The sequence below is a fragment of the Chelonia mydas genome, chromosome 1 (assembly GCF_015237465.2).
Source record: "Chelonia mydas isolate rCheMyd1 chromosome 1, rCheMyd1.pri.v2, whole genome shotgun sequence".
NCBI classification, from domain to species: Eukaryota; Metazoa; Chordata; order Testudines; family Cheloniidae; genus Chelonia; species Chelonia mydas.
The window spans coordinates 189,156,108-189,409,345 of NC_057849.1; the positions used below are offsets into that span (position 1 = coordinate 189,156,108).

A 253,238-nucleotide genomic window follows, 5' to 3' on the forward strand; every position below is an offset into this window, starting at 1 on the left:
GTTTCCTCAGGAAGTCAAAAACCAGTTGGAGAACACTTCAATCTCTTTGGTCACTCGATTACAGACCTAAAAGTTGCAATTCTTCACCAAAAAAACTTCAAAAACAGACTCCAAAGAGAGACTGCTGAATTGGAATTAATTTGCAAACTGGATACAATTAACTTAGGCTTGAATAGAGACTGGGAGTGGATGGGTCATTACACAAAGTAAAACTATTTCCCCTTGTTTATTCCTCCCCACCCCCCACTGTTCCTCAGACATTTTTGTCAGCTGCTAGAAATGGCCCACCTTGATTATCACTATAAAAGGTTCCCCCCCACCCCGGCTCTCCTGCTGGTAATAGCTCACCTTAAGTGATCACTCTTGTTACAGTGTGTATGGTAACACCCATTGTTTCATGTTCTCTGTGTATATAAATCTCCCCACTGTATTTTCCACTGAATGCATCTGATGAAGTGAGCTGTAGCTCACGAAAGTTTATGCTCAAATGAATTTGTTAGTCTCTAAAGTGCCACAAGTACTCCTTTTCTTTTTACTTAATGAGCAGTTATTCAATGTTTTGTTTAATCTTCAGTGTTCAGTGTGTGGCCCCAATCCTTACATATTGCCCACTACTCAACCGCTGCCCTGAAGATTGAATTATTAATTTCCTCATGGGCTTTTCTAGGGGACTCATTATTATAATTTCTGAGTACTCCACAAACAATCTTCAAAACACCCCTCTGAGATGAGAGATGGTAATATCCTCATTTTACAGATGAAGAACTGTGACACACAGATATTACAATCAAATGTTTCTACTTATTTTGGGTCCCCAACTAGAGACAACTAGGACCTGAGATTTTTTTCAGGGGCCTATAGATTGGCCACATTTTCCTGGGGATAGCAAAAGGCAGGTCCCTGGCAAAAAGGTGATCTCCCTGCAAAATTGCAAGTCCCTGCATCAAAGCATGGGGGATGCTAGAGTTATTCAAAGAAACGATTATTAGAATTTCGTAACAGGGGTAAAACAGTATATTTTCCCTATCCTCATTCTTAGAAATGGCTGAAATATTTTGGCTGATATTTTCCAAACAAACAAAAACACCTCCCAAACAATTCATCCTGAGGCAGTCATCTGTCATGGAAAATTTCAGCCCAAATGAACTTTGGCAAAGTTATAAGCAAACGAAAACACACGGTTTTATAATGGGAAGTGTCAGGCAACCTTAACAATATCCTGCACTACTAGCACTGCCTCTAATTATTTCCTAAATGTCTGTGGATCTGTTGCCTGTCAGCGCATTATGTCCAAACTGATAGGCCTTTAAAAAGGAGAGCTTTTTCCCTTGAGGCTGTGCTTTATAGAACCATCTATTCACGACTGATTCGCCAATTAAATGAACTGTGCATCTTCCCAAACCAAAAACAGGCCAACCAAAGGTTAGCTAACTAGACAATCCGACGTTGGATTCTAAAAAATGAAAGACAAAAGGGCAAATGCCAGTTTATAATGACTTATTAAACCACAATAAACAGCTTCACAATAAAATGAAATGTCCAATTGAAGTTTAAATACAAAGACAAAAATTGTGAACTAAAAGTGAAGAATAAGAGTAGAACCAGTCTGGAATTAAGTTGACACTTTTCTGCTAGATCCTGTTCTGATTGAAGTAAATGGAAACTTTGTTATGGAAATGGAAATGTTAACTCACAAGCACAGAGATCCTGGTTCTTTGTGGCTGCATTTTCAGCACAAAATGGTACTCTGTAGTGTTTTTGTACATATATCATGGAATACCTGTAGTTTCTAGGCACATTAAGTGTGTTTAAAGTAAATAAGTGAGGTGAGCTAAGACCAGTGTGAACTGGTGCAAATATCTAATGAAACTTTTGATCCATCATGTCCAGTAGTTTCATATTCCTTATGCTTGACATTCTATCTGAAATTCAGTTGTTTTTACCTCAAATATGTGACATGTAGAATTTTAAGTTTTAGAACTCCTTAGTACATTGTGTGTTCCCCAGGAAATTAGTTTACTGGACAAGAGTTTTGCCATTCAGGGAATTACACTGTGAATATTACACATACCTCTAATAAACAGTGAAGGTGTGTACAGCAAAGCCTTAGTAAGTGGACATCTTGTAAAAAAAAACTTAAAAGCAACACTTGTACTTTACTGGAACTTTAAATATCAGCGACCAAGTTATGGTCTCACATAAATCTGTCGAGTTCAGTAGTGTTAATGGATGTTACTAAGATCAGTTGTTGTCCCCAGTTTTCTTCACCTCCCCATGAACTACACTGTTGAAAGAATTGCAGTTCAATTAATAAATGCACATGCTATTTAAAAAATTGCAGTGTTTCAGTGTCCCATTTAATTCTTAAATTATTTCCCATTTCGGGTTCACTGGGTTCTTAAATGTCCATTGTCAAGTGATGATAAAGAGAAATTCCCTTTCCTACTACAAAAGTGTCTCTTGAAAGCAGTAACCCCCTCATCATGTTTTAAGACTCTGCATATACGAGGGAATAACTTACCTCACTAATTTTATGCTTCTTTAGTACTTCAGGTCCATTAGAATTTATAACATTGAAAAAGGATTTAAATGCTGAAACAGATAAAATTAGGCCATATCTAATATCCCAGTAGTGATCATGATATTGCCATTTACTAAAATGTTGCCCAACAAAGGCCCATATTGGCCTTCTCTCAAAAAACTAATCAGACATCAGATAGTACAAAATGGAGTGGAGAGTAGCAGTCTTCATTTTTAATACAGACGTGCAGCCCATGGAGACTAAGGGCTTGTCTACATGGCCCCATGATGTGGACTATGAGGGTGTGAGTGGAGCACTCATTGAGGTGTTGCTCTGTAACTGTCCCTCTAGATCAGTGGCTCTCAACCTTTCCAGACAACTGCACCCGTTTCAGGAGTCTGATTTGTCTTGCGTACCCCTAAGTTTCACCTCACTTAAAAGCTACTTGCTTACAAAATCAGACATAAAAATACAAAAGTGTCACAGCACACTGTTACTGAAAAATTGCTTACTTTCTCATTTTTACCATAAAATTAATTGGAATATAAATATTGTACTTGCATTTCAGGGTATAGTATATAGAGCAATATAAACAGGTCATTGTGTGAAATTGTAGTTTGCACTGACTTCGCTAGGGCTTTTTGTGTAGCCAGTTGTAAAATTAGGCAAATATCTAGAGGAGTTGATGTATCCCCTGGAAGACCTCTGCATACCCCCAGGGGTACGCATACTCCTGGTTGAGAACTGCTCTAGACCCACCCTAGCATGAACTAAAAGATACCTAGTTTGCATTAACATAGTCATGTTGGAAATGGGACTAGGTTGACACAAAGTAGGTACCTTATAGTTTGCACTAGCAGAGTTTACATGGAGCAGTTACAAAGCAAAACTTTAGGGCACACTTCAGTTTACGCCTGTATTGTCCACACTGCGAGGCTGTGTAGACAACTTCTAAAGGTTCCTGTACGCAGTACTACATCTCCCTGTCAATGGTCTTTCCAGAGTAAGCTGATCTTTGTATGCTGGGATGTGGTAGTCTCTGCAAGTCTAACTTCTATAGTAAAAACAGCAGTAAAACCATGTGGTAAACTTAGTGGGCCAAATGGCGCACCTAATCCACACTTTGACCTGGCTGCCCTTCAGTTCTCTGAATCACATTGATATGAGCATCTTAGGTTAATGCAGAAATGCATCTTAGTGTAATTTTAAACAGCACTATTTGCTATCAGATACAGGCAATTTTAGAGCATTAACTATGCTGTGTGTGCACACCAAATAAGTGAAATGGTAGTATTGTCAAACTTCAACAGTAAACTTCTGGAGACATCTTCTGTCCTCATATCTGTGTTTTAAGAACTTAATATTACATAAAATTACAGTACTACTCAACCGTACAGAAAGAGTAGGCTGGATAACTCTCCACAAACAAACTCCATCCAGTATGTAAGCAGGCGATGAAGGGAAAACTAGAGGAAGAGCTGATGTTTTAGTTTGGTCCAAACTGTGTATTAGGGACAAAATCCTAAAGCAAATAAAAGACCTGCATAATTCTAGACTTCCTTATTTATCTGATCTTGTTTTGTATTGGGTTGCCCCTATCACATGCCTCCCTTGATGCCTCATTTGGCTACTTCTCCCTCAACCAACTTGGTTGTGTTTTAGGTGTAGCCCCTACTCTTGGAACAAACTTCCTGAGCTGGTACACCAGGTTTCCATCCTCTTCTCATTTGCATGTTTCCTCAGGACTCATTCTGCCTCAAGGCTTATGAGAAATAAAAGAACTAAGATTAAATTTATTTATACCTTGTGATACAGCATGGGCAGAAGGTAGCAGAAGAGTGATATAGGAGAGATATGTAAGTCCCAGGATGAGGAGAAGCCTTATTCCCTGTAGAGGGAAGAAAGGTTTCTATAGATTAATTAAAAGTACCTGAAGCCAATTAGAGCACCTGAAGTTAGTCACCTGATAAAAACCCCTGTTTCAATCAGCCAGGGGAAGGAGTTGGAGTAGAGTGCAGTTTGGAGAAGTGCTGTGGCTGGCTAGAAGATCAAGACCCTAGGTAAAGAGACACCTGACTTGTGCAGAGAGAGAGGGCAGGAAGCCCCACAAGCTGAAGAGCAGAAGAGGGAAGTAGCCCAGGGGAAGGAAGCACTAGTTCAAGTGGTTTACCACTATCCCTAGGACCGCTGGGACTGGAGTAGAGGGCGGGCCCAGGTCCCTCCCTCTCCACTACCCTTCTCTGGGTTACTAGTGGGACAGTAAATAGCCTAGTTCAGGGGCAGGAAACTGTGCTCTGAACCCCCACCCCAAGAAGAGGAAGTGTTGGACCTCTCATAATCATACTGGCAATTTGTCATAATATGATTAATAAACATCTTAGCCCCATTCTTCACTAATGTTTCTTTTAATCTCACTGCTGTGGCCCCATCTCTTCCCTACCATTTTGCTACCCATTTTGTTGTACCATATCTGGCTTTAGATGGGAACTCTTCAGATCAGAAACCATGTCACTTTGTGTCCCACAAGAACCCCAAGAATGTTTCTGGCTGCTGTAAATAATTTTAAAAGTGAAGGTGTCAGCATGCTGGAATGTAGGCTAATGATATTCCAAAAATACCTCATGAATCTATCTGAAATGAAAATGGAGAAGCAGAAATAAATGAGACCAGCATGCAGGAAAGAATAATGAAGCAGAGTGTTGATCCACTGATTTCAGTGGGGTTGTCCATTAAGGCAGCATTTGGCTTTTTTGGTTTTTGATCTTTTAACTTAGAAATAGCATAAAAACCCTGTAGTTCAAACACTTATATCCAACAGATACTTGTCAGAGGGCTGGCTTTCTGAAGGGGTAAGAAGCCCAGCCTGTCTCTGACATGCTCTGCAAAAGGAAATGAGGAAACTCTGGCTCAGCTGGGTGTAGTTAACTCACTGAGTAGCTAGCTGGGGGGCAGTCAGTTAGGCAGGGGAACACCTAGGTATGAGAAAAGGCTAAGGGCCTCAGAGAAAGACTCTTATGAAAAAAGGCTCTGTGGGAGCTTTCCTCCTCTGGAGCCCTTAACTAGGCAAAAGCTCTCCAGATGGGGAGACCTGGGAGAGCCCCTGAATCAAAGAGGGGAAGGACTGCCCAACTCTTCAGGCAGCAGACAAGCCTAAGGCCTTACAGCAGAAGTAGCTGCGCCTAGAACCTACTGACTTTTGTTTGGGGGCTTTTAAGTTTTATCTGGGCTCTCAGGGAAGAGCCTTTAAGGCATTGTGTAAGTGCTCCTTTCAGAGGGCTTCATTAAAGGGAGAGATACTGTTGCAGAGTACTGCTTGGCTTTTCCTTGCTCAGGCTGTTCATGTGACCTCACTGAGGTGGGAAACTGAGACTGGTCCTGGCAGAGCCACACTTGGCTGCAAGGGGGTGCTTGGGAGGTAACAGTGCCCCTTCTACAATCTCGTATTGAGCCCTAGTTTGGACATAGCTTGGAAAGCTTCATCTTAGAGCAAATAATTAGGATCCAGTAAAACCTGTAAGGAAAAGGTGATGTACTATAGAAGCACGAGTACAAACAGCACCCAGTCTTCTAGCTGCTATCTGTTTTCTGCAAAAAGCTTAAGTCTTTAATTCCCCGGGAGTTCAATGAGAGCAGAGGGCCTTGCATTGCAAGGTGCAGAGAAACCTTAACTCCTACAATGGTACTAAGATGTATCACAGGTGTCCTTGCAATATTTAGTATTTTAACAGAATAGTGCTGAAGAATCATAGAAATGTAGGACTGGAAGGGATCTTGATAGGTCGTCCAGTCCAGTCCCCTGGACTAAGTATTATCTAGACCATTCCTGATAGGTGCTCATCTAACCTGTTCTTAAAAACCTCCAGTGACAGAGATTCCACAGCCTCCCTAGACAATTTGTTCCAGTGCTTAACTACCCTGACAGGAAGTTTTTCCGAATGGTCAACCTACACTTCCAATACTACTTGTCCTGACCTCAGTGGTTAAGGAGAACTATTTACCACGCTTCTCTTTATAACAACCTTTTATGCACTTGTAGACTGTTAACATGTTCCCCTTCAATCTTCTCTTCTCCATGCTAAATAAACCCAATTTTTTTCAGTCTTTCCTCATGGGTCATTTTTTCTAGACCTTTAATCATCTTTGTTGCTCTCTTCTTGACGTTCTCCAATTTGTGTACCTCTTTCCTGAAGTGTGGCACCCAGAACTGGACAGAGTACTTCAGTTGAGGTCTTATCAGTACTGAGTAGAGTAGAAAAATTACTTCTCGTGTCTTGCTTACAACACTCCTGCTAACACATCCCAGAATGATGTTTGTTTTTGTTGCAACAGTATTACATTGTTGACTCATATTTAGTTGTGATCCACTATAACCTCCAGATCCTTTTCTGAAATAGTCCTTCCTAGGCAGTTATTTTCCATTTTGTATTTATGCAATTGATTGTTCCTTCTTAGTGTAATATTTTGCATTTGTCCTTACTAAATTTCACCCTGTTTATTTCAGACTTTTTCTCCAGTTTGTCAGGATCCTCCCAGCTTGGAATAAGTGTACTCTCTCTGTGCCATTATCTAAATAATTTATGAAGATACTGAATAAAACCAGACCCAGGCCAGATCCTTGTGTGACCCCTGCCCTCCTTTGTGTGTGCGCACAGACACACACACTCTCAATATGCCCTTCCAGCTTAATTGTGAGGATGGTTTTCCAGTCAGTTATGCACCCACCTTATAGTAAGTTCATTTAACTTGTTTGTTTTTTTTATGAGAAGGCCATGTAAGACAGTGTAAAAAAACCTTACTAACATTGAGATGTATCACATCTACTGTTTCCACCCCCCATCCACAGGGCCTATTACCCTGTCAAAAAAAAAATATTAGATTGGTTTGAGATTATTTGTTCTTGTTGATTGTTACTTATCACCTTATTATCTTCTAAGTGCTTACAAATTGATTGTTTATTTGTTCCATTATCTTTCTGAGTACAGAAGTTTATCTGACTGTTGTATAATTTCCTGGGTTATCCTTTATTCTCCTTTTTATAGATAGGTACTATATTCGACCTTTTACAGCCCTTTGGGATCTCTTCTGTCCTCCACGAGTTCTCAGAGCTGGTCACTAATGGCTCAGTGATCTCTTTAGACTACCTGGGGAACTGGCTGGAGTATATTTCATCAGGCCCTGCTGACCTGAAGACATTTAACTTGTCTAAGTGCTTCCACATAAACGTCCTCAGCAAATGACTGTCTGTATAGACATCCTTCAGTGACCCTTGCTGAGTTAATGAGAATCTGAGATGGTGTCATTTTTCATTTTAAGCTAGTTTTAGAATTGTTCCAGAATTCTTAGAATTGTCCTGCTGGATAAACTGAGGAAAAGCTCTTACACAAGAGGTCATTTTCTCTTTTCTAGAAAAGATTAGCTATAAAGATGTCATCTCCTAACCTGTACAGTCACAACTGGTCTGTGAAGGTACATACTGAACACTTGTTAGACTGGAGCTACCTGAAAACTTTAGTCCAGGGAACAGAAAGAGAAAACAATGGCAACATTCCTTTTCGACAGATTGTCTTGACTTGTTGGAAATGAGTGTGTTAAAGACAATTATGTATATACATTGTGTGGGTGCTATGAGGGTACAGATATTAACCATAATAATTCACACAATGTCCTGGGGCGCCTGCACAGACCAGAAGGCACAATTCCCACCCCTGAAGAATGTATAGACTTAAAAAAACCACACCCACAAACCCTGACTGTGCAGTTGCACTTTTGAGGAATGGGGCCTCTAGATGCTCCCCACTTCCTATCTAATGTCAACACCTCACTCAAACAGAGATGAACGCAGTTGTTTCTAGATCTAATGGACAATTGATGCCACATGATAGGGCCTGAATCTTCAAAAGTGACCAGTGATTTTTGGGTGCCCAACTTGAGACACCATAAAGGGGCCTGAATTTTAAAGGGAGAGTTCTCACTGGTTCTGAAAATTGGGCACCTTTTAGGTATGTCAGTCTGGTCACCCAGAATAGCAGTGCTTAGAGAGGCTTGCTAAGGGTGATAAAGGCATTCCTTCAACCTTGGACTGAAACGTGACTATCACACCTTTCTTATTTACTGCCATCCCAGAGATGAAGCTCTGCCTTTACCTTGCGTTGCTTCATTGCAACTTGCAACACTACCATTCTCTGGGCCAACCAAGCAGCTTCCTTTTTTCACAGTCCTAGATCGCGGGATGTAGCTTATACAGCAGTCTGGTTTTAGTGGGCTGTGCCTTTTGGTATTGCAGTGCTCTCCCTCTGACGCTGTCTGTGTCCTCCTTATAGAAATGACACTTAGCACAAACGGCTAAAGATAAACTTAGATAAACATAACAGTTGCAATAAAAGAAAGAAATAGGTCATGTGAGCAGTGAGCCCACATCCTGTCAGCCACCTGAAGTCCATGCCATTGCCACTACTGCTTCTGCTCCTTTTCTTTGTCCCCTCCTGCCTTCCGTTAATGTATGCTGCCTGATGGGCAAATGTAGTGTCCTCTGTTGTGCTCTATTTCTGCAATGTAATGAAACAGAAAATGTGCAGGGCTCATGAGAACTGGTGTATGTTTTTTCTGCTAAACCAATAACGTGTAGGAGTTTAGTTCAAAGCCATCCAGTGTTTGGCACTAGGTAGGTGTTTTATGCATTTGGATTTGTCCACTTATTCACCCACACACAGACAAAAGCGTGCGCCCCTGAAATACCTGGCTCCTTTAATGCCAGGGAGAAGAGTCGGGAAACAAACAGGTATATTAGTTTACCTTGTACTATTGAAACTGCAATGCTAACGTCTCCATAGTAAGAGTTTGATATTGTCACTGCAGTGATGGCCAAAAATGTGCTTAATTTTAACTCCTACTGGGAGGTACTACAATGATTATAGGACTATGAGACTAATAAACAAGCATCATAAAAGTTCAGTGAAAAATACTCGTCTCATCTTCAGCTGAACTTCTTGCTCTTCATTGGCAAATGCTAAAGTGCTTCTATTAAACTAATGTTCAAAAGGAGATCAGGTGGAATTTTTCCAAAAGACTCTAGCATTGGCCTAACTCTGCTCTCACTAAAGTTGGTGGAGCAGAATTAAACCCACTCTGAGCACTTTTGAAAGGCTCAAATTTATAAAAAAATGGAGGAAATTTAATGCTGAATGTTATCACTGGCCTCAGTGAGGAAACTGTAGAGATTAGATACCCAGCACACCATGGTTGGGGTGAATACAAGACTGACCTGATTTCCTGTTTGTACAAACTCTTATTTCCTTGCCCTATACCCACTAGTGGTCACTCTAAACATTCACAACAAACATCATATCCCCTATTCTGAAAAGAGAAGAGTGATAACACTTTATCTAAACTTTACTTTACACAATACCATATAACAGAAATGAAGTATCAACAGAAAACAAGAAGGAACAACCCTATGAAGGTCAGAATAGACTTCCTGAACCTTCAGCCTTGTGTCAGAGATTTATTCAACCCATTTAAGGCATTCAGGTACTAGTCCTATGGAGGATAGGCCCATCAGTGGCTATTAGCCAGGATGGACAGACATGGTGTCCCTAGACTCCATTTGCCAGAAGCTGGGAATGGGCGACAGGGGATGGATCACTCGATTACTTGTTCTGTTCATTCTTTCTGGGGCACCTGGGGTTGGCCACTGTTGGAAGACTGGATGGACCTTACGTCTGAGCCGGTATGGCCGTTCTTATGTTCTCTGACTTTCCCGAGTTCTCAAGATTTTATGTAATCCTTCAGGAAGGCAGGAGGCCATTTTTCTCTTGCTGGATATCTCTTTGCAGGGCAGGGATCTGGAGGACAGACTGACACTTCTATGAACACCACCCAGCCTGCCCACATAGATTCAGTGTCAGGGTTAGTGGTCTGGGTGTACTGGAGGTCCACCTGGTGAGACAACAAGATGATCCTGGTTCTGGATGATTCCTTCTGGCACCCTAACTAAATAGGATGAAGGTGTCCTCACACATCCCTGTGCTGTCCCCTTTCCTTGAGAATCTTTCATCCAAATGTGATCTCCTGGATTCAGTACTCCCAAGGATGTGACCCTATGGCTTCTGTCAAAGACCCTCTTCTGATGGTTTTAGATCAATATTCTTTCTTCTGTAGCTCTCTGAAAGTCAGACTGGCAAGGGTCAAGTTGGGAAGGGATGGCTGGGATAATGGACCTCAACTTCCTTCCTATCAAGAGCCCTTCAGGGCTGAATCTATTTACTGAAGGTGTCGACTGGCAGGCCAATAGGAAAAGATGAGGACCTGAGGATTTAGAAGTAAGTTATTTTGTTGTTGTTGTTCCATGTTCAGCTTCACCATTACTCTGAGGGAATTGTGGGCTGGATGTGATATGAGTGAAACCACAGGTATCTGCAAACCTCTTAAAGGTATCGGAGGAAAACTGAGGAGTATTGTCAAAGATAACTTGCTCTGGAATCCCAAAATGGGCAAAGAGGAGTTTTATCTCCTCCACAACTGAAGTTGATGTGGTGCTGAGCAACCTGGCAACTTATAAAAGAACAAGGAGTACTTGTGGCACCTTAGAGACTAACAAATTTATTTGGGCATAAGCAAGTGGGTTTTAGCCCACAAAAGCTTAAAACCCACTTGCTTATGCCCAAATGAATTCGTTAGTCTCTAAGGTGCCACAAGTACTCCTCGTTCTTTTTGCTGACACAGACTAACACAGCTACCACTCTGAAACCTGGCAACTTCAGTGAATCTTTAGAAATAATCAGTCCTCAAAAGATAAGTTGTATTATCCAGATAGAAAAGATCAGTCCCAACTCTCTGCCAGATCCTTTCTGGTAGAGCAGATGGTAGCTATGGCTCCAGTGTGTTTATCATGTGAGCACAAATATCATATCTATATCTCTTGTAGTTGTTTGCTTCATAAAGCTCTCTCCTTGCATTTTGTAATACCTTGCTGTCATTCATGCAGACTGCCACAGATTTCCTGTTGCACTGATATAGGATAACCAGTCTTCCATGACTGATGTTGGTTTGTGATAAGATCCCCAGAAGTTTGACTGTCTGTTTTGTCCAGCCTTCTTTGCAGTGAGTCATGACTTGACTCAGTAATTCATCTGCCTCTAGCTGCTTTTTCAGTTCTTGCAGGTGTTTTTCTGTGACTGGCAAAGTAGTAAACATTGCGTCTACAAAACTTTCTAAGAGCAGCTCTTCCTGTTTACACTCTTGCTGTGGTGTGTCTGGTATCAGGGTCCTGGAGAGCTTGCTTGTTTGTTTCTCTTTTATCCCTGTTTTGCAGAGGTGTTCTGTGATCTGTTGGGTCTTTATTCAATCCCAGTCTGATACCATGCAGAGGTTAGAGACCCAGCACAGCATGCCTAAGGTGAATGCAAGACTGAGTTTATTTCCTGTTTACACAGACACTTACTTTCTTGCTTTGTGCCCCCCAAATATTCACAGCTAACACCACAGAAACCACCTTAACATGCTTAGTCTCCATGGCCTTTTCAATTCTCAACCTCATTTCTGAGATTTGCCAATATGTGCCAGTTGTGTTTAGTGGTTTATGTGATCACCTGTCCATTTGGAACTGCATCAAAACCACCAATGTATTTAATAGAGACTGAAGAAAAGTTCTCATTATTTTTTAAGAGCCTGAGGTATACTAGATACAAATAAAATTAGATGCCCTGAAGAGCTTACATTCTAATTAAATATGCCATTGGTAGAGCCAACAAAATAAGTGGGGGGGGGGGGAGAGGTGACATAGCAAAATATTGGTAAGTTGAACAGTGAAAAGACACATGTCATGGTGATGTTCCTGTACAGGTTTTGTGTGAAACTATAACTTTTCTTATGTATTGCAACAGAAGTCTCTTTTCAGGAAGGATTTGAACGAGGAGACAGTTGTAGCCTTAAAGACCAGCTAAGGAAGGGCATTCCAGCCACAGGGAAATGATGTGGGAAAAATACCCACCGGCTTGTAGGAAGAATGGACATGAAGATTAATTTTGGCCACAATCAGTCTGGCTATCAAGTTTTCACATAGTGCCAATCGCTATGATATTTAGGTACTGATTTAAACTGACTATCTTCTGGATCTTTGCTACCATATGGCTTGTCTACATTGTGAGTTAGTGTACAGCAAGCCAGAGGCTATTTCTACAGCACACGAGCTGGCGTGCTATAGATTCACACCCTGGCTTGCCATGTAGACAAGCTCTTAGGAGCCCCTCTTTTCTCTAAGAGCTGCCATCTCTACAACACTGAGATCAACTGAGGGTGATCTCTCTAAAAGTCCCCAAGATTTGGGGAGATGCAGCATGTGCTTTCTCAAGGGATAGTCCTCCATAGTGGAATTCATTGTCCTTGTCCTAGTGAAGCCTGAGTTTGTTGACACTGAAAACGTGGTGCATGGCTCATGTATTTCTTGAGCCTTTGCCTGAGTGGAATGAGTTAGTAATCTGAGGGAGTCTATTCTTGGTTGACATTTCTCTTTGTTGTGCTGTATATTTCTATCATAGGTACTTATATGAACTCCATTACCATAATATCTGAGCACTCATAGTCTTTAATGTATTTATGCACACAGCACCTTCTTTAGGTAGGGAGTTACTATTATTCTCCTTTTACAAAAAGGCAACTGAGGCACAGCAAGGCTCCCTGACTTGCCCAAGGTCACACAGGAAGTCTGTGGCAGAGCAGATATTTGAACCCAGGTTTCCAGAATCATAGAATAGTGCCCTAACCACTGGACCAGCTTTAATTTTCTGGATACTTGTCCAATGATCTGATGTTGGGCACAGTTTTGTCCATTTACATCCAATATAATTGAAATCCAAAAAGGTAAACTAATGGGTAACTTGGCTTGTAATAAAACTACTAACCATCTTTCCACATGGTATTTATGAAGCTTTGTGGTTGCTCAAGTAAGTGAGAGTAATAGAAGCCATGATTTTACATGGAAGGGTTAGCTTAGAAGGAGCTATGATACAATTTTTCCATCAAAACTTTATTTAGGCACTTAGACCTGCTCCCTTTTATTTTTCAGTGGCTGATACCATACTAAAAGCAGAGACTTGAAGCTTTCAAGTACATTCACTGATGCTGTATTTCCCCCCCACAAATGCAGTCTTTTACTTCATAAATACTAACTCTGGTCCTTGGTCTGCTTGTAAAATATGACAGTGCAAAATCAGATAAATTATTAAGATGAGTTGTGTTTTTTAGGCTAAGATGTAGGTCTGTTCAGTTTGAACATCAATGTCTCCTATTTCAGAAAGGAGTTTTCCAGAAGTTTCGGAACCTCACGCCTTCTGAGAAACACCCTGACAATTTCTTAATCTTTTGTTAAATTTTCTTTCTATATATTTTGCTGTATTTCATATTCCCACTATGTCTGCCATGAATTTTCTCAATAACTCTACTTTTTAAAGCAGGTGTTACAAAAAACATTTTGTCTGATTGCATGATAAAAAATCCCCATGATGTGTGATTACTTTAACCTTCTTTAAAGTCTACTTTATTGAGTTGCTATGCAGGACCTGTTTGCAATGTGTTGGAAGCTATGTTAAGTAACAATATTTTAACTTCTGTGATTGCTAAATGAGTTGGTGGTTTCAGTGAAGTATTTGGTGAGCAGGTACCTAAGTTAACTAAAGTCCACTCTAGTTAGCAGTCTCAGCAGCAGCCTAGGACTAAGTAGAAGAAGGATGTTGAATTTTGTTAACCCTTATGCTCTCTCCAGGTCAAGGGAATAAGATTTATTGGCAAGGAAATATGTGAGAGCAGAGACAGAGTACATGTGGAGACTGATGCTGCCCATGTTCTACTTGTTCTGTAGATAACTTGAAACTTCCCACTAAAGATGGGTAGGAAATGGTTTCCTGCCCTGTAAAATTTTTCAGAAAAATTTCCTGTTCCGAATTGAGATTCGAATTTTGAAATCTCAAAATTTTCACTAACTGAATTTTTTAAAGGTTTGGATCAATTGAAATATTTTATTTTGTTTCAATTTCAACCGTTGTCACTATTCTTGTTTCAGTTAGCAAAGTAATTTAGTTAAACTATTTCCTGTAAAGGCTTTGGTTTGGATACACCAACATTTTTCAACAAAAAATTATGCTAAAAAAGTCCTGCCTGTCTGGTACATTTAGCCAGCCACCAACGTCTCTTTAACACAGATGATTTAGCTACCTTATTAATGTTTCTTTAATGTGATAATTTTCAACATAACAAACAAACAAAAATTCCACTTAGGGAAGGAGCCATAAAATGCAATTTAAAAGTTTAGACATTTATTCAGACGTGATCTGTTTCTCTCCACACCCACCTTTATTTCCCCCACCCCCTCAAGGGGGAGTTTTTGTGGAAATGGCTTTAATTTGTGGGGTTTTTTTTTTTTTTTTTTTTCTGAATTTGATTAAGCACCTCGCAAAGCCCTAAGCACTAAAAATACTACCAGGGTAAACCTCTTGAACACAAAGGAAAAGACTCTGAGCTAGGCCACGGTACAAGATCGCCCACATCCTGATTTAAGAGCATCGTGCCTTCCCCACTTCCACCACAGACAACATCAGCCGTCCCTGAGCATCCTTTCCTTGACAGTAAAATCTATCAACATCACATAAAAACACCACAACATAATATTCCCTTATTACCATAAAGCCCACCGTTACAAATTATATTTTAATTGGGGCTTACATTCTTCAAGCAACTAACTTGCCAACCCAGTGGAGTTAACAGACCAGTTTTTGTCTTATTGAAGTAACTTCAGATATCTGTGATTACTCAAAGCCTTAAGCAAATGCAGTCCAGTAGACACCACTATGGTCCTATAGTGGACTGAAAAGAGGAGACAAAGGGGGGATATGATAGAGGTATATAAAATCATGAGTGGTATGGAGAAAGTGAATAAGGAAAACTTATTTACTTGTTCCCATAATATAAGAACTAGGGGCCACCAAATGAAATTAATGGGTAGCAGGTATAAAAGGAAGTTCTTCTTCACTCAGCGCACAGTCAGCCTGTGGAACTCCTTGTCTGAGGAGGTTGAGAAAGTTATAGTCCTATAACAGGTTTTAAAAGAGAACTGGATAAATTCATGGAGGTTAAGTCCATTAATGGCTATTAGCCAGGATGGGTAAGGAAAGGTGTCCCTAGCCTCTGTTTGTCAGAGGGTGGAGATGGATGGCAGGCGAGTGATCATTTGATCACTACCTGTTAGGTTCACTCCCTCTGGGGCACCTGGCATTGGCCAGTCGGTAGACAGGATACTGGGCTGGATGGACCTTTGGTCTGACCCAGTATGGCCATTCTTATGTTCTTATGACAGTATGGGCCCTCAGCTCAGGGACAGTGTTAAGAACTGTGAATGGAATGAACTAAGTTAGGCTTCTTGCCTCTCTCTCCCTCCTTGAGGTTACAGCCACTCTGAATCAGTGACTAAGAGGCGATTATGGGGATGATCAAGGGTTCTAAGAGACCATGTCTTCCGAGATTGCAGGGCCCCTCTCCCTATATGACTGGAGGGAGGGAATAACAGATGAATCATAATTGTGTGGGATCTTGGCTCTTGCATTTAAATTGAGTTAGGGTTGCTGAAGGAGCATTTGGCAGCTGGGAGGATGTTCTCTGGGGGACACCTTTGGTGAAATGAAGAACTCTTGGACAGTGTGTGGGTAGGTTAGGCTGATGTTCTCCTCTGTGTGAGAGAAGATTTGGCAAATGGGAGGAGGAACAGGTATACTCTTTCACTAGATAAGAAAGGCCATCCAGAGAGAAGACCACTTCATATTGGCATCTTGCACAGCAGTTTTGTCATTGCCAAGTCTTGATGTCAAGATTATGTCCAGTACTCTATATAAAAGCATTGAGACGTACCTTTGGCTTCTGTGGATTTGTCATATCTTTGGGTGATTATATTTACTGGCTGACTAAACAATTCCTACTTTAGTAGATCCTTTTGGAATTTCCTAAAGGAGACAGAACTATTTATTCTTCGTGCCACTAATGTCAGTGTGCTGGTGTTTGACTCAAGATTTTACTCCAGTGTTGAAAATGTTTTCTCATTATAATCTGTTTTCCCAGACAGAATGAGCACTACCTCATGAGTATTCAGACCGCCTTACTCATGAACAAAGAATTGTATTGCATCTAGTATCCCCTCACTTAAATTCGCTTCCAAGACCTTGGAGCTGGCTCTGTCTCATTGGTTAGAATCAAACCACGTTGTGTCCTGTACTTTGGAGGTACGTCATCTCAGAAGAATTTGGCATTGCATGAAGTTGTGTTGGTAGTTCAGTAGCTGTCACTGCTGCTTCTGCAATTTGCTCTGCATTAACACTTCCACAGTCACTGACAGACTGTCAAGATCCCACCAGTTTTTTTTTTTTCCTCAGGCCATGTGGTGACCAGATTATTTTATTATCACTGTTGCAACTTCCCATTGTGGAAGAAGGTAAAAAAGAATGTGTCTGGAGTGGGCTTTGGGATTTCTCCACTCAAATTTATATCTTTTTACGAGTACTGTATTCTGCTTGTCAAAATACTCTGTTCTAAGCCCAAACTTCATTAAAGGAAAATGCTCCCCAGAAAATTGCAATGGTGATTTCATAGCTGTTTATTCAGATTTATTATTTTTGTTTAGCATTCAGGAGTTGAAAGGACTTCAAGCTATGAATCAATCTTTTTCAGCAGTACATATTAATAATATTCCAAGGCAACGGTGTAAGTGCTCCCTCTAGTGAGCTGTATCCTGGCACATACACTTTGTTTTAACTGCTTCCCTTGGGTAGCTCATGCTGTTACACACAGTACTTTCCCCCTCCCCAATATGGAGTAGAAATTGCCATACTCCATATTGTCTCAGGCTGCTCAAAGCAATCTGCTGCCCTAGGCAAAACCTCAGCATGCCACCCTCCTGTCCCCTAGAACTGAGGTTCTCAACCCAGGTGGCACTCTCTGCTCCCTCTCCCTGGACCTTCTGGGGGTGAGGTGCAGTGAGCCTTCGGGTTGTTTGGTGGTTGCGGCAGAAGTATGGGGGAGGGCATCTGATCTAAGCACCACTCATTCAGGTTTGGCTTGGCCACTCCTCCATCATGACACAGGCAGTGGAGGGAAGCTAGGTCAAATCTGAGTGAAAGGTGTTTTGACCTGGTTCACAGGGTCTCTGCAGCCCTAGGTATCTGCCTAGTTTGACTATAGCTAGAGTGGCCCTTATCTGTGCCCCAGTTTACACATCTGTAAGATAAGGATAACAAATACATACTTACTAACCTCAGAAGCTGGGAATGGGCAACAGGGGGTGATCACTTGATGATGACCTGTTCTGTTCATTCCCTCTGGGTCACCTGGCATCGGCCTCTGTCGGAAGACAGGATACTGGCCTAGATGGACCTTTGGTATGATCATTCCTATGGTCTTAGGTTCTTACATTCTCATGGAGTCTTGATTGAGTTTGTGTGTGTAAAATGCATTGAGCCACTCTGATGAAATGAATGAATTCTGTAATTGCAAGGTATTTATTTCTCTTGACTGATTTAAAATAATAATGGAGCACTTTGACCAGATGTTTGTGAGTTAGTGGCAGAGCTGTGAATGAACTACTCATTGACTTGCCGTCCACTGCTCTATCCATTTGACCATGCTCTGTTTGCCCATACCCCTGGCCAACTTAACTTAAATGTTCATATATTTGGGAATATTCAAGTCGAAATTATGAAAAGCATGTCAAAGTGATGAAGTAACAACAAACTTCAGTGTGGGGAGGCAAGCGTTTACATTGCTAGGGAGCTTAGTATATGTAAGTATCACATACTATCCATAAACCCCAAACTATTAAAAAAAAAAAAAAAAAAAAAAAAAAAAGCCACTTACATGTCATATTTCTTAGGTGATTCTATTCCTTCAGGATAACAAGTGAAAAGAATATATGGAGAGGGAGTACACGTTAGTATTACTCCAATTTATCATTTAACCTCAAAAATGTGAAAAATAAACACAGAGGGTCAAGTCACTTTAAAACAATTGTATGCTGATATTCTTAGGAGAACTGACAATGACAAACTATGGCTTCAGAGTGGAAAGGCAAGGAAGCAAACCATGCGTTCTCATTTATTTACTGAAAAAAAGCATTTCCTTTCTAAACTTGGGCAACAACCTGAAAAAAATCCAAGGTAGTTCCTAGAAGTTCTCATAGCAAATGTCAGTCTTTACTAGAATAACATGAAAAAAGTGCATGTTAAAAGAAAAGGGAGAGAAATGTTTGTTTAGAATGTCTTGTAAGAGCCTCTGGGAACTCTGGATTTGGATAATCAAATTATGAGAAGTCAGGGAAGCGAAACGTGACTTTTTGAAACATTTCAGTGGTGAAGCTGGTCCCTAACACAAACCACTCTGCTTTCATATTAAATTCCCCCATGCTGAGGCTTGAGCTTGGAGGGGGGGGGACAGTAGATTGCACTAGTTTCCCTGTAGACGTGTGGAAAGCGCCAAAAACACTGGCCCACAGGAGAAAACAATAGACCTGACATCTCTACACCAGCAAACACAACGTTCATTCCAAGTATGATGAATGATAGAGATTCTGCCCTCTGGGCACAACTTAACTTTTTCTCATGAGGTAACAGAAATATCCAAAGATGAAAGTATGTAACCTATAGCAGTTAGTCACTTATGGAAAAAAAATGCAGCATTTAATAGAGAATCATCTTTTTAATACAGGTATTTTAAACTGCACATAATTGTCTAAAATAATGTGTATACACCCTATTGAATTCTGTTGAATTTTTCAGTAATGGGTATATTTTCCAGTCTTTATTACTGGGAACCAGTTGGAACTTTTAGCTATGCTGAGATATTAGAGACCATGGAATTAGCACAGTTTCTAGATTCATATTATATAAAAACAAAATTGTATTCTGTATTCTATTACTAAAATAATTCTGTCCTATTTTTCCCAGTCTCTTTGAAGTAAGGACTATGTAAAAACTGAGGGCCACAATCTCTAATCCTCACTCAAACAAAACTCCCTCTGACTTCAAGGGGAGTTTTGCTTAAGAAAGGATTGGAGAATTTGACTCTGAAAAGGGACTTTAGGATTTAGCCCCCACACAATATCGTGGCAATAGAAATCTGACTTATCCATGGAAACTAAATATTTTCTTTATGAACTTGTGTCAATGCAAGGACTAATTTTGGTGTCAGCTGCTGCTGGTATGCATGGCATGTGTCTTGTGAATCAAAATAATAGTAACTGCCTTCAGAAACATTCCTATGACACTAGCCACAATGGATGTCAGAGTGAGCTAATTACACAACTTGTATTCTCTTTTTATAACAGTACAACAACATCTGCTTTTTTTAACATGAGAATCTTTTTTTTCCACAATAGAATGTGAATGTATTGGTGTCCTAATAGTGAATAAGCAGCACATCTCCCTGTTATATTTTGTAGAGATTCTAGAAATGACAGAATACTTGAGTCCAAAATGTATAACATCCATTTTAATAGATTAGCAAGACTAGTTTTGGATTAGATGTAAAACTGAGGTCCTGGCCCACGAGAACTGAAAATCTCTAGGCAATTGTATTAGAAGTGTGGGTGTCACTCAGATTATTTTGCTGAAGTGATTGTGTTTAATCTACCAAAATCCCACCATTAGTTTTATCTGAACGATATCATAACTCCTATTAGCTTCTGAGGGAGTTCCATGCATGATGGGCTTGTATAAGTGGATCCTGATAATTCAGTCCACCTGCAAACCAAAACAGCAGAACTTGATATAGATTTACTTGAAGAATTCTGGTGTTCTCTTTAGAGCCCCTGATTAATAAAATGGAGAGATCACTGCTGTTGGATATACAGTTCCTGCTATTTGTCTCTTTTTTGTTTAACTCAGCCTGGTGACCCGAGGCTGAGTGGAATGTAAATAAGAGCCTTGTAGGAGAGCAATTGAGCTTGTGCTTTAAAATAGAAAGGAATGAGTTCCCATTGTTCTATACAGCTCATTTTCATGGGCTCTTCTTTAAATAATATTTTCCTCATTCATAAGGCTCACAAAGCTATGACGTAGTACTGACTGCTGCTCTGTATGGCTTTGTGTAATTGGCTAGACATTCATGCTCTCTTGTAACCTATAGCAATAGTCTAAAAGAGCAAGTAGACCAGCCAGCCTACACACGATTTTACTGTGAGGTTTAGCTTAAACATACAAATATTCTGCCAAATCCTTGTTCATCTTACTCATACTAGGTGAATATTCCTAGGGGAGCAAATGAACAACATTGGGAAGCAAGGCAAGCATCAGCTGAGTGCAGGTGTAAATCTCAAAGAATACCAGACACAGAACATCCTTTAATTGTTTCCACCCCGTGATTCAAGAGATTAAAACCTTTGGTTGTAACTCTGCTGTTTCCCAGAGGTCAAGAGTCCTGACAGATTATTCAGATAATTGACCTGTTGAATGTGTAGGGTTTTTTGTTGTTTGGTTTGGGCGTTTTAAGCAAGCGATTTAGCCTTTAATTTTGCTAACAGAATTAAAATATAAGTAACCCCAGAGAGAGGATTCATGTGGTCAAAGTATGGGACTTAAAAGGGGTCAAGACTTTGGCATCTGTTCCCAGCTCTGCCATTGGCTTACTTTGTCCCTTCAACCTCAGTTTCCCTATTTGTAAAATGGGCATTACAATATTCACCATGCAGGTGTTTTGTGAGGATAAATATTTGTAAAATGCTTTAGGATCCTTGGATGAAAGCTGCTATAACAATGCAAAAGTGTAGTATTAGAATTATTCCACAGTGTCTAATTCTCTATAGTGGGCTCTTTAGAAATTAGATGTCATGCTTCTAGCAAAAACACATAAGGATAGCATCTACTTTCGGTTAAACTAGTACAAATTTCTTGATTTCATTAGTTATTTTGGATTCATATAAGTGTAAATCAGAGTAGAGTTCCCTTTTACCTAAAATCTGAACTGGCATGTTGCTAAGTGAGCTCAAGAAACATTAAAAAAAAATCTTTCCCACAGAGGCAGCTGTGTTACAGTAAATAAAACAAGTTTCAGTAAAACTTGCGATAAGATTGTTGCTTAGATAACAGGTTCAGGTTAAGTTTCTGGGAGTCACAACTGCCTGTAGTTTTGCATTGTGTTTTTTAAAATTAAGTACTGCCACTTGAACCATTTTGTCAATTGAACAAGGAAATGGATCAGAAGTTGGAAATTATAGTCTAACAACTTGAAAAGAGATAATTGAAAGGAGATAATATAGAGATCAAAGTAAGCTAGGTTAAAATAGCTCTAAAATGTCGTCATGTATTTAATAACAATGCTGTATTGTGGCACAGATGAGGCCCTGGAAAATAAATCCAGACTTCATAACCTACAAGTAATAGGCTCAGCAAAGGGTGCTGAGAGTAATAACCAAATTATTTCATTGTCAAAATTATTTGAGGCATTGTTGTGTGGAAAAATTGGACCCTGACTTAGCAATACAGGGGGCTGTTCATTTATCTCCTTTTCAAGCCATCTTAATTTAGAAAGGAGTAGTGGGCTGGGAAATATACTGGTGGCACTTAATTTTTTCAGATCACAAAAAAATTTGTAAATATAATAAATATTAAGGTTATCTTGGACGTCCAGTATTGATCATATCCAATGTTATCCATGAGACTTGAGAAGACTTCTCAAAAATTGTTGTTTTTACTATGCTCTATCCTGGAAGATTGCTCTATGTATAATATATTTTTATGCTATGATGAGGCAATGATTTTCTGTTTTCAAAGTTTCCTCCTAAAACTTTAACTGTAAAATAAAGGAGAGATTAAGGATTTAGAAATCAAACATGAATTCCTCTCTCTAATTTCTAAATATACCAAAAGCTAAATCTCAATTTAGATTTTCCTAGACTTCAGATTGTATTTCTTATTATTGGAATATGTTTGCTATGGAAAGAGTCTTGCATATTTTATAAGAGGCACAGGGTGACCTAGTTTTTGATTGATCTAAAACAGCAATATATATTTTTCTTGGGACTGAGGGCAGGGGGTTCCTTAGTCTGGTGTTTATGCCCACAGTGTCCAAGACTATTTTTGTCACTGATATTCAATGAAAGAAATTTAACAAAGTGGGAGTGGGGCAAATTTCCCAAATTATGAACAGTTAGCACTATTTTAGCAATTTGTGAGGAACTCAAAGACTGTACCTAATTAAGCTACTGATTTAATAAAAATGATAGGCACACAACCATATTATTTATAGCTTCTTCCAGCATCTTGTTTTGAGGATTGGAATTTGAGACTCAGATCCTCACGTTCTGCTGACCTGCATGCAACACCTCTTATGTGGGCTGTTGCACGATCATAAAAGGGGAGATGGTTTCTCAAATAACATGGCTTGAAACTATTGAGCAGGAAGTCTTTGTTACGAGGTGAAAGGTCTTCGTCTGTGTTGGCAGCTTGGCAAGAAATTCTTGACCCGCCAATTTGTGGAGCTATTTTACTCTGTTCCAACTGGGTGCAGAAGTTTTTGAAGTCTGTGGCCGTCTTCTCACAAAACTGTGTGGATTTGGCACGTTACTTGCTGCTGGTTTTCATCTTTTGTTTATTTTTCTTTTTTGAGGAACTTGCTTCAGCAGCAGCTTGTTACAGCTGTCTCGGACAAAAATATTAGCTGGCTTTCTTGCTTTCAGTGGTTTCTTTTGTACTGTCAAATTTGGGTTTTACCACTTTTTTTATTACTATTTTACATAATACTGCAATTGTGAAACCAGTTTAGCTTCTACTGAACAGGTCTTAGGTTCTACAGATTAGGTTTGTTTAAAGTTACCCCATAATACTCCAGTGTAGGTTGTCACTTGAATCCATGCCAGCAAAAGAATATAAACATTTTAAAAAAAAAAGCACACAGCCACCTTATTTGCTGTTGCTTCAAAATTCTTGGATTAAGGATTAGAAATTGAGACCTAAATCTGAGTGATCATTGAAGTACAAAAGTCATTTACATGTGTTTATTACAGTCAGTTCTGTATTTATTTAGCTGTAGAATTTTTTTGACTTTTTAAAAATACATTACTTCTATATACCTACTGTGTATTAAAAGAGCTCCTATATTCTATTGGAGTAAATTACATTTCTAACTGGAAATAACACTTGGAAAGAACATGTTTTTTCTCATGATATGCAAAAGCTGGCTCATTCTTAAAGGATTGTCTAGACTGAATTTCTCTAAAGCTGTTCAAGATGCAGTATGTGTTTCCTTCAGTATTTGTAATCAAATTTTAATAAATCCCAAAGTGTGCAGTGAATGCTAACTTGGCATTCCAGTTTCTATAGAGGTTTAAAAGTAATCAGTCACTTTGTTTTGGGAGGGAGTTAATCAGTAAGACACTTGACTCAACTACAGGAGGAACAAAAAAAATCTTTCCTTTGAAGCCTGTGCACTATAGAAAAAGCAATTTATCTCAAAGGGGAATGCAGGAAGAAGGGAGCTGTAATCCAGTGATTCAAGGCTAGGATTGGGAACCAGGAACTACTGCATGATAATCCCAGTTCTGCTGTTGACTTCATCTATGGCCTGAATAAATCATTTAACCGCTCTGGGTATGTCTACACTACACTATATATACACACTCTCTCTCTTCTGTGGCAGCAAATGTCAGAGCTCAAGTCATCTGACTTGGGCTCACAAGGTGTAAACCGGGGTGCTGGAACAATTTGTATAGGGGGGGTGCTGAGAGCCAATGAACCAAACTGTAAACCCTGTATGTGATGGAAACCACTTCAAGCCAGGGGGTGCAGCAGCACCCCTCGTTCCAGCACCTATGGTGTAGACTTTCCCACTAGGCTGGAGCCTGGGCTCTGAGACCTGGTGAGTGGAGGGGAGGGGGGAAGGGAGTCCCTGACTGGGCAGGAGCCAGGCACTGAAACATCTACACTACTATTTTTAGCCCTGTAGTGCAAGCCCAAGTCAGTTGACCTTGGCTCTGAGACCTGCTGCCCCAGGTTCTGTTTTTGCAGTATAGACCTACTCAAAGTGCCTCCTTTACTCTCTCTCTGTAAATGGTCACGTTAAACAAGACACAATTAGGACTAATTATGCTTGTTGGGAAATAACAATATTAGACATAACTAGCTCCTCGGGGGTGTTGTGAGGGTTGACTTACAAATGTTTGTAAAAAGCTTTGAAGATGAAAAGAGCTAAATGTTGTTGTTGCTGAAGAGCTTAGCCCAGCTCCTGCTGGTTGTGCTCCTGGTGAGGGTCTTGGCTCTCAAGGCAGAGCAGCTGCTTAGGGACCGCTAGGGTGTAGTTCCAGTCTCAGCAGCAGGAATAGGCCCAATGTTCCCATTTGGCATGTCCAGTCACCAGATGGTGAGCCCCAGTAACTGGTTAAGCCTACTCTACTTCTTGGCCAGCCAACACAGCATAGCATAAGCTTGTTTAAAAAAAAAAAATCTATTAATCCCTGTCCACATGTGTACTCAGTTGTCACTTTACATTAGTGGGGTGGGGCGTTTTTTTTGTTAATACTGCACTCTAAGCAAAAAACTCATTGAAAGGTTAAAGAAAACTTGAGTTTTATTGTGCTTATTTCTGTGACTTGGGTAATTAAGGTCAAGTGCACTATTGACCTCTTTCCCTTCAGTCTTTGGAGAAAGGTGGATGGACAGAGATAACTGGAAATGCCTTTAGGTGAGTTCCCTCCTATGAACTGCTGATGTATGGAAGAACCTTAAACCAGATTGTATTTCAATATTATGCTATAGTACCTCTTAACTCTAGTATATCATTCAAATAATTTGAATAGCAGTGTAAATATACAGAACAGGTTAGGGACTAAGGTCCTGTCTGTGTCACATCTACACCTACTAATAACACCAAGACAAGAGGCAGCAGCCGAGGCAAGTGAGGTTCCAGAGGCTTCTGGATGAGAAGACTGTTGTGGGAAGGATTAACAGAATGTAGGGTTTGAGTGGTTGAAAGGAGAACAAAAGCACTTAGTCAACAAGAACGTATTGCTTTAAAGCACAGGAGACAGTATGTGAGAAAGAAATGAAGAGAAAAAATTAGGAGGATCCCTGGAAATGGGAGTAGAAGGAAATGGGCACATATGTGCAGGAAACTGAGATATCAGAGGGCCTGGAAAATAAGGATGAAGAGCTATTGCACTTTTCTACAATGAAAAAAATCAAGCCAAGGATTAAAAGAAGATTGGAATTATGGGGAAGAAACAATTGTCATACAACACAGGAAAGGAATCAGACACTTTATTCTAACACTGAGTAATGTATTTTAATAATATAAGGAAATCAGAATAATGATCAAAAGAGGGAACCAGAGGAAATTCAGCAATCTAATACAGTACAAAAATTGTTAACATTTTTGTCAGTAATTTGATGATTTTACAAATTTCAAAAGAAGTGAAGTAAACTAGTTTTCAGACTTTTGACAGAAAAAACATGGGTTTTATAATGCTACCACAAGCAAAATTTGTCTTTAAACTCTGAACTATTTAAGGGAAAATAACTTCTTCCTTCTCTTAGGATGTGAAAGACTCTGTATCCTCTAAACTCCAGTCATTTGTTTCAATTGAGCCCTCATCATTACTGAATAAAAAATACTTAATATGGGATAGCTTTTCAGAGGTGTGTATGAAATGACATGGTAGTCTCAACGCAGTTCTCCATGCACAGATATCAGTCACAAACTATCATCACAATTTGTTACATTGCTGGCTGTGATCAAAGAAGTCAGGATTTGAATAGGTATGGAGACTGCTCTGACCTGATCTTTCAATGTGTGGGAAGCTTGCACTGAGCAGCTGTAGGGCTGAGGAGTTGGCGAAAGGTCAGGAGTGGAACTCTTCTATGGACCTGTTAAAGATGTGCAGTATGCAGGGCTTTCCTCCAGTGGGTCCTTAGGCAGGGAAATTCTCAGGCTAAACTTCATAAAGGTAAGTTACTGTTGAGAGGATATAGAAGTGAGTTATGGGTAAGACCTTTTATAAAAGCCATGAAAAGCTAGGAAATTGAGTGACAGGTGAAGATAGAACATGTCTATCTTCAAATGAAGAAAACTGAATTAAAATCACTGGAGTGGAAGTTGGTAGTTGCCTAGGGACCAGTGATAATGACTTGATTACATTTAGTATAGCCAAAGAGACAGCCATCCTGACCAGTAAAAATAAACACACACAGTACTTCAAAATCATGTACATTCCCCAAAATTAATCTAAGTATTATGTATCTGCCCTCTGGATCTGACCACAACTGAATAAATTGTAAAGTTAGGCTCTTGTGGATTAGTATTGCTACTCTCTCCTGCTTCTGGAGTTGAAAGAGGAGTGATATTCATGTCACACTCAGTCTTTTAATTCATCTGCATCTTCACTCCTTAAATGGATATTCTGAAAGAAAACTGTATGACATCCCCTTGATTTTAAGTGCCTCAATTTTGATTCTCTTGCTGGCTTCATTAAGCCCCAGTATATTTCAGGAACAAAAGTTAAAGGAGTTCATGGAAAAAATAGGTTTCAGAGTAACAGCCGTGTTAGTCTGTATTCGCAAAAAGAAAAGGAGTACTTGTGGCACCTTAGAGACTAACCAATTTATTTGAGCATAAATTTTCGTGAGCTACAGCTCACTTAAATAGTAATTGTTCAGCTGCTAGTTGACCGCTTCTGAGTGCCTTTTCATGCAAAACAAAAAAACACACCCCACCCTTTCCCCATAATACCCTTCCCATCCCAGATTTCCAGTAGAGGCACATTCAGATCCCAGGTGGTGTATGCCTGAACTTGCCCTTGCTCTCCTCCTAATTTGAATTAATTAGAACTCTGACAAATAAACCTCTATTTAGCAAAACACCTGTGTGACAAAGCATATAAATTAATTAAACCTATTGCTTCAAAGATATGAATAAGTAACAGTATATAGTATGTAAATGCTAATACGCACATGGTACATAAACATTTATACCAAGAGACTAATGAAAAAGGTAAACATGAAGTGACAGACTGTGTGTGCAAATAAATATATTTGTTGTTACCATACATGTGTTAAATATTAACTTTAAATATGGGTAGAAACATAAAAATAACTATACAAGTGCTCATGTAAAGTGATACATGTAGTCACAAATAACACAAGTAGATATGAATACATTAGGATTATGTATATATAATAAACAAATTTATATCTAGTACTATTATTGCCTTATTTTTAATAAGACCTATAAATATATAGTTATGATGACTATATATAGATATACTTGCATTGGTTTATCAATATATTGAAAATACTGATTATCCAGCTACTCCATAGCTTTTCTAAGAGTACTAATTATACCCAAAAACACTATTTAATATATCAAATAGTTCAAATATATGTACATATGTTGCCCAATTTTTCCCATAGTTCGTTTTATTCAGATCTTATACTCTCCATTTTCTTTCTCTTTATGAGAGGATCATGCTGTTACCCTTAGTGAGAACTGGTCTCAATTCCTGTAATGCTTTTCAAGTATCCTATGAGGTTTTGAAGTATTTCACAGAGCCTGTCTGCTTCAATATGAAGATCACAGGATATCTGAGGCTGTACTTAATAACTGATCCCCTGAGAGCTCATTTGATGCCATTAAATGCTGCTCTCGTCTTCCTTAAACTTACAGAGAAGTCTGGATAAAAAGAAAATTTTAAATCCTTATACTTAAGAGTTCTTTTTTGCCTAGCAGCAGACATCAGCTTAACTTTGTCATTAAATAGTCGCAATTTAAAAATGATGGGTCTGGAGTTATCATTGTTCTTTCTCCTTATGGCCCCTGCCGCACAATGAGCCCTTTCAATCTCCAGGAGAGGCAAACTGGGATCCAATCCCAGTACCCCAGGGGTCCTCGAACTTTTTTGCTGGGATGCCCTTTGGAAATATTTCAGGCTGTTGTGACCCACCTCCACACCATGCCACCCTTTCTTCTGCGCTGCTGCTAACAGCAGCACTGCCTTCAGAGCTGGGCACCTCGCCTGAAGCCACCACTTTCATGACCCCCCCTTACAATAGTCTGCAACCCCCTTTTGCGTTGGGACTCCTAGTTTGAGAAACGCTACCTCAGAGAGTGTGTCCTTCAGAAAGCTGATCATGATTTTTGCTTCCAGCACTCCAGGAACCCCAGCAACTGCAAATTATTCCTGTGCAAACTGTTTTCAAGATCTTCTTGATTCTCCTGAAGACTGGTTAGTCTTTGCCTTAAGGAAGCACTCTCCATTTTTAACCTCCTCCTATGGTGGTTTTTCATAAGTTGTGCACTAAGTAGGTCAAATGAGTTTTGACTTCTCCCATATCTTTAGAGAACTCACATATATCTTGAGATAAAAAGATCAAGTCTGGTAGTTAGACAGTCCTTCATAATTGCAAAGTCCTGTGTGAAAGATTGCTGGGTTTCCTCAGCCTTATCTTCCTTTGGAGAATGACTTGGGTCATTTGGCATTTCTATTTTTCCCTCTAAGATCCATAATCAACAAAAAGGGACACCCTGACAGCACATTGCATTTTAGATACCTGGGAGCCCTTAACTGATGAGGTTTAGTGCATGGCCATTGAGGAGACCAGGAGTCAGGTAGCTCCTACTTCTCTCCTGATCATGTGACCCAAGTGTCCATATTTTTAAAAGGATGTTGAAAAATGAGAGATGGTGCAGAGAAGAGACACTCATTGTTTGAGGATTAGAGAAAATGCCTTACAGTTAGAGACTTAAGGAGCTCCATCTATTTAGCTTAAGAAAAAACAATGGCTGGAAGCTGAAGCCAATCACCCTCGCTGCTAAAATTTTGTGCCATTTGAACAAATTTCCAAGGGAAATGGTATAGTCTCCCTTTCTTGATGTCTTCAAATAAAGATGTTTGGTTTAATCAAATATAAGTTAATGACCTCAAAACAGGGATAACTGGGTGAAATTTCAAAGCCCATGATATACAGAAAGTTAGATGATCTAATGGTCCCTTCTGGTCTTAGACTCTCTGAAACTAAAGTTATGCAGAAGTTAAAATCTACAATAAATGTAAAAATTGGGAAATAATGACATTGACCCAGATTACTTCAGCTCCACTACTGTAATGTCCTGAGACAAATCAACTCTTACCTGTCCATAACAAACAGCTCCACCTTCTCATTGGAGTGCCTTACTGTGATTGTACTAACACCAGCCTCTTTTTATGTTCATGCATAGTTTGCAGAAACAACTCTATCCAACTAGTTCCTAATTAAGCAAATTGAAGGCAATCATTGTCCCATTTCCTACTTCTCATTATGGGACCCATTGTGAAAGATGTTCAGGCTATAAAAGAATGTGGAAGATGGCAGCTGGTCTTGCAAGGGAAGGCATCATTTCTGTTTTTGGCAATCCCTCCACTAGCTCAGTGAGCTATGTTAAGAAGCAGTAGACACAGGCACATCCACATTGTCCTCTGCTGATGAGGAACCTTTGTGGATGAGACAAGGAAGTAAAAAAGATGTGATCCTCAGAGCTCAAGAGGGACTTGGAGCCAATGGAACTACATGGAGGTGGGAAGAAAAAGCTACTCTGTCCATCTGCTTGGAAAAACTACCATAAATCTGCTTTTATTATGTAAGATTTTTAAGAGGCTGACAGTAGATATGGTGAAACTGTCTAACTTCTGTATCCACAAGCAAAACTAACTCAAACTGCATATATATAATTGAGTCCTGCCTGAGAGACGGTATAAAATTTAAAGCCTCATAAAACACAATGAAATAAAGTTAATCTTCATGTTGGTAGCCAGTTTTAAGCACTTTAGTTGCATTAATTCTTCCTGTGTCTTTACATATGGGTTAGCAACCCCATTTTTCCATCCTATCCGTCACCTTTGATTCTCTCTGTTCCTCCTTCCTTGTTTGCTTCAGTGCTAGCTACAATTTAAACATCTGTACAATCTTGGATCTGCAGTAGTCATGTGTCCTCTGACTTGCCTTCAGCTGTCATATTTCTGGTCTTTCCCAAAGACGCAATTCATGTGCTACTTACAACTTTTGTTTATCTTGTTAGTTATTTAAGTGTGCTGTGCCAGATGCTATCCAGACAAATGTTTTGCTTGCACTCTCCCATCTGTGCATTGCTCTTTTCTTTTAAATTCTCCATCTGCAGCAAGACATCTTCTCAGATAAATAAAAGTTTGTCATGTTTCACTGAGGGATTTGTGGTTCTTTATCTACATTTGTCCGCTTTGCACCCCTCAATTGCAACTGTACACAGTCCTCACATGCTCATCACTAAAGAACATTGGGGAGGGTGTATAATCGTGACGCACCTCTATTGGTCTAAGGTTGTTGAATCTGTTACAGCTTCTGTCCCTATGTATGTGGTGAATGAAAATTCTTGGTATTGTGGAGGAGAACAGCCAACCTCACAGGTGTTCTTGTCATATATCACTATTTACAACTTTGTTGGCTCTCTAAGCAAAGAGGTCAGGGCTTGAATGTACATAGTCTGAACTAAGTAATTTTCTGAATCTGAAGGTGGTCCCTCCAGGCCAGGGGTGAAGAACAGTTGTGAAAGTTGAATGTGGGAAGTTCGCACTGCCATGCCAAATCTGTACCAGTACTTTAAGTGAGGGGGAAAGGACTTTTGGTCTCCAGTGCTGTCAACTATAGAGCCATTCATAAGTATTACAATTAATTTGTTCAATTTTCACATTTCAAAGGAACCTACATAGAAACCTCTTGTTGTTCAGAGCTGACAACGAAATGAATATAGAGTTCAAATGCTGAAATTCCTGTTAGATTCTAAAGTCAGTGTTATGCTACACGGTGTATGAAAGTAACTTCATTAATCCATTCAGTGGATGATTCTATTATGTACAGCTGTTTAGATTTAGCAGATGGTGAGCTCATGTGCTACATTGGTAAAATAATATCTTTCAAACGAAAAAAGATAGCTTAGTTGTGGTAGCTAGTAGAAATCCATTTAGTGTTTATATAGCTGAATAAAACTGCTGTTATAAACTAACAGGCTTTCTAGTTTGAAAAGTTGATGGCATTTTGCTCACGTGGAAAACTGACCCGCATTTCAAAGATTTGTCTATGCATTTAGTTAGTTATTGTATATTGCTGATACAATATCAAATTTGGCAAGAATCAGGGATCAAAATACTGGTGATTGGTGAATGTATAGTTTGTGTAACTTTTCTGTGTACTGCCCCTTTAATTTTATACAAGTCACCTATCTGTCTACAGTCAGCTATTTTGAGACTCTGGGCTCAGTGCTCCAGAGACAGAGGGGAGATGCACCTGTGAACTTTCTGATGGAGACTTAAATTTGTTCTTGCTTTTTAGGTTTCTTCATTTAAAATGAATGACTGTGTGGCTTAAAGTACGGTAGGCCACTTAAAGTGCAGCTAAAAAGATACTTCCTTTTTGAAGGATTCCACCAGTCTGAAAGATTCCTTCCACTGAATGAAGCAGGGATCCTGTGGGAAAATAGAAAAGGAGTACTTGTGGCACCTTAGAGACTAACCAGTTTATTTGAGCATGAGCTTTCGTGAGCTACAGCTCAGTGAGCTGTAGCTCACGAAAGCTCATGCTCAAATAAACTGGTTAGTCTCTAAGGTGCCACAAGTACTCCTTTTCTTTTTACGAATACAGACTAACACGGCTGTTACTCTGAAACCTGTGGGAAAATAGTATGTAATCATAGGGTGACCAGATGTCCTGATTTTATAGGGATAGTCCCGATATTCAGGGCTTTGTCTTGTATAGGTGCCTATTACCCCCGACTTCCTGTACAGATTTTGCACATTTGCTATCTGGTCACCCTATGTAATCATGCCATTAAAGACTATATCATAATGCATATGCACAAGAGGTTTGAATTAAGGTTGTATAGATGGCCTTAATTCTGAAATTTCCTAACTTTTGAGTGCCTGACTTTACAATCTTAATATGTTAATATATTTTTTCAGATGCAATATACATACAGGGTATGGGCAATGCAAATTTTAGAATGATGTAGAAATGGATGTAATTGATGGCAAATATGTTGAGAAAGTAAATATGGAACAGAATTATAATCTTTTTTTAAGGTTTCAAAAGTTGTTTAGCTATCATATTTGTGTTGCCCTTATTATTTCCTGTACCTCTCCATCTCCTAGCTTCTGATGGAAGGAAATATGAGAACCAGAACATGAAACTGAACTGTGTAGCCTCACTCTCCAAGCAAATCCAAGGATAAAAAGTAAGGTAAGTGGAAAAGTAAAACAATTTTTATATAATTTCCATGTTAATGATCTAGTGGTCTGTTTGTCAGCAATACTGTATTGAAGTTTTTTAAAGGCATAGTCAAACCCCTTTGATAAAAGTCTCTGCCTAACAAACTTTATGGTTTGGTTATGGTTATTCAAAGCTGTAGCATGTCACTTGAAGTTATTTCCTTGAGCCTCTCTCCAATTACCCCAAAACTAAACACATAAAGGGAAGACAGGATCCAGGTAAGCTCCTGCCTCTCCTGCTTAACTGGACCCATGACAATCCATATTTCCTGGTATCCCTGAAGTTAAAAAATGAAGTTTTTATTGCATATGGACCAACTCTTGTCCCACTGAAGTCAATGGGAGACTTTACATTGACTTGAATCTCTTGAAAGTGTTGATTAATGGCATTTTCAGTGTTCAAAAAGATATTATCAACTTGCATAATTTCCTCTGTCTGCACTCCCTACCAGGGATATTGTTGCTATGTGAATGCATTGTTAGTTACAGTCTAAGAGCCATTGGATTACAAAAGACACTACAAAAATCTTGTTTAATTACTTCAATAAAGAAGTTCATTGTTTTAATACCTGGAATGTTACCACACAATTTTGGGGCTCCCACCCCCCTTCCTGGGCCTAATGGCCCTATACAGGTTAACTGGATCTTGTCTTAGTAAAGGAGCTTTTACCACACAGTAAATATTCTTAAACATGTACATATATTTATTAGCAATTAACAATCAATCAAAATACACACACCAAGCATCTAACGCTCACCACTCCCAATAAAGCAGATGAATGTCTCCCAATGGCCAGTCACGATCCAGTCTTGTCTGGGGCTCTGGCTTCCACGCAGTCGAGTCATACAGGGGTTAAAAATCCTACCAGCTTTGATCTTAAGCCGTATCCCAGAGTTAAGTTCCAATGAGCTGGTTTCCTGACCCTCATTATATAGTCAAAATGAGTTGTTCTTATCAATACCTTAACCAATTATTGCACTCAACACCTAACTTTGCAAAAACACCTACCAAATATTTTCACTATACAAAGATTCACATGCCTAAGACTGACTACTTATTAGTTTTTGTATTTTTTTTAAGTTAGTACAAACTTCTCAAGGTCTACTTATCTTTTCTTTGTTAGTGGAATACATTTGTAACAGCAAAACCTTGTACTTTTTTTATTATCAGGAAGAAGCTGGACAAACTCTAGGCTAGCTTGTCCTTTCTCTCCCCATTCTCATGACTTTGTGAATATATATCTATCCCTGTTAGTAATGCTGCAGCTGATACTTGTCTGTCGGCCTTGCGTATGCAGACAGACAAGTTCTCCTGACTCTGTAGTTTTTGTTTCTAGCTTATGATGGCTGAGCATACAAAATAGCAGCAGGCTACTAAGTCCATTCGCAAGAAGGCTGTGGGTCATGTCAAGTCCAGGCCTCTCATTACATGAAAGGCAGTCATTTTGTGCTTTGTAAAATAGAATAGGAAGTTTGCAGGGCATTGCAAAGCCTCTTCTGGCAACAGGAGAAGCCTGGGGTTAATGAAACCGCTTTTGTGGATGGGCCAAGCCTAAGAGAATTTGGGTGAAATTCCCGAACACACAATGCTTTTCTCTAACTTCTAAGATAAAACTGTGCTAAGAAATAATTGAAGTCCTGTGGACAATGGCCTAGTAAATCCTTGGGACTGAATGTTACTCTGTGTGTGCTCGTGAGCACAACAACATTAATGATGCTGTATTTTTCGTGAACTTAAAGTGCTCAGGCTATAATGAAGGTTCAAAAAACATTGTCACTGTAATGCTAAGTGCCTTTTTGGCTCTTCAGAAGTGGCAGGAGAAAGTTGGGGAGGGCATAAGGACCATCTATGTCCCTCTTGACATCTTACTCAGAGCGTGGCCAAAATACTATTGCAAAGCCTAATGTATTGCCCTTCCATGGGCTTTTATTTTTTGTAATGATGTGGGGAGGAATAAGGAGAAGGCAAGTCAATATCCTTATTCTTCACACCTTCAACTGGTCACAGAGCTGAGTAGGCATGGAACCCATTGCACCTTCTGTAGGGGCTGAGGAGCTACCCTCTCCAGCTGACTTTGACTAGCCAGAACTCCTCCTTTTGGCACCAGTTACAATGCCGCCTCTACATACACTCCTCCAGCATGCTTTTAGTTCTCATGTATCTTACCCTGGCCTTTCAATAATTACTAGATAGTAAATGAACAGTACAGATGGTGTGACATTGATTAAGGATTAATTCAATATGCATTGGAAGGCCTGTTAAAAACTTACTTAGCAGTACTAAAAAATCAAATATTCCCCCTACAGTGGTTGGAATGTTTTATGTATTATATTTTATATAGACTGAGGCTGTGGAAGAGAGGAGGAGGAGGAAAAGAGGAGGTGCAGCAGTCTCTCTTGAAGAGGTCTTCTCAAACTCTTGTTCCAGTCTCTTTTCCTAGATAAAGATTCATTCGCTCCAATACAAATAATAAGAGTTTGCATCACATTTCACCTGCCCACCATCTCCCCAACACCTAGTCTCAAAAAGAACAAAAAAGTGCATTTTAGGTGCATGAAGACAGACAATTACTAATTTCACTCACTTTCCTCATTACCACATATGACTCAGGAAAAAAGGGGTACTGATTACAGTTTAGTCAGAATTTTTAAAAAATGTCTGCATGTGGCGTGTTAAGTCTGAAAGATGCCTCAAGAAATAGGGGGGAAATCCATCCCTCTCTCTATTTTCTCAGATCTTCTCTGAATCTCCTCTGGAGCAGATTGGAACCTCCCCAGGCAGCCCAGCCTCACACTCTGAGAAACAGAGCTAGCATTCCTCAAAAGCACACTGTAGAAAGGAATTTTGTTTTCCTCATGAGCTCAGGCCTGGCTTTCCAACCACCATTTCCTATTGTTGCTGATCTGCTTGCCCCATTACTTTGACCTTCACTTTCTGGCTAAAAGGATCAAATTAGAATTAATTTCTCTGATTTTCTTTTGTTTTGAAAGTCAGAATGGGAATTTCACACATCTCTGGACACTGCTCAGCAGCAGGTAAAGAATGTTACATCTTATGTAAGGGCCACTCAGAAAATAATCAACTGCACCGCCATGCTTAAAAGAACTTACTCTGTCCTCATAAAATGGAGGTTTTGCATCTCTGCATGTGTCCAAATTCAGATGCCTGCTACTTTATGCTTCAGTTTATAGTTGTCAAGGTTCCTTCCCCACTCTGACCTTTAGGGTACAGATGTGGGGATGTGCATGAAAACCCCCTAAGCTTATTTTTACCAGCTTAGGTTAAAACTTCCCCAAGGTATAAACTATTTTACCTTTTGCCCTTGTACTTTTATTGCTGCCACCACCAAGCATCTAACAGATATATAACCGGGAAAGAGCCCGCTTGGAAACATCTTTCCCCCTCAAAAATCCTCCCCAAACCCTACACCCCCTTTCCTGGGGAAGGCTTGATAAAAATCCTCACCAATTTGCATAGGTGAACACAGACCCAAACCCTTGGATCTCAAGAACAATGAAAAAAGCAGTCAGGTTCTTAAAAGAAGAATTTTTAATAGAAGAAAAAGTAAAAGAATCACCTCTGTAAACTCAGGATGGTAAATACCTTACAGGGTAATCTGATTCAAAACTTAGAGAATCCCTCTAGGCAAAACCTTAAGTTAAAAAAAGACACAAATACAGGAATATACATTCCATTCAGCACAGCTATTTTATCAGCCATTTAAACAAAACAGAATCTAACGCATACCTAGCTAGATTACTTACTAAGTTCTAAGACTCCATTCCTCCTCTGTTCCCGGCAAAAGCATCACACAGACAGAGAGAAAGAACCCTTTGTTTCTCCTCCCCCTGCCCCCCCTCCAGCTTTGAAAGTATCTTGTCTCCTCATTGGTCATTTTTGGTCAGGTGCCAGCAAGGTTATCCTAGCTTCTTAACCCTTTACAGGTGAAAGGGTTTTTCCTCTGGCCAGGAGGGATTTAAAGGTGTTAACCCTTCCCTCTATATTTATGACAATAGTGATTAATTGGCTATAACAGTTAAAATGGGGATAGCCCACATCAATCTTGATAGCAATCTTCCATTGTATTTTAACAACTGCAATAAGATACAGTAGTCTTACTGGCTACTAGCATTATGCACATTGAATCTTCTTCAAAGCTGTAATTGGCACAGGACAGAGTAATAGCTTTTAACTGCCTTCAAATATAGGTTAATAAAAGAGAATGTTGATTCTTAGTTTAGAAGAACAGAACACAAAGCATTTGCTGCGGCTGAGAGAATTTCAGGTGAAAATCAACCGTTAAGCACATTGTAAAGCTAGTAAGGAAGGCTGGTATAAGCCTTTGACAGGATGAATTCAACCATAGACTTCTCTCCTGTAGGATGGGCATCTAAATTAATCCCTACTCACCATGTACAGGGTTGAATAACAATTTGCTAGTGGAGAAAATCTTCCCTTTTCCTCTTCTGATGCAAACGTTAACCTCACAGCAGAACCATGATCAGAGTCCAGTTGAGGTGGGCTTCCTCCTACCACTCCTGCAATTGGCACCATGTAGGTGGACATTGCATATATTTTTCTTTAATTTTAATTGAGCTGCCTTCAGAACTTCTTTCTAATCTTGTTTTTTCTTCCATAAACTGAAATGTCACCCATATAAACTTCCACAACTTCCAGGCCTTTGAAGGATATTGCTCATTTTTTTTCTATGGGAGGTTCTAGGGTACTTGTGATGCTGAACAAGAGATGACATAAAGAACATCATCTGAAATGTCACAAGCTTGGCAGTATCAGGGTAGGGTGGAACTTGACAGAATCTGCTACCTGGAGAATATTAACTTTGAGACTAGCTTCGATAGTGAAATATATCATTGTCAAAATGCTTTACTTGTTAGTTAAGAGCCCTTATAAAGGCTTCCACACTTTCTCCCAGTCTACTCTAATCCTTGGGTGAAAGCACACACAGTCCAGAGTGTTAAATTGCTTTTTGAAAGGTTATGTCCATCTTCTTTATGAAGAAAGATGTCAGTTGTTCTGCCTTCTTCAGACTAATGACTGATCTCTATTTCCAGCTTCACTCCCCACTGCATAAGATAATGAACTGACTTGTACTTCATTTCACCGTGTTAAGCATTCTTGCCATTCAGAATCCAATGATGCGCTTGTGACATTCAGGTCATTCCATAGACTTGTCAAACTGAGAGTCTTTGGGATGGTTGAATTTGGCTATTCTCTTCTCGCTTGCCTAGGTTCTAAATGAGTTTACATCTGCCCCACATCATGTGACCATAGTAAAAAATGATTCACGTCCTTCTACCAGTGAACAAGCCGCTTTTTTTTTTTTTTTTTGAATAAGGAAAGTAGTTACATCCCTGAAAATACTATTTCTCTTTGGCTTTGATGCAGAATGGCTTCCCTGGCCCTCTGCCTTTACAGCTTCAAAAGAACCAGACACACACCATTATGGAGGTGTGTGGGGGAAGGAGGGGAAATCTGAGTATGGGTTCCTGTGATGCTGCAGAGGCAGGATCCCAGGAAAGGTTCTGACTGGAAGCTCTGTATTGGAGCTGAGGGAAAGGGAGCCTCTTTCAGGGCCTTACTCTGTCATTGCTGCCCTACTGCTGCTGTTGTGGTCAGTGTTTGGTGCTATGCCTTCCAGGGAAGCTGGGGATGCAGAGTGCAAAAGGCCCATTGTTTGTGAAGGTGGCAGGCATGGGAAGGACAGTACTGGGACCTGTTGAGCCCAGATAGATGTGGCTGATTGGGTGTGAGAGTTGAATAATCCCTGCTGGCCCTTCACCTCACCCTGCCCTGCCCTCCTTTGTGGTTGGGCCAGAAGCAGTTCTAGGTAAATGGTTTATCTACTAAGTTTATTACCAGACTAGCAATAGCATACGTCATCTTAAAAACCAGTCATTTAAGAGAGTCCTTTTTTCCTATAGTGCTGTGTGATCCTCTGAGGGGATTCTGTACTAATCCACCAGCAGCTACCTTTAACTGGCATTCTCCGCTTAATGGATATGCACTACATCATTCTAAGCTTAATAATAAAGGCACAGTTCTTAATTTCAATTTTAGAGCCTTTGGGGGGGGGAATATAACCTGTTATAAACATTAGCTCCAGCTGAACTGCCGCGTTCAAGGTCTCAGCTGTGGAACTATGTTTTTAATTAACTTTCAAATTTTTCCACTCATTCTGAAAGCTACGGCAGGAGTCTTCAAACATTAATTTTAATCAGCATGGGTCAAATCTGCAGTTCTTTTGCTCTGACACTCCCCCTGACTGCAATAAGAGCTTGCCTGAGTAAAGACTGTATCGTTTGACCCATATGTGCAGCAATACCTCAGGCCACTAAAGTGAGCTGAGGATGTTTGTTCATCCTTCGTGCCCTAATTAAGCCAGAGCACCACAGTCGTCAGATACAAGTTGAATGTGCACTGCAAAAGCATCATGCCAAAAGAGAGCGAGTTCTGAGTTTCTTTTATTGATCATATGCAGATCTTCGACATTCTGAACCGGTAGATTTTAGTGATTTAATTCTGCACAGCCATAGCACAAGATAAATGGGGTAGTTGTCAGCTCCCAGTTTTTTCTGGATGCAGTACGTGCAGAATTCAACAGAGGAATCTGAGTAAGTGTAGAAAACTTATTTATTTAAAAAGAGCTTAGGTCACTGACCCAGCAAAAACTAACCCCTATCATTTGTTTATCATCTGTTTTGTCCTGCTTTTCTCACTTCACTGAACACGTTAGTTCCCTTCTCCTGTGTTGCTGTAGATCAAAGCTTGTAGCTCTCTTGACCTCAGAGTGTGTGTATGTGCAGCTTGAAGCTTCAGCCTTATTTCTGATGCCTAGCTTTCTCCCAATGAAGATCAGGGCTTAGCCTCTTGTACTGTAGGTGAAGAGTTGCTTGTCACAGTGGGAAGAAGGTTCTGAGTAGCTGAGCGCTCGGCTAATGGAGAGGTACTTAGAGCTGAAAATATAGCTGTCTTAGACTTAACTGTAAAGAAGGTTTCAGTAACTCAATACCTTGTTGCTAGTAGCATCACCACCAGGCAATTTAGCAGCACTTTTCAAGACTACAGGTAATAAAGAAAAGGAGTACTTGTGGCACCTTAGAGACTAACCAATTTACTTGAGCATGAGCTTTCGTGAGCTACAGCTCACTTCATCGGATGCATACATGGTGTCTGTGTATATAATGTCTTCTGCAATTTCCACAGTATGCATCCGATGAAGTGAGCTGTAGCTCACGAAAGCTCATGCTCAAGTAAATTGGTTAGTCTCTAAGGTGCCACAAGTCCTCCTTTTCTTTTTGCAAATACAGACTAACACGGCTGTTACTCTGAAACAGGTAATAAAGAGGTACTGAGACAGTCTTAATAAGTACTAATGTTTAGGTGCTCTTACAGGCAAGAACCAGAATTCCTATGATTGCACCCTTAGCCCCTGGCACCTGTTTTTCAAAGATCAACTTTTATTTTATTTCCTGTTTCCTAAAGTGTATAGTTGTTTTGTCAGAGGTACCTCAAACCAGAAAATTTGGGGGTCAGCTGCGGTCCCCAACGGTAGCTTCATCTGAACTCTTCCCCCTAGTCTGGAGAAGGACTCCCAGGGTGCAATGCAGGACTTTCCTTGGATAGTCATCTATGCTCCTCCCTATGTTCTAAGAGTGGTGTCCTAGTAAACTGTCTCCTCTTGGTCTTCCCACATGGCAAAAAAGTTTCCTTCTCCTGTAGAGCATGATGCTGCATTAATGAGACCATGGTATGATATGATGATGGAAAACTATAACAATTTCCACCTGAACTGTTCACCCTATTTGTCATGAAATTTCTATCCAGAACCAGACCTCTTCCATGCAGACTCTGGGCAGACTTAACTATTATGCAGTGTTTTTGGATGGAGCTATGCAAATCTTGTCTGTCTCATTTTGCATGGGCTTCAGCAAACCTTTCATCTATTTTACTTTCCTTCTTTTACTTTATGATTCAGTTGAAGCCAAGTTGGGAAGAGCAGAAACAACAATTACACCAATGAGTTTTGATAAGCTTACAGTATAGCCTTCAAGTCTAAGGTCTTCTTCAGTACAGAAGACCAAACACAAGAAAGGTTTACTAAGTTTTTTTTTCTTAAGAAATCATAGAACTTAAAGCTGACATACCTCTGGCCCTGGTGAGGCTGCAAGATATGGGAGGCAACCTCCTAGCTGTGATATTCTTGCCAATTTTTATCTTGTGTTTGTGCTTTATGAAATTTAATGGGATAAAACGCAGACCCCAAGCAGTTTCTCTAGCAGTCATGACTTATCTCTGATGTGCATCATTTTTATTTCCTTACTACTATTTCTATGTTGTCTCTAAGTACTGCTTACAAAGTGAACTCAACCTAGATTTCCTCAGAGCTGGTGCAGTTATTGGGCCTAATTCAACTCTCATTTACATGAGCGTTACATTGGCATAACACTGCTGACATGAGCTGAGTTACTTTTGTTTTAGCGCACAAGAGGAAAATCAGACCAATTACGTCCATTGCACCTACATTACTAATGTAAGGATAAAGGGCCTTCTCTGAAACTGATGGCAAGCATACTAAATTACAGTCAAGGTGACTACATGATTCACTCTAGTCTGTTTCCTTCAGGCATTTTATCAGACATCATTAGGCATGCAGGAATGTGACTAGAAGCAATAAGTGAAAAAAGAGCTGAATTACTTTAAAATGAATGACAGGTAAAGAATAAGATCTGTTTTTTCAGGTTTTGTCTTGAAACTGGGAATTAGACAAGTTGTGCTGGCTAGCAGATTTAAATTCTGTTTTCCTTTATCTCTGATTTTATATTTAAATAAGTTGAATTTGTGTTGAAATGATTATTTAGTTAGACTGGCTGCTAACTATTCTGCTGTGTTCACAGTAAACCACCCTATAAAATAAAAACACATTATATTATAAGAGAGGCAATTTGTGGCAAACTAAATCTTTATTGCATAGATGTACAAAGGTTGGAATAGAAACATCAGTGGCAGTGTTTATCAGGGCAGTTGCCTCAGCATGTTCCCTCAAACTACTCAAGCAAGCATAAAGTGGCTGCACAGAAACCCTCACATCGTTTTTTTCTTTAATGACGCATGAAGCCTTTGTAATCCTTTGAGAAGGTACATCGATGCAAGCAATAAGTGAACCTGTTCTTAAATACAATTTACAATTTGGGTCCCCCAAAAACTTCCTTCCATCTATCTAGGGAAAGATGGAGGGTAGGAATTCCTCACAGCCCCCACTCTGATTCAGCCCTTTTCCTGCAGCCCCATCACAATAATAATGGTGAGGTCTCTTTCCCTGCATCAAAACAGCCATACTCTCCATAATGGCTGCTATCCACTTTAAAACTCTGATGCACTGTTTCAAATTGCTTATTCTGCAGTACTTGACAGGTTTTCTGCGTAATAAAAGGTAAATGTTTAATGGTGGGCAATGTCACTCTTCTGTAATTTCCCATCCCTTTACTTTGTGTTCTGCTTGTCTCTTCCTAAAATAAGTCACTTTTATAACCTTATCTAATGTATTCTGTTCTGCCTCCACTCTCTTGCATTTGCAAGAATTCACACAGTCTGCTTAATTGATTTGTCATTCTAGGACCATATCTGTAATTCTTATGCAGGTACTTGGTAACCATTCTGAATTCTGATGAACAAAAGGAAAGTTTCAAGACTGCAATGTTCAGGAGAAACGGAATGTCTGCAGGCAAAACAGTTATTATTCCTACTGGTTACTAGGCTGCTGTGACTCACCACAAACAGAGGGAACAGGATGGTTCTACTATAATAAAAATGTATATACACTCTTAAAGCATTTCAGCTGTTAGTTTAATTTAGTCAATTAAATCTACAGTATCAACTCTAGGACTATATTAATCTTTGCTGAACAGAGGCAGCTATAGTTTGAATAAGATAAATTGAAACTGAGCCAGTCGAAGTCAAGAATCTATCATAAGCCCCAGGTTTCAGAGTAGCAGCCAGATTAGTCTGTATCCACAAAAACAGCAGCAGAACTTGTGGCACCTTGGAGACTAACAAATTTATTTGAGCATAAGCTTTCGTGAGCTACAGCTCACTTCATCGGATACACAGAATGGAACATATAGTAAGCCATCTCATCGCTTTATTACTTTGGTACATATTCATTTTTACTAAGGAAGAGAATGGTAGTGCTGGATCTCAATGTCCTGTGTCACTGCCATGCAACCCCAGTTCAGGTGAGCTCCCGATCCAAACATGGTACATGGGCTTGGGCAATAAGAAGTGAGGAGTTGGAACGCTGTGGGAGGCAGCCTTTACAGAGGTGAGTGCTTGCATAGGTCATGAGTGCCCCTGCATCACCTCTCGGGCCAGTGTACAAAATCTCTTTCTTTCAATAACCTCTGGCTATGTCCTGAGACATAGCCAGCTGAAGGGAGCGTGATAATGAAATGCTGGGTTCAAGAGTGATGTGGAAAACGGGTGGGACTCCAGAATTCCCCCTCCCCGCCCCCACCCTTCCACAAAAGAAAAAGGATACTGTCTCACAACTACAAGGATTAGGTCCAGAGGGACATGCTTACAATGAACTCGGCCCAGGGAAACACCATTTACATTCTTCACTCCAAACCCTGAATGATTTCAATGTACTCCACTGTGCAAATAATTTCTAGTTATAGCTGAATCTGTGCATATGACTGTTCCGTGGAAAAATGCCTTTAGCTTTAATAGGGTTCCAGCGTACCTCTAAATCAAAACAAACTGGGAAATGCACTGCTTTGTCTGCCAGGGTTACTAAGCATGTGAGTGTGAGATTGCTTTGCAAACTGGTACTCGTGACTACAAAAGAATTACCTCTACTATAAATTGCAACTTCTCCTAGAGTGTCTCCAGCTTTAACAAATATCAGCAATGACAAAGCTACTTGGAGTGGCAGAAATTGCAGAAAAAAGGGGTTTTAGCCACAATGGGTGTAGGAGAGTCATGAGTGCACTCTTATCTTCTACATTTCGCTATCAGCTCACAGAAGTTTAGAGCCAAGATAGAATGCAAAATTGCTATTGGCATCTGAGCCTGGCATTTGTCTCCGTTAACATTAAAGAAGGGATTGTGTTCATTTGACTTAGTCTCTCCTCAGCTACTCTGGTTTATTTTTAGGAGAGATGATGGGAAGAGACAGAATAAATACCAACTAGTTTAAAATAAACTAGGATTCTGCTGGGAACCTAGGGGCATGCTCCCAAACTGCATTTTTAATGAAGTAATTGTGATACTCATCATTCCACTAGGATCAAAACTATAGCTCTTCGTGAGAATATCAAACTGTTTCCTAACCATGAACTATTTATTGTAAAGGCTTATTCAAATGGCTCCTCAGCATCAGGAGCTAGAAACCAAATTCTAAACTTGCTTCCAAGGTCAATATAAAATGGCAGTTTGTAGTGAAGGTACACTTTTGGGGAGTTAGGAGACAGGTTGTTATGGGCCACTAATATGACAATTAGTATTTTAGCTGATGGGGTATGAAACATTACTGCAAAGAAAGCCTGGGTAGTGCCTCTATTTGTCAAGAAGATGATCCAGCACAATGGAGGCCTAGTGAAGTAATGGAAGTAGAAGACCTCCTTCTAAGAAGCATTCATAGGAACAATCATAAACAAATTCATGCACATACATAACTTTCCACTAAGATGAATAATTATAGCCAGTATGAGATACTGTACTGTTTCTTCTAATCACTTAGGGCAGGGATCTCAAACCCAAATCACCATGAGGGTCCACATGAGGACTAGTACATTAGCCCGAGGGCTGCATCACTGACACCTGTTCATATAAAGGTACAAAAGCCCCCTACCCCGCTGCCCCTGTGTGAGAAGTGTGTGAGAACAGTTTTGTTTGGGCTGAAGAAAATTGCTAAGTGGGGTTTCTCAAGACTTTGAGTGAGGCTACAGAACTGGTGCAGCAGCAGACCAGAATCCTCTGAAAATAAGAACAAGCACCCAGCTCTTAGAAATGTAGTGAAGACATTTTGGAGTGAACTTAACTTTTGGGGGATGCTCCCTTCTGTTACACTATTACTGGTGAAACTCCAATCATGAGTGCTGGAGTAGATTATATTTGTTTTTTTGACACCATCTCATCTCCCTTGCTCAGAGCAGGTCTTCTAAACAACATGATAGTTTAATTAAGTAATTAATAAATAAAATAAACCCAGTGGCCATGTGAGTGCTGAATACATTAGTAGCACTTCTTCCATTGTCCTTCCACTGGAGCTGAAATTGTCATTACACCTAATGGTGGGAGAAAGAGTTTAGTGTATATACGGTTGGAAGAAGGGAATTAAATCCTTCATAAATAAGCTTTAAATGAACATATGTCCTGCTAGCAGGAAACAAGTTGTTTGACCTCTTGTTCATGTTTCTATAAACATGTAATTTGGCAATGTATCGCTTTAGTTTGTCAATACGATGCATTTCAGGCCCTTTCTCATTCATCACAACTGTCTTGTTTTATTGCATTACAAACTATTGCTGTTAATGCTGTGTTTAATTGTGCTTAACATAATTTATGCGCTATCCAGTATTTGTAACTGTTGGACATAACAAAATACTGTTGTTTTTCTTTCCTACTTCCTTCTGCTTCTCATTTGTGGATGCTGAAAGCAGCTGGACCTGTTCCATGTGAATGGAAACAATTATGAGTGTATACAACAAATTCATTAGTCTCTAGAAAGCATCTTTTATTTGGAACTAGTTTTTCCAAGAGGTGTTCCACATGATTCTTCTCCTCTCCTTATCTCTATAATTTTTCTTCCTTTAATTTACTACCATACCTCTCTTCCCATTAAACTACCCCTTCTCCTTACTGAGAAGGGCTAAAAGTGACACCACTAGTGGAATCCATATTCACTAGAGTTTATTAAATCAAGAAGTGTTTCTTATCTGATTACTTAAATGCCTAGCTAGTTCTGGAGGAAAATCTTGAGCCTTTAAACAACAACTTAACTGACTTTTGGGCATAGGCATTAAGACTAATTTGAGGAAGTGGAATTATCAAGTAGGGGAATGAAAGATGTTGTAAAGGCCAAGATTGCGCGACAGGGCATAGATCACTTGATGATTACCTCTTCTGTTCATTCCTTCTGGGACATCTGGCATTGGCCACTGTCGGAAGACAGGATACTGGGTTAGATGGACCATTGGTCTTGACCCAGTATGGCCGTTCTATTGTTCTTATGTTGTGTTCTTATGAAGGTATGCAGTATCCCCCAAAAAAGAAAACAATAGATTTTCTGGAGATGTAATATTCTTATCGCATCTTGGGTAGTTGGGGGGGGGGGGTTTGTTTGTGTTTCTGAGTGAGTGAGACATAAGTTCTTCTTACAGCACACTACTTAACGTTATTGTATTCAGGCCCAGAGGCCCCAGTTGGGATTTGGACTCCATTGTGCTCAACACTGTACAAACACATAGTAAAAGACAATTCCTGCACCTATGGGTTTACAATCCGAGTTGGGCAATCTACTGAACTAAACTGAAAGAACATGCACAGCTTCAGGGGATGTCCCGCACTTAAATCTGAGCACCAAAGTTAGCCATAAAGCAGCCCCTGTTCTGTCAGTGTTTGCAGGTAATCAAGGCATCTTACAGAATGTAGAGTACAACAATACTGTGAGCAGGGTAGCAATGGAGCATCTAGCGTACATACTTCAAACTGCTCGTTATCCACCTCTGGTTTTCAAGACTGAGCTCAGGGATTTGTGTATGCACAGCCTCTCAGTATGGTTAATGATCTTACTGAGTTAGGAAAATAAAAATTGCTCCTATGTTGTGACACAACTTGAAATCAAAGCTTATGAAGGCTGCAATATTTAAATATAGCTGGGTTTGATCCTATCAAAGAACATTGCTAGCTTCTCCATATTAAATATTTGTATTAATTTTGTTACTGCTATTACTTATTTATCACAAACATGTTCTGACACATGAGAACTGAGGCTAAAATTCTGCTCAGCATTTGATGGAAGCCTTAGTGGCTCTCTGAGCTATTGTTCAATAGAATAATGACAGAGGGGAGTCAATAGTAAGTATTGTACCTAATGTGATTAGTCCTCTGATGTTGGGCTGTGGCAGAATACCCTAGTTAGCATGTGAAATACAGCCCCAGTGTAAACACACAAAAAAGAGGGAGGCTGGTCTGAAGCATGAAAACATGCAAAGACCGCCATTTCTTTAGATGCAGACTGTGTGTTTGTGTTGGTAATGCTTGATTGCCTTTGGGAAGAATAGCAAAGAGACTTCATGGAGCTGAGGAAAGGAACATAAGGAACTTTGAGTAAAGTCAGTCAGTTTTGCAGAGATGTGCTCCAGGTGGCAGTAAGTATTTTGAGGGTTGTCTAGTGGTGATTTAGTCTCATTCATTCATCTTATGATGCACTTGTGGATCTGACTTGCCTACCACATATGCAGCAGTGAAAAATTAACAATGGAGTAATAAGTGAAGATGTATCTGCTACTCTTTGCTGAACTCAGGTTTTTAGGTGAATTTTATATATGTTGTAAATTCTCTAAATTAGGTGATTCAGGAGACTGGTAATTGAATATGGAGCCTTTTAAGTCACTGGTATGAATTTGCTCCTAACTGGTAGCAAATAAAAAATTTCATCCAGTGTTGCTTTATGAGATGACCTCATGGGCTCTGTGTCCCATAAAACAGGAGGAAACGTCACAAGTTGCCATTATAAATGGTATAAGTTAGTACTCTTGCTGCCTGAAAGAATGTAGTTGCTGCAAGTGTTCTGATCTGAAGTCATAATCCTGTTTATAACATGACAATGAGTTGCTAGGGACTTGGATTTTCTTATGCAAGAGATTGTCCAAAGCATTGCTAATGGAAATACTCTGTATTTCTGGAAATGGAGATCTTCACTAACAATGGCTTCAGTTTTGGCATAACAGTATTTTAACTTCAAAAGTTTATTTTTATGATCATATGGTTTCGCTCTACATTGAAGACCCTTTCAGCAGTGTGTAGAGTACATATACTACACCTACCCCTAGCACAGGTATGAATAGCAGTGTAGATGGTGAGGGACTACTTAACAGACTAGAGTAAAGACACTCCTGAAGCTTGTGGGTATGTATCCATGTATATAGTCACATGATTCTCCACTTGCCTCCCTGCCTATACTGCTGTTTTTAGAAGCACAGTGTCCCTCTGCCTGAGCTTTTCCTCACCATACGGAGCTGCTGGAGCTTTTCCCCATTGCAGGAAAAAAGTCCTGCAAAACAGGGAGCCCAAGGCTACAGCTGCTCCCCATTTCAGGCACCTTTTCTTGCAGCAGGGAAAAGCTCTGGCAGCTCCCCATTGCTGGCCTGATGCAGGAGCCTTTCTCTGGGACAAGAAAAGGCTTCAGCAGCTCCCTTTGAGAGGGCAAGGCTCCAGCAGCAAGGAGGAGGCAGTGGGGAAAGACTCAGGCTCAGCAGTGGGAAGCTGCCATTCTCCTCTGCCTCATCCTTGCCAGAGTCTTTCATTGACACGTGTAGTTACACTCTGCAGTGAAAAGCAGGCTGTATCCATACTGCAGTGCGTAAGTATACATACAGTACATGCCGCCGCAAGAGGTGTGCAGCATGGATGTAGCCTGTGTGCTTATGGTACACATCGTAACTACAGCAGACCAGAGGGTGACCATTCCAAACGCTTTAGTGGAACATGATATTTTGACACATTTTCATTTAGCTGAAAATGTTCCAACCAGCTCTAACTAAGACTACAACTGAAAATTTTTTGGCAAATAGAAATTTTGACAAAAATTGCATTTTGGGGAGGCTGTGAAACCACTTCCAAATACGGGTCAAATTTGACAAATAGTTTGGGTTAAAAAGAACTCAAAAAAATCTCAAGTGGCATTTTGTTTTCAAATTTGGCCCATTTTTGAAACTAAAAAAAAAAGTGAAAAACACCAGAAAACAACCAAACTGACTTGAAAGCATGAAAAAACAGTTGTTCACAATCAACCAAAATGTTCTGATCAACTCAAAACAAATAGAAAAACTTTTTTAAAAAAATTAATCATTGAGAATCAACCGAAAACATTTTGGCTGATTCTAAATAAATTTGTTTTTTGTTTCAGTTGGAATCTATCCAGATTTTTTTTTTCTGAATATTTCTGTTTGGACCATGAACTGAAAAATCCATTATTTGCTCAACTGTAAATGTGACACTTCTGTAAGTATTTAACACACTTTGCAAGTATTCTTAGGGAAACTAAGCTATTCCCATTTCAACAGTGGATTCTTGGATAAAGTGCTATCATCAGTTATCTCCTATTCTAGTTCTGTGTTTTCTGACACCTTTAATGTTTCCTATAATTTTTCTAAATGAAAACGTAAGGCGTTTCCAATCATAGCTTTCCTATCTAAGAAGAGGATGAATGAAAGCTCCGTCTCCTTGAGTACCAGCTTCTTATTCTTTATGGTATTGAGACTGTAGGTCCCTTTTTTTCCCTCCCCTTTGGGATCCTAATAAACTATTCTTCTCCCTGCCACTGTGAGCCAAGTAGGCAAAATTAGAGCCACAGCCATTCCAGTAGTCAGATCATCAATAGGCAAAGAAGTCCTTCTATAAAAACTTTCTTCTGTTAGGAGCAAAGTGTCTTCATGTTTGCTTATGGAAAGCTCCATGTGTAAACTAATTTGGAAAGAGTAAGATTATATGCTAATTCCAAAGCAGTGAGATGATCACTCTGAAAGCAAAAGGAGAGGTAACAGCCTGTATGGAGGGAGAACACTGCATGCTTATTTCTTCAGTGGAGACAAGGTGGGTAAGGTAATATCTCTGATTGGACTAACTTCTGTTGGTGGAAGAGACAAGCTTTCAAGCTTCACAGATCTTTTCACTTAAGACACTATGGCTTGAGAAATACAGAGACCCCTGCCACCACTAATTAAGATTGTGGGGGGAAAATCAGTTAGATCTCTATTTAGTATTCAGCAGAGCCAGTAAACCCTGCAAGAAGATTAGCTAGATTCATGGACCTCTCTAGGGAAGTAGAAGAGGTAAGGAAGCGTGATAGTAATTAAATGTGTACAGATGCTGGTCAATAATAACTATATCACACACAAATGCTGTTGATGAAATCGGCACCATTTTAATTTGGCTCAGGTTACATTTTATGCATCTTCTATTTACCCTGTTTGTGGGTATTTTCCGTGGAGTTTTAAATGTATAATCAATGTGAAGTTGAAGTGTGCACTATCCATGCTATTAAAATTTATCGTGGCATTAGCTTTCAAAAATGACTTCCCTAACAAGTTGCAGTTAATGCTGTAAAAATTAGTTTTTTTCATGATGAGCTCCATAATGTTAAACACTAATTTATCTCTATATTATTTTATTAGTGCTTTTTAATTGCTATGGCAGATAAGCAGCACTGGCCATTATCTTGGCAAAACATTTCCATTAATAATGTCACATAATTTCTGACTGATGTAGAATATTCCATCCTTATTAAGATGTTAATAATTTTAATTTAAAAAAGTCTAGCTTTTACAGTGCGGAAGATCTTACATGGACCCCTGATAGGTCTACTCTGTTTGTTTGGCTTCCATGTCAGAACCTAAATATATTACAAAATTAAATCAAGTCCTTTTCCTTTGCAATGTGGGGCACAATGGAAAAAATCTCAGATCATTTCCAGAATAGATGAATAACAACATATTATGCAGTGCTTGGTAATTAGCAAATTAGATTTTTCTAAAAATAATGCAGTCTTGTTTCTCTTTACAAGCCACAGATATGGCCATATTGCCATCCAGAATTGTACTTTCAGTTAAGTTGTATGTGAATATTTTTTGTACCACAAAGGTATGGTATAAAACACAACCATGTGTTTTTAAATTAGTGATTATTGAAGAACTCCATTATTTAATGGAATATTATTAACTTGAATATGACTTTAGAAAAAAGAAAGCAGTTGTTGTTCTACATATCATGCAACTTTAACTGTAGTTTTCACTCTACCCAAAGCTGTAATACTGCAACACTAGCTTTTGGATTAGATTTAGCAAGACAACGTTCTAATGACACTGGGGGTGTTTATAGCATTAAAATAACTTACATAAAAAGTCTAGATTTCTGAGAATGAATCATGGAGTTCAAGGCCAGAAGGGGCCACCAGATCATTTAGTCTGTCCTCCACTAACACCGTCGAGCACCCACACACTGAACTCAACAACTGAAATTGGACCAAAATATTATCGCTCACAGGAGACTAGACTACTGTATTATGCACCACAGGCGGAGAGTAGGAGGAACCAAAGTGACTTTAAGACAAGAGGACATTAATGTCATAGATTAGAGTGATTTTCTAAAATGTGTAACCTGGCAAGATTATTTTGTAGGTATTTAATGTCCTATTGGGTTCTGCAGTTATGTCTTGGATCATGTCTCTCTTGCATCAGAACACACACAATTAAACATTGCGAAATTCAGTGATCAGTAGCAGCATCACAAGAAGTGGCTAAAGTTTTTTCCAGCTTCCCTGTAATGAAGTATTTTCAGAACTGTTCCAGAAAATTTCTGATATTAATAATGGCTGCAAACAACTTCTTGGCCTTGAATTATCTTGAATTTATTCAATTCAGGACTGTCAGATGTTTGCATTATAATTTTCACAGCATTAGAAATTAGGGATGGAAAAGAGGTAGTTGAGATCTAGTCCATTCCCAAAGCAGGACAGTTCCTTAAATCATATTCCCCATTGTTTTGTTCACTGTATGACTACAGACGTATTAGACTAATGTAGGGAAAAGAATAGGTACAGAAAATGAACTGCACCATATGAAGGTAAAAGGGCCGTGCAAGTTGATGGAAGTGGTTGGGTTTAATTTTTATGCTCATGGCAAAAGATGACAGGCATGTTATAAGGACCAGACAGAGACTTTCTTAAATTATGTAAGTGTGACTTCTATAGGCAAATAAAGAATCATTGACAAGGATGTCTACCTGTGTCTTCACGGGAGAAACATAACTGCTGTGTGGGGCATCAAGCTTGCAAGATTAAGGGGTTATAAGTGTGTGTGTTGTGGGGGAATGGAGGCTTTTTCGAGCTCGGATAGGAAGGTGAAAAATTCTTCCTTTGATCTCTTGTTTATACTTATTTAATGTTCTGTTGGGTTCTGAGATTATCAATCTTGTATCCGATTGGGAAGTTAAAAGGGGGAGAGAAAATGGATTGAATATTTTGAGGATTGAATAGACTGTCCTTTTTTTACTGGCACTTGTGACATTTGCTTTTATTGGGCTGGAGAAGGGGAAAGAGTTGTATCTGGGTGAGAAGAAGCTAAGAGTAATGCATCAAACAGTAAAACACTGGAAAATGGGATTTGTGCAACAAAAAAAGCCGATTAATAGCTATTGTCTGCTAATCCTAGTGGAATAATTAGCAGAACAATAGTAGTTAAGATAATTTCCCACTTCTCCAGAATAATAGGATAAGTGACTTGATATTTGTTTTAGAATGTCTTTTCTGTAGTCTCATGCTGCTCCTCACAGGTTTTATGTTAGTCCAGGGTGCAGAAACTATGTGCAGATTAATAAAAGGAAACTGCAGTTGAGAGACAAAATGAGGAACCAAATGGAAGTTGCACATGTTAGTATCACTATATGTTGTTTTGCCATGAGGTACATCCCTAGCTGGGATGATTTAGTTGGTGTTGGTCCTGCTTTGAGCAGGGGATTGGATTAGATGACCTCCTGAGGTCTCTTCCAACCCTAGTCTTCTATGATTCTATGAATAGTTGGCAAGAGTAAAGAAAGTGGGTGTTCTTTACCTTGAAGGACTTCCCCACTTTTTGTGTTTTGCTCTCGATAATTAGCTTAACCTACTAGCAGTTGGTTTTCAAGTGTTAAGAACAATCCATGTTTCCCCTCAAACTTTTCAAAGTTGAGCCCCCTTCAGAAAATTGTAATCAATTGCATCCCTCTTTCTCTGTGTGTATATATACACATCTATAATACACACACAGACTTACACATTATAATTTATGCCATTTGGGGACATGCAGTAGTAGAATAGTCCCACATGGAGCAGGTCTTTCTGTCATGCAAGTCAACAACAAAAAACCTCATCAAACATATTCTTCATTGTCCCATGAAAATGGGGCACATACTGCTTTGTGGTTCTGAACTGATATCCATGATCTCATATTTATCTACAGAACAGTCAGTCCTTCACCTCTTCTGCTGAGACCGTTCCCACAGAACAGAACTAATAGGAGCAAAGTTACAGCACCATAGCCTATGATGGCGTGACCCTGTACTGTAGATGAGCCTACCACAATGGACGAACACCACTGTAGGAACACCATCTCCCTGAGCAATGGTAGCTAGGTGGACAGAAGCATTCCTCTGTCGTCCTATTCACATCTACACCAGAAGTTAGGTCGGCATAGTTACAGCACTCGAGTGGATTTTTGACACCCTTCACCATCACAGCTGTATGGACCGGGCCTGAGACTGCCAAAAAGGGTGTCAGTTTTAGGATGACTTCTGTGTTGTAAACATCTGTCCCCATAGAAACTTGATGGTTAACACACATTTATGTCATATAAGGGGTCGTTAAGCAGACGTTTATAACCTGGAGTCATTATCAAACTGGATTTGAAGAATGTGGCCTTGATGATGTGAAAGAATCTGTATACCATTTCTATATCACCCCTCTCATTTACCTCACTTAGGCTGTACTCAGCTCAGCACATGAAATAAGGAAATAAAATCTAGCTTTCAAATTAAAATGTTTCTAGAAGGGATACTTAGCTCACAAGCTCTTTCCACTTCATAGATGGAATCCACTTGCCAACAGCAGGAAAGGGAGGTGGTGGAAACAACAGAGAAGGAGCGGTTTACTTACCTTGTACAGTAACTGGAGTTCTTTGAGACGTGTATCCCTAGGGGTGCTCCACATGAGGATTTGTGCACATCTGTGCACTCCTGACTGCAGATTTTTGTCAGCAGTGTCTGTAGGTCCATGCCTGTGCCCTAGATGCCCCAGCACTCCAGCACAAGGGAGGGGCAGACCTCCGCCCCTGAAAAGGAAGTTCTTTGGGGAAGGCTGGAAGACTGCAGCAAGAAAGCTTGGTGCAGGACGACTGTTGCAGCCATGGAAATGTAGCTGTGTTAATGGCATCAAGCAAGTCCTGGAGAGATGCCTTGGCAACTGTTTGGACTTCTGTAAAATGGGGGTCTGAAATTGTTCTCTCTGAGCCTGAGGCAGGTGTTCAGGCTGAGAATTTATAGTTTGTAAAATTCTACTTCACCATCAGGACTAATAATTAGCTACTCTGGATTGCAAAGACTCAGAGGAGTAGGTCTTGCAACCCAAAAGTCCAATCTCTTTAGCTCTTTACCTGATAGTGTTGAACAGAACCAATGTCTGTTTCTTTTGTTAGTGGCCTCAACCACCAGAGAGCTGGATGAAGGGTGAGAGGAAAAAAATACTCTGAGCCACTGGGTGGAATATTTCTTGTCAGCCCATTTGCACATAGGTGGGATGGGGGCTGGAGTTTGCCACACTGTGTGTGCTGGGACCAAGAGGCATCATTAATAGGCAGAGCAACCTTGCCCTGGGGAGATGTATGGAGGATGTCCAACAAGGAATACTGGGGTTCCTGTATCTCCTCTAATAAAATTTGTAAATAGTCCACTACACATTTTGTCAGGTCTTGAAAGGCCTTGAAATAATTGGGGTAAGAGGTGGAGGAGCCATGACAGCCTCATCTGATAAAGGAGGACTTGTGGAAAGGAGGTGTTTCTTCTCAGCTGGTTCCTGCTCCTCCATGGGATGTGCCTGAGGTTCAAGGCTCAAGGGTACTGGTTCTTCAACTGATGTGCCCTCTTAATAGATGGGGACCCTGTACCACCAGTTGCCATAGGGGGCCCATGGCAGTATGCCCACTGAGGTGGAGCATAAGAGAAAGTGGGAGGGCCCCAAAGTTGTCCTTGCCATGTTCTCTGAATACATCTTGTACTGGGAGTTTGCTCCTCATGTTGACTATCAAGGGAGAGAGGCATGAAGGTGGATGACCCTGTATGGACACCTCAGTCATATGAGTTGTCATCCTCCATGTCCATCGGAAGGGTGGAAAGTGCTAGTACCAGAGGTCAAGTAGGAACTGGATCCCAGAGAGGACCTGAATTTGTATCGGTACTGAGGTTTGATAGCTGGTTGGCTGTGAGGAGGTACCGGGAAATGCTGAGTCAGTACCATCTTGAAATCTCTCTCGATACCCTCAAAGAGTCTGCGTCAGGACCATGTCTGTACCAGAGGACAAGTCATCATCCAAGATGATAGGGACAGAGTTTAAGCAATTTATGAAAATGAGTCTGTACCAATGGAGAGTGTCTTGGTACTGCTCAGTAGTGGTGATTCAGGCTCTTCCAGAATGCAAAGGTCCTTGAGAACAGGAGCCTGGATTGTACCAGGGACTCCAAACAGGGCTCCTCAGGAGTACGTGTGGCAGGTGGTAATGGAGACGGGATTGAAGAACAAACAGTGCAAGATGATGATTTTGTCTTGATGTTGGAGTCCCCATGCTTCGAAGGCACTGAGCCCAGAGCCAATGTCAGTGACACCCTGGGTCTGCAGCTTCTCTGCCGATGCCTTAGTATCGGTACCAGAGGGGATGAGAACCCCAACGGTACCTGTAACTGGACGTGAGGTCTCCTGAGGGTCACATTACCAGCCCAAGAGGGTCACGTTACCCTTTTTTCTTATCCCATTCTGGACTATGAGGTCTTTTCTTCTTAGAGGGTTTGGGTGGTGCCACAGAGTCCCCAGGGTCTTTGCTTACTGCCAGAGCAGAGGTAGTTGGCAGATTTGATGTACAGGGGGATGGCTCAGACCCCATTGGTCTCAGAGAGCATTCCATTGATAGGCATGTTAACCTGTCTTCCCTCAAATTCTTAAATCTGCTCTTGAAACCTGAGCAGACCTTATATTTAGAGGGGATGCAAGACTCCCCAAGACAGCGGAGGCAGCTTGAATCTGTCACTGTGAGGAAAAGACTTATGGTGTATCTGGCAGGGTTTGAAGCCAGGGGTCTTGGACACAACCCAAACTCGAGGCCATGGATTGAAGCCCAAAGAAAATCAAAGCTCAGATCAGACCAAAAAAAATAAGGAAGGGAAGGGGTAAGCACTCCACTCCCAAACTTCAAGTCACAGGATCTGTGAGAAGAAAGTGGAATGGCAATGGGTCTGTCCCTTCCTATAGTTAGTGTGTGTGTGTGTGTGTGTGTACAATATAATAATCCAGAGCACCAGAGTGTCTATGGTGCAGGCACAGACACATGAACATGGCTGACACAAATCTCTGGTCAAGATTGCACTGGTGCGCACACATCCTCACATGGAGCATCCACTGAGACGCTATTCAAAGAAGAATCTAGTTTTTATTGCAGCTGCAGGAGGCAGTGTTTTTTGGGGAGGGAGAGGGGGTGTAATAGTTTTAAAAACTGCCAGGCTGATTAGTCTGACTAGGGTATTGATGTCAGACTCACACACACACACCCCTCGAGTTTTGGCAAACTAAAGTGGCTGCTGCGTATGTTCCCATCATCAATCAGGGAAGCGATAGTCTGCTGAAAAGGGCAGAGGAATTCAAAATGTATTTCTAGAGCAGTGGGAAAGTCTTCAGTAATTACACTTCAGCTCCCATTGTGCTGTTTGCTCTGAACCTCAGACATATTTGACATGGAAAATAGAGCTGGGAGAACTAGTTCTAATAAAATTAGAACTAATCCAAACCTTCACTCCAAACTCAAACTGAACTTTTGAAATTAATGTATTAAAAATTACTTGTCTTTTTTTAAAACCTTTCTTATGGCAGGGAGTTACCAGAAGATGAGTTTTTTACATAGTTTTACAAGTTCTTTTTCTTAGTGTGTTAGCAAGTTTTTACACATGAAAGAAATGCTATGGTGGTGGTTTTTCTGATGCAGCTCTTTGATGATGGATGTGTGGCAAATAGACAGATTAAGGCAGAGAGCCTGATTAACTGGAGTTGATTCTTGAAGTGGAGTTTCTCCCTGGAAACCAGGCATTTAAGTTACTTGACATCTTCAAGAGAGGGGATTGCTGTGTTACAAACTGACCAGGTATGAACACCAGTAAATTGCAAGTAGACCCAATCACTGGGTCCTATATTCTTCCAAGCCAACTGAGTCTGGGAAGAACCTTGTCACTGTATCTAACTCTGGGCTAGACTCCTGGGCATAGGCCTCTTGTCTGAAATGCTTCTCTCCAACTGCTCTAGCCCAGAAGACCAATGCCTCAGACCTCCTGAGCCCCAGCATCCCTTACATACATTTCCTCAGAGTTCCACCTAGATTGTGGATACTGCGTGGTTACTTCTGTAACCTCTTCAAGGATGATGTAGCAGGAAAGCTAAGTACGCAGACTTAGCAGTGGAATTTCTTAATCGTATTGACTTTATTTTTTAAACACTGGAGAGTTGCACGTCTTTGAAAAATAACAGACTAGAGAGGCACTCTCTTGTGAGTTTGTGGTTCATCAGCATTTCAGGCGTGGAGAGTTCCTCCTGCCCACTCTCTACTACATATCTTTCTTGTGCATCGTAATGGTCAGCCCCCTGCACAGAGCAGAACTCTACTCTTAAATAGGGACTCAATCTCTGTGCCATGTGCTCAAACTGAGATGTTCTAGATGCACCAGTCATGTTTGCTATCTGCCCTTGCAGGCCGCTTTGTAGAGACCATTGTTACAAGTACACAGGCCAGCAGATTAGTCATTGAAAGTTGATGGCTCCAGACTGCAGTCTTGATGACTTCTATCCCAAGCAGGGCAGCTGTCTGGAATGCACTGTAATAGGCTGCCACTGGGCAAGTCCAAACTAGTGCAGCCCCTGTGCCAATATTTTCAACACAGGTACAAAACAGACAACACAATTTGATAGTCATATCCCACTCCCTCACAGCCTGCATGATATTTGTGACCACCTCTGTTTCAGGACTGGTGTATAAATGTAAATAAAATATGCAGATTCCATGTCACTAACTTCTCCTCCAACATGAAGTCAACCTGCAAGGCCTTAACTGCTACCACCCAGCATAGGGACAACAATGTCTTCCATTTTCATGCACTTGTATCATCCAGGAAGTCAACAATTTTTGTTAAAGATTTTGATCTAGTGGATAATTCCAAGAGAGTCCCAAGCCCTTCTGTGATAAATCATAGTCTTTGATATGCTGAAGAGAGAGCTGGGTTATCTCCTTTCATTAATCCTACTTATGGTACACAGCACACTGACTCATTCTGTTATCATTACTAGTGTAATAGGTAAGCACACTGCTGTGTGATTAAATTGCTCAGCTTTCCCATTACAAGCCTTGAGTCAAAGAGCATAGATTAATGCTATCACAACAGACAGAAGAAAGGCAGACCTTTACAGCATTGCTATCCAAACCAATTTACTGGAAAACAGTGCTCTGTGTATGAGAGCTTTATACTGTTGTGTGAAGGGAGTGTGATAACAGCCCTGCTTTGGAGGAGTTCAGCTGTGCAAGACTGCAGCCTGGCTGGACTTGAAGCAAACTCTGAGCTTTGCTTTAGCCTAGAAAGCTGGTGTGTATGTAAGCACCATAGGCCAAGCTTGTACATTCTATTAAAGTATAATAAGAGGAGGGAAATTATTAAATTATTATTATTAATTAAATTAGTCAAAAAGGCAACCCTTGTTGAACAGAGGCTTTTCCTGATGTTGTAACTTGGTCATTTTTTCCATACATAGTATTTTCTATTCCTATTTTTGTAGCTAAATATTGACATTAATCAATGTCATTAATGAACTACATAGCATAATGAAGATCAGTCATGGAGGCTGGATTTTTGCTTTGCAAGCCACATAGGCCATTGGTATTCCAAAATCAAAAATGGGATTGGCTTGGATCTGGTTTCCATTTCACCCAAACCACAAATGTTTGGGTTGTCAAGGAATGGGGGCGGGGGGAAGTTCTTGTTTTAGCTCATCTCTAATATGTGCCCTATAATATAGAGGATATGCAATGGGGCAAGTTAATACAGTGAGGGGGGAACTCTTAGCCTTGAGAATTCCCCGATACTTTCCTTGAGTGGTGTTGGTTGTTGGTAGTGTCTATCGCAGTGCTATCCCAGATGTGTCAGATATTCTACAAACATAGAAAGTCGGTCTATGCACTGAATGGCTTACATTTTAATATCTCTATCTTACCATTGCACAGTATGGTTTTTGTTTTGTTTTGATTAATACAAATCAGTTCTCATGCAGGTGAACACTGACACATATGGCAGCAAGCAGGTGTGTAAATGTGAACCTGTCCTAAATGCTAAGACTGAAAGGCGTGTAAGTCATGAATAACTTTTCCTGTTATACCTGACACTCAGTCGTTCCAGCTTTTGTCATCTGATGTGGCACGTGCACTATCGGATTATTCTGTCTGGAAAGCAATGGCAGGCCTATTCATCCTCTAGATGATTTATAATAATCTAGGTGTACCATTTTGGTGCAGTCCGAAGGTAGTCTTTGCCTGGAGTGTTTCCAGTCATTCTCCTATGTAACTAGTTGTTGTTAATTATTTGTATTATACTAGTCTGTAGAGGCCCCAATTGAAATTGGGGCCCCATCATGGTAGCTGCCATATTTATACATAAGAAGAAATTGTAACAACTGAATTGTAACAATATTTTCTCAAGACTTTCCTTGGGAAATTGTGTTTTTATCATAGAAATCTCAGTTATGTTAACAGCCAATCCAGTCATCATTGAGGAGTTTCTGGAATATATTAATTACTGGATTAGGTTATACCTATAGTCTAACAACCACTGAGGGACCCTCTCTCCAGGAGGCTGGCTTGTTGTGTGATGTACTAATGGAAGGAAATGGAAACAGATCAAAGCATACATACAATAGCTGCCTTCAAGGTCTTTTTTATATAAATAGTTGTGCTGACACAAGCTAATAACAATACTGTCACAAGATAACGTGACAGTAACATGCAGAATCCATTATTTTCATTGGACACATAATGACTTGTGCTGTTATACACTGAATGATCTCACCCTGGCAAGATGATTAATTCATGTCTGTGCTACTCTGGCACTGCAAGGCTTTCTGTATTTAGACATAAGCACGCCTGTGCATGGTTTGGCCTGCTGCAGCCAGGGTGTCCAATTCTCAGGAATGATAGAACCAGCTCTTTAAAAGCCAATAAAGTACTGATGCTGCAGGACTTGCAGTTGGTGGGCTCATAGGCCTGAGGAAGCCAGAACACTATACACTTCGCCCTGGGCCTCTGAATGTTTCAAAATCCATGTGGATTTTAAAACATTTGCTTTGTACATTTAATCCAATGGCCACTGTGAAGGAGGGAAGGGAGCTGCCACCTTGATAAAGGTAGGAAACTGACCTTTACCCCCTTTTAAAAAGTTTCCCCCTTATTTCAACCTCTGTATATTTCCTCATTCTAGTAACCAAGCAAAATAACCTTAGTCCCAACATCATACTCCACCACTACACTCCCGAAACTGCAAGTCCTTTTTTTCCCTTTTTACACTCTTGACCGGTATTCCTCTGCTTAAAGCACTATAAATGTTGCAAAACTGTAACATTTCAGAACATTGTGCAAAATAAAATGTAAGGGTAAAATTTCCTTTTGTGTGTCAGTTCCCCTGCATTAAGTGTTTGTGAAAGAAAACTAGATGTTTATTGGTGGTCCTATCTAAAAACAAAACAAAAAGGGTTCATTGGTATTATGCAGTTATCTGCCTTCTGATGTGCAGCAAAGCAAAAAGTGGATCAGATAACATCCATGACAAAACACAGGAGTAGTATTCAGGCACATACACTCACTGATTGTTTAAGTCAACTCCCTTCTGGGTTGCACTAACTAGGAAATGTAACACGCTTCAAAGACCAGATCAAAGACATTCATGGCATTAGTATTTAAAAGAAGCACAATTCATGCCTGAAACACAATGCATGCCTCAACTATGGCACAACCGTATTTCTATGGAAGGCTCATTCAAATCCTAATCCACCCAATTTCTAAATTGTAGAGATGGGACTAATTCATTACACATTTTGGTCTAGACCAGCAAGTGGCAATTTCATTAATTTACATGACAATGGTACCCATAGAAACCAGCGAGTAGACTACCACTGTGCACCATCTCCTTTTTCCGATCACTGTTCAATCTCATCCTGTTCTCTCGGATTGTGTCACACACGTGTTTGGGTAATGTTTTATAAATTATATTCTAAGCTGTGTGACTCTTACACTGTACAAGGCATTGCAACAGATCAGGCTTTGGTTGTTACTGTAATATTGACAACAATAGCAAGCACAATTGTAGCCTTCCTTGTGCTAGATCCCACTAATTGGCTGTCCACAAAGTCAGTCATGACTTGGAGAGATCAGATCTCTGGGTTGAGAGGAAAGCTCACATGCTCACTCAACCCTTGCTGAGACTGTCGGAGTAGGGACTATTGGCAACTGGAGTGAGGTCGTCAATGAAATCTTGTCTGCAAGCCGGAAGTAAGTGGCTGAATAGGAAGTGTGACTCCAGGATGGGTTTCTTGTAGTTCATGTTAGGGAAGGAATCATTGATGTCCTTGGTTCTGTAATGCTGGAATAAGGAGCACATTCAGACTCCTCCTCCAGCCAGTTGCTTGACATAAAACCTAATCTTTGTGTGGATCTGTAAAGGAAATACATTCAGAGCGAAAGTTTGAGTTAAGTAAATATTTTGCTATTATCTGAAAAATGGCTTGTCTAGCAGCACAGGGTCCTTCTAACACCATGGTGGGACATGGATTTAGCCTTGATCCAAAGGGAGAGTGCCATCTATTGCATCCCCACACCACACCCCATTTTGCACCAGCTAGTTCTTCATGAGAGATCTCCCTATCCAAGCTACTCTCTATTTCACTGTATGTTGAAATAGAGAGGTCTTCAATAATCTGAGGGAAGTAATTGCTGTAATTTGTTTTTCAAGATTCTAATTGTACATGAAAAATGCCAGTTTCTCTTCATGATGGATGACCATATTTCAAATGTAGATTATTATATCTTTTTATTTGAGCTACCAGCCTAGACACTTCCAATTTGTGATGAAATTGCTAAACTTATTTTTGTCTCTAATTTGAATGGTTCTGGCAATACCCTGACTGGTATATTTAACCAGCCACTACTAAATTGCTTTGAATACAGTTCACTTTTGCTGTCACTGTCATTGCAGTTAATAGCATGAGATATATTCTTTAGATGAGTATCTTGTGACAGACATTTTGGATCAAGATAGGGACACTAAATGGTATACGTAAAATAAATGCATCAAAATGAACCCTGCTATATGTAGTTCATGACCAGGTAGAAGCAAAAAGTCACATTCAGCTATCAATTCCATTTGTGATTAAATTGAATTTATGCATGTCTGCCTTAGCATGGCTTGGGAGAGACGTTTTTTTTCAACATATCCTCATAGTTGTGGCCGTATAACACCTTCCAACCCTAGGTGACTATCCAAGCCTTAAATGCGAACTTCAGTTGTTGTTTTAATGGCTACCTTTGTTCCTGAAGAAAGAATGGATGGTAGTGGGCTGAAATAGTTACCTCTACTGGCCCATCAAGTCAACAGTTCTAGGGGCTACTGCCTAGATCGGTGGCCAAGAGGAGGAGGCACGAGAGAAAGCATAAAATAACCAGATCACCTATGAGAGACTAATGAATGTAATCGTTCTTTGGTTTTTCTCTACTGGTGTTTATTTCTTGGCCTTTTCTTTAGAATGAATGAAATGTTGTACTGATTAATAGTATGAATGAAGTCATGGTATTGTAAGTGATAAAAGAATCAGATGTGTGTTTTCAGTCCCAGTCTAATAAAATCTGTCCAACTGAGAAGATCAAGAACTTCCAGTAGGAAACCAGTTGCAGTTTATAATTATTTTACATTAAAAAAAAATTACTCTGACAGTAATGCAATAGAAAACACAGAAATGTTAAAACGGTCTTTCAGCTTCAAAAGATTTAATATTTCCTTTAGAGTTTGCAGTCACTTCACTGTAGCTCTGGGTACTTGTACCTATAAGAAAATCCCCAATACATATGATCTGCTTTATTAATCCAAGGAGGAAAACTAAATCATCACAGTAAAACCACCCTCCTTCACCTATGCTATTCTTCAAGAGGCCAAAAAGCCTGAGACAATACGTGTCCTGATGGTCAAGTAGTTTTGGCTGATGGACTGAAGAGAGAATTTGAGACCTGTGATGGAAAATGCCTTGTCACTAGTCACATCCATGTTAAACAGGGTGCTGCAAATAAGTGTCTTCACTGATGACAATTGATGTCCTGTAAGTAGAGAGCAGCTCGCTCAGGTTATCCGGACTTCAACCATTTTGCACTTTAGAGCTCAAGACCAATACTTTCAATGCTGAAAGCAGAGTTTTGGAGGTAGTGAAGTGGAAGCTGTATTCTAAATCACCTAATGTATTGGCCACAATATTAAACGTTCTTGCTTCCTATGGTGAAAACTAGAGCTGACATGATTTTCACTATCCTCAAACACACACCCAAAGGGGGAGGGAGGGAGTATTTCTTTTTAAAAATTTCCTTTGAAATTTGGGTTTAGCAAAAAAAATGGAACCCCAAAATTTCAGTTTTCAGTAACTAAAATGCCAAAGTCTTTAGTTAAAGAAGTGAAAAACCAGTTTTCAGTTGCCAGAATGACAACATTTATTTAAATGGACGATTTTGTAGGAGTGGGAAGAGGGGGAATCCATTTAGTCAAAAAAGAAAAAAAATTTAACCTGTCCTACTAAAACACTATGGGTGCCTGGTCATCTTCACCGTTTATGTTCAATTTAGCATGATTTAACATTACATTTGTAACTTGATGAATACAAACTATTGACTTTGTGGGGCTACTGTGTGTGTGTTTCAGCTTTAGATGTCTTAATAAGGTACAGGACAAAGTAAATGTGGTTGTGGCAAATAGCTAAAAGTGCAACTCCTGGATAAAGATCCTCCCATACAGTACATTGGCAGATACGTGAAATTTCTTAGGTTTAGTTGTGTTTTCTTATCTGCTGCTGGAGGTGAGCCCCAGATTCCTGTAGCATATCCATGTAAGACCTAATGTGGTCCCCTAAAAAAGAAGAAATAAGTGATATTAGGAAGGCTCTGCTGAATTAATTCAAAGCTGCCTTTTATTTAATATGGAACTGTGAGGAACACATTGATATTCTCGCGTTTCACAGTTTCAATATCTGTTCTCTCATGTGCATGCCTAAAAGCATCGGAGGTTAATTTGTGTAGCATTTGCAGTGTACTGGGCAGTTAAACAGAGATGAAGGTAAATTCCTGCCCTACAGAGATCACAATTTAAAACTAACATCCATTGAAGTCATTAGAAAGAGTTCAGTGAGAACATGCTTAAAAGAGTTTACAATCTAAAATATGGGTTCTTCCTGCACATAACATAGAACCATCAATGTATTGGTCTGTTCGTATAGAGTGGGTCTTTTGAGGTTCATAGGAATTGCCATGCCCCTGGACTCATGTGGCATACCTAGTCCTGTAACTTGCTGAACATCAGCCAGTATCATAAGCTTCAAAGGCATGTGCAAGTAGTAGACACTTATGATTAGGGCCATACCAAATTCATGGCCATGAAAAACTCGTCACGGACCCTGAAATCTGGTCTTTCCCCTATGAAATCTCGGGGTTTTTTTGTGTGCTTTTACTCTATACTATACAGATTTCACAGGGCAGACCAGCGTTTCTCAAATTGGGGGTCCTGACCCAATAGGGAGTTGCAGGGCATCACAAAGTTATTTTATGAGGCATCATGGTATTGCCACCCTTACTTCTGTGCTGCCTTCAGAGCTGGGTGGCCACAGAGCGGTGTCTGTTCGCTGAGCTCCCAGTTCTGAAGGCAGAGCCCTGCCACCAGCTGGGCAGTTTAGGGGGGGCAATACCATTCCATGCCACCCTTACTTCTGCGCTGCTGCCTTCAGAGCTGGGCAGCCAGAGAGTGGCAGCTCCTGACTGAGGGCCCAGCTCTGCAGGCAGCAGCGCAGAACTAAGGGTAGCAAGACCATACCGTGCCATCCTTTCCTCTGTGCTGCTGCTGGTGACAGCTCTGCCTTCAGAGCTTGGCTCCCAGTCAGGAGCCACCGTTGCCCAGCTGCGAAGGCAGCACCACCGCCAGCAGCAGAGCAAAAGTAAGGGTAGTAGTACCGCAACCCCCACCACAATAATGTTGCAACCCCCCCCAACACACACACACTTCTTTTGGGGGTCAGGACCCCTACAATTATAACACCCTGAAATTTTCAGATTTAAGTAGCTGAAATCATGAAATTTATGAATTTTAAAATCCTGTGACAGTGAAATTGACCAAAATGGACCCTGAATTTGGTAGGGCCCCACTTATGATTGGAACTACTCAGGAACTTTCCATCTGAATGGTTTGCCAGCAGAAAAGGCCCTTTTCACGCATTCAGTTTTCCAGGGGAAAACAGATTTTTCTTCCAAATCAGGAAAATTGAAATGACTCTGCCCCACTTGTCCCTCTGGAAAACTCTGGTCAATTTTTCTTTCTGCCTGCAGGAAGGAAGTGAAATTGACAAGAGCCTTTCTGCCAGGCAGCTGGGAAGCTTCAAAAATTCTGTTTTGTTTCTCCCTAAACAGAACTTTCTGGAAATCCCTTCTTGTGAAATGTTTTTTGACTTTTTGTTCCAATTTGTTCCAAAATAAATAAATTGTAAAAAAGGAAGGAATTTCCATTTTTCAGCCAGCTCTAGTTATGATTAGCCTGGCCCCAGAGTAGATTTCTTCCTAGTGATTTGAGCCCTGATATTGGAGGGTTTAAGCTTTTTATTAAAAATCAAAGTGTTTTTGTTTCTTGTAGAGCTTGTCCCTATTCAGGGCTTGGAGTCCAGCTGTGCTAGGCATGTTACAAACACATATGAAGATACATCAAAATAGTGGCAGAACTGGAAATAGAGCAATTGAATTCCCACCCACCCTCCATTTTTGATTTCCCACCACTATAACACATCTGCCCATGTAGTCTTTTATATTAAAAAGTCTAGAAGATAGGCCATATGACTAAATTGGAGACATGGATTATATTCCCTCCTGTATCAGTGACCTTGAGCAAATCACTTCACTTCTCAGTGCCTCCACTTTCCTAAATGGGATTAATACTACCTCCTTTGTAAAGATCTGTGACATCTACCCTTGAAAAGCAATCTGTACAGGTAAAGCATTTATTATTCTTGTAGTACTATACGTGTCAAATATTGTTATTTAGAGACTGTTCCTTACATTTACTGTAATCACTAAAAAACTGAAGTATTCATCTTAACATTCTCCTCAAAATTTTCACATGACAATTTGAGACACTGGACTTATTGCATGAAATTACCAATCTGTAAATACTTCCATGTCTATCTTTTTCTCCATTTCGATCAATCATGATTTTATTCTACACTGAATACAACTGCACCACTTGCACGCTATAAAGTGAGCTGTAGCTCACGAAAGCTTATGCTCAAATAAATTTGTTAGTCTCTAAGGTACCACAAGTACTCCTTTTCTTTTTGCGGATACAGACTAACATGGCTGTGAGTCTGAAATCGCACTACTGAAATTTATACAGGAAAAAACTGTTCCTTCTTCCCTCCTTTCATTTTCTACAATGGGCTGCTTTCTATCAGTATTGTCTGAATGGTATGTGTCGGATCCAAAGTCAAAGGTCACTTCTGCATGCTTTGTTTATTTTATTTCTTAAAATGTAAACAAAGCCCATAGAAAAAGTTCTATGCATTTTAAAACTCTATTAGACTAACAATATCATCATAACTACCCAGCAGCATTGATTCATCATATTTAAATTCAAAACAGCCAGTAAAATTAGTAAAGCCCCTTTCACTCCAATTTTCAAAAAAAGAGTTATTTTCTAATCACATCTCTTGCAATTAAAACACAGGGAAACTCAGCACAGTATAATAATATACCATTAGGATCCTTTTGTGAGTGCTGTTATCTCCTCCATCAATTATTTATACACATCCTTTTGTTAAGGTAGGTACTATCTTTAGACAAAACTCACCGGGCAAGGGCAGGATCAAAGGCAAAAGATCCCAAGTCCATGTAGTATTGTGTTGTGGTTCTCAAAGCCGTCCATAATTCACTAAGCTGAAGTAGAACAAAATAGATAGAACAAGATACAACCTCAATAGACTACAGGTCTTTTGGTAGGACCATACCTAACCTGAGATGCGAGTCATGTTCAAATAGCTTTTGTAGCATGGCATAAGTTGCTCAGATAATTATATAAGAGGACTCAGATGGATCCTAATTCTGAACATTTTAAATCATGCATTAAAAGTGTAATGAGCCACAGCCACGGGAAAGCTGTGTAACCAGAAATGGATCTGATTATATAACTGTAGCATAGCTTGCTGTTTCAAGTTCACACACAATAAATCACATGCAATCCTGAAGCGAACTTCCTAGTTTCATACTAAATTAAGTTTTGCCTCCACCCTACCATAAATAAGAGTCCCCTGTAGGGCCCTTGTATATACAGTCCCCTGGGAGGGCGGGGGGAAAGGGGAGATTGCGGTCAGTACTCGAGGCATGAGACGAGTAAGGCCTGGGTGATCACCTAGAAGTCAGGATGGAGAGGAAAGTCATAGATTTTAGCAATGTTGGCTCAGAGCTGATGAAATTTGATAACAGCTTGGTTCCCGGAGCAGAAGGAAAGAAAGTTTGAAGATCAGCTGTATTACAAGCCTGGGTGATGGAGTACAGGAGAATTGTCAACAGAGATTGGAAGCCAGATCGAAAGGAAGGTGTGGATGGTGAATGTAAGCTTGCAGTAGCATTGTCTGTGCCATAGCTGTGGCTAGAAGCCATCTGTTTCCAAGGCTATGAATCCAGCAAAGTTTACCAGAACAAGATTAGTGTGTAGCGAGGTGGCGGTGGTGGTAGGAAGTTTCACTTTACAAACCTTTTATTGCAAGAGCAATTGTGCAAGATTATACTGGCCAGATCATTATCTAGCAACTTTACAATTCTTAGCAGCATGAATAAGGAAGCTATTGACTATAGTATAAGAGATTGTAACCATGAACTATTCATCCTAGTACTTTTCCAGGAATGAGTTCACTAACAATGGAATTTTGGTGTCCCTTTAAAAGCCAGTACCATATCTGCAAACAGGCAATCAGATGGCAACATATATATATTTCCAGTCTCTTACATAGTGCGAAGTTATCAAACAAATACCTGTTTAGCCAGAGTGTAACCCCATGCATTCTGGCTGCTGCTTGGATCCCAATAATTCTGAGAATATCGTGTTTGTCTTTTAAGTTGTATAAACTCATTTGCTTCTTCTTCAGACACAAACGGCGCTCCCAATACACCTGAAATGGAAGTGTAGCAATGTCATAATGTTTGTCAGTTATTTTAGAACATACACTTCACAGAGATTTGTAATCATGTGTCATTCCTTCACAGAACAATGTTAAACCTAAACCAAAGTATTAGAGCTCATTCAAAAGGAATATTTGAATCCAAATTAGGCCACAAGTTTAGGATTTTGTAAAAGCAAGATTTTACAAACCTACATCCTGTAGAAGGGTTTCTGCAAGTTTTCATTGAAATCCAAATAGGAGAAGTTATTTAAAAATGAATCACTCCACTTTATTGTGCGTGTAACACAAACAGTCCACCAGGGAAAATCAGAAAGGGGAATTGCCTAAACTGATCATTATCAATTCTGAGAGAAATACAAAACATAAAACATAGCTAGCAAAAAGTAGTCTAGACTTTACTATCCCTTTTCTTTTCGGGGTGTGCGTGTGTGTGTGTGTGTGTGTGTGTGATTTTTGTGTTGATTTTCATAAAAAAATAGACAATGAATAGTACAAAAACAGAAATGATTTAAAGTTTGTTTGTTTCCAAATACCACACATTTCACAGGCTAGCTAATAAATTACACAGTGTCACAACGTGTCCAAGTTGCAAGACCAGACAATACAAAATACTCTTTTTCTCCCTCCATGCCCCTGCTTCCCTCTTCTGCCTTTTCATGTGTCTTCTACTATCCTTTCTCTTATTACTCTAATTATTAGTACTATAGCAAATACATGTGTTCTCTACTCTTGCCATCTAGGATGGGCAGGGGTCAGTCACAGGGGGTGGCCCTGATCTCCATCGATGGTTCCATGGAAGCTACTTGGTGAATGGGCCTAGTTCATAGACGGAGAGGTGTTGTGTTTCTGGTCTTGCTCTCAGCTTGTTCTGGGGAGACTTTTCAGTCCCTCCTTGATGCAGGCCATCTTCTCTGTGAAATGAGAATGCCTCTCAACAAGAGGGGTTCTCAATTTGTCTCACTATTTCCACCTTAGGTCTGGTCTACACCTAAAAATTAGCTCAACTACCTTTCGCTCAGGGCTGTGAAAAAAATTTTACCCTGTGCAATGGAGTTAGGTCATCCTAACTGTAAGGTGATGGAGTCATCTGTGAACTAGAACCTGCTTAAACCCCATGTGTTGATGAGTCATTCTTGTGGTAGGCTCCAACCAATCCACAAGCCAGGTGCCAGTCTAGTGTCTCTCAGGGCAGGTATATAAGCCTCACAGGAGAAAGAGCAGCTCAGTCTGCTCAGTGTCACTTCAAGGCTTCAAACTCTCCCCTGCCTGATAGTAGTAACAGACTCCACATGCTTTAGCCTGCTCCACCCTTGCTCTTACTCTGGTCTTGTTCCAGCCCCACTCTGTACTTCTGATTCCGGCTCTAAACCCTGGTTCCAACCATAGATCCAGCTGCCATGGCTCTGACCACCCCCATCAGTTTCTGACACTAACCCCCACTGTAGATGCAGAGAGGTCCATGAAAGAATTCTTCCACTGAACTAGCTCCCACCTATTGAAGAGATGTATTAACTACATAGATGGGAAAACCCTTTCCGTCGATGTGGGATGTGTCTATACTACAGTGGTATAGCTGCAGGGTTGTAGCTGTGTTGCTGTCGTGTAGACATACCCTTAGGTTTTCCCTTTCCCTCTGCCAGCTTAACTTCAGATCTTATGGCCTGTGTATACAAAAAAAAGTTGCAGTTTAACTGAATGTGTTATTTTAAACCACTGTACTTAAACTGCTGCAAACTTGTCTGAACACTCTTGGTTTAAAAACTGAAATAAAAAAAAAATCACTCAAACTGAAATAAGTGTGTCCATACACAGGATTGCCCCCATTTTAGCTAAAGGGGTTTAAAATAACACCTTATATTAAACTGGTGCAACTTCTGCGTGTACACAAGACTGTAGATTCAAGCAGAGTTCTGTACTCTTTGCACATTGCATCCAGTAATAGGAGTTCTGCAGGCCAAACTATGGAATCACTGACATCTATCCACCCCCATGGCTTCCACTGAGTTTGTGCAGGGAGACTGATTGGAACTTAGTAAACCCATATGTTGATTATGCACAATAATGGATAGAATCCAGCTCACTCCTTCTCAGCAGTATCAGTTCTGCTGGGTTAACCAGAGTGAAAACCCTCATTTGTCACTATCAAGACCTTGTACAGAGAACAGATTTGTGGAGTAAAACTGCTGCTTATATTTACAGTGCTGCTGCTTTTCAGAGCCAAAAAGTACTTGAAAACTAGATAGGAAAATTGAAGAGAAAATGTCATTGTTCATACAGAGGCTAGCAAAATGGGGCCCAATCTGGCTGTGATCTTCAGCTATTGGAATATACACGTAAAATAGTAATAATACTAGAGCAAACAATTTTGCTTTGCCAGAAAGATGGACTAGATATCCTAACAGGTCTTCTCGCCAACGTTTGATATGCTTCTTATGCTTTGCTTGCTCAAACACTAGAAACAGGAAGCAGAAATTCAGTCATCTTCAAATAAAATTACTCTTCAGTTGAACCAACTGTGCAGATGAACTAATGCATATTCCATGGCAAATTGTCTTCGTTTTAAGCATAAAATGCTGTTTCTTAGGTGACTACGAAATAGCTAATTATTCCTGGGTTTCTGAAAGCAAGAAAAATTCCACAGAGAAATATGTTCTGCCTCTGTGCATGCAAGTAACACTTGGCTGTTCCAGAGTTCAAGAAATTCAAACAAGGCTATTTTACCAAGAGGGTAATATTTCTTAGTCAGCTTACTATGAGCTGCTACTGAGGCATATATTTTCATTTTTATTTTTTTATATTGAACATATTTTGCAAACGTCATTACTATTCTGTGGTGAGACGCTTGAACTTTGGTCAAAAATAAATGCCATAATGTCCATTGCCGCTAGCATAAGACTTAACCTTTTTCATTGAAAAAATATAGTTAGTTGGGGTCACCGATGTTGCTTAAGTTTTGTTGCCGAAGAGTACTTTAGCCTTGTGACTGCTTGGTGAGTTACAATAAAAAGCATAAACAGAGTAGCTGTAATTTTTTTCTTCAAAGAATGAGCACTAGTAGCTACTTTGTGGGGCAGCGAGGTTCTAGCTTGGCTCCGCTGGTGGCAAGTGCTATGTTTTAAAGGTATAAGCTTATTTTTTTAATGAATACCTATTCTTCCTAGACTGCACCCTTGGCCAGTGGGAAATGCCATTCCATGAGAAATGTATTCTTATTTCTTCATGCAGAATTAACCTGTGCAAGAATGAATGGGGCACTTCACTGAGAAATTATATACACAAAAGGAATTTTTTGTCTGTTTATAAACAGGCAACTGCACACAATGCTGTTAGAGCAAAGAGAAAAGATGGTCTTTTGGCTCAGACACAGAACTGGGAGTCAGAAGATCTGGTTTCCATACCCATTCTGCCTCCTAACACCCTGTATGATCTTAAGACATGTTCCCTAACCTATGCCTCAATTTGTGCTTCTGTAAAATGGGTGTAATTCATCTCATCTTGTTGAACAGCTTGATTTAATGTTTATAAAAGAATTTAAGATCTTCAAATAAGTATTTTATAGATGCAAGTCTTACCTAAGAACTTTCTGCTGTATGCAATTCCACATCTAGCAGCACCCTTGCACCAAAATTAGAAGAGCAGAATGTCGGAGCATCCAGCTGCAAGACTGGACATAGTTAGCCAGAGCAAGTGTGATGGATACAAGTCAATGAAATTGCTCACAAAGCATAATAGTATCCTTAGGGACACTGAATATTGAAAGTTCCAGTGAAACAAAGATAAGTCAGTGGTAAGAAGGTCAAACAATGTTAGATATGTAAGTTTTTACTCTGTTACTGTTTCTTTTTTCCCTCTGGATGAAAATATTATGTAAGAATAATATAGAGTCATGGCCAGAAGGGGAAGATAAAAGGAACATCTTTGAGGAGTGAGCTGCTGTGAGGATTACAGCAGCTGTTAGTTACCAGGTGGAGTGTTTGATTCCCTGAATATATTGCTCACATTTTTGGAAGACTTCAGTAAATATTCTTACACCTAAAATGAATCTTTTTAAAGTCACCAAGTCATGCTTGGTGGCTTAGTTTTTATAATCACTGTCTGAGGCAGAGAGATTGGTCTTCCCTGGAGATATAAACAATAGTTATCACTATTGTCCCAGTGTCTTCAGAGCATCTCATTGTGGATTAGTGAAAGCTGGCACAAGATTAAATTTGACCGTGAAGAAATGTGACATTCCCCAAGGTACAATCTGGACTGCCGAAGAGCTGTGTCCCCTCAGTTCTCCAACATGGGGTGCCTTTTACACTGCTTCGCTGTGAGAGCTGCCACTCCTGGCCTTTGTCACACACAGCCTCTAGCATGGAAGTTACTCCCAGCTGAGTTACTTGAGTGCTTCTAGTCAGCCACTCCTGAATTGTATTGCAAAGTGATACCAACAAATTCCCAGTCTCAGGCTTGTCTCCAGAAATATAAGTCCTTGTACAGCTCTTTCCTTCTGGACAACACAAGCTCATAGAAAGTCCATTAATAGAAAATGATATGCACAAATCCTGTTATCTCAAGAGGAGGTTCCCAAACACTTCACTCCAAACACACGCAGGTTTAGATAAACCAAGTTTATCTAACAATAGAAAGATGGATTTTAAGTGATTACAAGTAATGAGCCATAAAAATCAGAATTGGTTACAAAGAAATAAAAGGTAGAACACAAACTAATATCTAACTTAACAAGCTAAGTGAATTTAAAGCTAAAAGGTTTCTTTCACCACATATTTACAGCAGTCTCGCTGGATCTTTCAGCCAGGATCCCTCCCCCAGTTCAGTGATGCTCCTTTTGTCTCTCAAATGTTGTTGATGCCATGAGTAGAGATGAGGGGAGAGACAGGATTTGTGTCCTCTGTTCCTCATTTTTAATGCTTTTCCTCCACTTTGAGAATCATCTCCAGCTGGGGTTCAGGAATAGCCAATCTGTTCACACAGGAACCCCCAGCTGTTCCTTTGCCAAGATATAAATGTCTGGTTAATACCATTCTTCCTGCTAAACAATGGCTGCTTACCTAGGTGATAATCCATTTGATTCTGTTGACACCTTGCTAAGGCATCACTTTTCCTTTTGTCTCTGAGGAATTGGTTTGGGCTGCTTCCCCAGATTTGGAATATGCCTTAGTAACATCATAAAGTAGAATCGTATACTGTTACATACAATGTTGTCACACATATTTTACCAGGACAATATTGATCATGAATGATGAGTTTTCAAATGATACCTCACAAGGCATACTTTGTACAAAATGTATCATAGCTTTGTAAAAGTGGTAAACACAATAGTACAGTCTGTCACAAGAGAATCGGATGGACTCTTGTCATCTCTGTTCAATTAGTGAATGTGTACTCAATCCAGCCTGGAAAGTCAAAAACTTGGCTGTGGAAAGGAAAATTAATTGGATTCAAATACTAGGATGGAGTCAACTGGTACAGTGAGGCAGGTCAAATATGCAAAGAGGGTAAAATTAACTTGAGTGTAGCTCTTAGTTTAACTTGTGTTTAAACCCTTAACGCAAGTCATGAGTGGGACTTTAAATCTGCTGCACAAGAATAGATTTCAGATAATGACTGCCAGTTAAGCACAAATCCCAGGGGTGCACACAGGAGAGTTCCTTTTGTTCAGCTGGTGGATCTCCAGGCTACCAGGATCCCAGTACAACTATAGTAATATAAGGAAAGACTTAAGAATAGGTGCTTAAAGTTCAACTCCTGAGCCTTGTTACACACCTATATAGATGGTGTGGTTTTTCTGAAGCGCTGAGCAATAGGAGCTGCTGTGTGCTTAACACTCATGGAAAAATCACCATCTATATCTATGTCTAATTATAGACCTGGGATCCAAACATTACCCACTCTTGAAAATCTTGACTATACAGGATGCAGCTCCCCAGATCTTAAGTCAGCACTAGTATTTCACTACTAATGGGAAAACTTTGACAATTGGGACTATATCTATCCCTTGTGAAACTCCATTGAAGTGAAGGATTTATTTTGACCATTGATATTTACCCCATATGTTTTAATCTTTAAAACAATGTGGCAATGAGTACCAATGTTTCACTAATTGGTTTCCATGCACATTAGCAAATAAAGCGACTTTTTCTTCCCTTATTTTCTGATTTTTCTCTTGTTTTTGCATGTCTGCCATTATTTCAAAACCCATAAGTAGTTATGTACAGCAGTTGCTGTGGAGCCAATCCTTCTCTTTTTGTGTAATATTTCTTTTAACCATTAGCTTTGAATGTGCCTGGTCAGAATGTCAGATTCAAAAAGCAGACTTGTCTGTGATACCAGATATTCAAGCTAGCACTGCCTGGATTACAACAGCTGAACTCTCAACCTCTGACCCTTTGGTCCTGTTAACGTTGCTGATGCTGACGTGTTGAGTACTTTGAAAAGGTAAACTGAATGTTTAGGGATGTTCCCTAAAGTTAGAAATGAGACAAAACCATATCAGAATCTCAGCTTCAAATATTGCCACACACACAAAATGTACTGAAGATTCAAGAACGTGGACCAGAATTTTGCAGCTTCAAACCCATTGTGATTTGAAATCGTTTCAGTTGTCCTAATCAGAATAATTAATTTCATACTATGTGCTAGATACATTCATGACAAACATGAGATGGGCTTTGATAATGCTCTCCAGAGTCAAGAGAAATCTGAATTCGATTCTTATCTGTAGTCATTGTCAATTCCTCTGAGAGTTTCTGAGGGCTTGGAGCAGTGTCCTGAGCCCTTTGGAGAAATATAGAAATTGCTGCTTTGGTAAGAGTTTGTCTCAGCTACATACATTAACTATGAGCGATCATGTGAAACTTCATGGAGATCAAAACTTGCTGATTGGACATGACCCTTTTCAGGTACAGGAAGGGGGTTACTAGGGGATGCATTTTAGGATTCCACAGACTGCCTGTGAGTTGCATGTTACGCACCCTATGTTATACGTTGTGATTTGAGATCATTGATCAAGTGTCAAGATATACAACTAAGTTTTGATCTGACTTATTGTAAAATTGGTAACTTGTAAACATTTGCAATATATACCTCACAAAATATAAACATAGGCCAAAATGTTAGTCACTTATATCAATATTGAAGAATCTAAAATAACCAAAATAATTCACTTGGAGCTGTGGATACTCGGCAGCTCTGAAATACTGGCCATTCTTCTTAGGTGCCTAAACATGGGTAAAGGCACTCAAATTTCAGATGTTTGGCCCTACTTGTTTGCCATAGTTCTAACTATGACAGCCTCATTTACTTTTGTCCTATTCTTGATTTTTCCAGCATCAGGTCACACAATAACTCTGTGGTCGAACCAAGCCTAGACCCAAGGCTTCAATCACTATATAACACACTTCCCAAAAATGGGGGTGGGGGGGGAGGGGGAACTGGTGCTGCTGGAAATCATTTGAAAGGGTGGTGAAGTGTAAGGTTGTAATCAGCAGACCCTGTGGGTCATGTTTTAATCCCCACTACCTTGATTTTTACTGAAAGACCCTTCATAGCTAATGAATGGCTGAACTGAACATAACCAGTGATCAAAAGAGGCTGTAAGAGCCTACTAAAATTAGTTGTAAGGAAAGCCTGAAAAGAGCACAAATAAGGGGGTTGTGAAAGATGGAAAGGAAAATGAGAAAGGGAGAAACAGCATATCTCAAAAATTAATATTACAATGCTTTATTGCTCAATAATCTTGAGCTAAACTGAAAGTAGGTTTTGTGGTGGGCTTTAATGTGTAGGTAAGTGTAGTGCAGGTAGAAGGAATAGCACCCATGAAAGGTCTAAGGCCCCCTACTTAACCAACATCTGTTGTAAACTTTGATTAAGAGGAGTACTAAGTGCAGAGCAGACCAGATTAGTGGAATGGGTGAGGTCCTATCAAATCTTGGAAAGCAAGGACTCTAGGTGCCTCTCCCCACACCTCACATGCAGAGAGAGGCGCAACATTGCCAACATATCCAGTAGGGATGGGGGACATGCAGGATATTCCTCCTATTCCCCTCCCTATAGAGCACTGCTGCAGTAAGTCCATGCATACAAGGGGCTTTGTAGGAGGAACAAGGCGCTTGGCCAAAACAGCAGTGGGAGGACTTAAGAAATAGTCTCACTCTGTAACAGGTTTCCCCTTCATCACAGAATCAAATATTGTTTTAAATTATTGCTCCCCCTCTGTCAGGTGTTCAGCATGTCTCTCTAGGCCTTTCAAGAAGAAAATTTGGTCTCAGCACAGGTCTTGAACCCAGACCTGAGTTCTGATGAGAATCTGAGTTCTAATCTCAGCTCTGACACAGATTCCTGTGTGACTTTGGGGGGATGTCACATCTGCTTCTGTTTTCACAATCTGTGTAAGGTTATTTAGTTCATGAGTCATGAGATGGTTAATTAGTTCATGTTTCCTAAGTGTTACATTTTGGTTAAGTTAGGACAAGTCCCAATGGCACAGTTTCTTTATTGTCATTAGATACAGTTGGTTGCATGGGGCTCCTGGATCAACGACTTTCAAAAATACTTGGGTTGGCAGTTAATACATTCACATGCAGGGGAACACCTCCTTTATGTAAGGGATTATCATAAATCTCTACTGTTATATCTGGTTACTGACTGTGGAACACACCAGTCTTAAAGCCTGTATGATATTTATGGTACTAGCCTGGGTTTAGCTGAAAAGTGCATCATCTTAGCCATAGTGACACTTCACTGCAACTACAGTTCAACTTCTGACATTTTAAAAAATGATTAGCGACTTTGGGTTCCCAGTTTCAGATACCTTTCAAGGGTCTAACATTCAGAAAGTGGTGAATATCAGCCCTCTGAAAACTAGGTGCCCTAAGTTGTTTCAAAAACCGCAAGCTACTTATGTCAATTTGGACCAGGTATGCATATGAGCTATTTGTTTTCTCAATAACTAGTAAAAACAGATAAGGTAAGAATAAAGTTTACAGAATTATTTTAAAAAATAATAAGCATTTAGCATTTCACAAACCACCCATTCATCCTCAGAAAACCTCCTCCAGCTATGTAAGCAGTATTATCCCTGTTTTAAAGATGGAAAAGCGGAGAGAGGCTAAATGATTTGCCTAAAGCCATAGACAGGGAGCACAGTCAGGATTCTGTCTCAGAGTTCCTGTTACCTACTCTTGTGCTCAACACCAGCCCATGTTCTTTCTGCTGTACCCTCCAGTCTTTTAGGACACCTCTACTTTAGTACTTCTATGCCTGCAGTGCAACTTCTCCTCGCTAACTACTTCGTCTGAAATAAGAGCATGACAGGATAACAGTACCAAGTGCTTACCTGTAAGCAGCAGAATGGACACAGCAACTTGCACCATTTTAAGACACATCAAGTGCAGTCTGGAAAGCATTCTTCTTGATTAACTATGATATTCATGCAGCTTTGTACTTTGCTATCTTTAGGTTTATAAATCATTCACCAGCTACGTGTAAGCAGTCGGTGCAGACAGAGGGCAGGGTACAGTGCTTAGTGGAGATTTGTCTTACGTGCATCTCTTTGTACCCTTTGGACTTTGTGAGCTGGGCTTCTAATATGCCCCAATAGTTATTTTTTATATGTACACATAAATGTAATTTGGTAACATGAAATAGCACATCAAGCTCATTCTGTAAATGTAGAACATGGCAGGGGGCTGTGCTTCAGTCTCATATTTTCATAGATTTCAAGGCCAGAAGGAACCGTTGTGATCATCCTGTCTGACTTCCTAAAAAACAGAGACCATAGAACTTCCCCAAAAGAAGTAAAGATCTTTTAGAAAAACATCCAGTCTTGATTAATTACCATCATAGTTTAAAATGTATGCTTTATTTCCAGTCTGAATTTGTCTAGCTTCAGCTTCCAGCCATGGGACGGAGTTATACCTTTCTCTGCTAGACTGAAGAGCCCATGATTAAATATTTGGTCCCCAGGTACGTACTTACAGACAGTAATCAAGTCACCCCTTAACATTCTCCTGGTTAAGCTAAAGAGATTAAGTTCCTTGACTCCATCACAAGGCAGGTTTTCTAATCCTTTAATCACTCTCATGGCTCTTCTCTGAACCCTCTTCCCAATTATCAACATCCTTTATGAACTGTGGACACCGGAACTGGACACAGTATTCCAGCAGTAGCTGAACCAGTGCCCAAAACAGGTGAAATAACTCTGTACTCCTCCTTGAGATTCCCCTCTTTATGAGTCCAAGGATAGCATTAATCCTTTTAGCCACAGTGGCACACTGAGCGCTCATGTTCAGCTGATTATCCACCACAATCCCCAAATCTTTTTCAGAGTCACTGCAGTCCAGGATACAGTCCTCCATCCTGTAAGTATGGCCTCCATTCTTTGTTCCTAGATGTAAACATTTTGCCATATTAAAATGCATATTGTTTGCTTACACCCAACTTAGCAAGCAGTCCAGATCTATATAGGTGTCAGTGAGCTGTCCTTTTCATTAGTTACTACTCCTGCAGTTTTTGTGTCATCTGCAAACTTTAACAGTGAGTATTTTATCACTGCAAAAGTTTTATTTTCCTGCTGATAACAGCTCATCTTAATTAATTAGCCTCTTTCAGTTGGTATGGCAACTTCCACCTTTTCATGTTCTCTGTATGAGTATATACATCTTCTTACTATATGTTCCATTCTATGCATCCGATGAAGTGGGCTGGAGCCCACGAAAGTTTATGCTCAAATAAATTTGTTAGTCTCTAAGGTGCCACAAGTACTCCTGTTCTTTTTGTGGACACAGACTAACACAGCTGCTACTCTGAAACTTATCTTTTCTAGGTCATTGATAAAAATGTTAATTAGCATTGGCTCACTTGGATAGGAACAGGTGGGGCTTGTATAAAATCAGGTAGCTGAGGGCAGAGAGGGCTGCAGTGAGGCAGTCTGCAGTCCCTCTCTCTGAGACTAGGGAAAGAGAAGGGAGCTTGGCCCAGAAGGAAGGGCATGCCCAGAAGAGTATGGCAAAGGAGTCTGACAGAGGCAATGTAGGAACCAGACCAGCAAAAGAGCAGCAAGGTGTGGGACAGTGCAAACCTTAGCCATTGGTTTAAGGGTCTGTGGGCTGGAGCCCAAAGAAGTGAACAGGCCTTGGTTCCCTGACCAGCCACTGGGGTGGCCTTCTTGGTTTTCCTTGTTAGTTACTCTCTGTGGAGCCTCTTTGGTCAGTGCTAAGAGGTCAATATCGTCTGTGAAACTATGGTTAGTCACTGTCCTCCCACATAGCATGACTCCTTCCATTTGGATTGGTAACTGGTTAAAAGATACAAAACAAAGTGTAAGTATAAATGGTCAGTTTTCAGAGTGGAGAGAGGTAAATAGTGGTGTCCCCCAGGCGTCTGTTCTAGGACCAGTCCTATTCAACATATTCATAAATGATTTGGAAAAAGGAATAAACAGTGAGGTGGCAAAATTTGCAGATGATACAAAATAACTAGATAGTTAAGACCCAGGCAGACTGTGAAGAGCTACAAAAGGATCTCTCAAAACTGGGTGACTGGGCAACAAAATGGCAGATGAAATTCAGTGTTGACAAATGCAAAGTAATGCACATTAGAAAGCATAATCCCAACTATACATATAAAATGATGGGGTCTAAATTAGCTGTTACCACTCAAGAAAGAGATCTTGGAGTCATTATTGATAGTTTTCTGAAAACATCCACTCAATGTGCAGTGGCAGTCAAAAAAGCGAACAGAATACTGGGAATAATTAAGAAAGGGATAGATAATAGGACAGAAAATATCATGTTGCCTCTATATAAATCCATGGTACACCCACATCTTGAATACTGTGTGCAGATGTGGTCACCCTATCTCAAAAAAGATATATTAGAATTCGAAAAGATTCAGAAAAGGGCAACAAAAATTATTGGGGGTATGGAACGGCTTCTATATGAGGAGAGATTAATAAGACTGGGACTTTTCAGCTTGGAAAAGAGACGGCTAAGGGGAGATATGATTGAGATCTATAAAATCATGACTGGTATAGAGAAAGTAGATAAGGAAGTGTTGTTTACTACTTCTCATAACACAAGAACTAGGGGTCACCAAATGGAATTAATAGGTAGCAGGTTTAAAACAAATAAAAGGAAGTATTTCTTCACACAATGCACAGTCAACCTGTGGAACTCCTTGCCAAAGGATGTTGTGAAGGCTAAGACCATAATAGGTTTCAAAAAAGAACTAGATAAATACTGAGCTAGATGGACCCCTGATCTGACCCAGTAGGGCCATTCTTATATTCTTATGTTCATTTCATCTCTCAGTGCTTTAGCCATTACTACTTCCAGTACAAAGCTGAGCAAATCTGGTGCTAGCATGCATCCTTGTCTCACTCCTACAGTCATCATCCTTTCGTCAACTTCCTGTATACTCTAACCACACTCATTGGCATACTGTATATGTTTTCTATTAGTTTAATCAGTTTCTTGAGAATGCCATACAATCTCAAAAGTTGCCACAACCTTTCTGCCCAATGCAACCAAAAAGTTGTTTGAAGTCTATAAAGTTGTTTTAGCAAGCTTGATTGTAGTCTGTGTACTTCTCCAAGATCGGTCTTATCACAAATAGCTGATCTATTGTATTTCGTCCTAGTCTAAATCTGGCCTGTTCTTCTGCAGCCACTGCTTCCAAATCCCTCTTCCTTCTCCTCTGCAATGTCTTGAATGCTTTTCGCAGCACATGCCATAAGGTGATTCCAGTGTAGTTCTTACACTTGCTCTTGTCTTCATTTCCCCCTCTCCCCTAAGATTAGTGCTATTATTGCTTTCCCCCATTTGCTAAGCCCTTGCTCTTGTTTGTAAATGTTGTTGAATAGCTCATGCATCACCTTTACCGTGTGTTCCTCACTTGCTTGCAGCAGCTTTGTGGTTATGTTCTCACTTCCCAGCGCCTTTTTTCTTTTTCAAACTGCCTATAGAGATTCTTACTACTTCTAAGAATTCTGGCTCTCCCTTGTTTGTTCTGAAAAACTTCTCCAGGTTCTTTTCATCTACTTGTGTTCTGCATGTTGTACAGCTCTTCGAAACATTCATTCGATTGCTTATTCAGCCACTCTCATAATCCCATTTTTTACATTATTTCATATCTCTTCTAGGACCATGTCTTCTTTCATCAAAGAAGTGATGTTTTTCTTTGTGGCTTCTTTCTATTCTTTCCTACTACTTGGCTGTTTCAATTTGTCCATGTCATAGATCTTAGTTCCTGGCACTTTTTTCGGCTGTTCTCAGTTTCATCCTCATTGACTCCAGCAGTAATTTGTGACCCTATCCAATATCATCTGCAAATGATCTGCATGACAACGTACTTGATTTCCATCTGTGATTCACAAATATGAAGCCTATCGTAGTCTTAGTTTGCCCACCTCCCCCACACATCTCCTTGTACAGATTGGTTCAACACAAGGAATGACCAGCTTCTTTTGTCATATCCCCCACCCCTAACCATAACAGCCATGGCAAAACTGAACAAGCAGCTGAGCGTCAACCTGACCCAAGCTAGCACACACTGGCTAGAAGTGTCCCCCCTTCTAGTTGTCATCTTACTGAACAAATGCAATAGCAGATAGAACAAATGCTACGAGACAGAGAACCATGTGCAAGATGGGCTCCAACCATCAGAGTCAGGTACTGATACTGGGTGGAGAACTACCAGTTTTAAGGCAGGGGAAAAATAGAACAAATACCCTCGCATTGGGAATTTTGGGAAGGTGTTGGGAGTCTTCCAAGTTGACTGTAGCTTACTAACTCAGCAGCACTTGAGCTTCAACAGCCCCCTGATGGGCCATCTAGTATGAGCTTAAAGCACCACTTAATTCAAGCTAGAGATTCTTATGTGTGGGCAGGAGTCAGGCTGGGGCCAATACTCAAGTTCTATCTTGATCTAATGCTGCAATGAAGACAAGCCCTTAGAAGCAACCCTCAGTGTGTCTAGAATGTTTAAATGCATACTGATGGCTTATCTGCTTTCAAAGATCTCCTATAGCACGTAACATGGGAGCTCATTATTCCCTATTTTTCTCAGGCGACAGTATAAATGGATGAGCGTGTATGCTATGCCTAGGATCAAATTAAGAGCTACGGTGATCGTTTATTGTGAATGATAGTTAACAGGACTAGCATTGGCTCCTGCTTGAAAAGCATGACACTTTTAAAGTGCATCACAGAAAGAAGCTATTTTCATACCATTAAGTGTTTATCATGGTGAGGTTGAACCATTTATGTGCATGATTTCGTTTTATAGCTTCTAGAACTGAGAATAGTGTCACATTTTAGGTTAGCCCACTTACTTTGAGTAGTCATAGTTTTTGATTTGCCCAGTCAGAACAGCATTTTCATCCCAACTTCTGGGCCTAAATGGAAAACTTAAAGAATTAAGATTAGAAAATGTATAGTGTATCATAAGCAAAAACCACTCATAGTTGTAATGAGTGTTGGGCAGAGGGTGGAACCCAAATCAAGTAATTGTCTTGCTAAGGTTCTATAAACAACACTAACTGTAGAGTTGTCTCATCCCTTTTCTGCTATCTTCCTAGGAGAAACGGCAGTCTTAAAGGTGACCTGCAAAAGAAACTATTGTTGCCCTGTACTGAATTCTTATGATATATAACTATGGCTCAAAATTGTTGATCTCTTCCAAAAAAAAAAATCTGCTTGTTTTTTCCCATTGGAAATATCAGACCTATTTCTGCATTACTTTGCAGTCACTTTCACCAATGCCAAGTGAATATAAATACTGCTTTGCTGGTTTAATAGCTTTTTATAGTCACTCTGCCCTCATTTTTCTCCGGTATACATAATGACACACGGTGGCTTGCAATAGAGAATCAGACCACTCGCGTCTTGGCTTCATTATCTTTTGCTGGAAGACTGGAGCAGAGACATATGTTATAGGCTGCCACTGGAGCCATAACTTTCCCAGCCTTCAGCTGAGGGACAAGAAAAAGACCGGTTGAATCTGGCTGTTTTTAAGTCATCTGTATGTTTAACCCAACTCTAACGTTTAAAACAATATCAAAATAAACTGTTTCATTCCCCCCCTAAACCTGAAATTACAGATCAGCTCTGCTGCCCTCACAGGGCTTGCTAGATAGCCCAGCTCCTGCTTTCAATGCTTGAGTATACTCTCTGTGCCTGTGGGTGGGGGGGTGGGAGACAGCTACCAAAATCTGACCAACCCTATGTCCTTTCAACTTGGATATAATGTCCCTGTAGCAGGTTTTCTGCCACGCAGGAAAGGGAAATGTGGCATAGGCAGATCTTCACTTCTCCCACCATGTTCTAAGTCGCTCTGGTCAGGATCCATGAGTGCAACCCTCTGTGTTGGGGAAGAGATGGGCATATGGGCACACTATGTTCATAACTGAGGAGCTTAGTCTTCCTTCGGCAGTTAAGGGCTCTAGAGACGTGCACTAAGGAGACAGCTGTTCTTTTAAGATCAGCTTAATTTTACATTCTGTCCATCTTTTACACTACAGCAGCCCACATTCATTGTTGAAAGGAGGGGACGCAGCACAAAGACTGCTGCAGTGTGGAAACCAGAGAGGCACATCAAGTTCAGTTCTTATTAGCATTTAAAACCAACTATAATTATTATAAATTAAACTAAAATGTAAAAAAGAACAAACAGTGCTCATGAGGATGAACTACCAATTAAAGGGCACTACTCACTCATTTGTGGAACCAGGAAACACCAAGAGAATAGTGGGGGTAAAAATGCACCATGTAATGTTGTGTTGATTTGTTAGAGTAGCAACCAGAGGCCCCAGTCTGGATGTGGGGGGCAGCACTGTGCAAATACAAATAAGTCACTCCCTACCCATCGGCGCTTACCATCAGGAAAATAAGCAATATATGGATGGTGCATAAGAGGAATAAATCAAATAACTATTTTATGTGAGTGTATTGGAAGGGTTGTTAAAGCTTGAATCTTTAAAGGGCCTGCTTGGGGTGGGCACTCCACACCCTAAATTTTAGCACTTTTAAGATGTTCCCATTTGGGCACTGAATATTTGAAACACCCCAAGTCGCTGAGCATGTTTGGAAAACATGACCCATAAGAATGAAAATGAATGTTTGATGCTAATCCATCTTCCAAATGAAAATTGACTTTATCTTTTGTTTTCATGTTCAGATTCTACTGCTGTGAATTGAAGAGTTGGAGCGCCTCCTTAACAGGAAAATCAATAGTCATTTGGCTCAGTCAGACTGTCCAGTTTGTACTGTAAACAGCCAGGTATATGCAATCCCAATAAATGCCCCACACTTATGACCTGTTTGTTTTATTTTCCCCTTTTTCAACCCACCCACATTTCCAATCACTGTTTAAGCATTCAAATCAATAGGATCCAATATCAAATTGTACAAGAAGAGAATAAAATAAAAATCCACATTGTGGGGCTCGCAGCATATTACAGCAATGTTAGAGTTACCCACCCTTTTTTAAAATTAGTTTTGAGAGCTTGATCTTGTGACGTGTTGTGTGCCCTCCTGCACAATTGAAGTGGGGTGCTGCTTTGCCATTGACTTAAAAGGGGCATGTTGACACCAGTTGGGGATTCGGTGCAAACAGAGCACCCAGCACCTTGCAGAATCTTGCCCTGAACTTGGAGATACCTGCAGATTCCGCTTGGAATCTTCAAATTCCACTTTGAATCCCTTGTCTACACCAGGGAAACCTGTGAAAAAAATTTCCAACATTACTAACAATGGATTGATTGAAATGGTATTAACTTTGAGAGCCTTAGCACTGGATGTGTTGTTGGGTGCTGGCAGAATTTTTTTCACATCTTGTCAAGTAGACTTGCTTCAAGCTGGACTAGAAATAGAATTTCAAGTGAGACAGGTTCTTGACATTAAGTACATTAATAATCCTTGGGGTTTTATAGGTATTATAGTAGCAATTTTCATCTTCAAAGCAATTTAAAAAACACTGAAGTCGTTGGCAGCAGAAGCTTTGTGTTTTTTGCCAACAGTGCTCCACCCACTAAACCGTAGCTCAAAGTTCTTGCTATCCTGAGATGCTTATATCACCTCCATGCTTTGAGCTTCCTCTTCTGTGCCCACAGCGCTTTCCACTTTTATGAATCCTCTTCAAATGAGTGAAGGGCTGGGGGTGTAACAGTCAGCTGCCCTTTATGTGTCTCTGTTTACTTCTGATCACAAGATTGTAAGATCCTTGGGGCAGCAACCTTAGATCCCAGGGATCCCAGGGATCGGCAACCTGGCAGGCTAGGCCAGTTTGCTTACCTGCTGCATCCGCAGGTTCAGCTAATCTTAGCTCCCACTGGCCGCGATTTGCTACTCCAGGCCAATGGGGGCTGCGGGAAGCGGCGTGGGCTGAGGGATACGCTGGCCGCCCTTCCCGCAGCCCCCATTGACCTGGAGGGTGAACCGTGGCCAATGGGAGCTGCAGTCAGCCGAACCCGCGGATGCAGCAGGAAAACAAACCAGCCTGGCGTGCCAGGGGGCTTACCCTGGTGGGCCGTGTGCCAAAGATTGCCGATCCTTGTTATATCCTGTGCTCTGTGTATGGCTAAGCAGTGGGAGAGACTGGTGGTGGGCTGGAGAGCGAGGCCAGCCTACACTTATCCCACAGCGGTGGCTCCTATCCCATGAAGCTGGGCCCATCTCCGCACTCTGGGCGTTACAACCTGGTGCATGGGGTCACAGCACCTTTCAGGTTTGGCGTGGCTGCCCTTCCCTGGGCCAAATTTGAGTGAGTGGCATTGCAACATGGCATATGGGGTCACAGTGCCATATGACCCCTTGTGCCATGACAAAATGTGCAAAGTGAGGAGCTGGGCCCAGCCCCACAGGACAGGAGCTTCCCCTGTGGAGTAAGTGCAGGGCAGGCTCGCTCTTCAGCCCTATGTGAAAATTTGTGCAATATGTCTCCTTTTGTCAATGCCATAATATACTTGAACAGCATTGCCAATTGCCATGATCAACGTTCCCTCTAATTTTTGACAGGCCGTGTGTGGAAAAAATTTCTTCTGTGCAAATTGTGCTTCTGTGCAAATTTTTGTGTGCACGGTGTTTCGCCGTGTGTGGGGGGTTTAGGATCTGTGTATGCACGCACACTCGCACAGCTTAGAGAGAACAGTGGCCACAATAAGTCCCCATGGCGCAAACAAATCACTTAGCCCATGTGGTCAATTCGGTGATTTGTTTTCTGTTGGTCACCATCATCACTTGGTACAAAGACACCCCACCTCTATGCTACTTTCTAGGTTTTATGCATGACTCCACTGCTATTGAAGTCACTGACTTCAACAGGAGCAGTCCCTTCATGTTTGCATAAACAGCAGAAGTATAATCAACAACAAATCTTAAGTGCATTGGATTGCATTGTTTTGATATTTGGTAAAGCCTCACAGACTGTTTGGTAAAGCTTCACAGAATTGTTGGCAAGAACACGTTTTAATGAAAGACTTCCTCTCTCCTTGTTTCATTTTCTTATTTTTTGGAACACATGGGTAACATATGAACTACACCACTATGACCCGGAATTCTTCAGTATTGGTTTTATTCAGATTGTAGTGAAATCTGTTTTAAATGCCCTACTTTTGAATGTTGTTATAACATGCCATTTGAAATAAAAATCCAAAAATATAAAGCTAAAAAGAAAAATTACTTTGACAGATGTGATCAACCTTAGGAAAGCTACTGAAGCAGTTCCTTGGCATTTTAAAAACATTAAATTGAATGTTAAATAAAATAAATACAGGGTTTTTCGTCCTTCTGCATGGATGAAAAGATAGGTCCTTTTATTTACAAGGGCAATTCTGACTGTTCTACTGCAAACAATTCCCCCTTTTAAGTATACTGTGACAAGATTTAAGGCTGAAGCATTCTAGATTGACTGCGAGTGGGGCTGAAAAAAGTGGCTCTGTGGCAGCATTATGAGTGCTGCATGACTGAAGGATGGGCCAGAGGCTTTGTGTAGGAGACTATGTTATGGGTGGTGCCAGGGGCTCTGTAAAAGGGCGGGGAGTGATCAATGCCGGAGGAGAGCTGATGGGTTCTGGAAGGATGCAAGGGACTAAGGGGAGGAGAAGGACTTGTGACACCTTAGAGACTAACAAATTTATTTGAGCATAAGCTTTCGTGAGCTACAGCTCACTTCATCACATGCATTCAGTGGAAAATACAGTGGGGAGATTTATATGCACAGAGAACATGAAACAATGGGTGTTACCATACACACTGTAACCAGAGTGATCATGTAAGTTGAGCTTTTACCCCCAGGAGAGCGGGAAAAAAAGCCTTTTGTAGGATGTTTGGGGCTGCAGGAGGCAGGCTGGTGGGTGCCTGAGAGTGGTGGGACGTGCAGGGTTCTGGGTGGTTAGGGGGATGCAATGGGCTGCGACAGTGGGTCCTGTGGGGGTTCTGTAGGTGCCCATGGGAGGCAGTTTGCCTGGGTCATCCCCTGCCCCTTATTAGCGCCCCCACTCTCCCTACGCGTGTGAGTGGAGTTCAGCTCCGCCCTCTCTCTAGCAGGGGATTGCCCCTTTCCTATTGCAATTGGCCGGTCTCTGGCTTGCAGAACGCGGCTCGGCCCTGGCTCCTGCCCCAGGGGCGGGGTCGCTTGGAGCAGAACGCCCCGCTCCCTTCGCCCCCGCGCAGGCGCTGCGGTTGCGTTGCGCGCTGCCGCCGCCAGGGGCCGCCTCCCGCGCACCAAGGGCACCGCCCCGAGCGCCCGGTCCCAGCCCCGTGCGGCCGCTGGGGGGCGGCCTGTCCCACCCGCGCGGGCTCGGGCGGCGATGGCCGCGGGCGGGCGCTACGGGGCTCTGCGCAGGGCGGAGCTGAGGCTGGACTATCTCCACGCTAACTCGTGAGTGGCTCTTCGCGGCGAGCGTGCCGTGCCTGGTGCCCGCCCCCGCCCTGGTCACCGCAGCACGGGGCACTGCGGGTGGGAAGACCGCGGCGCTGGGGGGCGGGGGCAGCAGCAGTGGCAGACGGCACGAGCGGCTGGGTAGCGGGGTGGGTGCATATGCCCTGTGCTCCCAGGCTCAGGCAGCGGAAAGGGGCCGTACCCCCGCCACCCCTCGGTGTGTGCTTGGGCTGGCGAGCCATACACACGCTTCCCTCCCAAATAAATGGTCTGTTCTCCTTAGCAGGATCATACTCAACCCGCCCCACTCCCCCTCCGGCCCAAGCCCCTCACCCGGTCCACCTCGCTTTCCAAGGGGACCTTTCCATCTGTTGTTGAAAAAAACAGTTCCTACCCAAGCGCTGGCAATTGCCTCTCAACAACATAGGGAAGGTCTTTTAAAATAAACCTCTACTGGCTCCACCAAGTCTGTTAACAACGACTGCTTCTAAAGCGCTTGGATCTGTAGATCTCAAACAGCTTTAAAAGGGTAGGTATGTCATTTCTCAGGTAGGGAAACCGAGGCACAAGGGTTAAAGCGTATATTTTGAAAAACATTTGCTACTTCTAGGTACTTAATTTTCTGCCCTGGGGTGCAGTTTTTTTCTTTTCCTGAAGCTTCGAGCATCAGTAAGTGAAGGCAAGGGGAGTTGCCAGCATCTAAGCACCCGCAAATAGCAAGCATTTAAAGTAATTTGGATTAAGTGCCTTGTCCAAGGGGCATACATCAATTTCATAGTTAAATTAGTAACAGAACTATACCCCTCTGACTCCCAGAGCTATGCTCAGTCCATTTGACTGTAGCTCTCAGAGTTCAATAAAAGTTGGTTGTGCGGAGGAAAAGTTAGCCGGTCTTTCTGCACGAAAAGCTGAAGAAATCAGGAGAATGTTAAGAAGCCTGTGATGTGTTCCTATCTGAGGTGCTTTCTTTTCCTGCGTATTTTGTCTCCCACGACTGCACCACCACTGCAGCTCTAGTGGCAGTTGCAGCCATCGCTGCTGCCTGCAGAAGACAGAATCAGCACAGGTCACAAACTAGTGTAGACTGGCTGCTGTTGTCTTAACTATTGTCTTCTAATCTTGCTGAGACATAGGCAACAGTGTTACACGCTGGCAGCTAGTCTTTTCTAGTACTCCCTTGAATGGGTTAAGTAAGAGTGGTCTATTGGAGTCCCAGGCTGCATCTTCGCTAGAAAATGCTACACACATTTTTCCCGCCTTTGTGCCAACGATGACATAAGCACTGTTGTACATAGTGCTCAGGTGGCTTAAAAAACTCTCTTTCTAAAAGGGCTTGGGCTCTGTCTAGTCGAGCACTTACGTTACTGCTTGCACTGGTGTGGCTGCACAGTTGCTGGAATATGTGTGCAAAGTAAAAGTAGTTTAGTTAGGACAAGAAGTAATTATTTTTATTACCACTTAAATAACCTTTTGGGTGGGAATTGAAGGATGTTGTTCCTTACATGAAGGAGCAGAGTTTAAACCCTCTGTCAAGAGTTTCTTGTGTTGCTGTCATGTTTCATTTTTGTAGCTCAGAAGTTTGAGATGTTCAAATAAACAATACTTGAATTTCAGATGCTCTTTTAACGTTAGAATAATGCTCTGCCAAAAGTTCTTCATTGAGAGTATAGAATTTTGAGGACAAGCTTTAACCTAAAATGTCTCTCTCATACATATATTTCTCTATAATAAAACTTGAAAATACAGTGTTAAAATGAAAAGTCTGACAAGTTCTGTTACTAGAGCACCATGAACAGCACCATTAGTATTCTTGTAGGCAGCAGTAGGCATTATCAGCTGTTGGTGTGATTTACAGCACAGTTGTAATTAACACAGTTGAGCTAAATCCCTAATTCTGTGGAGAATGCCACCTGCCTTTGAGTCAGTTAATCAAAGGGGTGGCATTCTGTTAATCTGGCTCCCATCCTCCAGCTCCTGTAGCTTAAATCACCTGCTGTTGCTGAATATGGGATGAATTGATCCTTATGTGCACGTTTTTATCCCCGGATGCACAGTTGGCCAGATGTATTGTTGGGGCAGGAGGGATGGCAGATGCACAGATTGGCCACAGCTGGAGATAGGACCATGAATGGGTCTAGTGCTCCTGAGCTGGTACAAGGAATCCTGTGTATTCGATGTCTGGGTGGTGGATCTTGATCACATGATCAGGGTCTGACTGATTGCTATCTATGGGTCACATTGGTAAGGACCTTGGAGGTTTTCACCTTCCTCTGCAACAAGGGGAATAGATTGCTGCTGGGATTATCTAGACATATCTCATCTAATCAGTTCCTTGCCATTGCAGGGGTCTTTGGCATAGGTAGCACCCCAGTCTCTCCTGTTCTCTACTTATGGCACAGAACAGTTTAGATGCTTGAGGACTAAAGTGCTTAGTTTAATTAAAGTTATTGGGCTCAGTGTGTGATATGTGGTGTAATTTAATGGTCTGTGATATACAGGAAGTCAGCCTAAATAAGTGTGTTCATCCTTTTTTTCATTGGTGGGTTCCTAAAAAATTTTGAATGGAGGTGCGGACTCCTTTGGGTATCTTAGACATAGTCTACACCCCACCCCCCAGGGGTCTGCAGACCATAGGTTGAAATCCCCTAGCCTAGATGATCTAGTGGTCTGTGCTGACCTTGAACTCTCTGAAAATATGAAATTGAATCCTCAGTCCTGGAAGAGATAGAATAGAAAATGGAGAGATATTGTTGTGAGACCAGAACTAGGCTCAAGAATATTGATGTCTATATAGTTTTAATAGGTCATAGCATCACAGGGAGCTTGTATTGCTACTTGCCAGTGCCACAAAATGAAATTAGCTTTTTCTACCAACTTTAAAAAAAATCAATAGTGTACTTTTTTTTTTTTTTGCTTATATCCTAACAGAAAACAAGCTCTTTTAACTGCTTCACCACTAGGGTAGTGAAAATGTTATGATGTGTAACACACATAATTAGAGAATGCAATATACATAACAGGTTAAAGTGCAGAGTGACCAGCACATTCTGCCTGCATATTCAGTTTTTAGAAATCTTTACCACTAACCTTCACAATAATATGTGTGTATTTGAATCTCAACTTAAAATCTGCTTTTATACAATTTCATGTGTTTCAGGAACTGAACATATACCTTATGTAGATTCCATAATACACAGATGCTTGATTTGGTATTACCAATTGCTTGTAGGTTTTAACCAACTTTTACCTTTATTTTAGCACCACTCATGACTTTCTCTTTGGAGCGATTGCTGAACTGATTGACAACGCCCGGTAAATATTATGCTTGTAGGACCCAAGTTCTATTATTTATGGGTTTAAATGTTTAGCAAGGCTGACTCTGCCAGTGAGAGGTGGGCAAATGTTTCCACAGGTGGAAGTGATCAAGTCATTTTCAGGATTGCCTGACACCTTGTCTATGCTACAAATATTTTTCCAGTATGTCTATTTCAGAATAGCCTCTTAGTGTCAGTGCTGTATCGTAGACATGGCCTAAATTACATACAAGTGTACCGTGGAACATGATCCCAGTGAAACAGTACTTGTCCTACTTCAGTTTTAATTGTTCTTCATTAATTGAAGTTGTGAAGCATTTTAAAGCACTGATCCTGAGAGGCCAGGTGCCCTCACTGGAATTTGAGGTCACTGAGCATTTCGTAAGGCTGGTCCCTCAAATATCAGGCCTACAGTGTGTCTCACTAGCAAATCGTGGTAACTTTAATGATTGCATGTAATCATAAAAGGCCTGATTCTGAAAACTAAGTGTGATGCTTACTATTCAGAGTAGCAAACGCTATGCTCAGTGTTTGATGGCTTGGGTGCAGAGACTGCATATAAGGTGACAAAAACAAGTAAGTTCAGACTTAGGTGTGTTAAAGAGGATTTGACTGCAGGCCTGTTGTGTAGGCCTCACTGCATACGTGTTCTCTCTCAAGTGGGTTAATGCTGGGGTGGTGTTACATATGCTGAGGCCAGGTCTGTACTCAAAAGTTAAATTGACAGCTGTATCGCTCAGGGGTGTGAAAAACCCATGCCCCTGAATGATGTAGTTAAGCGGCTTACCCCCCTAGAGTTGACCGTGCTAGGCTTGACGGAAGAATTCTCCTGTTGACCTAGCTACCACCCCTTTGGGTTGGTGGATTAACTAGACCGATGGGAGAATCCCTTCCATCACTGCAGTTAATGTCTACACCGAAGTGTGACAGCAGCACAACTGCAGCATGTCTAGTGTGGACAGCGGCACAGATGCGGCATTTCAGGCATTTCTGTACCCATTCATCTGCTTTCTTTGTACCGCTTCCCCTTTTTCTTTACTTCGTGCTCCCCCTTCTCATAATATAGAGTGTTTCCAATATGCCCTATCCCCTAGGGCACATCTGCCAGTTCATGTTGACTGAACTCAGGTCTTGGGAGTGGCTGTCCAACACACTCTGAAGAGATACTTGGGATTGGCTGTAGTTTTGCTCGCTGTAGGGACCCCAAAGTGTCAGCTGACTAAAACATTTTTATTGTGCACACATACAGCTTCGTTTTAAGAGTTTAGTTGTTTTAAATAGGTGTAACTCTTTCAAAATACGCAAAATGATTAGTCACACTGTGCGTGACTCACTAACTGGGAAAGTATTTCATAATGCAAAGCTGTTTTTTGTAGTTTGTGCCAAAATACTCAAACATAGAGAAATTGAATTTTTAAACTTTTCTTTAATTTAGTAACTTTGATTTTAGCTAAAAATAAAATAGCTCCCAGGATAATGCTAGGTCTTCAGTGTGCAACCGGTTCAGTTCTGTTTAACTACTACCAGTTTTCAATGCACGGTTTTCCTATTATCTCCACGTGGCAAGAACTAGAATGTCAGACCCTGTTTCTGTTATGAAACATTTTTAAAATAGAAAAGATAGCTGCTTGGTTAGACTCATTAGGCTAAATCCAGTAAGAATAACTCTGGAAGTACGAAGAAAAATCTTGGCTGGCAGAAAAATCTTGACATGTCCTTTCAAACTGTGCAATAGAATTTTGCTAGTGAAAATGAAAGTTTGGGAGATATGTTTCTGATGAATGAATTTTGCCAGCTAGTCATTAGGTAAAGGCACATGACAAGCAAGGAATGACACATCACAAAATATGCTTGGTTGATTGACATGACTAGTGCAGGTAAGTTTTTTAGTTCTTTGATTCTCCATAGCATTTAATAAATGTTTCTAGTATTTTTAGTAATATGAAGCCTTAGGAACTCTATTAAATCCTTCCTAGTAAATAGAGTTGACCATTTTATTTTGCATGTGAGTTAAAGGATTAATCAAATTCTCCTGTACTTGTAGAAAAACTAACTTTCCATGGATATTTTGCATTGCATCTAGTCTCTTGATGATTATATGTGGGACAATTGCTAAGAACAGTGAAGCAATTAAAGCGGGATTGCACCTGGATATTGGGAAGAGTACAGAAAAGTTATTGGGCCAATATTTGTCTGTTCCCTTTGCTACTGCAGACTTCTGATCCCTGTAAAGTTGGTTTCTTACTGGCATAATTCTCCTACATGACCCGGCAGTGAAATTTGAATCTTATCTCTGCCATCAGTGAGATGCTGTCAAAAGATTTGTGACAAATTCAACTGTATCACTTCATTAGAGGATCAGATAAGAGGAGGTTACTTTGAAGGAAATGGGTGTTTGATGCCAGACTAACTCTCTCTAAAAATCCATTATTAACCATTTTGGTCTGAAACGTGGAATTTCTTCCAGATCAGTACCTCTGAGGTGTTAATAGAAATAGGTGAGTAACTGACAAACTATCAACATTTAAGGCACTTAGTCTTCAGATCATGCCTTCTTTTCTATGCTAGACGTTATGTCACCAAGAATCCCATTAGCTGGTGCTCTGAGTCTCTGACCTACCTTCATTGGAGTGTTTGGGTTTGAAACAAATCATGGATAGTAATATGAGAATCATGATCGTTGTATATAAGTATCAGGAACATTTAATGGCTTTTTCTTAACTGTCCCTGACTTGTTTAAACTTCCTGACCTTCCCCATGCCTCACTAGCACTCTTGGCTTCCTTTCTTCTGAAAGAGCTTCCAGTCTATAACTTGCTACTTCTTAATCCTCTTATTGTCTCTTTTGGTATCAACCTTAGCTGCTGACATGACCGCTTTCTCCAATATGTATGTGAACTAAATGGCTTGGGTAAAGGCCAAGGAACATCGTGTCTCCTGGAGGGTTGTAGTAAACAATACAAATGTTGCATTAAGGCCTTGCTTCAGGCTTTTTTTTACTTTGAAAGACAACTGAATTCTATAAAGCTTGAGAGGGACACGTGAGCGTCGTTGCTCTTGGCCATTTTCATCTGCTGTGGGCCCTTTAGTATCCTTGTAGCTTGCTACAAATGGATACAAATGGCTTTGAAGTTAAAATTACATCTCTTTGTGGAATGATTTTGTCCCAGTCCTGTTGATGACTTATTCACAGTGAAATCCAAAACTTTTTGCTTAGGCTTGAGTTCAGGGATCTTTGTTTTCCTTGGAAGAGTCAGTAGCATTGCAGTCTTGCATGGTAACCTGGGGCAGGGGAGACAGTTATCTCTCTTTATAGGAGAAATCTAACAACCTGTTCCTGGAACTTTGCAGGCAAGTAAGGGCATAATTCTGGATTCCTTATACTACTTCAGCTCTCATTGGAGGCAAAAGATTTGGGTAGGCAAAGAATGCAGTATTGGGTTCTAAAGGCGGGAGTGACTTTTCTCCACTTTGAATCTAACTTTTATTTGCAGTTTCAAATGGATATAACTTTCTTGACTGCCAGTTAATAATTTTAAGTCAAACACTGGCAGTAACATGTTATCCTCTACTAAGTTACCACACTGTATAGTATGAGATAAATATTGCTTTAAGTGTAATGGATTACTGTAACGTCTCAGATACTTCAGCAGCAACTGTTAGCAGAGGGCTTGTTACTGTCTTTCCAATGACTCGACGTATGGTGTTGGTACAGCCAAAGGGTGCTGCTATACACATGTAGAAAAGAGACCATCTTTCCCTGTAAGAACTTACAATCTAAAGACAAAATAGAAGAAGAGTAGGGGATGGGGAAACATACAAGCATATGAGCTTGGTGAAGAATTGGTCCAGCTTTATTAGTCAAACGTATTCTCCTTTTTTCCCCCTCTGTGGTCAGAGGAAGGTAATTTTGTACTTTTGTTTTCAGAGATGCAGGAGCCACCAGACTGGACATATTTACTGGTAAGTGCCATAAACAAATTGTTAAAGGGGGTGATGCCAGTTGTCAGCAAGAGGCATATCAAGAGGGCATTGGTCTGCATCTGATTCCTTAGTTGCAGGTGTCTGTCTGTACGCTATCATGGTAGTTGAAAATTTGGCTTTGGAAATATCAGGTGATGGGGGTTTCCATTTTCCTTGGGCAATCATCCCACAAATAAATGGATGTTGCCTTTTAGGAGGCTTGTTTAACTGTCTTTAACTATTGCTTTCAATGGCTGGGATACAGAATGTATAATGCTTCTGCATGTATATGAGTATTGTTGCCGGCATCAATGAACAAAGGAATGCAGAAGTATTTCATCTTTCTTGTAAAATCAGGTTTTAGTATTTTCAGCAGGGCTGTTCACTGGAGATATAGAAGTAGCTAAAAAAAATTCACTGTTTCTTCTCTCTTTTTTTTTCTCATTTTATTCTGGTGAAACATCTATTTTGCAAAGTTGAACTCTCACTGACATTTGTATTGTTTGGCCAGCTAATCCCACTGAAAGCTGGAGTAGAGCTGGCCTAATCCCTTTGCCCCAATGAGCTTCACGCTAGCCAGATTCCCACCATATAGCTTCCCTTATGGGATGCTGAGATGTCTCATGCTGGTTTCTACCTGTTTTTCAAGTTGCATCATTCACTTTACATGCCTCTGAGACCTCCAGCTGAGATATTGAACAGACATCAAGACTTGCACAGCTCTCTTTCTTTAGTTAAGTCAGGTTGGAAAGTGGTGTCTTGACAAGTTGCTTTTTTGCAGAACTTAGAACACAAAGAATAAAATATATTAATACTTACCAACCACTGGGTTTAAATTACAGAAAATTAGAAGTATAGTAAAACAACAGTTTGTCATTGTATCATTTCTCTTCTTTACTGAAAAATGACTTGTGTGAGCTTTGGGTATCAGTTACGGGGATCGACGGGCAATCCAGACCAGTGAGGGGTTGTGTCACCACTTGTCCTGCAACCCTGTGCCTTACAATGCTTTGCTGCTATAGCTCCTAGCTGAGATACTCACAACCAGCCTCCAAGTGTGCAGGTCACACTCTGAGTGTCCGTGTCGTAGGCAGCCCTAATTCAGCAGTTTTAACGTCAGCAGTACCTCATGCTGGCTTCCACCAGCCTTGGTCACAGTCAGCAAGGTGACCCCAGCATACTCCCAGTCCTGAGTTTTCCTGAAACCATGTACTCTATAATGTCCAGCCCTTTTCTGGATAGTTCAAAGAAATAAGGTTTTTTTGTTCCTCTAAAACACAAAAGCACATCACAGTTTATAAACTTAACTGCGATAAATACACCCTTCCATTTATACATAGCACTGAGTTAGTTTATAGTAAAAATAAAACAAATTTCTTAACAGTAGGGCATGGGTTAAGTGATGCCAAGTAAAAGGAATAAAGTTAGAGGGTACGAGCAAATAAAAGTGAAAACATGCATTTAAATCTTAATCTAGCAAGGTACAACCTTTCTTCCAAGATGGCTTCTCACCTATGTTCAGTTTCCAGAGACTTCAAGCTCCCCGCCCTCCTCTTTGGTGGAAGGACCCATCTTTCTCAGCTTGTAAGCACACTGTTCCCTTGTCTGTGCAGTGATGAATGCCAAAGATGGCTTCTGTCCTTGCTTAAGTTGTTATTGTTTCAAGAGGCAGGAGGACCTCACACTGTGTTTTCCTTCCTGTGGGCTTCATTCCCTGTATGGAAGTGGGGCATCCATTATTTTGATCCCACAATACTTAATTTACATAGGATACAGGTAATAGCTGCCTTCTTTCCTGTCTGGGAGGGAACCTGCTTCTCCCTGTTTGGCCACAGACTTTAAAGCATAATATTATGAAGTATCCATATTTCCCCATGTAATAATACATTTCACCATGATATTACTTACTAGGGTGTCATTAGCTTTCAGAAAAGACCTCCCTTTATACATTTTTATAATACAATAATATTGTATACAGTCAGTTGATTCAGTCGCTTATCACTTGAGATTTAGACCCCTATGTCTTTATACACCAGTAAACATTTGAAATTATTTCTTCTGAGGGTTACCCCTCAAAAGTTTATTCAAGTTGTGAGGAAGGCAACATGGAGTCTGGTGGCGAAGGAAGCGCCATGCTCTTTCTTCCCCCACTTGTTATCTTAGTAGATTTTTGTTTACCTAAAACATAAAAATGGACCTTTGTCATCTTTGCCTGACAATCAGGCTAGTCAGAGAATAAAATATATATTCCTTTGTCTGGGGCAGATCTGTTTACCAATTCCCCCTGACATGTCATAAATGCACATTAGTCATAATTCCAGCATATATCCATATCTCTTAATACACACCGCATGCATACAGCACACAAGAATATTGATGATCAGTCAGTTATTAGTTTTCATATGATACCTCACAAGACGTATATTGTGCAAAGATTATTACAGTCGTGTGAAGGATGTGACTAGAGGGGTTGTTAGGTCACAATCTCCCTAACCAGCAAATTAGTTTCTACATTTATTACTAACAGGTTTTTCTCTTTTTTTCAGTGGGTAATGACAAGCTGCCAGGGGGATTTATGTTGTGCTTTTTGGATGACGGATGCGGCATGACCCCTAGTAAGTTAATTGTAAAGATGCTTAACTGGTTGTTCAAGGGAATATTCTGCAAATAAATAAAATACTAAGTATATAGAGACATTATTTAAAATTTTATACGTGTGTGTGTGTGTGTATATACACAAACTTAATTTACAAGTTTACTTTTTTTTAGTATTTTTGCTAGCAGAGTAAAATAGTACTGAAGTTTTTTTTTTAAGCTATGTATAAAGTGACTGTAAGTTTTCTTGGAGAAATGAAATGTAAAATATATGGATTATTACAGAAATATAATTGCCCTGCTTTTAAAGCATAGCACCAACCACATATCAGAAAATGGTCAGAGTTCCAGGCACAGTATTACCAGTTAATTCACTGATTGCAAACAAACAACCAAAGTGAAGCATTCATTTGTTGTTAGGATCTCTCCCATAAAAGTATGGAGTTTAACACTGATGTCCTAGCCAAATTTAAAACTATGTTATAATTACTTGTTGCCTCCCTGAACTTCCTCTCCAGCTTGCATTGGACGTGGTATTTTTCCCATTGTGCCCTAAACTGTTAAGTGTTGCTATTTTTTGTCAGACTGCTGTATTTCCATGTTCGATGATGCATTCCTTGCTTATTACAGGAGTTCCTACATCTTTTTTTTTTTTAATAAAAATAATAAAACAACCCTCTGGGATTGTTCAGAATAAAGGGTACAATGAAAATGTAACATCAGAATCATTCCCACATATCACCATATTTCCAGCCAACAAGTAGTGTACTTCGCTGTTCCCTAGGATGGTCACTTAATGAAGCCAGTTTCAAGGGGTTCGCGAGCCCCCGCCCGGTTCCTCCTCCAGTCCGGCTGGGCTGAAGTCCAGTGCTCAGCCTGGTTGGGCCCTGCAGTTTTTTATAGCAAGTTGGTCTCAGAAAGGAAAAGGTTGAGAATCCCTGACTTAAGGCACACTTCAGTGTACATCACAGGCAGCAATCAAAATAAAAATAGGACTTGTTGCTTTGAACTTGTAAATAACGTTGTTCCCTTGGTGCAATCAGTTGTCAAGTGCGAATATCACAGCTGGAAGAACAGAAGTGATAAAGGAAGCAGCAGAGATGAGTGTGTACATGATTTATTTTACCTAATTATAAGTCTTTATCTGAGTGGTGCCATTTTGCTTATAAGAAGAGGATCAGTAGATGTTCACCTCAGTATACAATTGATTTTTTGTGTGTGGTCCCAAATAGACAATTTCCCTAAAACTCTAACAAAGGATCTTTATGATAGGCCTTACATTGGTTTAAGGAGTGCTGGGTGTAATTCTGTATGTTTTGCCATCATATTTTTGCAAAAGTCATGGGGGCATTGTAATGCTATAGTACTATGCAACACTGTGCTACTACCAGCTCAAGACTTTTCAGATAAAATAACACGGTACCATTGTAAAATAACATTGTTCCAACATTGCCATTGGTGGAATCCTTAGTAGTTTAAAACCTGGTTTCTAGTGTGTTGCTCCTGCTTCTTTAAGAGTGAATTTATTTTCCTTTAAGTATCCAAACAGCCTTCTATTGACCAAGCTATTTTAGATCATTGATATTATGGCAGTTTCATGCTGCTCCCAAGTAGATAATGGAGAGTCTTGATCTTGCAGCTTAGGTTGATACATGTTGTAAATAAAGTGTTCCCAGAATGACTATGTCAGATGTTCTTGGAAGTCATCCTTGTTAGTTAATTCTTTGAAAGGCATTTGGCATGCCAACTTTCACTGCAAATGGAGAGAGCTATTCAATATCTACTGCAGCTATCAACTGGTGGATTTCCTTCTTATGCAGAAAAAAAAACTATGCAGAAAGCATCTGCAAATGGGGAGATAATATTTTGTGGCACAGGAATGTGGATCACAACCTCGCTGCTCTTTCAGTAACTTGGCCAGAGATCTTATCATTTTGGGCAAGTCACGTAACTTCTGGTGCTTCAGTTTCCTTATTAAAATGAGCACAGTGCTTACCTCATGTGCGGAGGATCAACTCATGCTTGGTTTTTAAAATGCTTAGCTCATCCAATGAAATGAGCTACAAATACAAAATAATATTTAATATTGTGATGGGGCAAGGCCAGATGGCTATAGAAAAGTAGTGGGAGATAGATAGATTAGCTCCAGGCTAAACAAATCCCTGGTACCAGGATAAGTGAAATGGAAGCTGCTCCAGGTCAATTAAGACACCTGGTGCCAATTAAGAACTTTCCAGAAGGCAGGGAGAATGCTAGGTTGATTGGACACCTGAAGCCAATCAGAGGCTGGCTGAAACTAGTTAAAAGCCTCCCAGTTAGTCAGGTGGGTGTCCCTGTCAGGAGCTGTGGGAGGAAGTTGACCTGTTGGAGAGGCTGAGTAGTACACACCATATCAGGCACAAGGAAGGAGGCCCTGAGGTAAGAGTGAAGTGGAGCTTGAGGAAGTGAGGGCTGCTGTGGGGGAAGTAGCCCAGGGAATTGTACATGTCATGTTTCTAAAAGGTCAGCTACCATAGCTGATACTATTAGGGTCCCTGGGCTGGAGCCCGGAGTAGAGGGTGGGCCCGGGTCCCCGTCCCCCCCAACCTATACCCCCTGATTAATCACTGAGACTGGGAGACAACAGAGACTGTGCAAGGAAGGATAACTTCTCCTCACCTCCCTCCCTGGCTTATGATGGAAATGGCTCAGTAGACTGTGATCCTTGTCTCTAGAGAGAGAAGGGTTACGTGGAGGGTCACGGTGAGTCTCTGAGGCTAGCGAAATCCGCCAGGAAACGTGGGACCCATGGAGGCAAGGACAGAGCTTTGTCACAATATTTATTATTTAATTATGGCATGTACAATTCCAAGACCTACTGTCATTCTTGAGTTAAGAAGGGAAGGAGTATTAAGATTTGCTATACATGATCAGACCATTGGTCCATTGAATCTGGTATGCTACTTTTTTGTCAGCAGTGATATCCAATTACAGCATTTGTTTGGCTACCTCTGTACTGAGTCAGACAAGCATGGAAACAACTTGTGTCTGATTTATATCTTGCTCGACAGCTAATAACCCACATCATAAGGTCTCAACAAATCTTGTGCTTTAGCACAAAACAAGTGAATTCTCATTTTAAAATCTATACAGGTTTTTTAAGTTTTCAAGTCCTGATGTTTTCTAATGAGTGTCCTATTTGCATATTTTAACAATAACAATAAAATTCTATTGCAGAGGAAGCTACTGATCTGATTTATTTTGGAAGGTCTTCTAAGCGGACATCTCTCTCAAGAATGATTGGACACTATGGCAATGGACTTAAATCGTAAGGGTATTTTCTTATGATTGTCTCTGCCTCAGTATTTTTTTTTAAGTATGATCCTTAACTCAAAAACTAAATGAAATAATGGAATATAATCATAAACAAATCAACGTTCTATTTGGTCATCTAACACATCTCAATATTTAATTCAGTATTGTTCCTAGTAGCGCATACTGAAGCTCCTGATGGTTCTAGTTGTCCAGTTATTTCTAATGTATATTTCAAATGGGAATATATTCACCATATTTCCCTCTGCTTTCTCTTTTTTTCTATGAAGGGAGGGAGAGTTTTAGGAGGAATTCCAGCCATTTTTAGGCCAGATTCTTGCTAGTGCAAGGAGGCAAAAGTGGTACCTCCTGGTGCTAGCCTGGCCTTGCGTGTCCTAGGGAGGAATCAGTCTTCTGACAGAGGGTAGATGATAGACTGCCACCTCTTCGTTCCACTGGGCAAAGGCAGCAGTATTTGTTGCTGAAGGATCCCCACCAAAATAAACTACTTGGGGGATATTCTGGATAAGCACTTCCACCTGCTACTCTGGCACTGAAGCCCAGTTTTGGTGTAGCTGGCTGACAGAAAGACCTTAGCAGAAAGCAGCTGGTGGAGACCTGCCACCACATCTAGGATTGCTTAAACCTTGGTATGAATTTTTCTCTCTCTGTACAGCTGCTTTGATGGAACATTAAGCAGTGCTGTGGATCCTTTAAAATATGTTGTTCACTGGTCCATGGCTCTTCATAGCTGTGTGACTCTATGTATGTGTTTTGCAACCAACAGCCTAAAACCACAACTTTCTGTTAGTTTTGTGCACACTTTCAACATGACATGTGGATACCTCATTTTGGCTGAGGAGGGTTTGATGAGGAAAGGAGTCCCTTAAGGTTTAGGCTCTCCCTCTTCCCAAGAGCTGCTTTTTCCTTTGTTCCAAACTCCCTTTGCCAGGAGTAGAAATTTAATTTGAACATGCTAGAACAGGGCCATCAGGCCAATTAATGAAATGTTCTGTCTGTATTACTTAAAGTAAATTAACATCCTGACAACAAGCTATCTGAGAGTAATTGACATCTTCTGTATCTTTACTATAGTGGATCTATGCGAATAGGGAAAGACTTCATACTATTCACAAAGAAAGAAGATACAATGACATGTGTTATCTTCTCTCAAACATTCTGTGAGGCAGAAGGCCTTAATGAGGTGTGTGTATGTGTGTATATATATATTTTATTTTTTTTGCTTTGTTTGTAAATAGTTTCAAATAGACCCTAGGCAAGACTTTGAAGTGCTTAGGTCCCATTGAAATTCAATGGAATTTAGCCTCCTAAAGTGGATGGTACTTTCTAAAGCATCTTCTGCAGTTGCTGTGAATGTTATATATTGTGCTGTAAAGCATTGCTTATTAAAAATAAATTTCTCATTTTTCATTAGAAATATTGTTTATGAAATACAGAGATGGCTGTTAATGTAGGGAAAAAGTTGTCCAAGTCTGCTTTGTTTTGTGTTTTTGTGTGTTTTTTTTGTTTTTGTTTTTTTTTTTTTTTTTTTTATAGAAAAGATGAAGCAGAGCTTTATGCTCTGCTGACATCTGAAGGATAAGTATAGATCAAAACTGGTACAGTGAAATCAACAGATTGAAATACCTTAATCACAGTCAACAAATTATATTCTTTGGACCCTTCTGTGAGATCTTGTGTCAGATGGTGACCTGGTAGGGCCTAGGAGAATCTTCTCTCTTTAGCAACTCCTTTCTGTCTCTCAAAATGGACTAGGTGGGATTTGGAAGGATCCATGTGTAGCCTTCCTTCCTGGAGTGTGAGTGACCAACTGCTTGTACAGCAAAGCGACTTTAAAGGAAAAACTACTAATTAGAGTGACTAAGAAAGAGGTATGGTGTTGCAGCCCAAAGGTTCAGTCTTGGTTGGTTTGTGGGGCAAGGAACAAGGTGAAGCTCACTAACATGAAGAGCCAGGGGTAGGACTGAAATGAGAATAAGAAAAAGGAGGGATCAGTCAAAGAAAAGAATGAGAAATGGAAAATGCAGCAAGAACTATCTACATGGTATCGTAGTAGGACATCTGCTTGTAAAACAGCACCTGGGAACCATAAAGGCTACGTCTGTGCTACAAGCTATGGGTGTGATTTCCCTGTTAGCGTGTGTGTGTGTGTGCGTGTGCTAGCTTCGTGAGTATTCATGGCAGTGAAGCCACAATAGCATGGGTAGTGGCAGCAGAGGCATGGCTGAGTACAAACCTGCCCGAAACAGGGGAGTATGTACTCATCACGGCCTAGCCCTGGTGCTGCCACCCGTGCTACCGCAGCTACACTGCTATTTATACTCACGCTAACTCTCATCAACCTAGCACAAGTATGTGTATGCGAACAGGGGAATCAGACCCCTGGCTTGTAGTGTAGACAAAGCCTAATGCCATGTATACACTTGGGGCACTTACTGGTGGTGTATACTATACCAGCAAAACACCACTCATGGGGACAAAGCTGTGTTTTCTACTGGTATAGTGAAACCATCACCATCTCATGAGAGAAACAGCCTTTGCTGGTAAAAGCGCAGTTTGCCAGTATAAGTGCATCTATGGGCTTCTTTTGGCATAATCATGACTCTCAGGGATCACATCTCTTTGCACCCTCAATAACAAAGCTATGCTGGCAGAGGAGTGTAGTGTAGACATGGCCCAAGAGCTCATCTGAATGACCAAATACAGAACTGGGCACTTTCACTTGAACACTCGGTTTGAGAATTGAATAGAGATGGATGTGACACCAGAAAAAAGTGAGAGATGACAGAATCTATTGGCAAGGCAGTCATCCTAATAGTTTCTGCTCTGTTTTAAAAATGTAACCCATCTTCTCTTGATTTTGGTCATGACTGACAAATTACCCTTCTTGCCCTTAAGTTGGACTTCACCATGGAGCTTATGAGAATGGGGAAATAATAAATGGGCCACTCTTCCTGTCTTCACCCCCCCAAAAAAAAGAAAAAAAAAGGAAAAAACAGGTTTATACTTTATTAGAACTCTGCTCTCTTGCGCCCCAGGGAATTTTTATGTCCCTAGCTAGCTGAGAATTGTTCCCTTTGTGTTTTAAAATGAAACGTTCAACTGAAAATGTTTGAAGTTCAAAAATCTGCAAAAGGAGGCATTTTAATATCCCCATGGGTCTGGCACAACTATCATGTAAACCCTCAACAGTCCCACTCTATATTGACACACACTCTGTACTGTATAGGAAGATGAAGAGCTACTGTAAATATGACCATGGATAGCAGTGACAGGGATCCCTAGTGAGATGGCTCTATATGTGTAATTTTGCCTTATTAGTATTTGTAATAGCAACTAGCTGCTAAGGTGATGAACACTAAACAAAACTTGAGGTAAAAGATATGTGAATGTTTGAGATTGTGGTGTATGCCAACTTTGTACTTCAAGTACAGTATAGCTTCTCATAATAGAAATGGGCTATTCTTGACTAGAGGGAAATAATTGGATTTTCCAATGACTGTTTATTTAGTCAACTTTTTTTTTGGCCTTATAAGGCAACTTCATTGTTGCATGTGTTCTAGATCTATCTTTAGATATTTGGTAATGGGGGCTGAGTACGGTAATTGGGGGCCGTACTGAATCTGAGTACTCCACAGTCATTAACGTTCTTGTCCATTCCACACCCTGCAAGGTAGGGTACTATAATAGCTGCATCTGATGCACAGAGACTTGGTTTACTGCCCAAGGTGTCACATGAAGTCTGTGGAAGAGAAGAGAATTGAACCCAGTTTTCCAGAATCTATACTGTCCTTCATCTCCAGGTTCTGTGACTGATTTCCATAAATCGTTTGCCTAGGCACTGATGTTTGCCTCTAAAATAATCCCTATTGCCAGGGCTGCAAATATTTACTCTGCAGAAGTTGTTGGCATGTGATACATTGTGGGATTGTAAATCCCAGGTCTGGGAAATGAAGAATCAAGCCTAATTTTTCATCAGATTTCATCTGTGGTTTTGGTTTTTTGTAGCAAAGATTGATTTAAATTAGTAGCTTTCTGTAGCTTAGCTGTGTAAACCTGTTTATCTTAAAAATAATTTTAGGATTATAATTTCTCCACAAAATAATTAAAAATAAAAGGACAGCAACAATCAAAAATTTCACCTTGGTCTTTGAATATTTAATATGTAATTGTTCCTGAAATATTTTTTTCATAATGTGATTTTTTGTTTGTTTGTTTTTTAACAGATGATAGTCCCAATAACTTCATGGTCAAGAAGTACTAGAAAACCTGTCATAGGTGATCTTGAGAAATTCACTATACAGACGTCTATCATCTTTAAATACTCCCCTTTTAAGAGTGAAACTGAATTGCTGCAGCAGTTTGATGCGATCTATGGAAGAAGTGGTGAGCGTTACCAAACAATGCAATTTTAATGTAACCAATTATTTAAAATACAGTGATACTGAAGTATCATTAGAGAAGCAATGTGTTTTTAACTCTTATGGAGAAGGTCAATTACTGAAATTCTTATTTGGTCAGACCTTTTTAATAAGAAGAAAATAAAAGGATGGGGGTATTTACCTTACACCCTGGCTGCTATTATAAAGAGAATAAAATGTCTGTTCTACGTGAATATCAAAATTGAAATGTTTATATGGGGGGAAAAAAAATCTAGTAAGAATTCTGAAATTCTCCATGCACTTTGGTCCAGACTACTTAGATTTCCTCTCCGCTAGTTCTTCTTATTTGACTGGCCTCTACTCTTTTCACACAGTGTAATGCTTAATGCAAGAGCCTTGTCCTCTGTATCACCTTCCATCTGGAAGAGCCTCTCTCTGCATCTCCTTTCATAGTTCCTAAGAACGTCTGTTTTCTCCTTCAGTCTTATCTCTGAATTCTCCCTCTCTTATATCACTCTGGCTGTATGACTCTTTAGGCCTTGTCTAGATGGAGAGTTAGTGTGTAGCTGGGGTGAAAGTCTATGGTGCACTAAAGGGTCATGTGGAGCCTGCCAGTATGCCTTAAAATTCCCTAGTGCGCTTTGACCTTCTGCTGTTTGAAACTTTTATATCCCAACTTGCTGTGCACTAACTGTATCTAGACAAGCCCTCAGTGTCCATAAACTCAATTTGTATCAGGCACTATACAATAAGTTGTAAATACATATTTCCATGTTTGTTTTAAACAGGCCACAAAAATTGCAGCCCTAGTTCGGATACGGTATATATTATTTAGACAGGCTGGACTGACAAGATTAAAAAGTACAGAGGCACCTGAAAAGGATCTTTTAAAATATTCAAATAGTTGCCTTTAAAAATGTATATTTTTCTGTCCCCAGGCACTTTCATTGTTATTTACAACTTAAAGCTTATGCTCAGTGGAGAGCCAGAGCTAGATATTAGAACTGACAGTGTGGATATTCTGATTGCTGGTCTTCTTGATAAGTGAGTGGCATAATTACATTACTGGAGCAAAGGTTTGGATGAATATCTGTAATCAATAGTACATGGTTACATACACCAATAAAAGTATTTTATTGGGGAACTGTCAATTGATTAGGAACTGAAAAACAGCATGGATATGTTGTCATTCAGAAATGAGAGCAGGGTGTCAAGGAAAAGTAATGCAGAAATGCCTTTCTTTGACTGGCAGATGCGGGGGTTGCGGGGAGGTAACATAGGATCAAAAGGCAAATATGGCATAGTTGCCCAGTTGTGCAAATAAGCTTTTTCACTCTCTAATAAAACTGAGTAATCAATGCAGATGTGAATGTTTATATGTTGTACAATTTCTCTGCTCCCTGTGCTGTCTGTAACAAATGAACTGTATGTTCTGCTACCTCAGATGTCCCATTGTGATCAGTATTGAGGGATTGCCAGCCAATATTAGGGGCAAATAAGAAAGTGGGTGCAATTCTTTAAATGAGAGGTATAATGTACCCATTGGACTTAAATGACACTTGATTTAGTACATCATCTTTCCAAAGCATCCTGGGTAGTGGGCCCTCAGATAGGTGGCCACAGTTTATTTCTGTAGGGGACTCACTAACACAAGAGGGCTCTGTTACTCCTCACATCCCTTGTCATTTTAAGAAAGGGATGATAAAACTTTCTAGTTCCTCTCTTTCTTCCCTTCCCCATGCTCCCCCGCTCCCTTCACTTTGCACCTGGCCTATGGCAACCCCTCCAAAGAGATTCTTAGAAAATACCAGTGTAAAAATTCATAGTAATGGGATTCTGTTGTAAAGAAGCCTAAGCAAGTTAAAAGCCCAGCTCCCATTGAATTTCATTGGGTCCTGTGTGCCTAATTCCCTCTTGCTTCTTTGAAAATCCAAGGCTATAAGACTTGGGTTTCTGAATAACAGCTGTCCACAGATCTCAAAGCGAAGATTATGCAAACCACTGTAATAATTTCTAATACACTAGAGACAAAATTGGTAATTCAGATAACTGTAACTTAGATATTTGATCTTAAAACGCAGCTAGTTAAATTCTGTCTACTTATGACACAGTTTTCATCTTCTCTGAGGCTGCTTGCTGCAGCACATTTTAAATTAATTTACAATTATTAATGCAATAATTCCAAGTCTTGAGGTTTATTTTTTAATTTAGAGATCTAAGAAGAGTTCACAGAACTAAATCTTGACTATAAGATAATTATTCACAATTGAAATTAGACCTTTTCTGTACTTGTGTCTCAAGTACAATGGAAATTGTTCTGGGAGACATCCTATGTATTGTATACATGGGGAAGTAGTAGTAAAGATAATTGAGTGCACATTTTAATTAAAATGACCAATTTAATGTAATATGTATTTTTTAGAAGGGACAGTAAAGAGAAGGGACAATAACAAGAAAATTAGATAAGAGAGGGAGAAATAATAGGCTGAGGAAGAGAGAAAGGGGATCTGGAGGGAAAGGAAATATGTGGAAAACTAAACGGGTTGGGAACAGAGGTTGTGAAAAAAGAATCTCAAGGAAAATGCTTGAGTTGGTGCCATTATCTGAGCACTTTCATAATGCTACTGTGGATAACCCTGAGTTCTGTACCAGTAACAAAGTAGTTAAATGATGGCTGCCTAAGCATGTTTGCTCAAGCACCTTATGCTATGTGAAGGAAGCAGACAGAACTTGGTTGCAAGCAGTAGAGAGCATAGGGTGACCAGATGCCCTGATTTTGTAGGGACAGTCCCGATTTTTGGGTCTTTTTCTCACATAGGCACCTATTACCCCCCACCTCCTGTCCCGATTTTTGACACTTGCTATCTGGTCAGCCTAAGAGAGCACAAAGTGCAGGGCCGATGAACCAACAGGATCTCTGGCCTGGAGGAGAACTTTCTGTAAGTGGGGAAGGATAACCAAAAATATCAGCGGTACTTCTCACTGTTGAGAGGTGGAGGCTGTCTGGTCTGTGCAGGGCATGCTTATGGTCTTATAACATCTTCTTCTTTTGGCTGAAATATGGCATTGCCTCAATCACATTAGTACTTTAAACAAGTAATATGTTTTGCTCTACTGGAGAAATCACCAGAACAAGTCATCCTTCCCTAGTCCCTGGGTTGCTTCACTAATGATGTCTTCCCCACCCCACACCCACTTGGGCCTTACAACTTCCCCTCCCCTTTGGTAAGACAGGGAGCTTGTCTTCTCACTGGCCTCCTCCCAGAGCCTATATACCCTCCCAGAGCCTCCTGGGTATAGAGCTCAAAGATATTGGCTGGAAAGTCTCTTGTTCATTCTATAGTTTAGGGTGGCTGGAGGCCTAGAGAGCCCACTAGGGTGAGAGTGCTCCAGAGTCTTCAGCCAAGAAAGGAAGTAGAGCTAAAGAGGCAATCAGGGTTGGAACAGCAGGGCTACCCAGCAAGGCTCTCTGCTATCCAGCCCAGCTCGTCAGATTGAACTCCAGTCTCACACTTTCATATCTCTTCCTCATCTGTAAAGCACCATAGATGTTTGTGGCATAATACTGTGAGAAAACTAGATTCCCAGGGTTGAGTAAGTTAACTTCTTGCATGGTAATGTCTGAAGCCTGAAGCTGTGCGGCATTAAATCCCACTGTTAGTGAGATTTTCATACTATAGGTCAACAGCATCCCATTATAAAACTAATTTCTATCCAAATCAAGAACTGTACTGTAGTTTTTAGTGCCATCAGCTGAAGCCCAGTGCACAAATTGCAGTTCATTTGCAAGGTTCTTACAAACTTACTCTGGAGAAAACCTTCCAAAATCTTTTAATACCTACAGAGAGCACTGCAGAAATCCAGCGCATTTTAGTTTAATGAGTCTGGGGGTGGGCATGTTGTCTTAGGTTATTACTCATCTAATTTTTCCGTGTAGTAGAGTTCACGCTTTGTGGTCTTGCTTACATATTGGATATTTCAGCCTTCCAGAGCGATGGTCACTCAGAGCCTATACAGCTGTATTGTATTTTGACCCGCATATGAGGATATTCATTCAAGCTGAGAAAGTAGAAACTAAGCGCCTGCCTTACTGCTTTTACAGACCCAGGTGAGTAAGTTTCCATTGCTGTTACACTCTTAAATATTTTAATTTTCAAAACAGTGCACTTGAAAGCCTAAGTAGCCTTTTTGTCATGGTGGGAAATTGATTTTGATGGCAATGTGACTTATAATTTAAGCAAAGTTCAAATTGCATTGGCAGGCAGGTCTGCTAAAGTGTAATCATCTGTGACAAATGCTTGGCAGTTACCATGACGCAGGGCAAAGAACGTGCTACATAAGATAATCAACTAAAGAGGGATTTTTGTTTTCACTTGGGTGCATCCAAGGTGTTTCTGTTCTTGTACGAAAGATGCAGTATAAGATTATAGGTCACTTATGTGGTTTATTTTTAATGACCCCCTAATCCTGTTAGTTTATAGTTTTGTATGGGGTTGCTCCTAAAGTAAATCTTACTGAGCCCAGGTAGTGCACTGATCATATTCCCATTGTAGTTAGGGACCCAACTCCTTCTGAAGTTAGTGGTGAGAATCTGACTTAAGTGTACAAACCAAAGCGATCAGTTAGTAGCAAAATTTTAACACCTTTATGGAAGGGGAAAAACGGCTTTCATTGTGGGTACAGCTGTGTGGTTGATTAGCTGGTGTGTAGCGTGCAACAGAGATACTAATGTAAAAAACTAGATAAGATTTTTTTGTACCATGTGCGTAGGGTTTCCAAGCACTTTAAATATTAGTATACACAAATCTTGGGGTTCTCTAGGATCCCACGGTGTGATTTCTAAAGTGCACTAATGTGTTGCACATTAATTGGTCCATGGGGACTCTGTTGGTGATCTTTAAAGTAGTACTGTTTGAAACAGTACTGTATTAAAGGCTCATGAGGGAGCCTTTGGTGTGTACCAGCAGGGTCTACATGGACCAATTAATGTGCAAAATGTTAGTGTGCTTTAGAAATCCTACCCCCTAGAGTGTATTCCTCTACCAAAGCACTTCGTCTTCATCCTGCAACTACCATGGTGGGCTGAGACAAGGAAAACTTATAGCTGAAAGCACAGTCCGATAGTTTCACCGAATTTAAACTAAGAGGCAAATGTGAACAGGAAGACAGATTAGAGGCATATTTTAGAACTTGGAACTAAAATATGTAGGTTAATACTTGGTGCCCAATAGAATTTTTACAAAAGAGCTCAGTGTTGATCTAACTTTGTTCCTATTGAAGTATGAAATTTTCTTAAAAGAGAATAGAGTTTGGCCAACATGGAGTGATTTTTTTTTAAAAATCCCACTCTACATATTGTTGTCAACCACCCTAGGATAATCAATTTATTTACTAATAAATTGATCACTTCAGTGGGAGTCATCATGTATTCTATTTTGCATCACACAACTGGATTTTATGAAAGTTGCATCTGTTTTCAAACTTGGGTATCACTTTTAGAACATATTGTATATCATGCTAGGTAAATACATACATGTAACTTACATAGAACAATCCAAACTTGAGAGCACCACGTATCTCCTGGATAAGTTAAATGGACTTCTGACCACTGATCAAAAGGAAAATGCCAAATCAGTGACTCTAGCTTCTTCAATTATACTTCTCAAACTACAGATCGGAAACTCTTGGCTTTTCTCCACTGACCATAGCTGACTTAAAGATTCCTTAATGCCCTAGCTCTTCCTCAGTCAAAGATCACTCTAGCTTTACCCATCTGTTTTATCACCATGTTGGGCCTGCCATAGGGCTTTCCTGGAGCAGCTGACCTTTCTTAACCTTGTTGAGGGTCTTGGATTTACGGCAATTGTTCTCGGTTCCAATGCCACTAGCTCTTATCCAAATACTGAGAACAGCTCCTTCTAATTGTGAACTTTATTTTGTGCTTAATAGCTTAACAATAGAGGAGAGATGGAGCCTGCACTGCAGAGAGTGCAAGTCTAGGGTAGAAACAGTTCAGTCACACAATACAATCAAATGAATTACATCTCCAAATAGCTGGGAATGTGTTTGTAAAAAAAAATTAAACTGGGTTAGATACTGTATATGTTGGTGGATCACAGAGTTTCGTGGAAAAGCAGCAAATGGAAGGATTTGAATGAGGCACAATTGAAAGGGGAGAGTGCAATGGGCATCTTGTAAAAGTATTTGGTAAGTTAGAGAAGGATACCAAAGGGGTGCGAAGATGAGTGGCTTGGGATGAATGTAGACCAAAGTATTAATAGGGAATAGTAGGAAACAAGCTGGCATACAACGCAGTGGAATCATTCACTTTCTATCCTAAACAGTTATGTAGTGTTGCTGTGTGGTCTTTCATAATTGCCACATTACGTCTGAGAGGTGGCTGCCTGTTAAGTGGCGTGTCAAATAATCCTTTTGTGTAGTTTATCAGGTTAAATTGGAAAATACTCTGGGTTAAAAGTGAATATAGCATTGTAAAGTCACTAATCCGTGGGCCTGGATGTAACTTGTAGCAGCAGATACCCCAGTGTAGATAAGCAAACTATTGTTCTATAACTTGCCCCCCCCTCCCTCCCCGCCCCCCAACATTAGTGCTCAAGGGGGAGAGACTGCTTGGCAGAATCCTGCTGGCATATCTCAGTGTATGCCACTTTCTGACTGAAGCTTAGCATAACTTCAATGTTCATGTTCTTGCAGTAGTGTAATAGCCCTCATTTCAAGCTAAGTGTTAAAATCAATTTTGCAGCACCAAAAATATCATTCCTTCTGAAAATAACTGCTGTGAATATCCCAATAATTGTAGAAGTGTGCTCTCTAGGTGAAATATTCACTCTTTCAATCACTTTCAGTGTCTGTTCTATTTTAATGTCCTATGTATTTTGCTCGTTCAATTTGCGTGACCCTCTTTGTCTGATCACTTTTGAATATTGAGCCTGTTATCCTGGTTCTCAGTTATTTTTAATGGAGTGTTTTGAGACTTTGTTCTATATTAAGTACAAAGTGTCAGTTTCCTTTAACATATTGTATCTGCTTTTGCGCACTTTTCCAGTGAAATGAGAATCCTATCATATTTTAACAATTTGTTCCAAACTGAGAACTTGATGCTAGAATGTAATGAGTTCTTCAGGATTCCTTATTATAAAGCCATCTTTCAACAAGGAGCCCGTCCCCAAAACTACAAAATTAGTCTCTGCCACCAGCTTCCCCTCTCCCTTCCCAAAATCGTTTTTGCTTCCTCAGTTTGACTGGTTTTAAGTAGAAGTCAAGGAAAGCTGCTTGGGTAATTCCAGAAAATGCTGGCTCTGTAGTCCATATATTGGTCCTATATCCTTTCTCAATAGTGGAGATGGAGAGGGAGCAAGCATATCACTCACATTGGCCAGCTTGGAGTGGTACAAATGGAGCCTTAGTCCAGTCTGGAAGCTATGGAGGCCTTGCCTTAGTCCTCTGCTGCTAATTCCTTGTTGCTTTATACTTAGTGCTCAACTTAGAGAGAACAAAAATAAAGTGCTACAGAAGTGCTATGGGTGGGAGAGACCAGAATGTAAGAGATCCAGAAGTTTGGGCTCACCCCTCTCCTGAGGTAGACATCACTTCTTTTCAGGCCGCCTCATTGCCAGTCGGCTTTCCCCAAATGGGGACACCCAATGTGTGACTTTCCATTCTGATGAGGTTCCTTGGAAGGAGCTGTTGCTCCATTGTAGCTCAGAACTATGTTCTGACACCACCTTGTGCTCTCCAGCATGACTCATTTCTTTCTATGGCATTTCATCTATCAACCAACAATCTGGGAGGACAGGCTTTAGATAAGGCCAGCTCTGTGACCTCACAAACTTGTGTGGGGAATAGCTGTGGCCACTTTTCATCTTTGTGTTTTCTGTATAAGGGTTTTTGTTTTCTGCCAGTGAGAAGTGGCTTCTGTAATTTTCTCACTGTTGGGTGCGTTGAATAGGATCACATCCTATATAGTTCATTTTCTCCTCATGCACTTCTGCTTGGTAACTTCTGCTTCCTGCCGGTCATTATTAAAACCCACCCAGACTCCCTGTGTTTTAAATTCCCTGATTCTTAGGGCTTTCATGGAGAGAATTGCTGGTGTTCTACAGTACAGTAATGAATCCTGTAGCTGGTGGGACACATGCATTTTTATGTCATGGGCTGACAGTTTACACATCTGATCCCTTGCTTTCACTTGATCCACAGAACTCTTGAAGGAAAGCCAGGTCAGACAAGGGCACAGGTTCGTCTGACAGTTAATCATTGGCTCATATTTTGTCTCCTTGACTTCTGTGAGCTTATGAAAACTTCCACTTCAGTAACCACATTCCCTCCACACCCCCAGCCATGTAACCTCTTGATTTGCTGATACTCCTGGCTATGCATTTATTTTTTCTGTACAAGATTGTTTCCATTTACCTCTCAGATATTCCTGCAGTTTTCAGTGAACTTCATATTAACTAACCTTTCTTCTTCAGCCTGTGTCATGAAATCACAGACGATGACATTAAGGGGGTGCAAATTGTCAGTTTGCATCAAGACCTTTGAAACTGCTCCATCAAAACCACAACAGCTAAAATATCATGCTGAATTGAACACTGTGCATTCAAAACTTGGCTTTCAGAGCAACTAACAGTCTCTGTTAGAGGTCATACTGCCAGAAACATACCTGTATTCATTTGTAACTTTGCCATGTGGGCACCCACAGGTTGCTACATTAATATGGTAAGTTCACCACCACTATTAATACTGGTTGGTACATTTGATAGTAGTTCTGGATGTTCCTGTGTAGGAGAGTGAGAACTGACAAAACCAATTATGTAACAGTACTTTCTGTTGCTCGTTCCTCAGTCCACTCAGATTTTCTGCTAATTTTTTTTCATTAGGAAATAAGTTATGGGGACTAGTTATGTCCCTTGTGATTTTTTGCTTCCTCTTTGTTTCAGTAGATGGAGCTATACCATCTGATTCTAATTTTCCCTTGTACAAGAGCTAAGAGGAGGAAGTATAACAGACATAAAGAAGAGCTCTGTGTAGCTCAAAAGCTTGTCTCTCTCACCAACAGAAGTTGGTCCAATAAAAGATATTACCTCGCCCACCTTGGCTCTTTAAATACAATACTTAATAATTTTCTCCCTTGGAACTGGAGGTTTATGGTCCATCCTATATTTTAGCTTACTAACGTCTTAAAGTTAATATTAATGTTAATGCATATATTTATACTGCAAGCTACTGGAAGCTGACTGTGCCTCTATTAGTTTTAAATGTCTTCAGTATGTAATATATCTTTATGGTTTCTCATTATCATACCTGTGAAATGATAGTTAACAGACTTTCTGGCTGGGCTGGCCATGAACCTCTTCAAACAATAGTAAAAGGGCTACGTGTATTATTTTGAGGACGCTTCGCCACAGGTTGTGTACAAATGATGAGAAACATTGAACACAATATTATGTTAAACTTACTAGTGCAACATTAAGTACCAAGTAACTTACAACATAATTTGTTTTTTTCCAGTCTGGAAACTTCTCGTTGTTTTTCCAAGGCATTTCCGTAGAAATCTCAAGTCCTTTGGTCAGTCTATTAATTGGAAAAACCAATCGGTTTCTTTCTGTTTCTAACTTCTAAAACCTAGATACTGTGTTATTAGATGACTTCTCTCCCGAACACACTAGAATAGGTACCCTCTTGGTGTATCTCTCTGATACCACACTAAGTACAAGATAAATGTTTGCAAGACTGTTTTATATTATTATTCTTAAATAGTACTTTTCATCCACAGATCTCAGATCAGTTCCAAATCACATGAATACTTTAACTTCAAACTTGGTATTAGGAAGAAGTGTTCAAATGAAACAACATTCAGTTTACTAATTTTCATTGTGTAGCTAGATTTTCATTTAAATGCTTATAATTTAGATCAGATTCTTCAAGGTAATTAGGAATTCATGAAATCCACCCTCCAATTATTTTTTGTACTTCAATATAACAACAAATCCATTGGCAGTTACTGGTTTCCATATTCATAGGTAGCTTTACTTCATGTTTTTTAAATAGCATAAATTGACAGACTAGAGAGTGCTGTTACATAAATACACTCTTCTGGTTATTTTCACAGAATCATTAGTTAAAGACAACCACAGGCTTGTCTACACTATGGGCACTCCAGTGGCATGGCTACAGTGGAGTGGCACCATAATATAGACACTTTCTACAGTAACACAAAGGATTTTTCCATTGCTGTAGCTTGTCCACCTCCCCGAACAACGATAGTTAGGTTGACAGAAGCATTCTTCCATTGACCTAGCTGTGCCTACACTGAGGGAGAGGGGTAGGTCAGCATAGCTGCAATGTGGATTGTCACACCTCAAACCCCCCTAGCTATTCAACCTAAATTTTAAGTGTACACCAGGCCTTAGTAATGAGACTAATTCACTTTTCAGATGTTGGCAGTGTTGTTTGAGTGTATCCTAGCATGTTAAATCGTTTTTAATGTCTAAGAACCCTTTTCCATTTCAATTTATCTGGAAAAAAATGCTTCCTGTATTAGCAATTAGTAGTCTATCCAAATTTCAAACTAATGCTGCATTTTTAAAAAAAAATACAAAACAACTCTAGTTCCATCTCTTATATGCAAAGTTGTCATAATGACATCTCTTTTCACCTTAGTTTCCTCCATTGAGCAGCTTGGGTGCAATAAAAAGGACTGCAAGGCACTAAAATATTAATCTGCATCGTGAACATTTACAAACTTGTTTGTACACTTTTGGTTACAGTCCATTCTTTAATTGAAATTAGAGTCATTACAGTGATTTTCCTGAGGATAATAAAAACACACATGTAAATAGGTGACAGTATAAAAAGTAATTGACTTTAAATATGCTGTTATAAAAGTTGTCCCCTGACTCTTTAAAATCTGATACTTTATATATACACAGTTGCATGTGGAATACTTTTCACTTGAAGTACAAATTCCTTTTATGGATGATGATAAGCAGATAATGTCAAATCCTGCTGGTCGGTTAGTACAGTTAACTTGAGTGATGCTATGTGCATGAGTAAGGTGAGCAGTAAATTGCTCCAATGGCTTGAAATAGTTGTGTTGGTATGTGTTAAACTATGACATTTTGGAATTCACCCAGGCCAGTAAGGGGTTGGGTCACCATCTGTTTTGTAACCCTAGGTATTTTGTGGTTACGCAGTGTTGGTCCAGAGCTCTCACACCAACAGGCTGGTAGCAGCCCACAAGCCTCGCCCTACTGCTGGGACTAGTGCCTTTCCCTGGACTCCCATAGAGAAAGTGTTAAGTTTGCTGCCTCTGAGAGACCATGAAACACTCCAGCCTGTCAGCTTTCTAGAAGCACACACTTTACTGACCTTATACAGCTCTTATTGTTTTTAGTGAAAGCAAAATGAGTTTATTAACAAAAGAATATGGATTAAGTGATACCAAGTAAAAGGGATAAAGGTAGCAAATAAAAGTGAAAGCACACATCTTAAAAACTAAACAATCTAGAAAGATACAGTCTCTGTTCCAGATGATTCCTCTCATCCACAGTCTCCATTACAGATTTTACTGGCCAGGAGCCATCACAGAGATCAAATTGCTTGCTTCCTTAGTCTCTTTCTGTTCCTTTTATCCATGTAGCAGACTCATTGGTGTGTTGCCTCGGGAATTAGCTCAATTCCAGCTCTCGGAGCACTCTCTGCTGGTCTCCGTCTCTCCTGCCTCAGGCCCTGTGTCTCTCCTGGACCCCAGTTCCATTTACCCTGAGGTTCTGCCCTGCAGCAGTACCCCCAAACTCTGTGTCTCCCCTCCCAGGAGACCCCCCTCACCCTATGCCTACCTTGCCTCAGTGGCTACTGCCAGTCATCATCTAGCCCCCTCTCATGGGGGCAAACTGCAGTCTGTAATGGCCACTCATCATTGGCAAGGGGGATGGACCTGCAGCCTTTCCCAGCAGCCCCAGTACCTCCCCTGGCCTTTAACAAGGCCTCAGTCTGGGGAGTTGTCAGGCTGGAGCTCCCCAGCTCCTCTTGCCCTTCCCTAGCACTGCTCTGCCCAAGGTACTCTGTGCTCCCAGACAGCTAGGTCCTTCTCTCTCCAAAGCGAGAGAGAGACTGTTTGCCTTCTGGCCTGGCAGCTCTTTTATAGGGCCCAGCCTGGCCCTGATTGGCTGCCTCCCAGCCTTTTCTTATTGTCTTTCAGCCCCAGTCCTCTCCAAGGGCTGGCTTTTAACCCTTTCAGGGTCAGAGCAGGGTGACTGCCCCGCTACAATCCCCAAAGGGATTTTCTTTGTCTTACAAGTCGGGAAGGACTCCTCTGGATTCAGTCTCCACTGTTTGACTGGGATGCAGGAGGCATGTTAATTCTCTGTGTCTAGAGTTCAGGATCAGGACAACCCCTGCTGATGCAGCTTTAAGTCTTTGTTTACTGCTAATATGTAAATTGAAGTAAACCCACATTCCTTTGTCTAGAACAAACCTGTTTATCACCTTTACCGAGGCTTAGCTGTCTGGTCTTAAATATGTTCTAGTAACATCATACAGAGGCAATTCATAACTTTACATATAATGTTAACACACACATGCATTTTACAATGATATTAATAACTAGTGTGTTATTAGCTTTCATATAATACCTTACACATTACCTTTTGGATAAATACCATGACAACAGAGTGTTGGGTGTGGTGAGTTATTTGGGTCTGATGAGAGACAATGTATCCAAAGCCACTGTGCTTTAAGGGCTCTTAGGGTCAGGGGTGGCCGGTTTGTAGACATTTTGGTGGTGCTCAGAACCCGCCCCCCACACTCCCTCCCAGAGCCTTAGGCAGGTGGGGGGTGGAGTTTGGGTGGTGGGAGGAGGTCTGGGGTGCTGGCCCTGGGCTGGGGCAGGGGATTGGGGGGCAGGGTGCAGGCTCTAGGAGGGAGTTTGGGTGCAGAAGGGCTGAGAGGTTGGGCTCTGAGATGGAGTTGGGGTGCAGGAGGGGGCTCCATGCTGGGGCAGCGGGTGGGGGAGCAGGTGCAGGTTCTGGGATGGAGTTTGGGTGTGGGCTGGGACAAGGGGTGGGGGATGCAGGCTCTGGGAGGGAGTTTGTGGGCAGGAGAGAGTGTGTGGGAAGGAGTGGGGGGGCAGGCTCTGGGACAGAGTCTGGGGGTGGGAAGGGGTGCGGAGGGAGGGGGTGCAGGGGTGGGGCCTGGGGGTGTGGGGTGGGGCTGGGGATGAGAGGTTAATAATGCAGGAGGGGGCTCAGGGCTGGGGCAGAGGGTTAGGCTGTGGGGGATGAAGGCTCTGGCTGGGGGGGGATGAGGGTTTGGGGCGTGGGAGGGGCTCAGGGCTAGGGCAGAGGGTTGCGGTGCGGGGGTGTGAGGGCTCTGACTGGGGGTGTGGGCTCTGGGGTGGGGCAGGGCTGGGGATGAGTTTGGGGTGCAGGCAGGCTTCCCCAGGGCTGGGGCCAGAGAGGAGGACTCCCTTCAGCCCTCTCCCTGCCAGCAGCAGTGAGCTCTTGGGGAGGGCCTTCCCCCCCCCCCCCCCCACCTCGGCAGCACACTCACCCCGCATCACAGTCACTGCATGTGCTCCTAGGGCCCCTCTCAGGCCCGGGAAGCCCCGTCGCCTCCCCTGTGGTGGGGGGCAGGGGAGGGCTGCCATCACGTGTGTGCTTCCTCCCCTGCTGCTGCCCCTCACTGTAGCCTCACTGGGGGTGAGGGATGGGGCTGCCCCTTGCCCAACGTGGGGCAGGAGAGGTGACTGCAGGTGAGGGGGCCCTGTGCTGGTGGAGGGTCCCACCGGAAAAGGGAAGGGTCCGAGGCAGAAGGGCAGGGTCAGGGTCAGCCTGCCCTGCCACTAGGGGATGGGGGGCACGAGGACCCTGCAGCGGCAGTTGATGCCTGGAGCCAGCAGAGTGGAAGCACCCAGCGTGGAGCTGCAGGGGAGAGGCAGGGATGCTGGGGGGAGCCTGGTGAAGGTGCGCAGGGACAGCAAATGGGGGCCAGGAGACCCTCTGGGGAGGTGGGGGGGGCAGCTGGTGGGGTCGGGAGAGAGACTGGACCCCAAACATTGGTGGAGCCAGGCCCCAGCGCCCTGAATATTGCTGGAGCCCGGGCACCATGGGGCCTGTATAACTTGCCGCCCCTGCTTAGGGTATGTCTACGTTGCAATTAAAAACCCTCGGCTGGCTCGTGCCAGCTGACTCAGGCTCAAGGAGCTGGAACTGCAGGGCTGTTTACTTGTGGTGCAGACTTCCAGGCTCAGTCTGCAGCCTGACCTGTGAGAAACTTCCACCTCACAGGGTCCCAGACCCCAGGCTCCAGCCTGAGCCCGGAAATCTACACTGCAATTAAACAGTCCCGCAGCCCAAGCCCTGCGAGCCCAAGTCAGCTGGCACAGGCCAGCCCCAGATGTCTAACTGCAGTGTAGACACACACCCTTTATGTGACTGTAGGGGATGTCTACACTACGGAATAAGGTCAAATTTATAGACGTCGGTTTTTTAGAAATCGGTTTTATATATTCGAGTGTGTGTGTCCCCACAGAAAATGCTCTAAGTGCATTAAGTGCATTAACTTGGCGGAGTGCTTCCACAGTACCGAGGCTAGAGTCGACTTCCGGAGCGTTGCACTGTGGGTAGGTATCCCACAGTTCCCGCAGTCTTCGCTGCCCATTGGAATTCTGGGTTGAGATCCCAATGCCTGATGGGGCTAAAACATTGTCGCGGGTGGTTCTGGGTACATATCGTCAGTCCCCCCTTCCCTCCCTCCCTCCGTGAAAGCAAGGGCAGACAATCGTTTCGCGCCTTTTTTCCTGAGTTACCTGTGCGGACGCCATACCACCGCAAGCATGGAGCCCGCTCAGGTAACCGTCACCGTATGTCTCTTGGGTGCTGGCAGACGCGGTACTGCATTGCTATACAGTAGCAGCAACCCATTGCCTTGTGGCAGCAGACGGTACAATACGACTGGTAGCCGTCATCGTCATGTCCAAGGTGCTCCTCGCCGCATCGGCTGGGAGCGCCTGGGCAGACATGGGCGCAGGGACTAAATTTGGAGTGACTTGACCAGGTCATTCTCTTTAGTCCTGCAGTCAGTCCTATTGAACCATCTTATGGTGAGCAGGCAGGCAATATGGATTGCTAGCAGTCCTATTGTACCGTCTTCTGCCGAGCAGCCATGAGATGTGGATGGCATGCAGTCCTTCTGCACCGTCTGCTGCCAGCCAAAGATGTAAAAGATAGATGGAGTGGATCAAAACAAGAAATAGACCAGATTTGTTTTGTACTCATTTGCCTCTTCCCCCATCTAGGGGACTCATTTCTCTAGGTCACACTGCAGTCACTCACAGAGAAGGTGCAGCGAGGTAAATCTAGCCATGTATCAATCAGAGGCCAGGCTAACCTCCTTGTTCCAATAAGAACAATAACTTAGGTGCACCATTTCTTATTGGAACCCTCCGTGAAGTCCTGCCTGAAATACTCCTTGATGTAAAGCCACCCCCTTTGTTGATTTTAGCTCCCTGAAGCCAACCCTGTAAGCCGTGTCGTCAGTCGCCCCTCCCTCCGTCACAGCAACGGCAGACAATCATTCCGCGCCTTTTTTCTGTGCGGATGCCATACCAAGGCAAGCATGGAGGCCGCTCAGCTCACTTTGGCAATTAGGAGCACATTAAACACTACACGCATTATCCAGCAGTATATGCAGCACCAGAACCTGGCAGAGTGATACCGGGCGAGGAGGCGACGTCAGCGCGGTCACGTGAGTGATCAGGACATGGACACAGATTTCTCTGAAAGCATGGGCCCTGCCAATGTAGGCATCATGGTGCTAATGGGGCAGGTTCATGCTGTGGAACGCCGATTCTGGGCTCGGGAAACAAGCACAGATTGGTGGGACCGCATAGTGTTGCAGGTCTGGGACGATTCCCAGTGGCTGCAAAACTTTCGCATGCGTAAGGGCACTTTCATGGAACTTTGTGACTTGCTTTCCCCTGCCCTGAAGCGCATGAATACCAAGATGAGAGCAGCCCTCACAGTTGAGAAGCGAGTGGCGATAGCCCTGTGGAAGCTTGCAACTCCAGACAGCTACCGGTCAGTTGGGAATCAATTTGGAGTGGGCAAATCTACTGTTGGGGCTGCTGTGATGCAAGTAGCCCACGCAGTCAAAGATCTGCTGATATCAAGGGTAGTGACCCTGGGAAATGTGCAGGTCATAGTGGATGGCTTTGCTGCAATGGGATTCCCTAACTGTGGTGGGGCCATAGACGGAACCCATATCCCTATCTTGGCACCGGAGCACCAAGCCGGCGAGTACATAAACTGCAAGGGGTACTTTTCAATAGTGCTGCAAGCTCTGGTGGATCACAAGGGACGTTTCACCAACATCAACGTGGGATGGCCGGGAAAGGTACATGACGCTCGCATCTTCAGGAACTCTGGTCTGTTTCAAAAGCTGCAAGAAGGGACTTTATTCCCAGACCAGAAAATAACTGTTGGGGATGTTGAAATGCCTATATGTATCCTTGGGGACCCAGCCTACCCCTTAATGCCATGGCTCATGAAGCCGTACACAGGCAGCCTGGACAGTAGTCAGGAGCTGTTCAACTACAGGCTGAGCAAGTGCAGAATGGTGGTAGAATGTGCATTTGGACGTTTAAAGGCGCGCTGGCGCAGTTTACTGACTCGCTTAGACCTCAGCGAAACCAATATTCCCACTGTTATTACTGCTTGCTGTGTGCTCCACAATATCTGTGAGAGTAAGGGGGAGACGTTAATGGCGGGGTGGGAGGTTGAGGCAAATCGCCTGGCTGCTGGTTACGCGGAGCCAGACACCAGGGCGGTTAGAAGAGCACAGGAGGGCGCGGTATGCATCAGAGAAGCTTTGAAAACCAGTTTCATGACTGGCCAGGCTACGGTGTGAAAGTTCTGTTTGTTTCTCCTTGATGAAACCCCCCGCCCCTTGGTTCACTCTACTTCCCTGTAAGCTAACCACCCTCTCCTCCTCCCTTCGATCACCGCTTGCAGAGGCAATAAAGTCATTGTTGCTTCACGTTCATGCATTCTTTATTCATTCATCACACAAATAGGGGGATGACTACCAAGGTAGCCCAGGAGGGGTGGTGGAGGAGGGAAGGAAAATGCCACACAGCACTTTAAAAGTTTACAACTTTAAAATTTATTGAATGCCAGCCTTTTTTTGGGGGGGGGGGGGCAATCCTCTGTGGCGGAGTGGCTGGTTGACCGGTGGTCCCCCCACCATGTTCTTGGGCGTCTGGGTGTGGAGGCTATGGAACTTGAGGAGGAGGGCAGTTGGTTACACAGGGGCTGTAGTGGCAGTCTGTGCTCCAGCTGCCTTTGCTGCAGCTCAACCATACACTGGAGCATACTGGTTTGGTCCTCCAGCAGCCTCAGCATTGAATCCTGCCTCCTCTCATCACGCTGCCGCCACATTCGAGCTTCAGCCCTCTCTTCAGCCCGCCACTCTCCTCCCGGTCATTTTATGCTTTCCTGCACTCTGACATTATTTGCCTCCACGCATTCGTCTGTGCTCTGTCAGTGTGGGAGGACAGCATGAGCTCGGAGAACATTTCATCTCGAGTGCGTTTTTTTTTTTCTTTCTAATCTTCACTAGCCTCTGGGAAGGAGAAGATCCTGTGATCATTGAAACACATGCAGCTGGTGGAGGAAAAAAAAAGGGACAGCGGTATTTAAAAAGACACATTTTATAAAACACTGGCTACACTCTTTCAGGGTAAACCTTGCTGTTAACATTACATACATAGCACATGTGCTTTTGTTACAAGGTCGCATTTTGCCTCCCCCCACTGCGTGGCTACCCCCTCAACTCTCCCCCCTCCCTGTGGCTAACAGCGGGGAACATTTCTGTTCAGCCACAGGCAAACAGCTCAGCAGGAATGGGCTCCTCTGAGTGTCCCCTGAAGAAAAGCACCCTATTTCAACCAGGTGACCATGGATTATATCTCACTCTCCTGAAGATAACACAGAGAGATAAAGAACGGATGTTGTTTGAACGCCAGCAAACATACACTGCAATGCTTTGTTGTACAATGATTCCCGAGTACGTGTTACTGGCCTGGAGGGGTAAAGTGTCCTACCATGAAGGACGCAATAAGTCTGCCCTCCCCAGAAACCTTTTGCAAAGGCTTTGGGAGTATATCCAGGAGAGCCGCGAATGCCAGGGCAAAGTAATCCTTTCACATGCTTGCTTTTAAACCATGTATAGTATTTTAAAAGGTACACTCACCGGAGGTCCCTTCTCCGCCTGCTGGGTCCAGGAGGCAGCCTTGGGTGGGTTCGGGGGGGTACCGGCTCCAGGTCCAGGGTGAGAAACAGTTCCTGGCTGTCGGGAAAACTGGTTTCTCTGCTTGCTTGCTGTGAGCTATCTACAACCTCATCATCTTCTTCTTCTTCTTCGTCCCCAAAACCTGCTTCCGTATTGCCTCCATCTCCATTGAAGGAGTCAAACAACACGGCTGGAGTAGTGGTGGCTGAACCCCCTAAAATGGCATGCAGCTCATCATAGAAGCGGCATGTTTGGGGCTCTGACCCGGAGCGGCCGTTCGCCTCTCTGGTTTTCTGGTAGGCTTGCCTCAGCTCCTTCAGTTTCACGCGGCACTGCTTCGGGTCCCTGTTATGGCCTCTGTCCTTCATGCCCTGGGAGATTTTGACAAAGGTTTTGGCATTTCGAAAACTGGAACGGAGTTCTGATAGCACGGATTCCTCTCCCCATACAGCGATCAGATCCCGTACCTCCCGTTCGGTCCATGCTGGAGCTCTTTTGCGATTCTGGGACTCCATCATGGTCACCTCTGCTGATGAGCTCCGCATGGTCACCTGCAGCTTGCCACGCTGGCCAAACAGGAAATGAGATTCAAAAGTTCGCGGTTCTTTTCCTGTCTACCTGACCAGTGCATCTGAGTTGAGAGTGCTGTCCAGAGCGGTCAAAATGGAGCACTCTGGGATAGCTCCCGGAGGCCAATACCGTCGAATTGTGTCCACAGTACCCCAAATTCGACCCGGCAAGGCCGATTTAAGCGCTAATCCACTTGTCAGGGGTGGAGTAAGGAAATCGATTTTAAGAGCCCTTTAAGTCAAAATAAAGGGCTTCATCGTGTGGACGGGTTCAGGTTTACATCGATTTAATGCTGCTAAATTCGACCTAAAGTCCTAGTGTAGACCAGGGCAAAGACATCATAGATATTCTGGATGCAAACATTTGAAATTCATGGCACTAAAGGGAAAATTTCACAAAGTGCATCAATCAATCTTTGTTTCAAAAATAATATAAATTAATAATATAAATCTAAATTGCTTCTGGGAGGTAGTCTATCTACAACTTCTTTAGCACTTATTAGCATATACAAAGTGGCAGTTTTGTGGCAGACCTTGTTGGCATTGGCCTCTGAGAAGGTAAATTAATCCGAAGGTAATGTGCATTATAACATGTACTGCATAACATTTGTTTGCTCCTGTGACTGCTCTGATGTGTGTTGAAAATGCAGTTCATAATGATTTTACCATTCTGTCATAACAGAATGTACCCGTACATCACATCATCATTTAAAGGCACTGCAATGAAAGAAATAAAGAAGGCAGAAGTGGATGTGAAGATTGGTTTGTAATATCCTGAACTAACCATTTTTAGTACTATAATTTTGCTTTTTATTTCAAAATTGTGGCTTAATTATGCTAGTAGTAAAACTCTTGTGAATAGAAATCAATAACACTTTTGTAGCACTTCATATTTTTATATGCTCACAAATATTAGCTAAATTCCCACAACTGCTCTGTTGTGGTTTAAAATATAAAATACAGAAAAAAGAATAGTCACAGATTTCTTTGCAAGGTAGGATGGGGAGCTTTAATTAAAGAAAGCAAGGAATCTAAAGAAAAGTAGTGATCCTCCTCCTAAATCCAAGGTCATACTGACATGGTGGAGGGACTCTATCTTGGGAAGCAGTGACTTTGAAAATGATTTTGGGAGTCATGAGGGATAATCAGCTGAATATGAGCTCCCAGTGCGACACTATGGCCAGAAGTGTTAATGAAGTCCTTGAACTCATAAAGAGGGGAATCTCAAGGGGGAGTACAGAGGTTATTTTACCTCTGTGTTTGGCACTGGTGTCACTGCTGTTGGAATACTGTGTCCAGTTCTGATGCCCACAATTCAAGAAGGATGTTGATAAATTGGAGAGGGTTCAGAGTGCAGCCATGAGAATGATTAAAGGATTAGATAATCTACATTATAGTGATAAACTCAAGGAGCTCAATCTATTTTAGCGTAACACAGAGAAGGTTAAAAAGTGAATGGATTACAGTCTATAAGTACCTAAAAGGGGAGCAAATATTTAATAATGGGCTCTTCTGTCTAGCAGGGAAAGATATAATACAAGCTGACAGCTGGAAATTGAAACTAGACAAATTCAGATTGGAAATAAGGCATACATTTTGATCAGTGAGTGTAATTAATTAACCATCGGAACAGTTTACCAAAGGTCATGGTGAATTCTCCATCGCTGAGAATTTTTAAATCAAGACTGGATTATTTTTCTAGAAGATATGCTTTAGAAATTATTTTGATGAGGTTCTCTGGTCTGTGTTCTTCAGGAGGTCAGTCTAGATGATCAGACTGGTCCCTTCTGGCCTTGGAATCTATGAATTGTCTGTAAATCTAAATTAGTGACTAAGTATGTTAGTACCTCAGGACGTGCTCACGTGGTGCAGTCTCCGTCATTCACTAAGTGCCCTTTATTCCCAGAGATTTCAGTAAGACAGAGGATGCTCAGCACCTCACAAATGCATAATCTGAGATTTAAAACATTTAACAGTACCAAGTTGTCATGGTGTTTACCCAGTAAACGTTTTCTTTTCCTGTAGAGCCAGTATTTTATGTCTCTAAGCTATACTTTAAGTAATTGCTTTGTTTTGCTTATGTTTTCTAGCTGAACAAGCTGTAGAAGAAGCTAAGTGCCAGTTAAAGCATTTAGAAGGATCTCTTCTGCATGAAGTCAGTAAGGTACTATAGCAATGATAGTATTTCTTATGCATATTCAGAAATATTGCTTGTTATCGCTCCGCAGTAGCCCATGTTTACTGGCCACAGGTGTCAGTGTGGAAAATGAACAGTAGTAGCTTTTTTGGAAAGGTACCTAATTTCTTCAGAATGTAATTTTTCAAAAAGATAGGCTAGAAACAGCTGTAATGAAAGGTTTTTGAAATTTAGCTTACAAGTAATATTAAAGACTAGGGAGGATAACCAGAACTACTTTTCTGTCAATTACGTATGTCCTATTATTGAGGAGTTTTACAATGATAAAGTGCCTAGTTGCACTGGTCTTGGATTCAGTTACATTTCCAAGTAAATATTTTAAGAAACTTCCGCCTATCGGTTGCTTTTAAATGTGATAATTATAATGCTTATGTATGGAGATATTGTATTCATAGAACTAATTCTATGTAATAATATTGTTCCCCCCCCCCGCCCCCGCCTTCATTGGTCCTCCAGCCTTCTGTCCCCATGCATGCATGTAGACTTGAATTTTTCATGATTTGCCTGTGAAATGCGGAAGACAAGGCTTGCTGTCAGCAGAAAGGCATATGTCACTTGCAAAACATGTGAAACTGTGGGAGATGGAAGGAGGAGCAAGTGTGGTGATTAATTCTCAAAATCTATTTTAAGGGTCCATCACCTACAGCGTAACTTCATCTCTCCATTCCAAAATATTGTAATGATTGTTTCTTTCTCTTATAGAGTGTCACTGAAATTGGTGTTTGTTCTTTTTTGACTGGCCAGAATCACGATAGTTTTTCTCTTGTGTGTTACCCTGCCGTTGTAGATAATTGACTGTTCTAACTTACACTCCATGCCACTGGTGTTTGGGTGCAAAGTGAAACAGACCAGAAACATTGAAATTTCATTCTTTGGCCTCAGATGTATATAAATGGAGGAATAGAGTTAATTAAAACCTACTGCCTTCTGCTCCACTCCTTGGGGTATTGTGCTCTGAGCAGCAGAGTGAATATTTAACACTGATTCTAATATATCCTGATTTAATCTCCAGTACACTAACTGTGTCTGGAAGCATCAGGGTTGTTAGCAGACTGTAGTGACAAGCTTTGAAGTAGGGTGGGCTCTAGAATATTCACTTTCTCAGAATGGGAAGCAGCTTGGAAAAAAACCATAGGGTATTAATCGATGCTAAAATAACTTGTTTTACTGCTCTTTCCCCTAAATGGAAAAGTCTGCTCAGCTTGCATTACAGGATGCTCTAGAAAATGCAAAAAGAAAGCGTGAGAAGCTGCAGGAGAAACAAAGGCAAGATGTGAGACTATTTAACCGGTGTTTCAGAAAAAGTGGTTGTGTACTGTATGTTGTAAATGGTGATTTGATCCAGAGTCTGATACTTAAATAGTGCTTTCTCAAGTTGCAACTGTTCATCATTTCAAGGTGCTTTTCAACTACTTTGGATGCTCCAATCCTTTCCCCTTTTCTGGAAATTTTTTTAATCCTTGTAATTTTTTGGTTCAAATCTTTTAGAATGAAATTCCTTTTATCTATTTAGACACTTGGGTTATGTTTCCTCCCATAAATCAGATGAAACAAATATTGTTTAATATTTATAATATGGCTACAAAAATTTGGAAGAAGCTCAAATGTTGGCTCTCTCACGTTGAGATGTTGGAGAATAGGAATAGGAGCATGCTAGAGACCTATGGCCATTGATCCTGCATAAAAACAAGTATTTTTAGGTGTCTGCTTCTGTCAAACCCTGACAGTATTTTACGGTGTGCTTGAGCCTATAACACCTATCTGTTGCCTAGATTAGAGTCAACTGCTTCCTTTTCTAGTTAATATCCACAAACAGCAGTTCAGATCAAATATCCGCTCTTCAGGGAAAAAGTGAGATTTGTAGTCCCTCGGTGTGGGTCCTTTTGGGCAGCCAGAGGGAAGCCCAGAGGCTGGATTATATTTTGTTTACCAGATCCTCTTCACCATGGGTCCAAAGGGTGCCCAAAATTTTTCCATGAGGAAATGATTATTTTGTATCCTACAGGTTGACATTTTCAGTCTCCTCCTCAACAAGGCTACAGCATAGAATCTTCTTTAGAGCATGCAGTAGCTCTTGTCTCTATTTTTATGACTTGCAGATTGCAATTGAACAGAATGTAGGACACCTCCTCCACATACAGGCAAATTTGTCAGACCAGGAGTACAACAGAAGGAAACAGAGATTTACTTCAGTGTCCAAAGAAGCTGGAGATTATAGGCCTATATTACCCAGGTTGAACGATATAAAGTAATGTCCATCTTCAGGCTGATATCCATAAGGTTAGACATTCAGGCAGTCAACTGAAGGCATTCCCCTCTTTACCAGATCTGAGAAACACATACTTGCACTTAACTGGGGTTTTGTTTGGTCTTGGAGCCACTTACATAAGCATGTTGCTGCATTATAATGCTACTTAACACAATGGATTGATATTAGGTGAAGTGGATATCTCACCCATTTCCCCATACCCTGACTGCTAGAAAGGAGGAAGTTTTCCTTCTTCATTGTCTTCCCTCCTGGCTTTTGGGAAATTATTTGCCCTCTTTATTCTTACCCAGCTACTATCAAAGATGCAGATCTTCCCCCTTTTTACTCCGGCTTGAAGAGTATGATGTGATTACACCTACCTGTCTTTTGTTTTTTCCTTATTAGACTCTGTCCTTATTACCTAGCACGGGCAGAACAAATGGAGTGCTAATCAGATGCCCAGATTTTGCAAGAGCAACTTGTGGGCTGAGACTAATTAATATGAGATGGTAAAATCTTTTTGGGTGTGGCAATCCATACCAACTATCTAATGACCCATGGATATGTCCATATATAATCTATAAAGTGGTGAAATTGGGTTCAAACCTTGCTCAGAAGAGTAATCTCTGGCAGATGGATTGTCTGGTGTGTAGGGACAATAACAAACAGTGGGTAGATTCCTATTTCACTGGTTTTTCATTCCTTTGCTCCCCACAAAACCCTTCAAGGTATAACTAGACAGTTTTACTCTGTGCACTCTGTCAACAGAAACTTTTAATGGAGTTTCAGGGGAGAGCAGCTATTGCAAAGAACACACTACTTCAGTCAATGCAGCAGAAAATGTCTTTGGTTACTTTGCTTTTTTCCTGCAGGACAAGTAATTCTATCACATTTGCCTCTTTGCTTCATGGCTTTAAACCTCAGTTTGGTAATACCGCCTCTGAACACTGCATCACAATGATGTGATGCCCAGGGTTATTTTAAGACTTCCTGGGAATGACCCAAGAATTTTGGAATGGATAGCAGCTCTGAAACAAAACGTTTATAGGTTCATAGGTTCCAAGGCCACAAAGGACCTTTTTGATCATCCAGTCTGACCTCTTCTATGACAGGCCATAGAAGTTCTGCAAAATCATTTCCGTTTGAACTAGCGCATATCTTTCAGAAAAAATATCCAGTCTTTAGCTATTGGGGAGTCCTGTGTAGAGCTGCCTCTTTAGATAATAGTGAACACATTCTTGCTTCTGTGATGCCTCACTTCAAGGAAGGCCACGACTGTCATTTACCGAAAGTAAAATCCTCACTTCCTGGAATCTGAAGGTCATCTGTAGTACATGACCTTTGTGTAGTCCTTTAACTGGATAATGTTACATTTTCTAATGTTACTGGCAGATGCAGCATACAAGTAGTGATTACATGGTGGTGCTTACCTTGGAGTTCTCATACCAGTTTTAATACTTTCCATTCCTCAGGCCTACCCCCGCAGAATGTGGTTTATGTTAGTTGAAGCTCCTTGTTCATGATTAGTTTCTTTGACTGTGGTAGCTCCTTGCAGAAAGTTCTACAAAGCCAAAGGGCGCTTTAACCCTCCATTCTCCAGTAATTGAATGGGAGGAAACATGAAGTGTATGGAATGATACAAGTGAACTCTGAGAACAAAACTGGCTAATCTTCTGTTGCTTACTAATGGATGATGGTTACAGTATGCCTAGTTTAAAAAAAAAATCCATAAACCAGAAACTTTTTGAAATGAAAACAAGTGCCAATTTAGTAAGGCATTTTTCCCTCTACAAATGCAATGAAAGAATGTCTTTAGCTGTTCTCATGGTGATAAACATGAACATCTTCATAGCAATGGCTTTCAGTCTTAATTTGGAGGCTAACAGCTAACGCTGTCTTCATTAATGTCAAGCTGCCAAAGTGCTACTTGGTTTGTGTTTGATTTTAAGCAGGAATTTTCTGTTTTCAAAAATGGGTGAATGTGATCTGCCTCTCATCCATTTCCAGTATACAGACGTCTGTCCCATCAGTTTGAAAACCCAAAAAGCATGTTAGCCTTTCAAAGTTTGGATGTTTTTGTGGTTGATATTACATTTTTATCATTTATATTTCTGGCTAAAGTGAACTGTCCAATCTCTGTATCTCCTAAACCAGATTAACGGTGGCTATTAAACTGGTAACAGTAAGTAAAATTAAATTAAATTTAAAAACTTTAGAAGGAAATTTATAAAAGAAAACTGCTTGTTGATTTTACACTGCTCAGAGAATTGAGGAGGCCAAAGAAGCTCTATTTAATGTTTGGAATAAACATCGAGAACAGAAGTCATGATGGAATGTTCATCTATAACAACAGTCGCTTGGTCAGAATGTATGAGAAAGTGGGACCACATCTTAAACAGGGGTCTCGGTAAGCTTTCTTTATTGTTTATTTTGTTTTGTTTGTTTGTTGATCAGGTTTAAAACTTTGTTTTAAAATGCAGGTATTTTGAATACTAGCAGGAGTCTAAAATCCATGATCCCACCTGAAAGAGGTTATTTCCTTTTCAAGCATATGCACAACATGGATTATTTATATATTTTTGAGAGTTATGTACATGCGTTAAGGAAAGAATAAAGTAAAGAATAGAGCAGTTCTCAAAGTAATTTTTAGAGTAACTCACTATTGTTGAATTTCTTATTGCAACTTGGGAGTTCTTGAGTTCTCAGTTTCTCTGAGCTTTTACCTGCATGTAAGTATTTCTCTTTTTATATTCTTCAAATCCTGGTGTCTGTTCCTTTCCCCGTCCTGCCACTTCTGACATGTTCTCACATTTTAGAATGTAATATTTTTGAGGTTTATTTCCTGTACTCGTTTGAAATGAAGTAACTTAAATATAATTCTGCACGACTGTGATCAGACAGGATACTAGTCTGTTTTCTATTAGAAAAATATTCCTTAATTTGAAATACCTGTTTCTAAAGTGAGTCAAGGGCAGCGCAAACTAAACAGATGAACTTATTCTTTGAACTTGGATCAAAATGCTTTGAAGTGATGTTATTTCAGTTTCAGCGGTGGTGCAGTTGGAATGGTGGATATGCCCTTAGAAGCCCTGGAGCCAACACACAATAAGCAGGCCTTTGTCAATGTTAAAGAATATAACCGCTTGCTGACGTCCATGGAGCATTATCTGATCCAGTACTGGAAGGACATTGGAATAAGTAAATCTTTATTGTTTAGCCTGGCTTGTTTTATATAGCTATTAAAAAATCTGTGTCAAACTGTTAATTCATCAAATACATCAGATCATTGGAAGTTGGATCCGATTGTAGCTTTTAAGAACAGCCACCTGAGGGAGTCAGTGTGTACCAGACACTGTACCAGTTGCAATTCCTAGAGGCATGCTGTGTGCAGAAAATAGAGGCAAAGAGATTACTCACTATTCAACTGTTGCTGCCTCTGGGAGCACACACAGGAGCAGAGGTTGCACGTAAAGTACTTAGATATGGAGTTGAGGTGAAGGTGCTATAACCATGCATGCTACCTTTTCAAATGCTAATCCTGGGATCTGGTAGCGAGCCTATGTTGGTCAACCAGTTGAGTTCAATTTGTGTAGAGCCAGGATGACAAAGTGTGGACCCAAATGGGTGTCCAGCTGTAAGAGTCAAAAGTACAGCTGGAGGAATCCTAAAATGCAACCTGAATTTGCTCTTTCCCAGTAGCCACAGGATGAAGACAAAGGAAACCAGGTGCAAATTTTATTAGTAGTGAAATCAGGCATGCATTTTGGTTCATCTAGTAAGGAATTGGAAGTACAACCAAATGTTACATCTATTCATTTTTTAGATAAATTGATTCTACATGTATTTACAAATTCGATGTGACCCTTGCTGTGTCCCAGTTCAAGCAATGTTGTTTTAACGAATGCTGTAATCTGCTTTTTGTATAATTATTCATTAATTTCAGTGTGCACTAGAAAACTTCTATAGTGTGAAAAATGCACAGAGCTCCTGCATCACATCTTGGTTTTGAAAATAAACAGATAATTTTGGGTAGCTTTCTTGTCTTATAAATAAAAGATGCAATATCACTATTTGTTTAATTCAGATCCATAGTAGTACTTGGAATAATCGTGCTCTAGTTTGAATGAAATTATGGTCTTTTAAAAAAATCTAAGCGTGATTTCGTCCCTTCACAAATAATGTGCATTTCTGTCTAATGCAGAGAAGTTTGGTAGCTCAAGATGTCCAGTTTCACCTGGCTACACTTATTTCCAAGCCCAGTTCCCCACCCCACACTGTCCCCATATGCAAAATTTAGGCTGTCACTGTGGGGTTTGTGCTTTTTTGTTTCTTTGTTGTAATATAAAAATTTAAAACAGAACAGTTGATGTGGACATGTTCTGTAAAATACTTCCTCCTGAAGTATGCAAGTACTTTTTGGCCAGTGTACGTATCTATAAAAGCCCCTGCCTGTTGCAAGGATGTCAGTTAACCAATAGATGTGTACCAGTAGCATTGGGTCCCCAAATATCTGGTTCCTTTGGGACAAGTGTAGCCTCAGTGCAGCCTTGGACAAGTGTCCTTCCTTTATACATGATCGATCTGCCAGTATTGCTCTGTATGAAAGAAAGCACAAGAAACACTTAAATCTACACAGGCAGTTAATAGAGGGTCTTTTCTCTCTTCCTAGAAAAAAAGTGATGGGAGTGCTTTTAAACTCCGGTGTATGAGCAACTGCTCCTGAAACCTTAAAAGGGATATTTATGTAGTTCCTTACTTACTTTTGAAGATGGCTAGTGAGAAGGAGAAGTTAGTTGAAGTGAACAATTATACGCTTGCATGGATGGGAGCAGGGTTTCCTGTAGTGCTGCATATCATTGTGCACCATAAGCTATATTGATGCTCTGCTTCCAATAGGCTTTAATGTAGGAGAAGTTGTTTAGAAGTTAGTAAACTACCCATTTTAACTTTAGAGCAACTTTGGCTTTTCAGAGCTTGGCTCCAAATGCGTCTCTCTGACGTACTCAACCAATCCACCTCAGGATGTCTGTGCATAGAGTCCTTTCTTTGAGTGCAGGTCTGAAAATCAGCCATCCGATTGGTCAGGGTCACTATTATTTAATATTGGTGGATAACACAGGGGTGCATGGCACTTGATGGAGAATACAGGCATATAAAAAGACATGTTATGGCAGCAGGATAAATGACATGGAGCAGAGAAGGAGAAAAATCTTACAGAGAACAAGATAGAGGTGGCTTGTTTTGCAAACCACTAACGTGTTTTGGGGTTTTTTTAGTAAGCTGATATTAGAAAGTTAGCACTGGGTCACATTTGGTGAATGCATATGGAGAGGATGGAAGTGATGGAATAATGTTTGTTTCTATCAGTTGGGCTCTGTCAAATATAAGATAAAGCAGAGTCCCAGCCTCTGAAGGTATTTGAAGGAGGAGAGAGAGAGTGCAAAGCTCTCAGTACCAGATGTCTGAAGCTGCCCATGGAGATGTTTGAGGGAAAAGGAAACTAAGGGAGGCATGAATTGAAGCAGAATTGGAAGATCAGAAGGCCCAAGTGGGGCCTTACTTATAGCAGACTGACTTAAGGCAGAGGGGTGCAATCCGTGACCTTTCCTTCATACTTTCGCCGGCACTCAGCTGCACATGTTTTTATTGACTTTAACCATTCTTCCCGCTCCAAGCACTCTGCCTATGGAACCCAAGTGAAGTTGTGGCTTTGTCAACTTCCTAGAGCTAGAAATGTTTTGAAAGAAATACCAAGTAATTATTGCCCTGCTCTTGGATGCTGCGTTTACCATGAGAGACTGAAACTGATTAACTCAGTTGACTGTATTTATGTGCTTAAATGAGCAGGTGGCTTTGATCCAATATTTTTTGCTGTTTATAAGATAAATTCTTAAAGTTTAATCCTTTAGAGCCTAATTTTCAATTACACTCTTAGTTTTATTGAAATAAATGTGGGAATAAGGGGCACAACATATGAACCTCAATGTAATAAGCAAGGTCCACAAAGAACAATGTATCTGACAGAATAAGTTTACCAAGCTAACTGATCAAAATAAAAAAATTACAGCAATTCACACAGCTTTTCTGCCAGGTGTTTATGAGCAAAATAATTGTTCTTTCCAGTGAGTCTGTACGTAGAGTCATAGAGTTTAGGCCAGGACTACAAGATCATCTAGTCTGATCTCCTGTGTGATATTCCTAGATAATCCTGTCAAGTGACCCCCACCCACATGCTGCAGAGGAAGGCAAAACCCTCCCATGGTTACTGCAAATCTGACCTGGGGGGAAATTCCTTCCCCCTCATATGGCGATCAGTTAGACCCTGAGCATGTGAGCAAGAACCAATTAGCCAAGTACCTGAAAGAGCCCTCTCAGAGCCTTGGCTCTCCCGATCCAATGGCCCATCTCCAGCCATGCCCATCCCTGACACCTCAGAGGAAGGAGATAAAAAACCAAAAGAGAATATACTGCAGGGGGTACATCCCTTCCTGACTGCTGCCAGTGGCTGGCTGAAGCCCTGGAGTTTAAGCTTTTAGGAATATAAGACATAAAGCAGAAGTGAGCCCCACAGCTGCTGAACCCTGCCCTGCCCCCTACTATCACATCATGCTTGCATTAGTTCCCTCTTTTGATGATTATGATGGTGTGCCCATAGTATATACTGTTGCCTTTCTGGGCTTGTGGTCTAGGTCTTGGATGAGAAAACAGTGATTGAACACTTCTGGATTCTGTTTCTAGTCTGCTACTGACTTCATGTGACCTGAAGTAAGTCACTGAAACTTGGGACAAAATTTTCCTTAAATTAATTTGCCTTAAATTAAGCTCCTAAATCTGTCTTTAGGCCTTCAAAGTAGAATTTACAGAAGTACCTAAGTGACTTATAAGCATAAATACCATTAACTTTAAATGGTGACACTGCCTGAAAGTCATTTAAGCACTCTTTTCAATTGTACATGGAAGGCTTAAATACAAATTTAGGAGTCTAATAGTTTAGGCACCCATGTTTTAAAAAAACTTTGGCCTCTGTGCCTTCATTGTCCTGTCTAAGTTGAGGATCGGAATATGTTCTGCCTCGGAGGTCTTGCAATAGTTTAACGAAAATATATTAGAAAATACTTCCCATGTGACTGGGAGCTTTTAGTGAAAGGGGAGTGTTTCACAAATATATGTTAATGTTGATTCTTTTTTGTCTTCAGGGTTTTTTTTTTTTTTTTCCAGCTTAATGTGTGAGGACAGAGCTTCCTTTGTGGAGCAGATCACTGTTAAAAAGTTGAAGATTGAAAAGTACTGCTTATCACTGCAATGCATTGGATAACTACAAACATACCTAGTCTTTTTCTCAAATGTTTGTGAATTGGAATTTCACAGTAGTCTTTAGCTTATAATGGATTTGAGCTGATAGAATGGCATTTAAAGGTGACCCAGTGGTCTCTCTGTATTACTACCTCATTCTGTATAGGAACTGTAATATTTACATAGTGGCATGTATCTTCAAAGTACTTCACAAACATGGACTAATCGTCCCCACCCCTCATATAATGTAAGTAAATATTTGACTGATAGGGACACAGAAGGGGATGTGGCTTATTCCAAGGCCATGGGAGTGTCCACTTCCAAACCCACATGAACGCTTAGGATCCCATCTCTCAGTCCTGTTTCCAGGCCACATCTTGTACTACCTTCATGCCTGCTTGCAACTTCTCTTAAAAGCTACTGGTCCCCCAGTATTAGCAAAGCACATTCTTTAACTAATTCTGTAGTTTACATTTAAACTCATTCTTCTGCCACTGAAAATTATATAAAAACTTCTTTAGGTCAGAAAGGAGTAACTTCATTCTGGAATGAGTTTGGATACCTAAGTGACAAATGGTTGGAGAAACCCTCAGATGCAATTCAGTATAAGAGAAGACGTGCAGTGGAAATTCCTGCCCTGGTTCAGTGTGGTAAGTTTATATAATTGAATACATAAAAGGAGAAATAAGGAGAGGATTTAATAGGATAATAAAAAGGCCTTTAAATTGAAACACCTTAATCCCAGCTTTTCCCGGCATTTGACACTATACTGCTATGCTTTCATGTGCTTCTTTCTTCAGAAGATCCTCTTATAGCCCCTGTTTTTCATTTTCCATCTCTCCCTTAACAAAATTCATTCACATCTTTTTTTTATAACTGTGCATGTTCCACTTTCTGTATGTTTCATCACATCCTATTTAAAGGCTGCCAGCAAACTACTGAATGGTTTGATATGCTGCAGAGTGAAAAGATTATTGGTAAAGGACTGCAGAAGTGGAGCACAGCTTTGGCTTTTAATTGATTAGTTAACCATTGTTTAAAATTAATTTGCCAAACTCCTTTTACAGATTGTCCTTACGTAACATGTTTTTGTGTGAAGCTGTTTCAGTGTTTCCCAGCAATGCACCTGTCTCCAATGCAAGGTTGGGTTCTTTATTGCTCTGCATCAGGACAAGATCAAACCTCAACCTTGGCAGTTTTAATTTGATTTGAGGTTTTTTCAGTTTAATTTGTTCCTTGCTTTTTACCAACATTATCTTTGTAGACAGACCTTGCTTTTTTTAACTTTTGAATTATATTCTGAGCTTCCCACTTCCTATGGCAAAATTTGAGTTTACAGATGGCTTTCTATGCCTCTAGTATCCTAGTATGAAATTGATCTCACGTTTCAATTGATCACAGTATAATTAAATATTACAGTGCTTTGTTATCCTACTAAGTAGCTTTGAGCTCCTGTTCCTGCAGTTCTGAGTCAGAAGTTTAATAAAAGGCCTTTTCATGAAAAAGCCCAGTAAGTAAATTCTCCCACATCAGTGTCACAGAAATAAAGTGTTCCCTACATTAAGTTGTCTGCTCCCAGAAAGGAAACTGCTAGTCATAACACTGTGAGCACAGAATATGACATTTAAATTGGCTCTTGAATTTATAACATATGAGAAAAATTTAAAATTTATTTCAGAAACACCAGTTAAAACTTTAATGTCAAGTAAAAAACATGGATGGAAAACATTGTTTTTAAATTACCCATTAGGGTACTTCTGTACATTTAAGATTCTGAAGCTATTCTAGTGTAACAAAAACTTGAACCAGTATGAAGTCCAGGATTTGCTGTTTAGTCCTGGCTCAGTAACAAAAAATCCCCCCTCCCCTCCTCCCCCCCCCCCCCCCCCCCACACACACACAGAGGAACTTGTGATATACTTTGAATCATCAGGACTCACTAACACTTGCCATTGATCACTGAACAGCTGGAAAGTTCAACTTTCCAGTACTATATACAGTATTCATTTCCAGCCGTGTCAGTGGATGCTGCTTGTTGGAAATCACATCAATCTTGTCTCCCCGTCCCATTTCAGTACAGTTGTAATCCACCGTTTGGGAGAAGCCCACTGCATTTCAAAGCAGTCTGGAGTTTATTACTTAGACACACAAAGCACTTAGCAAATTTGTCAGATCTGCTTGCTAAATTCATGTCAGAATCGAAGAGAGAGGCAAGGTAAGAGGGGGGATGGGGCAAGCAAGACAGCAGTAACTTATTTAACATATAATATTTCATGACTTGTCAGTGTTAGATATAGTGTGACATCTTGAAAGCATTTGTACTGGTTAACTGATCCGTAAATATTTCAAAATGCTGATCCTGGTCTAGAAATCAGTGAAACTTTAGTTGCTCTAATATAGTTGGCACAATAACTACCACTATTCAGAAAATATACTCCTCACCTTTTCTTAGTACTTAATCCTAATAATAAGGCTTTCAAACCCAAATTAGATTAGGTCTTCTCCAACAGGTATTGCAGCACTTCATATTTTCCAAATGCCTACTGCAGTATGATGAGCTGCCTTTTGGAAAGTGTTCAAAAACAAGTGTTCCCGGGGTAGAAATAACACCAAAATAAATGACAGTGTTGGACAGTGTTCACTAATGATCTAAAGTTACAGTAGTAAGCAGAGTATCTGCCAAACTGTATGTAAAATGTGAAATTATACATGGTGATTCCTTTGCTAACACGAGTCCAACTAACTGGGTTGCCCTCAGAGGAGAGGAATTATAACTAATGCATCTTAGAAGCCTCTGAAAGTTATTTCAAGGCTCTGTATCTTCTGTTTTAGTGGAGTTAGAAACATTGTGCCATAAAACGTGAGCTTGGTTCCTGACTTTCTAATAGAGGTTCGGGTTGGTAGAATCACCCATTTCTATCTTTGATGGGTCATGACGTTCAGGACTGTGCACTGCCTGTCCTGAAACTTGGGGCAGCTGAACTTTGGAGGAATAGGGAAAAGCAACATTTGTGTTGCATGTTGCCTTTTTTTTTTTTTTTTTTTTTTGTGGCTGCCATTTGCTGGAATTTCTCTTAATCTGTCAAAATTCTGACAGCTTCAGAGAGCCTTTAGTAGACAGAGGGAAAATGAGACTGTCAAAGCTGCATGTTGAATCCCATTAATCACATTAGCACAATAAATGGGGCGGGGGTGAGGGGTTTTTATACTTGCTGTGATGTAGTAATGTTCTTCTAACTACTTAATTAGATATCTGCCTTAAATGGCGGGTTCTGTCATCATCCACTGATATCGGAAACAAAGACCACCGTGGAATCTGGACCTGTGAAATGATCCCAGGCCCTCTGGAAAACAAGTAAGCTTTTGATTAGCAATACTATATCACTGATTAGCATATTAATAATGAATTACCATTTATTAGGCATCTCCCTTGAAGCCAGAGTAATAAAACAAATGCAAAAAGTAAAGCATACATGCTATAGAAATATTTGCAAAAGCAAATACCATGTGAAACTTTACTTTTGTGATTGTTATATTAGAGAACACAGGCAGAATAATGGGGGTGTATCTAACCTTGTTAACTGCAGTAAGTGGCAGGTAGTATGTGTATCAGCTCTGCTAATTCAGACACTTGCCACTCAAGGCACACTCCTTCTTTACACCTATCCCTGCTTTAATGATGAACTCAGTCATTGGGAGAAGGGACATTTTGGGGTCACTCGCATCTAATCTAAATCCGAGTCTGTCTGGCACACTCCACACAGTCAAGCTTGGTTCCATCTTTATCACACTATCAAGGTTCTGTGGGCGAAACTGGGCTCCCAGGCCATGTCTACACTACAGAATTATGTCGACCTAACTTTTGTCGGCATACAGCCACCGCAGTTATTAAATCACTTGGGCGTGTGTGCACACTTCGCTCCTTGGGTCAGCAATGTGCGTCCTCACCAGGAACGCTTGCACTGATTGTGTCATCAGTGTGGGGCACTGTGGGACAACCCCTGAAAGCCAGTGACAGTCAATGTAAGTAATGCAGTGTCTACACTGACACTGCATCAGTCTAATTACATGCGGCACTTACATGGGTGGGAGCCAGATTTAAGTGAAGACACATCTACAGCTGGTTTGATGCAAGGCAGCTTACGTCGACTTAGCTGTGTAGTTTAGAGCAGGGGTTCTCAACCCTTTCCTTTGAGAACCCGCCCAACATGCTATAAAAACTCCATGACCCACCAGTGCCACAACACTATTTTTCTGCACATAAAAGCCAGGGCCAGCATAAACGCAGAGCAATTTCCCGGGGCCCCACGCCACAGGGTCCCCGGAAAACTAAGTTGCTCAGGCTTCGACTTCAGCCCTAAGTGGCAGGGCTTAGAACTCTGGGGCTTCAGCCCCACACAGCGGGGCTTCAGCTTTCTGCCATGGGCCCCAGCAAGTCTAAAACTGGCCCTGCTTGGCAGCCCCCCTGAATTCTGCCCCCAGGAGGCCCCGGACTCCTACTTGAGAACCACGGGTGTAGAGCAGGCCTTGGTGGCCCCTGAGCAATTAGCATATTGCACAGGCATATCTGACTGAGTCATAAGTAATTCTGGTGCACAAGAAGGAATAGAAACCAGTCTCTTCCTTTAATCGGTGTTTGCACCCCAGAACTAACGAGAGTTAAAAGGAGTAAAGCTAATCTTTTCACTGAAATTGACAGAAATCATGTGGCATATATTCAGAGAACAATTCTATTCTGTAAGATGATGCCTCTTTTAGTCACTTTGGAGGGCAGTACTGTATTTTGAACCGCTGAAGAGAATTCAAGACAATACAAGATGACAGAGCACGTATTCATTTTCACTCATTTTTCTCTTATATCGATTGAAACCATATTGTAGGTGTAATAGACCAGAACGTTTACCCTCCATACCTTTGGGCACTTTGAACAGACTATCACTGTCACCAAATGACAAAGAAAAACTCCTCATAGATTCAATTCAGCGACATCAAAGGAAGCTCGAAAACTTGCAGTCCCAGGTGAGCTGTTACCTGAAGCTTATACTGTTTTCTTCTGAACTGTCTGGGGTTTGTCTTAGGGAAAGTTCCAACTAACTCAATATGAATCTAAAAATTAAACATTCTTGATGTGTTATGTTTTTTGTTTTTTGAAAGAACAAGGAGAAAAGCAGTATGTGTAAAAACTCTGATTCAGATAGAACATGTTCCATGGCAGTATTTTTCAGTGATAGTTGGAATTATTAATTAAGTGAAAACCATTTGATTAACTTTGGTTTAGTAACTATCAAATTGTGAGTTGAATTTTGTTTTTTCTGAAATACATCACATGAAGTGAAATTAAATTCTATTAGTCGATAAGCAAAGTGATATGTAATTGATATTGTCTTCAGAGGTGAGAATTGCATAATTTGTTTTGCTTTATCATTTATTTTCTAATAGACATTAGGATGCTGCTGCAATCTTCATTACCAAATTCTGTCTGGAAATTTAAATATCCACAGTCCATAAACTCCAGAAATACTGGTACCTTTTGGTAGACTTAATATTTACTGGGTACTAAGAGAATAAATAGCTTGATTTCCAGATTAAAAAATAAGCCTCTCAAATTGGAGTATATATAAACATTGTTGTCCTTTTTAGGGTGCTAGTAAATATTGGGGACTTGTTTGTTTCCTGTAGGAGGCGAAATCAGTGGAGTATGGTCAAAAATATTTTCATAGTGTGACTAGCTTGTTTTACACTACGTACATCAGTTGTTGAACAGAGCTGGTCACAATCAGCATGCAGACAAATCCTTCATTTGGGAATACAGCCAAACACCAATGCCTGGCTCCAAGGGAACAACTCATTTTGAGTTGGGTGTTTCTGAAGACAGAAAGCAAACTCTTGATGTTAGCAATAACTTTTCCGAAAAATAACCCTATTCAGAAAACTAACAGCCATTTCTCAGCTTGCTCACCGTATTTTTGAGCACCGAGTCTTATATCTTAGTCCTATACTCTAGAAATAAATCCTAAATGCCTCTGAAATTCATTTATTATCATCGCTGTAGTTTTTGTCCCTAGTTACTCATTCATAAGTTTGCCTAATTCTGCTGAGGTGATTCCATGCAGTGAGAACATACTCCACAATTAGATTTCAGAAATCTTCCACCATTACTTTTGATAACTTAGCACACCTGTAGTTAGGTCAGCCCAGTCTCCTTTTTCCCTGCTGTCTTCTACTCCTAAACTGAATTTTTCCACACCTTCTTCAAGAAAGATCCTATGTAAGATTACCTGTAATGATCAAAGATGAAGTAAAACTGTCTCATATATAGGCAATGTTGTTGCTTGCTTTGTAGTAGCAAAGGGACAGAACACCATTTAACACCTTGCTTGCCTCTGAAACCACTGCTGTATGCTAAGAGATTTCAATAATTTTTCCACAATAATTAGCTTTGATTGGTTACAATTTGCTCTTATTTTTAGTATCTTCTGCAAACCTAGAGAACTTGTTTCCAGGACAATTATCCAGTTAATTGATGGTATGCCCAGGCTGCCATGGAAATGCTGAGGTTTAGCATTGGAATGTAACTAGTGTTATTGCAGTAATACAAGTATTCGCTATACTATGGTAACACTAATTACAGTAAAATGCTAAATGTCAGTGCTCTTACGGTGAACTACGGGTCTCTTGTATGTGGACAGACTTTCATCAGTTCTTAGAACTGACCCTGCAGAGGCTGGTGAGTAAGGGGGAGCTTGACTCGTGTCTTGCCAAATTGAAAAGCTTCCAGCTATGTGTTTTTTCTCCTCTTCTTCAGATAGCGTTTTTGATCCAGCACTGTATTGTACCTCCTGTTTTTCTTTCCTTATCTTTGATTGCTATCCCTTGTCAAATGCCTTTTGAAAATCTAAGTGTAAGTACATCCACTGAATTTGCCTTTATCTTGGTGGTAATACTTTCAAAGAACTCCAGCAGGTCAGTAAAACATTCTGTTCCCTACCTGAATGCATATTGGCTATCGCTCTAGCTGTGCATACATCCTGCATGTTTTACAAAAAGGTGCGTACATTTTGTTGTGACAACTTAATGCTGTCATTTTTCTTGAAAAAATTGTAAGTGCTAGTAAGAATCAGCGTAAATATTGAGTCCCGTGGTGTTTTTTCCTTTCTCTGAGCTGTTACAGAGGGAGTAGCATCTTTGGGGACTCTCAGCAGGCAGACAGGAGCCAGCATTCATTGTGCATGTGCTGAACTTAAGGACCTTTCCAAACAAAATAAATCATTTAGTCTTACACTTAGGTTTCAGGAAGGTGGACAAGAGGACTTGCCAAACCTTTAATGTTTCCAGAGTGTAATGGTAACTTTTGTACTGAAGGAAACAGAACATTTTAACGACAAAATAGCTAATCTTTGCATGCTGTAGTGTTGTCTTATGTGATGCTAAATTTGTTTAGCATTGGAAATCAACTTTGAATCATTTTTAAAACTGTTGTTGCTTAACTAAACACACGTGAATTTCGGGCCATACTCCTCCAGGTGACAAGTTTATGTAAGAAGGCATATCTACAGTCTATCAAGAAAGTTACAAAATATTTTGGTCAAAGTACATTTTGTGAAAATCACTGCTTTATAACCCATTAAAATGCCTCGCGGCTACAGTCGTTATTTTTCAGTATTCTTAAGTTCCATGGGTTGCATATTATTGTTTAGCTACAGCAATGAGAATCCAGGATAAGTCCATTGATTTTAATGGAGTTGCTCCAGTTTTATGCCAGTGGTACTGAGGACAGAAATGTGGCCCTAGATACTTAAATGCAGAATATTAAATGAGATGTATAGCTGCCCCAAATTGCCCCATATTGAAAGGAGAGGAAGGATTTGTCTATTCAGACTGCTGTTACGTTACACCTGTAATTGAAGCGTGTGCTGGTGAACCATTTGTATGCCAACATGTACTCTTTGTGCAATATTGCTGTCACAGTTGCAGAGTAACTGCACCTGTATTTTTCCTCTGTGGTCCCTTGCGGGCATAAGATTTATGGCTCCCAGCCAGCACTTCTCTTGGGTGGAGACTGACATCTCCCTTCCTGCTGACAAGGGATTTTAAGGCTGTACAGCCCCCTGCCATGCATTGTGATGTCCCCAGCAAGGAGGTCTGCCTCAAGGCCAGCATCTGTGTGTTGTTTTCTCTCCAAGCACAATGTTTTTACCTTTGACCACACAGCTCTTCCAATAAAACTCATTTATTATGAGAGCAAAAAGCACCGCGCGCACACACACACACACACACAAAATTGGTTAAAGAAAGTTCCTACATATTTAGTTAACATACCAAAAATCACCCATCTTCACATGGGGTGTCTGGTAGGAAACATCCCTTCCAAACCTTCAGCAAGGGTGGGAGTACCCTTAGAACCAAAGGTCCTGTTCATCTACTGAGTCAAAAAGAAGGCCCTGAGTCAGGTTAGGCTCAGCCTTTTATACCCAAAGCCCTTTCTTTGTCTTTTGGTCTTTGGAAAATCCAGTTTGAATGAGTACATGCAAGACACCCCAGGGAGTGGAACTTCTCGGGAGTTGTCTTCAGTCCCAGGATGAGTAACCCCCTGCCCTCTACACACATACTCGCACTCATGCTCTCTCCCTCCTGCTCCTCTTCCTTCTCCCTGGAGAAGCTGTGGTAACCCTCCCCCAGGGAGTAGAACTGTCATACATGAAACCATTCATAAATTTCAAACAGTGATTTCCCAAAGACATTGCAGGGGATTGAAATATTTGTCACCAGTGCTTTACTAAATTTCTCAAGGTTGCATAGCATATTGTACAGTGTGTATATATGTACTTAACTGTCTACTAGCTCTCAAAGAGGCACAAGATAAGTTACTGCCAAACTGTGGCTGCTGAATTCACCCCAGCTGCCAAACTGTGGTACATAATCTAAGCTTACATTCAGATATATTTCTGTGTTCAGTGGGGGCACAAAAGGACTTAAATATTAACCGAGTGGAAATCAGTCGTGCTCTGAGTGTGCAGTCAATCTGAAACAATAGCTCTGAGAGGTGTGAAATGCCTCTTTCATCTAAGTCAGGGGTTCCCAAACTTGGTTCATGGCTTGTTCTGAGTAAGCCACTGGCAGGCCATGAGAAGGTTTGTTTACCTGAGCGTCTGCAGGTACGGCCACTCGCAGCTTCCAGTGGCCGCGGTTAGCTGTTCCCGGCCAATGGGAACTGTGGGAAGCAGTGGCCCGGCCCGCGCCGCTTTCTGCAGCTCCCATTGGCCAGGAACGGCTAACTGTGGCCACTGGGAGCTGCGAGTGGCCATACCTGCAGATGCTCAGGCAAACAAAGCGTCTCGCGGCCCACCAGGGGCTTACCCAGAACAATCCGCAAACCAAGTTTGTGAACTCCTGATCTAAGTGTTATGTACTAGGTCTAATTTGAGGATGGCAATATAAATGCCCCTTTCATCCACTAACTCTAATTTGAGGATGGCAATATAAACCTCTACATTCTTAACTAGCTACCTGCTGGTAACTTAAACAAAATAACTAAGGCAGTCAAATGATTAAAAAATTTAATCGCGCGATTCAAAAAAAACAATCGCAATTAATCGCACTGTTAAACAATAATAGAATACCATTTATTTAAATATTTTGGGTGTTTTCTATATTTTCAAATATATTGGTTTCAATTACAACACAGAATACAAAGTATACAGTTCTCACTTTATATTTATTTTTGTTTACAAGTATTTGCACTGTAAAAAAACAAAAGAAATAGTATTTTTCAATTCACCTAATACAAGTACTGTAGTGCAGTTTCTTTATCATGAAAGTTGAACTTACAAATGTAGAATTATGTACAAAAAAACCTGCACTCAAAAATAAAACAATGTAAAATTTTAGAGCTTGCAAGTCCATTCTGTCCTACTTCTTGTTCAGCCAATCGCTCAGGCAAACAAGTGTGTTTACATTTGCAGGAGATAATGCTGCCTGCTTCTTGTTTACAGTGTCACCTGAAAGTGAGAACAGGTGTTCTCATGGCACTGTTGTAGCTGGTGTCACAAGATATTTATGTGCCAGAGGTGCTGAAGATTCATCTCTCCCTTCATGCTTCAACCACCATTCCTGACATGCGTCCATGCTGATGACAGGTTCTGCTCGATAACGATCCAAAGCAGTGCAGACTGACACATGTTCATTTTCATTATCTGAGTCAGATGCCACCAGCAGAACGTTGATTTTCTTTTTTGGTGGATCAGGTTCTGTAGTTTCTGCATTGGAATGTTGCTCTTTTAAGACTTCTGAAAGCATGCTCCACACCTTGTCCCTCTCAGATTTTGGAAGGCACTTCAGATTCTTAAACCTTGGGTCAAGTGCTGTAGCTATCTTTAGAAATCTCACATTGGTACCTTCTTTGCGTTTTGTCAAATCTGCAGTAAAAGTGTTCTTAAACTGAACAACATGTGCTGGTCATCATCCAAGACTGCTATAACATGAAATATATGGCAGAATGCGGGTAAAACAGAGCAGGGGACATACAATTCTCCCCCAAGGAGTTCAGCCACAAATTTAATTAATGCATTATTTTTTTAATGAGCATCATCAGCATGGAAACATGTCCTCTGGAATGGTGGCCGAAGCATGAAGGGGCATATGAATGTTTAGCATATCTGGCACATCAGTACCTTATATTGTTTTGTTTTTGAGTGAAGTTATGTAACAAAAAAAAATCTATATTTGTAAGTTGCGCTTTCACAACAAAGAGATTGCATTACAGTACTTGTTTGAGGTGAATTGAAAAATATCATTTCTTTTGTTTATCATTTTTATAGTGCAAATATTTGTAATAAAAATAATATACACTTTGATTTCAGTTACAACGCAGAATACAATATACAGGAAAATGTAGAAAAACATCAAAAATATTTAATAAATTTCAGTTGGTATTCTGTCTAACAGTGCGATTAAAACTGTCGTTAATCGCAATTAATTTTTATAATCACAATTAATTTTTTGAGTTAATCTCGTGATTTAACTGCGATTAATTGACTGCCCTAAAAATAACAAGCACCGGCAAATAGACTTATTGCACAATTCCCTGCTGCCTCACTCCTCATTTTTTTTTATTTATCTGAATCTGCTGTGGTGCTTATAGAATTTCCGCCAGAGTACGATTAGTGAAGCGTCTGGCCACTGAAGTCAAGTCAGGCTTACTGTGGAGTACATAGCATTCTTAGCCTGTTTCTTGGTATTCTGTTGTATCTGATTAGAGAGGAAATTCACTGCATAACTGATCAGCTTGTGAAGAACAGGGGCTGCTTGAGGAACGGCTCTCCATTTTGCTCCAGAAACTTGAGGAATCTACTTGGGTAGCCCCTGAAAATAGAAGTTATATTCATTTTTTGGTCCATTTGGCTAGCTAGCACAGAGGTGCTGGGGGTCTTTGAATTAGAATTCTGACCACTAGGTTCTGTGGTGGGAATTTCTAACCAATAAACCAGGCCTTTATAAAGACTTGCTTTATTTCAGTGTGCTGCGGTGACTTGGTGTTGGGGAATGGAATTGGGAGTTAACCATGCTTAATCCCCCTCCCTTTTTTTCTAAATAAACACACCTCTTCAAAAGCCTCTGCTACCTTCCTGAAACATAACAGATAGCAGAATCAGATTTCTATAAAACTCCTTAGCTAAAGAGGCCCCAGAAATCTTCATTCTACATAGAGCAGATGCCAGAAGGTGAGTTGACTTTCATAAGGTTGGGAGAGGAAGAAGTATTTAAAGAGGTTATTTGTGACTTATTTCTATGGTGAATGCTTCCTGCCACTACAGTAGTGGGAGTATTAAAGATATTAAACTCAAGCTTTCACAGTGAACATGTAAGCTGGTAAGAAGAGTCCATTAGTGAGTCTTTACTGATTTTGTGACAGGCATAAATTACTGTAAACGTCTGAATTTCATGTGTTTACGTTTATTTTTATAGAAATCTCGTTTAATCCAACCGCACACAGTTGCTCAGTGTGGAGACAGCAGTGGAACGCTCTTAATAGATGTGAGTAACTAAACTCTTTGGATAACTATTTTCCGTTGTGAACTAGCAGAGGCAGGAAAGGAATTAAAGATAGTCCACACACGCTAATTTACTTCAGACCAGTACATGTCAGAATTTTGTCCTTCAAATGAAGTGGTGTTTCATCTTGCAGAAGAAGTCTGCTAACACATGAAGAGTCTGATCCAAAGCCCATTTGAGGTTAATGGGAATTTTTCCATTGGCTTCTGTGGTTTCTGGATCAGGCTTTTAGAAAGGTCAAACTTTGTGGAAATTCAAGAGTTATGAGGTAAAATAGTTTGAGCGTTCTTGTTAAATGACCCAACCAAAAGAGAAGTGGTTACTTTGACATAACTGACAGTTTCCTTTCTTTAAGAAAAAAGAAAATGTTCAGAAAACAGTGAGTCAAAGAAATGCTTTCCATAGAGAGCCAGCTCCGTCATCTTCATGTTTGGATAACTGTAGCAGAAAACAACACGTGCAAAAAAGAGGTCCTAAAAGATGGGATATTTCAGAGCACAGGGCTACTTCCCAGAAGAAAGCAAGACCTCAGGAACGACAAATACCTCCTGTTTCCCTATTGGAGAAGCATCACCAAGTTTCACTGGTTTAGTACCACTTTATTTCTTTGTTTCTGATCTCCTTCCTAAAGTAGTTTGCTTATTAGTTTGATTTATACTGGGTATTTATCAACTTGGAAGGTGCAGTTCCAATAAGAAAAAATTTAAGAAAGGGCGAATACTATTTAAAAAAAAAAGTTCATGAACTTTCATTAAAATCTTTGCAGTTGCTTTGAGAATTGCAGCCCTTGTTAACTGGCTTTCCGTGATCAGTGAGGCGTAAGTTTTAGTTTGCAAGAACGCATGGAAAGGAATGGTGGAATGACCACGTGAAAGTACATTTGCCTATGTGTTTATAGACTACCTTAAAAGTTCTACGTACTGTTATTAAGCATTATTGCCAATTGTGTTGAGTGCCTAGGGAACCAACCCAGGATAGGGCCCCATTGTATTGGACATTGTACAAACACAAAAGTAGACAGTCCCTGCCCCAAAGATCTTGCTTTGTAAACAATTAAGGATTAAGTAGAGAGACTGTCAAAGAGCAGGTATAATAACATCTAGCACTAGGGAATGTGAAATGGAACCCCAAAAAGTACTAAACCGTGCTTGCTTTAAATATGAGTTACAATAGAAACTCTTGAGGGCAGGGACTGTGCCTAATATGTTGAAGGAGAGCGTACATAAAATACTTAGATTTAGCAGAAGGATATCGTATGCTGTAACATGTAAGCATTTCTTGTCATCTCTCTGTTCATAGATGATGATGAAGTACCAGTATTTTGTATTTATTCATTGTACTAACATGTAAGTGATCTGAGGCTGGCAGTGAACTCAGGAATCTTGTTTCTTGGGTCTGGTTATAGCCTCTTACCTTGATATTATAAGTCTTGCCTTTGAGGAGAGATTACTAATTATCTTGTTCCCATAAAGTTCTATTAGTTGTTGTTTTTCTCGTTCTCAGTTGGGGCTGCCTCTATACCAAATTTCAGCTTGCTATCCCTTAGCACTTTTACACTTGATTTTTTTCAAAAATCACGAGAATTGTTTAAAATGGGACAGTCTTTTCTATCTCCTGGAAAAAATGCAAAATGTTTATATTATTTTTGCTCAGACTAGAACTCCCCACAGACACACACAACCCCCTCCACCCCCCCTTTGCACAGAGACTGACCCTGTAGAATCTCATTCCAAAAGGTGAATATTTGGGACAATTAAGTGACTGAAAATGAGGAATTAGAATGGAAAGGTTTATGCAGCTTTGAAAATAGTATAGTGGTAACACCTGCTACAGTTCAGCTTGCCTGGTATTTCTTTGTAGCAGCTGGAAGAAATAAAACATCTAAAAGCAGTGAGTAAGACTAATAATAACATCCGCAGTTAAACTGGATAGAATAAAAATGTACTTGTGCAATCAGTCCTCATGCTTCAGGGCATAAACTGAACACTTGCAAAGGTCAGGAAAAAGTCACTTTCCCCATGTCCCCTCCCTCTATTCCAAACACACCCAGTAGGGTAGTATTGCTCATTTGACCATTAGGGCCCAGTATTGTTTGCCTTCCTCTGGCAGAAATGACTGTTGAGGCTGGCATACACTTTTAGGTGGATTATTGGTTTAATGTGGTATGATCATTCTTGGTGCTAAATGACTCCTGGTCATAAACTTAGTGTGAAAAGACAGCTGGCTCGTGTATGCTGATTTGAATATTGTACACTATAATTTTAATGCCAGGATTAAATTCAGGGGCAAATATTCAGAAGACTGATGACTGGCATACTTTTTGATGGGTGCAAATAGCACACAATGAACTGCAGGTGCAAATGTGTATTTCAACTTGCAGCTGGGTAGGTAAGGGTGCAAGTATTCAGATTTACACACACAATTCAGTCACAAGTACAAATTTTACAAGTGGAAATGGCACCTGCAAAATGGACACTGCCCTCTTGAAAATTTGCCCCTAGAAACAGAACCAGATTTGAACTGTGGATAGTTCAGCCCCTTGGTGCATCTCACGGAAATGTAGAAATAAAAAAAATGCATGTTCTGGGTATTTTTACCTAAAAAGCAGAAGGCAAAAGCAGTAATGCCCAGTTACTAAATAATGCTAAGATTTCGGAAATGTGCAGGTTGCCACACTGTTAGAATAGGTGTAATATCCTGGAGCATTATTTTACTCTTAATCCTGAGTGATGTGGTGTGCTTCAACATCTCTGCTATTGGCATGCTAACACTAATTCTAAACTTGTTGATTCCAATTCTAATACCTTATTGCAGGTGCCTCATGAGAGCCAGCAAATGTTTCTGGAGAAATCTGAAGTTGCCAAAATTAAAAAAGAAGACAGTGACCTAGAAATCATCTGTGTAAGAAGCCTGTTTTACCTTTGTTTTTAACCCATAAGCACTGTGTAAAATAAGCTGTAGTCAATCCAGAGTGAAGTCTGAGTGCATTTATACCTCTATTTTTCCTATTAGAAAACCATTTTTAGAAATAGCTGCTAGCACCATTGTGCCAGGACTGGGGATGTGGCATAATTTTGTCTAATCAGATTTTAAAAGACTATCTTAACAAAACGTTTTACTGTCCACATTGCCTGATTAAAAAAAAAGAACGGATTTTTACGTGGCAGAAAGATGTAGCATGATAGAAGCCTAAATGACTTAAAGCCAGTAATACTCTCAGTTGATTGGCTTTGAGCTTTCTAAACCCCTGAGTAGAAATGCTACTTGCCTTAATTACTTGTGGATCATCTGCTCTAAAATGCTGCTTTGTCATGAAGCTTGAAAAGGTAGTGTTTCTAATGCAGTGAAAATCAGTCCATGAAACTGTAAACCTACTATGTCCATGCAATTAGCACATACTTAGTTAATTTTAGGAGCATAATTTATTCAGAATAGCACAGAAACTCTGCAAATAGCAGCCTTCATCAAGTCAAGGTGTTTTGTCCATAACAAAAAGACCATCAACAAGCTAGATGAAACTAGCATAGTTGTTAGATATTAATTTTAACAAAAACTCTGGGAGTCTGGTGATAGCAAGATGCACATAGAGCAAAATTGCAAAGATAAAGTAAGGGAAAATCACTTCCTGAAAGCAGCACAAGTAACTATCTTAGAATCAAGGCAGTGAAACATAAGAGGGAGCTAGGCCATGGAAAGGTATAGAGGGTAGTATCGAGTTACTAAATCAATTTGTGGCCGTGCTGTGGTCGAGTGAAGCCCCTTTAATATATGAGGAGTGTGACACAAGAAATTGACACTGGACTTAATGACACATGAAATAGATAAAGGGGGAAACCTGAAAATAAAGCAGAAGTTGTTGTGATGCAGCATGGACTAATTGCAGGCATACGTTAAAACGTAGCTGTTGATATAAGAAAAGTGTCTGGCTGAACTCCTGAAGTGAAAGCAAAATAATCTCCTTGTAGTCAAAAGAAACATCAGTGAAAGTTTGAGTACCAATAGCTCATAACTCACTACCGGATGGGGATGTTAACCCAGGAAATTGTTATAGATAACAATCCATTGTTGTTTGTGGCAATAGATAACAATCAAGCATCTGTTGGAAAAGTAATATGAAAAAACCACCAAATTTCCCATAAGAGTGCCTCGGGAACAGCTTTTGTTTCAGAATGTGGAGGAAGTAACCAGGGGACAGCCATTTCAAACTTGATTCTGACCAACAGGGAAAAATTGGTAGTGAGTCTGAAGGTGGAAGGCAATTTGGGTCAAAGTGATCATGAAATGATAGATTTTATGATTCTAGGGAAAGGAAGGAGTGAGAGCAGCAGAATAAGGACAAAGGACTTCAGAAGACTTAGATAACTGGTAGGTGAGATCCCATGGGAAGAAAATCTAAGGCAAAAAGGAGTTCAGGAGAGCTGGCAGTTTCTCAAGGAGATAATATTAAAGGTACACCTGCGAACTTGGTCCTGGCTCGGTGCAGGGGGCTGGATTTGATGACTTTGTGAGGTCCCTTCCAGCCTACATTTCTGTGATCAAGTGTGATGACCAAGATTAATTATAATAGTTGTAAGTCCTAGGTATAGTGTGTATTTCCTTTATAGAAATGTCTAGCAACATGCAAATAGTGATAGAGATGAGAAGTAGGAGTTGGGACACCTGGTTTGTGTTCCTACATGTGCCACTGACTCACTGATGCACACACTGTAAGTGACTTACCTGACATCAGTTTTCCCGTCTCTAAAACAGGACCTATGCTACTGCCATACGAACAATAAAAATAAAAGTTGTGACTTGGGCAGAACTTGTCGAAGCCACTCTCATCAGGAGAATAGGCTTTCTCATTGTCCGGTACTTACTCTTTCAGAGTTGGTCATAAATGATATGTGAATCACATTGCTTGTGGTATTCTGGCACTTTTACTTAGAGTACCAGCCAAAAAATGAAAGTATGAACCTGGGGAAAAAACTACTCAAATGGACTGGGATTGTTTGGAGTGCAAGTATGGAATAGTTCTTTATCGCTGCTCTACTAGATACTTTTCAAACCATTTCAGATCTTGTTATTTCTAAAGTAACTCAAGTTTCACTTGCAAGTGAAGTACTGGCAGATCAGATGTCACCTGGACCACGTAGCTGCTTATATCAAGTATAAGTATAAGTATATTGGCTTCTGTTTTACTAATCTGCATTCCACCTTCCAAGCAGTTGTTATAATAACATCAAACCAGGGCTTAGGTTGGGCCAGCTGTCACTTCATTTCCTGCTCCAGCCCACCTACACATACTCATATTGTCAATGAGATAGCTAGAACAGGGAAAGTGTAACGTATGATTGAGTAAGTAGTCGTACAGAATATAGATTGCCTTAAGATAAGGATGGAACTGCACTTGGAATCAAACAGTAAAGTGGGACATGACTGCTGAAATGACATAGTACACAGGTTAGGAACAAGGGCCCAGCACCAGCTGCTTTTACCATGCACAGATTGAGACAGATTTTATCGCTACATTTCTAGCCCAAGCTGGGGCAGTGTGGAGTTATGGGGGCTCTGAGGTGCTATCCCATCCAGAAGTTAGTCTATGTCTGAGCTTCTTGGCATACAGCGGAGAGTGTGTATATGGCCATTCCTCTTCTCAGTTTTGAGGAGAGATGAACCAGTGGGTGCTAAGAGAGAATAGTTCCAGTATTTCCTCAATTGGAAGAACTATAACTGTGTCCAACCTTTGTGCAGGAAACAGAAAAAGTGGCAGTATGCCTTATACTCCACAGTGGCACAAGTGTCATGTATAATCTAACCTACATCTGTTTTCAAACAGTGCTTAAATACTGTATTATGGGTTACCATAAAAATGCCTATAACATTCTTGACAAATGATACTGCTTTTTCCCTGCTAAGTGGCAGTGTGACTCTCCACTTCAAACAGTGCTTCACACTTAAGGTTTGCATCTCCCTTGGCATGGAGCACCCCCTTTACTCAGTCATTCTGCCGGTTCTTGGACGGTTTTCCTTAGCTCACATATACCAGTTTTTATTTGCTTTAAGGAAACATCATGTTTGTCATTTATTACTTACTTCAAGTATATTTGTGTGATCACAGCTGGCAATCTAATCTCAGGCTGTTGGTGATTAATTAAGTTAGACAAATACCTACTATCTGTAGATATATCATTGCTTTTCCGTTATGCTGTAGCTGCAAGAATTAAATTAGGAATTAATTGCCTTTTACTGCCTTGGCAGCTTTTGTTATATTAAACCAGACAGTTATTGGCCTGCTTTAGTTCATCTTAACCCCTCCCCTGCTTGCCATAAAATGGCTGTATGCAGATACTTGTGTGTCTTGCCATATAGACCCAGGTTGCCCTGGCAAAACATATTCTCACTAAATATCTTGGCTCAGACTCTTAGCTAGTGTAACTGGGATAGCTCCTTGTAAGTCAATGAAGCTGTGCCAGTTCACACCGACTGCGGATCTGGTCCTTGATTTGTCAAATGAAGTACATCAAAATGGCTCTGGTATATGAATGTAGATGACTCTTACAAAGTACAGGTAACAATGTTCGTATCAGTGTCCGGGGTGACGTGAAATATCTGATGATCATGCTTCATACCATCTTCTATACCAAATGGGTATAGAATGGGTAGGTGTGATGGGGTACAGCCCCCACACTGAAGTGGAAGGGGTTGAGGAGCTATTCTGGGTCCAGGCAGCTCCGCCCTGCTAAACCTGCAGTGCATACACAGGCTGGAGGAGGAGCTGAAAAGGGGAGTGGCATAGCTTGCTTGCAGGCAGTCAGTGGAGGTGAGCAGACCAACACTCTGAAACTCTCCAAAAAGAGCCTTGCTGGGGCCCCTGACTGTTGATGGCCTGTCCGACCTGCTGAGGGAAAAGGACTCTGGACCTCTGCAAGGCTGGAGACTTCTTTGACTTATTTTGTTTACAAACTTTTGCATTTCCCTCTTGAATGGGGAGGCCAGTAGGAAGTGATCTAGGAGGCCTGGCACTTCAGGGTATTGGGTTCAGCTGCCTGCCTTTGGGCCCTGGATTGGAACCTAGTGGAGAGGGGTGGGCCCAGGTTCCCTTACCCACGTCCTGATGGGGCTGGAGACTCAGGACTGGGAAGACTCCATATTTCAGAGAGTTCCAACTCTGGGACTTCGGCCAGGTGAAGCCTGAAGCCCCTTGCTGGGCAGAAGAACTAGCTCTTTGTTGGAATCTTAACATACTTTGGAACAGGTGGACACAACTTGTGGCCCAGCCGGAGGGCCAGGCCATAGCAGAGGACAGATCACCACAGGCTATCAACAGGGGGTGCCAAGACAGAAGAGCACCTGTCACACCCTCGCTGACCACTAGGCGGCACCTGTGGAGGGTAGATCCCTTCACAGTAGCCCATTATCTTCACCACTTTTTTTCATGCCTGAGGCAATATCCCACTTCTAAGATACGCAATATATTCTCCTGTAATAACTATCTTTGTAGATCACTTGTTTTGTAGACAAAAATGGTGCTGTCACCTTTGCTTGCGTCTTCATTTATCTGTTTGACCTGGGCTAATTAGTCATTATTATGTATAACTCACCTAACAGAGGCGGTATAGTAAATGCTTCTCTAATACTGAATTTACAGTATAGTAAATGCTTCTCTAAACTTCTAATTATATTCATAAGATGTAATTCCTTGGCATTTTGCCATATTGCACATAACGTCCTAGATACATGAGCCAGGACAGCAGTATTGATTTATGGTGAGGCAACTTTCTTTGTTCTTGTTACTTCCTTTTTAACATTCCTATATATTATTGACTTGCTTTAAGCATGACTATATGCTTTAGATTGGTGTGATAATAATTCTCGTCCAATAGACTGTTTGGCTTCCCATCACTTGTATCTGCATCTAATGTCTCAATCTTGGTTTAATTTTTTTGACAACCTGATTTATTTGTAGCTGATGATCAATTTGCCTTTACTGCAGACTGTATTAATGTACTGTACACAGGCCCTTCAAAAAGTCAGCCTTGCTAGCTTCTGTGCAGATAAACCTAATGGTGCACCTGGGTGGAGAAGAAACAGCCCTGCTCTACACTAGGACTTTAGGTCGAATTTAGCAGCGTTAAATCGATGTAAACCTGCACCTGTCCACACAATGAAGCCCTTTATTTCGACTTAAAGGGCTCTTAAAATCAGTTTCCTTACTCCACCCCTGACAAGTGGATTAGCGCTTAAATCGGCCTTGCCGGGTCAAATTTGGGGTACTGTGGACACAATTCGACAGTATTGGCCTCCGGGAGCTATCCCAGAGTGCTCCATTGTGACTGCTCTGGACAGCACTCTCAACTCAGATGCACGATTGTTTGCCGTTGATCTGACGCAGGGAGGGGCGACTGACGACACGGCTTACAGGGTTGGCTTACAGGGAGCTAAAATCAACAAAGGGGGTGGCTTTACATCAAGGAGTATTTCAGGCAGGACTTCACGGAGGGTTCCAGTAAGAAATGGTGCACCTAAGTTATTGTTCTTATTGGAACAAGGAGGTTAGTCTGGCCTCTGATTGATACATGGCTAGATTTACCTCCCTGCACCTTCTCTGTGAGTGACTGCAGTGTGACCTAGAAGAATGAGTCCCCTAGACGGGGGGCAGAGGGTGGGGGGGGTTGCAAATGAGTACAAAACAGATCTGGTCTATTTCTTGTTTTGATACACTCCATCTATCTTTTACATCTTTGGCTGGCAGCAGACGGTGCAGAAGGACTGCATGCCATCCACATCTCATGGCTGCTCGGCAGAAGATGGTACAATAGGACTGCTAGCCATCCTCATCTCTTGCCTGCCCGGCAGAAGATGATGCAATAGGACTGCTAGCAATCCATATCACCTGCCTGCTCACCATAAGATGGTTCAATAGGACTGACTGCAGGACTAAAGAGAATTTAATCCCTGTGCCCACGTCTGCCCAGGCACTCCTGATCGACCTCACACAGGCGACCAGGAGCACCTCGGACATGACGATGACGGCTACCAGTCCTATTGCACCGTCTGCTGCCACAAGGCAATTGGTTGCTGCTGCTGTGTAGCAATGCAGTACCGCGTCTGCCAGCACCCAGGAGACATACGGTGACAGTGAGCTGAGCGGGCTCCATGCTTGCCGTGGTATGGCGTCTTCCTGAGTTACCTGTGCAAAAAGGCGCGAAACGATTGTCTGCCCTTGCTTTCACGGAGGGAGGGAGGGAACGGGGGCCTGACGATATGTACCCAGAACCACCCGCGACAGTCTTTTAGCCCCATCAGGCATTGGGATCTCAACCCAGAATTTCAATGGGCAGCGAAGACTGCGGGAACTGTGGGATAGCTACCCACAGTGCAACGCTCCGGAAGTCGACTCTAGCCTCGGTACTGTGGAAGCACTCCGCCAAGTTAATGCACTTAGAGCATTTTCTGTGGGGGGGGACACACTCGAATATATAAAACCGATTTCTAAAAAACTGACTTCTATAAATTCGACCTAATTTCATAGTATAGACATACCCTCAGTGTCTGTTTAAAAGCAGTTGTTGTTCTGTATTTCAGACTCTGCTTTTGTCAAAACGGTGCTCGCTACTCTCACTATAAATAAAGCCCTGCCATCTGTTTCATTATAAATCTCTGTTTTTTAGCATTTGTAATGGCTGTAAAACCTCGCTCCAGGCTAAAACTTGGTTTATGACACTTAATGTCTAGGAATGATGTGAAATTATCCAGATGCTTTTTAATAGGTAATAAAACTTGGCAGCTCCAGCAGTAGTATGCTGTATATGACATATATTCTATTGAAAAAATGGCAGGACAGAATAAAGAACATCGTACGTTTGTCCTAAGCAAGAAGTGGATCAAATGGAACCAACAGAAGTGAGGTGGAGATCTTGTATCTGGAATAGTTCCTGAGTAGGCCATTCAGGAGGGTTAGGTGAAATTGAAACAGGTGATTGAAAATAGTGATGGATTTGGAGAGGACTGATTTGGAGGTGTAAATATCAACAAAATGAAACCAGTTAGATACCTGGGAAGGGTGGCTTCTGATAAGAGTGTGAAAGGTTTCACACACTATGAGGAATCTAGGCAGTTTGTTTACTGTTTGTTAGAGATGTTAAAATTTGGAGCATCCCACTTTAAGTAACGGAGTATCTACGTGATGAAGTAGGGAATCTCTCCCCAGTGCTCTGGGCAGTTCTTCTTAGGCATGTCCAACATGCCTCAGGTGGCTTGTGACCAGGATTCATCGCTGAATTTGGTCCACTGGCTGGATCATTATCTTCCCCAGCCCGAGCTGGGTACTGGCGGGGAGTGCAATGTGAATGCTGATCCATGCCCCCCATGGCACTAGATCTCCATGCAAGAGGAGACGTCTGCAAGGGGGCATGCATGCAGCCATCACTTTCATGATTTTAGATGGCTCAGACTTGCTGCTCTGGGGAGCTTGCTCCCAAATGTGGGGATCAGCAGAAGTAATTGCTGAGGGACAATCTATTAGGATTGTCATTAGCTTTAACTGTTTAGTTCTTTCTTGGCTGAATATCTTTTTTCATTATTGCCGTCTCTGAAAATATAGTAATATGCCAACTCGTTATTTATGGGATCTTTTTTTAGTATTCTTTCTCCCTTCAAACAATGAACAAACACACAAGAAACTATATCACAGATGTGGCAGCAGCCAAGGCACCTATTAACTGGGCTCTGAGTCAGCAGAGGAGATTTTTTGTTTGATTCTTTGCCACTGATTTGACCGCATTACCTCAGGCAAGTCACTTAGCTGTCTTACAGATAGGGAAACAGAGGCTCGGAAAGATTACTGCTTACCCAGCTTCATGGAGTACTGTGACATCTCTGGATTCTAAATGCTATTGAAGTGCTAAGCAATATTGCCTAATTTTCATGTGGAAAGTGTGAGTTATACGGTGATGGTCTTCCTCACTCACTTTCCCACTAGGAAAGCTGAAATCCAAGTTAAACATAGAGCTTGTCTCCATGAGCAGGGGGTTAATCCACAGTTAATTGATGTGTGTTAGTTAACATGCTGTACACAAGCTGCAGTTAACAGTGGGCACATGTGCTTTCTTTCAGTTCTCATCATTGTATGCACAGGGCAGGGGCTTGCTGCGTGTTAAGTGTGTGGCATTCTCAAAGGGTATTCCATGGTCCTTAGCTTTGCTTCTGAGCAGTGGGCGTCCTGGGATTTCTCTCGCTGTACATTGGCTTCCTCTACTCATCTCACAATGGAATTCTGGAACTTGGAGTCAAAGTTTTTTTTTTAAAAAAATCCCATGATTCCACTCTCTCTGTCCAACGCTTCCTCTCCTTCTGGGTGGGCTAGCACCATTTTGAAATTGCTGTCAGCCAGCACGGACCCAACTGTCTTCCATGCTGCTGTGCTGACAACCGAGAACACACACAGCCTACTTAGGCTGTATTTCAGGCATCTTTGCGTTTTGGACTCTGCCTGCCTCACCACCAAGCACATAATGTGGGTTCAGCAGCGGGGGAGGAAGGAAGACCAGGACGAGGTTGACCCCAAGCAACTGCTACGACAGGAGCTGCTCTTGGAGCAACTTCACACATTCCAGTGCTGTTCCTGGGCTTAGAAAACCAGTGTGGATTGGCGGGAAAGGATCACTAGGCAGACCTGGGATGACCAGCAGTGGTGAGAGAATTTCAGGATGCTGAAGGTGGCTTTTTCTGAGATCTGTGCTGAGCTAGCAGCAGCAGCAGCATACCAACCTGCAGTGTCCCACACGCATGGACAAGCAGGTCGCAATTGCCACTGGGAAAGTGAGCCACTCTGCAATGCTACCCGTCCATAGTAAACCAATTCCATGTCAGGAGATCCACTGCTGGGGCCATTGTAATGCAGATGTGTGCTGCCATGCATGAGGCACGGTTCCACAGGCTTATAAAGCTCAGGAATATATTCTGAAAGAGTATTACACAATTCACGGTAAACAAGGGGTTACTGCACTCTAATGAATTCTGTCTTGTGTGCTCAGGCGTTTTCCCTCCAAACTAGTTGGAGTAACTTCAGTTAAACCCCCCAATATAGACAAACCCTTAATTAGCTGCTAATTCTTCTGTTTCTGGACACTAAGGCCTACAGTAATCTGTGAGGGATGTACTGTGCCTTGTCTTAAAGGATACTGGAGGTAGCTTAGTGCTGTTGCTAGGTGACTATGGGAAGAGATTGTGCCCCTTATTAACTAATTGTATTAATCACATTAATGCACTGTCCTACAGACCCATTGTGTTAGGGACTGCACATGTACATACGCAGCCCCTGCCCTGAAGTGTTTACAGTCTAACTGGACAAGGTAGAAGAAGGAAATGTTATTCCTTTTTTCCATATGAGGAACTGAGGCACAAGTTAAATGACCAGGCAAAGATGCGTTAGATCAGGGTTCAATTCCCATCTCTGCCAGACATCCTGAATCCCGGCTGAATCTTCCTTTTGCTTCCTCCTGCTAGAAGTTCTGCTTACAATGGCAAAATGAGTTGGCAGCTAATTTCCCTCCCTCTTTATTTTTAGCCTTTTATCTCTCTTTTCCAGGCAGCAGTGAGCTCTTCCTGTGCATCTCTACCACTACCTCTTCTCTAGGAGCTATTGGTGCACTAAGGCTTTTGTCCTCTGTTTTAAAATGGCAGTGCCTCCCTGTTGTCCCCACCCTGCCCTCTCATGGCAAAGCATCCTAGGGGACACCAGGCAGAAAACAAATACTGCTTTGTTTGTGAGACACATTTCTCACAGCATTGAAGGGGAACTGTGCGAGATCTGTTCTCAGACAGTGGCCACTCATTTTCTACCAAGGTTAGAGTCCCAAGGGCTTAGTTTGCACATTCAAAGTAAATGGGGCATTGGATGAAACTGTGTAGTACTGAAAAGATCCCTCCCATCCCTGCAAGACATTTGGATTGGGAATGTCATGCTGAACAAAAATCTGAACAATAGATTACATGAAAGGCCACTAACCAGAAAATTACCACTTTATGGTGGGCTTCAAACTGGCAATCAGAATACTTTAGACTTTTCTCTCTTGTTTATAACATGAGAAAGCTAATCAGATCATATGATAGCACGCTGAAAATGAGTTATCTTTAGGCCACTACTGAGTTCCTTTCATAGTTGCTGCTATGAAACTTTCTTAAACCCGTGCCTAACAAAGCACAGAGATAGACCCCCCTGTATTTAGTGGGACTGTTCATGAGTTTACTTTCCTGAATAAGGCCATATTCAGAACATTTTTAAAATATCAAACTGCTTGCTAAGCAGCATAATCTTTTTCACCAAGTCTACAAAACACATGTTGTTTGTCCATATTTTCCCACTTTTTATTTACATCTGGTTAAAAACAATGGAGAGTTGATCTGTAAAACTGAACAAGTACAACATTAAGCTGAAAAGACAAATATCGAGGAAACTTGTAAGGCCTAATTCTGCCAGTATGATTCTATTGACTTGGTGGGGTCACTTCTGACTTATGCCTGTGGAAGCAAGATCAAAATCAAACCCAAACTGAATTTAACCTGGAGTTAACCTACAATTAACATGTATTATATTGTGATTTAACTTTGTTATATAGATCCATGGCTTTTTAAAGGAAGACAGTTCCTTAAGCTATAGAAAGATAATAAACTAAACTTTATGCGTTTTAGGTAATGGATGAGGATGAGACTGAAGATTTGTCTAAGTGTGGGGAAAGTAAAGAAGTTCTTTGGTTGAACAAAGGTAAAATCAAAAAGTGCTTGTACTTTCAATCTAGACTATGTTTACAGAATTGCTGTGAGTATTTAAAACAACAGTGTACATAAGACGGACTTGCAACAGACACTAGTCTCACTATCATATGACTATTGGGAAATTAGTTAATTGGAAGCAAAATCTTTGTATGCTTAGGCCAGGGAATTGAATATTCAGTGGGAGGACAGATTTCCGTTTCAAGGGACGATTGTAAATGACTATCTTTAAAATGATAGCTACCTTTTTCAACATAAGCTAGTGTTAAAGCATTCTTTAAAGAAATTACTTCAAAGTGGTTTCTAAAGTCAACACTTTTTTTTTCCCCTTCATCTAATGTGTTTTGCTAAATGTTTAGGTTCATTTGGAGGAAAGCAGAAACAGTGTGACTTACAAAGGTATATTAGTTTTGATCGGAAGGATGCTACAAAAATAAAGGGAAATAACTTACCTTCTTCAAAACTGGAAAGGTGAGAAAAGTCATATTACCAAAATGCCAAGTGTCTATTCCAAAATATTTTGTAATGGTGCTGTAGCTAATGATACCAAATGTATTGCGAACACTGAATATGCTCAAAACAGTGAGTTAGGAATACAGTAATGATCTCACTGGTTATAGTGGTAACTATCAGCTTCAATGTGCAGTTAAGAACGTTTTAGCGTTTTATGTCTTCCATTTATACTACGTTTGCAGTGGCTTTTGCAGTGTGTATATATATATTAAAAACATTTTTACTGATCTTACTTTATCGTGGCTAAAAAGTGTTAATTTCAAAAGACTAACTTTCAGACTTTAAGGCCTAGTCCAGTCATCAGTGTAAATTGGCACAAACTTCATTGCAGTCAGTGCAGTTATATAAATGTAAAATTAGACTGAAAATAAGGATTGCTCCTTAATACTGACTGAAATTGTTCTTTAGCTCTTATTTAAAGTAAAGTGGTAATTCTGTTTAATTTTGAAAAGTTGCTAATGCATAATTGTATTTTACCTGCTCTTAACATTTTTGTTCTAAGTCAGTGTCCTCTGAAATAAACTATATCCACATTATGCTGCTTCAAAATTCCCTTCATTTCCTAATAACTTGATTGATGATAATTCTAGTAATAAAAACTCTGGGCCAAATCCTGCATTTCTGTTGCACACAAAGTTCCCATTCCTTTCAAGAGAAAGGCAGCGGCTTAAAAACACAGCACACTACAACCAAGTGGAAGGGGCTAATAAAATAACCTGCTGTGAGGTGTTCATTCTATATATAAAAGCCAAGTTCTCTTCCAAGACTTCTGATTCCCTAATCAAGTTACGTTATCTTCAGCAACCAGTGTCTTTTGTGTGAAATGAAACCCAATAATACCTTATGCTATAGGTAAGATACATAACTGTGATGCTACATGTAACTAGATTTTCACTCAAATATGCATACGTATAAAGGCATGACTCTGCAAGGAGTTGAGCACCTCCTATGAGGTGATCAGCAGTCTCTGCTCTCATTGACTTCCCCACTTGGCAAGAAGGGGCCCATGACCAAATGCAATGAAGCTTTTGCCACAATCCTTAACTTCACTGGGTGAGTGGATGAAAGAGCTACAAAGTTTTTCTGTTCAAAACGTAAGTAACATAACACAATTATGTAAGCTCATTGCAAAGTAGACAGAAATAAATCTGAGTAGCCTAAATGCCGACTTTACCATCTCAACCTGCTATAGCATTATTTTAAACAGATAAATATTTTTCTACAATAACAAACTCAACCCTTTATTGCCTACATTGTATCTTTTACTGCTGGGTTAATCTCTATGCTTGATGCCATGTAGCAGAGTGGTGGGAATTTCCTGGTATATTTGTCCTAAAAATCTCAACTAGAAGAAGCACTCGGGATGGCACATAAAGCGGACTCTGTTTTTAATGTCTTTTCTCAAATACAAGTAAAATATATGATGTTGATATAATCTACTCAGCCTATATTGTACTGAAAGCAATAAAATATCTTGATACATACAAATAAAGAAAAAAGGCCAAAATATGTTGTGTGTTAATTATTCAGCAAATTATTTAATCTGTTGCCCACTCTGCTGCTGCTGCTACACAAATTAAGCTATTCAGCTATTTTGTTGATACTTTTGAATCTGCAATGCCAGTTTAATAGTATTAGGGGCTAGTTAAATCCAGCTCTGTGCTTGATACTTGCTCTTTACTGTAAAATTATGAGTTACCTTATTGATTCCCACATAGATATAAAAGGATCATCAATGCAGCACAACTTGATATTACTGAATTCTGGCTTGCAAAATTTCCTGTTCATTGAAGTTTTCTGTGTTAAATTGTGCATATCAGGTCCTCAGTGCTTTGCTGCAAGTATATTAAGGAGGCCCAATTAGCCAGTCATCCTTTTACTCCTGCTCCTACAACCTGTAGTGCAAGCTTTTTTCTGTTAAGCAGACACCACCCCCCTGGATGAATGGCCTGGAGCAAGCCATCCATCATTCCCTAAAATCAGAGGAATCAGTCACGATTTGTAAGAGTCTGCACTTTAGGATTAGAGTAGTGTAGAATGCACATCATTTTCAAGCCTGCTGGGGCAGTAACCTCAACATATTTTATGTTCTTCCTAAATCCTTTGGAAAATCAGGATTCCATGCTGTCTCTTTTATTTGTAGCTTACTTCCTTGCTCCCTCTAGGAACTCAGTGGGGGTTGATAAATAAGATGATAGAAAGTATGTTTCTGACTTCTTTTGGTGTAATACTTTAAAATGATCTTTTGTCTACTTTATATCTAGTGCATTGGCTGAAGATCCAAAAGGATGTGCTGAAGGAAAAGTCCAAGTTCCAATGCAGGAGATGGGTGCTGTGGCACACATAGAAGAGTCTTCCCAGTGTATGTCTGCAAAGAAAACCATAGAAACATTAACCTCTCTTTTAAGGTGAGTGTTTCGCTGGCTAATGCCTTAACTTGAACAGTTTGAATACTTTCACTGCATCAGAGCAATTGCAGCTATTGATCTGGCCTTCTCTGAGCAGTGCCATAATTTAAGTCTCTATTTCAAAGGCTCAGAAGGAAATCCAAATAGAATCTGAATGCTATGTAGACTGCCCAAAATATTACAAAAATTGGATCAGATCTTCAAAAGTGTATGCAATGCACTTCAGTGTGCCCATCTTACATAGATATTTGTTCTCAGATGCACGTACAGTATGGAAATCTGGGTGTACATAATAAGACTTTTGCATAAGTTAGGCTCAGTTTTGAATACCTGGTCCATTAACTTTATTTCACAATGCAGTTGGTAGAAAATTTAGAAAAATTAAGTTCAGTAAATGCTATGTACCATGCACTAGCAAAGCTTTTAACAAGAACATGAATTTACTCAGAATGAAATATATTCCTCTTTTAACCAGTTGAGTTCCTGGCTTTTGGTTTTTGTGTAACTATAATCCTAGTTTCCAGGATGTTGGCTCTTTTCCTGTCACACAGCCTCACTGTAATGCCAGATTTAACATGGTGAAATGAGGGTTGCACTTATCTGCCTTTGAAACAAGGCGTGGGAGATAATCATTGTTGACCATAGTCCCGTTGGCTGACTATGGACTATTTCACAAGCCACCAGGAAGTGAAAGACTGATTGTGTACCTTCTTGTACATAGTGGGTTGGATCATATGTGAAGGTGCCAAATGGGACCAGATAAGATGCCTGCTGCTGAAGAAATGGATCTTCGTGACTGGGGATGTTATTACGCCAATTGTCTACATAACACTTAGCAAAATGATAAAGTAGTGTATGTGAAAAAACTTCAGAGATTTGGATTAGCAAAACTATGAAATTATTTCTTTTTGCATCTATTCAATAACAGTTGCCAGCTGTATCTTTAAGGTTGTGAGTGCACGTATTATGTAACTCACTTTGAGAAAGTGAGGAATCTTTCCCAGCTAAGCAGAACAAATATTCAAAAACAGTTGAATGTGCTTTAACCGTCTTCAGAGGAAAGATTGCTAATTGTTACTACTTTTGTTATTTGTGGAAGAAATATTATGTACAAGAAGAGAGGGAGTGTAAGCACACAGCTAAATCCCTTAAAATATATTCCACCTAAACAAGAACAATGTTAAGTATGCATAAGCCAGTGGCTCTCAACCTTTCCAGATTACTGCGCCCCTTTCAGGAGTCTGATTTGTCTTGTGTAACCCAGGTTTCACCTCACTTCAGAACTATTTGCTTACAAAATCAGACATAAAAATACACCAGTGTCTCAGCACACTATTAGTGAGAAATTGCTTACTTTCTCAGTTTCTCTGTGTGAAACGTTAGTTTGTACTGACTACGCTAGTACTTTTTATGTAGCCTGTTGTAAAACTAGGTAAATATCAAGATGAGTTGATGTACCCCCTGGAAGACCTCTCCGTAGCCCCAGAGATACATATGCCAGTAGTTCTCAACCAAGGGCACAAGGCAAACAGAAACATGAAAAATTAAAGTTAGAATTTAGTGGACAAATAGTTGCTGCAGTAGAACTAGGTGAGATTTTAGCTTCGTACATTAAACCATCTAGTAAAGTTGTAGATCAGAAAAAAGAACAGAAGTACTTGTGGCACCTTAGAGACTAACAAATTTATTAGAGCATAAGCTTTCGTGGGCTACAGCCCACTTCATCGGATGCATAAAATCGAACATATAGTAGGAAGATAGATATACACACACACATACAGAGAAGGTGGAAGTTGCCAAACAACCTGTAAGAGGCTAATTAATTAAGATGAGCTATTAGCAGCAGGAGAAAAAAACTTTTATAGTGATAATCAAGATGGCCCATTTAGACGGTTGACAAGAAGGTGTGAGGATACTTAACATGGGGAAATAGATTCAAAAACAGATTGGCAGAGCCAGAAGAGTATCCGGAAGTCACCTACTACAGGACAGGCCCAACAAAGAAAATAACAGAACGCCACTAGCTGTCACATTCAGCCCCCAACTAAAACCTGTCCAGCGCATCATCGAGGATCTACAACCTATCCTGAAAAATGATCCCTCACTCTCACAGATCTTGGGAGACAGACCAGTCCTCGCTTACAGACAGCGCCCCAACCTGAAGCAAATACTCTCCAGCAACCACACACCACACAACAAAAACACTAACCCAGGAACCTATCCTTGCAACAAAGCCTGATGCCAACTCTGTCCACATATTTATTCAAGTGACACCATGATAGGACTTAATCACATTAGCCACGCCATCAGGGGCTTGTTCATCTGCACGTCTACCAATATGATATATGCCATCATGTGCCAGCAATGCCCCTCTGCCATGTGCATTCGCCAAACTGGACAGTCTCTACACAAAAGAATAACTGGACACAAATCTGACATCAGGAATCATAACATTCAAAAACCGGTAGAAGAACACTTCAGCCTCTCTGGCCACTCAGTAAAAGACTTAAGGGTGGCAATTTTGCAACAGAAAAGCTTCAAAAACAGACTCCAACGAGAAACTGCTGAGTTTGAATTAATATGCAAACTAGATACCATTAACTTGGGTTTGAATAGAGACTGGGAGTGGCTGGGTCATTACACATATTGAATCTATTTCTCCATGTTAAGTATCCTCACACCTTCTTGTCAACTGTCTAAATGGGCCATCTTGATTATCACTACAAAAGTTTTTTTTTTCTCCTGCTGATAATAGCTCATCTTAATTAATTAGCCTCTTACAGTTTGTATGGCAACTTCCACCTTCTGTGTGTGTGTGTGTGTGTGTATATATATATATAATATCTATATCTTCTTAGCGTATGTTCCATTCTATTCATCCGATGAAGTGGGCTTGAGCCCACGAAAGCTTATGCTCTAATAAATTTGTTAGTCTCTAAGGTGCCACAAGTACTCCTGTTCTTTTTGCGGAAACAGGCTAACGCAGCTGCTACTCTGAAACTTGTAGATCAGAAGTAAATCAAAAGGATAAAACAGCCTTATAATTATCATATGGCTGAAATTGACCAGAAGTCCACTAAAATCACCCAGAGTACTAACTATTTCTTCAGGTGACAGCTCTGCCAACCATAAAAAATGCAATAAAGCCATCCTTTCAGCATAGTTCTGTAGGAAAGTGGTTGACTTAATGTGTTTGTATCAAAAGTAATTATCTGGATAGACTTCTGAAATGCTGTCAACATCAGATTCTATGGCCAGGTATTCTGCAGATAAAATGAAACTTGTAGGAAACCCATTTCCCTTCCTCATTTGTTGCATAGTAATTGACTGAGTAAAATGGGATCTTACAAGAGCTTACAATGGAGCTGGCATGAATGCTGGACTTCTGTCTTTGATCATGCATATAATTCAGTTGCTGGTGCTAACAGTAGAGAATTTAAAACGTAGGAAACAAATACTGCATAGGAAATATTGAACTATTCAAGAATCAAATGCTCCAAAACAAAGATTACTGGGCTTGTGGTTAAGCCATGTAAATAACAGTTATCAAGTAACACTTTCACCCCCATCCATTCTCCCTGTTTCAGCTACCTCCTTTACCCCCATGTCTGTAAAGGGCAACCACTATCCATTCAGTCAGTGGACTGAATTGATTTTGGAGCCAAGCCACAAGTTCTACAAAGGTTACTGCTTAGTTTGGGCAAGTCACACTATCCCAAGGGCATAGAACACAGCTTCGCCACTTCCCTGGGATGAGTGAATTGGCTGGGTGGGATTTTATTCTGTGGCTTTCTAGATCAGGGCCTGGAGTCAGAACCTTAGTGCTGTTCTTGTCCTCTCCCACTTATTCACTGTGATTATGAAAGACACTTAACCTCTCTCTACCTCAGTCTGCCTCTCTGAAAAATAGGGATAACACCTTTTTAAAATCTTTGGGTATCCTTGGTTAAAAGGGTATCTCTTAGTGTAAAATACTATTCCAGCCCTTTGTTGACATAGTATGGAAGACCTGAATTGAGAACTGCACCAGAATTTCCAAAAATTATATCCAGGCCTCAGGTCCAGTTCCTTAATTTTAGAAACAGTGGATTCCACAATGGATTCTCTGTGGCTGCCAGAGAAATTAATATTGTGTATTATTGTATATAGCTAGTTGAAAAACAGGATATTATTTTTCCCAGCTTGGTGGTGGTCATAAAAACTGTATTTTAAATCAAAATTGCCAACTTTGCAAAATTTCCACTAGCCTTAATATACTGTGTTACGCTTTCAAGCAGTCTTTGGATGTATAGTTTTAATCTTTCTCCACAAATAATATCTTTTTTGTACTGAGTGTGAAGCATTATAGTGCTATAAGCTTTGTGCTGGCATATCTGAAGCACAGTTTGGTTTGTTCCATACAGTACAATCCATGGTATCTGAGTAAGAAGGGCAAGTTTCTGTTAGGTGTCTTAATAAGAAGCATTCTAACTGGGTCCCCTAGTTTCCACAGTTACAAGACTTGAGGTTAAAGAAATCTTGGATACTGACACATAGCACATTTTGTTGAAATTTTTTAGAGAAGTCCTGCTGTATTTTTTGCCAGACTGCAAATTGTCAAGAGAACAGCTTAATTGCATGTCTGCTGAGGATCTTGTATCTATGTTTAAGGTATGTGAACTTGTAGTTTAAGTCTGAGTGTGTTCTAATGGGTAATAGGGTGGTTACAGTTTAAAAAGTTCACACTTGTGTTCCACACCACAGTAGCTAAGAACACAGCATTTCTGAATCCCAGGATGGGGAACATCCTGATTTCTTAAATACTACTTCATGATAAATGTTTGTAAATTTTCATAGTGACCACTGTGTGGAGCCTTTCTTTTCTAAGGTCACTGGTTTGAATCTGCCAGATTGATAATAATCGCAAATAACCTGACAGCTGTTATATGGAATCATGTGAAATTAGGTGTTCTTCAGTGAACAGATGTCCACATCATAAAATCACTCCTCCTGTTGCTGCTCATATAATATTTAAAAACTGGGGACCAGGGAAGAAGACTCTTCTTAAATACACTGATTTTAATGCATCCAGGTATCTTGTTTAACAGTGTGGTTAAGAATTGGGACAGAATTGTAGGGGTTAGCAAAGTTTTACAAGCTTAGTGTGATGTATTTTAGGTATTTTTTTCCTATACAGCAATTTTGAAGATAAATTTTAGTTTCCAGAGAAAAAATATTGCAGTTTGAAGTAATATGTAATAATGGTTTGCACAATCTCTTAAATATGAAGGGTTTGTTTTATACAATGTTGTTTTAGCCATGTTTTTCCCAGGATGTTAGAGAGACAAGATGGATGAGGTAATATTTTTATTGGACCAACTTCTGTTGGTGACAGAGACAAGCTTTCGAGCTTACACAGAGCTCTCCTTCAGGTCAGGATTTGTTTTTTTCTGTGAAGCAGTGCCTAAGCCAGTGGCCAGCACATACTGCTAGGAGCCAGGTCCTGCATCCACTGAAGTCAGCAGAAAACTTCCATTGACTTCAGTGGGCTCTGGGGCAGACCTGTTGAGGACTAAATAAAATTGACTTAATAGTGCATATTGACCTGGTCCCACAAACTAGGTCTGTAAAGGACACCATTGGCCTCTCCTATTTTTAGGAAGAGAAAATATACCTTTACTCCCACCCTTAGTTCCTTTGAAAACAAAGGGAGATTAAGGTGTGGAGTAAAATACATGCACGGGAAGTAACTCTTAGGTAGAATCAGACCCTAAGCTTGCAGTGTTTCTGTCCAGACTGGTTTCCATAAGATGGCTTCTTGCTCTCCTCCCATAATCAATTTGTCATCTATGTGTTTCTGAAGTTACTTTGCATGACAATAGGAAATTTATCAGAGAGTACAGGTACCATTCAGAGAAGTGGTAGTTCAGCCTCATGCTGTCCCATGTAATTAAAGATTACCCCTGACTTCTAAAAATAGGTAATTAGGTTTGGAGTGGAATGACTTCTTCCACAGTTGGGTTGCTTACCTGCAGCTTTAAAATGGCAATCAAGGATCAAGTACCCCTTGCTTTCAGTGTTTGGATCACTTGCCCCTGACAACTAATTGAGCTTTAAAAATAAATACAAAAAGTTTCTGAGAAAATGCCTCCTGCATATTGGTAAAGTTTCTTGGCATTGCCAGCCAGATGTGCCTACTACTAGGGACAGCATATTGGGAGAAAAGTCAGCAGTTGGTTATGTTAAGTCCATTTACATATAGGTAGAATTTTCTAACATTTGACACAAAGGAACTCTGCAATACAACGAGTGATGTTGCTCTCCAGCAATTAGACTATAGAGAAGATAAGAAGACCTAATATTATAGCTGGCTAGAGGAGTTCTCCTTTGATCAAGTGATAAAGACCTATCTTCTTAGTACTAAAGGATGGAACGTTCATCAGGTGTGTGTGACTCATCCCATCACTGTTTTTTGCACCTTTATAGAGTTTTTACACCTCAACCTTACCTTAAAGATGTAGGTGAATAACTCAATTGTGAGAAAAGTTTCACTATCCTCCAGTGGGCACTAAAGATTTGCTTTGCCTCTTCGGAGCTCTTGCAACAACTCTCGGAAACCTGCATTTCTCTTCTCCCAGGTCCTCCTGAGTTGGCTGGCTGTCTTACTCTGATCCTTGTCCTCCTTTTTCCTAGTTTCTGTATCTGTTTGTATTTAGCTGCTTATTATTACACAAATGTTTCTTCACTCCTGCTAAGCTTGTGCATAAGCTTAATATCCTCACTATAAATATTAATTCTGCTTTATTTATAAAAATAGCCAGAGGGGACTTCAGAACAGCTAAAGAAGCCAGCATTGTGCTGCAGCCAGGTAAAACTATTTTATGTAATTCATTTGTATTCTAAACTGATGTTGCATCAGATAGAGTAATCTTTTCTGTGTGTCAGTTTCCAAGGAAAAGAGCATTCTTTCAAATATAGTCTTGAATTAATTACCAGCTGTACATAATACCCAAGAGCGACATTCTCCTCAAGTGGTATACAGTGCATAGAAAAGGTTAAATTTAGGTTAGTAAAATGGGGTTTACATTTTGCCTTCAATTATGCCCTTGCAGTACTTTTGAAGTTATTGCAGTCAGAGGTGCTTATTGGCATGAATAGGCTTAGAATTTAGCCCACTTCTTCTTCTTTGAGTGGATGCAGACCTGTATTCCACTCAGGTGTGTGCAGGCCCAGCTCACCGAAACTAGAGAGATTCACTTAGCAGTACCCGTTGGGGCAGTGCTCACACCCTGCCAGGACTACTTGAGGCCTGCACTGCTCCAACTCTCCTCAGTACTTTCTCACTGCCCACAGTTTGAGTTGGAGTGTTCTGTGTGGTATCTTAGCTCACACTTCAGTTGTTCACTCAGAGAGTTTACTCTCGATAGTTTGTATATAGTTAGTAGTAGTACCCTTACTACTACTGTTAGATTACTTAGATCTACTAGTATTAGATTACTTAGTGTAATAGTTGGATTTTACCTGGTGCAAAGCCTTTGCTAGGTTTCAAGCACTGTCCCTCATGTAGAGTAGCTATCCTCAAGAGTAATTTCCATGCTCAGTGGTTATTGTGCCTAAGAGGAAAGTGCTCCATTTGCAGATCCTTCAAAAAGAGGATACTGGTGTCTAGAGACTTATGCCTGGCTCAGCACCGTGTGGAGCAAGCCATGAGGCCTACTTTGGTGTTGGGATCCTCCTCAGATTGCCCGACCCCTCAGCAGGCTTTGATGCCACCACAAGACTCTTATTCTTCTCCAAAGGGAAGAAGAGATTGTTCTCCTTCCTGTCGACCCGAGAAAGAAGGCTCAGAAAACTGACCGTAGTCACTCCAAGGCTCAGGGAGATTCTTCCTCCTCTTCTAAGAGGAGTGTTGGCCAACATCAGGATTCTTCTAGTACTCAGAATAGAGCTGGGCTGTCTTCCCACTCTCCAGTACCAAGACGATATCATTCTAGCACTGTACCATAGACTCTAGTACAGTCCATGGGGTGGCTTTGAGTCCGGTACTGACAACATCAGTCTCAGCACCGACCCTATCAACCCCACAGGCTTATCAAGCAGCCTCATATTTACTTTGTCTCTCTATGCTAGACTCACCTCTGATACAGGAGTCCTCAGCTGTGTGGTGTCTTCTGCAGTCCTGGGACTATCAGATTTGATTGCATCAGAATACAGGTTGTTGCTATGGTCATCTCCAATGCTGTTTAAAAATCAGACTGCAAAGACAAGATCAGCTTCCGTAACAACACTGAGAGATCCATTGTCAGTATCAGTTCCATTATTGACTCTGGAGACCATTTCATCTTGTACAGGCAGGAGCTACAGATTCGGTACTGGCCTGTACTTCAATACTGATATCCTTTCCAGTACTGAGTGTTAGTGTTGCCTCAATGACACCGCCAGTACTCCAGGCTCTGGCTTCTGTGCCTTCATCGGTACCAATGTGGCCCAGGGCTTGAGACAAGTCAGGGCATGTGATGGCTCCACCAGGGGTGTCTCCTCCGTTCCCTTCAGACTATTTGGAAGATTCCTCGCATTTGAGTTCAGAGTCATCTTCTGCTTCTGTTTTTCTGTCCAGGCACCAAGCTCAAAAGTTTTGAGAGCACCAGGGAATCCCCATCAGCACTGAGATCAGTACCGTTCTCGCAGTAGAGAAACAGTTTTTGGCCTGGTTCCTGCTAGCCACCAGTGCCCTGGCTGTGAAAAAAGCAAATGCGGTCTTGGGATGCATCAGGCGAGGTATTTTCAGTAGAGATAAGGAGGTTTTAGTACACTTATACAAGGCACTGGTGAGACCTCATCTGGAATACTGTGTGTAGTTCTGGTCTCCCATGTTTAAGAAGGATGAATTCAAACTGGAACAGGTACAGAGAAGGGCTACTGGGATGATCCGAGGAATGGAAAACCTGTCTCATGAAAGGAGACTCAAGGAGCTTGGCTTGTTTAGCCTAACCAAAAGAAGGTTGAGGGGAGATATGATTGCTCTCTATAAATATATCAGAGGGATAAATACCAGAGAGGGAGAGGAATTATTTAAGCTTAGTGGACACAAGAACAAATGGATATAAACTGGTCATCGGGAGGTTTAGAGTTGAAATTAGACGAAGGTTTCTAACCATCAGAGGAGTGAAGTTCTGGAATAGCCTTCCAAGGGAAGCAGTGGGGGCAAAAGACCTATCTGGCTTTAAGATTAAAGTTGATAAGTTTATGGAGGAGATGGTATGATGGGATAACATGATTTTGACAATGAATTGATCTTTAACTATTCATGGTAAATAGGCCCAATGGCCTGTGATGGGATGTTAGATGTGGTAGGATCTGAGTTACTACAGAGAATTCTTTCCTGGGTATCTGGCTGGTGAATCTTGCCCACATGCTCAGGGTTCAGCTGATCGCCATATTTGGGGTCGGGAAGGAATTTTCCTCCAGGGCAGATTGGAAGAGGCCCTGGAGTTTTTTCACCTTCCTCTGTAGCATGGGGCACGGGTCACTTGCTGGAGGATTCTCTGCTCCTTGAAGTCTTTAAACCATGATTTGAGGACTTCAGTAGCTCAGACATAGGTGAAAGGTTTATTGCAGGAGTGGGTGGGTGAGGTTCTGTGGCCTGCCTCGTGCAGGAGGTCAGACTAGATGATCATAATGGTGCCTTCTGACCTTAATATCTGTAAGTCTGAGTCTATATCACTTCCCTCAGTGGCCTTTATGGAACTTTTGGGATGTCCCTCAATCTTCAGGGTTCGATCTTCTTCTGATTCCAGAGAATGTTTCCAAACCCTCCTGCTGTCTCACTTCCTGACGCAACTAGGCTGGAGACTCATACTGAGGTTGCTCCTTCTGAGCTGGTACAGCCTAAGCCTTTATTGCAGGAGCAAACGGGGTCACTTTGGGCCTACTTCCTTCTTCATCTTCCTCACCAGGCGATTGCACTATACCAGATTCATCTTCTGTGCCTAAAGACTTTGCCTTATCAAGATCTCCTTAGGGGAACGCCTACAGCCTTGGCATTCAGGCCGAGTTCATTCAGGAGAATACCCATAAGTTGGTGCACATTCTCCAGTCGTCAGTTCCAGGGAGGGTAGCTCTACCTATAAATGAAGCACTTTTGGAAAATGGTATTATGTCCCTATGCAGAGTTTTGAGTGCTTCTATTCATACCCAGCCTCTAACTTGCTTGTTGTAACCGCTGCAAATGAGAGAGTGAAACACGAGGGGATTTAAGTCAATGCCTAGAGATAGAGTCTAAAAGATTGGATGTAATGGGACGAAAAATGCATTCAACCTTGTCTTTACGAATGTGCGCTGCTAATCTGCAGGCACTGTTATCAAAATATAAACTTGTAAATTAGAAAGCTACGTCCAAATTTAGAGACAAATTGCCAGAGTCCTCCAGGGAAGAGTTTTTTAAGGCTTTCATTGTGGAAGGTTGTCTAGTGTCAAAGACATTGCTGCAGTGAGCACTGCATGTAGCAGACGCCTCCTCCAAGATTATGTCCTCTGCTGTAACAATGAGAAGAGCCTTGTTACAGAACTCTGACACAGCTCCCGAGGTCCAGCAGGGCATAGAGGACCTACCTTTTGATGGTCAGTTTCTGTTTTCTGAAAAGACTGATGAGATGCTACATTCTTTTAAGGACTGTTGAGCTACTTTCATTGGGGGTTTATAACCCAGTGATTGAGAGGCCTCATTATGGAGGTCAGCAGCAGCGATACCGTCAGTATTCCCAGATGTATTTCAGGAGTTGGCTTATCTTGCGAGACAGCATGATTTCTCCAGAAAGAGAGACAGTTTGCACAGGCGAAGGCTTTCCAGTTCCAACTTGAACCAACCAGCTCATCCTCTATCAGTCATTTTAACTCTACTACCAAGGGCAGCTTACCAGTTGTCAACTTCCAGACCAATTCCCCGCCATTTGGGGACAGAGTGCCCTGCTTCTACAGTGCTTATGAAGAAACAACCCCAGGCAAATGGTCCTGAGTTCTGTGAGATCGGGTTATGCCACACAATTCCCCCTTCTCACTCCCATGGCCCATCCCTTTTCGGGGACTTGTCTCGTGAGTCACTGCTCCTTCAGGCAGTAGTGATTGCCTATCAGGAGAATCGGAATTCAAGTCTTCCCTTACCTGGATGATTGGTTACTGAAGGGGAAGTCCAAAGCACAAGTCTGATGCACACGTCCTCCATCACATCCAGTTCATACTATGTCTCGTTGATCAACTGGGGTGATTTTGAGCTAAGGAAAATCAGTATTAATTCTGATACAAAGAATCAAGTTCATTGTGGCCCTACTAGACTCTACAAGTTCCAGGGCTTTCTGCCCGATGAACAATTTCAAATAATGCTTCATCTTTGTCTGTCCTTCCAGTTTCACCCTTCAACTATGGCATGCTTATGCCTGAAGTTACTAAGTTATGTGGCTGCATGCACCTACACAGTCCAGCATGCAAGTTTGTGCCTTCGTCCTCTTAAATCATGGTTGAAGTTGATCTATCACCCATCTTCAGCTATTGGACAGGCTTGTCCAAGTGCCACTGGTGATTCTGGAGTACCTAGAATGTTAGGCATATCAGAGCAATGTGTGCAAGGGTGTTCCCTTTGCCCATCCTCCACTGACCCGGACTATAGTTACCGAAGCCTCCACAATAGGTAGGGGGATGTGTCTAGGGACATTGAAAGTTCAGGGTTTGTTGGTAGGACAAGAAGCTTCCCTTCATGTCAATGTCCTGGAACTTCAAGAGGTTTACGATACGTGCCAGGCCTTTCGGGCTCAGATCAAAGGGACGGCAGTTCATATGCTTCCCAACAATACCACTGATTATATTATGTGGGCAATCAAGGAGGACCCCACTCTAACCAGCTCTGTCAGGGAGCAAAACAGTTTTGGCATTTTTTTCTAGCAAGGAAAACTCATTCCCATAGCTGCACACTTGTCGGGTGTTCAGAATCAGTTAGCTGATCACCTCAGAAGGAATTTCTCCCAAATCACAAATGGTCCATGAAGAGCACTCTGCTGCAGTCCATCTTCAAAGAATGGGGCTTTCAGACAATGGACTTCTTTGTAATAAAAGACAAGAACTTCAGTCAGTTTTGCTCTGGAGCTGGACTTGATCCAGGCTCATTAATTGATGACTTCCAGTTGAATTGGAGATCAGCACTGATGTGTGCTTTCTCCCTAGCCCTGCTTATCCCTCAGGTTATGCTAAAACTGAAGGCAGATCATGCCAAACTGATACTCATTGTGTCAGCTTAGCCAAGAAAATGTAGTTCTCCAAACTTCATGATCTATCTGCGTGAGTTCCCAGAACTATTCTCCTCATTCCCTGCTGACACGACACCACAGTCAGATATGGCATCTGGTGCTGAGCAGTCTGCACCTAACAGCCTGGATACTCCATGCTTAGGTGAAGAGGAAGAATGATGTTCAGAAGCAGTACAGTGAGTCCTACCTTCTACTAAGTTTACCTATTTGGCCGAGTGGAAAAGTTTTTCAGTTTGGTCATTGGCTCGGGGAATTTGGCCAGTGCTTGCACATATTCAGGACATTTTGGATTACCTGGTATATCTTAAGTCCCCAGGTCTGTTACTCAGCTAGTTGAGGGGTCCACTTAGTGGCAATTTTAGCATTTCATCTTCCAATCCAAGGGAAGTTGGTATTATCCAGTTCCATGGTAGTTAGATTTCTAAAATGTGTTGTCCACCTCTTCTTGCCTATAAAAGAAATTATTCCCTTTGGGGACTTCAGTACTATACTGGCTGCCCTAATAAGTCCTCTGTTTGAGCCCCTAGCAATCTTTCCCATCTTTCCTTTGCCAAAAGACAGCTTTTTTTTATTCCCAGAACTTCCATGAGGAGAGTTAGTGAGCTGCAGACCCTAATGGCGAAGCCTCCAGTTACAGTTTTTCAAAGGCAAGGTGGTCTTGAGGCCACACCCTATGTTTTTGTCTAACAGAGTTTTCATATTTTCACCTTAACCAAACAATATACTTGCCAGAATTTTTTCCTAAGACTCACTCAAATGTGGACAAGAGGAGCACTTTCTGTCCTTGGATGTGAGACAATCCTTGGCGTTCTGTGTAGAAAGGACTAGACTGTTCCATGCATCACCTCAGCTTTTTATCTCATGTGTGAATCGGATGAAGGGTCAGGTGATTCCGGATGGATTACTTCCTGCACTACAAGAGGATATGAGGTAGCTCAAGCCACACTTCCAAAGAGGTGATTGGCTCATTCAATGAGGGCCCAAAAGACTTCAGTTTTGTTTCTCAGTGACATTTCTATATTGTAAATTTGCAGGGGCGCTTCCTGATCTTTCGTTCAGACTTTTACCAAGCATTATGCTATTTCAGCTGCATCTAGATCAGAGGCAAACTTTGGAAAGCTGATTGCAGTCATTGTTTCAATAGATTCTGAGCCCCCTCTCCTACGAGTACTGCTTATGGGTCACCTCAACGGAAAACATGTCTGCAACCACTCGAAGAAAAAACGGTTACCTGCCTGTACTCTAACGGTGGTTGTTCAAGATGTGGGTGCAGACGTGTATTCCACGCCCCACCCTCCATCCTCTCTGCATCGGTCTCTTCAGCCTTGGATTCCAATGCAAAGGACCTAAGGGAGTGTCAGGGCAGCACTGCCTTCAAGAGCCCTGGGAAGGACTGCCAGGGGCCAGAGGGCATGAGCGTCACCTCGATAGGTACTGCTAAGCAAAGTCCTCTGGCTTCAGCATGCTGGGTGTGCGCATGCCTTAGTGGAATACACATCTGCATTCACATCTCAGAGAACAACAGTTACAGTACAGGTAGGTAACGTTTTTTTTTCTCCTTGCAAACTTATTCTAGATTGCCTCTTTTCAAAGAAGTAAATTTTTAAAATACAGTAAGCACTGTGACTGCCAGTGCCCTAACTGTAAAATAAGGGATGCTGATCTTTTTGGAACCAGACATTTACTCAGAGAACTATTCCATGAATTATGTTTAATGTGTCTAATAAGAATTGTTATGCAGAAGCACAGCTGTAAGGATCAATCCATTTTTTACAAACTAGAGCAGTTAAATGATATAAGAACTATGATAAAGGCAGAATTAGTGCATTAAAGTTCAATTGTATAGGCTCATGCTGATCATTCTTATTGACAAGGGTAGTTCATTAATTTCAGTGGGGATTATTTACAGGAACAAGGGCTTGTCATGTAAGTAAGGGAATGCAGTTTCATATCCTTAGTGTGTTATGCAATCCTAATATGTCCATTATCTGTTGTTATTAATGAGAGTTGAGGATTGTAAATGTAATCTTCATGCTGGTTTCAGCTGTAAATAGACACTAACCGTGAGATCTGCAAGGGATTAAACTAATTTCTTAATATCCTCCTATGTCCCCAGGCCCTTTTCTCTTTCCCAAGCTATCAATTCAAGTATCAGTTCTAAGTGAATAAAAATGGAGCTAGAGAGGGTTGGTTGCTTGGGAAGGGTTTTTTTTAGTTCTTAAAACGCCATTTAGTGAGTCTGGAGGATATATTGAGGATTCCCTTCTCCCAACACAGTAATAAAATAGCTGAGTGGAACCTGGCTGATTTCACATACTGCACACTCAACATCTGTTTCTTATGCTAGATAGCTATGTTCTGTGAGATTAAACCTCCCAGAATCCTTCTAGAGCCAAATCATTATTTTCTCCTATTTCTCTTCAAATCACTATTGGCAAATGGACTCTAATTTAAGAGATGCAGCTAGATAAACATTAAACTTTCCCTGACTAGTGACTTTAAATATTACAATAAATTGAATCTAAATCCTTCCTGCACCATCAGCTGTCACTTAAAGTTCCACCATTCCTGCCTGTCTGGGCATCTTGTTTCATATCCTCCATATTGGTCAGTTTGATGAATTAGTAGTGAGTAATTTCTCCCTTCTAAAAGCAATTATAAGTGTATATTTATTGTATTTCTAAATACAAATATATCTGAATTGGTTTTGCTGCTTTAAAATGCCTGTGCACCTGTATCACCAGGTCATGAAAGACTATTTTGTTCAGCATGAGAGTAAAATACTAAGAAAAATTCAGTCCCTAACTCGCCATTCCTGTGAAGTAGCATATGTTAGTGAACTGCAACAGAGACGCTGTGAAATACAAATAAAAGCTACTCAAGAAAAACTAAAGACCCTTCGGGAGAAGATATCAGAGCGAATTCACCCAGTGAGTGGTATTTAATTCAAATATTTATTATTAATGAGCTTTGGTATTTTTCATAAGGAAAAAAATACAACTTGTCCTGGATTATCTGTTTCAGACTACAGTGTCTCTCTGTCAGAATAAGTGTCTGTGCACATAGATTTTTAAAATGAATGGTATTGCACAGACTGGAAACAATCTAGCATTACTCAGATCCCAAGTTCGGTTGGCAATAGGGCAGTTTAAAGTAATACCCTTTTACTTGTAAACTGAACAGTTTTTGTTCTAGAATCATTAACATACAATCTGAAAAACTACTCTAAAATGGCTTACAGCAGAGCACAGACACACTCCTACAACTGAGGTGGGTTGGCAGACTATTTATTGACATACCTATTTCTATTATACCAAACAAATGATTGTATATTAAACATAAGATTTTCTTTGAAGTGTAGTGGTGCTGAACACCCAATTCATGTTATTTAACTTTAATTTGTGTAATGTCAAGTGTATTTAATTTTCTGTAACATTAACCAAAGGGCTATAAGGAAGTAATTTAGTAATTTCTTAATCTTCTCATTTGTGAAGTATCATTTCTTTCCCCCCTATTTTTTAGGTGAAGTGTTTTGTCTGTAATGTTTGAGCCAATCCCATAATGAAGGCAACAGTGTCACCCAAATGCTTATATATAGGGTTTTACTAGAACTAAAATAGCACCTAAATAATCCATCTGACAAATTGGAAAACAGCATATCACTTACTCAAGTCCTTGGTGTGAATTGTCATAGCTTCATCGAAACCATTGGAGCTGTGACAGTTACAGCAGCTGAAGATGCTGGCATATTTCTAAATGTAAATATAAATATTGAAGTGCGACAGATCATTTAAATGGCACTTCTGGTTAGACACTTTCTAATTAATATTACAGTGATGAAGATTATAATTAACTCAGAACATTACTCCATCTTCTGTGTATGTACTGTTGGCCATATCCTCATCTGATGTAAATCAGCTTAGCTCTGTTGAAATCAGTGGTAGTCCTACAATTGACTTAAATGGAACCAGAATTTGGCCCTAAATGCATCATGTATTAATTGGCGGGTAGGTTCTTGTGCACTGGTGTGAATTGTGCTCTTGGAGAGAAGAAATAGTAACTTGCTCATGTGCTGTATACTAAATTACAGACTTATAGCTTGCCAATAAGGCCTACATGTCTTCATGTGTAAAGAAATTATAAGGCTTCAAAGAATGATAGCAGATTCTAACAGATGAATTTAACATGGGAAGTAGCCAGATCCGGAAGCGCTAAAAGGATATGTGAGAAAACAAAGCTAAGGTACAAATAAGAAATCTAAAAAGTAAAGTTTGCAAGGCACTCATGGTGATTGGAAATAAACTGAATTTGCTCTGGGCTCTCTCCAGGCATCAGCCTGAAACATGGTCATCTTCAGTAATAGTTGAGGTCTTTTTAGTCCAAAGTGTTGCTACTTCTATCTTGGAGAAACCAGAAACAGTATAGGATAAAGAAAAAGCAAAGCAAATTTTCTTCTGATCAATCTTACTTTACTTTACAGGAGTTGTTGATAGAACTCAGGAAGCATTGCCAGTCAGTAAAAAAAAAACATGACCTTTCTCTTGAGGTAGGTGACCTGGTCATTTTCCTGGCTACAGTTAAGATTGTCTCTTGGTCACTGAGTAAATGAGCCAGCTAAACATTCTAGATGGTATATATGCCCACAAATTCACAGCCTCATGTTCCCTTCCATTGCAGAGGCTAATGTTGCTTTATGTTTTTAAAACATCGGAAAGATTGGTGTGAAAAAGCTGGGGTTACGGTCCTTGGTCCCTTGGATACTCCATGATAAAGATTTAACCAGTCTTTCCATGCCTACAGTCTTCTAGTTCTGAAGCTCTCCATTATGCTTACCTGGGTGTTACACAATGTCATGAAAGGAGGTTTTGAAACCTTATAAAGGCTCTTAATGTTGTTATGAATTGTGTCCATTTTCTCTGCCACATGAGTTCACCTAGGGTTACTTCCAAGGAAGGGCCTGACATCTTCAGTGCTTGAGTCGAGTTGCCATCTGGTATGCACCTCTCAGGCGCCATGAGAGGTGACTTTTTTCCAGGTTCAATGGAAACCAGCTACAGCTCAGTCATCTTGTGAAATCACTAACCAGACTGCAATTTTTAGCTCAATAAACTTTTATGTACGAAGGCTTTTTGCTGGTGGTGTGGAGCTCATTGGAAATACATTTTGCCTCTATTGTTGCACCAGAGCACTCTTCCTTTTTTTCCTTTATCTGTTTCAAGCAAAAATGCTTCATCCTCACTCATACAATCACTGCGTCTCTTGAAATTAAAGAACATCAAAATATTGAGGACCGCAAAAATCTGTACCCAATAGTAAATTTTTTTACATCAGGACTGGAGATGTTTAGGTTGGAGCAGTCAGTTGCTTTATCTTATGAAAAAGAAAAAAGAAAAAAAAGGCTAATGGACATTATTTTTTTCAGTCCTGGCTCCCTCTCTAAATCCTGTGTCCAGAACTGACAGATACTCAGCACTTTGCAAGATAAGACTATAAATGAGCAACTGGTTCTCATAAATCGTTTATGTATTTTTTATTTTAGGAATTTAGTGAGACTGTAATTAATTAAATTCTGAGCTAATGCTTAAGTTTTGCTATTAAATAGGTTTTCAGTGGAAAAGTTGCCTACATTCCTTTAACACTGGTTTTAAGACTGTTAATGTAAATGCCCTTATGGTATAACACACCGTTGTAAAAATACTCCTATCTTCCCCTCACTGCCTTTCATCTCTCCTCTCCAGTCCGTCCAAACACCATTGCTAACGCCCATCTTCTTCAGTGGCCATGCTATCCCCTTTGATTCCCTTCAGTGGTCCTGTCTTTTATTGCATCAGATGCAAGCTTCTCGTTCTCTTCTACAGAGTTCTATATAATCACACCCCTACCTCTCTGTCAGTATCTCTGCTTTCTTTTCTCTCTGCTCCATGCTTTGTCATGCTTTCCCACCAGTTTTGTTCCTTTTATTACATTGCGTATAAATCTAGAACAGACTAATTACTTTACAAGGCTGTCTTTTCTCCCAGATCCTTGCTTACCTGCCTCTACAAGCAATCCCTCCTCCCTTCCAGTCACTAATTGCCACACACGCTCCGTCTCCTCAACTGTGGTTTTTTTTTGTTTGGTTTTTTTCAGTTTGCGTTATCTATTTTAGAGTGTGTGCTCTTAGGGCTGGGTAAACATAGCTATATTTGTTAGTATCCTTGTAAATATTATTTTAAATTATTGCAAAGTGCTTATAGATCCATGCATGTTTGTTTTTTAGGGTGACCATGTAGATGACTTAAAACAAATTGATGGCTATCTCGAAGAGCTCCTTAAACAAGACAGGTGCCAATCTGGCATTGTAAGTTTACCCATTGTAAATACAAACACAGCAGAGTTAGGAGAACCTGTCGTGCCATGTGAAGAAATTGTGGATGTTTTCAAGAACTGAGGTGGCTTGGTCTCCGCTGCTCATACATTTATACTATCACAACTTTTAGAAATACATTGGAAAATTAATCTTAACATAATATGAATGGAAACTGTTAACAAAGAAAATTATCATGGCTCATGCTTTTGAGAAATTGACCCTGTCAGCTTCTCCTTTGAATTTTTGTGCATTATGCTCTTGAGAAGATGTTTTGTTTTACCTTTGAGCTATAAACACTACTTCCATTTGTTTGATGTAGTAACTTCATAGATACAGACCGACCTGTGTACCATATGTTAGTACTTTGTAGTAATAGATATTATTGAAGATTTACGTTTAGTCAATGAAGATAAGACTTTAAAAATGTTATTTTAGAGTATCTTTGTTACATGTTTCCGATTACTGGATGTGACAAATACAGTTGTTCTACAGAGCTTGCAAACCTTTGGCTAATTTATTTATATTTACGAAGGGAATGTTTCTGGCTGTTCAGTATTTAGTCTACTTTTTTCAGGCATTACACAGAGAAACTCCTTAGTACAGAAGTCAATGGGAGCTTGCTTGAGTTGCAAACTCCAGCCTCAACCCTGCATCTGATAGCATATTGGTAGACTGCTGCACCCATATAGAGTCCCATTGAAGGAATGGAGCCCAAGAAAAGAGTTCAGCATTTGATCTATTGGGATTATTTGAAAAATGTTTTTAATGAAAGCTAGTTTGTAATGGAACTTGTTTTTGAAGTCCTGTCTATACATCTTACACAAACCAGACTAGTACATACTTTCAAGAAACATTTGGCTACTGAGATATGCTTGGACTTCTGGTTTTTACTTAGTTATAATGCTCCAGCACTTTATTTGTCTTATGGAACTTAAATGAAAAGCTCAGAGTGTTACAAAACCAAGCATAGAGTCCACAGAGTTAAATAATAACAATGTCTCTCATCTTAATACTCAGCATTAATTTTGGACACTATGGCAAACGTACTACTGAGGAAGAATTTTCCAGTCTACGCTGGCACGTCCTTGTTCTTCAAAAAAAAATTAACTACAATTAGTCCAGTTTGCTTTAAATTGTATGCCTACCCACTTGTCCCTCCTCACTTCTGCAGAGATTAAGTATGTTCTCCTTTTAATCTGTTTTATAAACTTAAGGTCAGATATGGTCACATCACCTCTACAGTAGAGTGCAATTCCTTTGCAGGCTTGAGGCCAAATTTTTGAAAGAGCAACCTTGTTTCGTATGGGTACATCATGTGCTAGAAAATATAGCCATCTGCGAAAGGAGGCTGGGCCTGAGCCCTCTTGAAAATTAGGCCTGTATAGTTTGTGCAGTTGTACAGGAATTTGAAGGACATCTGCATTTGTGTTCAGCCCTGCAGAATGAGACAGATACACCACCTTTTTCTCTTGCACTACTCTGTTCCCTCCATTTTGACACACTTTTTGAATTACCTTTGAGAGTTACTGTATAGGTCATGCCTAAATAGCTAAACTATCTTAATCAGTTTTGGCTGCTGAGACGTTAAACCATTAACTACTACCACATAATAAGTACTACAAATGTAAATGACCATTTAGGTCTTTGTGCGTAGCGTACAATTGCTGTTTGTTCTTTGTCAGAGTTTGTCTTAAGTCATCTCATATAACAGGTTTAGTCTATAACTGCTCACCAAAATTATGTAAAGAGCCGCATGGGTAAGAAAGATTTAAAAAAAAAAAAAAGGCAGTGAACAATTATATGTGTTGGAGGTAGTTGTCCAAAGTGTTTTCAGATATCCAAGAGTGGGTACAATAAGTGGGTTCAGATGCTTCAGTGGAAGTTGCTATTTAAGTGCAAACTATTCATTTCACTCTTGTAGTATATATATTTAAAAGCCTGGTACTTGCTGTTACGGTCCAAGTCCCATGCAGCGAGATCCAGAGGAGCAGCTCTTGATGCTTCAACATGTTCAGTGATAGGTCTTTTCCTGTGTGGCCTTGTCTCTGTGTAGCGCATAGTGGGAAGTGAAAGGGGATACAGCTCAGCATTAACATAAGGGGCAATAGTATGCTGCAGTGTTGGATAGTTATCTGAAAACATCCACTCAATGTGCAGTCAAAACATCTAACAGAATCTTGGGAATCATTAGGAAAGGGATAAATAATATGACAGAAAATATCATATTGCCTCTGTATAAATCCATGGTACGTCCACATCTTGAATACTGTGTGCACATATGGTCTCCCTATCTCAAAAAAGATATATTGGAATTGGAAAAGGTAGAGAAAAGGGCAAAGAAAATTATTAGGGGTATGGAACAGGAGAGATTAATAAGAGTGAGATTTTTCAGCTTGGAAAAGAGACAACAAAGGGGGGGATATGATAGAAGTCTATAAAATCAAGACTGGTATGGAGAAAGTAAATAAGGAAGTGTTATTTACTCTTCATAACCCAAGAACTAGGGGGTCACCAAATGAAATTAATAGGCAGCAGGTTTAAAACAAATGAAAGGAAGTATTTCTTCACACAACCCACAGTCAACCTGTGGAACTCTTTGCCAGAGGATGTTATGAAGGCCAAGACCATAACAGGGAGAGAACCAGATAAGTTCATGGAGGATAGGTCCATCAATGGCTATTAGCCAGAATGGGCAGGGATGGTATCCCTAGCCTCTGTTTGCCAGAACAACAGGGGATGGATCACTTGATGATTGCCTGTTCTGTTTATTCACTCTGGGGCATCTGGCATTGGCCACTGTCAGAAGACAGGATACTGGGCTAGGTAGACTATTGGTCTGACCTAGTATGGCCAGTCTTATGTTCTTATGGTCAACAAGATGGTATGAGCTGACAGTAAATGGTAAGTGAACCAACTTATGCCATTTCCTCACATGCAAAGCCCCTGTGTATGCAACAGGACAGCTGGGCCCCAGAGTTTAGTGAGAAACTACGCCTGACACACCCCTATTCCTGTGAAATATTGAAACAACTGTTCTACAACTTTTTCAAAATGCCTGAATCTCACCTCATACACACCCTTTTTACATTGGTTTAACTCCATAAACCTTGATGTGAAATCAAAATCTGGCCAGTCTCTCCTCATTGTACAGTATGTCCCAGCACCATGAGCATTGAGTGGGAGGAAAGAGTATCATCAACTGATAAAACCCTTCTGCATTTAAGCTGGGCACTGAAGGTAATCTCACTAGGATGCTATATTTACTTAACTTCTATCTGTGGAGACCTGTAAGAGGTTTACAGTAGCTCCTAGATGCCGAGTTAGTGTTTAAATGATCATTGTCGGCAAGCCACAAGAGCTAAGCAGCATAAGCATTTGGATGAATAAGTACTGAAAAAGGGTACTTGGAATGTTTGACACTATGGGTGCCAGTGCATCAGCAGATGATATTAATGCCATGGAAATCCATCACTGGTACACAAAATTTATGAAGGAGTGCCCATCTGGACAGCTTTGTCTTCATGAATTTAAACATGTTCTAGGTCTGCAAGGTCTTACTCAAGATGCAAACAAGTACGTTGAACAAGTATTTCACACTTTTGACATGAATAAGGTAAGGCTTTCCACTTAACTACCTGGCTTTGTTAAAGCCGTGTAACTTGCTGCATCGAATGGTATAGCTCAATGTTCTGGTCACACTGGTCATTTAGACCTGTGGTTCAGAGATAGCAAGAAACTCCATGTGAGTATATTTAAGTAGCCAGAAGCTAACGCTGAACTTTCACGAGAGTTTGCCTTTTTGAAAAATGTCTGTGTACAATCCTTATAGTACTTTCTGAATCAAATCTAGTCACTGAAGACTGAATTTCTAAGGCTGTTTTTAGAGTGTGTTAGACAGTGGAGATTTTTTCCCCATAAATCTACTTGAAAAAGAGTAGTTGTTTGTCTCCGTCCACATATATCAGAGCTTATGAAGAACTATTAAATATACTGTTCATTGAATGAAACATTGCTTCACGATGCTAAGTGTGTTGTAAGTTTTAGTTTGAAATGAATCAAATGGTCCTTCTCCAGAGATGGTTCCAGCTGCCCTTAAGGACTTTTATTTTTCCCCCAACTCCTCAATGTTTGATATTGCAGTGTGGTTGTACAGCGGATGTTACCTGCATCACTGCCTGCTGCTCTTGTTAATTCTGTGCTTCATACAGGTTCCCTCTAATCATAGGATCCACATCCAAAAGAGCTCACCTTCTTAATTTTCTCCTGGGTCTAGGAAGCACCTTGAAATATTGCCTAATCCTACTCCCACTGAAGTCACTCAGGTTTTGGCTGTTGACTGAAATGAGAGCAGGCTTGGGCTCCAACTAGCAACTTCACATCAATGAATTCAAAGGCACTCTTCAGCAGAAAGATTCAGTGGCCTCATCCAGGCTCACACACCCCTGGAAAAAGCATTCGGACATTCTCTTTCTGTCCCAATGAACCCAGTGAGCTTGTAATGACTGCTTTACTAGTAAAGCAAAATGCATTAGTGCTTCGTATCAGGGATTCCAGCAGGGATTACATTTGGTGATCCAAGGTCCAGACAAGGAGCATTAATCCCATCTTGGTTTAAACTTTAGAAAATCCCTTTCTCTAACATACACTAAATTTAAACTTATATTCATAATGAAGTAAGAGCATTTTTAAAATAATAGAGATTTGGGGTGTTTGTGCATGTGATGTGTGTGATGTTACATTGTGCCTAATGGCCCAGGGATTACTAGAGAGCTAATGTAAAGTTTTAGCTAGTCATGTGATAAAATCGTATACTGGTAACATTAATATTAATTTGCTCTAACAGTTGTTTAGGTTTTTTTAATATTGAGAAATTATTGTGCTTTAATCTATGTTTATGTATTCTGAGTACTTCTGGTTGCTATAACACAAGACTCTGCGGTGTATATAATCGAATATTTTGCTTTGTCACAAATGAACTAAGTAGTATGGACATTTGCTATTTATATTACGTTCATTTGTCATTGGAGATCACTACATATATTTAGGGTTACAGAATCTAGGTATACTACATATATTTAGGGTTACAGAATCTAGGTATACTACCTGATCTCTGAACAAGAAGTTAACTACAGCTCAGTTTCCCTCCCCTTTAGTTCAGGGGAGGGATTGAGAGTTGACTGCTTCGAATATGGAGAGAGGGTCTGTGGCAACTCAGGGCCCCATGCTTGGGGGTCATGGAAGCTCTCAACTTGAGGTTCGAACCATTTCTGTTTTGCTCTGATGTGAAATATATAACTTTCTTGTGGTAAAATATGTTATCTGCTGAGCCAGGCTTGCAGTCTGGTATCAGGAGATAAACTTAATTTAGACAAAACAAATTATGTGTTAGCAGTTGAGCCATTCTACAGTGAGATGTGCTGGGTTTTTATGGCCTGGTTCAGATTTTCTCAGTAGCTCTATAATCACTGTGTACTTGATCATCCAGAATGTATTGGCAACTTGTGACAAAAGTAATAACTTAGCAATGAAGTAATTCATGAGAGAAGCAGGCAACTGTAGCTGCCAAAGAGATAGATAGATAGATATAGTACAGTAAGTGCCTTCTGCCTGTGAAGAGTATATCAAAGTAAAGCCTGTGAAAATATTTGAAGTGAAAATAAGCTCATAGCAAAAATTCTCTCACTAAGGGCAAATTCAGTCAGATAAGTCTCGGGAAAATACACCCTCAAAGAAAAGGAGTGCTTTGACCCTGAAATATTTACAACCATGTGAAGGTGCTTAAACTTCACGTTGTACTAAAAACCTTTTCATGTGGTGCAAAGGCAAAAAGACTTCAACCTTGATATTTAACCTTCATAGCTGAAGAGAATATCCATTTTTTATCTCCAGTGGTACAAATATGCCTCTCTCTTAGCAAGTGAAGGCCACATCCTCAGCGATGTGAATAAATATAACTCCATTTATTTCAAAAGAGCTAAGCCAATTTATACCTGCTCAGGATTTGGCCCAAAATGTTGAAAGGAGAATTTATAACTCAGTTTGTAGACAGCAGGGGTTGTCTTGTATGTATTGTCACTGATACATAAGCGCTAGAATAGTGTCTTTGATCAAGAAGCGATGTGTTGTAAAGTTTCTTAAAGTTCTAAGTAGCAAAATGGTATAGTATAAAAATACTGCCAAACACAATGTTCTGTGTTTGGAATTTCTTCAAAGCATAGAGGAAAAAGTCAAAGAAGTTCCACTTACAGTTTTTATAGTTTAAGGGTAACATCTGTCTACTGCACTAACTCTTTTCAATCTTCTGTGGGTCATATTTGAGCAGTTTATATAGAATATCAAAGAACTACGTATGCTTTATCTAAAGGTAAGGATATTTTAAAGACACAATTTCACTGTCACACAGGTTTTGAAGACATCTGATGAGATGATTAGACAAACTGTTTGAATTTATATTCTCAAGTTACAGTAATGCATACAATTCCATTGTAAGGATTTTTTAGCCATTTTTGACATTAACTAAAACCAGTATATGACCGATATTTTTTTCAGATTATTGAAGAAGTTTAAAAATCTATAAGGCTTTATTTTGAGATTTTTATTTATTTCTTTTCAGAGAGGATATAATAAAGCAGAGTTTCTTCAATTTTATTAGTGTAGTCCATATCTTAATAGTGTAATTGTATGAGGAATATCTTCTCTCCTTTACAATAAAATACAAAGGCCAAAAATTTGAAATTGATAGAATGAACACATATACCAAACCCAATGTGCCTGTGAAACTCATTGCAACCAGAAATAATTCAGCCAAGGGATTACCAATATTCAAAAAAGGCTTCGGCCTTTACACAGATTCATAGATATTAAGGTCAGAAGGGACCATTATGATCATCTAGTCTGACCTCCTGCACAAGACAGGCCACAGAATCTCATCCACCCACTCCTGCGATAAACCTCTCACCTATGTCTGAGCTATTGAAGTCCGCAAACCATGGTTTAAAGACTTCAAGGAGCAGAGAATCCTCCAGCAAGTGACCCGTGCCCCATGCTACAGAGGAAGGCGAAAAAACTCCAGGGCCTCTTCCAATCTGCCCTGGAGGAAAATTCCTTCCTGACCCCAAATATGGCGATCAGCTGAACCCTGAGCATGTGGGCAAGATTCACCAGCCAGATACCCAGGAAAGAATTCTCTGTAGTAACTCAGATCCCACCCCATCTAACATCCCATCACAGGCCATTGGGCCTATTTACCATGAATAGTTAAAGATCAATTAATTAATTAGTATGAATAGTTAAAGATCAATTAATTAATTAATAATAAAATCATGTTATCCCATCATACCATCTCCTCCATAAACTTATCGAGTTTAATCTTAAAGCCAGATAGGTCTTTTGCCCCCACTGCTTCCCTTGGAAGGCTATTCCAGAACTTCACTCCTCTGATGGTTAGAAACCTTTGTCTAATTTCTAGTCTAAACTTCCCGATGGCCAGTTTATATCCATTTGTTCTTGTGTCCACATTGGTACTGAGCTTAAATAATTCCTCTCCCTCTCTGGTATTTATCCCTCTGATATATTTATAGAGAGCAATCATATCTCCCCTCAACCTTCTTTTGGTTAGGCTAAACCAGTCAAGCTCCTTGAGTCTCCTTTCATAAGACAAGTTTTCCATTCCTCGGATCATCCTAGTAGCCCTTCTCTGTACCTGTTCCAGTTTGAATTCATCCTTCTTAAACATGGGAGATCAGAACTGCACACAGTATTCCAGGTGAGGTCTCACCAGTGCCTTGTATAAGTGTACTAAAACCTCCTTACCTCTCCTGGAAATACCTCGCCTGATGCATCCCAAGGCTGCATAGTAAGAAGATCCTGAATTATAATAGGAATTTCTGAAAGTTTGGCATGTTAAGGTATTTCATAGTAACCAGAAAATGGGCTGCCAATTTCTATGAAAAGGAATTGAAATTTTTTGGGAGGAGGGGTGCGGGGGGGGGAGTTCACCCTGAAACAGAATGAAAATCCAAAAATTCAAATAACTTCATGGAAGTGGAAATCTGCAATATTTCATTTTGGAAACACCAAAACATTGGTGTGAAAGTTTTGGTATTTCTGAAACCCTGCCCACCCTGTACCGGCAAGTGCCTCCTTCCCCCTCCCCAGGGTAACAGCGGCAGCCGGGGCCTCTGGCAGCGTTTTAAGGGCCCTGGGTGGTAGCGGCGGCCGGAGCCCTGGGCCCTTTAAATCGTCCCTGGAGCCCCGCAGCCACTTCCCCAGGACTCTGGCAGCAGGGTTCCAGGGACGGGGCTCCGACCGCCACTACCGCCCTGGGCCCTTTAAATCGTCCCCGGAGCCTGCCAGAGCCCTGGGGAAGTGGCAGTGGGGCTCCGGGGACGATTTAAAGGGCCCAGGGCTCGGCCGCCGCTACCGCCCCAGGCCCTTTAAATCGCTGTCCCAGCCCCGCCACTACCCCAGGGCTCCGGCAGTGGGGCTCTGGCAGCAATTTAAAGGGCCAGGGGCTCCAGCCACTGCTGGGAGCTGCAGGCCCTTTAAATTGTGCCTGGGGAAGCCGATCCACTCCAGTACGGCGCACCGGTTCTTGCTGGTACACCATACCGGGGCGTACCAGCTTACTTTCACCTCTGATTGTATGGTAGAGCATCTTCTTGCTATCCAGAGATGAGAAATTAAGCCTAGTTTTTCACCAACTAGCCCCCTTTTATCCCAAGGCCCTGAAATCCAGGGACAGTCTGAATCTAGTGACTTCAAACAGGGAAGAAATTCTTAAATGTGTAAGGGTTATGTGAGTTAGGTACCTTTCCAAATACTTTCTAAAGCCAAGTCCACACACCATACAATCACAATGTGTTTGCTTTCTGGAGTTTTGTTTGACTAACAAAAAATGAACCAAGTTCAACTCAAGTCTTTTCCCGGTGATTAGCTGATCCAAAGGATCCTACTTCATCACTGTTCAGCGCACACTCCAGGTCCTCTTTATATCTCCCTTCTGTCGAGATGGATTAACAAGCCTCCTACTTGCCTTGGTTGGCAGAAACCTCTTAATTCTTTCTCAGCAGAATAAACACCTGCTATCAGGGGGATATTCTAAGGAGAAAGCTGCCAGCCGTCTATAGGTCATTTGTGAGCGCTTTTAAAGAAACATCTTGAGGCTTCATAGCTCTCTGAATAGTTTCATAGGTCTTCAGGAGTATCTAGATTCATTGCTGTTCAGGTTACTTTTCTCATAAGTTGCACAGCAGTTAAATTTCTAATTCAATCACAGGTTAAAAGTTGCAGGTCCACAGTTCTAGTCAATGCCCATAATTCATTAACTTGCATTATTAAAATGTTGGCATTTAATGCACTTCTGGACACTTCTGACTTTCACTGACGAAATAGCTTGTGGCCCTATAGATTTAAGGGCACTCAGCGCCTCATGGAAGTTGGTCAGCCCCATGCAACATCGGAGCCTTAACTCTCAGCATTGTACAGCTCACGCTCTTTTTTTTTTTTTTCCTCTTCTTAATCTAAAGCATACACAAAAGATTGCAGTGCCCTTAAAGGTCTGCAGTGATGGAGATGCCCAGAGTCTGCAGCTCAGGAAATTGGTGTTTACAATCTTATCGCTTACTGTTCAGCAGAATGAGAAGAAAAAAAAGCAATCCGCAGAAAGTGCATCTTCTTGTGCTCTCGTTCTCGGTCTATTACTGCAGCCAGGAAAGAAACTCTACTCTTGGGCTATAGAGTATTTTCGGAGGAGACCTAAAACTGATACCCTAATGACTTGAGGTTATTAAAGATCCCCAGGCCTGTACTTCTGCATAGAGTACTTATAAGTGGTATTCTGGCTCAATTTTAAGGTCAGGTGATGAATTCTGCCACCTGAACAACTCCCCTAGTTTTCTACCCGAAGAGTTGTTATACAGTGTTACTGTGCCCTGTTGCAAAGCTGCCATATTTTACAATAGAGGTGGCTACATCTCCGTAGTGGATGACGTGATCTGTGTACAGTTTGCATTTGGGGTGCAGATTGCTTCGGCATTTTTTCAGGAAGATAAGTACCACAGCGTTCTAAGTATTACATTGGTTCTAGTATTGAACATTAGCCTGCCATTGTTAAATCTGTCTTTCTTTAATTGGTTTCTTTTCTAGGAAAAGCTACATTTGTAAACCAAGGAAAGGGTCTTTGGGAGAACAATCATGTGATTGTTCACAAGCTTGTCCCTCCCAGTGTGTTTTGTTAGACACACTAACATTACAGCTCTGGGGAAAGTATCTGACCTTTGTGTTAAGAATTTGGAGAGTTTCCTATTTTAGGGTGAGAATCTAGAGAACAGGTCCAGTTACAAGTCTACATTATCTGAAGAAAGAGCTTCAGGCTACTGGAGTAGAGCGAATTGGCCCTTCACAAGGGCCAGCCCTAGTGATGGGCGATCCGGATGGCTGCCCTGACACCAACATTTGGAGTCACCAAATTGTTGCATTCTGAGGTGTCAAATCCTTGGAGGGTAGAGTGGAGGATTGGGGATTTTTTTGTGTCTTTTGCAATTCCAAGACCTAGTAAGAAGGGTTGCTATGCACTACAAACTCCTCAACATTTTGCAGAGCATTGAGTGCCACTCCCCATTAATGAAGTCATCTTAAAACTTGGCAAGGTGGTCTGGCATACTCCAGCTTCATGCACCCCCCACTCCAAAGAGGACAGGAAAGAAATAGTTTGTGCCAGTGTGGGGAACAGAATTTTTATTCACACCTCTCACCAAACACTTTTGTTGTCCAGGCAGTCACTGAAAGAAGCAGGCAACATCAGCTCAGATCCACCCCTTCCAATCAGAAATATAGCTGGCAAAATCATAGCTGGAGACCAGATCAGTTCACCTGTATGTTAGTTTTGCTCCAAATAGGCATTAGCCTTATAAAAATGTATTTAGTGTTTAGACTCTATGAAATGCTTCTAAGTTGCCGCATGCATCAATCTCACTTGCAATGCCAGTATTCCATGCTATAAGAAAATGCCTCAGTTTTGCTTTATAACTTTGAAAATGTTTGCTCTGAACTTGTGAACCCTGGCATGGGAATTTTCCCCCCTGCCCATCCAGAAGAATGATCAAAATCAGAAGGAACATTGCAATACAAATACTTGGTTAACAGATCTTGAGTAGGAGTAGAGAGGTTTTAGCACTGCTGGAACAATGTGTCCAGTTCTGGTGCCCACAATTTAAGAAGGATGTTGATAAATGGCAGAGGGCTCAGAGAAAAGAGACATGAGAATGGTTAAAGGATTAGAAAACCTGCCTCATAGCGATAGACTCAAGGTGCTCAATATGTTTAGTTTAACAAAGCGATGGTTACAGGGTGACTTGATTACAGTTTATAAGTACCTATGTGGGGAACAAATATTTGATAATGAGCTCTTCAGTCTAGCCGGGAAAGGTGCAACATGATCCAATAGCTGGAAGTGGAAGCTAGACAAATTCAGACTGGAAACAAGATGTAATTTTTTAACTGAGAGTAATTAGCGATTGGAACAATTTACTGAGGGTCAGGGTCTATTCCCATCTCTGGCAATTTTTAAATCAAGATTGGATTATCTTTTAAAGATTTGTTCTGTGAATTTGGGGAAGTTTAATGGTCTGTGTTACACAGGAGGTCAGACTAGATGAGCACAATGGTCCATTGTGGCCTTGGAATCTGTGAATCTATTAATCATTAGCTGTCACCACTGATCCAGCAATTTCTAATGCTCGTTTTAGGGCCACATCAGCCTCTGGTGATGGCAGTTTTTGGATTGCTTCATTTTGTTTTCCATACACAACCTGATTTCAACCTGATCATTATTTAAACTTTCTCACAACTGGCGGTGTTCTCTTATATTTCCTTAATCCAGCCACGCAGTCAGGAGTTATTTTTTTTTTTATTATTTTGTATTTTTTTCCTGTGTATAAAAGCAGTAATGTGCTATCACCGGTGGCGTTGGGGATAAGTGATTTTTGTAGAATTGCTTCAGTCTCAGTGAATGCTTTATGGGTTTAATAGAAGCTGTTAAACTACAGAAAATTATAAATTTTAGCCCCCATTGCATTCCATAAAACCACCACCTTTTCCCATCAGTTATACTATCAGCTATTGTGTACTGTTGCAGTCTCTCCATAGGGGTGGGACAGTCCTTTACTGAACTACAAAATCCATTTTCCCCATATATTTTAGCTGCTGTTTCCAGGCTTTTTAGTGATTGCTAAGTAAATGAAATACCATTCCAGTACAATTTAATATATGTTTCAGGATCCCTTTAAACGATGTAGCACTTTTTGTGTATGTCCTATACAAAGCTGTATATGCAAATTATGATGGAGGTAACATACAAGCACCACTGTATGTCTGAGACCTGGAATAAAAGCAGGGCAGAGCGTTGGATTTATTTAAATCCATCAGTGTTAGAAGACTAAAAGTCAAAGAAATTGGGTTCTGAGCACTATTCAGGAAGCACATCAGGAGGGAGTCCAACAGAACTTTGGTTTAGAAAAGGCTCCACTCACCCACAGCTTTGAGGTCTGAGCTCTTCCTCGCATCACACATGCCCATTAATTCCTGACCTTTTCCTTCTTAGTTACAACATGCACTGTAGCCATTAGTTACAACCATTTAGGGATTAGACTTTTGTGTGTCATTAAGAGTTACCATACAGTTTAAAGACAACCAGTTTGAGGATATGCTAACATATTTTTGCGAGTAGTTGCCTTAGCTATCAGTGGAAAAAACCTACTGGATAGAATCACATCCTTGGGAGCTTGAAGAAACAATCTTTTAAGTATCCCTGTTAGCTTTGACTTAAACATGTTACAAAACCTTTCTGGTTTAAAACTCTGTATTGAAGGTAATCTCACTTAGGTTATATTTTTAACTGGCTTGTATTATCTCTGTTTCATAAGATGTTTACATTAGCTCTTTAGGGGCAGGGCTTGTGTTTGAATTCTAGTTGGGTGCAAGCCACTGAAGTTGAGAAACGTGTATGAAGTTTCTGATATTAAAACTTTGACTTTTTTTTTTGTTTCATGAAAAAAAACAGATCTTGCTCTCCAATAGCCATGTTGTTTGCATGGTAAAGCAGTAATAAAAGCTTTTGTATCAATAAATTAAGCAGATTTTATACAAAAATCTAGAGTGAGAAGAGAAATATATAGGAGCAACACTGACCATCATCTTTCTTACTGCAGCTGGCAATAACACCACCATTCACTCTCATATTTAAAATAGAGAGAGACAGAGTGTATGTCTATGTATCTATACGCACACAATCTCTGCTAGGCTGAGAACAAACCAACAAAAATCATTCCTCTTCCCCCCCCCCCCCCCCGAATCAGTTTATTGTGCCCAAGTGATGCTACATAAACTTATCTTGTATGTAAAGTAACTCACATCTTTGGTCTGCAACACTTGGTTATTACAAGGCAGCTTATTAGTAAATTATGAATTGTCAGCTTTGAAGGGACTGGTTACATTGTTTCAGCCCCATATTCAAAGGATCCTTAACATTTAGTTCATCTTTATAGAAAATCCTGTGGAATGCAATAGAAATTAAACCAGTCTATGTTCTACAAATATTTAATTGGATTCTATAGAAACTACTCTAATAACCTATAAACTCTATTAGAGAATTACGTCCTTTCCATAGATTTCAACTCCCTAAAGAATTGTATAATCAGATTTTTCTATTACACTTTTCAGGATGGTTTAAAAAAAACTATCTCAATCTGTAATGGACTTCCCCATAACAGCAGGTACAGACCTAAGCTTTAGAAGATTTCTTTGTAATCGTATTGTATAATGGTTTGGCTAAGCACACTCTGGCTGGTTATATCATTGTACTGTCAGCTAGGTCCCCAGGCTCCAGAGGCAAATATGCTTTCTGGTGAACTTTAGCTATTTTCTTGTTAAGGTGAGAAAAATAACCTAGAATTCATCTTATAACACACACACACACAACCTTCCTGTCATATTCTAGATATCTTTTTTTAAAATGTGGTAAACATCCTGTGCATCTGTTGTGACTTTGTTCAGTGTTTGGAGATGTCCGTTAACCGGTCTCAAAAACAAGTTGTGTTACCCTTTGATTATGCAAAAAGAAAAGGAGTACTTGTGGCACCTTAGAGACTAACCAATTTATTTGAGCAAAAGCTTTCGTGAGCTACAGCTCACTTCATCGGATGCTGTAGCTCACGAAAGCTTTTGCTCAAATAAATTGGTTAGTCTCTAAGGTGCCACAAGTACTCCTGTTCTTTTTGCGAATACAGACTAACACGGCTGCTACTCTGAAACCTTTGATTATGGTAAGTCTGCTAGAAATTTTGCTGGTGACTTTTCACATTGCAGTAGTGTTGCTCTGTTGAGAAGAGCTAAGTATTGATGTTCTCTTAAATAAATTGCTTTTTGATCAAGTCCCTCAGTGTATGTACTTCTAATCTGTTCATTTCTAGGTGTATCTAGGGCTGCATGTCTGCTGAAAGTTATGAATATTATCATAAAAGTCCAGGAACTGAGATTTAACATTGTCACATATGAAACTGTGGAATCTTCCAGCGTGTCTACTTCTGAGAAGTTGTGGGAACAGTCCATTATGAATGATCATGTGGCTGTGTTCCCAACATCAGTGAGGACTCCCAAGGGCATGGGTTCTTTCCACTGAGCTTCTCTGTATCTCAGGAAGTCTCCTCACTTGCTTCCTCTTTGATCTGTGGCCAGAATGATTTCTCTGACTTTCTGCTGTAATCATCTGAAGGCACTTTGCATTTATCCTTTCCACACCTGACTTCTTGTTCCTATGGTTTTTCAATACTAGTGCTCCCAAAGTCATAAGCAGCTCTTTTATACTGTTAAAATTCAGGTGAGAAGGGTTAACTTCTCCATCCATTAATTGTAGCTTGTATTATTGCTTGAAACATGTCATCCTTGGTTATTTCTCCTTCCATTTCATACCATATTCCTGATGATCTAACACATGATGTTTTTTCCATAGTCTCACATTCTTAGTGTGTGTGCCAGATAATCTGGTAGCATGTGCCCTGGAGATACCATTGCTCACTTTGCCCCCGACTTTTGAGCACCTTAACTTGGCACAATGAAGGGGTGGCACAATGGTGGAACCCCTTCCCTGTTTGCATGATGAGGGGTGACTAGGCCAAATATGAATGGCGTTGCGACCCTGTGCCCAGGTTGTAGCACCATTCTCTCAGAATTGGCCAGGTTGCTCCTTCCTGGTGCACGGGGTTGCAACACCACTTAAATTTGGCTATCTGGGTTGCTTCTGCCCCCCTCCCACCATATTATCCTCCCCATACATACTTCTTGCAATCCTTCTGGTGCCAATGCCTGGTTGTGTCATCAAACAAAGCATGCACTCTTGACAGCTCATCTTTTGTTAATGGGTGATGTCCTGGCTGGGACCAGGGTGCATGTTCAGCACTGAAAATCAGGCCCTTTTCACATGTCAAATTGGGCACCTACAAATGGATTACTCTGTTTGTTAATCTGAGCCTGAATTTCCTTTATCTTCAGGTGTCTGTATGTTCAAAATCATCTAACTCTTAAAATAGTGAAACGTATTCCCTGTGTGACCAATTTCTCTCAATTTCTTTCAATTATTAGAAATCGACTCTTGGATTTATTCAGGTTAAGGTTGCTGCTTCTTCTTACAATTTCCAGTACTTTCTGCAGTTAATATTCAAGAGCACTGCCCTCCCACATCCAGTTATCAATGTACACTTTCACTCCCAAGATCCAGTGCTCAATGTATTCTGAAAGGCAATATCAAGAAGGCAGTAACTGTCAAAATGCATTGAAAGAACAAATCTTGCTGCTTTGTGTCCCAGAAAAAGTTGTTTTGTCAAGACATCCAGTTTCTGGAAGGAAAGAAAAAAAACAGCTCCAGTCTTCTCCATAAATTGTTTGTTTTTTGTGGAAAAAGTGGAAATCTTCCTTTTTTAATCCCCGTTTTCTTGTTCAGCTCCTGAAACTCAACACAAAGTTTGTTTCCATCTTCGTAGCAATAAAGGGAGTGATCAGATTCAGATTGTGGGCTGTTCTAATCTATTACTAATTATTTGTAAATTTATATAACAATATTTCCTAGAAGGCTCAACCAAGATTGGACCCCATTTATTTAGGCACTGTAAAAATGAAAGCTGGTCCAATTTTATTTATATATATAGTGTGTGTGTGTGTGTGTGATTTTTGGTATTGAGAAATGTGGTTTTGACGACAAACATTTTGTGGGAAAAAATTTCTAATGTTTCCATTTTTAATTTCAAAACAAAAAGTTTTACCAATTCAAAGTTGGTTGAAAATTATCATTTTGAAAATGTGCAAAAATCCCAGTTTTTTTTAACTTTTCCCAATTTTTTTCACTGGGAAACCGGTTTTTTAAGAAGTGAAAGGAAATAAGTGGGGAAAGTGTGTGTGTTTTTACTTTACCCCTTACCTTATTCCAGGAAAACCCTTTTTTTATCATGCTTTTCACTACCAAAATGAAATGGGACAATGTCAAATGTAATGAAAAATCTTTCATTTTTTTGTAATTTTTTCCAATATACTCTTTGTGTATTGTCACTTGCACTGTTGGAGCTCCCTAAGGCAGGCATTTTTGCCCAAGGTTCACTTCATGGCAATGTATAAGTACTAAAAATTTGCCTGACTGACTGCACCACCATTCTAAAAATAAATTCTGAGCACCACAACACAGTTGCTCTTTTTCTCCCATCTGGGGAACAAAATCATATCTGTTAGAATTGTCAAGCTTTAAGTCTACTCCCACTCAAAACTCTAGAGTATGATTCCTGCTCATCCCTAGAGAACCACCCTGCCTTTGTCAAGCATGCTTCACTCCTTCCAGTCTAAGTGAGAGTGGTTCAGTGCTTTCTTTTGACTATGGTGGCTAAGTGTAACTCAGGGACCCCCTTGGTGCAACTGGCAGAGGACACGGGGTGCACAGGGTTTTACAGGGACCTGCGGTTGGATATCTGCATAATAGTTCATGGAAGGGTGGCATGTGAGGGTCACTACAGAGAGCCAGTTGCTCCCTGGTTGCCACAATAATTGTGAAATGTATGTATGGGTAGTATTTAAGAAGCTATGTATCTATACTGAAATCTATATATTTTTAAGGTCCGGGAGTTAAGTCAAGTCACTGAGAGGTGACATACCTCGGACATGTTTCTTTCAGGCAAGAGGTAACAGACACCTATCTCCCTGTCAGGCCTCTTGTGTATTGGGTTTTTTTATTCCACACACTGTTTGCCTACTTAGCCAAAGACTAAATAAGAGATTGTGAAACTGATAAAAGAGGAAATCTACAGAATGGGGGAAAAAAAAAGCAGGGAGCGGAGTCCCCTGTTTATGAATAAAGACCAAGGATTGTTCTATTTTATCTTGATGTGCAAAGGAACACACTAGTATCTTCACCTAGGAGGCAAGCTGACAGCATGCTTTTTCATGAAAGGAGGATCACAGGCAACCCTAGCTATAAAGTGGTGTAAGGATTTTGGGTGAGCATTATGATACAAGACAGGTGAGTATCTTGTTAATTAAGTTGAAGCTCTAGAATAAGTGTTATGCTTTTATTTTATATATAATCATGGGTTTCCAATACTTGCTATTACTTAAATCTCTAGGCTTTGTTAAATAAACTTGTGCGTATAGTGAGATCAAATATATCTAAGTGCTGTGTATTAAGCATAGCAGTGATTGGAGGTGTAACTGGTAAGCTGGGGTGTATTGCTTCTTTGGGAACAGCAAATCTGTGAATACTGTGAGTGTCCAGTGGCTGGACACTTCAAGGAGATGCTCGGAGGACTCAAGGGAGCCTGTTACCTGTAGAGTAACAGCAGGGCTTGCAAGGCCTAGGAAGGGAGTGCTTGTGTTGCCTGTAGCCAGTGGAGTTGAGGAGCTGACCCACAGTGGGCACAGACAAGGTTTCCTTGCACTAGGGGCAGGCAGTAGTGATGTGTCTCACAAACCTGGGTACCCCTGCAGGGTATCACAGGCAGATTGGTAGCCCCTGTGAATGCTTGAAACACATCAGAAAAGCTTTTGCCATCTCTGTTGGATTTTTAGAAGAGCTGGAATGCCAATAAATATAGCTTGATACCACACAGTCCTTAATTCTCCAGGTTTCAGAGTAACAGCCGTGTTAGTCTGTATTCGTAAAAAGAAAAGGAGTACTTGTGGCACCTTAGAGACTAACCAGTTTATTTGAGCATGAGCTTTCGTGAGCTACAGCTCACTTCATCGGATGCATACGATGAAGTGAGCTGTAGCTCACGAAAGCTCATGCTCAAATAAACTGGTTAGTCTCTAAGGTGCCACAAGTACTCCTTAATTCTCCAATTACTGATTATAGATCATTTATTATATAACAGTATTACAAACTTGCTGGCGGCCCAGTTGGATGGGTGTCTCTTACCATATTTATGAATTGTAATAACTTTGGCATTTCTCTATTCATTCAGATGTTCTTTCTATTACAGGCAACTTGCTTCATGACCCCCAGATTAGCTGTAAACCTCAGACAGTTAGTCTAAGTTATCAGAATCTGATACTTGGCCAGAGCAAATATTTAACCTCTTCTATTTTATGAGGTTTCTTAATAACGGGGGTGGGGTGTGTTAGTAGTCTAAGCCTTGGATTTGAAATCCCTAGACCCTCTAGATTTACAGGTTTATCATCCTGGTAGAGTCAACTCAACCCTTCTAATGTAGCTAAATAGAGTTCTGTGCAGTTTACTGTATAGGAATCCTTCAGATTCAAACTTAAAACCAAGATCCTGTTTGTTCTGCATAGCCCCTTAACGAGCCCACGGTACTCTTGCTAAGAGTGAGGGTTCACCATTAGTGTTCCTTGCCAAAATTTCCCCTCCCCACATTGCTAAGCAGTGGCAGAGTGCAACTGGGGTCAAGGGGGAAGTAAGGGGTCATTGGTAGTGCTTGCCTATCTAATGGGTGTACTCCGCTGCCATAACCTCCCAGGGGGAGGGGAGAGAAGGGAGAGTAAGGGAGAAGCAAACGTGCCCCACATTCACCCCACGGGGTGGCTCCTGTCCCATGGCACTGGCCCCAGCTCCCTATTCTGTGTGTTGTGACCTAACCCGTAGGGTTATAGCACCATTCAGGTTTGGCCCGGCTGCCCCTGTATCATGACACAGGGGCAGCCAGACCAAAGTGAGTGCTGTTGTGACATAGTGCATGAGGTCTCAGCAGTGTGCCTGCAGTGTGCCCCATTGCCCTGCCCAGAGTGGGAGGCGTGACCCAGCCGCGTGGGACAGGAGCGTGGGGCAGGCTCGCTCACCAGTCTGTTTGAAAATTCATATCCTGGCTGCATAGGGTTACCAAATAGAAACTGAAAAAACGGGACAGGGGGTGGGGGGTTATAGGCGCTTATATAAGAAAAAGTCCCCAAAAACTGGACTGTCCCTTTAAAAACAGGACATCTGGTCACCCTAGGCTGCACCTCCTGTCAATTGCATAATAGGTTTGAAAAGGCACCACAGCGGGGTGAAAGTGAGCCGGTAGGGGCCGGTACTGCCTAGCGGTAAGAACCCGCACCGGCCCATGCCCAGCCCACATGGAAGCGTTGCCGCGGCCTGCCCTGGTGGTGCCCGTGCTGGTGGGGTCCGTATCGGCCGGGCCACCGACGGGGTGGAGGGGAGCAGCGACGTTAAAGTGCCGCTGCGGCAAAGGACCATCCTTAAAGCGCTGCCACGGCAAAGTGCTTTAACTTCACTGCCCCTTCCCCCTGTGGGCGGCCCTGCCGCGAGGGTCCGTACCAGCGGGGCCGCCGCCAGGGGAGGCAAAAGGGGCAGGGACATTAAAGCGCTGCCACAGCAGCGCTTTAAGGAGGGTCCTTCGCCGCCGTGGCACTTTAATGTTGCTGCGCCGCCCCTCCCTCCTCCCCCCCCGTCGGTGGGGGACGCCGCAACGTTAAAGTGCTGCCGCGGCAAAGGACCCTGCAGCGCTTTAACGTTCCTGCCCCTTTAGGCCCCCCGGGGGGGGGCGGGCAAAGGGAGCAGCTGCCCTGGGGCCGGCGATTTAAAAGGGCCTGGGGCTCCGGACGCCGCTGCCGCTACAGCAGCAATGGCATCTGGAGCCCCAGGCCCTTTAAATCAACACAAGAGCCCTGAACGGCGCGGGCCAGCCAGACTGGAAGGGCTGGCTGGGGGATGCTGACACCCGCCCAGCCCCGCCCCTTCCACCCAGGGCCCCGCCCCTACCAGGGGCCAGAGCCGCCCCGCCCCGTACCGGTAAGTGGCCTCAGTTACTTTCACCCCTGCACCACACATACACCTAACCACACCAGACCTGGAAGGCGGTGGGAGAGTCGACATCCCTGTTAGTTCTGCCACTGCTATTAAGCAGTGTGCTTTGTCCTAATTGGTTGGCTCACCCCCTCCCTCAGTTGTCTGCATTTCCGTGGCACTGCTTTTACGTGGTTAGTAAACTGCTTTGGGATAGAAGGCACTATGCAAATTCTCAAATTATTACTAATGTACACAGCTTTGATAGTACTGGTCGAATAGAAACATCAGCCGTCACATCTAACCTGCTTTATGTTCATTCCGATGCAGTGCGAACCTGAGTCTCAGCCCTCTTAAAATCAGTTGTGCATTCACAACATCGGAATGACTGTTTAAAGTACTTGCAAATAAATAAATTAGGAAGAATTGTTTGAATGGCCATTGGGAGGGCAACGTTTAGAGCTTTTAAACTAATTCTGAGGATTCTCAACACTATTCTAGATACAAAAGGATAATGTTCTTGTTAAACTCCTGGTGCTAGAATATTACCTAATTATCATTTCATAATGTCATAATTCCTTTAGTGCCCCATTTTTTTTTCTCCAGGTCACCGAGCTCTGGTGAGTGACTAGAGAGAACAGCCGCCAGCAACTGCACACCGCTGACATTCTAAAGCAATATCCTGTCACAAAAGGATGAAAATAAATTGCCCCGTTCCTTATGAGATGCAACTACTATTGAACAAACCCCATTTAAATACCTCATCAGCCTTGCCAGCTGCACACTAATGTCTTCTCATTACATCCAGAGCAAGAGCTTTCCCTTTTGCATTTAGTGTGATTAATCTGTCAAATTAAGTGCATAGAAATGCCTCACATAATCTGGTTTTGATACAGATGCCACACAAAATCCTGAAAGATTGTGTATCATTCCCTTCAGCAGAAGCATCATATAATTCAACTACGATAATTAACTGGAAGTAAATAGTGCTCCTATTTAGCCTTTCACTATTAACCTTTGGTTAGTAACTAATTATTTAATTTCCTTCTCTCCACCCAATTTTTTTTCGTGGTTTCCAACCCAAAACGTGCCGAATTTGGTTGCTTCAATTTAATTTTGCTGGGAGTTTTTAAAGATATTTGAAAGCCAACTCAAAACATAACTCCCCCGTCTCCAGTTTTAATGTCTGCTTGCTTCAATGCTGTTTAGAGCTGAACAGTTCTCAGGGGAGCAGGGGAAAATGTCCACCACTAATGCGCACACACATTGAGGAGTCTCCACTGACTCACTTGAGGAACTCCCTCCGCACATGATCTGTTGACCGTCTCTGTGGGGCTTTTAACCCTGTAAGCATAGTGAGTAAGGGACTGGGCCTGGGAATGAAAGCTCCTTTTCTAGCATGGCAGCACAACGCATGTTGAAACCTGCTCTAAGAGGCAAAGGTTGCTTAAAGAAGGTGATGGACTCGGAGCAGTGGAACAGAACTCTGCTCAGTATAGGGATATTGAATAAAAATCAGGAAGTTGCCTAATAAGGGTAACCGCTTAGACCAGTTTCACTGGACTAGTTACAGGCTAGCAAGTCCACATTTTTTTTTTAAGTTTTATTCAAATGCAAGCTTCTGGTGTTATTGTAGGGTCTATGTTGTCACAGTGCATTGAGAAAAATTGCATAGGAACTGAACAGTAAAAACTGGACCCAAGAAATAAGTTTTTGGTGTGTGAAGTTGCTCATCTGTACTAGAACTAGATGTTGCTGTTTTTGTTTTGTTTTTGTTCTGTCTGTTTTATTGGTTAGTTTTTTTGTGGGTGGGGAAGGGAGAAGGTTGGTTGCTAACCCCAAAGCTGGGTGTTTTAGGTCAGGGATCCATTTTTATCTGAATTCCCATGTTTATTTTGTGCAGCTGGCTTAAATAAAGGGGTTTGGTCTTCATTATCTCTAGAGTTCAGTGTTCATGAAAGTAGCTATGCTGATGTTCAGGTTTAGCACAGTAGAGCTGCCTCTTTGTCACCTTAAAGGAGTGTGATGCTCCCCGTGGGTTGCCAGGTTTGCGAGGCACCTCACTACCTCCTGCCTTTAGCATGATGAAGTCTTCTCTGTGCCTGTCATGGATCAGCTCCCTGAAACCGCCAGCCTCGTTCTCTCTGTATTGGTAATGATAGGCACACACCAACCCTGCAGTGTCCAGCCCCTTATCCACAGAACACTTACAGAATTAAGTGACCTGCAATTCCCAAGGGAACAGTACACACCAGCTTGTAAGATTCAACTCAGGACCATCACTGTGCTTAACACCACAGCACTTAGACATATTTGTCATGAAAACAAGAATAAGTTCATAATCAAAGAACAAAGACCCAAGTGCTAGTGAGTAAGAATTTTGGAAACAAATGGTTACATGTAAAACAAAATCATAACACACTTTCTAGAGACTAAACTTAACTAACAGGTTAACCTCCCACTTAAAGAAGCTTATCTCACCCAAAGTTCTTGTCATCTTTTCAACCAAGCCTGGCTGAGATCCCTATTTCCATCAAGCAAACTCACTGTCCTTTTACTTCCTAAGTGAAGGGAGCTTTGGTACCTTTTTTGCCCCAAAATATAGTAGAGTAAGCCTTTGATCTGCACCCCCAGATAGGGATCCCCCTCTCCTGCTGTTTCTCTCTTCCTGTTAGTGTCTTTCTGAAGTTCCGATCAGCTCTTCAGTAGCATTTAACATAAAATGCTAATAGTTGCCCATTGTGAAAGAGACAATACTCAGTGTACATGTAAACAGATGGCTGAACACCTCTTGTCTGACAGAAACCCTGCTTTTCGTCTTTGCTGGTGACCAGTCCTGAGAAACAAGCTGTAAGAAAGATCATATTTTCAGGGTATCTATATAACTCCTTACACAACATTCGTAAATGCATTCTGCGATGGTATTGACGACCAGTGTGACACCAGCTTTTGAGATCTCACATGACACGCATTGGGGAACTAGACTGTAGATGCCAGACCCAAGAGATCTTTGTAACTCCTCTGAACCCCCTTGCCAGTTGGCATTAAGAGGTTCTTGGATTACAGAGAGGCTGGTGCACAGCTCCTACGAATTTTTTTTCTTCTCTCCACTACTTTTCTGCATTTATACAGACCTGGGCCCATGGCCTCCCAAGAAGTTAACTGGAAACAAATTATAGTCATTGTAGGATTTTTGCCTAATTTTCTAGTGCTCTTTCCTAAAGTTGTACCCATGCTTAGAGCTGTGACCAGAGTAATCAAAAAAAAAAAAAAAAAAAGTCCCAGTGGTTAGTGAGTGATAATGGGCTCCCTGTTGTCCATGTCCTAAATAGAAAGAACAGCTTAACTCTTTCCCATGGAGCCTCAGAGTTAGCACAGCAACTTAATTTTATATAAGCACCGAATCCCCACTCCTGTTTGGAGTCTCGTCAGAACAGTTCTATTTTTTGTTAATCAAGCACTGATACTTTAAAAAACCTCAAATAAAAACAAAATACCCCAAGCCTGCAATATAGTAAATATACAGAAAACGCTCACACTGCCTCTCAGTCACCAGACCAGATTGGTAGAGACAAAATCTATCTTTTGAGAGACTGTTAGATTCGGTGATCGGTGTAAAATGTATTCTCAGCCCAGGTCCTAGTGGGCAGATCCCCACATTGCCAAATTCCTGTCAAGGAACCCACTAAATATGGACAGGGTTTAGGACTTGGGGGGAAATTTTTGTATTGCTACTTTCTTCCTTGTATCTGTTCCAGAGATCAGTACTCCAGCTGTTTTCAATATACAAAAAAGCAATTCTGTATATGCTTTTGTTAGAATGACCTTTTATTGTGCATTAGTATATGCTTGCTCTGAGGCGTGTGTGTGTGTGTGTGTGTGTGTGTGTCCACTGTAACATAGTTCCTGAAGTAGGGAGGGGGCATTCGCTCTATTTAAATATACCATCCATCTCCCAGGCTATCAAGCAGGCAACTTTCACCAACACCTATGCCTGTTGAAGGCATTTCCCAGGACCTTCACGGCTTTACCAGGCCAAACCACCCTCGTCGGGCACACCATCCTGACAAAACCAGGAGAGGTAATCCACGAGGTGATGTGACCCCTCCCGGGTTGAATGTAGGAGGTGCTAGAGAAGGAGGTCCAGGTGATGGTGGACCTAAGGGTTATTGAACGGTCACAGAGCAAGTGGCACAACCCCATAGTACTCGTCCCAAAGCTGGAAAGGACCCTTTGCTTCTGCATCAATTTTCAGAAGGTCAATGCCTTCTCCAAATTCGATGCCTACCCAATGCCCCAGATTGACAAGCTGCTCAATTGACTGGGAGAGGCCCAGTACACCCTCGATCTCATCAAGAGTTATTGGCAAATCCCGCTTGATCCAGGATCAAGGGAAAAAAGAGCCTTTGTCACCCCAAGCAGACTCTATCAATTCATCTTGATACCCTTTGGCCTTCATGGCGCCCCTGAAACCTTCCAGCGACTAATGAGTCGCCTACTCCAGCCCCACACTGAGTACGCCACCACTTATCTCGACGACGTGGTGGTATAAAGTCGTCACTGGGAGAACTGTCTAAAGCACGTAGCAACTGTTCTGAGGGCTCTCCCCAGGGAGACGGATAAATACTAAATACTAAAAATAGGGGTGGGGTGGGGTGAGGTGAGAGGTAATAGGCGCTGATATAAATACTACCATGGGATGATGCTTAAGGGATAGATACTCAAGAAATGCTCATTTACTTAAGGCTATCCCTGACAAAAGCATCTCTATCCCTCCCTTCCTCTGGTACACTTGCTGCTCAGGCTAAGATGTGGCTGAAGGTCTTTGCAGGTCTTTTAGTTTTTGCTGGTGAGGCATGATTAGCTACGTTGGTTTCAGTCTCACGGTTAGCCAACCTTTTCATCTTGGCCTGACAGCCTATCATTACTTAGGGAGTGGGTGGATGTGCACATGACAAATCAGCACATTCTATATTGGCATCCTCTAGCCCAGCTTGCTAACAGATTAGCTAATAAACTTTCTCAACTGTTGACACTTCAAAAAAAAGTCAGAGAAACACCCATGGAACCAGAGTACAGGAAAGACACAGATGTGATACCATTCTCTCGCTCGCTCGCTCTATTTTATTTTGGTTTTTGGAGAGAGGGAAGAAGGTAGATCCTGGTAATAACTGCTGACTAAGCCTAAAGTTTATCTGTAGTTCTATGAGAAATAAGCAGCATGAACTTCTCAAAAAACAACAGTGCCAGACACGTCGGATCACTTTCTTAATAGAATTATACAATTAGAGGAAAAAGGTCATGCACTCAGTATAATAAATCTGGGTTTCAGTAAAGCATTTTATAAATTGTTTCATGAAATCACACTTGAAAAATCAAAATTCAAACTGGTGTGGACAGGATACTGCCATGGAGACTGGTCATTGTCCAAAGAATCTCATACAAGAGGTTGTGCTATATGACGTATCAAATTCTGGAGAGGTGTCCAATGTCATATTGTCAGGTTTGGTATCAGGCTTGGTCTTAACACCTGCATGCAATGGCTGGCAAATTTCACTGACAATCTGTTTATCCCCTAACAATGAATGAAGAATCTATCTTTATATGATTATTGGAAGGGTGTAAGTGCTAAGCACCATATTCTTATCTATATTACACCAGTAAACATAATTCCACTGAGTTAATGGAAAAGCCCCTACCACTACAAGACACGGATCCAGGTAGCTCAGTCGCACCTTTTGGGCTTGCCTCTTCCTGGACCAGAAAAGAATTCACACCATATTGGAGTAAGGGTCTGACTTAGCCAGTCAGGACAGATCTAATCTTGCAACCCTTGGCTGTGGCCAGCTTGGCAAGGTTAAAAAAAAATTTCTGAGCACTTTGATCTCATTAATAGTTAGCTGTGATTCCCAGACGTCTTAATTGACGCATGTGTTGTCTGTCTTCAAGCAGCTGAATTACAGACCAGATACAGAAGGTACATTTTCACAACTCTTGGTGTGTTTGCCTCTCACATTTTATATATTTGTTTCTTTTTGGAGAAGGAACAGGAATGGATTTTAATAGACCATAAGAACTGAGAGCCACCACCTACAAGAACAATTTCTGTCATTTAAAACTTTCAAGCAAGGATTGTTCTCTTTAAACACTTGAACATTGTCCTCTATTTTCTCCCTTTGTACAGTCTTTTTAAAGAGTTGTTATTCGTGAACATTATTGTTTCATGTGAGCACCAAATAAGGGTTTTAGCATTTATTAATTGCAAAGTCCTCAACAGTCCAAATGCCTCTTAATGTTCTGGCAATAACTATAAGGTACAGATGATAACCTCTTAAATACCCAGGCAGTCCTTGCAATACTGTCTCTCTTTTATTATTAACATGAATATCGGCCAGACCCTTCAAAGGGATATGATTCAGACCCTAGAGGAAGGTCACAAGAAAATTACCCAACTGTGAATTTTTGATATGTGATTGAGATATGACTGAAGTAAATTCTCCTTCAAATTCTGCTTCACTTTCTCCATCTTCAGCACTACTCCATATCATAGAAACTACCAAACTGGCTCAGATCTGTTGACCATCTAATCTTGTGTCCCATCTCTGAAAGTGGCCAGCATTCCATGCTGCAGAGGAGGAGCAAAAACTGGTGCAGTAGGTGTGACATACTGTCTGGAGTGAGCAAGAATACCAACCTCAGGGCAGATCATTACAAACCAGGGCACAAATCCCACACTGATTGTGAGTTCTATCATTTGATTTCACAACCAAGTAACAAGTGTAAACTCCTCAGGCACTATACAGTCTTAACTTAGAGCCACAGACAGTCCCCTTGGGCATTCTGATCTATCTTGCCACCCAGGCAAGCTTAATTCTGTGATAGATTATCTCTTTTACACAAAAGATCACAAAATATTCAGGTTACTCCCAGTCCCAAAGGATCAGTCACTTACCCCAGGTCAATTTGCACCCTAGATCTCACACCGAAGACATGGCTTGTAGCCAATCCTGTAACAAGCTAACTAAAGGTTTGTTAACTAGGAAAAAGAAGTGAGAGTTATTTACAAGGTTAAAGCAGGTAAGCATACACACACAAATGAGACACAATCTTAAGTTCAAAAGTTAACAGAAGCTTCTATAATAAGCAAGCTTTTATGTCGTTCGGGGCTAACCCAAGCCAAGCGGCTTGGGGATCTCTTGCTAATATTTATGAATCTTTGTCCCTCAGAGTCCAGACAGCATAGAGAGACTCTAATGTCTTCTGGTCACCTCAGGGATTTATTATCTCCACCTCCATAGAGCCCAAGCTGATAGGACAAGCACTTCGGCACATGGGTGGGTGGTGGGGGAGCAATCAACAAAGTCTTTGTTCCACAGTGGGCCATTGTGGAACAATAGTCCTTCCTGATAGCCAAGAGATAGCACCTCTTCTAGAAAACCAGTGTTTTGCATTAGGTGAAGTTTTTTTTCCTATTTGGTGAGTTAACATAGTTTCAGAACAAACATTTTACAGTTATGGAGCAAAGACTGAAGTATCACCTTGTATAGCATGGGCTACAGATATAGTAAGTAGGATTAATACATGCAGCATCCTACAAGCATTTCATAAAGTCTAAATACTTCACACATTCTTTTTACACTAATATCTATCTGAACTATACTAACCCACAGGTAAGCCAGACTGGTTTCCAGCTATGCACTTGTTAGTGTTCAGTGAGGCCTGGGCCATTGGCATCGTCTGTCAGCGTCACAAGGTGGATGTTGGCTATTGTCTCCCAGGAAGGCACTCTGGCAGGCGCTGGTCCTGTCATTCGCTGCTGGGGCAATACTCAAAGCCTTCTGTGTTGTGTCATGACTACTGTTCCTTTATAAGTAGGCAGCAGTCAGAAAACGAATGGGTTCTGGATCTCTGGGGGACATGAGTGGTGCCACAGCAGGTAAACAGTAGGATGGTGGGACAAAGTTTTATTTACTTATGTTCTTTTTAAGAATTCATTGAGGGGGAGAAGGAAAGATACCTGCCCCAACGCTGTTCTGCTGGTGGACTTTACCACACGAACACCACAGGGAGCAGGTCTGCTGGGTATGAAGATGTCATTTTTCAGTCACTTTTTCAAAGCAGATACACTTTTTAATGAGCGCCATTTTGGATCATTAGTACCAGACATGCTGCTGGAATCCCTCTTTGGGGCATGGAAGTATACTGAGAAGCCATTTTCTGTATTCCATTCCAGATAATGCCAATATCAGCTGCTTAGCCCAGAGATTCCCCAGGGCTCACATGGGAGGTTATGATATGTGCTAAGGCTCTTTTCCATATTGCTTTAGACTGAGCTCATGTATTATCCTTTTTAAATGCCATGGAAGATTTTCACAGCAAGGTGCTTTATAAATGAGCTTATATTATATTGTATTAGATGACCTGCTTATGCAAGATTGCTGCCAGAATGAAAGCAGACTTTACTTGTTAAACACTATTTTTTTAAATCTTTCTTAGGATGGATTTATAGACTTTTTGGAGTTTATAGCTGCAATAAATTTGGTTATACGAGGGAAAATCGACCAAAAACTGAAATGGTATTTTAAGCTATATGATGCTGATGGCAACGGAACCATTGACAAAAAAGAACTCCTAAGCATATTCATGGTAAGCAAGTTATATACAGTAGCAAGTTCATTTAACATAGCAAATTGCCTTTGGTGGAGTGATTTGCCCCGTAGCATAAATGATTCAACTACTGTTTACCAAATGTTTCTGGTTGGAAATGTTCTCGCCATTGTTTATGCTTGTTGAAGTACATGTATCTGAGTATTTTATTTCAAGCCTCATCCTACAGGTGTATCGCTTGAGTCAAAGAGAAATACTATAAATCAGTTACTTACTGTGGAGAGATTATTTTGGTAAACTACACTATACAGAAGAACAGACCTGTACCAGCATAATGAATAGAGCTCATCAACATTTTCATAGAACAATGGCCTCTTCTCAAACTAAACTTTTTACACACAAAAAATGATGCTATCGCAATTTCCCAATTTTTGTTAAATTTTCCACAATATCAACTTTTATTGAAATAATATTCAAAACCGTTACATTGGTTTAAAAACCCAATTATCGGTAAGCAAATGCAGTTTTGGTAAATTTAATGACATTTTGTGGAAGAATCTCAAAACTATTGTGATATCATTTTTTATAAAAAATTCAGAAAATTTCATGGAACCAAACAATTTCAAAATTATTTGCAAAATCATTTCCCCATTCAACCAACTCTGATTCATAATAATTTGCATTTAAATAGTTTCTTTCGATTAAAATGCCTGAAGGTGCTTTGAAAACTTATGGAACTGTCTTAAAAACAAATCAAAAGTATAGGAGGACTCTTTACAAACAGGTAGGACAAGTTTCTTGCTCCAAAGAGCATACAATATAAATGAAGACTCAACATGAGTCTTCTCCTGATTCATTGGTGCTGCCACTTAGTGGCTGGTATCTTTCAGAAGAGCTGAGACCCTTTTAAGGGCTACTACCAGAAAGGAGAGATGTGGTAGCTCGGTTAGCCATATGTTGGCAAGATGAAACTTGCTGGAGCTCATACTTCTGAGCTGCTCTGAAGAGAGGGAGAGGAGAGGCTGGCAGGCCCAGATTACTCACTGGTTCCATGTTGAACCTTACGCTTCTCTAATAGAGGTGTTACACCTCTTGTGTGCTGGGGAAACTAAGGTGCAGACTCTGTGAGTTGGCCTTTATCTAACCAGGGAAATTGCAATGGTTTAAATTAAACTCATTTTTAAACTGAGAGTTAAAGACAGCGCAGCCCCAGGTGTGGACAATCTTATTTCAGTTTGAATGTCTTACTTTAGCTTAACAATCCAGTTGCCAATTGATTTAACATAAACCAAAATAAATCACTTATGCCAAATAAGATTGTCCACATGCTGGTTTGCATCAGCTTAACTATACCACTCACTTTGTGCAACAATAACCAAAGTCTTCGTTACACAGGAAAGCCGAACCAGTGTAAACCTAAGATGTGAATGTAAACTGATAAAGTCCTGCTCCCTTGCTGTAACCACTAAACCACACTTAACTGTGATAGGGTGTACTACTTTCTACCCAAAGCTTCAGTAGGCTCATGTAGAATGCTAAAAATGGATGTAATTTGGAGTAAGATCAGATGAACGCAGACTAACTCATGTAGCTATTCTTAAAGACTGGCTATTAATTAAAGTATTGCCCATAAAATAGCTCAAGGCAAGGACAGTCATGGTCAGATTCCCATAGCAGATGCTGGATACGATACACTTTAAATTTTACATATTAAGATAAAAGTAATAATAAACTGTAACTTCTGATTTTTCTGTACCATTAGGAGTGTGGCAATATATATATCCATAGCTGGTTATATCACACAGCTAATTTGTTGAGCATATATATTTAATGAGTCTGTTGGCATCCTTTACAATGAAAGATAGGCTTCCTGATCCATACTTGGTGGCTTTAGTCCCTTGATACAGAGGCCCACCTTTTTGATTGATAGCATTTTACTTAGCCTGAGGTGTTGACTTATCATTTCTGTCGCTGGATTGAATCTTGGGTGGCAGTGATTAGAGAGGAACACTAATCTTTCTACTTCATGATCAGCAAATATTTGTCCAATTACTTTTTTTTTGTTTGCAAAAATATTCATAGAAAACAAGTCTCACACATACTCCTGTGACTGCATGCAAATTTATGGGCATTTTGAAATGGCTGAGTCCTCTTTGCCTCTTCATAAGTGCTATCCAGTCAGTGAAGAGATTTACATGACCAATCACAAACAAATGATACTAGCTAATTGTTACAAATAACCCATACACTGAAATATGTTCAGATACAATGCTTGGGATTTTTAGATTTTATTATTATTTATAAATTTGCAGGAGTCAATTGGGTTAAAATGTTCAACATCATCTCTTTGGAGATGATTTAGGATGACCAGATGTCCCAATTGTATAGGGACAGTCCCAATATTTGGGTCTTTGTCTTATACCAGGGCCTATTACCTCTCACCTCACCCCACCCCTATTTTTCATATGTGCCAGCTGCTCACCCTATTTAGGAACAGAAAAAAACGGCTAAAATCATAGCCTCAGTTCTCTTCTACCAGTGGATCAACAGCTACAGTAGTAACTTTAAGGCCTGATTCAGCAGATCCCTTATGCATTTGCTAAGTGCGTTGTGGAACTGGAGTCTTAGGCATTATTAGTCGGCAGTACTTCTACATCACGTCACAACTGGCACTAAATGACAATCTTAGCAGAGAAGACTGTGACCGAATGGGACACCAATTTGCATTTTCACTCCTAGAGATAAGTCCCTCCACCAACAAGAAAGTGGTAGAGAAGCTTCTGTTTAACTCAGCCAGAGGATAAGTAAAGGCCTTCAATATCCAGTCTGACATTTATTTGTGATTACTGAAAAAAATACATTTTTTTCAACAGAAAAGTTACATACATTTTCTCACCATGTTCATTCCACTGTGTAAAAAATAGTTGTTGTTTTTTAAAATTGCACAGAACAGTATGCATCGTCCAAACCCACAGAATTCTCTAGGGCAGGATACATGTGCTGCTGTAGAATCTAAAGTGTGTTTCAGAACTGAGGTGTCACATGGTTTGAGAAGACCTTTTTAATGGTATGTAAATTAAATCTATAATCCTTCAGGCTCTGTTATGATAATTAAATTTCCAATCCTCATGACTGAAGATTTACTTGAATTCATAGCTGTTTCTTTTAGTGGCTCAAGTGGATTGGTGTGCTGATATGCCACAGCCAAGTGCCTTAGTTGCTGCCACGCCGTTTCTTAGTTTGAGGGAGCAAACCCTGAAAACGCTTCCTTTATTTGTGTTTTCAGGCTATCCAGGCTATTAATGGCAACCAGAGTATGACTCCTGAAGAGTTCACAAACATGGTATTTCAGAAGATAGATGTAAACAATGATGGTAAGAGTCTGTACCTCTTCACTTGACTTTGTCATTGTTTTTTCTGGGAGGAATATGGGGAATATTGAATATATATTGTGACAGAGTTGGGCCAAATGGCTACAGGAGAGTAATAGAAGGCAGATATAGCCCCAGGTTAAGTAGGTCCCTTTTCCCTGGGTAAGGTAACAGGGAAGGTTCCAGAACAATCAGGAACCTTCTGGAGACAATTAAGACAGACAGGCTGATTAGAACACCTGCAGCCAATCAAGAAGCTGCTAGAATCAATTAAGGCAGGCTAATCAGGGCACCTGGGTTTAAAAAGGAGCTCACTTCAGTTTGTGGTGCGTGTGAGGAGCTGGGAGCAAGAAGCACTAGGAGCTGAGAGTGACAACACGGACTGTTGGAGGACTGAGGAGTACAAGCATTATCAGACACCAGGAGGAAGGTCCTTTGGTGAGAATAAAGAAGGTGTTGGGAGGAAGCCATGGGGAAGTAGCCCAGGGAGTTGTAGCTGTCGCACAGCTGTTCCAGGAGGCACTCTAGACAGCTGCATTCCACATGGCCCTGGGCTGGAACCCGGAGTAGAGGGTGGGCCCGGGTTCCCCCCAAACCTCCCAACTCCCGGTCAGACACAGGAGGAGTCGACCTGGACTGTGGGTTCAGAAAAACGGCCGAGCTGAGGGCTGCCGTGAAGCTCCAAGGCGAGCAAATCCGCCAATAAGTGCAAGACCCACCAAGGTAGAGGAAGAACTTTGTCACAATATGTACAAAAAGATTGAAGTGATGAGTAGTAGTAGGCCTGATTCTTCTCTCATTTACATGCATGATTTAAACTGTTGTATCAACTAGAGTATCATCAGGCCCATTGACTTTCATGCAAGTAATGGCTGTAAGGCCCCCATATTGTTTTTTTCTAAAATACTGTGCATCACAGGACAACATAGAATTAAAAATGCATTTGGAAACTAAAATCTTGATCCACCATTTGGAGTTGGGGCAAATGTTTATAATATGAAGTTGTCAAACTTCTTCATTATCTGGGCCACATCTTAATAGTGTCTTGTAGTCACATCTCCTGCCAGTGGTGATCATGAAGACCACATCTGCCTCCCATTCACAATCACATAACATCTGTGTGACTATTACCACAATTGCTTACAAATCAGCAATATTAGGAAAATACTGTATAGCAAAGTCATGCCTTATCAGGTTTTTATTGTATAGCTATTGGTACCTAACGTTTACTTTCTAAAATAACCTGTGTGCAGTATTTACAGATCATAAATAGTATCCCCTTGGATGCACTTTTCCTGTCACTTGGCTCATCTTTTGTCAGAACTCAGATTCCAGGCTCCAAATGTCAATGTTCTGGACTCTACAATCAATCATATTGTTACGCTTAATTTTGTTTCTGTTTTGAATGTCTATTCATTACAAAAAATATGTATTTGAGCTAGACCTGCAACTAAAAATATAATATCACTAGCCTGTTTCTATCAGTCAGGTGACATGATGTGAATTCGAATGTGCTCTCAGGCAACCGCTCCTCGTGATGCCCCCATGTTCCCTCCAAGGTTAGTCCCTTCTCAGACAGTGACAATGGATAAGCTGTAAGGGAACAGGGTTCCCCCAGCTTGAGAAGAGGAGCCATCTCTTTCCCGCCCCTCCCACCCCCCGATTTTAGCCAAGAAGGGAAGCTGTGCTCTCCCTGCATTTAATCCCTGTAGGACACAGAGAAATGTTGAATGATGCCTTTCCTCATATTAAAATAGGAATAATCCATGGTTGTGGGTTCATAATGAAAGCAGTTCTTATGCAGGCGAAATTCCTATTGAGTTCAGTGAGAGTTAAGCGTATGATTGCCTGGACTGACTGGCCCTCTGGAGTCCCAATCAGTGAGGATCTCTTGATGTAACCCCCTATTCCCTCCCTCCCTCCTACTTATAATTAAAATATTCTCACCTTCAAATAGTTGAGTGTTCATACAACTGGTATAAACTTGGACAGGTTGCCTGGCGGTGGGGAGGAGGTAGTTCAGGGCAGACTGGTTGGGGGCAGAGGGAGGATTGACTTGAGCAGGCCAGTATGAAGGATGGGAAGTGCAGAAAGAGGGGAAAAGATGTAGCAGGTAGTGTGAAAAGGCAACAGCCAAAGGGTCCCACCTTGTAGAATACCCAAGCCAAGGGCAGGCTACAGGCAAGGGGATGAGAGGTAGCAGAAGTGTCTGGGACTGAAAAGGGGATCAACCCAGAGGAAGTGGGGCAGCATGAAAGAAGCCCAGGATACTGGCTCAGCTCCCATTTCACACATTGATTATATAATGACGTTGTGATGTACGGAGGAGGAGTGAAGACCATGCACAGGACTCCAACTCTCTGCCTCCCTGAAAGGCCCCCTTCTATTGTGAGGCCCCCTGAATGGCAGTTTCTGCAGCCTGCCAGACCATGTTCTGCCAATGGGGGCCTTTTCACTTGGTCATCAGCTTATTCATGAGGCTACCCAATAATACAATGTAGACTATTCATGTAAGACAAGGGTGGAAATGCTGTTTGCAGACTGTAGTATACTGAATATTTACCTTTATATACGGTTCTAGAGCGGACACTGACTAACTAAACTGCATCAACACACCTGAGACTGGCCTTTGACTTTGTTGCGGAAGGCTATGAGGGGAAATTTGATGTTTCTCCTGTTCCTGGTAGAAGGTGTACATTGGTTTTCAAAGATGTGTTTTAACTTCCAAGGCTTTATAGGATTATGGGGTCCCCCAAACAGCAGAGCTCCAAATGACCACTTCTGTTGCTTATAAGGGTTTTTCTGATGAGATCACTAAGCACCACTGGGTTCTTTTACTGCACATGATAATGCAGTGGGTTCATTGTAGTGTGGCTATCTGAATACACAGGAAGAGTTATAACACAATGGACAACATAATTCAGGATTCTGTTGCTTTAAAATCTAATGCCAACTGGTCAATTTTCAACAGTAGGGCTAGGGAGAGTAAATGAAGTGTAATCACGGAATTTTCAAAAAAGCCTAAGTATTAGGAGCACGGGTCCCATTGAAAGTCAGTGAAACTTGTGGTCCCAAATCACTGGGCTCTCTTGAAAATCCTACACTGAATTCTTAAAATTCATTCCTATATTTCTGTTGTTAATTAAACTGATTTATGTACCAACTGGACTGTAATCAGTAACCCATAGCAAAAAGAATCTGTAAATAACATTGAAACCATACCAGGATTCGAGCCTAGTATTTTGGAGGAGGTGCTCCAGTGCTTCTGATGGTAGACAATCAGACTAAAAGTAAACTGTTTCTTCTGAGTTCTGATAGCTGCATCTCAACACTGTCTTTAAGTAATTCTGGTGTTCAGCACAGACTCTGGAAATCTGGAGCACTTCACATGAGTCTGTCATTATCTAATCAGCATTTGTGCTCTGAGTATCCAGTTACAACACAGGCTTCAAATACATCAGGACTAATTACTACAGCTGAAAATAGATGTCGCTGTGCAGCCGACTAACTGTAAACACCATAGTTTGGAGGAGCTTGCCTGCATAAGTGTTATCATTTCCTTTATAGGGCTGTGCGGTTAAGTTTCGCCTTTATGCAGCTTTCGCTAATGGCCTTTTTCCACCCAGGAAGTGCAGAGCATTCACAGCTGCCGTTGACTTCAGTGAGAGTTGTGGTTGATTAGCTCCTCTGTTAACAGACAAAAACTACCTATGATCTGATTTTCAGAGTTTGAAATAAAACAGGCAGGGTAGGCAATGCCAGTTCCATACTCCCAGTGATCTTTGTTCAGATCTTGAGTGAGACAGAACAGGAAAATAACAAGGGACCCAACTCACAGAAAATAGCCATCCCTTGGGTGTTGTGTTAATTTAGATGGACTCTATGGATCCAAAGAGTCAAAGGAGTTAACATATCCCAGTCACTGCCCAACATTAAACCATGTTAAACAAGATTCGGGGTTTGGTATACAGGCACCTCAGCTTGCCTAGTGCCATGGTAAACGCATCATTAACAATCGTTTAACATTTATTAAAGATACAGGAAAAAAGGAAAAACAGTCCAAACCTTTGAAGTGTGAGATATTAAGTAAGGCTTTCATTTCAACAACATCCCTTGTTCCCTTTCCCTTTAGCTGTAGAAAGCTTTTAAAAGAAAACCCTTTGTTTGACAGTCTTTTAGATGGTATTAAAGATGGTAACAACTGCCCTTTTTGGGGAAAAGAGAAGTTAGTTGAAATTGACTGGAGTTGCCGTTGTGAAGTTGGATCCCATTTCCTGATAGACAAACACACTAGAGGGGAGAGAAAAGAACAGCAAAGATAGAAAATGCAGCTTTTATCTCTGGTGTTGACTTTCACTTGCAACCTCACTTCTGGAAAAACACAGGCATGGCACATGGTCTGTTGAGCCACTCCAAGAGCTGGCAAACCAGTACCTGTATCAGGCTGCTAGGGCATTGCTTTTAGCTGCCTTTCTGGTCACAGGTTTACAGCGGTATTGCAAAATGGCCAGCTAAGCCAGACTCTTATTAGAGAGAAGGAAAAAGGAGAAGGATAGGAAAGAGAAGAAATAAGGTGTCGCAGGAAAAGGATAAACAAGGGGACTGGGGAGGAGGGAAGGTGACAGTCTTTCACAGTCCAGATGTTTGGGATTTGACCAGAGTCAGTGGAGGTGGTGATGTCATCTTATTTTCTCTGAAGGCCCGGTCTGGTCGAGACATTTCTCTGGATCAGGTTGACAAATGCCCAACAGTATTACAGTAGATCCCGGGGTCCCTGGAGATGGTGGGAGTGTTAGCCATGATGGGTAAGCTCACTGCAGAGGTTGTCAGTAGACAGCTTCTTTTCTGCTTCTCTCCTAATTTACCTCCAAAAGTCTTTTCTTTTAAGACTCCCAAAAGGGATTGATGGACAGAACAGCTCATCCTCTCGTTATTTTGTCCACCAATTAGGCCTAATTTCTGACACATCGGTTTTGATTCACTGATTTCCAGTCCCACATTTCTCTTGTTTACCAGGCATGATCTTGACACATTCCTTGAGTTATATCAGTAGGCCTTTTTGTTTGGACTAATTCCATCTTTCTGTTTCCCTTTTGCACCTTTTCCCATCAACATTTATTGTTATAGGTTATTGTGACATTTTATAAACTTTAATCCATTTTCCCACAGTGATGCTCACAAGTGGGATAAATTTGTAAGCCCAATTATTACAACAGGGCTAAGAGGGATCTAATAACCTCTGGCCTCCAGTTTCTAAACTATATTTTATTTCATTTTAGGGGAACTGACGTTAGAAGAGTTTATCAATGGTGTGGAAAGCGACGCGAGCCTCTTGGAACTGATTTCAAAAAGTTTTGACCTTTCCAATGTACTTAAAGTCATACAAAGTGGGAGGCGGCATAGCATCTGAGGTTTTCTGACCCTGAGTGATACCATGGATACCATGTGATACCATGGATATTGCAGGGAAGATAATATTTAGTACTTTCACAGAGCTTTAAATCTTCCAAGCTTTGCATAGACAGTCATTGACGTCAAACTCCAGAAATAATTGTCACTTCAGAGATTTCACCCTTGACTCCATACCTTTCTTTCTTTCTTGTCAATGGATGCAGCAGCCACTGAACATGAAACTTTATCCACACACAATAGTAAATCTATTTGTTGCAGTACTACCAGCCTCTCTGATCACTATCAACACCATTCTGAATAATGGATCAGCACTGACAACAGTACAAAAATTAACCTTTGCAGAAGACCTTGAGCTAATGTATTGCTTCTTTTAAGTACAGGTTGTTTAACCTGCAATTTACAATGTAGTGATAAACCATTAGATAGGATTGGCTTCTATCTGGATCAATCAAGAATGAAGCATGGTTTGTATTAACTTAACATTTGCACTAATCAGTGCTTAAAATAGGAGTGGATTATCCGCAAAACACCTCAATCAGCTTACTGTGCCAGAGATAAACATCCATTTGGAAAAGCTGTTCTCGGTTTTATTACATCTGTAAATTAAAATGACTTAATGCTTTGATATTCAATGGGGGGCTTATTAAACCTAGTTTTCTTCTCACCTTAATCTTAATGCAACCATTAATCAATTCATTAGCCTTTGGAACTGTTGAGTTACACGGCTCTTTATGGAGTAATTATTAAAAAGTCCAGAAGACAGTTTAAAAAAAAACACAATTTTACTTTATAAATAATAAGATTAGTTGCCTGAGCTGAAAAGAAACTTCATGAGCAGACTGCAGAGGGAGAATTATAGTTCTCTCTGGCTCCATTGAGGATTGAGTCTCTCTCAAATCTGCAACAGGTTATCAAATTACAAGCATTATATTATAAGAATAAATTCTCATTGGCTGATCATACCATAGGGTATGACACTGGTGCTAGATGCTTTTGAAAGCACCAGCGTCATGCACATTAATGCTTGCATGGGCTATTGCACCACATAGATGAACGAAAATTATTAAGACTTGAAAATGAAAGTGTTTTTCTCCCAAATTCACTTCAAATCTGTGTCCAATTGCACATGATATGTGCCACATCATCTGTAATTATTATACCAGTTGCTGGTTTGATCAATAAAGCAGACAACCAGCAACACTTGACATTATAAACAGTCCTGACATTATAGCTTTGACATTTAAATCTTTTATTTCCTTTCCAAAAAATGGAATGATAAATGAGACTGCTGGTGGGTTAGAACTTTAAAATCTTCTATTTATTCATTATTGACACATTACTATGTCAGCATCAGTATCATTTTTTTTCCAACTTAAGGACTAAGAGTGAGCTTGAAAAAAATGATAAGGAATACTTCTGTTTTAGACTCTTTTGAGGGCATTTATAATTCAAAATGGGCTTTGATTTAACACACAAAGTTCAGTGTTAATAGTGTTATTTAGTCAATTTGAGTACAATGAAATTGTTAGGTTTTAGCCTATTAAACAAGTGAACTGATTATCTTTTAAAACTGATTACTACACATCTATTATGACTTTTTTCATAAGGGGTTTTTACTATGCAGAGATTTTTTTTTTCAATTGCCTAACTATTATATCTAACTGTAATGACATGATAGAAATGACCAGGTCACAAGGAGTGTTATGGTCTATGAAAGGAATAATGAACATGAGAAATCTTTGTTGACTCTTTGTTAAACTATGGGCAGATCTACTCTTAGGCCATGTCTACACTTTCAAGCTTACAGTGGCACAGCTCTACTGATTTTTCACACCCCTGAGTGAACAAAGTTTTGCCGACATAAGTGCTAGTGTAGACATGGCCTTAGACGCTGCAGCTATGCCACTGTAGCACTTCAGTGGAGTTGCTGCTTATACTGATGGGAGGCATTCTCCTGTTGGTGTCAGTACTCTACTTCCCCGTGAGGCGGTATCTGTGTTTAAAGGAAAAGTCCTCCCCTTGCCATAGCACTGTCCACACCAGGAGGTTGGTGGGTTTAATTGCATTGCTCAAGGGTATGGATTTTTTACACGCTTGGGTGAAGTAGTTATACCAATCTAATTTCCCTGTCTAAACCAGGCCTAATACTTAAAGGGGGAACTGAAATGCCAAAATATCATACATTAAGATTATTACTATTTTTATATTTGTATTACTGTAACACCTAGGAGCCCGAGCCAGAACCCCATTGTACTAGGTGCTGTATAAATACTAAAGGACTGTTTAGCAGAAACCCAGGTCATTAAGAAACAATTAGTCTCTTTCTGCTATGCCTCAATATTGCAGCACATTTGCCATCTCAAAATTTTGCTCATCATTGGTCTCTGCATTAGTTCTTCATATGTTTGGTCATGTACAAGGGTTTTTATGTATATACATATATATAATTTTTTCTTAGTTGCTTAAGATATATTTCCTTTAGCTATCTGAGGAGACAATTTGATGTACAGGTGCACTATGAAACAAATGCATTATGGCTACAGGTTTACCATTGATTCCACCCCTTTGAATTCGTCACCTGCTCATCTAGCATATGCAATGAAATTGGGTGACATCTGGAAAGTGTGTCAATTTTGACAGCCTAAAGGTTTGGTCAGAGCCAAATTACAACAACAGGTCAAGACCCTCGGACCCACCTGTAACGGATGTGGAGCTGTACTGTAATAATCTATGAATAGCGTATGTTGATCTGGTTATTGGAATGTTTACAGTATGGATATAATGGTTTCATCAAACGAGCAATGCAAGGAAAAACTAGCAGGAAGCCAATTATAGCTCAAGGTAAGCCACCTCTCAGCAAACGCTTGAGAGTTGTTACAGGACCATGTCAGAGGCATTTGGCTCGATCTCCTGCTGAGCCTACCAGACTGATTTTGTCCCAACTCCTCACTACACAGAAGCACAAAAGGATTATAGCAGTTTATAAAAGAATACCCTCTTCAAGAGAGGGGGAAATTTTGGGGGGGAACCAGGCAAAGACTGACACCTGCAGGGGACATCTGAAAAAACGAGGCCTGTCTATGTAACCTTCAGAATATGGTGGGGACTTGGGTAAGATAGATGTGTGTATAGACTATTTGTAGTTTTTAAATCCTTTTGCTCTTTTTGAGTTTTCCTATTGTTAAAATAAACAATACTTTGGTTTAAGACAGCTGTCTGGTAACTATTCATCACTGGCCACATACTCCTGCAGGGAAGAATTGCATGTGCCAAACCCAGTCGTACCTGTTGGTAAACACAGTTGCTACACAAGGTGATGGAGCCCAGGACGCTGTCTGAGACTGTCTACACTACCTATGTTAGGTCAACTTACAGCCACCTCATTAATTACTGCAGTAGCTGATGTCCACACTCCCCTCTTTCTGTCGGTGGTGTGCTTCCACTGACTGAAAAGAGGCATTGTGGGGGGCTGAGAACCAGGACTCTAAGCTCCATGCAGCTCCACGCTGGGAGCCCAGCTGCCCCCTGGGGCTTTTCACCTTCCTGCTCCAGCCTGGGGCAGCCGCCTAGGGCTTCTCACCGCCGGCGTGGAGATCCACACCTGGAGTCTGGTCACCTACTGTGCTGCCAACGGGAAACCGGGATCGCATGGGGCAGCGGGGCTCCCGACGGGGAGTGGGAAGCCCAGACAACAGCCCACACTGGGAGCCTGGGTGGCAGCCAAGCGCCAGTGCCATGAAATTGACAAGCATGACAGTCAACAGTGGATGTAAGGAACACAGTGTCTACACAGACACTGCGTTGCCCTATCTACATCAACATAAGACCTGCGCCTCTCGTTGAGGTAGTTTTATTATGTCGGCATAGCAGGGGAGTTACATCGGCAGGAGGAGCATTTCAGTGTGTGTAGTTCCACTGTTTTGTCAACAAAAGCTGACTTTTGTCGATAAAACTGTGTAGCACAGACAAAGCCTTAGAGTGGGACAGTTGCACAATTTCTCTCTGAAATAGGTAGATATGAGACCTGAGAGGGAACAGAGGTACAATCAGCCGTGTAACCATGTGTCACCAGCTTGTATGCCCAACTCAGAGGTGAGGGTTCCATGTGCATGAAGCAATTGCGTGACTAAGCCCTAGATATATTTTCTAGGGATTGGCAAACTCCACCTATGCTTCTAAGCCTTCACTGAGCAGACAATATAACTGTGGCTTTTTGGGTAGCTTTGCTCTCCGCAAATGAGCTTTTTTAGTGTTAAAATGCTTTCATGTGTATATGCTCTTCTTATTCCATTTGGGGAACAACCAAAGTAATCAGTGTTACAATCCCCCTTTCTTAACTAATTTATAAATCCTGTCAATTACTATCTTTTAAAATGTTCTTCTCACAATAACTTAATTTAGTGAGAACCTAACAGCTAATTTTGCCTCTGAGAGTCTAGGAAGCAAGGCTACAATGAAATTGCCTTTTTCTAGAGTTAAGCATTTGCATGTTCATTAAAGTGGCATTCCTACACCTGATGGTAAATCCACACATCCCCAAAGAGGTAGGAAGGAAGTCTGATGTTATGTGCAAGAGATATAACTGCTCCATTTCATTTTTGACCTGATGCATGATGGGTTCTATCATACAGGTCAACTAGCAACTAAATGTTAAAAACTTTTTGTGTGGGTGACTGCATGCACCCACACAAAACCAGTGGAAATTTGTTGATATGCTTAAGGAAGCAGAAGCTCATAGAATTGGCCCTGGACTGACCAAGTGGAAAGTTTTAAAAGACAATTGAATTATCAGAAAAAGAGAGCCAGAAAGTAACTTGTTATGCACTATAGGATGTGAGTAGTTTGCACAGTATAAATTGTCAGCTCTGAAGTATATTTCAGAAGAGTTGAACCAAGCATGCCAGATCTTGTTTTTACAAATGCTCTATTGACTTTCTCTTATACAAAAAACAAACACACACAGGGATGATTCAGATTTGAATTCTATTCTATCCAGGCTATCAAAGGTCAAGAGTGATAGGGGATGGTGGTGTCAGGTAAATATTTGCTTCTTTTCGATCTATATTTTTGAGTGCTTGCAATTTAAGGAACATGAGCTAAGGAATACAGGGTAAATTTTTAAACTAACTGGATTATCTAGACATATCCCATGACGGGGAACAGAAGCTCTGCTTGCTTTCCAGAAAGCTGGGAATTAATGTCATGCTTAAACTTTACATAAGTGTACCAGTTTGTGGCATTGAAAGCCTAATCTGGTTCTGAGGAACTAAAGGAACCCCTACAGTAACTGCTACTTGCCAGAAGGAGGAAGGGTCTCTGAGGATATGTCTACACTTAAAATGCTCCAGCTGTACCAGTGTAGTGCTTCAGCATAGACGCTATTGCAACAGGGTGTTTTCCCATCACTGTAGTTAATCCACCTCCCCGAGAGGTGGTAGCTAGGTGGACCGAAGAATTCTTCTGTCGACTTAGCACCATCTACTCTGGGAGGTAGGTCAGCATAGCTATGTTCTCAGGGGTGTGAGACCAGCCCTGAGCCTGCAGAACTGACTGTGTAACAGGACTGAATTAAAACCCAAGATAGGATTTCTCAGTATGCCATTCAGCTGCGTAAAACATTGGTTTTGTTTTTCAAGCTATAATCAATGCACTCCACAAAACTCAGAAACATAACCTGAAGGAAGAAATTTGCTGAATGACTTTTTTTTAAACTAAGCCAGCTGATCCACTTCATCAACTTGCAGATCCATTTTAATTAAAAATAAAAAGTTTGTATTTGCATTCCCTCATTCAGAGAAACAAACCAGAATCATGCTCTCTAACGCCATCTACAGAAGCATTTGAAAATCAAACATATCTCGTTCTGAGCTTGGCTACCTAATGTAGATGGGACCTAACTGTGATGCTGGTAAACCAAATGCCAGCTCTGGCCAAGGCTGTAGGCATTAGCTAAGAACTGACAAACTCATAGTTCAAAATAGGTATTAGTCTTATAAGAATATAGTTAGTGTTTAGATCTATTAAATGTTTGTAAGTTACAGCATGCATTAATTTCACTTGTAATGTCTGTATTCCGTGCTATAAGGAAATATGTAAGTTTTGCTTTATAACTTTGAAAATGTTTGTTCTGAGCTCATGAACCCAGGCATGAAAATCGTCCCCCACGCCCATCCAGGAGGACATCAAAAATTAAGTTTTAAGACAAAAGTTTTATTAGTTGCCCTGTCCACCCATGGAGAAGTACATGCAGAAGGCCTCGTCCCATCGGTTTGAATGCTGGAAGAAGGAAATAAAATACTTGACATGAAGATTGTTCATCTCTTTGCTGTTAGAACTCTTACAGGGCCAGAGACATTAACCTAAGGCAGAAATCCCCAGGGGTTACTCTTGGGTCTGCCCTGAAAGACATTTTGAATTGACAGATTACCACATCTCTGGCATTTTTAAGAATCAAAGATGGTAACTCATGTGTGTGCATATACTTGTTCAAATTAACTTGAAAAATAACTTTTTCCCCCTAGTTAATACTTTACTTTCCAAGTTAAAAACTTTCTTTTTCCTAGTTAATAAAACCTTCAGATCACTTTTTACAGGATTGGCTTCAGTGGTTGCCTTTGGTGTAAGATCTAGGGCAGAGTTTCTCAACCCATGGTTAGGACCCAAGATTGGGTCTCCAGAATGTTTCAAAGGGTTGCAGCTCCCCATGGCTCCTGTCCAACAGAGCAGGTGGGGCTCACCTCCCTGCTACAGGCACTGCAACCTTGCCAGTCCCAGAACCACTCAGGTTTAACCCAGCCATCATGACATAATGGGAATCTGGGTAGGCCATATTTGAGTGTCTGGCACTGAAACTCTGTAAGCCACGTCACAACTCCACTCACATAAATTTGGTCCAGTCGGGAGGGCGGGGCCAAACCTGAGCAGTGCTGCAACCCGGAGGTTGCAATGCTCTGAGCCGAGAGCCAAGCCCAGCCAGCCCCACAACAGAGGAGCTGCAGAAGCAACCACTGTGGGGTGAGTGCCGGGCAGGACACAACTCCTTCAGGGGGCAGGACCTAACTGAAACCACCCCAGGACCTCCACCCACACACTATTTATTAGGTCGCAACAGCCCATAAATGTACAAATGGGTCCTGAGCCCAAAAAGGTTGAAAACCACTGATCTAGGGTACCAATTGATCTGCGGGAAGTGACTGGTCTCTTGGGACTTGAAGAAACCTGAATATTGTGTAATTTTTGGTACAAGTGACCATTTATCACTCAGTCCAGTTTGTCTGGGTGGCAAGACAGTCTGGAGGCTCTAAGGGTGACTGTCTGTGACTCTATGGTAAAACTGTCATAGTGATTCAGGGGTTCACGTTTGTTACTGGCTTGGTGATCTGTAAGCACAGAACACACTACCAGTTTGGGATATCTGTCCAGTTTGGACAGTCTGCCCTGAGGTAGACACTCATGGACCTGAGCCACTCCATATAGCATGACACTAATCATGTCACGATAGTGTTCAAAAACTGTTTTAGCAGGAGAGCACCAGCTAGGAAGAGTCAAGGCTACAACATAGATTGGACACTGTTCTAATAATGCTTGTCCTAGCTCACAATGTCTGGTAAAACTGTATTAGAAATAAAGCTGGTCACAAAATTTAAAAATAAATATATTTGCAATAATTTTGAAGTTATTCATTTTAAAGTGTTTTAAATGGAACTATTTTAAAATGTAAAATGTCTTAAATTTTTACCAGAATGGTTAATGAAATCCAGGTTTTGGTCACCTAAAATTTTCTAAAACCTTTGCAGCAATATTTTTGATGAAAAAGGCTTTCCAAAAATAAAAACACGATGTTCTTCCATGAAAAACAAACAAAATCATTTTCAGAAAAAGCCACTGATCATCTCTCATTGGAAAACAGTCCTAGCATGAATATGGCTTTAAAACTCTACATTGATAAGCCTAGTAGAGGTGAGATTCTGAGCGGGCCCTATGCAAACTAACAAATGGGAGGGCCTACCTCCCCTTGGGACTAGGCACTTCTCTCCATGGCCTAGCCAAGCCATGCCATCTTTGCCAGACTTTGGTGATCCAGTCCTTCCCTCTTTCAAGGTCTGGCAGCTTCTGGTGACCTAGGAAGCCAAGAAAGGTGCCACAAATGGTGTCTGGGGAAATGGACAGTTAGGGAATTCTTTCTGTTGTTGGGACCACTGAGTGGGGAATCAAAACTCTGGCTTATGAATGAAGGGTGTGTTTGGTTGTGCAAGGCCCCTGGAAGAGTGGGGCCATATGCTTTAGGACTAAGGCATGCTTAGGCTGACAGCCACTCCTTGTGCAAATGAAAGGGTGTGTTTCTGGTGTGACATCATGGCAGTTGGTACCTCTTATCAGTCCTAGTCCTCCAGATAACACAGAGCTAGGAGGGTGATAAGGGTATTTGTACAAAAACATTTACGCTTTAACATCTGTTTCTCTTCCAAATATGTGCCTGGGGTTGATAATGGCATAGCAGATGCATTGTCTTATTTTCAGATGGACAGATTTTGGGCACTGGTGACAAGAGCCAACAAGGAAGCCGAATAGATGCCGCTAGCAGTGTGGAACTTGGCGTAAGATGGCTGTCAGTGTGGCACAGAGATTGGTGGCTCTATGAGAGAAGCTTTAGTGATTTTGTTCAATTTTAGAAGCTGGAGGGCCTGTCACTGATATTGCGGTTACGGAGGACTGGGTGCTGCAGTACGTGGTATCATTAGCAACCTGGCAACGGCTGTCATCAACTATCTCCACTCACCTATCGGCCCTTATGTTTGTCAGTAGGCTGAATGGTGACCCAGATCCTTGTAGCAGGTTTTCAGTTCATAGGTTTCTAGCAAAGTGGTCTTGAAGCACCAACCCTAGGCAAGATACATGGCATCCCATTGCTGTCAATATGCTTAGGGATCTGGTGTGAAGCCTAGAGTCCATATGTTGTTGTGGAAAACAAAGGGGCCTTATTCAGGGTAGCTTTTCTGGTCATGATTTTTGGACCTTTTAGGATCAGTGAGCTAGTACCTGGGTCCTATAGGAATTCTTCCAGAAGGGCTTCGGAATTGAGGGATGTACGTTGGGAGGGGTGATCGATGATATTAACCTTGAGGACGTCAAAGATGGATCAAGCAGTCTGAGGTAAATCCATTATTTTACAGGAGGGTGGAAAGCCCAGATCTGCCCTGTGGAGGCTGTGAGGGCAAACATGGCAATAAGACCACGGAGGTATGAGCCCCTCTTTATTCACAGTGACAGGAATCCCCTCACAACATACCAGTTTGTTACAATTTTAAGATGGGGACTAACTAGTTTGGAGCTTCCAGCACGTGAATTTAGTTTCCACTCATTCAGGATCAGGGAGGAAACAGCACTGGCCCAGCTGGGTCTAAGGGCCAGGGAAATTCAGGCGCTGGCATTCTGAAGCATACAAAACATATGTGACACCCCAGGTAGGGAATCGGTGTTAGTTTTTCTTTGTGCTTGCATCCGGATGCTTGCATACGGGAGGTGTGGATCTGCGGGCACAGTGTTGTTCACTGGGCGTATAGGCGGGCTTCCAAGTTGTTTGGAGGTTCACAGGTGGGCCTTGGTGGTGAAGCAGTCCTGAGCTGGCATGGAGGAGGGGCATGTTATGGGACTAGCTGATACCCCTTCTGTACACTGTGGTGGCCTGTAATCAGGCACCAGATATGATTGTGGTTCACCTTGAGGAAAATGGCTTGGGACTGTGTAACAGGATGGATTTAATGATCAAAACTAAGAGGGACTTGGGGCAGATCCTGGAACTTTTCCCAGGAATAAAAATTATTTGATCGGACATGTTGCAATGCAGGGTGTGACGGGGAGCTGTTAACCTCCCATGCATTGACAAGGCTAGGAGGTATATGAACACGGAGGTGGCCAAATCAGAGGAGGCATGGGGGGTGGTAATTTCTCATCTTGGCATAGCATATGGGGCACCAGAATTATTTAGGGAGGATGGGGTCCGCCTGTCAGACTTGGGAGCTGATACATTTTTAGCCTATATTTAAAAAAGCATCATAAGACATCTGGGAACCTGACTGGGTATGAGGGGGAGCCAGCCAAGCTAATTGCTGTTGCCTCCTTGCGGCAGATGTCCAGTGCAGGTGCTTGGGAATGAAGGCGATCAGAAAAAAATGGATTGGGAAAGGATTTAAATGAGGTATTCTTTAAAGGAGCTTGTGATGGGGCATTCACCCCATACTGGTATGTATGGGGTTAATAGAGCCCTGAGGTGACTGTGTGGGGAAGTGGCCAATAGGAGAGAGGCTGTAAGGAGCAGCCAGTTGGGGCCCAGCAGACACATTTAAGAAGAGCCGCAGGGCAGAGCAGAGTCAGTAGCTGCCTGGAGGTTGAGGAGAGAACGCTGTATTCCTAGTAGGCTGCAATCCTATAGCACCTTGGATAGATCAGTGCAGGCGGGGAGCCCAGGAATAGAGAAGGAGCTGCGGACAGGCTGCTGGGACTGAGTAGGCTGCTGTGGCCGCAGGGAAGTGGCCTAGGGAAATGCAGCGGTAGTCGAGGTAAAGGAACACAGTAAGTGACTGCGGTTCAGAAGTTCACTGGGTTGGGACTCAGACCCCCAACTCGCCACTGGGGAAGTGGCTGGACAGCTGGATGAACGTACTAAACCCTAGAAAGGGGAAGCAGACTTGCGGGGACAGCCGGAGGGCCGTCTCATGAAGAGGGCGCTGCGGTCCCTGGAATGATGCAGGTCAGAGAGCAGACGTAATGGTGGGTAAGGCACCATCGGGAGAGGGCATACCAACCTGAGGAGCTAATCCCCAAGACAGCCAGCAGGAGGTGCCAGTGTGGTGAGCAGAGCCCTGTCACAGAGCTGAAATATGGTAGGGAGTCAACTCCCCCTCCTTTTTAGCTCCCCCCCCCCATTTGGACAGCAGGGTCTGGGGGAAAGGTGAGGTCACAGCAGTGGGTTGGCTGTGGACCAGGATGAGTAAGAAGGAGGGCTGCCAGCAACCCCCTGGGTATAAATAAATGATTATGGAATTACCTGCACAGTTCAATTTTATCTGCCAAGTACTCCCACACATTTAGAAATAAAGTTGCCAACTAATTAAACCACGTCCTGTGTCTCCTGACCTTCTTCCAGCATAGCCAGACAAAGAACTGATTTCTCATAAGCATTGCTAAACTGGCAGTGCTGGAGATTGAAGTCCTCTATCGATTGACAGATCAGGGTACAGCAGCAGCAAAACAAACTACCCCTCCAATGTCCCACATAGCTCAGTCTCAGCACACAGTGAAGACTCTGCCTCTTAGGCTGCTCAGAGCGTGCTAGTTCTAATTGTGGCAGGGATTTTAGTGATGAGGAGAACTCTCCACTTGGGAACTGAACAGACACCACCAAATGCATTTTACATTGGCCACCAGTCTATCTAGACTGGATTGGGGCAATTGATCTACGGGGGAAATATGTGGCATTGATTTCCCAATCCCCCAGAGCCATCTAACCTTCCAGCTCTTCTTTGAATATACAAACTGATTACAGGGTTTTTTTTTAAACGATTTTCTTGGAAATCATGATGTAAACTTATATACAGAAATATTTATCATTCTAAGAATCCCTTCCTGAGCCTACTTAAATTAGTGGGAGTTCTGCCATTGATTTCAAGGGGGAACAGGATCTCTCCATGCTAACCTCTGAAGTATATGTCAAGCCCCTGATTTATTCAGCATCTTATTAACCTTTTATGCAGCATTGCATTTCTGCGGGCTCAGGTGGAAGGAAAAATGCAGAAAGAAAGGTTTTCAGAACACTAAAATGATGGCAGCAATGACACATTCCTTTTAAAAGCAATGACATTCATGACCAGCATTGGCATGGTTTTGAGTGTTCAGAAAAACTAAATTCCTTTCAGATTTTAGGTATTAGGGTTTCATTTTCTGCATCCATTCCCACATTTCTTCTATTTCCCTCCCACATCCCCCAGCAATAGAAGTGATAGTCTTTTGCCTTGGAGGCATTTCCTCTGGCATGCAGCTTTAGAGGTTCCAGTTAGTCAGGGCCATCCCTAGGGAGGTGCGGGACCCGGGGCGGAAGCGATGAATCCATCACTTCTGGGGCTGGCCAAGTGCACCCCCCGAGGGGCCCCACAAAGCGTGGGGCCCGGAGCAGTCACCCTGATTCGCTGTACCCAAGGGATGGCTCTGCAGTTAGTTTAGGATTTTTTGTTATGCTTGTTCTTCTATAGCTAGTTCATCTCCCTTTAACTTCAGTATATTTGACAAGCATTATTTCTAATCTGGAAAAGCTCGAAATCCATAGAGATTCCAAATACAATGAACCGTTTTGATTTTAAAGAGCTGCCAACTCCTGCTGGATGGCCCTGAACATTTTTTATTTAAACCAAATCTGATATTTTGCAAAGGGTCAGAGGAGCTTCTTACATTATTTCCTTATAATGCTAAACAGGATTACACAAAAAGAGGACCTTTGTTCCATGGTTCATCATCTTTCACCACACTTGAAGTTAGTTCTTGAAGAGAACTCTGCTCTTAGGTAATGTTTTGTATGTTGATGGCTGAGTTTGATTTTCATTACTAGGGACATGTTGCTGGAAAACATCTTGTTTCTTAAATGTTCACCTAATGCTTATGGTGCATCACCTGAAGTCATAATCCTCTGTTTGTGACATCCTATTCATCATCACAGCATGAAGCTGTGATGTCACAAACTGACTGCATGATCTGCCTTGTAGATGGGCTTTAATTAGAATAAGGTCTCAAGGAAAAGAGAATGGAGGTGAAAGCTTCCTAAAGTCATTCCGCCTTGAACTGCTAACCTTGGAAAGATTTAGGCTGATTCCTGACCTCTTGGCTGAGTTATTGGATACCCTCCATAAAAACTCATTGATGTCAGTTTTTGCAGAACACAGCAAAGGGCTTTGCCCACCAGACACTGAGACTCCTGTGGTCTGCAATTTGTGCTAACTTGTAGGCAAAGATTAAGCCTAAATGAAATCCAAATCATGTAGCATTACAAAGCCCTCCTCCACCAATATCAGTCTGTATTTTCCCCTAGACCTACATAGAAGCATATATTTTCAAGTAAAATACATAAGTCTGTAGTGCTTCCATTTTTAAGTTTAAATGTTTGCTCAATTTTCCATCCTTTTCTCTTATTCCTTCTTTCCCTTTCCTCCCTTCCTTGTTTCCCTTTTTCATCTTCCATTTCTCTGATTCTGTCACTACTCAATCTGCCCTCGTTCATTCACCCCTATATAAGGAAATGAGAAACTGAAGGGGGAATTTATTTCTCTCTCTCATCTTTCCAATGGACAAGAGAGGCCAAGGGATCTTCCATTAAGAGGAAATTAATGGTCCAATGAAGGTGATAGTTATTCTCCCCAACCCTTTTGTGTGAGTTGGTGCTGGGGGAAACATTTCTTCCCATTCAAACTTGGTAACAGAGGAATAGTGCTAAGGTTTCCTAAATGGGCGGAGATTGGGAGAGGAGCAGGGGGACTTCCCCCTCCCCAAACTGCAAACCTCAGGCAGACAGGGAATTTGCCTTCTCCCCCCCTCCCACATGCATAGCCCCGCTGGCCTGACTGGAGCTGCCCCCACCCCAAATATAGAAGCACAGAAGACCAGGCTCTGTGTACAGCACAAGGAGGCATGTGCGGGATGAATGATCACTGCTAATGGAAAATCTCCAATCAAGGGCTCAAGAGGCACATGCCTACCTGAAATGGAGCACCCCTACGGACATTACTCAAAAAAGAGTGATGCTTCATCCTACCACCCTCACAGAGTACTACTCCACAGGCAATAAGTTCTTCCCTTATAGGCCTCGTGCAACAGCAGGTCAAACCCACCTTCCCTGCCCGGCAGGGCATAGAACTGACTCCGACCTAGCTCTATACGTTAAAAAAAATGTAAGCGGCTTTCTGTCAAGCTTCTGTGGGGGACAAAAGGGAATCTGAAATGGGACTAGTTTACCAATGACCTGTTAATTTAAAATAAAAAGTGCACTTAAAAATCCTACATTGTATTTTCTGTGGGAGGAGGATTAATTGTTGTCCCTTGCCGTTCAGTTTTAGAATGTGACTGCGCTACACGCCCAGTATACACTCTGTTCAGAAATATGACTAGGGCCAGATGCTGCTTGAGCACGATATGGGCACCAAATGGGAGAAGAGAGCAAGAAGCCTTTTTCTGAGATAAACACAGTTCTTCATGTATGCACAAAAACTGTACCTTCCTACCTTAACACAGGCCAAAGTGTGGAGGGGAGGAGGTGAAAGCAGAGCCCATTCTCTCTACCATATCGCAGAGCTGCATGTCTGCAGAAAGGTGAATTAGCTCCTCCATCATTTAGGATGGTGCCTGAGGTGCTCACACACATACTGGAAAGCACTGTGAAGTGAAACCCCTCCTACAGCTTCCTCGGAGGCAATGTTGTACTTTGCCTCCCCCTCATAGCAGAGCTGCGTTTATCAAGCTAAATGTACCACTTAATATGTAATGATTTCCTTTAAAATGTTGTCACGGATGGTGCTGGTATTTGTGGCTAAGGATCCTTCCCCGTGCCTCTCTGAGCTCTCATCGCCTGAATTAGCCGCATGTGGCACATGTTACTAAACTGATTACCTTGGTCCTTTATTTAGAATCTATTTCATTGCAAGCCATTTAGCTGTATAAGTACTAAACAGAGCACATTTAAATCCACCTCTAATTCCCACCAACCCCCGCCCCCCAAGCTAAACCTAAATCTATAACTAAATGAAGCCTGATCTTTATGGGTCATAAAGTTCCTCATATAAGACACTACAAGAGGTTCCCCAAAAAATAAGTGAGGGATTTGGTCCCTAAAAGAAGCAGTTCCCTCAGTCTTTTTCTCAGAACATACATAAGAATGGCCATAGTGAGTCAGACCAATGGCCCATCTAGCTCAGTATCCTGTCTTCCGACAGCGGCCAATTCCAGGTGCTTCAGAAGCAATGAACAGACCAAGGCAGTTATCAAGTGATATACCCCTGTCAAGGCCAGCTTCTGGCAGTTGGAAGCTTAGCGATATCCAGGCCATGGGGCTGTGTCTGTGGTGGCTAACAGCCATTGATGGACCTATTCTCCATGAACTTATCAAATTCTTTTCTGAACTCAGTTATAATTTTGGCCTTCACAATATCCTCTGGAAATGAGTTCCACAGGTTGACTGCATTGTGTAAAGCACTTCCTTCTGTTTGTTTTAAACCTGCTGCTTATTAATTTCATTGGGTGACTCCTGGTTCTTGTGTTGTGTGAAGGGGTAAATAACACTTATCCTCTACACCTTTCATGATTTTATAGACCTCCATCACATCCCCTCTTTTCTAAGCTGAACAGCCCCAGTCTTTTTAATCTCTCCTCATATGGAAGCTGTTCCAAATCCCTAATTATTTTTGTTGCCCTTCTCTGTACTTTTTCTAGTGCTAATATACCTATGTTGGGATTGGGGCAAAATTGAATTTCATCTGCCATTTGGTTGCCCAGTCACCCAGTTTTGTGTGATCCCTTTGTAAATCTTCGCAGTCAGCTTTGGACCTAACTATTCTGAATAATTTTGTATTGTCTGCAAACTTTGCCACCTCATTATTTACCCCTTTTTCCAGATCATTTATGAATACATTGAACTGCACAGGTCCCAGGACAGATCCTTGGGGGACCCCGCTATTTACATCTCTCCACTGTGAAAATTGTCCATTTATTCCTACCCTTTATTTCCTATCTTTTAACCAGTTACTGATCCATGAGAAGACCTTCCCTGGTATCCCATGACTGCCTACTATCCTTAAGAGCCTTTCATGAGGGACCTTGTCAGAGGCTTTCTGAAAGTCCAAGCACACTATATCCCCTGGATCACCCTTGTCCACATGTTTGTGAATACCTTCAAAGAATTCTGACAGATTGGTAAGGCATGATTTCCTATTACAAAAGCCATGTTGACTCTTCCCCAACATATTGTGTTCATCTATGTGTCTGGTAATTCTGTTCTTTACTATAGTTTCAACTAATTTGCCAGGATCTTTTTTGAAAAATTGGCATTACATTAGCTATCCGCCAGTCATCTGGTACAGAGGCCAATTTAAAGGATTGGTTACATACCACAGTTAGTAGTTCTGCAATTTCATATCTGAATTCCTTCAGAACTTTGGGTGAATACAATTTGGTCCTGGTGACTTATTACAGTTTAATGTATCAGTCTGTTCCTAAACCTCCTCTATTGACACCTCAGTCTGGGCAGTTCCTCAGATTTGTCACCTGAAAAGAATGGCACAGGTGTGGGAATCTCCTTCTGTGAGATTGCAGTGAAGAGCGATGCAACTAATTCATTTACTGTTTTGTTGTTTTTTTTAATTTGGAGTATGCATAAATTTCAAGCCTTTATTACAGTGTTTTTAAAAGTTTCCATGCAGCTTGCAGGTATTTCACTCTTGTGACTGCTCCTTTTAATTTCTAAGTAGCCTCCTCGTTTTTGTGTAGTTCCCTTTTTGGAAGTTAAATGCTACTGCGGTGGGTTTCTTTGGTATTTTCTCCTCTACAAGGGTGTTAAATTTAATTACATTACGATTGCTATTACCAAAAGTGTTTCAACTATACTCCCCTATAGGACCAGATCATGTGTGCCACTGAGGACTAAATCAAGAATTGCCTCTCCCCTTGTGGGTTCCAGGACTAGCTGTTGCAAGAAGCAGTCATTAATGGTGTCTAGAAATGTTATCTCTGCATCCTGTCCGGAGGTGACATGTACCAAGTCAATATGGGGATAGTTAAAATCCCCCATCATTACTGCATTTTCTGTTTTTGTAGCCTCTCTAGCCTCATTGAGCCTGGTCAGATGTTTGGTAGTATATTCCTACTGCTGAACTCTTTATTATTCAAGCATTCTGTGGTACTGTTTTATTCATTTAAGACTTTCTTTTACATATACTGCCACTTCTCCAGCAGTGCACTGTCATTCCTATATATTTTGTGCCCTCGTATTACCATCATTCCAAGTTTTTGTGATGCTAGTATATCAGTATCCTCATTAAATACCAGGCACTCAGGTTCACCCATTTTAGTGTTTAGACTTCTTTCATTTGTATGCAAGCATTTATAAAATTTGTCAATATTTATATGTCTGCCTTCATATGATGTAATTAATGTAATTTGTTTGACTGTTTCTCTCCTCACTGTGACCCTCTTCTAGCCCCAGGACAGCATGGAACTCTGTCTCCTGCTAGATAATGTCTCAGAAACTCTTAAAGAGCAAGGAAATCTCTAAGTGAATGTTACCTCATGCAGTATGAACAGAGTCAGAAATTTATACCGTAGTTGCCAACATAAAAATAAAAGTACTTGGAATAAGTTGTTAAGGAAAAGTTAGCACATGTGACTCCATTTTGGTTTGGGGCCCACCATTGTTTAAATGCCAGCACATCATACACCAGGAGGAGTAATCCTTAGATACTGAATCCCTGTGAAAATCCTCCTCCTTGTCTCCAGCCTGCCTTGACTCCCAGTATCTGGTTTTTGTTAGTCTCTAACTCCCTGTCTCTTGGCCTTGATGTGAGGCCTCCCATCCTGATAATAAAAGTTACTGATGCATGGCTTTAGGACCATGCTGTGTAATTAACATACTGGTATAGCATGAGGAATGCACCAAGCAGGGATAGGTGGTAGATAAGACAAGGGTTTGTTTATTGTCTAAGGTTTCCGATGCACGAGGGCAACATGCTTTGCTAAAAAGTATATAACCTTTGTATAATCTGTATTCAGGGTCCCCTCCTGGCTAGCAGGGGGGCACCATGCTCGAGCGTAATAAACTTAGTGTCTTTTGGGAACTCTGCAGTTGTGGACTTTGTTTCTGTGCCTCAGCCTAGATTCAAACTGTGCGTGACCTATCAGGTATAATTCGCAACATTGGTGTGCGTGTCCTATCAGGTATAATTCGCAGCACTGGTGTGCGTGTCCTATCAGGTATAATTCACAGCACTGGTGTGCGTGTCCTACCAGGTGTAATTCGTAGCATTTGTGTGCGTGTCCTACCAGGTGTAATTCGTAGCATTTGTGTGCGTGTCCTAGAAGGTATAATTCGCAGCAGTTGTGTGCGTGTCCTACCAGGTGTAATTCGTAACAAAGTGTGCGAAGAAGCTAGACCCCTGTGTGAGCATCCTAGGGAATTTAGGTGATTTTTAATTGAAAATCTGAAGTCTTAGGGCCTTATGACGCTTGAGGGGGTTCAGCTAAGCCACAGAGGCTCTATTATATATCAAAAACCAACTTCCCTCCCCCACCCTTAACAAGCAGGCCCCAGTGTGCGGTTGTCTTCCTGATGAGAGGCTCTGGAGCCTCACTCCTTTGCCAGTACCTTCAGGGAGAAGTAGCAGGCCCATTCCACCCTCTGGGATCTTCAGGGGAATTTTCCTACATTCATTCTTGACTGCGATTGTGTGGTGTGTCTTCCCCTCTCTTAAAGGGAGGTTTCCAGGTATCTCCTATTTGTCTCTCTGGTAGGAGTTGGGGAGATTTTCAAGTTTCCTCCTTTCCTTATGGCACCCCCTTTGTGCTTCCCAGCCCTTCGCCCATGTGTTCCACATCCAAGAAAAATCAATTCTTCCCCCAGAATAACTCTTCACTTTCCAAAACATCAACCCCATTACTGCCATGCCTCCAAAACAAAATCTGTCTTCTCACTTTGTCTGCCCAACCCTCCCTCCTAGTTCCTGCAAGCCTCAGCTAACTCTACTGTTTCCCTGTGTTACAGGCATCCTCTGGCTTCCCTAAAGAGATAATATTGCGGCTGCACAGAAAGCACACATCACCTTCTCTAATATCCCCATGCTGGCCAGGACGGGCCTATACAGAGAAGGAACAGAAATCAATGTCTCAGGACTCTGCCAACTCATTTGTCTTTCCACTGAGTGACATTAACCATTGGGAGGCCTCCCCCCAGGCTTAGGAAGCACAGGTTAACTTATTTAGTTTAAATCCTGGCATCAGCAACAAGCCAAACAACAGGCTGGAGCTCCTTGCTGTGCACAGTAGCCCCTAGTGGTCAGAGGCCGGCAGTGCAGCAAACTCTACCCCACTGGCCAGGACTCTAACCAGGTTTGCAAAATCTGACTATTCCAGCATATTGAGACTGTTGGTTGCTATGATTTAACATGAGCTTGGTAGTGGGAGGGGAGAAAGAGTCCAGTAATCAGATAGCATCCTCCCCCTCCCCAGTGTTGGAGATAGTGGAGCTCCAATGGAGGGTCTGCCATAGGAATGGGAGAAAGAAGGAATGATGCCACAGATATAGCACTCCTCTCTTTCTGCCTCCTGCAGCAATGATCCCTTGGGTTTTCATCTTCCCACTTGTGGGGCTGATCTTAATAACTGTCCCCAGCTGATCTATTTCCTGTCTTCTCTTGGTCAGCATTAACTATTTCCCTGCTCTCCAGCTGCATAGTGCTTCTACATCTCATTATGCCAAGAGTATTCATGCTAGAAGTGCTCCTGTGGCCATTTTGCAAATTTCCTTTCATTATTTACACAACAGATTACTCAAACATGAAAGCAAATGTTCACGAGTAACTTGCTAACAGGGAGCTGGACACATTGTTTTAATAAAAGTCACATGATCCAATTAGGGAATGGGAACAATGCCATGTGGTCTAAGTGATTGGTCATATGGCAATATGAATAGCAATGTTTATAGTGACCAGTTCAAGAATAACTCCGAGGCTAAAACTGGTTTGTCCCATTATTTGTTAAACAATTGCAAATAAGGAACAAATTCATAAAAATCACAACCTGTTCACAGATAATTTGTGCACAAGAAGAGCTACATTGCTCAGATGAATCATTTGCAATGAATAATTTTACCATTCTATACGGATGCAGAGCTTCTGAATTTACAGAACATTATGGAAATGTATCTTCAGTCCTCATGAGACACAAAAATGTTAATTTCTGGCACTGAAGGAAGGCTTGAATGAGAATGTGATTAAACATTTATAACTACTTGCTGTTTTCTTGGCTCAACCAATATTCTTTTCAACAAACACTTGGACTGTTTTAGAAACACCACCAATATTTGCTGTTCAATGAGTATTCTTCATTCTGGTTGATCTTAGCAATGGGTAACACTGATTACATTGTGCACTGGGTTCAGCTTTTTTAAACAATTTGATCTCCTTGTTCAGGAGGAAGGCTAGGGATCCATGCTGATTTTATTAGATCTTTCAGCAGCCTTTGATACAGCCAATCAGGGCCAGCCCACAACACTTTGGCACCTGAGGCGGAGAGCTCAAATGACGCCCCCATGCCTCTTCGCTTGGGCCAAAACTTTGAAAGGTTTCAGTTCTGCCTTCTTCCTGTTCTACTCCTCTCATGGTACTGCTCTGCTACCTACCCCAATAAAAGAGAACTTAAAATGCCTTGTTCAAAAATTTTAAGTAACACTTAACTTTCAAATGCCTGAATAGCAAATGTAACTTTTCTTGTCTGCATAGTAAACACTGGCATTTTTAATCTGTTTGAATGATCAAAGTGGTGCTTTCCGTGCCTTCTTGGTTGCAAAGATTTGAACTGCTTCCTGAAGGTCCACAGTCTGGGCCAGCTCATGCTCTATTGAGATGGTTGCAAGGCCGAGCAGCCTCTCCTGTGTCATTGTGGAGCATAGATGTGTTTTTATTAACTTCAGCTTGGAGAAGCTGTGTTCTCCACTGGCAACTGTTTCAGGAAGTGTTAGAAGTATGTGCAGAGCAACAAAAGCATTTGGAAAGAGGGTGGTCGTCTTATTTGTGCACATATATTCCAGAACAGCCTTTGGAGTTGATCCTGCTGAAATGTATCTGGAAAGGGCTTTCAGTTCATCACCTAAATCACCCGCATCAATACTGTGCATGTCATCATGTGTCAACACTGTCTCTAGTGCACTGCATTGCTGGTGTCGGTCTTCTTCAGGTATAGTGAGGAGTTTTAGAATATCATACAACATCCCAACTATACTGCTGTGTTCCTTGAGCTGCATGAAACGTTCAACTGACGGTATTGCACAATCTAGCACCTGGTTAAAGAGTTCAACTTTGAATTGTTGTTCGGGGTCTCTTATGGAATTATCCCGTGTCTCGTAATTAAAATGTCTTCTTCTTCGGTCACTCTCGTATTCTTGAATGGGTGGGAAAATAGCTTCAGTGTGAAGTTCCTCTGCCAACTTCAGGCCACTCTTCAGAACGTTTTGAAATCCCTCATCTGACTGGTAAGACTGTAGGTATGACTTTGCTTCGTCCAGTTGTTCCATTGTTCCAGATATATCAAGGTCAACACCTTGGAGTCTCTTGCTTACGACATTTATTTCAAACAGTATGTCATGCCGCAGCACTAAGCCACACAGAAATTTGAAGTTATGTATGTTTCTGGTGATTCCATTTCCCTCTGCCACTGTTCTCCCACAAACAGTTCCTGTCATAGCATTATCCTCCATAATGGCAACTATGGCATCATCTCTCTTCCCAATTTGGTGTTTGAGAGGCTTTATCGCCTCCACTCGACTTTCCCATTGTGTGGAACTCAGTGGTTTCAGTGTCAGAGAGGATGTTCCCAGATGTTGCTTCAAAATTTGCCATCGATGAGCTGATGCACAGAAAAATCATAGATGCTTTGAATTACATTAAAAAATTCAGCAGCCTCACTAGAAAGCTGATGCTGCATCGCTGACCACCGAGTTCAATGAATGAGAACTGCATGGGACAAAAAAAGCTCAAGGGTTTAACTCCCAGATCCGTGTTTGCACTCCTCTGTTCTTTCCTCTCATGTTGGCACCATTATCGTAGCCCTGACCTCTCAGGTCAGCTATTGCAATTCCCGTATCTTCCAGCTTCTTAAGAAGCACATTTGTCATACCAGCTCCTGTAGTATCATCAATGTCAATACATTCTAGAAAATGCTCTCTGACAGTCACCATTGCAGGGACATTTTCACTAGGTTCTGTTGTTGTTACAAAACGCACCATTAAAGTCATTTGTTCCCTATGGCTGATGTCAGGTGTGCAGTCCAGAATAACAGAGTAATATCTTGCTGACTTCAGATCTGCCACAATCTTCTGTTTGACTTTTGTTGCCAGTAACTGTATGATCTCATTTTGAATTATTTTTCCAAGGTAGTGGTGTGTGTACATTTCTTGGGTGGTGACTCTTCTGAGATGCTCCTGGAGTACAGCATCTCACTCAGCCATCAGCTCCACAATTTTAAGGAAGTTTCCACTGTTCGGCACATACAGCTGATCTGAAGTGCCACGCAGTGCTAGGTTTTGGGTAGCAAGCATTCTCACAATGGCAATGAGCCTTTTCAGAACATTTTGCCAGTAAAGAGACTCCGAAGCAGTCTTCTCTTGATGCTGATCATCTAGGGTGGCCTTTAACCTTAGTCTCATCTCAAGCTCTTTCCACCTATGGAATGCTCTCTGGTGATTTGCTGCCTTCTCATGGCATGCTAGATTTCCAGCCATATTTTTCCAGTCCTTTGTTCCTGTAGGACCCAGTGTGGCTGGAACATTAGACTGGAAGAGTTTGCAACAAAAACAGTATGCAGCATTCTGGGTTTTTGAGTACATAAGCCATGGCCTCTCTACTTTGTCACCATTGGGGATTTCATGCCAGTAATGTGTTGGATGGAAACTTCTATTTTCATTGTCTTTGGGGAACATGACGTTTTTCACTTGCTGTGGCTCGTGAAGTACAAGGAAGTCCCTCAGGCTACTGCTCAAATGGGTCCACAGTCCTGGATCATCTAGACTTAAGGAACTAAACTCAGCAGCAGCTGTTTCTTGCGCCTCCACCACACTCTTCTCTGATCTACACTTTTCTTCAGGAATGTGCATGGTTACATCCATTTGAGATGGAGATATGGATGCTGCAGTAGCTGCCAGGTCACCGGCACTCTGACTAACTGGAAGGTCAGGCATCTCCTCACCACTCACATTCTCACTGTGGCCGGAAGGCTCACCGTTAACATTCCTGCTTAGATAGAAAAGCTTCCTTTGCTTTCTTTCTTTTTCTGAATGCTGCCCCAGAGGGGCGTTTTCTTCTTTCACTCATGACTGCTGTTCTGTGCCAGCTATAGTGGCTCTCAACACTCAATTGAAGGGGACAAATAAGCAGGCTGGTAGCAGGGCCTGAGTGAGGGAAGATATCAGCGTCTTAAGGGCCTAACTGGCTCCTACTATTTCAGTTGACTGCCTGTTCTCCTCAAGTGGGTTCAGGGAAGCAGCAGGAAACAGGAAGCTCCCTGAGAAGCTGGTGTTAATCAGTCCTCTGGGTGCTACAGAGGTATATAAGAGGCTCCTCCTCCTCTCTCTCCCTGCAGGTCCTGCTGCTTTCTGTTATTCCCTCTCACCTTTTCTCCTGCCTCCCTCTTATGTCTCTTGTGCCCTCCTTCCTCCAGCACAGCACTCCACCATCTCTGTGCATCTAGAGCAGAGAGAATACATATGCACCAGCAGCAGACACAATTTTCTACACTCTGGGTCATAGTGGCACCCCACCTCAGTTTGCCTCATGGTAAGGCCAGCCCTGCAGTCGATATGCTTTGTTACAGGCTTTGATACAGCTGATCATGATCATTCATCTGTGCAACCTGGCAGGAATGTCTGCGATGACTTTAGAATGGTTCTTTTTGTTCCTTGCAGATAATTACTCATTCTTCACCAGGGCTACCGTATGGAGGGGAGACCTGTAGACGTCCATCCTATCACCCACTCCAGTGTAAATGAAATCACTAAGGAATAGCAATAAAGAATTTGGGTTTCCTATCTATCAGTCAGGGATAATGATACTTGCCATCCTTAGTGAAGCAATTTGAGATCTATGGATGAGAAGTGCCATGCAACTGCTAAGTATTATTAATACTATTAATATGCTGATGATATGCAGTAGCGCATCCCTCCAATAAATCCAGGTTCCTTAGTATCCTTGTTTTCCAAGTGGCTGTCTGAATTTAGGGATTAGATGAAAGTCAATCCAGACAAGTCTGAGCTGATCCTGGTGGATTGGGGAAAGTACATTGTGGCATTGAAAGGGGCTGTAATTGATCCATTGAGAGGGTATTCCTTCTCTTTGTCCTGATGGCTTGCAATAGTAGGGTTTTATTGGATCTGCTCCTGCTCTCGAATGCCAAGATGAGAAAAGTGGCCCAAAGTCCTTTTTATGATTTCAGTCTGCCACTTCAAGATGTAATGGAAGGTATAGTGTCTCTGAGCAATAAGTCTCTGAATAATGGGCACCTGGCTTTCCTAGTAATTGCCTCTCTATCTATGCCCTGTCATGGCAATTGTGATCAGCTAGAATACTTCTGCTGTCTGTCCTCAGGACTGAACTCACAGCGGTTTAGTGACTGGAATTCAGCAAAGCCCAAGATTGGGGGGTTCTAAGGAACAGTGCAAGACATTGTTCACCCTGACTTTTTACTTAATTTGGGCCTGTAACCAAAAGGCTTTTAATCTCATGTGTGAATAGGGCTGAGAAAGGCTTGGATGGGTTTAGTTTGTGATAATTTTAGTAACCAGACTTATGTTTCAATATATGCAAAGATATTAGGATGTTCATTCTATAGGAATTGTGACTGTAGGTAAGGTACAGTGCAGTATAGCTTCCACACTGTGCCTCAGAGAGGCAGTACTGGGGCTCTGTGGCTGTCATGGCTCCTCTCTTGCATTGTGGAAAATAATATGCTACACCTTTTTCAGTATACTCCCATAGCCAGCAAGTACTGCTCTGTGGCTACATCCACTCCCTACCCAGATGCTCACAAAAGGTACAGCCAGGTAAAGTTCTTTGTGTCCTGCCCAAGTACTCAGGGGTGTAATATACATAGACTTAAAACCAAGATGGGCCATGCGAAGGCTTGTGGAAAAGCAGGGTGACCAAACTCCCCTGTGTGACCAAACAAAGAGAACTATCTAGTCCTAAAGTGTAGACATGAGTTTGCATCACAGTATGGCAGCTTAAACTGACAGTAAAAAGAAAAGGAGTACTTGTGGCACCTTAGAGACTAACAAATTTATTTGAGCATAAGCTTTCGTGAGCTACAGATCACTTCATCGGATGCATGCAGTGGAAAATACAGTGGGGAGATTTTGTATACACAGAGAACATGAAACAATGGGTGTTACCATACACACTGCAACCAGAGTGATCAGGTAAGGTGAGCTATTACTAGCAGGAGAGAAAAAAAACCTTTTGTAGTGATAATCAAGGTGGGCCATTTCCAGCAGTTGACAAGATCGTGTGAGGAACAGTGGGGGTGGGGGGTGGGAATGGAATAAACATGGAGAAATAGTTTTACTTTGTGTAATGACACATCCACTCCCAGTCTTTATTCAAGCCTAATGTAATGGTGTCCAGTTTGCATATTAATTCCAATTCAGCAGTCTCTCGTTGGAGTCTGTTTTTGAAGTTTTTTTGTTGAAGAATTGCCACTTTTAGGTCTGTAATTGAGTGACAAGAGAGAGTGAAGTGTTCTCCGACTCGTTTTTGAATGTTACAATTCTTGATGTCTGATTTGTGTCCATTTATTCTTTTACGTGAGACTGTCCAGTTTGTCCAACGTACATGGCAGAGGGGCATTGCTGGCACATGATGGCATATTTCACATTGGTAGATGTGCAGGTGAATGAGCCTCTGATAGTGTGGCTGATGTGATTAGGCCCTATGATGGTGTCCCCTGAATAGATACGTGGACGCAGTTGGCGACGGGCTTTGTTGCAAGGATAGGTTCCTGGGTTAGTGTTTTTGTTGTGTGGTTGCTGGTGAGTATTTGCTTCAGGTTAGGGGGCTGCCTGTAAGCAAGGACTGGCCTGTCTCCCAAGATCTGCGAGAGTGATGGGTCGTCCTTCAGGATAGGTTGTAGGTCCTTGATGATGCGCTGGAGAGGTTTTAGATGGGGGCTGAAGGGGTAATGGCTAGTGGCGTTCTGTTATTTTCTTTGTTGGGCCTGTCCTGTAGTAGGTAACTTCTGGGTACTCTTCTGGCTCTGTCAATCTGTTTCTTCACTTCAGCAGGTGGGTATTGTAGTTGTAAGAACGCTTGATAGAGATCCTGTAGGTGTTTGTCTCTGTCTGAGGGGTTGGAGCAAATGTGGTTGTATCGTAGAGCTTGGCTGTAGACAATGGATCGTGTGGTGTGGTCTGGATGAAAGCTGGAGGCGTGTAGGTCAGAAGGTTTCTGGTATAGTGTGGTGTTTATGTGACAAAAGAAAAAGGACACTAAACTATCTAAACTACTACATGCCACAAGGAGCCACAACAGTGGTTCCCTTAACCCACCCAACAATATTGTTAATCTATCCAGCTATACTCTTAGCCCAGCAGAAGAATCTGTCCTATCTCGGGGCCTCTCCTTCTGCCCCGCCACTCCCACGGACATGATACAGGTCTGTGGTGACCTAGAATCCTATTTTCGACGTCTCCAACTCAAGGAATATTTCCAACACACCTCTGAACAGCATACTAACCCACAGAGACCTTCCTACCAACACTACAAAAGGAAGGATTCTGGGTGGACTCCTCCTGATGGACGAAACAACAGACTGGACTTCTACATAAAGTGCTTCTGCCGACGTGCACGGGCTGAAATTGTAGAAAAGCAGCATTACTTGCACCATAACCTCAGCCGTGCAGAACACAATGCCATCCACAGCCTCAGAAACAACTCTGACATCATAATCAAAAAGGCTGACAATGGAGCTGCTGTTGTCACCATGAATAGGTTGGAATATGAACAAGAGGCTGCTAGGCAGCTCTCCAACACCACATTCTACGAGCCATTACCCTCTGATCCCACTGAGGGTTACCGAAAGAAACTATACCATCTGCTCAAGAAACTCCCTGTAAAACCACAAGAACAAATCCGCACAGACACACCCCTAGAGCCCCGACCAGGGGTATTCTATCTGCTACCCAAGATCCATAAACCTGGAAATCCTGGATGCCCCATCATCTCAGGCATTGGCACCCTGACTTTCCACTTGGAAAACAAGGCTATGTAGACTCCCTCCTCAGGCCCTATGCTACCAGCACTCCTAGCTATCTTAGAGACACCACTGACTTCCTGAGGAAACTACAATCCATCGGTGATCTTCCTGAAAACACCATCCTAGCCACTATGGATGTAGAAGCCCTCTACATCAGCATTCCACACAAAGATGGAAAGCTTATGCTCAAATAAATTTGTTAATCTCTAAGGTGCCACAAGTACTCCTTTTCTTTTTGCGGCTACAGACTAACACGGCTGCTACTCTGTAACCTGACAGTGTGATTTGGGCTGCATATGGAGAGAGAGAGAGAGGTTTAGAGAGTACACATGTGAAAATCCCTTTTTATGTGGCTCTGCAGAGGCTGCTCCTAAATTATTTACAGTTATGAACACCTAAATGACAACATAAGAATGGCCATACTCGGTCAGACCAGTGGTCCATCTAGCTCAGTATCCTGTCTTCTAACAGTGGCCAGTGACAAATGCTTTAGAGGGAATTAACATAACAGAGCAATCAGAGAGTGATACAGTGCTGTTGTCCAGTCCTAGTTTCTAGTAGTCAAATGTTTACAGACACCCAGAGTATGGGGTTGCTTCCCTAACCATCTTGACTTTGAGTCATTGATGGACCTATCTATCCTCCAGGAACTTACCAAATTCTTTTTTTAAATTCAGTTATAATTTTGGCCTTCACAATATCCCCCTGGCAATGAGTTCTACAGGTTGACTGTGCATTGTGTGAAGAAGTACTTCCTTCTGTTTGTTTTAAACCTGCTGCCTATTAATTTCATTGGGTGACCCCTGTTCTTGTGGTATATGAAGGGGTAAATAACACTTTCTGATTCCATTTCTCCACACCATTCTTTATAGACCTCTAATATCGCCCCTTAGTTGTCTCTTTTGGAAGCTGAACAGTCCCAATCTTTTTTAATCTCCCCTTTATGGAAGTTGCTGCATACTCCTAATCAATTTTGTTGCCATTCTTTGTACCTTTTCCAATTCTAATATCTCTCTTTTGGGGATGAGACAACCAGAATGACATGCAGTATTCAAGCTGAGAGCGTACCATGGATTTATATAGTGGCATTAGTATATTTTCTGTCTTATTATCTATCCCTTTCCTAATGGTTCCTTACATGTTAGGTTTTTTTACTGTTACTGCACAATGAACAAATGTTTTTAGAGAACTATCCACAATGACTCCAAGATCTCTTTTTTGAGTGGTAACAGCTAATGTAGACCACATCATTTGTATGTATATTTGGGATTATGTTTTCCAATATGCATTACTTTGTACTTATTAACATTGAATTTCATCTGGCATTGTGTTGCCCAGTCGCCCAGTTTTGTGAGATTCCTTTGTAACTCTTCACAGTCAGCTTTGGACTTAACTCTCTTGTAGCATATGCAAACTTTGCCATCTCATTGTTTACCCCTTTTTACAGATATGAATATGCTGAACATCACAGGTCCCAGTACAGACCCTGCTATTTACCTCTCTCCACTGTGAAAACTGACCATTTATTCCTAACCTTTCCTAGCCTTTAACCAGTGACAGGACCTTTCCTCTTATTCCATGACTGCTTACTTTGCTTAAAAGCCTTTGGTGTGGGATCTTGTCAAAGGTTTTCTGAAAGTCCAAGTCCAAGTATAAGCAGGATCACCCTTGTCTACGTTTGTTGTTGTTGTCAAAGAATTCTAATCATAGAATCATAGAATATCAGGGTTGGAAGGGACCTCAGGAGGTCATCTAGTCCAACCCCCTGCTCAAAGCAGGACCAATCCCCAATCAAATCATCCCAGCCAGGGCTTTGTCAAGCCTGACCTTAAAAATAGATTATTAAAAATAATAATAGATTGGTGAGGCATGATTTCCCTTTACAAAAGCCATGTTGACTCTACTCCAACATATCTTGTTCATCAATGTGTAAATAGTAAAAGATATTGATCAATTGGAGGAAGTTCAGAGAAGAGTCGCAAAAATGATTAGTGGGCTCAGAAGGACTGATTTATAAGGAAAGATTAAAAGAAAAATATATGGTATGAGGCTTGGCTAACTGATGATTTAGGGAGACCACAATAATTTTTACAAGTATATGAAGGAAGTAAATACTAGGAAGAAAGAGAAATTACAGACAGGGACAAAATTAGGAGTAATGAGACATAAGTACACTTGGCAGAATTTGATTTGCATGTTTTTATATAATTTTGACAGGTAATAGCAATGTTTATTTTTAAACTGTTTTTCAATTTTTATCAATTTAGATTGTCACAGTTGCACAACATTATAAGGTTTAACCATTCTTTTTGATTTACATATGTTTAAATTTAGATTTTCACAGTTGCAGGAAATTATGGGGGTAGGGTGATCAGACAGTTATTTAGTGGCAGACATTGAGATTCATAAAGTTAAAACTTTATAACAGTTAAAAATTAAAATATCAACCTCATATGTCAAAACACACAAATATCCTTAAATCAAATTCCAATAAGTTCTCAAGCAACATTTTTCTTCCTTTGCCTTGCCTCTCTATAAATTTTGATTATTACTAATGGAAATATTTTTTTCATCATTTTGTGTGAGTATGCTGAAATCAGTATTTACCAACAAAAATTTAATCTTTCCAAGCCTAGACATAAGGCCTGATCCCATAAGCTATGCTGCATGCAGAACACTACTGAAATCAAATGAATTAAGGGGAAGTTTAGGTTGAATATTGGGAGAAACTTTTCTGCCCAGATCTGTTAAATAGACTTCCAAGAGAAACAGTGGCAATCCCATGCTATAAGAATTTTAAAACCTTGATTGGACAGAAAAGGTTCTAAAGCGATCCAGTACTCAGACCAAATAGGTTTTGTCCTTTGGAATGTCTATGCTTCATATTAAATAACATTTTATTTATATCTGAAGGCACTAAATGGTTAATGACATTCCATATAGGATTAAGAGGATATTGGCTATTTTCATTCCATAGGGAATATCTCTCTGACATAAGTAATGTTTTTCTCAGCCCGTGGCTGAGCACCAGAAGGGGGATATTAAGCTCTGTGAGTATATCGTCCCAGAATTCTACAGAACTGCTTTATCCAACCTCATCATACTGCTTGCGTTTTCTTTGGAAATAGAAAAATTATACAAAAATTAAAGGTTTCTTTCCTTTTTCTCATTTGTTTCCCACAACAGCACTACCTTACTTTGCAGTCTCCACAGGCACATTCTCTGGCACAAGACAGAGAACATGCATTACCTGATGTTTGCTGACTTCATGAATCCTAAGGTCACTGAGGTTGGAAGTTCTGGTTACATATAATTAAACAGGTGACTTCTGGCATACAACAGCTCTGTGCGTAACTGCACAATGCAGCCCTCATTCTTTCACACGGTTTGTAGAATAATTCCTTTGAAATTGAGTGCTCCTGTCATTCCTGTGAAATATACTATGAATTCAAAACAGCCAAAATTAACCACCAGCTACACTGTGCTGGATGGCTGATCTTCTATTGATGATACTAGAATGACAAGAGCATACTCTATTTTTCTAGGTTAGTGCTCACTCACTTTAAATAATACAAAATTATTTTTTAAAAAAAATCAAACAAATATTAATGTTGCAAAGTCAAGCACTTAAAAGTTCAGAAATTCCACAAATAAGACTGCCTGTGCAGCCTTAATTCAGCCTCCTTGTGCTTATGCTGTATGAGTCTTTAGTCACATGATCCCATGCTATTTTTTTCCATAAGACCCCTGCCTCATTCAGAAACTTGCTTAGTTAGTCAATATTCCTCCTTTTCTCTTCTCATTCAGTGTGTGTCCTGAGATCTTGTTTAAAACACATCATCCAAAGCCTGCTCTAAATATAAAACTATTAATTTCCTCTTGGGTATCTGAAGGATTCACAAACGTTAATTAATCTTCACAACACTCCAGTGAGCATAAGTGGTATTACTATTCCCATTTTACTTATGGGAAACTGAAGGTCAGAGAGACTAAGGCCACAACTGTCAAGTATCCACTAATTTTAGAAGCCCAGCTTAAGATATGTAGATCTTGATTTTTTTTCAGAGTTCTTGGCATTTTTATACTTGATATAAGAACGGCCATACTGAGTCAGACCAAAAGTCCATCTAGCCCAGTATCCTGTCTTCCGACAGTGGTCAATGCCAGGTGCTTCAGAGGGAATGAACAGAACAGGTAATCATCAAGTGATCCATCCCATTGTCCATTCCCAGCTTCTGGCAAACAGAGGCTAGGGACATTACCCCTGCCTATCCTGGCTAATAGCCACTGATAGACCTATCCTCCATGAATTTATCTAGCTCTTTTTTGAACACTGTTATCGTCTTGGCCTTCACAACATCCTCTGGCAAAGAGTTCCACAGATTGACTGTGCGTTGTGTGAAAAAATAGCCCAACCCCCAGCCCTGAGCCCCCTCCTGGAGCCAGCACCCCATACCCCCCTCCTGCACCCCAATGCCCTGACCCAGCTCTGATCCCCCTCCCAGAGCCAGCATCCTGTACCCCCTCCTGCACCCCAACACTCTGCCACAGCCCGGACCCCCTCCTGCACCAAAACTTCCTCCCAGAGGTCGGACCCATAGGCGCCAACTTCTCCTGGTGCCGGTGGGTGCTCAACCCCCGCACCACTGACTCTACCCCACCCCCATTCCAACCCCTTCCCCAAAATCTCTGCCCCCTCCCTGCCCCTATTGGACTCCTTCTCCAAATCCCGGCCCTGCCTCCTCCCCTGTGCCTGCCACGTTCCTGCTCCTCCCCCCTCCCACAGCTTGTT

General features: G+C 41.2%; 3 protein-coding genes and 1 long non-coding RNA gene across 4 annotated transcripts; 3 read left to right on the forward strand and 1 right to left on the reverse strand.

Annotated features, from left to right (window-relative positions):
* The first annotated feature begins 4,522 nt into the window (after positions 1 to 4,522).
* On the forward strand, positions 4,523 to 84,667 carry LOC122464133. Its single transcript, XR_006288045.1, has 3 exons — positions 4,523 to 4,581; positions 32,688 to 32,775; positions 84,506 to 84,667. It is a non-coding gene; the product is annotated as an uncharacterized LOC122464133 (long non-coding RNA).
* Positions 62,887 to 77,785, reverse strand: C1H3orf85 (chromosome 1 C3orf85 homolog). The gene is given in 4 exon segments (XM_027819994.3): positions 62,887 to 64,023; positions 66,977 to 67,082; positions 68,178 to 68,314; positions 77,667 to 77,785. Coding segments are annotated over 4 exon segments (393 nt in total). The 5' UTR covers positions 77,737 to 77,785; the 3' UTR covers positions 62,887 to 63,943.
* A 3,459-nt stretch (positions 84,668 to 88,126) lies between the features above and the next one.
* On the forward strand, positions 88,127 to 184,498 carry MORC1 (MORC family CW-type zinc finger 1). Its single transcript, XM_043538504.1, has 28 exons — positions 88,127 to 88,207; positions 91,466 to 91,519; positions 95,449 to 95,483; positions 98,030 to 98,098; positions 101,295 to 101,385; positions 102,465 to 102,573; positions 105,617 to 105,776; positions 106,711 to 106,816; positions 109,755 to 109,880; positions 125,336 to 125,415; positions 126,744 to 126,817; positions 128,052 to 128,116; positions 131,362 to 131,505; positions 132,142 to 132,296; positions 136,913 to 137,041; positions 139,641 to 139,746; positions 141,272 to 141,410; positions 148,356 to 148,424; positions 148,798 to 149,028; positions 151,257 to 151,343; positions 162,117 to 162,189; positions 162,557 to 162,668; positions 164,975 to 165,118; positions 169,678 to 169,768; positions 171,915 to 171,965; positions 180,138 to 180,323; positions 181,874 to 181,939; positions 183,653 to 184,498. The coding sequence occupies exons 1-28, from the start codon at positions 88,137 to 88,139 to the stop codon at positions 183,821 to 183,823; spliced, it is 2,994 nt and encodes a 997-aa protein (XP_043394439.1). The 5' UTR covers positions 88,127 to 88,136; the 3' UTR covers positions 183,824 to 184,498.
* A 2,653-nt stretch (positions 184,499 to 187,151) lies between these two features.
* GUCA1C (guanylate cyclase activator 1C) lies at positions 187,152 to 223,303 on the forward strand. The gene is made up of 4 exons (XM_007057536.3): positions 187,152 to 187,355; positions 212,514 to 212,663; positions 215,911 to 215,998; positions 221,275 to 223,303. The coding sequence occupies exons 1-4, from the start codon at positions 187,152 to 187,154 to the stop codon at positions 221,403 to 221,405; spliced, it is 573 nt and encodes a 190-aa protein (XP_007057598.3). The 3' UTR covers positions 221,406 to 223,303.
* Positions 223,304 to 253,238: the final 29,935 nt, after the last annotated feature.

Bases quoted from the DNA above. Each gene is read 5' to 3' on its own strand.
- MORC1 (XM_043538504.1), top strand. From the start codon at position 88,137: ATGGCCGCGGGCGGGCGCTACGGGGCTCTGCGCAGGGCGGAGCTGAGG. The intron at 95,484-98,029 runs GTAAGTGCCATA...TCTTTTTTTCAG, and splicing joins CAGACTGGACATATTTACTG to TGGGTAATGACAAGCTGCCA. The intron at 137,042-139,640 runs GTAAGTTTATAT...CTACTTAATTAG, and splicing joins TCCTGCCCTGGTTCAGTGTG to ATATCTGCCTTAAATGGCGG.
- GUCA1C (XM_007057536.3), top strand. From the start codon at position 187,152: ATGTTTGACACTATGGGTGCCAGTGCATCAGCAGATGATATTAATGCC. The intron at 187,356-212,513 runs GTAAGGCTTTCC...AATCTTTCTTAG, and splicing joins ACACTTTTGACATGAATAAG to GATGGATTTATAGACTTTTT. The intron at 212,664-215,910 runs GTAAGCAAGTTA...TTGTGTTTTCAG, and splicing joins AACTCCTAAGCATATTCATG to GCTATCCAGGCTATTAATGG.